The sequence below is a fragment of the Bufo gargarizans genome, chromosome 8, assembly GCF_014858855.1.
Source record: "Bufo gargarizans isolate SCDJY-AF-19 chromosome 8, ASM1485885v1, whole genome shotgun sequence".
Lineage (NCBI taxonomy): Eukaryota > Metazoa > Chordata > Amphibia > Anura > Bufonidae > Bufo > Bufo gargarizans.
Window position 1 is genome coordinate 178362202 of NC_058087.1, and position 245559 is coordinate 178607760.

The window sequence follows — 245559 nt, forward strand, 5'->3', positions numbered from 1 at the left end:
TAGAAAAAAATATACGTATCTATACGTGTCGATGGCTTTTCTGTCTAAAAGATTTTGTTACAACAGCAAATCGATTACATCAAGAATTTCCGCATCCTCCCGCCAAGGTGTTAAGCAGCAAGCGCAAGAGTTTCCTCCGGCAGGCAAAGGGTTAAGCAGAAGTTCGGGCGCACTGACTGTTAAACTCTTTCTCCAGGCGCACTTGGTGGCTCTTCACTTGTGAAATGTCCCTGTCACTTGACGTTAGGCTCCACATTACCAGAGCAGGCCGCGCTGTGCGCTCGTTAACGCCACCCCTGCTCTTGTCAGCGCTTGTAAACGAGAGGTCAGGGGCAGCGGCCTCGACAACATGGAGCCCCGAGGGAGAGTGAGAGGTGTCAGCGAGGATGCAGGAGAGGTGTGTGTGCAAAGGAAATATCTAAAGTGAGCTAATCTGTATTCTCTATTCTTGTACAAGAGACAAGAGAACACAGACTTGTAGGTATGTACCGTCTATATACTGCGGCATACCAGTACCCCTTACCAGAATTTTTTTTAATGGCCCCTCCTAAGCTGCAGGAGTACAACAAACACGTGCATATACAATGCATTCAGAAAGTCTTCAGACCGGATTACATTTTCACATTTTCTTATGTTGCAACATGTGCTAAAATAATAAAAAAAAATAATAAAGTTCTCCCAAAAATCTGCACTCAATACTCCATGAGAAAGTGAAAAAAGAATGTTAGAAATTTTTTAAGACTTCACATGGACATAAGTATTCAGACCCTTTGCTCTGACACTTGACATTTAGATCTGGGTCTCCCATTTCTCTTGATCGTCTTTGAGATGTTTCTGCACCTTGATTGGAGTCACCTGTGGTGAAGTCAGGTGATTGCACATAATTTGGAAAGACGCAGCCCGATCTATGTAAGATCTCATAGCTGACAATGCATATCAGAGCAAAACACAAGCCTTGAGGAGGAAAGAACTGCCTGGAGAGCTCAGAGACAGGACTGTGCAGAGGCACAGATCTAGAGAAGGGGCCGAAAATTTTTCGGCTGCACTGAAAGTTCCCAAAAGCACAGTGGCCTCCATAATTCTTACATGGAAGAAGTTTGGAACAAACAGGACTCATCCTAGAGCTGGTCCCACCAAACTAAGTAATCGTCACGGTCCCTTCTGTGACAGATGTCAGAAGATCAAGGAAACTGGCGGAGCGTGGAGGAATCTAACAGCCTCTTTGATTACTCTTTATTCAGTATTTGTGACCTCATCCCCTGTTTCAGGTGTAGCTTAGTACTCATTACTCTACCCTATTTAGTGTTGCCCCACCCTTCTGACTGTGCGGTAGATAGCTTCATTTGGGTTTGGCTAAGCTGGTGTGAGGTCGTCTCTGGTGTTCCTGCTTGTCCATCACTACAGAAGTTAAGGGTCACGGTGGGGAGTGGGGGAAACTCCCAACAGTATAGTGGGAACTGTTACTAGGCCAGACAACAGGGATAGGGAGCAGGTCACCTCCTACAGCCGCCCTAATCCTAACCCTGATCTCCTGACTGTATGAGCGCCCCCTAAAGGTGGGAGGGCTCATACACTTGAACCTGGATCCTATTGACCCTAACGGTCCCCTAGTAACAAAAGGGAAAAGATAGAACCAGCAGCAACTGAACGCCAGGTAAGCACCTGGAGAAACAACAGCACACCAGAACATCAAACACTTACCTGCCGCAGCAAAGATGGAAAAACACCACCAAAACAACCTGGACACTGATGCAAGGTGGCTCCAAGCAAGGCTGCTAATATCTTTTAGGTTCACCCCTCCGGGAAACCAATGGGACTCCCTTTTGGAGGTAACAACAGACAGGGAAAAATATCAATCATCCATGCAGATCACAACACCAAACCGACCTGACATGGAACACCAGACATGACATAAACAACTAAACCCCAACATAAACCACACCAAACAACATAACAGGTGAGGAGGGGAAAGGAGACAAACGGTGTCCAACTAGGATGCCCTCACACAAGTAAGATGACACATCCAGAAAGGAGCAGAGCTCCTACACATATACAGGAAAATAACCAACTGACCTTCAGGCACACAACACTGTATAAGAAGAGCCAGAGGCCACACCCAGCTCCACCAAGCACACATCTTAACCCCGAACACACCAGGATGGGAAGGGACACACAACTTAAAGGGGAAGTGTCGAAACATACAAAACAACATGTTGTCACCAGCAACAAGCATGCAAGGCAAAAGTGTCATGGTCCACTACACCAGACCATGACACAGCCGTGACATTAAGTGTCGCGTTTGTTTGTGTTTTGTTTTCCCTTCCTTGCTTGTTACTAGGCCTCAGGGAGATGCCTGTTCCTTCATCGGGGAAGGAACGGGTTGCCTCAGCCCTGACAATATTCTTAGGGTTCTCTAGGGTCTCCAGGATCCTAGGTTCCATGGTATGGGCATTTCTACCTTCAAGGGGTGCCCATACAGTTAGGAGTCAGGGCCAGGAGTAGGCTTACTAGGAGGTGACCTTTTCCTGTCCCTAGCGTTGAGGCCTAGTGGCTTTCTCTCCTATACCTCATCCGTGACATTATCTACCGCCTAAAAACATTTCCTTCAGGTCAGTGCAGCTATGGATCCTATGTATCCACTGGTAGCTGACCTCCGCGTGACAGTCTTACGGATTCAGAGACCACAGGCGGCTGGTTCCAATGATGGGTACCAGGCCCTGAACCTAAGGTTGCCCTCCCGGACAGATTTTCTGGAGGTAGTGACAATTTCATTCAGTTCAGGGAATCGTGTAAGTTGTACTTTAAGCTGCGTCCATACTCTTCTGGGGATGAGTGTCAACATGTTGGTATGATCATTTCTTTGCTTAAAGATGATGCACAGTCTTGGGCTTTTTCTCTGCTGACCGGATCACTGTCCTTCCAGTCGGTAGATGAATGTTTTAGAGCCTTGGGTCTTATTTATGATGACCCGGATCAGATCTCTCAGGCTGAGACCAAGTTATGTGGCTTACGGCAGGGAGAACGCTCCGCGGAAATCTATTGCTCTGAATTTAGGAGATGGGCTACGGATACGTAGTGGAATGATCCTGCTCTCCGTAGCCAGTTCTGTCAGGGTCTATCTGAGAGGCTGCAGGATGCGTTGGCCTTTCATGAAAAACCTGAGTCACTGGAAGCAGCTATGTCCCTTGCTGTACTTCTGGATAGACGCCTGAGGGGGAGATCTAAGGGTCCTCACCATCAGGACATACTGTCAAATAAGGTGGTGGCTTCCTTTGACACTTATGGTAAAGAGACACCTGTGGTTATGCCTTGTGATGAGCCGATGCAGTTGGGGGGAACTACTCCTGGGACTGCTGGTAAGAGCTCTGGTCATATGAAGGGAGTCTGTTTTTGTTGTGGCAAAAAGGGATATTTTGTGAATATTTGTCCGTACATTCAGCGTCAAGGTGTAAACAAAAAAAAAAAAGCTTAATCCTCAAATTACTATTGGTGGTGTGGGTGGGGAGGAAGAAAACGTACTTTTGTTATTTACTGGTAGTACCCGATTTCTCCTGTCTGCCGAGGTGGAGCTAGAGTCCAAAACTGTGGAAATCGAGGTATTTATCGACAGTGGGGCTGGGGTTAACCTGATTTATTGACAGTTTGTTCGTATTCATGGGTTGACTACTAGTGCACTAGAGAAAAGTATTTCTGTCTTTGCAATAGATTCAGCACCTCTTACCCAAAAATGCTTGTTGCAGGTGGTGAATGACATCCATTTAAGAGTGGGTGATTTCCATCAGGAAGCCATTTCATGTTTTGTGCTGGAGGGTCTGCCTGCTCCGTTGGTTTTGGGCTTAACATGGTTAAGCAAACATAGCCCGACCATTGACTGGCAAGCAAGACAGATTCTCGATTGGAGTGAATTTTGAATAGTCTTAATACATCATTCTCTGTGGTTACCACTAAAACTGTACCCTCGTTTATTTCCGAATTTTCTGATGTATTTTCTGAGAGTGGTAACCAGGAGTTACCTCCGCTTCGGGAATACGATTGTCCCGTCAATCTTATTCCCGGAGCAAAACTGCCCAAATCTCGGTTGTATAATCTTTCGGAACCCGAAAGAAAGGCCATGCGAGAGTATATCACCGAGAGTTTGGTGAAGGGATATATCAGACCATCCAAATCCCCAGTGGCTGCTGGGTTTTTCTTTGGAAAAAAAAAGGATGGTACCCTGAGACCATGTCTGGTGTCGGTGCCAAGGTGTTCTCTAAATTGGATCTGAGGGGGGCATATCATTTGGTGAGGGTCAAGGAGGGGGACGAATGGAAGACGGTTTTTAATACCATTGAGGGTCATTTTGAGAATCTGGTCATGCCCTTTGGGTTAACCAATGCTCCAGCAATTTTTCAACACTTTGTCAATTACATCTTTCATCATCTGGTGGGGAGGCTCGTTGTTGTATACCTTGATGACATACTAATTTATTCTCCAGGCATGGAGACTCATCAGGATCATGTGAGACAGGTGTTACAGATCCTAAGGGAGAAAAAGTTGTATGCTAAAATGAAAAAGTGTATATTTGCAGTTCAGGAAGTGCAATTCCTGGGTTACCTGCTCTCATCCTCAGGTTTTCATATGGATCCCGAGAAAGTCTGTGCCGTGTTGGACTGGGATTGACCCGAAAATCTGAAAGCGCTTATTCGGTTTTTGGGGTTCACCAACTACTACCGTAAATTCATCTTGAACTATTCGACGGTGGTTAAACCTTTAAACAGACATGACTAGGAAAGGTGCCGATGTCGCTGTTTGGTCTGAGGCGGCATTACTTGCCTTTTCTGCAGTGAAGGAATGTTTTGCTTCAGCCTCTATTCTGGTGCAACCGGACGTGTCTCAGCTTTTCATTGTAGAGGTTGACGCGTCCGAGGTAGGGGTGGGAGCAGTTTTGTAAATGGCGCCCATGTGCTTTTTTTCTCCAAAATACTCTCGACTGCTGAAAGAAATTATAATGTAGGTAATATAGAATTTCTGGCCATTAAGTTGGCTTTTGAGGAATGGCGTCATTGGTTAGAAGGAGCAATTCATCCTATTATGGTGATTACTCATCATAAGAATCTGACTTACCTGGAGTCGGCTAAATGACTGAACCCAAGGCAGGCCAGATGGTCGTTGTTTTTCACCAGATTTAACTTCATTGTCACTTACCGCCCTGGGGTTAAGAACGTCAAGGCGGATGCTTTGTCACGCAGATTTCCTGGGGGAGGTGATTCTAAAGTTCATAGTAGGGATCGATCGATATTGATTTTTTAGAGCCGATACCGATAATCTGTGAACTTTCAGGCCGATAGCCAATAATTTATACCGATATTTTATATCTCATAATATATTATATTAGTTTAAAAAAACAAGAGAAATGGAGCTCAACTTACCAAAGAATAAATATTTATTTAATTACATAGAAACATGATTAAAAATACATACATGTGATGCCATAGACAAGGTAAATGGGAGCAGGGGAAGGAAAGGAAAGGGCGCCACCCTGGGAGAGCACACAGATCAAAAATATATATAGATATATGACGGTCATAGGGAAATGCTCGGTACGATGACCAGCCTATGAACCAAGTACATCCAGAAGTATATGGATGAGTGAAAGGTCAGCTGGGGACCAACCACGGCAATGAAACATAGTATGTTGAGCAAAAAAGCTAGAAAGGTAAAGAATAAAAGGTAAACAACAAACCAAAATGAATAAAGACCAGGTGTGGTAAAACACCAAAGTCCAGAGACCGTGGAGGTATAAGCTACGACCAAAGCTCACCTAAAGCAGACCGTGTGTAAAACAACCCAGGATGGCGCTACCCCAACGCGCGTTTCGGCGTGCCTTCGCGTTGAGCTCCATTTCTCTTGTTTTTTCACTATTGTACTCGGGAGCTTGTACCGAGTTACCCTCCACGGGTGCCCCCTGTGGTCATATTGGGCAGGCACTGTCCTTCTCTTTCCCTCGGGGACACCCGGGTCGTTTTAGTTTTTTCTATTATATTAGTTGGTAGTCACTGAGGTGGTGGAAATTGGCATTTGGCACTAGTATATTATAAATGTAAATTATAAATTAATAAAGCCCTTAGTTGGCAGGGAATTTATAATTTACATTTATAATATGCTAGTGCCAAATGCCAATTTCCACCCCCCCCCCCCTCCTCACTGACTTTATTAACCCCTATCAGACCTCAGATCAGCCCTTTATTAACCCCTATCAGACCTCAGATCAGACCATTATTAACCCCTATCAGACCTCAGATCAGACCTTTATTAACCCCTATCAGACCTCAGATCAGACCATTATTAACCCCTATCAGACCTCAGATCAGACCTTTATTAACCCCTATCAGACCTCAGATCAGACCTTTATTAACCCCTATCAGACCTCAGATGAATAAAATAAAAAACTCCTCACCTCTTCTGCGTCGTGGCTCCTCTTCATCTTTAGGTCACCTGACAGCGTGCAGCGTCAGGTCATAGTGCGCGCACTACGTCCCGGTGCTGTATGGGGTTAGGACAGTGCAGCGCGGGCCCCATCAAAGAAGACCAGAGAGGGTGAGTATCGTAAGCGCTTGCTGTGCTTCTTCCCCGCTCCCGGCACCTGATGCATACTAGTGCGCGCTTCCATAATGAAAGCGCACAATAGTATTCGCTTTATACGCATTATCGGTATATCGGCAAGGTTAGATGCCGATACCAATAATGTAAAAAATCATGAATATCGGCCGATAATATCGGTACCTCCGATAATCGGTCGATCCCTAGATCATAGTCCTATTTTGTCTGAAGGGGTAGTCATTTCCGCCCTATATCCTGATATTGAGGCTAAGGTGTTAGAGGCCCAGGAGGATGCACCGGACTCTTGCCCTCTGGGGAAATTGTTTGTTCCCTCCGAATTACGTCACGAGGTGTTCGAGGAATATCACTGTACGGTGCTTGCTTGACAACCTGGGAGCCGATCCATTGTCGATCTCATCTCTCGAAGATTTTGGTGGCCGGGCTGCGTAAGTATGTTAAGGACTATGTGTCAGCCTGTGGTATCTGTGCTCGTACTAAGGTGACACATACTCGGCCTTCCGGATCCCTTCTTCCGTTACCTATCCCGTCCAGACCTTGGACTCATTTGTCCATGGATTTTATCACAGATTTACCGAATTCTGCGGGAAAAAACACAATTCTGGTGGTAGTTGATCGTTTTAGTAAGATGGCGCATTTTATAGCATTATCTGCTCTGCCTAATGCCAAAACTCTTGCATTGTTCATTGATAACATTGTGAAACTACATGGCATTCCCTCTGATGTGCTGTCTGATCGGGGGGACTCAGTTTTTTTGTCTAGTTGTTATGTCTAGATTCTGGAAGGCGTTCTGTACTCAACTGGGTGTACAATTGTTCTTTTCTTCTGCTTTTTATCCTTAGTCGAACGGACAGACTGAGTGCACTAATCAGAATCTGGAGACTTACTTGAGATGTTTTGTTTTGGAGAATCAGGAGGAGTGGTCTTCATTCTTGTCGCTAGCAGAGTTCGCCATTAATAACCGTAGACAGGAGTCCACTGATAAGTCGCCGTTTTTTGGGGCATATGGGTTCCATCCGCAGTTTGGTATATTCTCTGGTTCCCAGACTTCCGGTATTCCTGAGGAGGAACGATTTTCCTTTTCTTTGTCTTCTATTTGGAGGAAAATTCAAAATAACCTGAAAAAGATGGGCAACAATTATAAGCGTGTGGCTGATAGGAGACGTATAAATGGTCAAGACCTGAGAGTGGGTGATTCTGTGTGGCTGTCCGCAAGAAACATTAAGCTTAAGGTACCTTCTTGGAAGTTGGGCCCAATATTTATTGGTCCATATAAGATCATTGCCATTGTTAACCCTGTAGCCTTCCGTCTTGAACTTCCTCAGGCTTTGAAAATTCATAACGTATTTCAAAAGTCGTTGTTGAAAAAAATGTTGTCCTCCTTGCCTCCCGCTACTGTCATGGACGGTAATTTAGAATTTCAGATCAACAGGATTGTGGACTCCCGAGTTCTCTTTAGATCTCTCTAGTATCTCGTCCACTGGAAACGGTACGGACCAGAGGAGAGGATGTAGGTTCCAGCGGCCGATGTTAATGCTAAGCATCTTGTGAAGGCCTTTCACAGAGCTCATCCTGATAAGGTCGGTCCTGGGTGCCCGGAGGTCACCCGTAGAAGGGGGATACTGTCATGGTCGCTTCTGTGACAGATGTCAGGAGATCAAGGAGACTGGCGGAGCATGGAGGAATCTAACAGCCTCTTTGATTACTCTTTATTCAGTGTTTGTTTGTGACTTCATCCCCTGTTTCAGGTGTAGCTTAGTACTCATTACTCTACCCTATTTAGTGTTACCCCACCCTTCTGACTGTGCGGTAGAATAGATAGCCTCATTTGGGTTTGGCTCAGCTGGTGTAAAGTCATCTCTGGTGTTCCTGCTCGTCCATCACTACAGAAGTTAAGTGTCGCGTTTGTTTGTGTTTTGTTTTCCCTTCCTTGCTTGTTGTTACTAGGCCTCAGGGAGATACCTGTTCCTGTAGTGTCCCACTAGGTAGGCGTAGGCACTACACAAGAGTTAATTGGGCCACGTCGTACTCTTACTCCTGAGGGACAGTGGCATTATATTTAACTATGCATTTTAATGTATTTTCTATAGGTTTTTATATGTATTGTTCCCCTGTGACATGTACAGCAGGCCTATTGGGGTGTAGGATAGCATCCTAGACACTAGAGGGAGATAGGGAGCCCCTAGTATAAATGTTCAGGCCCAGAAAGGGAGGAGTTAGTCTGTAGTCGGGAGTCTGTGGAGACAGAAGTGAGAGGGCACCAGCCAGAGACAAGCTGAGGGCCTCCTCCTGACATGCAGCTAGACAGTCCAGGCTTCTAGTTGCCACCAGGAGGCTAGTGAAGAAGTACAGCCTGCCTGAAGTTTCCTGAGCCTATGTTAGCTCAGAAGAGTCACCCCAGTAGAAGAGATGTGCCTCCTGGGAGAAACCTGCAGTTCCCGCAGGCCAAGCAGAGCCGGAGTTCCAGCTAAACTCAAGTAAGCTGAAGGGCAGAAGAGTCATAAATATAGAGCAAGGAGAAATACGGGAGGAAGATTATTTGCCAAGGATAAAAGCCAGCATTTGGGCGTCCGGACCTTGGGATAGAAACCAACAGGAGTTCTAGGAACAGTGTACTCTATATTTTAGGAGAAGGTACAGCCTGGTCTGAGTGTGTGTGATTATTACCCTCCGAGTATCTTGCAAGGAATATACCTGCCATTGTTGATGTAAGCCTGCTTGTGAAGGGAACTTGATTTGAGGGACTGTATTAACATCCAACTGTACAAAGTTGAACTGTTGTTTCAGTAAAGCAAAGTTTGGTTTACCATACAACCGTGTTCCTCAATTACTGCAACTATAAATCGGTGTGCCACCGTTACAGGCACTGGCGTCACGATTCTTAAAGGGACCTTGCCCCAGGCACATTAAACACCTGCAACATCCAGGGCACCTCATCCACCATCAGGCCTGGTCCCTAAATACAGAGTGTGCCCCAGAGGACTCCTGTGCCAGCCTCTCCTTCACTGCCGCATGCCTGCCCAGGGTTTTCCTACGGAACTGTGAGTAACCCTCGCTTGCCCATAAACCATGACCTCACAATCGCAATACCCTGCGGGTCTGGCGTGCTGCATTCCTTCATCAGGGAAGGAACGAGTTGCCTCAGCCCTGACAATATTCTTAGGGATCTCTAGGGTCTACAGGGTCCTAGGTTCCAGGGTATGGGCATTTCTACCTTCAAGGGGTGCCCATACGGTTAGGAGTCAGGGCCAGGAGTAGGGTTACTAGGAGGTGACCTTAGCGTTGAGGCCTAGTGGCTTTCCCTTTCCCTCCTGGTTGTAAATTTGGTGTTTCCTCCTATACCTCATCCGTGACAGTAATCAGGAGAGAAGGTCCTTGGTAAGAGAGGTGACCAAGAAACCAATGGTCACTCTGGCTGAGCTTCAAATGTGTCCTGTGTGCAGATGGTAGAAACTTCCAGAAGGTCGACCATCACTGCAGCCTCCACCAATCTGGGCCTTATAGCAGAGTGGACAGAAAGAAGCCTCGCCTCAGTAAAAGACACATGAAAGCTGCATGGAGTTTGTTAAAAAAAAACACAACAACACCTAAAGGACTTTCAGACTGTGAGAAACTAAATTCTCTGGTCTGATGAAACCAAGACTGAACTTTTTTGACTCATTTCTAAGCATCATCTCTGGAGAAAACCAGGCACTGCCCATCACCTGCCCAAAATGTCCTTACAGTGAGGCATGGTGGGGGCAGCATCATGCTGGGGGGACAGGGGGACTGGTCAGGGTTGAGGGAAAGCTGAATGGAGCAAAGTACAGAGATATTCTTAATGAAAACCTGATCCAGAGCCCTGGACCTCAGACTGGGCCGAAGGCTCACCTTCCAAGACAATGACTCTAAGCACACAGGGGAGGCTGAGGGACAACTCTCTGAATGTCCTTGAGTGGCCCAGCCAGAGCCCTGAACCAATTGAAGATCTCTCCCTGAAAATGGCTGTCCACCGATGGTCTCCATCCAACCTAACAGAGCTTGAAAGGATCTACAGGGAAGAATGGCTGAAAATCCCCAAATCCAGGAGTGCAAACCTCATGGCATCATCCCCAAGAAGACTGAAATCACTGCCAAACGGGCTTCAACTAAGTCCTGAGAAAAGGGGCCGAATACTTATGTCAATGCAAAATTTTGTTTTTCCTTTCCAATAAATGAGCAAAGATTTCAAACATTCTGTTCTCACTTTCTCATTATGGGGGATTGAGGGCAGAAGGATGGGGACAAACTTGATTTTTTTAATATTAGCACAAGAAGCAACATACTGTAATAAAAAGGAAAAAGACGAAATGCACTGTATACAAAACACATTATACATAAACATACACACACGACATACATATGCATAAATAGAAATGCACACTTATAAATACACACGCACTAATAACACACATCATATAAATACATGCCCACATCAGATGCACACGCATATATACATGGGCACACAAAGACGCATATGCACAGCACACATCATACATACATACACACTCAGTGAAACCCACATACATGCACACATCAGATATGCATGTATTCACCCTCAGGAACACAGACATACACACATGTATATGTCCCACGCACACAAGCATACATGCATCTATCTTCATACATGAACTCACTTGTTCAGGAAAACACAGACGCACACAACGCACAGAGAGAGAGGCGCTCATACACACAAGCACACATACAGAGATGTATACATGTCGCACACACTGATAATGTCAGTACTTATCATAGTGCTGGTACGGTGGCCCTCTAGGCAGTGGTGTAGCTATAGGGGGTACAGAGGTTCCAGTTACATCAGGGTTCTGGTGTCTAAGGGGCCCAAAGGCCCCTCTGCTACCTAGGAGGACAGCAGTACTATAAATGGTGTGTGACGGTTGGTGGCCCCGGAGGAGAAATAATTGCCAAGTAGCAGTATATACACTCACCTAAAGAATTATTAGGAACACCTGTTCTATTTCTCATTAATGCGATTATCTAGTCAACCAATCACATGGCAGTTGCTTCAATGCATGTAGGGTTGTGGTCCTGGTCAAGACAATCTCCTGAACTCCAAACTGAATGTCAGAATGGGAAAGAAAGGTGATTTAAGCAATTTTGAGCGTGGCATGGTTGTTGGTGCCAGACGGGCCGGTCTGAGTATTTCACAATCTGCTCAGTTACTGGGATTTTCACGCACAACCATTTCTAGGGTTTACAAAGAATGGTGTGAAAAGGGAAAAACATCCAGTATGCGGCAGTCCTGTGGGCGAAAATGCCTTGTTGATGCTAGAGGTCAGAGGAGAATGGGCCGACTGATTCAAGCTGATAGAAGAGCAACGTTGACTGAAATAACCACTGGTTACAACCGAGGTCTGCAGCAAAGCATTTGTGAAGCCACAACACGCACAACCTTGAGGCGGATGGGCTACAACAGCAGAAGACCCCACCGGGTACCACTCATCTCCACTACAAATAGGAAAAAGAGGCTACAATTTGCACGAGCTCACCAAAATTGGACTGTTGAAGACTGGAAAAATGTTGCCTGGTCTGATGAGTATCGATTTCTGTTGAGACATTCAAATGGTAGAGTCCGAATTTGGCGTAAACAGAATGAGAACATGTATCCATCATGCCTTGTTACCACTGTGCAGGCTGGTGGTGGTGGTGTAATGGTGTGGGGGATGTTTTCTGGGCACACTTTAGGCCCCTTAGTGCCAATTGGCCATCGTTTAAATGCCACGAGCTACCTGAGCATTGTTTCTGACCATGTCCATCCCTTCATGACCACCATGTACCCATCCTCTGATGGCTACTTCCAGCAGGATAATGCACCATGTCACAAAGCTCGAATCATTTCAAATTGGTTTCTTGAACATGACAATGAGTTCACTGTACTAAAATGGCCCCCACAGTCACCAGATCTCAACCCAATAGAGCATCTTTGGGATGTGGTGGAACGGGAGCTTCGTGCCCTGGATGTGCATCCCTCAAATCTCCATCAACTGCAAGATGCTATCCTATCAATATGGGCCAACATTTCTAAAGAATGCTATCAGCACCTTGTTGAATCAGTGCCACGTAGAATTAAGGCAGTTCTGAAGGCAAAAGGGGGTCCAACACCGTATTAGTATGGTGTTCCTAATAATTCTTTAGGTGAGTGTATATATTGAATGGCCATGCAGGAGGGGGGTTCATTCAAGGGTGTCAATCAATTTTAACAATTTTTTTATTGGATATGTTTATATATTCATGATCGCTGAACTCTGCAGAGTTGTGAATGCAGCTCTAAAGTACAATACAGGCTGTAATTCAGGATATGTACAAGATAAGTGAGCTACGTATTTACTGGTACTGCATGTTCACGTGGACATATAGAAGGAGACTGATTGTCTAGAATACCCAATTGTCCTGAAAGGGAAATCTCTCTACACTGAGACACAAGATCAGAGGATGAATCCATGGGTGTAAATTGGTTGTTTATTATCCCTGTACTGTGACATCATTGTGTTTATTATCCCTGTACTGTGACATCATTGTGTTTATTATCCCTGTACTGTGACATCACTGTGTGTATTATCTCTGTACTGTGACATCACTGTGTGCATTATCCCTGTTCTGTGACATCACTATGTGCATATCCCTGTTCTGTGACATCAATTGTGTTTATTATCCCTGTACTGTACATCACTGTGTTTATTACTCTGTACTGTGACATCACTGTGTTTATTATCCCTGTACTGTGACATCACTGTGTTTATTATCCCTGTACTGTGACATAACTGTGTTTATTATCCCTGTACTGTGACATCACTGTGTTTATTATCTCTGTACTGTGACATCACTGTGTTTATTATCCCCATACTGTGACATCACTGTGTTTATTATCCCTGTACTGTGACATCACTGTGTTTATTATCCCTGTACTGTTACATCACTGTGTTTATTATCCCTGTACTGTGACATCGCTGTGTTTATTATCCCTGTACTGTGACATCACTGTGTTTATTATCCCTGTACTGTGACATCACTGTGTTTTATTATCCCTGTGCTGTGACATCACTGGGTTTATTATCCCTGTACTGTGACATAACTGTGTTTATTATCTCTGTACTGTGACATCACTGTGTTTATTATCCCTGTACTGTGACATCACTGGGTTTATTATCCCTGTACTGTGACATCACTGTGCTTATTATCCCTGTACTGTGACATCACTGTGTTTATTATCCCTGTACTGTGACATCACTGTGTTTATTATCCTGTACTGTGACATCACTGTTATTATCCCTGTACTGTGACATCACTGTTAATTATCCCTGTACTGTGACATCACTGTGTGTATTATCCCTGTACTGTGACCTCACTGTGTTTATTATCCCTGTACTGTGACCTCACTGTGTTTATTATCCCTGTACTGTGACATCACTGTGTTTATTATCCCTGTACTGTGACATCACTGTGTTTATTATTTCTGTACTGTGACATCGCTGTGTTTATTATCCTGTGCTGTGACATCACTGTGTTTATTATTCTTGTACTGTGACATCACTGTGTTTATTATCCCTGTACTGTGACATCACTGTGTTTATTATCTCTGTACTGTGCATCGCTGTGTTATTATCCTGTACTGTGACATCACTGTGTTTATTATCCCTGTACTGTGACATCGACTGTGTTTATTATCCCTGTACTGTGACATCACTGTGTTTATTATCTCTGTACTGTGACATCACTGTGTTTATTATCCCTGCACTGTGACATCACTGTGTTTATTATCCCTGTACTGTGACATCGCTGTGTTTATTATCCCTGTACTGTGACATCACTGTGTTTATTATCCCTGTACTGTGACATCGCTGTGTTTATTATCCCTGTACTGTGACATCACTGTGTGTATTATCTCTGTACTGTGACATCGCTGTGTTTATTATCCCTGTACTGTGACATCACTGTGTTTATTATCCCTGTACTGTGACATCGCTGTGTTTATTATCTCTGTACTGTGACATCACTGTGTTTATTATCCCTGTACTGTGACATCACTGTGTTTATTATCTCTGTACTGTGACATCACTGTGTGTATTATCCCTGTGCTGTGACATCACTGGGTTTATCATCCCTGTACTGTGACATCATTGTGTTTATTATCCCTGTACTGTGACATCATTGTGTTTATTATCCCTGTACTGTGACATCACTGTGTGTATTATCCTGTACTGTATTTACCTGTACTGTGACACACTGTGTTTATTATCCCTGTACTGTGACATCACTGTGTTCATTATCCCTGTACTGTGACATCACTGTGTTTATTATCTCTGTACTGTGACATCACTGTGTTTATTATCCCTGTACTGTGACATCACTGTGTTTATTATCTCTGTACTGTGACATCACTGTGTTTATTATCCCTGTACTGTGACATCACTGTGTTTATTATCTCTGTGCACTAGGGAGAAAAAATAAAGAAAGATGGTGATGGTGGCATGCTATTTCTCAGTTTTACTATGGGGCTCCATGGGTATTTGGTATGCCCCTGAATGTATCACTGCACAGTGATGTAGATATATCAATTAGGAGTTTACAAAAGCACGGTGCAACCCCAGTGGGAGTTTAATAGCAGCCATATTGGTTGGTTTTATGGGTCTTTTCACTGTACATTTGATGCGTGTGCAGATAGTTTGTACCTCCGCTTTAGAGGTGCTGTGCACCAAGCAGACTGTGCCCTCCGATAGTAAAGTGTTACCCCAACCGCTGCCCTGTTTGCCCATCAGGTTAGTGCTCCTCGTAAATATATTTAATGGGTTCTGGCTGGCAAAGAGAGATACTGTTGTGATTTCATGCAATGCTACCAGGCAGGGAATGAGCACTGACAGCCTACCAGACAAGGTTGGGCACCCTGAATCCACCGCAGGCCGCAGACCTCAGCTCGAACATATGTCACCACTCAGCTGCCCCCAGCCCAATAATTACTGCTAACCACCAAGCTGTAGAGGGGTGCGCCAAGCTCAGACACACACACTGCTATAGTGTGCTCAGAGCAAGAGCACGAGGGGAGGGGGCGAGAGGGGCGCAGGGCTAACCTACAGTGACAGAAATATATGTGTGTGTAATAACATCATGTTTTCTAATGGCCCGACGGCACGACACAGATAATGATGCACAGGGAGCCGGGTGCAGCGACGTTACTAAGAATCTACGTAGAGGAAAAGCTGTAACTTCAGTGAATTAAAACAGAAAAATACCCCAAAAAAATCTCTACTTGCATTCCTCATCTAATCCTATGACTCTATGTTATGGCGTTCCTCTGTTATTCCTACTAGAAGTTATGAATGAGTTGCCAGTAGTCGTCAATGAAGTTCCAGCTGTTGTGGGTGCATGTCCCTGCACAGTCTGACCCTGGACTCTGATCGGACAGTCTCGGATTGTGCAGGTACACCCCCCCCCCCCCCAACTGGTAACACCCATCTAGACCCTCACTGCAAACTGCTTGCAATTCATTCATAACTTCTAGTAGGAATAATAAAGGAACGACTCCTTAATAGAAAATTTTCTCAGCAGGGCCCAGGGGGAAATCCCAGCCATAGTGTTGTTTTATCTGTGCCAAGTGTATTGGCTGCCTGGCAGCGGATGATGGCAAGATGAACAACTTCTGTTCCGTGGGCAGAGACAGACTTCAAGGGGTTGTCTCACTTCAGCAAATGAGTGGGTCCCTCATTCGGGAACCTCATCTATTAGTCAGAGTGGTTACATAGAGTGTCCCCCCCTGCCCTGGAGGACCCACGCAGTGCACAGACAGCGCATTGATTTCAATGGGACCCGTGTAAGGCCTCATGCACACGACCGTAGTTATGGACCGCGTACGAGCCGCAGTTTTTGCAGCTCGAGTGCGGACCCATTCACTTCAATGGGGCCGCAAAAGATGCGGACAGCACTCCGTTGTTCCGTTCCGTGGCCCCACTAAAAAAAAAAATATAACATGTCCTATTCTTGTCCGTTTTGCGGACAAGAATAGGCAGTGTCTACAATGGGCTGCCTGTTCCGTTCCGCAAATTGCAGAAGGCACACGGACGGCTTCCGTGTTTTGCGGACCGGAATCGTTGTGTGCATGAGGCCTAATGCTGTATGTGCCCTGCTGCGGCGCTGCAGGGGAATAGAACAATTGCTGCCAGATCCCCCATAGTCTTCAGCTGATCACCGGGAGACCCTGCGACTATTATTGGCAGCCCAAATAAAATAAAATAAATCATCTGGAATGTTTTTTTCTCAAAAATTTCGCAATCATCCGATCAGATTTTGGGTTTTTACTGCTATTTAGTGACAGTCCAGCCCTCCGCCGCTGCATGCATACGCCGTCCCCGTCGTCTTCTTCTTCTCCCGCAGCGCTGATACAGAGTGACGGCAGTTTGTCTGGAAGGAGAGAGGTGGCTCGAACAGACAGCATCATTGGACAGGCCTCCCGACACTCGGCGCCCCCTCCACCGCCACGCTCTGCACCCGCAGGAGAGATCATTTCCATTGAACAGATGTTCGGTGTCAGAGCGAGTCACTGTAACTTTGCAAGACGCGCGGCACACAATGCATTCAGATTCCCCGGCAGCCACGATGCACCTCTCACACGGAAAGGTTCACGTTCACATAGGGTAAAAATAAAATAATTTTCAAATTGAATCCCCGAAATGCGAAAACGCGCTGCTTGTGGTATTTATGATGCCATGCAGTGGTACATGCTGGCTGACGACATATGTATGGACCGGGTCCGCCAAAGAAAACGCTGGTCTTTGTTAGCTAATAGAAGCGGATCCTGAGCAGAAGACACCCCCCCCCCCCCCACTACAAAATCCATATGCCCTGATAGCGTGTACAGGACAGGGGTTGTCTTCATAAGATCATCTTTAAAAATGTCCTAGTCATTATGCAGGGTAAAAAACAGTTCAGATTAATAATTCTCACAGCTGAGGGTTTGTTACACTTGTATCCAGGTCTGGACAATTCACTGGCTATAGCATTTACCTGCACTGATACATTGTAGCAGCTCCCAGGAGAGGAGAGAGATTTGTGCTGTTTAGGATTATAGAATTGTATCTTCTATAAGAGGTATTAGCATTCAGGATGAATGTTCCCACTCACTGACAACAAACAGAGATTTGGAAAATGGTGAGGAATATGAACATCATTTAAATTCTATTTCTGCAAATGCAATGTCCCTAAAGTTCAAGTGTAGGTTCACATTCGGCTACAAGTTGTCAGATTGGAGTCTGAAGTAAAACAAAACACAGCTCCCTCTAGTGGTGGCTGAAGGCAGTCAAAATATTATCACTTAATTCGAGGTGAATCAGAAAAATGGAGATCCGAGTGATATAGTACAAAATAATCAGCATAGATTTATGGACCTATTTAGAAAATAAAGCATAATGTGGTGTTCGGGGATGTCATCTAACCACTGTAATTTCCAATTAATGGCTCCTCTGGGGCAGGGACTTTAATGAATGAGTGTTGTGGGATATTGGCTACCGTAATAGATAAATCCACATAAAGTAAAGGCTGTAGCCTGTATTCTCTGCTTGTCTTGTCCGACAATCCAGCCTCAGATACACCAGATGGCGTCTACATATTTAAAGGTGAGGGACCCGGCAGACTTGTACACATCGCTTTGTATTTACTAGAATTCACTGAACCTGCATCCAGCGCTGACATCTCGAGAGTTTGTTAAACTTTTCACATTCTGTGTCCAGTTCATATTCCATTATAATATGGAAAGTCTCCATGTGTCGTGTACTGAAAATATTATACCCACCTGTCTAAAATCATTCTCTCATATCTATCCATCTATCTAATAAATATCCATCGATCTATCTGTCTAATGTCTATCTATCTCATATCTATCTCATATCTATCTAGCTATGTATCTATCTGTCTAATGTCTATCTATCTACAGTATCTATCTATCTATCTATCTATCTATCTCCTCTGTACCACTTTTTTACTTAGTTCATGCTCATTGTACTTGTGTCGCTTAATAGTATGTATGTATACACCTTAGATGTACAGCATCATGGAATTAATTACGCTTTAAAATAAATAATAATAATCTAAGTATCTATCTAATCTATCCATCGTATATCTATCCATTTAATACAGTATGTACCCATCTAATATCTTTCTATCTAAAATCTAATATCTTTGTACCTACCTAATATCTAATCTGTCTAATATTTATCTAATATCCACAAAATATTTACCCAACTAATATCTATGTATACATCAATCTAATATCAATCTATCTGATATCTATGCATCTAAAATCTAATATCTATCTCTTATCTATCTATCTATCTATCTATCTATCTATCTAAATATCACTCTATCTATCTCTTATCTATCCATCCATCCATCCATATAATATCTATCACATATCTCCTGTTCATCTTGATACACAGTCGTTCTATAGATTTACTTCTAGCAGCAAAATTCTGAAGACAAACTTTTAAAAGAAACTATTTGTCTTCTGGGTTGAATGGGTTAAAATATGGTCACCAAGGAGGGATGAAAATGCCCCCTCCTTTTCTTCTTTTTTGCCGAACTCCTAAAACATGAAAGGAGGGGGGCCTTGGGTTTATTTTGTATTGCAAGGGGGGATCCCAGACCCTTTTTTTCCTGTCTCAGACCCCAGTGCATTATTTATGAGAGAAAGAAACCTTTACAACATGCTCCTCTTTATCTTCTACGCTCCCTAAAGCGCTGGTCCGCTCCAGTATCGATTCGGGACATTTGGGATTTTAACATAGGCCTGCACATTGCAGATTCCCTCCCTGAAAAACGAAGAAACAAGATTTTGCTTCCCTGCTCACCTTGATGTCTGTGCCTCCTCCAATTGGCTGTAAGCATGAAATACTTCTTACAACTTTCATTGAGAAATGCACAGTGCACTACACATCTTAAGATGTCTGGAGTACTGGTACTTATTAGACCGCCATATACATTCCCATAAGTCACAGATAATTGTTACCACAGTTCAGATATTTACAAGTATGATTCTGTGTTTTATATGATGTCATATAACTTTCAATTTAGCATCTTACCAACATCAAAAAACTGCTCTATCATGCGCAAACACCAGCACTGTGCACTAGCCAAATAATACCGCCATCCAGTGCCCTAACAAAGCCACCAGTGTCAAAATAATACCTCCATCCAGTGCCCTAACAAGGCCACCAATGTCAAAATAATACCTTCATCCAGTGCCCTAACAAGGCCACCAATGTCAAAATAATACCTCCATCCAGTGCCCTAACAAAGCCACCAGTGTCAAAATAATACCTCCATCCAGTGTCCTAACAAAGCCACCAGTGTCAAAATAATACCTCCATCCAGTGCCCTAACAAGGCCACCAATGTCAAAATAATACCTCCATCCAGTGCCCTAACAAAGCCACCAGTGTCAAAATAATACCTCCATCCAGTGCCCTATCAAGGCGACCCAATGTCAATAATACCTTACCTCTGTGCCCTAACAAGGCAACCAATGTCAAATAATACCTCCATCCAGTCCCTAACAAGCGCGACCATGTCCAAATAATACCCTCCAGCCGTGCCCTAAACAGGCCCCAGTGTGAAATAATACCTCCATCCCAGTGCCCTAACACTGCCACCAGTGTCAAAAATACCTCCGTCCAGTGCCCTAACAAGGCCACAAACGGCAAAATATACATTCTCGTCCCCTATAACAAGACAAGGCGACCAAATGTCCAAAATATACCTCCATCCAGTTGCCCTAACAAGGCACCACCTGTCAAAATAATACCTCCATTCCAGTGCCTCTAACAAGGACGCACCACTGTTCAAATAATACCTTCCTCCGGTGCCCTAACAAGGCCACCAATGTCAAAATAATACCTCCATCCAGTGCCCTAACAAGGCCACCAACGTCAAAATAATACCTCCATCCAGTGCCCTAACAAGGCCACCAACGTCAAAATAATACCTCCATCCAGTTCCCTAACAAGGCGACAAATGTCAAAATAATACCTTCCTCTGGTGCCCTAACAAGGCGACCAATGTCAAAATAATACCTCCATCCAGTGTCCTAACAAGGCGACCAATGTCAAAATAATACCTTCCTCTGGTGCCCTAACAAGGCGACCAATGTCAAAATAATACCTCCATCCAGTGTCCTAACAAGGCCACCAACGTCAAAATAATACCTCCATCCAATGTCCTAACAAGGCGACCAATGTCAAAATAATACCTCCATCCAATGTCCTAACAAGGCGACCAATGTCAAAATAATACCTTCCTCCGGTGCCCTAACAAGGTGACCAATGTCAAAATAATACCTCCATCCAGTGCCCTAACAAGGCGACCAGTGTCTAAATAATACCTCCATCCAATGCCCTAACAATGCCACCAGTGTCAAAATAATACTACCATACAGCACCCTAACAATGCTAACAGTGTCTAAACAATATAGCCATACACTGCCCTAACAATGCTACCTGTGTCTAAAAAATACTGCCATATGGTGCCCCAATAACTGTACCCATCAGGACCCCAGCAGTCTGGGTTACACTTGCATTTTTATTGCACTATGTTTTAAAGAATTATGCACGGGACCTATTAATTTCTATAGGATCAGTTTAGCTTTACTTAAAGGGAATGTTAATCTATATTTTTGTACTAATTAAAACCAGATACCGATTCCTATTCTTTTCCTAATCTGTTTTTATTATTTTATTATTTTTTATTCTATTTTCTGTACTTGATTATGGGGGCCGTGATCTTGCCTGAGCTGCTGTTCAGAGATAAGCTACACAGCAGCAACACGGTCCACAGACACCTGCTGACTGGGGATGACTCCGTGACTTGTGCAGGGAGGGGGAGGAGGTTATCAGTGTGCAGGGAGGGGGAGGAGGTTATCATTGTGCAGGGAGGGGGAGGAGGTTATCATTGTGCAGGGAGGGGGAGGAGGTTATCATTGTGCAGGGAGGGGGAGGAGGTTATCATTGTGCAGGGAGGGGGAGGAGGTTATCATTGTGCAGGGAGGGGGAGGAGGTTATCATTGTGCAGGGAGGGGGAGGAGGTTATCATTGTGCAGGGAGGGGGAGGAGGTTATCATTGTGCAGTGAGGGGGAGGAGGTTATCATTGTGCAGGGAGGGGGAGGAGGTCATCATTGTGCAGGGAGGGGGAGGAGGTTATCATTGTGCAGGGAGGGGGAGGAGGTGAGCTGCGGCATCACCTATTGTGAAGGGTGGATCCTGTGTTATCTATATATAGGTGATATTTGTCATTCTAATCATGTCTGTAATAATAATAATAATAATGAGATTACTGCTGAGAAGTCATCTGTATATGACAAAGAAGTGTCAGTCTATTATGAGGCTCAGTATCCAGGTCAAAAACTGCAGGATTCATTTATTTTTTTAACATAGCGACATCATTATTTTTAGGGGAAATTCTGAAAAAATGCATTTAACATAAACATATCGGTCATTTTCGGACAATACATTCCCTGTAAACAGCGCCCTGTGAATACTAATATATTATGCTTAAATGACGGTGCTATACAGTGCCCCAAAAATCATGAATACAGGGTGTTCCAGACATTATATTAGGGAATTGCTATTTATGCAGTGTCCTCATGTAAGTGCACCCACAGGCGAATGCACCTTCTATGTTCACATTTACGCAGTTCTTTATTATACTCAAGTTATAACTACCCCCCATCTACTTACAATCGGTTCTATATTGCCCCCTACACTTCCTTTGGATATACTGTCAATATTATGAGTTGGGTGAGCGGGACACTTCACCTTGTCGTCCTGGACCATTAATTTTTATTTTACTTTTACTTCTTGGTCCCTTTTGCACTGTTTTGCCATACACATGCTCCCCCGTCCGTGCAGCCAGATTGTCTATAGAGATAGCTGTGCACACACAGATCAATGCATGTGCTATATCCATACAGTAAGCTATATGGGCGACTACTGAATTTTGTATGCCAAAAACTGCTATTCACTACAGTGCCACTGTCCAAGGCAGTGAGAAGGAACCAGAGAGCTCAGGATCCCAATTCTAGTCATTGGTGGCACTCCCAGCGATGAGACATGTATCACCTATCCTGTGAATAGGACCCTTAACATAAATAAATAATAACTGGGGATAAATATGGATTACGGGAATTCCCCCTTTAAAATTATAAAAGTTTTATTTACCCACATTGGCCGCTAGGGGGAGCTACACGACATACAGATTTCAAAGGGAGCTGTATGAATCCATATACAATAAGCTCCCCCTAGTGGTGGCTGCAGGCGTCCCAAATTTGGAGCTGAAATAAGCAGTTTGCTCAAGTCCGCTATGGTAGAATTACGACAGCATTTCAGTTTTAGTCTATATAGTTTCTTTATTTCTTCTTTTTTACAGTTATGCTATGGGGTCCTGTGAGATTTGTGCAGGATCTTCCCTGTATACGGATCACATATGAATAAAACGGCATTGTATACGGCACAACTAAGGCTTTGTTCACATCTGCCCCAGTTTCTTGACCAAAAATGGACTCTGCATTGTATACTGCTCACTATACAGGAGGCTCTAATGCAGGGATGGACAACCTGAGGCCCTCCAGCTGTTGCAAAACTACAACTCCCAGCATCCCTGGACAGCCTACAGCTATCAGCCTACAGCAGGGCATGGTGGGAGTTGTTGGCCATCCCTGCTCTAATGTGTATAGATTAGAATATGACAGAATTCCTTTAATCTGACACCTCCAATCCACTAATTCTATTAGTCCGGCACCTGCTTCTAGCACGGACCTGCAAGATAATCTGGATTTTTTTTTAATAATATTTTTTGACTATATTTCTACATAATCCAACACCTATCGGGTCTAGTTCTAACATTTTTCTGTATATCGTTATAGATTTGTCATGTCCATACAATCAGCCAGGGAACCAGCCAACAACAGGTTCAGTTATCATATAATCAAGGTCAAAAAAGGGAAGGAGGGAGAGCAGACCCCTGGGAGCCTGGGGCATATAAAAGTTTATGACCTGGACACGTCTGGTGGAGCCGGCTGCGGAGAACCGTGTGGAACTGGTTAGTCTCCGTATCTACAGAACATTATCTCCATTATCCAGGTTCAGAGTGAAATGTTGTAAATTAGAAGCGCCATACGTAGGACTGGGGCCGGTACTGCAGCTCGGTTCCTTCTAGTCAGGGTCCATTCGCACGACCGTATTTTCATGTCAGCATCCGTTCCGCCATTTTGCGGATCGGATACGGACCCGTTCATTTCAATGGGGCAGCAAAAGATGCGTCACGGTGTTGTCCGCATTCGTACCTATTCTTGTCCGTATAGGCATTTCTATCATGGAGAAGGATGTTCCTTTAGACCAAGCATCCCCAAACTGCGGCCCTCCAGCTGTTGCAAAACTACAACTCCCAGCATGCCCGAACAGCCTACAGCAGGGCATTGTGGGGGTTGTCGTTTTACAGCAGCTGGAGGGCCGCAGTTTGAGGATGCCTGCTTTAGACCAGGGATACTCAACCTGCGGCCCTCCAGCTGTTGCAAAACTACAACTCCCACCATGCCCTGCTGCGGGCTGATAGCTGTAGACTGTCTGAGAATGCTGGAAGCTGTAATTTTGCAACAGCTGGTGGGCCGCAGGTTGAGCATGCCTGCGTTAGACAAAATCCAGGAAAGCACGCGGCCGGTGTTTTGCGGATATGGTCATGTAAACGAGCCTTTAATGGGACTTAACTGCAGTTCCAGGAACAGCCACTGTCATGTGTATGGTGCTGTTGTAATATACACCATGAAGGGGGCGTGTCTCTGCTGACCGGCAGGGTTCCCCCGGGAATCGGACTTCCACTGATGGTCTATCAGGGGTTGTATCATCATTAAGGATAGGATCTGTCAACAGGCTAATGGATGCAATGCTGCTATACTCCCTGTCCTCGGATTCTGCAGTGATGTCTTGCACCAAACCCTCTGCTTCTTCTTGTTAATCTGCAGACAATAGAAAAAGGGACCGAGAGTAAAACCCCTGACGGCAATATCCGACTACATAGGTTTTGTTTGCAGTCTGTTACCATGGAGACACAAAGGTCTGCAAAGAGGCTGTATACACAAAATGGTAGATGTTTTTAAATCAAGACTCTTTGCAAAGTCGCTTCTTGTTTTATTCTACAGGCATTTGAGCAATAAAAAGTGCTGCGAAAGCACATATACCTTTCAATCAAGATGTTTAAAAAAATCAAAAGTTTTTGACTGATCGTTACAGATCATTATAGTGCCATAGAGGTGATGATCATCGTTTAAAGGGGTATTTCCATGAATAAAGTAAGAAAATCAATAAAACATCATGTAAGAAATGTCTCTTTCTAACAAAACCAGAACCAGCCCTCTACCTCACATGGATCCAGAGATCTCCACATTCATTGCTCCAATTCCTCTGCAAGAGTTATTTCAAACTGGCAGCTCACTGGGTGTGTCCTTTGTGCTGCAGCTCTCTCTGTATCACAGCTTAGGGGGGATTGTCCTTTGTGCTGCAGATCTCTCCGTATCACAGCTCACTGGGTGTGTCCTTTGTGCTGCAGATCTCTTTGTATCACAGCTCACTGGGTGTGTCCTTTGTGCTGCAGCTCTCTCTGTATCACAGCTCAGGGGGATTGTCCTTTGTGCTGCAGATCTCTCCGTATCACAGCTCACTGGGTGTGTCCTTTGTGCTGCAGATCTCTTTGTATCACAGCTCACTGGGTGTGTCCTTTGTGCTGCAGCTCTCTCTGTATCACAGCTCAGGGGGGATTGTCCTTTGTGCTGCAGATCTCTCCGTATCACAGCTCACTGGGTGTGTCCTTTGTGTTTCAGATCTCTCCCTGTAACTGTCACAGCTTTTAACAGAGATCTGGCTGGTGGAAGTTAAAAGGATAGAACTGAGTGTGTGCGACCACCTTGGTGAGGTGGACAACGAAAATCAGCAGGTGGAGATATTCAGATAGACTTTATTGAATACCTCAGTGGCTTTACTACATTTTTAATTACATGGAATTGCAAAAGTATTCAGATCCAGGTGCTGGTTTGAAAAATGTAGAATGGGTTTTATGGCACAACCCCTTTAAGATACGACTTTCCCCATCATTATTTACCCCAAATGGTTCCTAATAATCTCTTGTATTTACAGCTCCTATGTATCTGTATGTGTATCTATGGTAACAGACTACAAAAAACACCCTGTGTAGTCTGATCCTGTAGTGATTCCTTATCTCGCTAAGGCTATGTCCACACCTGCCGCAGGTGTTCCAGTATTCCAGAATACCATTGGGGCCCAACGGATCCCATTCACTATAATAGGGTCCTCTGCTGAGTTTCCGGAATGAACACGGACAAAATACCGCTGCATGCAGTGCTTTTTAGTACTGCAGCATGTCATCATTCATGCCGCAATCCCGGCGGAACCCCCATTATAGTCAGTGGGAACTGTCGGGCCCCGGCGGTGTACAGCTATGCCGGAAACAGCAATTCCGGTATTCTCTTCCACTGCTGGAACAGAATAAGGCCTCATGCACACGACCATTGTGTGCACCCGTGGCCGTTGTGCCGTTTTCAGTTTTTTTTCGCGGACCCATTGACTTTCAATGGGTCCGTGGAAAAATCGGAAAATGCACCGTTTGGCAGCCGCATCCGTGATCCGTGTTTCCTGGCCGTGAAAAAAATATGACCTGTCCTATTTTTTTCACGGCCAACGGTTCACGGACCCATTCAAGTCAATGGGTCCGTGAAAAATCACGGATGCACACAAGATTGTCATCCGCGTCCGTGATCCGTGTCCGTTTTTTCCTATCATTTCAATGGCAAACTTGACTTAGATTTTTTATTCATTTTTCATGTCCGTGGATCCTCCAAAAAACAAGGAAGACCCACGGACGAAAAAACGGTCACGGATCACGGACCTACGGACCCTGTTTTTGCGGACCTTAAAAAAAAACGGTCGTGTGCATGAGGCCTAAGGGAATGACTGCCACAGATGTGTACGTAGCCTAACCTAAAGACAACAAAAGAGGGGACAAGAGGCTAACCCCTGATCAGACTACACAGGTTCTGTTTGCAGTCTGTTACCATGGAGACACATAGGTTTGCATAGGAGCTGCACACACAACACAAAATATATGCCAAGGATCCTCTGTTATCCAAACCTCTATGGCCAGCTTTATTTATAAAAAAATAAATAAAAAAAAGGTGCCTCCCTGTGGTCTGCCCCCTACTGTACAGTCAGATAAGGACAAGAACTAGTTATTTTCTTAAAAAGCCCCTGAGCGAGAGTTAATTTATACATATTAGCCAAGTAAATGATTACAACCCAGATATAATATTTTATAAGCAGGGATTATTTTTTTTCTGTTCCGCTCCAGCTGCTGGTTATAGAGAGGTGGAATGCTGTAAAACACATAATTTTAGGTGACTGGCCTAACAGAACAATACTTACAGAAAAATAGGTCAGCAAGTCCGCCGGAGGAGCATCAGCAGGTAAGTGGCAAATACGATGGGAAAAGGGGCTTGTTTTTCATGTCGCTGCCGGTACATAAACTATTCCAGATCACTTCGTTATCTCATTCCACTCTGCTTCATTTATGCTAATGTCATTTTAGGATTTCTATGGGAAAAGCGTATTTACCTTATGTGTGTTCGGGGGTTAAATACCGTTATTATGGTCATTGTGAGCAGCGTACGGCCACGACCACTAGACAGGTGGACTCAGACCTAAAGTCTAGGCAGACGTTATCTAAGTACTTTATGAGAAAACCATTGCAGAGACACGTAGAGCAACAGCAGCTCAGATCTCAGCTTCTTAGATATGGCTTTATATGCTCAGAATAAAAAAAAAAAAAACTGCTGCGTTCTGTAGGTGTAAAGACATATCCAAGCGCTCCAGGAAGCTGAGCTTTGTGCTGCTGTTTGAGCCCTGACAGCGCAGAGCTGCTCTAAGTGTCTCTGTGTGGTCCAAGGGTTTATAGAAGAGACAGTATATGGGGTAGAGGACACACTCTCCGGGACCCCCTCTAAATACGTCCCAGCTCTGCAAATAGCGGAATATCTCTAAGCATCCTGCAACTCCCATCTGCTCTGACTGTCCCGTTATCCTCCGTCAATCTAGCAAACATTTTTTGGGGGGTAAACAGGGGTTGTACCATAAAACACATTCTACATTTTTAGAACCAGAACCTGGATCTGAATACTTTTGTAATTATATGTAATTAAAAATGTATTATAGTCACTGAGTTATTCAATAAAATGTATCTGTATAGCGCCACCTGCTGTTTGTGCTTTGCTTTATTTCTTGTCCCGTCACTAAGGTGGTCGCACGTGCTCAGTTTAAACTGCCACCAGCCATATCTACACTTGTGACAGTTACAAGGAAAGAGCTGCAGCAGAAAGGACACGCCCCCCCTGAGCTGCCAGACTGCAGGGAATAAGGCAGAACAATTGGAGCAATGAATGTGGAGATCTCTGGATCCATGTGAGGTGCAGGGCTGGGTCTAGTTTTGTTAGAAAGAGATTATCATGTTCTATATCAGGGGTAGGCAACCTCCGGCACTCCAGCTGTTGTGAAACTACAACTCCCAGCATGCATACTTGCTCTGCTCTTCTCAGAACTCCAATAGAAATGAATGGAGCATGCTGGGAATTGTAGTTTCACAACAGCTGGAGTGCCGAAGGTTGCTAACCCCCTGTTCTATATAATGTCCAATTTTTTATTTTTACATCATGGCATAACCCATTTAACAAGGTATAAGACTACACAGGTTCTGTATGTGGTCTGTTACCATGGAGACACATAAGAGTCCATCGGAGCTGTATACACAATTTATATATATATATTTTTTTTTTTAAATCAGGAATATATGCAAAAGATCTGCCGTTATCAAGACTTCTATGGCCAATGAACAATCCTTGACGGATAAGCGGCGTTGAATGTCTAGTAGATGCTTATCCACTGTCCTGCTGATATCAGTCACACCTATGTTCTGCAGGTAAGTGTCTCTGGAAGTGCTCAGCACTGGAGATCTGCGACATAGTACAGACTTTCGGTTGAAGCTCTCTACTATCAGAGTCACTCCAGCGTAAAATGCCTGATAAAGCGAACAATAGATTTGAGACTTTTTGGTTTCGCAACCGTTTTTTTTTTTTATGTCGCTTTTATTGGCGATTATAAAACAAGACTTTCTAGCAACATCCAGGTTCCTATAGTCAGTGCTGTGGAATATGGGGGAGCCTCCTCTTATAGGTAGTCAGTGGGGATGGACGTGGCCAACCAGCTGCACAGAGGGAGGCTCCACACTTCTCCGCACATATCTTCCTACATTGAAAAAAAGAGCAGAGGGAGAGGAGCCGGGGAAGGACTGGAGGAGTGGAGACGGCCAGCACTGTAAGTACCCACAACATCGCCTTTACCTTCTTCACAAACTTAATGCAAAATTATAACCGATAGGTGCAATATTATTAGGATGTAAAATGGATAAATCAGAACATGAGCATTCTTCAGGAACTATGCCGGATAACGTCTACGTACGGAAGAGTTTCTTCATGCTCGTGTCATACTATAAATTACAAAAAAATCTCGGCTACGTTTTATTACAGTTAATCGGAATCTTCCATCTGTCTGTCACTATATCAGTCAGAGAAATAAGTGTTATTCTACCGGACAATGATGGTTAAAAATGTAGAGATTTGAAAGTGAAATTGGATAGACAGTTTAGATAAATTAGAGGGGTAAAATACGAGAGGCTGTAAATTAAAGAAACTATCTAGATAAAGGGATACATACGTAGATAGACAGACAGACAGACAGGCAGGATAGGGTGTAAGAGCTAAAGAAGATAGATAGAATTTTTCTGCTAGAAGTAAATCTATAGAACGACTGTGTATCAAGATGAACATGAGATATGTGATAGATATTATAAGGATGGGTGGATGGATAGATAGATAGATAGATAGATAATAGATAGATAAAAAGTACCACAACTAAATAAACTATCTAGATAAAGAAATAGACAGACAGGAAAAGGTATGAGGTATACGTGTACAGAAGTATGAAATGAGAAAGAAAAAGATAGATAGATCAATAGATCAATAGATAGATAGATACTAAATGAAAAGTAACAAAACTAAATAAACTATTAAGATAAAGAAATCGACAGGAGAAGGTATGAGTGTAAATAAGTATGAAATGAGAAAGAAAATAGATAGATAGAAGATAGATATAGATAGGAGATAGATAGATAGATAGATAGATATAGATAGGAGATAGATAGATATAGATAGATATGAGATAGATAGAAAGATAGATAGATATAGATAGATATGAGATAGATAGAAAGATAGATAGATAGATAGATATAGATAGGAGATAGATAGATATAGATAGATATGAGATAGATAGAAAGATAGATAGATAGATATAGATAGATATGAGATAGATAGAAAGATAGATAGATAGATATAGATAGATATGAGATAGATAGATAGAAAGAAAATGAAAAATGACAAAACTAAAACTATCTAGATAAAGAAATAGACAGGAAAATGTATAAATGCAGAGAAGTATTAAATAAAAAAAGAACTTGCTAAAGAAACTAAATGTAAAGATACTAAATGAGAAATAACACAAGGTACATAAAGAGATCCAAATAGTTTTAAAAGAGGCAAAATGAGAAGGAAGAAACAAAAGAAGATACTGGATAAATATGAGACAGATAGATGGACAGACAGACAGATAGATAAATCTGTAGATAGATTTGAGATAATAATAATTAGTTGTTCTCAGAAGGTTACTCATCATCCCAATGTACAAGGCAGGGAGAGATCATTTCCATTCTCAGTCGTCTTGAGATTCGCCGATGCCAATTCATATTGGTAAATAGTTACGTTCTGAAGAATCAGATTGTCAAACAATCAAATTGCATGACAGCAAAGGGTTAAAGTATGAGGTTGATTTCCAAAGTGGATGGATAATTTACCGGTCTCTTTATCTCCCTGTTTTTTTGACCGATTGGCACTGGTGTTTTGCACACACACCCCAATCAGATTGGACGACCTCCCTGTACATGCGGCCAGTGAGGGTAATACAAGGCAAAATGTTATTTGTAATAGGAAACACAGTCACTACGTTTGACATTTTACTCTCTTTATACCTGACCCATGTGCGTATGTCATAAGACTCAAGCAGAAAGGGTTCACCAAGAAATTAGGAATTTGGGTGAGAGTAAAAAAAAAAAGAAGTCAGATCAGGGGCTGACTGGCAACTTTTGGCCCAGGGGGCAAGTAACACCCAGAGGCCCACTGAGCCCCCCCCCCCCCCCCCCCACTTCCGTCAGCCATGTAAATTAGAACACAGTAAAACAAAATAAACTAGGCATGCTCCGATATATCGGCCGCCGAAATACATCAGCCGAAAATTGCATTTTTGGTATAATGCCGAAAGTGTCATTTTCTGGCTGATACAGTGTTGCATCCGTGTATTCTCTCCTCCCCGCTGGGCGCTGCTCTGTGTCCCCCCCATGACACTTAAAGACTTTTGCAGGAGAAACTGTATATTGTGTGGCACAGTGTAGGCTATATGTGTATAACATAAACATATTTCATTTGAAAACTTACAGTTACTTGACCCTTGGGGATCTCGGACGCCACTTCTACGCTTTGGCCGGGGGCTCGGCGGAGCTGATGTTGTGTTTTATCCTAATGAGAAAGATTTCATAATAAGGATTTGGAGAAGGGGCAGAGGGGTCACAGAGCAGGGAGAGGCTGGGGCTGCTACTAGGGGGTCATACCATGGGGGAGTAATAAAGCCCACCATAATGCCCCACCCCCCCCAGTAGAAATAATTCTCCTTATAATAGACAGTGCACAAAATACCCCATTGTAATATCCCCAGTTGAGCTAATGTCCCCATAGTGCCCCCTATAATGTGCCAGTAGCCAGATAGGGCCCCCCTATAATGTGCCAGTAGCCACATAGGGCCCCCCTATAATGTGCCTGTAGCCATATGCCCCCCCATAATGTGCCAGTAGCCATAGCCCCCCCTATAATCTGCCAGTAGCCATAGCCCCCCCTATAATCTGCCAGTAGCCATAGCCCCCCCTATAATCTGCCAGTAGCCATAGCCCCCCTATAATCTGCCAGTAGCCATAGCCCCCCCTATAATCTGCCAGTAGCCATAGCCCCCCTATAATCTGCCAGTAGCCATAGCCCCCCCTATAATCTGCCAGTAGCCATAGCCCCCCCTATAATCTGCCAGTAGCCATAGCCCCCCCTGTAATCTGCCAGTAGCCATAGGTCCCCCATAATGTGCCAGTAGCCAGATAGGGCCCCCCCACTAATGTGCCAGGAGTAGCCAGATAGGGGCCCCTCTATAATGTGCCAGGAGTAGCCACCACTAGCCAGATTGTGCCCCCTGCCCCACACCCCCCTCATAAAGTGCCAGCCCAGTAGTAGCCAGATAGGGACAGAAATAAAGAAAAAAAAAAAAAAAGTCAGTCAGACATACTTACCTCCCTGCTTCTCTGGACTCCCGCCTCCAGCCAGCACAGAGATGCAATCACTTTACGGCCGCAGGACCGGCGCAGGTGGCGCGATGACGTCATCGCGCCGATGACGTAATCGCGCCGCCTGCGCCGCTCCGGCGCACTGCTCCCCTGCTCCCCGTCTCGTCCCTGGCATAAAGCGTCCCTGGCATAAAGCGGCTGTGTATTCCGGCCCGGCCGGCCGGCCGGGACAGCAAGCCAGGGAGGCCCGGGGGGCAATTGCCCCCCTGCCCCCCGGCCCAGTCCGCCCCTGAGTCAGATGTTACCCAGATCTTCTTGATAAGAGTGTTGTGTTAATGGTTCATGAGATAATAAGCTGATCTAGGTATAGGTCAGGAGAGAATGACAGATGGATAGATAGAATGTTCTAAATGCTGCAGCCAGGCTCATCTGTCCATCCAACCGCTACACTGATGCCACTAGTCTGTGCCAGTCACTTCACTGGATGCCCGTCCACCACAGAATACAGTTCACACTTCTCACCCACAAAGCTCTCCCCAGTGCTGCCCCTCCATACATCTCCTCCCTCATCTCCATCTACCACCCGACTCCTGCTCTCCGTTCTGTTAGCGACCTAAGATTAATAACCTCCATAATTCGTTCCTCTCACTCCCGTCTTCAGGACTTTTCTCGAGCTGCACCTACTCTCTGGAATACTCTGCCCGGAATATTCACAACTTCTCCACCTTCAAACGTGCCTTACAAACACATATTTTCAGGCAAACTTATCAAGCTACCTAAACTGACCATTCCCCGACTAAACCTCCCCCCAACCAACTCCTCTGGCCTGAACTCGATCCTCTAGCAGTCCCAAACCCGAAGCAGATTGGCCGGCACCGCTCCTGTCAGTTCAATAATGGCTCAAATCCTACTTATCACAATCAACTACCTCATGTGTCACCCCCAATTCCTCATAGATTGTAAGCTCTTGCGAGCAGGGCCCTGACTCCTAGTGTTTCATTTGCATATTAGCCAGTTAGTTTTGTTTTGTACATGAACCCCATGAATTTGTAAAGCGCTGTGGAATATGGTGGCCCTATATAAGTAAATATAGATATACTCAGCCCACCAAAGTTTATTCACCCATTCTATGTTTCAGCCCTGCTCGATGGGTTCTTTGGTCAAGCCCCATTGAGAGGGATGAAATGAAATGAAGAGAATCTTATTTTTTTCACCACAGACTTTGGAGAGCTGCCTCATATTTTTGGAGCACTGCTAACAAGACATCGGTCTCGGAGTGATAGCACCCCCAACCCCCCCCCCCCCCCCCCCCCCAACTTAGAGCTGTGCTGCTTTATTCTGAAAGATAGACAGATAGATATTAGATAGATCGATAGATAGATATGATAGACGAAAAATAAATAGATATGAGATAGATATCTAGATAACTATTAGATAGATAGATAGATATAAGATTGGATATAGTTATGAGCTAGATAATTTGATATGAGATAATAGATAGAAAATAGAAACATAGTAAATAGATAATTAGATATATAGATATAGCGCCTACCTGTGTGCAGTTTAAGGGAGCATTCACACAACTGTGTTTTTCTTCCGTGTCCGTTCCGCAATATTTGCGGACAATGCATGGACCCATTCATTTCTATGGGTCCGCAAAAATTGCGGAATGCCTTTCATTGTCATCCGTGTGCTGTCCGTTCCGTGTGTCCGTTGCTTTTATTTCAGAACATGTCCTATACTTGGCCGCAAATTGCGGTCTGTGGCCCCATAGAAAGTCATTGGGTCCGTAAAAAAATTATAGCACGCGGAAATGCATCCGTATGTCATCCGCGTTTGAAAACATTCTAGGAAACCCCATTTGAAAAACGGATGACACACGGAAGCACCACGTCCGTATTATACGGACTTACGGAACAGAAACGGAAAGATAACTGAAGACATACGGAACACACGGATCGCAAAACCAACGCGGTCGTGTGAATGCTCCCTAAGGATGACACAAACCTGATAATAATGTGTGGTAATAAATGTCTCCACTGTTACCCAAAGAAATCATTAAGACATTAATTTCTATGGCGAATCTTCTATTGTGGGTCTAGATATTCTGTAATATATCATTTCTCCAGAGTAGGTGATGGGATGATGTGATACAGATATTTCTTGACAATTTCTAGGTATATTTTCTATATCATTGGCCGGTTCTGATGATGAATGCTATTCTTCAGGGTATACAGTACATAGAGTTTTTGCTGCTTGGTCTCTGTCCTTCTGATGTCAATGGGCCATATAGGTTAGCTGCCATAAGTAGAAAAGGGATAAGCACCACTAGCAATCTTGTCTCCAAGGATCGGGCGTGGTCATATCTAAGGTACCCAACCCAATCCTTGTTTCCTCAATGGCAGATGTGTTGGGACAGTCAAGCCGCCCCCATACAGATTAGTGACTTCTAATGTAGGTCGGGGAGGCATGTTTCTGAATCGTACGTCCCCCCTACTTCCCTGTCAGCAGACCTCAAAGACTACAAGTTACCTGGTCCCAAAGCAACTGCTATTATATGTTCTGATTACCAAAGTTTAGCAGCAGAACTAGTGGCCCACAGGACCATGGAGAATGGTCTTGTCTCCTGTTGACTAGGGTGCATGGAACATGGATAGTCATGTGGATGGATCTGTAGAACAAGATGGCATTGAAGATGATAAAGTCTTAAGTAGGTCAATTGTGAGATCTCTGAGGATAATTCTCCTTGTTCTTCACCCAATGCCTCCCTCCTTAAGATTATCTCCCATTAGAAAGATCCAGAAAACCATGTTTGGCTAATCACAATCTTTCCATTTACTCCCAGACATGACCCAACTGTGTCCAGATGGTCATACACATAATGGCTTTTTTTCTTGTGGAAAGTGTTTTGATTAATAGGGGATAGATAGAAGATAGGTAGATATGAGCTAGATAGATAGATAGATAGATAGATAGATAATCTTAGATAGAGATAGATATAGAGATGGGAAATGCATAGATAGATATGAGATAGACAGACATGTATGAGATAGAAAGATGATAGATAGATAGATAGATAGATAGATAGATAGGATGTTGGGCTGAGGCTTCCTCCTTACATGTAGTGAGTGGTCATTCTGATCGAACAATGTCTCCTGTGAAATTGTGGGAAATATATAATTTACAATGCTTAATTAGCAAACACTCTAGATCGGATTCCCATGTACAATCTTCTCGGAGTCTCTCGCTCTGTGCCCTGGATATGATGATTAGTAATTACTGGCAGGGAGAGGGTTAGCAATGTTCTCCGTTGGTGCTCAAGATGTAACCAGCAGTCTGTGCTCCCCCAGGGGTCTTTGCCTGGCCCTCCGGGGTCCCATACACAGGAGGCTGCACCATTTGGTTGTTGTTGGGAGCAGCCTGTAGCATTAAACTGTGGAATATGAAAAATGGGTCTGTACCAGGCTCTCTCACCAGCAGCTGCTGCGGGAAATGGGCATGTTCTCCCCCACCAACATCCGTGCCATCCCCCGGGGTGCAATCTGTGTATACCAACGAAACCCTCTACAAGGCTGCTCTAAGACTCCCTGCATTCACAAGCCTTTTAGTTCATATTCATCTCACTGTTTATTAGTCCTTGTAATTTTTTATCAACCTACTCAATGATGTGGATGGTCCATCAGGACCTCTGCCGATATCCTCACCTGTCACATCAAGCCTTCTACTCCAAGTCCTCAAGAATTCTGATTTATTTTCCACAGTCTTTAGATGACTTTCATTTAATGTGCATGGGCACCCCTAAGGTGGCCAAACCCACCAATTTGGTGTCCCTACACTCCCAATAGCAGATTTGGGGGGTAGGGTGTAGAAGCTCCAACATGCCCAATCTTTTTGTTCTTAAGGCAGATAAGCCACCGCAAGAGGAGTCTAACCCACATACAAGCTGGTCCAAAACAAGTGCGCATGTGTGTATCTGGGTTGGGAGGTATAGCTGTCAGATGACAACTTTCTGGCCAGCTTTAATCTTGTCAGCATATTTCACCAAATATAACTGGAACTGTCAATCGTCTGCAGATGAATATCTCATGCCTATGGTCATCTTAAGATTACTCTAGAGTTTGACTGAATTTGACCATTAGAAGTCTGCCAAACCCGCCAATCATCTAATGTCTAATGGGGCCTCCCAACTCTCCTCCAATGGCACGTGTTGTGGATGTAGGTGCTTTCTTAGGTTTTTCGGAATTAGGAATAGATTGGGATAGGGAGAACTTCTAGAAATGCTTCCACATCATCTACACTAAATATAATCAAACTTGACCTGATATTCATCATGGTCTTAAGTCCATGGAGATCAGCACATTCTTATCTTGATTTGCAACTACTGTATTCTAAAATGTCTCCCATCTACTTCCCATGTGATACTGAACTTTGATTTTTCATCATGATTCCTTATAACTCGTTTTATCATGTTCCATTTTTGCAACTTTTTGTGTCTCTCGACCTCTTCTTCTAGTTTTTTCTGTCTCTCCTCCTTCCCATCACTCCATCCTATTTTTCCTCTCGTCTGTCTCTCCCCCCGGCTGGTTAGAGGCTGCCCTCAGTGTTAGACTGTGCAGTGATACAGTAATTCCCATGCACAGGTGCAGGGTCCCTGATGCTGTGTTACCCTGAGGCACGTCCCCCCGTGCCTTTCCTGACAGACCAGTGGAAGTAATGTCTTGTGGCAGGTAGAGGAATCCAACAGACCAAGAAGATATGTTAAGAAGTGTTTTCAGAAACCACAGCTCAAACACCTATCTCTTCCCACAGTCTTTCATCTCTTCACTGTAACCCTCCTTCAGGGATCTTCAAAGCAGTGGAGTCAAAAAGAAGTTCAGTTATCAACAAAATTCCACAGTTCATGGCACCTTCCATGACCTAAATTTTTATCTAGAGGAATACAGTTAACCGTAACTTTTCAAAATCCACCTTTATATTCCCTATTGGGAAATTCTGAGTCAATAGAAATCCTCTATTTGGGACAGACTAGCATGTAGAGCGGTGGCAAAGAACATCTCTAGTTCTGGAGGACCTGTCCTGTCCTGCATTACATAGACAATGCACTGATATAAATAGACACAGTGTAATGCTTAAATTCACCTGTGGTGTCACTGTAGGGAAACTGAATGCTTACTGTCAGGTTTTTACGGCTGATCACTGGGGGTTCCAGCGTAGCATCAAATGGAACTTCTAACAAGTCGAGATTGCCCGAACTGGAGAACCTCTTTAATGCTTAATTTTCTTGTCCTCTTCGTGATCTCAATCCCCATCCATCTCCTTATTTTTTCATCCATGTTTCTTTTACTCTCATGACTTCCTTATTTCCCTTTTTTCAGGTTCACAGTATGACTTTCCATCAACCAAATTCTCACATTTTTGTATCCTGCCAAAATCTTATTTCCCATTCATTGTCTTATGTATAAAGTTGTCCACATCGGCCTACCATGCTAATACATTGACCAAAATGCACCTTTAGTTTGTTTGAGAAAATGGCTTAAAATCTTTTTACTTTTTTCACTGCAGGTTGTCTTTTACTGAAACATCACGAAAAGATATCCACATTTTGGTAAGGGATCTTATAATTTCATAACGTGATAGGTGACCACGACAAAGCCATGTCGAAAGACGAAGAAGCTGGATGTAAATTGAACTCTACATTTAAACATAAAGAACGGAAGCCCAAAAAACCTCATTATATCCCGAGACCGTGGGGGAAGCCATATAACTACAAATGTTTTCAGTGCCCCTTCACTTGTATGGAAAAATCACACTTGTACAATCACATGAAATACAGCCTGTGCAAGAACTCCCTGTCACTTCTTATTGAGTCCGATTGGCCCTACAAAAAGAACGGTTTTCTTGTCCCAGAAATGAACCTACATGAAACACATTCAGAAGGAAATGCAGACAAGCAAGAGGCTTGTGACTCCACTGGAGTATCAACCAAGGCTAGACCGGCTGGTGAGAAGATGCCTTCTGAAATTCAGAGATTCCTAGAAGAGGATGATGAAAGACCAGAAGCAGAAGAGGAAGTAGTGGGCCAGAGTCTGAAAGAGAAAAGCAAGAACACTCCATCTTCACATACAACTGTGAGCAAAAATGAGACTGGATTAAAAGGCAAAAGAGAGACAGTGAGCAAAGATGGAGAACCAGAGTTTATCATCACTGATGTGTTCTCCTTAGAGGGACACTGTGAGAAGGAGCGAGAGGAACAGAGATTTGTCAAGGCAACTCGGAAAACCTCAAGCAATCTTGGAGGATCTCGGGGGGATCAGTGGAAGTTATTGAACAGTACACTTAAGAAAGCTGGAGCAGACACGCCAGTTGCATGCAATGGAACCAACATCATTCCTTGTTACCCACCACCAACCTATTCAGACTACCAAGAACATCAGGGTCTTTCACTTTTGGGTCTTAATTATCCACTAAACACCAACCTGTTCTCATATCTGAATCCCACCATGACAAGTGGTACAGCCCAGCTTCCTTTTCTAGCTTCCACAGCTCAGCTTATGCATACTCCACATTCCACTCACTACCAGGCTTTACAAAACACAGAAAGAACATCATTCCTACCTCGGTTCTACTATCCCTTATTGTTTGAACATGCATTTAACACTGATCCCAAACCAACCACAGGCAAACCAACGAACCAAGGTCAACCAAACACATTTATTGGTACTCCAAAACCAAAGACACTTGGAGAGCCTCTAAAGACCAGCTCACTCAAGTCAGAAGAAGGCAAAACCAATATTTCTTGGGTACCTAGAGACAAGTTGCAAAATCAAACATTAGCTCATAATAAACCAGAAGGAGAAGGAAAATGGCTTCCTCAGACAGTAAGAGACATCATTCAACATCAGAAGGAAATTCTAGGAGCTTATGGGGTTCAAGCCTCCAGAAAGAATGAGTTCTCTACACAAAATGGTAATGGTGAGGTGTCTCTCTGGGAAAAAACAAGTCCTTCAAGATGTGTGAAGAGGAAGTCTTGGTTGGACAGAGATGGACCCAATGTAGTGAGTGAACAGACGTCATCTTCAATGGAAGGCGAACAAAATTCCCATAACAGGTAAGATTTTTAGACATATATAATAACTCCAGTGTAGATCTGTGGGATCAATAGTTCACTCTTTTATTTAATTACATAGACATAATTAATTTGAAAAACTAATCAAATTAGAAATATTACTTCAATTTTCTTTTTCTCATGTCTGTTGAATTATTTTTTTTTTTACCAAAGCACACGTTCTCCCATAACATCTCCTGATCTCTGGAGTGAGAAGAGTCCCATTTTAGATGTGACTACCTGCAAGAGAAGAAGACAATCTGAGCCTTGCAGTGAAAAGTCAGAGCCGATGGTTGTCAATGCATCTCTGCTCATTGGGGACCTCTCAAGAACCCTGGAGGAATATGGAAAAGTGGAGAAGAAGTTGGCAAACCTATCATCTGAAGACAGTGGTCGACAGAAGACTCTGGGAGAACAGCTTGGTAAGATACGACTGGAGCTCCTTCATATCCACCAGGCTTTAGAGAAAGCTTCATGCTCAACTGATGGACCATTAGACTTGTCTATAAAGAGGACAGAAGATATGGATAAAGAAGATCCAGAAAAGATTCCACTGAGAGAAGATCCACAAACATCTTCAGCCCTTGAATGCCCACCCAAACAGATGGTGAAAGTAGAACTGTTGCCACCAGAGTTGGCGACTTGTTATGCCCGTCCCACCAAGTGTGAAGCAGACTCGAGCGTGCTACTCTGCCCAGATGGAAGAATGGGGAGCACTGGGCTTGCCCAGACACACATAGCTCTTCAAGAGGAGGGGGGAGGTGTTGGATTCGGAAGAAACCGGCTGCAAATGGAGAACATTTGAGGTCAACTACAGTGATCTTCATACACTTAACCTGTGAAGCTTTCCACCTATAGACATTACATGTGGCAGTTCAGCAGAGCCGCACTACTAGGTCCACATGAGTAAAACATTCAGCCACCTCACTGTGACAGATTTCTAGAACACTGTGTCATGTTGCCCGGCAAACGTTCTGGAGACTATTCCTTTTTCCCCCCGGGAGAGACTGTTTCCTAATGATAGCACCAACTTTTACAGTCTAGAGTGCACATATACCAGTGGTGGCCCCTATTGGCCTAATGAGATAGAGGCCCAAGCTCAGGTTAGCAACACCCCCCTACTCTATAAGAAAATAACTTATGCAAGAATTTCCTACTTTTCCCATTGTTATGCTGCCATTCATCACAAGTGATGGGAAGCGGGGGACAAACAAACCCTCGGTTCTTCTAGGAGGTGTGGTGGCATAACCCAGCATCAGGAGACAACCCTACTTTTTGTCTTAGATGCTTCCTCTTCCCAATATACAACCCTGTTTAGAGATCTTTCCAACCTTCTTGAGGCCTCCTCAGACTTAAATTCCTCAAGAGCAGACATGTCCTCTCCGCACATCTCTCAAGGACACCTAGGTCCATGAAACGCAGAGATCCTCCAATGCATTGCCATTACTGTTATATTACTGAGCCACACGTGTAAAAAGATATTTATAATATGTTGCTCACAACTACAAAAGTACTTTGCTCATACTGATATTTAATATTTGTTAGTGATCTGATCTATTAAAGCAGTGACTGTGAAGACGTGTTATTTATTATAAGCGGAAGAAATGTGGCAACAGTTAATAAATCACTCTTTTAAAAGGGGTCTTCTGGGACAGTAATATTGATGGGCTACCCCTGCACCTCTCGTAACATCGTCACAAACCATCAAAATGATATTAACAACCTATCCTAAGCATGGTTGGTTGGTTATAGTCCCTGAAAACCCCTTTGACCACATGCATGCATTGCAAATTAACATTTTGTGGTACTGTCCTGCAAACCGGGAAGAGTTTTTACAAAGCTGACCCAAAAAGAGGTGTTTCTGGGCAAGATGGGACGGAGATTAAATGTTCCAAATGTTGGCAAGTATGCCATCGTCAATAGATTCTAACTTCTAAGATGGTGGGTGTATATGGTTACCTCATGGCTAAACAAGCCCCTGGAAGAACGTGGTCAATGCTCCTAGAAGTACGTTGCTGACACCTAACTTTTTGGGTTATTTTTTTTATTTTTTAGTGAAGTCTTTACTATTGCTCTGACTGGCACTTAAAGGCATTGTGCAAGAATGTTTTGTTTTTGTTTCTTTGGCAACCCTCTTCACTTGGCCAGACCTGTAAAGGGAAGCTTACTTACCTGCTTCCCGATGTTGGCTCCCCGCTCCACCTCAAGGCCTGCGATGCTCCGCTGGGCTCCCTCGGTGTCAACATCTAGTTTTACATTACCGCGGCGGCTCCCGGCTCCCCTTTAGGTCATGACAAATGATCACGTGACACACAGGCATCCATTCTCTGCCACGGACAGTGATTGGCTGCGTCAATCTCAAACCGCACGTTGACATCGTGGGAGCCCAGCGGAGCATCACCGGTCTGGAGGAGAAGGAGCGGGGAGCCAGGAAGCAGGCAAGTAATATTTCCTTTACAGGTCCGGCGCAGTGGGAAGGAGGGGGGGGGGGGGGGGGGGGGTTTGCCAAAACCCTTCCCCTATTCTTGCACAACCTCTTTAAGGGGTTGTACCCATTTAGAAAAAAAAATAGCTGCACCCCTGTCCAATGGTTGTGTCTGTTATTGCAGTTCAGCTCCATTGAATTTGCGCTGCAATACCACACACAAACTGTGGACACGGGGTGGCAATGTTTTTGTAAGAGAACAGCAATTCCTGTACAACCCCCTTGCTGTCCAGCACAAGGCTTCTCATTGGAAACGGTAATATCAAAGAGTGAAGGAGCTCAATACAAGATATATACAGTAGCCATTGGAATGAATACCAGCTGTATAAATCCATATGCACTGAGCTCCACCTAGAGGTGGCCGCGGGTAGTGAGAATTATATCATTTTTCAAGTCAGAAAAACTAAGCTTCCCTATACAGATATACTATAAATTTCCTACATTAACGAGTAGAACTATAATTATGTATTCAAAAAAAGGAGGGTGAAAAGATTTATAGACGGCAAGGAACTGAAAATTCTCATGACGATGCAATGAGGCCATGGATATGAAACCCACCCTGGTCATGCTGGCCCTAAGTCTAGTGAACCTACAAGTAAGTTTTTCTTCTACAGACACCATAATGGTGGCAAACAAGAAATGGTGGTGGTGTGGTAAAACATCATTTAAAGGAATTGTCCAAGGCTACAAAAAAAAACAAAAAAACATGGCTGCTCCTATCTAAAACAGCCCACACCTGACCATGGGTTGTATCTGGCATTGTAGCTTAGCTTCTGAATAGGAATGAGATGCAATACCAGACACAAGAAAAAATCCATGTTGTTCTAATCCTTTAAGGGTCATAGAGTAGGATGTGCCCCACAGTAAGAGCAAAATGGGGCCCCCATCTGGTGATGGTTGATATCACAGGGTCATCCAGGTAATAGGACAGTCGTTCTCGTCAAATCTCCAACCTATTTTTGCAGGACAAAAGAGGCTTGTGGCCCCTGGGCTGCTTTGGGCCACCTTACCCCCATGGCGGCCACCTTGGCAGTGTCTAGGGTATGTGTGCCGATTTGTTGGGCCCTTCTGTTTCACATATACATTTAAAGGGGTATCCCGGTTACATTAAGTTATCCTCTATCAATAAGGACAGGGGATAACTATTAGATTGGTGGGGGTCCTACCGCTGGGACCCCCACAGATCATGACAATGCGGGCCTTGTACCTTCTGCCGCCCCCTGAAATGAATGGAGCGGCTGGTTCGGTAATGCTTACGGCTGCTCCATTTGTTTCTATGGGAATTCTGGAGATATTGGTGCGCTTGGCCATCTCTGGAACTCCCATAGAAATGAAGAGAGCGGCTGTGCTCCTGTCCGACCGACCGCTATGTTCACTTCAGGGGGTAAGGTGCCCCCCATTCTCGTGATCAGCGATAGGACCCCCACCAATCTAATAATTATCCACTATGCTGTGGATAAGGGATAACAATGTAGCCGGAATACCCCTTTAAGGGGTTGTTTCCCATGTGTCCGTTTAAGCGGCTCAGCTCCACTGAACAGAATGGAGCTGAGCTGCAATACCAGGCCCAACCTGTGGCCAAATGTGGCGCTGTTCATGGAAGAAAGCAGCCATGTTTTTCTAATCCTGTACAACTCTTTTAAAATGTCAGAGTCGATCTTTAATAAAACAATCCCAAATTTTCCTTGTTAGTTTTACCCTTTGTGTGCCGATCATTACAAACGCCTTAACCCTGGCATTTCTGAAGTCAATAGCACTGTGCTCAGTTACCAACCCCCCCAATTGTCCACGTTCAGAGCCCCCTCCAGATCACCATGTTATCTCAAGAGATCCTGCCTCCCAGTATGATGTGCGCTTACAGTGCAAGCCGTGGCAGAGCCTCGCACCAGCGGGCACCGCTGCCAGCCCATGCAGATGAGTAAATAAGTAAGCCAGCAGAGTTCACATAACCCTGGGGACAGCCATAGGACACTGTCACCGCAGATCAGCGTCACTGTCACTGGACCTCACTGCTGCCCCATTAAACACAGCTCTGGGCTCATGTAATTGGCTCAGACTGAGGGTTACCCTTAAACACGAGAACATGGCTACCAGCACTCATTTACAGCAGGTCCCAGACTTTTAACCCCTGTCGTGCCAAAAGGTCTGCAGCAGCTCGTACGGATCTGATAACGGACAGGAAGTTAGACTAATGAACACGATTAATTCGGCTCAGGTCTGGAACCACACGATGCCCACTTCTATTGGTCACATATGCCAAGTTGCTATCCGATTTTCCTTCTTCCACTCCATAGCAATGGAGAATTATCAAGCATTATTTCCGACATGGTACAACTGTGGCTGCCAACGTGTAAACCACCGTCTTCCACGTCTACCCCATTCTAAATGATACGTAAATTACATTGTCTGCTATAGTATCAGTGGTGGGTTTTGACCCTTCTGATGGTTCCCAGAGCTAAAGGACTTCAAGGGGATGTCTCATCACACCCATCATTTCACAATATGGCATATCTGGGCTTACGTCTGGCTAAGTAACTGGCTGAGGGATAGAAAACAGAGGGTGGTTATTAACGGTACACACTCAGATTGGGTCACTGTCACTAGTGGGGTACCTCAGGGGTCAGTATTGGGCCCTATTCTCTTCAATATATTTATTATCTTGTAGAAGGCTTACACAGTAAAATAAAAATTTTCGCAGATGACACTAAACTGTGTAAAGTAATTGACACGGAAGAGGACAGTATACTGTATGTATATATATATACACATATACACACACACACACACACTACAGAGGACAGTATACTACTACAGAGGGATCTGGATAGATTGGAGGCTTGGGCAGATAAGGTTTAACACTGACAAATGTAAAGTTATGCACATGGGAAGGAATAACGCAAGTCACCCGTACATACTAAATGGTAAAACACTGGGTAACACTGACATGGAAAAGGACCTAGGAATTTTAGTGAACTGCAAACTAAGCTGCAGAAACCAGTGTCAGGCAGCTGCTGCCAAGACCAATAAGATAATGGGTTGCATCAAAAGGGGCATAGATGCCCGTGAAGAGAACATAGTCCTACCACTTTACACATCACTAGTCAGACCACACATGGAGTACTGTGTACAGTTCTGGGCTCCTGTGAACAAGGCAGACATAGCAGAGCTGGAGAGGGTTCAGAGGAGGGCAACTAAAGTAATAACTGGAATGGGGGGGGGGACTACAGTACCCTGAAAGTACCCCCCCCCCCCTCCCCTGTAGTTAACTCGTTGGTAGCCAGCCCCCCCCCCCCCTCCCTCCCCTGTAGTTAACTCGTTGGTAGCCAGTGGGCCCCCCCTCCCTCCCCTGTAGTTAACTCGTTGGTGGCCAGCCCCCCCCTCCCTCCCCTGTAGTTAACTCGTTGGTGGCCAGCCCCCCCCCCCTCCCTCCCCTGTAGTTAACTCGTTGGTGGCCAGTGGGCCCTCTCCCCTCCTTCCCCCTCCTAATTAAAATCTCCCCCCTATCATTGGTGGCAGTGGAGAGTACCGATCGGAGTCCCAGTTTAATCGCTGGGGCTCCGATCGGTAACCATGGCAACCGGGACGCTGCTGCAGTCCCGGTTGCCATGGTTACTTAGCAATTTGTAGAAGCATCATACTTACCTGCTGGCTGCTGCGCTGTCTGTGTCCGGCCGGGAGCTCCTCCTACTGGTAAGTGACAGGTCTGTGCGGCGCATTGCCTAATGTCACTTACCAGTAGGAGGAGCTCCCGACCGGACACAGACATCGCAGCTCGCAGGTAAGTATGATGCTTCTACTGCATCAGGGGGCAGTCATGTACACAGTTTTTTAGTATATTCTACCCTGAAGCGTCCCCAACGCCTCTGTGTTAGAATATACTGTCGGATCTGAGTTTCACGATGTAACTCATATCCGACAGTATATTCTAACATAGAGACGTTCCCATGGTGATGGGGACGCTTCAAGTTAAAATATACCATCGGATTGGAGAAAACTCTGATCCGATGGTATAAAGGGACTCCTGACTTTACATTAAAAGTCAATAGGGGACGGATCCGTTTGCAATTGCACCATATTGTGTCAACGTCAAACGGATCCGTCCCCATTGACTTGCATTGTAATTCAGGACGGATCCGTTTGGCTCCGCACGGCCAGGCGGACACCTAAACGACTTTTTTTTTCATGTCCGTGGATCCTCCAAAAATCAAGGAAAACCCACGGATGAAAAAACGGTCACGGATCACGGACCTACGGACTCCATTTTTGCGGACCGTGAAAAAATACTGTCGTGTGCATGAGGCCTTAGTAATTAGATCTCCCCTCAGTCGTCTCTTTTTCTAAGTATAAATATATCAGGGGTCAGTACAGAGATCACTCCCATCATCTATTTATCCCCAGGACTGTGACGAGGGGACATCCTCTGCGTCTGGAGGAAAGAAGGTTTGTACACAAACGTAGAAGAGGATGCTTTACGGTAAGAGCAGTGAGACTATGGAGCTCTCTGCCTGAGGAGCTGGTGATGGGGAGTACAATAAAGGAATTCAGGAGGGGCCTGGATGTATTTCTGGAGTGTAATAATATTACAGGCTATAGCTACTAGAGAGGGGTCGCTGATCCAGGGAGTTATTCTGATTGTCTGATTGGAGTCGGGAAGGAATTTGTTTTTCCCTAAAGTGAGGAAAATTGGCTTCTACCTCACAGGTTTTTTTTGCCTTCTTTTGGATCAACTTGCAGGATAACTGGATGGACAGATGTATTTTTTCGGCCTTATAAACTATGTTACGTAATAACAAACAGGAGCTCCTGCTCTGGAGGAACCTCGTTCATCCATGTGTTGCATTTTATTGAATAGCCAAGTGGTATGATTGGAAGCATTCAGGAACCACAGCGAATCAGCCAAGGAGTGGAGACCACGTAAAGTTACAGAGGTGCATAAAAGCCACCAATGCTCCACTGACTCCATAACTGTCCCCATCTGGCATTAACATCTGCACAAGAACTGTGCACCGGGAACTTCATGGCATGGGTTTCCATGGCTGAGAAGCTGCATGCAAGCCTTACATCACCAAGCACAATGCCAAGCGTCGGACGGCGTGGTGTAAAGCACCTCAACCACTTGACTCTGGAGAAGTTGAAACGTCTTCTGTGCAGTGAAGTATCACGCTCCTCTATATGGCGGTCTTATGGACGAACCTTGTGTTGGCAAATGCCCGGAGACCCGTTACCTGCCTGACTGCTTTGTGTAAAGTTCGGTGGAGGAGGGATATTGCTATGGCGTTGGTTTTTTAAGAGGCTAGCCTAGGTCCCTTAGTTCTGGTGAAGGGAAATCTTAAAGGGGTCGTCCGATAAAAATTGTCTACATTTTCCAAACCAGCACATAGCTCTCATTACTTTTGCAATTCCATGTAATTAAAAATATAGTATAGCCACTGAGCTATGCAAAAAAAAAAAAGGTATCTGTATAGCGCCACCTGCTGTTATTTTCCTTATTTCTCCATCTATCTCACTGAGGTGGTCGCACGCGCTCAGTTAAAAAACTGTCACCACCCATCTTGTTAGAAGCTGTGGCAGTTAAAGGGAGAGCGCTACAGCAGAAAGGACATGCCCCCTGAGCTGCCAGCCTGAAATAAATCTAGTAGAACAATTGGAGTAATTAATGTGGAGACCTCTGGATCCATGTGAGGTACAGGGCTGGTTTTAGCTTTGTTAGAAAGGTTTTGTCATGTACTATATGATGTCAGATTTTCTTTCTTTTTTTTTCATCAATCATGGCAAAACCCCTTTAATGTTTCAGCATATCAAGACGTTTGGGACAATCGCATGCTTCCTTTATGGGAACAGTTTGGTAAAGGCCCTCTGCTGTTCCACCATGACTGTGCCCCAGTGCACAAAGCAAGGTCCATAAAGGCATGATTGGGGCGAGTTTGGGGTGGACAGAGCCTTGGCCTGAACCCCATCCAACACCTTTAGGATTACCTAAAATGGAGACCTGTGTGCCAGGTCCTCTTGTCCAAGGCCAGTGTCTGACCTTGCAAATGTTCTTCTGGATGAATGGCCAAAAATTTCTACCGACACACTCCAAAATCTTACAGAAATCCTTCCCTGAAAAGCAAAGGGAGGAACAAATCCATATTAATCCCTGTGGATTTAAAATGGGATGTAATAAAAGCTCCAATACTTTTGTCCATACAGTGTAGATATGATAGATAGATATGAGATAGATGGATAGATAATCTACAACTTTTAGCCCCATCTGACCTGTTAACATTCCAGAACCTTTGGCACCTTTTCTAAATTTTCCAAACTGAGCCCATTCCTGGGGATCATTATAATGGGGGCAGGTGTTGACGCTGGGCCTCCAGATCCCTATAGTGATCCCTACTGTGCGATATCTTTAGTCCTGCGTCTCCTGCCGTGTCTTCTCCCCCTCCTTACCTCTCTCCCTCCCGCTCTCTCTCCCTGGATGGATTGGTTGTGTCAGACTCAAACAGCCGTGTCCCTTCATCCCCCCCAGCTTGGTGCTATCATTTATCCCGATCACAGGAGAGAGGGGACCTGTCAGACTGCGCTCATGTCTTCATCTGCTGGGCTGCACTGAGAGGCAGTGACAGAGCTGTGAGGGTGTGCGATTACGTGCAGCGGGATTATAATGTGCGTCAGTATGTCGGGGTAACGCACTACAAGTCGCTCGCTGGACGACATCAAACCTGATGGATGGAGCGTAGGGGCCAGCCATGTCCTACCTGTTCTAAAATCTCAGGGGTCATTTCACACCAGCACTGTGTGTGTGCCCGGGTTTTAATGCCTTTCCAGGTTCACATGGATGTTTTATTTTTATTTTTTTATCACATTGTAATTTCGGACATTTGTAGAACTTTTCATATCATCCCACCCTGTACTAGCAGCTTTAGGGTACATGCACATGGCCATATTTATGGGTTCACATCCGTTCCGCAATTTTGCAGAACAGATGCATACCCATCATTTCAATGTGGCTGCAAAAGATGCGGACGCATCTGTCCTTCCATTCCGAGGCCCCGCAAAAAAGTTAGGGCGTGTCCTATTCTTGTCCGCAATTGCATTTCTACCATAGGGTTTGCAAAATGCGCAACGCACATGGTTGATATCCGTGTTTTGCAGGTCTGCAAAACACAAAAAGTTGTGTGAATGTACCCTTATACTCACTGAGCCATGGTGCATACAGAAGAGTGGGGGCCTCCTAAAGATCAAACTGAGCCCCAGTTATGCTGGGCAGAAGGATGGGTTGTTTGGCAGATTAGCCACCTTCTACCTATTGCTCTAGATCACCCCATACACAAGCACACTCCGCTCGGCTCCGTGTGCATGTGTTCTCACTACGGAGAGGGTAAGACACCTCTCTTATCTCTCTAGTGAACATAAAGGATCAGGCATGCCGGAAAAAAAAAAGCCCAATACTTCTGCAACAACCCCCCCCCAACCACATGATATGGTCGGTCAGTTGCGCCAAAATATGCAAGTCCGTCTGACCTTCATCTAATGAATGTTAAGGCTAGAGTCACAAAGTTTTAAGTTTTTTATATTTTTACATTTTTTTTCCAATTAATTAGAAATAATTTAATGAAATAAAATTATTATTATTGCTTATTTCACATCTCACTGAAATGAATCAAGCGTTCATATAGGTTAGTCTACATTCACATCAGCGGTTTCCTTTCCGGGAATTGAGACCCGGCAGAGGATCTCAAAACCGGAGGGAAACACTTCTGTTGACAAAACTGAATGGAACGGACTGCACCAGAATGCATCTCGTTCCCACGCTGCAAGCAGCGTTTTTGAGCACGTCATGGGATACTGATCAAGACGGATCAGTCATAAAACATAATGTAAGTCAATAGTGACGGATCAGTTTTTCCGAACACAAAAAAAAAATAGATTCGGCGCCCATTGACTTACAATGGATTTCATGATAGATCCGTCTTCTTCATTTGGGATATAATACAACCGGATCCGTTCTAAACGGATGCAGGCGGTTGTATTATATACCGCAGGCATGCTCAACCTGCGGCCCTCCAGCTGTTGCAAAACTACAACTTCCATCATTCCTGGACAGCCTACAGAAGGGCATGGTGGGAGTTGTAGTTTTACAACAGCTGGAGGGCCGCAGGTCCATGACGGATCCAGCAAAAACGCAGATGTGAAAGTAGCCTAAAGCGGTTGAATGAGAAACGGCACCACACTCGTCACAGGTAGCATCTGGTATTGCAGCTCAAGCCTACCGATTTAAAATTGCTGCAATACCAGCCACTGCCTATGGACAAGAGTCTGTCTAGGACAGGCATGTCCAAACTGTGGCCCTCCAGCTGTTGCAAAACTACAACTCCCAGCATGCCTGGATAGCTTACAGCTATTAGGGCATGCTGGGAGTTGTAGTTTTGCAACAGCTGGAGGGCCGCAGTTTGGACATGCCTGGTCTAGGACAAGATAGACAGGATTTATTAAAATGGACAACCCCTCCCCCATTATATAACTTTCGAACATGTCTAGGAGGACACGTCAAGGAATATTACACCTAGAAAACCCTTAGAGCCAGGAATGTGGGATAATGGCCATCGCTCTGTATTAGCTGTAAGACCGCAGGAATCTTCTCTTGTCAGGTAACTTTCATCACGTGACTAAATGTAGAGGTAAGTGGCTTATTACAAATCACGGCTCTGGTGAAGTCTGCGTGGTTTCACGTGCAACAAGCTTTCCATCGATACCATGAGCTTTGTAGAAAAACTTAGTGGACTTCTCGTCCACTTAAAAAAAATAAACTCGTGGTATCTTACCTCAGAGACAGAGGTTTACATCACTGAGGGGGGTCCTAACACCCCCAGTCACTAAAACAAAGGAGTCCAAGCAGTCGTGTGACCACCATATAAAGGCCCGACCACTCTTCTGAGCACCACACAGAGATGATAGCATTTTCTGACAACCACGAAGATGGCCAAGCGCCCTTCTGGACCCGAAACAAGGGACCAAGCACTCCTTTGAACACCATACAAAGGACTAACATCTCTTCTGCCCGCCATTCAGAGCCCTATCCCCTCTTCTGACCCAGAAATCTTCTGACAATCATACAACAGCCTAACCTCTCTTATGGCCACCATACAGCAACCTAACCTCTCTTTTGCCCTCCATACAGTGACCCAAGCACTCTTCTGAGGACCACATAGGAGCCCAATAACACATCTGACCACCATATAAAGGCCCAACCATGCTTCTGACCTCCATCCATGGGCCCATGTACTCTCCTGAACACCATGCAGAGTCCAAAACCCTCTTCTGAGCTCTATGCAGAGATCTTAGAGCAATACCTCTTTGTTTTTTAGGTTGAAGGACTCCCCAACTCTCTTCTCTCATCTTTGATCTAAATGTTGATGGATTTCTAGTAGATTGTATTGGCTAGTTAAACTCCTGCTCTACGATTCCTCCTGTAGCTGGGTACCATACCTTAAAGCAGCCATTTTTAATAGTAATGAGCCATCGTTTAGTCAAGGAGTCCCCCTGGCTACATGAGCATGCGCTGTCCCCGTCCCTCCTGTGTCTCCTATTTTTATAGTGAATCCAGTCTAGCGCTTTATCCAAGACGGCGTAAAACCAAAAAACAGGTAAGGCTCTGTTCACCAGTGGACACATCTGATGAATACCACCGGTAGCCAAGGGGCCCTATTGACTATTAAGGTCCAGTGAGGTATCCATCATTTTGGATCTATTTTTCCTGCCACATATGACAGAATCTGTGACCGAGGCTCCAAAGGAAATGCGAACAGAGCCTTACACATTTTCACCTTACAACATCTTAGCACAAGTTTAGTCCCAGTTGATGTCTACACAGCCACCGCTGATCTAATATGAAATAAGAAGGTCTGATTCTCCAATGTGACCCAAGCCCAGGTTGTGGTTACTGGTTCTGGCAGGGCTGGAGCAGTGGAGTCAGACCCGATAGTCTCAGAATGAAAAGATTAATGACCCGTGGCAGGTGCCTCTTCTCTGCCAGGCCCTTAGGCCTGATCTACTAGATAGTGACTGATAGTCATCTGCATAGGTCACAGGTGAATTGCGGTGCGCTGCCGTACATGATCGTTTTCCCATCGTTATGAATGCTCATTAGTGCATGCGGATCACTGCACCCTGGCTCATGTCCACATACATTCTGAAGAATTATACAGAATTTCCCTCCAAGGCCAGAACATCACCAATAAATGGACGTCCTTCACTACAGTGATGTAAAATTTTCCATTCAGCTCTACGTTCGTTATATCTGTTTCTAGGAAAAGTAGGATGACAGTCGGCACTATAGTGAAGAGCAAGTAGATTTATAACTGGGCAGACCTGGCACTGAGCGATCAGCTGATTAGCCCAAGAGAAGTTACCACTGGCTATGCATTTTCCCTGCAGCGGACACTACGGGGGGGTGTAGAATTACATGCGGCCATTCAAATCAATAAATGCCCATGCAATATGTGAAGAGACTGGGCCAGGCAGAACGGATGCTGTTGCTTGTAGGCACCTCTCAACTTTGGTTCATGAAGGGGTTTCATAGGGAGTTCTTAAGCAGGTGTACCTCCCCTATAAGGTCCATATGATATAAGAGTGCATATGTCAAGGTGGTGATTTAGATGAGACAACCCATTAAAACAACTTATCCCCCATCAACAGGATAGGATCGGTGGGGGTCCGTCTACTGGAGCCCATGCCCATCACAAGAACGGGGCTCATGCTCCCCCATTTGAAAGGGGTGGTAGTCACACATGAGCACTGCAGCTCAATTCAACTATATAGGGCAGGTGGAGATAGCCAAACTCTTGTACTAGACCATGGATCATCATGAGAACAGCCAAGCATGTGTGCATGCTGGAAGTTGCAGTTTCACCACACCTGGAGTGCCGAAGGTTGCTGCCCCCTGTACTAGGCTATCTTGAGCAGTCCCACAGTCGAATCAAGTGTCACAGACCCCTGTTCTCATGAATGGCGAAGGCCCCATTGGTCGGATATGGGAAAAAAAAGTTATCTTAATGGGCAACCCCTTTAATGAACATCCCTCCCCTTAAGCCGCAGGTATGGATACTCTGGAGATAAGGTAGATGTGGTTTGTTACAAGTTTTGTCTTCTGGGACTGCTAGAAGTTGATGAGGGGGATACTAACTTATCTATATGTATGCAGAGAATGCTGTTCCAGGCCCGAATAGTAATAGCTAAACACTGGACCGATCATGACCCGCCCACCTCTCGGGAATACATTAATAGAATGAACACCATCCTAAGGTATGAAAGGGGAATATACTTGAAAAGAAAGTGTCCCAATAAGTTTCTATCTATTTGGCAGGGATGGTTAAGTGCTCCGGGTCTAGTGTCAGGGGCCCTCGCTGCGGACTGCATAAGGGACCAAATTTCTGGGACTGGGGAACTGCGACAGGTTGGCCTGGTATAGTGGGAACGCTGGTCAGCATGGCTGTGCACTAGTGTTTCGCAGTGGACAGTGCTACAACACCGAAGAGATGCTGCTTTTGTAGGGCTCGGCCATCTCACAGGTTTGAAAGTTTGGTTTAATGATTGGGTTTTATTTTGATATATGTACACCCTGGATACATTGTGATTAATGTGTACTCCTTGGAAATAATAAGATGACACAACAACATTCTATTTATATTTAAAAAGGGGCACAAATGTATTTGATTATAAATGCCATTGGATGCTGACATACAGTATGTGTATATGTCGTACACTGTGTTTTACTTTTTCAATAAAAACTATCTTGATAAAAAAAAAAAAAAAAGGATGTAGTTTGTTACTGTATGCTATCCATCATAGGTATACATCAGGGAATACTCTCAAATCCTTAACTCCTGCCTATTAAGGGGTTCATTCCATCATCGGGAGTCTTCTGGTTTTATCAATTCCTATGGAAGTTCCCACTTATACTGTCCTACATATCTCCAGCCCTTGGTTATTTTAACCTCTACTGAGCTGGAAGACAGGATTTCTTACAGGGCAAGTACGGAAAGTGAGTGACAAGCGAATCCTCCTTCTGTAAAAGGTCAATGGAGAGGGTGGAGTACGTGCCAAAATGAGGGAAAGCTAGGATATCGCCCATGGGAATAAATGCGTTATTGCATACAAAACCTTTTAACCTCTATAGCAAAGAGGACGAGCTTTATCGTTAAAAGAGGTGAAAATTATGACAGTAGTGGGAGTGTCTGGTCGTCTGGACTGGGTTGACAATATCATAATCAACTATACAATGGTACATTGGGTATTCGTTTTGGAAAGTGCAAATATATTGTAATTAATTTAAAAAAAATTATATAAAATACATGTGATGACCGGAGTGACGTCACCACATATAATACAAATAATAAAAAACTAGCATCCACCAGATGGGTCCTTACACCAATTAACACAGTAATGACTTTGAATACTTACACCAGCTGTACCTAAAAGTGACAGGTCTGCTTTTAGATCAAGGCTACACCAGGTATGTGGTGGGTAAGAAAATGTTATTACAGGATACCAAGGAACTACAGAAAACTATTTCCTGTTTTTTTATTTATTTATTTAAAGGGGTTGCCCCAATATGACAACTTATCCTCTACCTATAGGACAGGGAATAAGTGTCTGATCGGTGGGTGTCCAACCACCAAGGCCCCTGCCGGTCCCCATGTGACTGAAAAGGCATACTAGAAATTGTGCTACATTCTAAATACTGCGTATGAGGACCAGTTGTGACTTTCCATCCATGTTAGACGGGTTAGGAAAAAAAATATAAGTTGTTTTCTTCCTATGGGCAGAGTCTGGTATTGCAGCTCAGCGTCATTGAAGTGAATACTGCAATGCCAGGCACAGACTGTCGACAAGGGTGGCACTGTTTTTCATTGCAAATCTACAGCTTCATTGCAAATCTACAGCAGCCGGAGCCATCGCCCAGATAAAAATACAGTTGCGCCATTTAATTAATGAGGAGAAAAAAGAAAGTGAATGTAGACTTTTTTCCCCCCAGAATTGATCAACACATGCATAATAATTGTTAAAGAGAATGTGTCACCTAGATTTTTTTTCACTAATTAGAACCAAATCTATAGATAGATGTTACCTGATATTGTAATCCCATCATGATGATAACAAGTTGACTGCTGAAAAGTGATCTGCACAGAACAGAACTGTCAGCCTATTATGAGGCTTAGTGGTCAGTGTGAAAAAAATTCTGGATTTTAGATCATTTTTTGGTGACATTCCCGTTAAGGACCATCTGATCCAGGTGACGAATAATACAGTATTTATTTTTATTGAAAATGTATACATTTTCTTTTACTCAGCCCCCATACTCCTCTCTGCAGTCACACTCTCTAAGTGCCAGTAAAGGATTTGGAAAGGCTTGATTTAATACGGACAATCCTCCTTGCCTCTTTTCTGCCAAGTGTTAGTCCTAGTTGAAGAACGGACAGGCTGGTTGCTAGGGAGCCCAGAATGAAAAGGCTGGTTGCTAGGGAGCCCAGAATGAAAAGGCTGGTTGCTAGGGAGCCCAGAATGAAAAAGGCTGGTTGCTAGGGAGCCCAGAATGAAAAGGCTGGTTGCTAGGGGCCAGGAGAACAAAGTCTGGTTGCTAAGGGCTAGGGGAACAAAGACTAAAATGCTAGGAGCCAGGAGAACAAAGCCAGGTTGCTAGGGGCCAGGAGAAAAAAGACTGGTTTGCTAGGGTTCACTAAATATATTTCTCGAATTTCACACGAACATCTCCGCCCGATACACTGGGAAGTCAATAAGGTCTTCATGTGAACAACCGGTCCGCCCTGGGAGCCACCATGGACGCCCGGGGGTCTTAGATATTTTTCTATAGTCCAGTGTATTCAGTGCAGCAGCAGAACGTAGTCCTGTATGGATTTGGGAACAGGCAGCTCGGTCACCACTTGAGATAACTGGCATTCTCCTAGGCTGCCCCTTACCTCACGCCTCGCCAGAGCTTTCAAAGTTCCCGGGACCGAGCACAGTTTGACAAGACGCTGAGACAGCTGGGCATCACGGGCAGCCTCAGGGGGCACCCCACCTTCTCTCCTCAACCTGAGGGTGCCACAAGCTCTGTGCAGAAGTTCCAGGCATTCCTCCTCCCTCTCCCCACCCAGGCCTCTACCCATCAGAACGGCAAGCCGCCCCGCCGGGTACTGACCCTTGAGGTTAGCAGTGTCGGGCTGGGCCCCATATTCCAGGAGCAGCCGCACGCTCTCTAGATTGCCTTTCATAACCGCCCAGCTCAGGGGTGTGTCCTGGTTGTAGTCTCTGGCATTGACCTTTGCGCCGCCCTCTAGTAACGCTTGTACGCAGCCGTCCATGTTTTTGAAAGCAGCCCAGTGTAAGGGGGTGTCCTGATTACCATCCGGAGCGTTGGGGTCGGCGCCGTATTCCAGGAGGATTTCAACGCAGGTCTCGTCTTTTTCCGCCGCGTAGTGCAAGGCTGCGCGTCGGTAGCCGTCGAGGGCATTGACCTGCAGGACGGAGAAATGCAATAATTTACCAGATACCACTTATACACCTGAATAGACCTGCTCACAGCTGAGGATCTGCTTTAGTATATCCTCTGTGAGCTAAAAACATCAAGTTCTTTATCGTCCAGACGGTTTGCTGCATTGTATCGGTGCAGGGAAAATGTATCAGCCTGGAGTCATTCAGTTAAGCTCACAGGGTGCTGTCTAGACTGGATAGAAATGTGGCTTTTCATCCTTTGGAATGTTTTCCGTTCACCGACAGCAAGCAGAAAATCTTGAAATTGGTGAGGAGTTGAAAAAACAAACAAAAAAAAACATAAAATAGGAGTCCCCCTTTAAGAAGACATAGCCTACTCACATTTGCTCCTTTCTCCAAGAGCAGCTCCACGCAGTCTGCGTCGCACACCATGCAGGCGCTGTGTAGGGGCATCAGGGTATCGTGAGGACCATTTACATCGGCCCCCTGTGGACAGAGAGGACCAGTATTAGTTAAAGGGGTATCTCCTCGACATGTACATTTATGGCATACCACTGCACGGCCAACACCTGTTAAGTACGAGGGTCCCCCGACCCCTGGTGATCCAGCTGCCGACGTATGAAAACTGCTGCATAAGAATAATTATCTACAGTAGCTTATCACAGCAGGAGCTCGACATCTGCACCTCTAAGGCCCCTTTCACACGGGTGAGTATTCCGCCCGGATGTGATGCGCGAGTTGAACGCATTGCACTCGCACTGAATCCCAACGCATTCATTTCTATGGGGCTGTTCACATGAGCGGCGATTTTCACGCATCACTTGTGCGTTGCGTGAAAATCGCAGCATGCTCTATTTTGTGCGTTTTTTCACGTAACGCAGGCCCTATAGAAATTAATGGAGTTGCGTGAAAATCACAAGCATGCGATTTTCACGCACAGTTGCTAGGAGACGATCGGGATGGAGACCCGATCATTATTATTTTCCCTTATACCATGGTTATAAGGGAAAATAATAGCATTCTGAATACAGAATGCATAGTAAATTAGCGCTGGAGGGGTTAAAAAATAAATAAATAAATAAATTTAACTCGCCTTAATCCACTTGATCGCGCAGCCGGCATCTCTTCTGTCCGTCTTCTGTGCTGTGTGCAGGAACAGGACCTGTGGTGACGTCACTCCGGTCACCATATGGTCCGTCACATGATCTTTTACCATGGTGATGGATCATGTGATGACCGGAGTGACGTCACCACAGGTCCTGTTCCTGCACACAGCAAAGGAAGACAGACAGAAGAGATGCCGGCTGCACGATCAAGTGGATTAAGGAGAGTTAAATTTATTTATTTATTTTTTAACCCCTCCAGCGCTAATTTACTATTCATTCTGTATTCAGAATGCTATTATTTCCCCATATAACCATGTTATAAGGGAAAATAATACAGTCTACAGAACACCGATCCCAAGCCCGAACTTCTGTGAAGAAGTTCGGGTTTGGGTACCAAACATGCAGATTTTTTCTCACGCGCGTGCAAAACACATTACAATGTTTTGCACTCGCACGGAAAAATCGTGCATGTTCCCGCAACGCACACCCGCACCTTTTCCCGCAACGCCCGTCTGAAAGAGGCCTAAGTAATGGCATTCAGCAGCCGAGTGACAGCCACACCAGGAACTGTAGGTGGCCATATTGGTAGTCACCCAGCTTTCCAATAAATGCATGTAATTAAAGGGCAGGATGGAAATTTTAAGACAGATCACAGGCGGCGCCCTCGTCTCTCCACTCACCTTGCGGATAAGGGACTCGACCGTGTCTCCGGGCAGAGAGCGGATGGAGGAGATGGCACGTATCAACCTCTCTGAGAGGGAGCACTTCCTGTGCATGTGGAGCATGGTGGGCAGCGATCTACACGGAAACATATGTTACAGAAAGGGTTCATTAGTAATATCAATACAGGTAAATGGAAAAAATATTATAAAATTTATAATATAAAAATGCTTAGTAAATATGGGGGTCCCTGACTTACCCACAGCAGTCTTACCCAGCACAAATCCCCCCCCCCCAGCAGTCTTACCCAGCACAAACCCCCCCCAGCAGTCTTACCCAGCACAAACCCCCCCCCCCCCAGCAGTCTTACCCAGCACAAACCCCCCCCCCCCCCCCAGCAGTCTTACCCAGCACAAACCCCCCCCCCCCCAGCAGTCTTACCCAGCACAAACCCCCCCCCCCCAGCAGTCTTACCCAGCACAAACCCCCCCCCAGCAGTCTTACCCAGCACAAACCCCCCCAGCAGTCTTACCCAGCACAAACCCCCCAGCAGTCTTACCCAGCACAAACCCCCCCCCCAGCAGTCTTACCCAGCACAAACCCCCCCAGCAGTCTTACCCAGCACAAACCCCCCCAGCAGTCTTACCCAGCACAAACCCCCCCCCCAGCAGTCTTACCCAGCACAAACCCCCCCCCCAGCAGTCTTACCCAGCACAAACCCCCCCCCCAGCAGTCTTACCCAGCACAAACCCCCCCCCCAGCAGTCTTACCCAGCACAAACCCCCCCCCCAGCAGTCTTACCCAGCACAAACCCCCCCCCCAGCAGCCTTACCCAGCAAACCCCCCCCCCCAGCAGTCTTACCCAGCACAAACCCCCCCCCCCCAGCAGTCTTACCCAGCAAACCCCCCCCCCCCAGCAGTCTTACCCAGCACACCCCCCCCCCCCCCAGCAGTCTTACCCAGCACAAACCCCCCCCAGCAGTCTTACCCAGCAAAACCCCCCCCCCCAGCAGTCTTACCCAGCAAAACCCCCCCCCCCAGCAGTCTTACCCAGCAAACCCCCCCCCCCAGCAGTCTTACCCAGCAAACCCCCCCCCCCAGCAGTCTTACCCAGCACACCCCCCCCCCCCAGCAGTCTTACCCAGCACAACCCCCCCACCCCCCAGCAGTCTTACCCAGCCCAACCCATCAGTTCTATCCATCTGATCCCTGACAGTCATATCCATCACAAACCCCATCAGTCATATCCAACCATTGCCGCCTTCACTCCAGCATACCCAGCTTTCTCAAACCCTGAATGGCAAGTCTGAAGTAAACATGGGCCCTTGGTCCAACCCCATGCATCATAGGAAACTTGGGTGATGACCATTATCGCCTCCATTCTATGGACCCATTTTTCTCAAGCCACGAATGGCAAATATGAGTCCTTGAATCACCACCATCCAGGAAAGATGGGGGACAACCAATACACCTCTCCGTTCTCAAACCCTAAATGGTAAACCTGTCCTATTACACTGTTGTAAAACCTGATTCGCTGTTGGGGTGTCAGAGAAAAGCTGGGTGAGCGGTAACGGCGGCCATATTGGTCATCACCCAGCTTTCCCGAAAACTGATATATTAACAATTTGAAAGATGCCCACTCACAGATTTCTATTCTTGCTCTTTGAGTACAGGAATGCAGAGTAGATGGAGGATATGAATGATGCAGGAAGGCTCCCCTTTCCGCACACTCTTCCTCCTTTCCCCGGGGGGGGGGGGGGGGATGGCTGAGGTGCTCTTCTCTGCCTGCACTCACCCTCCGGGGAGACTCCCTGCCTCTGGCACTCAGCGGGCACATGAGACGGACCAAGGCGATGCCTCCTAGGGCTGCTTTTAATGGATGAAGAGCAGAGAGCGTCTCCTTCCATTAATTCTTGCTCAGATGGGATGAAATATTCAGCAGGAGGAGGGGAGGGGGCCGCAGAGCCGGGCTTCCTCCTAGGCAAAAAGAGCGCTCTGCCAAATCCTCACACACGGCGAATATTAGGGGAGACTTTAACCAGTTTCTTGCCGGGGGGACCAGCTGCGGATCGCTAGTCCCACAGCGCATGACATGACAGGACTGGGAGCAACGCGTTAACGTACAGCAGCTGGAACCTGTCAGCTACGTGGTGGGAAACAGGCCATTTACTCCGCACGCCCAACTTTTAGCTTCATTTAGCGCCCCTTAGCACATGTGACCCAAGAGGCGAACATGAAGCCACGCGGCATCCAACCTGACATAGCAGACGCTACTCGACAATGCAGCAAGAGGGGTCAGAAATCTATTCCATGAGCACCGACATATCTTGTCTATGATAAAAAAAGATAAATGAATGAATACACATCATACAAGGAGTGCATTTAACCCATTCCGGCCTCTGCCGTACATATATGGCGGAGGTCGGGTCTTTAAAGATGGCACCCGTTTGCCACAGGTTTTTGCTGTTTTAAACAGAAGACACACAAGGCTAATGTCTGCGATCGGTGATAGTGCCTCAAATGCCCTGGTCAATTGTGACCACGGCATACAAGGTGGCTTTCTCCTGGAGCAGTGTGCTCTCGAAGCCTGAATAGCTCCCCCACTCGGCGATCGGGGGAGCCATTCATTGCCTGCAATAGCATGGGTTTCTTCGGAGAGACCAAGGTTACTGCAGTTGTAGATTCTATGGAGCCCTGCAGGTGGCAGGGTTCCCTAGGAGCATAGGGAGTCTACAATGAATTGTAATGTCAGGGAGAAGCAACCTAATATATGCTTCCAATAGTCAGAGTGATGTAAGAAGTAAAAATAATAATAGTTTTAAAAGAATATAAATAAAAATCTAAAGATCACAGGCAACACCATGTCCCAAAAAATTTCATAAAAAGTGATCAAAGAGTCATACACACTTAAAAATCATATCAATAAAAACTACAGAAAAAAAAGCACTCATTCAGCTCAGTAGACGCAAATATAAAAAAAGATAAAAAAATATAGCGATGAAAAAAAATTCCTACGTTTTTTTTTTTGTTTTTTTTCCCCAGTATTAAAACACAAGACAAACTATATAAATGTGGGATTGCCGTAATCGTACTGATCCAGAGAATAAATGTAACAGGTCAGTGTTACCACAAGGAATACCGTAAAAACAAAACCCATAAGACTGCGGTGGAATTGCACTCCCCCCCCCCCCCCCCCCCCAATTCTATTCCATTTGGAATTGTTTTCTAACTTCCCTCTACATTTTTTGCAATTAAAAAAAATTGTTACGTTTCTCTTCAGTTTTCACTGGCAAACAGTAGTGTTCAGCTTGGAAAGACAGGAGGATATCCAGCGTCTGTATGACGGTTACCATGCCAATGTGGCAGCCTGTATCACAGCAAAAGATGCCACCCAGTATTAATGTCACCCTGTCCCCACATATGCCTTCTGCAGAACCCGAAGGCTGCACCTCCCTGGTTGGGTGATCATTGACCAAGCTCCACCAGCAGTTTTTACTTTGTAAACCTCAGCTCAATCGCATCGAGTTTTCCAGATGTTCCTTTTCCATTTTCTGGTGGCATATGTGACCACTGTCCCTCAGACAGCTACTGAAGGCGATGTGCTGGCAGCGAGAAAGATGAGCAAGCGCAACGATCCGAGCGACTCTGACAAGAGCCACGTGGTGATGGCTGGACGACAAGGTCAGAGCATCTCCAAAAGGGCAGGTCTCGAGAAGGCGTTTTCCCAATATGCAATGGATCGTACCGACCAAAGGTGGTCCAAAGAAGGACAACTGGTGAATGGGCGACTGGGTCATGGGGACGGCCAGTTGGGTGTGCATCACTTACCAGGGGAAGACAGGGCACCAGGATGCTCTGCGCAATGTTCTGCTGGGAATCCTTGGATCCTGGCATCACGTGGATGGGACACCTACCTAAATATTGTACAGATAAGTACCCCACATCATGGTAGTGGCTCCCCCTAATGGCAGTGCATTCTTTGGCAGGTTAATCCCCCGGCCACACTGAAAAAACTGTTTAGGAATGAGGAACGTGACAAAGATCAAGATGATGACTTGTCTCCAAATTCCCAGAACTCAATCGTCGTCTGTGGGATCCATGGAGGCCGCATCGAGCAACTTACAGCATCTGCTACTAACGTCTTCACAGGTCTTGTGGAGTCCAGGCTTTGATGGGTCACAGCCGCTTTGTAGGCATGAGGACAACCTACACAATATTAGGCAGGTGGTATCAATATTATGGCTGATCATTCAGCTGTGGAAAAATAAAAAAGACAGATGCAATGGGTGACAACTTTTATCACTCACAGCATCCGACCCAAACAGAACAGAAAGACGTATTCTCATTATATGATTCACTGCTCTACATGAGCGTCAGTGTCATTACCTAGGGTGATAAAGATCAGCAGTGCCACCTGGTGGAGGAAATAAGCACTGCGTATAAAAATGCACAAAAATCAATTCCACCTACTACATACCTGCACAAGGTTGTGATGGCAAATATCACTTACTTAAAAAAAAACAAAAAAAACTCTGCATCCCAATTTAGTAAGCGCAGCCCCTGTACGGCCCCCTGACCTGGAGATTTTGGTAATACGACCGGGACAGACAAGGCTTTTCTCCTGCTGGTGGCACAAATAACACAGCGAAAAAAGTGGCGTATAACGTAGAATTCTGATTTAAGCGGCTGTACTGCAAGCGCTCCTATGGTATGGTCACACAATATTAGGGCATTTTGCTGCATTTATTAGTAATTGCTGCAAAATGCATTTTTTTTAAAATTTCGCCATGATTTTAGGATAATCATAGCCCAAAAAAATGCATTTTGACTGCATCATGTGAACGTACCCTTAGCACCATCCGTTTCACAGAGAAGTTCACTGTTACCCCAGATACAGTGCCTTGTAGGGCTAGCTCAGCTGAATGTATTGATACCTTTTCCTTAGCGATACATTGCTTCATTCATTTAATCCAGGCATGCTCAACCTGCGGCCCTCCAGCTGTTGCAAAACTACAACTCCCAGCATGCCCTAACAGCCTACAGCAGGGCATTGTGGGAGTTGTAGTTTTACAACAGCTGGAGGGCCACAGGTTGAGCATATCTGATTTAATCCATATGCAAATGAGCAGTTAAGTGCATCGAGGGCGGGGCCAAGCCACTTTGTGCACCCTCACTCCGCCGCTCCCTCGCCTCCTTGAGACAACGATGTTCCTACACAGTCATCACTTCTGGCCCTGACCATCAAGGAGAGGAAGCAGCAAGGGTGCACAGAGTGTCTTGGCCCCGCTTTCGGTGCACATAATTGCTTATTTGCATATGGATTATTTAAAAAATTACTTTTTCTCCAGAATGAAGCAATTGATCGCTAAGTGAAAGGTATCATATAAGGCACTGTGCCTGGTGTAACAGTGAACTTCCTGGGGACGGGTTCCATTTAACCCTTAGGGGTAACAATGCCTATTTAAAAGGCACCGATGTCACACACACAAAAAAAACCACTGACATTAGTTGGTACGCAAAAAACTGCGACACATTCAACCACAAGCTCTGCAAACCTGCGTCTCACCATCTGTCGTGGAACTACAACTGCCTGCATGCCCGTACACTGGCAGAACAGCTGGCGAGCCACATGGCCGACATTCTGTGACCTAATGAAAGGAATCCGAACCATGTGTTGACTGAAAATAGCAGCACGTCCTAAAATGTGTGCATATCTGTTCCGTGGCATGTGAATGGGATCTTGAAAACTTAATATTTATAGTTAGTGATTTGATTTTTTTTTATTTATTATTTTTGCATAAATTAACACCCAAAAATCTGCAGTGTGTGAACCTGACCGAGACGCTCAGCTATAACCGCAGTCACATGACACCCATAGAAATATCAGGAGTAGTGTTGAGCGAACTTGTGTTTTAAGTTCTGCGTCCAAAGTTCGGGTGATTGAAGAATCCCGTTATGGATTCCAAATTCCGTTATGGTCCGTGGTATCGGAATCCATAATGCGATTCTTCGGTAACCCGAACTTTGGACGCAGAACTTAAAACACAAGTTCGCTCAACACTAATCAGGAGTGACGCACCCCAAAGAGTTCAAGGACATTCAGCGACTGTAGGACTTCCCATTGCCCCCCCCCCCCCCCCAAATATGGGACTACGGAGCCTGCAATACGGTCCCATGCTGTGCACGCGTTACGCGGGGGCGACCACAAGTCGATTTTGACGCACAACCCCCACCCTCCAAGCAGCAGCGCCCATCATTAATTTGCATTGTCCCTAACGCGACTACCACACAGAGCACAGCACCGCAATTGGCCACGGTTGTCAGATATCAGGCGCAATACGACTGCACCCTCCTGCAACCCTAATGCGCTTTAAAGGGCTGCAAAGTTGCACAGTGCCACCAATTACTGGGCAAAAAGGTTACTAAATGCTACCCCCTCCCTCCATGACACTGCTAATCCTGTGCACCACAACTCCCAGCATACTGTGCACACCACAACAGCAGCCCACCGCTGTACAGAGCCCATGACCACAACACACAGCCACACACTCACCTACACCAGAGCTCGGCGCGGCTGACGTCCCGGACACAGGCTCAGCCAATCAGTAGTCCGCAAACTTAGATTGACGGCGCGGCTCACCAATGAATGAAGACGCCGGCGAATAGGCGGGGACGCTGATGGGAACACTATTTGACGCAAAATATGTACGTTTTTGTTGCTATTTTGGTCAACGCGGAACACCGTCCTTCGCCATATTTGGTATGGGCAAGTGGTGTTTGAAGCTGGTTAGCTGTTTGTATTATCCAATTGCCTGTGTCCTTCTTTATATTATTGTGTTCTTCTACTAATTGTTACTGAGAGGAATTATTTTAAGTGCAAAGAAGAGCTGGCATAAAATGGCATCATCTCGGTACTTTTCTATGCCAACTTTTTTTTACACTTGATAGCTGCAGCAGTGCATCTAGTTAAAATAATGGTACTGCAACCAGTAAGCCCAATGTCAGGCCAGTTTTGATAAAATATAAGGGTGTCTCTGCACGTAGAGTCATTTTCCATTAACTGCTGCCTGTGAGACCCTAGGCGAGGGCTACACGGCGACACCTGTCGTGGCCGGGATCGCCGGTAGCCCTTGCCTTAAGCAGTCAACATTTGGAAGCAAACTTTATAGATGCTTTTATGTCTGGCATATTATTATGGGGCTTCCATGGTTTGCAGATTGTTATGGGGGGGGGGGAAGTGGCATAGTTGAAAAAAATAAAATGGAACGGTACAGGCATATACGTTATGATTGTCCCCCTTCGGGGTATAGGGGTTGTAGTTTTTGGACAAACATAATTGGGATAGAACAATGATGTAATATGTATGGGGCAACCCTACAGTCCCATGAAAGTTGGGAGAAAAAGGATCGGGAATATTAAAGTTCAACATGTCCGATACCTTGTTATAAACCGCTTTCAGCAGGGTCTTGCAGCAACTTTTTCCCCTCTCTCTATTGCAATGAAAACGGATGCTTGTGCATGTATATGGGAATGTCATGGTGTACTTCTGTCCACTAAACAGGTGTGTCTGGCCACCTTCGGAGCATACTTGGTAGCGGGAGTTGTCCAAGCAGATAATGGCTATACCCAGAGAGTGCTGCATTTTTAAATACACCCCCCCCCCCCCAAAAAAAAAAGCCAGAATCCAATTTAAGGGTGGTTGCAGATTTGTGTGCATATAAGGCTAGGGCTACACCACGACACATAGGGCACGTCTACATGAGTCGCGCGACATCGATGTCACGTGACAAATTTTATAATGATAGTCTATGGTGTCGCACTGCAACGCGACAGTCGCAGAAAAATCCATATTGGATGGATTTTTTGCTACTGTCGTGTCGCAGTCGCAGCATGTCGCAGTGCGACACCATAGACTATCATTATAAAAATTGTTGCGCGACACATGTCTTTGTGTAGTCCTAGTCTAAGGCCTCTTGCACACGACCGTAGATTACAATGATGCTGTGGACGTCGGGCCGCCCGCGGGGCTATTGTCCTGCACTCATATGATCTTAGCCCCGCGGGCGGCCCGACGTCCACAGCATCATTGTAATCTAGGATGCTGTATGCTCCCGTGCGCACGATCAATGCCACTCCTGGACATATGGCCCGCTCACGGAGGGCATACGGTCGTGTGCAAGAGGCCTAAATCTGCACTATGTATCATTTTTTTTGTGCTGTTTTTATGTGTTTTTTGGTGCTGATTTTCTGAAGGTTTCACGCTTCCGATTAAAAAGGTGAAATTCGCACAGGAAAAACTCAATAAGTTGATTTCAAAATCCGCACGGCAGATCAATTTCCGCACCTAGGAAAAAAGCAAAGTCTACATGAGATTTGTCTATTCTCATACACTTTGCTGGTGCTGTATTAAGCCTCATGTGAGAAAAAACCTGGACTGGAGCCTACACAGACATAAGGTATAAGGGAAAGATCTGCTCCTGTTCTGTGTTTAGAGCCGCACCTGGTTTTGGCTCAAAATCACTGACCGAACACTGATGTGTGAACAAGGCATTAGGCCACATGCACACGGACGTTGTTTTCGTCTGCATCCGAGCCGCAGTTTTGGCAGCTCGGATGCGGACCCATTCACTTCAGTGGGGCTGCAAAAGATGCGGACAGCACTCCTCGTGCTGTCCGCATCCGTTGCTCCGTTCCGTGGTTCGCAAAAAAATATATAACCCGTCCTATTCTTGTCCGCGGACAAGAATAGGCAGTTATATTAAAGGCTGTCCGTGCTGTTCCGCAAATTGCGGAACGCACACGGACGCCATCCGTGTTTTGCGGACCGCAAAACACACAACGGTCGTGTGCATGTAGCCTTACTCTGTGGTTTTTCTGCACAAAAATCCGCATCGTGTGCAGGCTCCCTGAAGTCCTGTTCACACAGCAGCTATTGACGGCGGAATTTGGCATGGATTCTGCGCCAAAAGGCTGGCAGCAGCGTTTGACCTGAAAAATAAAATCCTTTTAAAGATGCCTATGAAAAACATGAAACATGGTGTGTGAATCTGGCCTAAAGGATAGCTATTGCATGAGGTGCACTGTCCCTATGATAACACCGTGTGCCAGAGCTGTCACGCAGGAAGAGTTGTCATGGATCGGAGAAACAGGAGGCCATTAACTTCATCCTTTGATTATTTAAAACACATAAGTGGATTTACTCTACATCTTCCGACACTTCTTGTGACATTTTCTCAGGTTGACATGGTGCCGTATTGCACAGCCGTAGTTCTATGAACTATGTGTTAGTAGGATCCAGGATCACAGGAGCTTATCCTGGCAGTGGGGGCGCTATTGAGCTGCTTGGTCACCCCGTCCTCCCCATGGGTGTTGTGTTGCGCCATTTGGTGCTGCACCTAGTAACATAAGGACCCCCTCGAATGAGGCTGTGGTGTCGTTAACATTTAGGCTTATACATTTTGATCGAAAATATTCTAAAAACTCCATATTTAGCAATAGATGAATGTATAACATGTGGAAGTGCGTCCCGTAATTTATTTCTTTATTATGTCTCACATTTTTGGTGATCTGCATGTAAGTATATAGCAAAAAGGTTCCCTTATCTGGAACTGTAAACTTTCCTCATCCACCTGTCAAGCATGTCACTCCTAGCAGCAGTATATTATCTACATATCATGGCGGTACATTTATTTTACCGTTAACATGAAGCGTTGAATCAATACCGAAGAGTTAAAGGGACGTTCTGGGTTAATGAGTAATAAATCCCCATATCAGAATGTGAGAGAAGGAAGGAACGCCAATTATCCGTGGAGATCATTCTGCCCTGTTTATTCAGTGCCCTGTTAAAAGATGTTGCTTAATCTTGGTCTCTAACAACATTATATCCAGGGAAGTGCGTTTAGTAGATTGCATGGGGCGGATTATCTCTCTCTGCACAGAAGAATACGGACCGGGGACTGAATTATCCGTCACTTGTAAGTCCTGGATTTAGTGTTATGTCCATGTTTAGGGTGAGGGGTGATGGTGCATCAAGGGGATGTGTCATTGATAAGGATCCTGGAGCTGGGACCCCTGATTTCAATGGACTAAGGACCATGCATTGAAATCAGTAGTAATTATGGAAACCTATGGGAGGGTCTTCTTGGGGTCAGTCCATCCCTGGTGGCATTATAACAAGTTTATGGTTCCTGAGTCCTCCTCACAGCCATGAGTTGGGTACATAATGATCTGATGCTCTATAGGTACGGTACTTATGTATCTGGCCAACAGCTGCAGTTGCCCTCCTAATTTCAACTGTATCACCGTCCAGTTAAATGCTGTGGTGAAGGTATTTTGTAATGCACTGTGGTATTTGGTTCTGTTGGGGCAGTATTTTGTGCTGCAACATCGTATTTGCTTCTGCTTCGGGGGTATTTTGTGCTGCTCTGTGGTATGTGGTTCTGCCGGGGCAGTATTTTGTGCTGCACTGTGGTATCTGGTTCTGCTGGGGCAGTATTTTGTGCTGCACTGTGGTATCTAGTTCTGCTGGGGCGGTATTTTGTACTGCACTGTGGTATCTGGTTCTGCTAGGGCGGTATTTTGTACTGCCCTGTGGTATCTGGTTCTGCTGGGGCGGTATTTTGTGCTGCACTGTGGTAACTGGTTCTGCTGGGGCAGTATTTTGTGCTGCACTGTGGTATCTGGTTCTGCTGGGGTGGTATTTTGTGCTGCACTGTGGTATCTGGTTCTGCTGGGGCGGTATTTTGTGCTGCACTGTGGTATCTGGTTCTGCTGAGGCGGTATTTTGTGCTGCACTGTGGTATCTGGTTCTGCCGGGGCAGTATTTTGTGCTGCACTGTGGTATCTGGTTCTGCTGAGGCGGTATTTGTGGCTGCACTGTGGTATCTGGTTCTGCTGGGGCGGTATTTTGTGCTGCACTGTGGTATCTGGTTCTGCTGAGGCGGTATTTTGTACTGCACTGTGGTATCTGGTTCTGCCGGGGCAGTATTTTGTGCTGCACTGTGGTATCTGGTTCTGCTGAGGCGGTATTTTGTGCTGCACTGTGGTATCTGGTTCTGCCGGGGCAGTATTTTGTGCTGCACTGTGGTATCTGGTTCTGCTGGGGCGGTATTTTGTGCTGCACTGTGGTATCTGGTTCTGCTGGGGCGGTATTTTTTGCTGCACTGTGGTATCTGGTTCTGCTGGGGCAGTATTTTGTGCTGCACTGTGGTATCTGGTTCTGCTGGGGCAGTATTTTTTGCTGCACTGTAGTATCTGGTTCTGCTGAGGCAGTATTTTGTGCTGCACTGTGGTATCTGGTTCTGCTGGGGCAGTATTTTGTGCTGCACTGTGGTATCTGGTTCTGCTGGGGTGATATTTGTGCTGCACTGTGGTATCTGGTTCTGCTGGGCAGTATTTTGTGCTGCACTGTGGTATCTGGTTCTGCTGGGGCAGTATTTTGTGCTGCACTGTGGTATCTGGTTCTGCTGGGGCGGTATTTTGTGCTGCACTGTGGTATCTGGTTCTGCCGGGGCAGTATTTTGTGCTGCACTGTGGTATCTGGTTCTGCTGAGGCGGTATTTTGTGCTGCACTGTGGTATCTGGTTCTGCTGGGGCAGGTATTTTGTGCTGCACTGTGGTATCTGGTTCTGCTGGGGCAGTATTTTGTGCTGCACTGTGGTATCTGGTTCTGCTGGGGCAGTATTTTTTGCTGCACTGTAGTATCTGGTTCTGCTGAGGCAGTATTTTGTGCTGCACTGTGGTATCTGGTTCTGCTGGGGCAGTATTTCGGCTGCACTGTGGTATCTGGTTCTGTTGGGTGATATTTTGTGCTGCACTGTGGTATCTGGTCTGCTGGGGCAGTATTTTGTGCTGCACTGTGGTATCTGGTTCTGCTGGGGCATATTTTGCTGCACTGTGGTATCTGGTTCTGCTGGGCGGTATTTTGTGCTGCACTGTGGTATCTGGTTCTGCTGGGGCAGTATTTTTTGCTGCACTGTAGTATCTGGTTCTGCTGAGGCAGTATTTTGTGCTGCACTGTGGTATCTGGTTCTGCTGGGGCAGTATTTCGTGCTGCACTGTGGTATCTGGTTCTGCTGGGGTGATATTTTGTGCTGCACTGTGGTATCTGGTTCTGCTGGGGCAGTATTTTTTGCTGCACTGTGGTATCTGGTTCTGCTGGGGCAGTATTTTGTGCTGCACTGTGGTATCTGGTTCTGCTGGGGCGGTATTTTGTGCTGCACTGTGGTATCTGGTTCTGCTGGGGCAGTATTTTATGCTGCACTGTGGCATCTGGCTCTGCTGGGGCGGTATTTTATGCTGCACTGTGGTATCTGGTTCTGCTGGGGTGATATTTTGTGCTGCACTGTGGTATCTGGTTCTGCTGGGCAGTATTTTGTGCTGCACTGTGGTATCTGGTTCTGCTGGGGCAGTATTTTGTGCTGCACTGTGGTATCTGGTTCTGCTGGGGCAGTATTTTGTGCTGCACTGTGGTATCTGGTTCTGCTGGGGCAGTATTTTGTGCTGCACTGTGGTATCTGGTTCTGCTGGGGCAGTATTTTATGCTGCACTGTGGCATCTGGCTCTGCTGGGGCGGTATTTTATGCTGCACTGTGGTATTTGGTTCTGCTGGGGTGATATTTTATGCTGCACTGTGGTATTTGGTTCTGCTGGGGCAGTTTTTTTCCCCAGGGCCACTTTAAGTTCCCAGTCCACCCATTTATACCACACACAGGACATATCAATAGGTTATTTGTGGCTAGACCATAATGGCAAGTAAATGCTCCAAAGTCACCTTCACACGAGTTTGTCTTCTGCTGGGCCCTTGGGGCTCATTTGTATAGGCACCCATAACAGTTTTAAAGCCTGTGCCAAGCAAAGAATCATCTAGTACAATGGTGGGCTAGTCTGACCCTGGGTTTGAGACCAGTGATGGCCAGTTCGCCGTGTTCGCCCACATACACATGCGAGCTGCTATCTTAACTCACAAGTCCGGCGATGCACAGGTAAGTCCTTACCTGTGCCTGTGCGCGAGCTGGTCTGAAATATAATGCGGTCACCGGGAGCAGGCAGTTCCGAGAACAGCCGCCGGGGGCCTTCATCGGGCTGTTCTCGGAACTGCCTGCACCGGAGACCGCATTTCTCTTCAGACCGGCTCGCGCACAGGTAAGGACTTACCTGTGCATCGCCGGACTTGTGAGTTAAGATGGCAGCTCGCATGTGTTTGCGGGCGAACACGGCAAACTGGACATCACTGTTTGAGACACCAGGAACCCACTGATAGGATATTTAGACATGCTACTAAAAATTCACCTACTTATTCACATCTACATTCTTATATATTCTGTCAAAATAATTGATGACAATGTTTTACAATAAGGACTACGTGGGTTTGGAACAGTGACAACCATTTTACTGAGGCCAAAATATGTTTAGAGCGGTTGTCACTTTCCATTGCCCACTCCCAATAGCAGGATGTGCATGAGATGGGGAACCTCATTATGATACTGAAGTTGGCATTTGATTTGCAGGATAATCTGTCTTCTTCAGAACGATGGACAGCTCTCTGGAATTTTCTCGACAAAAGGAAGATCTAGTCCGCACCGTAAGGAGCCTTCAGGTAGCTTCGCAGAACACTCTTCAAAAAACCATCCCCCTTCTTTCTTCCCATCCTGGGCTTGGCCTCTTGAAGCCTTCACATGTACAACAACTCTCCAAAAAGACCACTCAAGTCTGCCGAGACCTTGAAGATGTGGGCAACCTGATCTTATTCCGCCAGGATGAACTCACTCAAAAAATATCGGTGCCTGGGAAAGGTGGTGTGTCGTCCCTTCACTGGTGTTCAGATGGAACCCTCTACGTAGGTGGAGATAGCGGTCCTTATATCCATTTGCTGAATAGTCATGGGAAGCCCACCCAGACCTTCCATTGCTATGATGACGTTCCCTTTTTTCCAGACTCCGCTGCCGTGACCCGTTTCGGTGCTCTAGCAGTCACCGACATAGCTGAGGGCATACTCCGAATTTACAGTCCAAATTCACATCCACCTTGGATTAAGGTGGGCGGCCATTTCAAATCTCCAAAGGGTATTGCCATGGACTCCTCTGGACGAATCTTAGTTGCAGAATACACCTCCGGGGAAGTGCAAGCTTTCCATATGGACCGAGCCCATCGCATCCACGGAGTCAAAAAAGTCTCAGGACTCCAAGGACCCCAGTATATTTGCTCTACACCAGATGGTGGCTTTGCGGTTAGCGAAGAGTGTAGAGACGTCAAGTTATTTACATCAAACTTAAAATTAGCTGGTTCCCTTTCCGAAACTTACCGGCATGAGTTTGGAAACCCGTCAGGAATATGCTCCGATCCTGAAGGCAATGTTTTAGTAGCCGATGTCCAGAAAAGAAACATCACCCTCTTTCCACCCAGTGGGTCCCCTATTTGCATTGTCTCCCAGGGTCTTTCTGAACCAGTGGGAATAGCATGTTCCCCTTTTGGGCTCTTGTATGTGGGCGACACTGGTGATAATTGTGTAAAGGTTTTCAAATATCGCGCAAAACCGTACTACACCCCCACTAGCCCTCGTAGATCGGGAGAAGCTCCCTCTTAGATGCCAACGTACCATATATACATTGGAGATTGACTATTCCCCCTAGCGTATTTCCTCACCAGGGATCCCATGGGGCCAGGTAGTGTTGGTATATGAAAATCACCTAATAAAAAAAAACAACAACTAATGAGCCTAAAATATGTGTCTTGCCCAACCATGTAAGGCCATAAAAGCTATGATTTTTGTTACAGATCTATATAACATATTTTCATCTACAGTATACGCTCCGTATGTTATATTACCGGTATTTGATTTTTGCTATATGTTTTGCACTTTTATACTTTGGGTGGTTTTATGCCTCAGTCATAATATAATAATATGTATATGTGTATTATTTTTATGGTTTTATATATTGTTCCCAAGCACTGAATGCTAAAATAAATCAACGCAGCATTAACTATATGTTTATCTCCAGTCTTAGGCCCCTTTTACATGTCCGTGATGATATCCATGACAAGACGGTCAGTGGTTCATCCATGATGTTAGCTGAAAGTGTATAGGACATATGAAATGCAGAACGCACAAGTTTTTTTTTTCTACTGGCATTTTTAATAGCATTTTTTGGGCTATCTGTCTTTTTTTTTTTAACACAGCAAGCTGAAGCTTTTGGTGTTTTTTGCTTTCTTTATAGGGGAAAAGGGGAAGAAATAAAACACAGTCCACAAAGTCATTTATTAAAAAAACACAAAAAAAATGCCATAAAAAACGCATGCAGTATACAATAAAAAGCAAGAAGTTTTTTTTAGAGGTGCAAATTCATGTATATAAGGCCTCTTTCACACTACAGTATGTTGAATTCAGTGTTTTGCGTTCCGTTTTTCACGGATCCGTTGTTCCGTTTTTTGCTTCCGTTGTGGTTCCGTTTCCGTTCCGTTGTTCCATTCCGTTTTTCCGTATGGCAAATACAGTATACAGTAATTTCATATTAAAAATTGGGCTGGGCATAACATTTTCAATAGATGGTTCCGCAAAAAACGGAACGGATACGGAAGACATACGGATGCATTTCCGTATGTGTTCCGTTTTTTTTGCGGACCCATTGACTTGAATGGAGCCACGGACTGTGATTTGCGGCCAAATATAGGACATGTTCTATCTTTTCAACGGAACGGAAAAACGGAAATACGGAAACGGAATGCATACGGAACACATTCCGTTTTTTTGCGGAACCATTGAAATGAATGGTTCCGTATACGGACCGTATACGGAACGCAAAAAACGGACCGTATACGGAACGCAAAAAACTGTAGTGTGAAAGAGGCCTAAGGGTTACAGTTGCGGTTCAAATCCAGCAGGCTCTTCGGGTAGCCCGATTCAGCATAAATACCAGCTGTCGGCCAGACAAAAACCACTGCGTGCACCAGTATTTGCTGGATCTCATAATAGTCAATGGGGATCCGGCGGTGAACTGTAGAATCTGGCATTGCTGGATCTAGCGAAATCCAACAGGCGCTCTTCTCTGCCGGAACTGCCTGCTCTGCTCCCACAGATGCGAACCTACCCTAAATTGGGTGAGTGGTTTGTGGGAGACGTGCACACAAGTGCGGTAAACCAGCGTATGCACATATATATCACAGGCTATATTATGTGACTAGGCAATATTTTTACCCCATCAGCACATGGGCGGTTGCTCAGTAGCCCTGGAAGGAGGGCGGATTCCCCTGTTATCAGTACTACTTCATGCCTGCTGTGCCATTACGTACATTCTCTGAGCTGTCTGTGAGTATATAACATATTACGGTCGTTTTATTACTATGGGACACAGTTTTGCATTTATAACACCAGTCTATGGATCAGTGATATGTAGGGAGGTGCGCGGCTGGTGCTCGGCCTTGTGTAGAACAGTTTAGCTTTATTGGATTACTAAGCAGTCCATGATTAAGTGTCTATAAGAAGCCATTATACGGAGCGCCTCGTAACGACGTTACTGCACCATCACAATCTGCCGTTACGAGATTAGTTTGAGCTCCACTAGAATACGCTATTTATTAGCAGCCCACGCTTTGCATCTGCTTAATATCGTCCCGCGGTGCCATGCCGCTTTCATTGCAATTACGTGAAACTGTCGGTGCAGTTGCATGAATCATTTCTATAAGGTGTTAGGCTGCATTCACACGGCCATTTTCAGAACCAGTTAAAGTCTATGCGGCTGTTCAGTCGCATAACAGCCGCATAGACTGTGAATAACAGCCATCATGTCCTCGTTTTGGCCATTTTCACAGCCAGGCTGACCCAGTTTTAAGGACCACTTAGACAGAAGTGCACCCATCTAACAGAGGGTACACTATGGAAAAATAGGTTCAGGTGTGTCAACAGGGGTGCACCACCAATGAGGCCAGGTGAGGCGATCGCCTCAGGCAGCATCAGGTGGGGGCAAGAGGGGGGGCAACGGAAGAGTCATGGGCAAGGAGCGCTTTCATTGTGGCAAAGGGGTTAGGTTAAGAAATTGGCATTGGCGGGGGGCCGTGTTTCAGTTTTTGCCTCAGGCAGCAGAAAGGCTAGGTGCACCCCTGGGTGTCAATAGCACCAGGGATCCGGGGCTCACGTCCTGGATTCTTTGCTTGGTGCCCCGGATCTCTTGCCAGTGTCACTTTAAAATTTATTTGCAGAAAGTTTAAAACTGTGTCAAAATTTGGTATCTATGCTCTACTGTTCACAAGTGTAGGTTTACAGCGAAGGTTTACAGGAAGAGGCCCAAAGCCTGCACCCCTGGACACCATACGGGAATAGGGTTAGGTAATTTACTCTTTTATGTGCATAGGGTTAAGGCACTTTTCCTGACGGTTCGATTACTTTCAGGGGCATAGGGGGACACTATGGGTGACTTCTACATGTCAAAGTTAATTTGGGGACACTTACTGTTGGGGGCATACTGCTTTACACTAAGGGGTACTCTGGCACTATTATTTTTGGGGCACTGTTAATGTATTAGGTTAATACCGGTTTATCACAGTGTGGTATTTTTTACCATAAGGGGCACTGAGCAGCACAGCGGGCACAGTATTAGGGGTAGCAGCAGGATGACACTGTTAGGGTTCATGCACATGACCGTTGTTCGCTGATGATCAAATTGCAGCCTGCAAACAGCGGGTCTGCAATATACGGGCACCTTCTGTTTGTGCACCACATCACGTTTTTTTTTGCGGTGGGACTGATCACGGACCCATTCAAGTTAAATGGGTCTGCATCGGTCTGCGCCAGCCACATGGACGGCAATTTGCGGTCCCCAATGCACGGAACGGGCAGCACACATTCATGTGCAATAGCCCTTAGGGCACCAGAATGGGGAATTTGTGTTGAGAAGGTGGTGAGGATGCTGGAAAAGTAGGTAGTGTGAGGGGTAGCTCTCTTTCAGGGGTCACGCTCACAGATATCTTCACAGACAACTGGTTTTCGTGCTTTATTTTTGCACCAGCTAAAACATAAACAATACAAAATAAACGCCTGCCCGTCTGGGCACTACCTAATACATCAACAGAATCCCTTACTCACCTACAGGATACAGTTCATATCTTTCTCAGCCAAACAGTCCACCAGCCCCCAGGCTGTGCCAATACGAGTACCGTTGGGGATTGTGGCCCAGCAGTCCTCCCGACTCTGACCTTGTGATCCTTGTTCTGCAGGCGTCACTGCGTCCCCCAAACTTCAGGCTGTCATCTTGCCTTGTGGCCCCTCAGCCTACCTGGCTGAGACCACTCAGAACCTCTGCAGGTCTTTGTTCCAAGATAACACTCTCCCGAGACTGACACACTGGGAGGTGCTTTATGCCAGCATGGTTAGAGCAGACCTCACCTGCGATCGACGCTCAGGGCAAAGGGAACACCCGTACTGGAAGGGTGTGGATCGGCAGATCCCACTACCAGACCTATCCGCCAATCCAACTAAAATCCAGCCTAGAACACACCGTAAAAAAATATTGTCTCAGCAAACTACACACTGCTGAGACTACTGCATTCTGGATTTTATTTCTCCCACCCAGCTGAGGTACCTGAGTGGGATATACACGCCGTCCTGCACTGTACACCTTACCACAGTAGTCATAGATGGCAAGCTCTGCAGACACAGGTCATGGCTGGAAGAAGCATCATGGCTACCTGGACTGAATGAAGAAAGTGAGGAAAGAGAATGATGCCAAACAGATGTTTTAATATATGCAAATGAGCCTCTAGGAGCAATGGGCTCAGCTCTCTCTGCAACGGAAACGCCCCTGTTGCTGCTAAAGCCTTATTTGCATATAATAAAACATAATTTTTCTCAGCAATGAGGGCACATATGAACATGGGACCAACACAGATGCCTTCAGCTGCCAAGTGCACATGTAACAGGTCAGCCAGTGTCATAGGTACAAAACTGCTGACAGATGCCCTTTAAGCCTACCTCCCATCCGTCCCTGTTCAGGTGGGACAGTCCCGGATCTCAGTGGCTGTCCAGCTGTTCCGGTATGGGGGAGGTATGTCCCGCTTTCTGGTAGCTGTCCCTGCTTTGATAGGAAGCAGAGATAGTTGCCTGTGTATTATGATGAAGCAGAGAGCCTGCTTTATCACTCCTCCCCCCCTGCCGGCTCTCCACACCTCTTGTCTGTGCGGGGGCGAGCCGGCCGGCAGTCAGCCTCGACTCCGCCTCCTCCACAGACCAGAGCAGCCGATGTCCTGCTGCTGCTGCTAGGAACAAGGCAAGTATGTGGTGTTTATTTTTTTTTACTTTCTGTGAGGGGCACATGACTGGACATATTTTTGGGGGTACAGATGGGCATATTACTGGGGGCACATAACAGGGCATATTACTGGGGGCACATAACAGGGCATATTACTGGGGGCACATAACAGGGCATATTACTGGGGGCACATAACAGAGCATATTACTTGGGACACAGCTGGGCATAAATTTGTTAGGGGGCCCATAAATGGGCATATTACTGGGGGCACATAACTGGACATATTACTGGGGGCACAGCTCAGAAATCGGCATAATTAAGTGAGGGTGCACAATGTTGGCATAAATACTGTTCGGTGGCATGAAGGTGGAATAATTACTATGTGGGGCCATTAAGAGGACAGGTTGAGATTAGGTGCATAGTTATGTTTTGGGCGGAGTTAGAGGCGTGGCCTAGTGCCAAAAATATTTGCCGTGGCACACTTTGTGCGCTGCACTATGTGTCCATTTTGTTCATTCAGAAAGTTGGGAGGTATGCCTTTAAGGAGTCATCACTCTGTATGGGGATATTTTACTGCGTGGGGTTACTTAACAGGAATCTGTCAGCTCCAAAACGCCCCTCAACTAGAGTAAGTGGTATGTATGTAAATGATGCTGAGTAATTTTTTATCTTAATACTCCCTTGCTTTCTGACGCACAAACCTGCAGTAAAGTACATTGAGAGGACTCCTGGGCTCATGCACATAATGGGGAGGACGCAAGGAGGAGTCCTCTCAATTCATTTTACTACTGGTTTGTGGGAGCACAACGTCAGAATGCAAGTGAGTGTGAAGATAACAATTACATAATCAGATTCAGCGTCACTTACGTGATACACTGCTTACTCTAGTTTGGGGGTTGTTTTTGGAGCTGACAGATTCTCATTTACCCCTTGCCGACCGCCTCATGTAAATTTATGTGTTATTTAAAAATGCTGCCCTGACCGCTCGCGAGCGCAGCAGGCACCATAGTCACCGATAATGTCGATCACATATATTTAACCGCTCAGATGCTCTGCTCCCGGCTGTGCACTGGCTCCCCCTAGGGAGGATCGGGGGAGCCGGAATGTGTGTGTGGTAGTCTCTGTACTCCTGAGTGATACGAGGCTGCTGCACACTAGTCCCTATGGAGAGCCTGCCTGTGGCAGGGCTCCAGCAATAGGAACATAGGGGGTCCTTAATTAAACAAAAATGTGTACTTCTGGCGCATTGCGCTGCAATCTGTGACTTTTCCCTGTTCATGCCAGGTCTAAAAAAGTGGGAGTGGTGGGGAAAGGCATAGAAAATAGTCTACATGTAAGACAGCAAGGAAGCTGGCGCCTCTACATAACTTCGACGTATTCATCGCCAGTGCAGGGCTTTATTAAGACCGGCGTCTAAAATGCCGGTCTTAATAAATGTGCCCTATAGTGTATTTGGCGTAATCTAATGATTGCTTGTTATAGTTCCCTATGGGAAAAATATATATATATATTTCTAAAAATATAGAAAAAAATTATTGTTGTAATCGTACTGACACGGAGAATGAAAGTAACAGGTCAATTTACCATATAGGAAACGCTGTAAAAATAAAACCCATAAAACTGTGGAATGGTTTTTTTTTTATAATTCCACCCCATTTGGATTTTTTTTTCCCTGCTTCCCACTGCATTGTATGCAACCATAAATGGTATCATTAGAAATAACAACTTGTTCTGCAAATAATCAAACAAAGAAATGGAAAAATAAAAAAGTTATGGCTTTGGAAAGGCTGGGAGTAAAAAACTAAAACGAAAAAACTGAAAATTGGCCGGTCTTTAAGGAGTCATCTCACACATTGGTGGATCTGTAGGATATGCCATCAATATCAGATAGGCATGGGTCACACATCTAGGACCAGCAACTATCTCCAGAACAGTAGAGGCATGCGCATTCACTTTTACCCTAAGTTCACACTTGCGCGTTTTACAGCGCGTTCGAACGCGCTGTAAAATGCATAACCGATGCAAACCAATGCTTCCCTATGGGACTGGTTCACATTTCCGCGTTTTACAGCGTGTTCGAACGCGCTGAAAAACGCCTGACGCATAAACAAGTTCTTAAGCTTCTTTGGGGCGTTTTGTCGCGCGTTCCCGTACATAGACTTTTGGGAACGCGCGACAATGGGCGTTCGCTTGTCTCTGTATGCGCGATTGCAAACGCCCGTACAATCGCGCATACAGAGCGCTCCTTTCAGAACACTCAGGTGTGAACCCAGGGTTAGGGAAGTTCAGGAAATACCCGTTTGCAAATGGTACGTGCACCCTGCATACATGGTCACCTCTCCATTCACCACTATGGGACTGCTGGAAATTGCCGCGCCAGTGCTCAACTATTTTCTGAACTCCCACAGAAGTGAATGGAGGGTGGTCATGCTTGAATGGTGGGCTCTTCACTTTGGGGGCCTGTTCTGGAGATAGGAGTGGAACCCAGAGGTGGGGGATGAAACAACCTTTTTAAGGGGGTATCATACTGTGTGGGGGCACTTATGGGGGTATCATACTGTGTGGGGGCACTTATGGGGGCATCATACTGTATTGGGGCACTTATGGGGGCATCATACTGTATTGGGGCACCTATGGGGGCATCATACTGTATTGGGGCACCTATGGGGGCATCATATTGTATTGGGGCACTTATGGGGGGCATCATACTGTATTGGGGCACTTATGGGGGTATCATACTATATTGGGGCACTTATGGGGGCATCATACTATATTGGGGCCACCATACTGTTTTGGGGCACTTATGGGGGGCATTATACTGTATTGGGGCATCATACATGTATTGGGGCACTTATGGGGGCATCATACTGTATTGGGGCACTTATAGGGGCATCATACTGTATTGGGGCACTTATGGGGGCATCATACTGTATTGGGGGCACTTATTGGGGCATCATACTGTATTGCGGCACTTATGGGGGCTTCATACTGTATTGGGGGCACTTATGGGGGTATCATACTGTATTGGGGCACTTATAGGGGCACCATACTGTTTTGGGGCACTTATGGGGGGCATCATACTGTATTGGGGCACTTATGGGGGCATCATACTGTATTGGGGCATTTATGGGGGCATCATACTGTATTGGGGCACTATACTGTATTGGGGCACTTATGGGGGTACCATGCTGTATTGGGGGCACCATACTGTATTGCAGCACTTATGGGGGCATCATACTGTGTGAAGGCCACTAGTGGGGCATTATTAAAGGGATTCTGTCACCAGTTTTTGACCCCCACATTCAAAAATATGGTTATGTGCACAATTGGGCGTATATAGGTAGGCATCGGTCAGGGTTTCCCCTCCATGGGTCTTTGAAAAGTTGGGAGGTAAACATATAATAATGGTAAACATTATTTTCATAAAATACTACCATAGTCCTAATTGATGGTGGCACTAGTGGCAGCCAAGGTAAGAGCTCTATACCTATTAGGGCCCATTATCTGCAGACCTAGGGAGCCCATAATAACATTATATTACTAATATATCGTGCATTTAATCACTAGGAGCAGAAGACATAGATATGACAGAGAACACAACATTTCGGCACATGCAGCTCCACTCTCGGGGCTGCCTGGTGCAGTTTCTAGTGGGAACTAAGCTTCTTAGTCACCTGTTTCACCCGGACTTATTACGCGGGTGCGCAGCGTCTCCTGGTAACGGAAGCTGTGGAAAGCCGGAAGTGGATTTGAATGACAGTTTACGAGGAGAGTGACCTCCTGATGAGGGTAATTAACCCTTCCAGCGGGATTACAGTCATGTGACGGCCGTCATTTCTGTGTATATCGGAGGAGTCCGGGGCCAGGTGAGCGGCGCCGTGTAGGGACACAACACTGGTGCCCTTGGAGGAATGTGGGGGAAGGAACTACAAGTCCCAGCTTTCCCTGAGATATCAATTTAATAATACATGCTGTGATTTGTAGTTCTGCAACATCTGGCTAGGCTTCAGGGGTGTGTAACACCCTCTTCAGGGGGCACCACTGTCCATAGCGTTCACAGGGGCCCCATTGTTTGACAGCTTTCAGTTTGCCCTCCTTATTTTCCTGTTTTAGCAGTAATAGCTTCTACCTAGAGGGGGCGTCCTTGTCCGGGGGAGGGGGGCCCTGGAAGGGGCGTCCTTGTCCGGGGGAGGGGGGTGGTTTGCTCGAAGGGGGGGGACACTCGTGGAGGCAGCCTTGACCGGGGGTGCTCAAAGGGATGTCCTTGACTGGGAGGTGTTTGAGGGCGGTGGTCTTGGCCAGGAGGTGCCTAAAGAGGTGACTTTTTAACAATGGGCACCATACATTGTTAAAGAGGCACTCCAAACCCTGCTGGGGGGGGGGGGGGGGGGGTTCAGGTCCGCAGCGATCACACATTGATTGCCTAAGGCCTCATCCACACGACCATATGGCCCCTGTGCCTGTGTTGTGGACTACAAACAGCGGGTCTGTGAACTCCCTATCGCGGGTGCGGACCCATTGACTTGAAGTCAATGGGTGCGGACTTGTGATGCGTATTTCACACGGCCGGCCGCTGTTTGCAGTCCACATCACGGGCACAACGGCCATAGGGTCATGTGAATGGACCCAGATGTTCATGTTCCTGGAGAACCCCTTTAAGAACACTGTATCCATAATGACACAATCTGAAGCCATTTTCTCCCCTCTCGTCTGTTCACAGTCATGGCTATAAAGATCTTCTTTCCGACCTCCTGCTCAGCAGCAGAGAATGGACTCCTCATCGGACGCTGGATGGAGGAGCACCAGTCCGCCGTCATCCTGGCCACGCTGCACTTTCCATTCATTCCTGCCATTGTGAGGACGCACCTGAGCCAACTGGAACGAGCAACGGGCATGAGCCTCTCCGTCCTGGGGACCTGGAGCCATAGTAAAGCAGAGGCAGATGATAAGATGGAAAACTTCCTGGGGGAGCTGAGCACCATCTTTAAGCACCAGCCCTGGCTGCGGATGGCCAGGGAGTCCACCAGCAAGTTCTGGGACTGTCGGGTTGAAAGACTGGAGGATGACACCTCAGAGGACGTGGTCTTGGTCTACTATGATCAGAGCAAGGTCATGTTGTCAGAGCTGCACTCTGCCTCTGAACACTCTGAGGTCGCTGCCATGTTTAGTACAGTGGCCAAGAACCAGCTGCTCTTTGCCAACGATAAGTACGATGAGGGGTCGGTGAGGTTAACGCATTGGCAGTCTGAGGGCAAGGAGGCCAGTATTATTGTGGAGCTGGCAAAGCAAGCGTCTGTGCCGGTGTGCGCCGTCCTTTCATTTTTCGTCTCTCTGATCACCAGCATTTGTAGCCTCAGGTAAGCCACAGGTAGAAAACAATCTGATAGAAGTGCCATGTATTCCCCACTAGAGGGAGCTCACTGTGTATTTTGAACTGAATCATAAAACTGTATGCAGTGAGCTCCCTCTGCTGGTGGCAGCTAGAATTGTTTCATTTGACCATATGTGCAGGAGACTGAGAGCCCTACCTAAAAAAACAAGCTCTGACCTCTGTACAATATGTTATATAATGGATTATAGAGCCATAAACTTTTTGCAGCAGAACCATGGGGGTGATGCAGCTTTTAATATGGACATTATAATGCCTGAAACTGTCCTGTGGTGCTCTGCGGGGGGGCATATAAAACCTAAATGACTTCCTGTACTGCGCTGTTATAGCACGCCGCATATGGCGCAGGCTTAGCAGCTGTGCCCACATCATCCACTGTGGTTGTCAGCTGTAGCAGCCAGTATCAAAGTTATAGGGGTATTCCAGTTATGTGCATTTATTCCTGATCCACAAGATAGCAGATAACTATTAGATCAGTGGGGGTCCTACTGTCGGGACCTCCACTGATCACGAGAAGAGGGACCCAGTTTCTTGCAGAGCCCCATAAAATGTTCTCAGGAACTCCCATAGAAATGAATGGGTTGGCGGTGCGCACTCCCGTCCGGCTGCTCTGTTCATTTCTGGGGTTCTTACATTGTACAGGACCCCCTCCCTCCCGTTCTCATGATTGGTTTGGGTCCCAGAAGTAGGACCCCCACTGATCTAATACTTATCACCTATCTTGTGGATAGGGGATAACGTGATAAACCAGAATACCCCTTAAACACCTAATCGTTACAAATTTACCAAAACTGGGGGGGGGGGAAATAAATTAAAAATGTCTATTTTTTTTTCTACCGTGCCATCCTCCAAAAATGGACTAAAAGTTATACAGCTCATCCTAGGAAATGACAATCCATCTAGTGGCTACATTGACAGAAACATAAAATGTTATAGCTTTTGAAATAAAAAAAATGTAATACTTAGTGGGTTAAATGAAAAACATGGAGTCTCGTTGTGTTACAGGGTCCTTAGCGGGAGGCCTCTTTCCTTCCTGTGGAACAAGCTGTCTACCTATGAACAACTGGGGAGACGTCTGGAGGACCTACGTATGATCAGCGGTCCTCAGAGGGCTCAAGACCACCCAACATTCATGAGGTATGAGCCGAGCATGTCCTCCTCCTGATGTGGTCACTTCTCACACGGCTCCTCTAATTCTTCTTGTCCTGATGATGACTTGTGATTTTTTTTTGTTTTGTAGAAAGGCCAACATTGTCTTGTCGCTGATTCTAGACATCGGACTTGGGATCTTCCTTATGTCCTGGCTGTATCGGGGGAACCACATAGGTCAGCTGGCTGACGCCCTCATGCCTGTGGCAGATGTGAGTGTATCCCATACTAGGACGTCTAGGGTGGGGGGGCGTCTTATATCTGTATAGTAATTTATTTTGTCTTCTCCACAGCGGGTGGCTTTGGAACTTCAAGGTCTGCTGCAGTGGTTGATGGGAGCCCCGGCCGGGCTGAAAATGAATCGGGCGCTGGACGAAGTCTTGGGGCGATTCTTTATGTACCATATCCACCTCTGGATCAGTAAGTTGCATTTAAGGCTCTGGTATTGCATAGCAGAAGTGTAAGCACAGCAAATTGATAAGGCGCCATGGTCCCTGGCAGATCCTCAGAGTTTCTTCCGTGTCCCCCACTGTTGACATATGGCTGTTGCCATACAGTCATCTACGCATTGCCCTCTCCTCCTGCTTCCTGCCGACACAGAAGAATGTCCTTAAAAGGAGCATTCCAGTTAGCACAAGTGGTCCCCTATCCACTAGATAGGAGATAACGGATCAGTGGGGGTCTCGGATCATGAATGGTGTGGTGGTCCAGCCTTTGCATAGCTGTTCCATTCAAAGTAGTAGGACTGCCAGTAATATTCGAGAGCTGATCTCCAGCGGAACCATAGGGATGAATGAGCAGCAGTGCACATGCTTGACCTTCCACTTTATTCTTATGGGGGCACAGGACACATGTTCTTGTGATTAGTGGGGGTCCCAGCAGTCATACCCCCAATGGATAGGGAATAACTTTTTCTAAGCAGAAAATCCCTTTAGGAACGAATTATGCCAACTGGAAGCTGGATTTTAAAGGGGTTTTCTCATCTCAGACAATGGGGGCATATCGCTAGGATTTGCCCCCATTGTCTTATAGGTGCGGATCCCACCGCTGGGACCCGCACCTATATCGAGAACGGAGCCCCGAAAGTGAAGGAGAGCACACTGCGCATGCGCAGCCGCCCTCCATTCATTTCTATGGGGCCGCTGAAAATAGCCGAGCTATTGCCATCTGCCCCATAGAAATGAATAGGAACATGGGCCGCGCATGCGCGGCACGCTCCCATTCACTTCTATGGGAGAGGCGGGGATTAGCGCTTGGTGGTGGACCGACCCCGGGAAATCTGGGGTCCTTCAGGCACAGTGCTTTCCCCTCTGTTCTCGATATAAGTGCGAGTCCCAGCGGTGGGACCCGCACATATCAGACAATGGGGGCATATCCTAGCGATATTCCCCCATTGTCTAAGATGGGAATACCCCTTTAATATCCAAGTAAAGTGGAAAGTAAATGATGAGGGTTAGAGTTCCATTCCATGTAATTCATTGCATCCTCGCTCCAATACCTGACCCCTGTTTACTGCCTGCAGGTTACATCCGCCTGATGTCTCCATTCATTGAGGTTATCCTGTGGTACATCGGACTGTCGGCTTGTCTCGGGCTGTCCGTGGCTCTCTCTATTCTGTCCGATATCATTGCGCTCCTCACCTTCCACATATATTGCTTCTACGTGTACGGGGCCAGGTAAGCAAACCACCTACAAATTGCAGCCGTAATGAACCACATTCTTCTCTATGGCTCTTGCACCAATGCATGGGATTCAAAGTGGCATCAACCCGTTCCATGTAATATCAAACGTTTTATGAGCGCCTTTCTTTTCACTGCTCTTTTTCTCATCTGACAGACTGTACTGCCTGAAGATGCATGGGCTGTCTTCCCTCTGGCGTTTGTTTCGTGGTAAAAAGTGGAATGTCCTGCGACAGAGAGTGGACTCGTGCTCATATGACTTGGATCAGGTAATACAGCCTGTGCATGCAATCCCTCAGGACTGCCAGCAGAGGGCAGAGTAGCAGTGCCTGTGTGTAGGCTCTGTGTAACTAAAATGAATGGTAAACCCCCAGTCATACATTCCACGGTGTCAGTAGACCAGTAAAGTGCAGGTTTAGAGGTTATAATTCTTTTTTTAAAGCCACAGGACTGTGTTTGCATTGATTTTCAGCCTATAGATGTAGATAAAAAGGCTTTCATTCCCTGAAAGCAATCAGAAATCTTGAAAATCTTGAGAAAATGAAACTCACTGGGGAGATCTACTAAGCAAAATGCACCAGATAAACTGCCCTTTGTTCTTTGCATCACATTTATTATGTGTTTTAGACTTTTTTTTACTTCTGCAGCTATTTCTCGGGACCCTGCTGTTCACAATCCTGCTCTTTCTACTGCCGACCACTGCCCTTTATTACCTCGTCTTTACCCTGGTATGTACTGATCGCTACCGCAAAATACGGCACACGGGCCTGCTTGTTGATGAATACAGGTGGGGTCGTTGCTTAATTCTCTCTTATGACCACTAGAGTCACGGTTAATATAAGTTCAGCCCTTGTAGCTGTGTTATACATGGAAGTTGCTGACTGTTTTACAAATTGCAAAGGGTGAAAAGCCAGAGCCTTTCCAAACAGGATTCAGCATTTCTTTCCCCACTGCATGTGGATGGGGTTTTGAAAACTTGTAAAGTTCTGCATGTGGAATCCACACAGCAAATCCACCATGTCTGAACATGGCCTCAACGCTCATTCATTTTTAGCAGATGGTGACCGCTCACTCACCACTTACGCATGTGATATCGTCTCCTAGGGGTTAATTCACACAGTGTTTGCAGCACCTGGAAAACTCCTAGACTATATGTCCATCACATCCATAGGCCTCCCAATTCACCTGAATGAGACCAAGAGGGCTCTGTCAGTGTGCTATATGTCTATATCCTTTTTGTTTTTCTTTTGCTGTATATAAGAGTGTAGTCGACTATACTATTCTATACAGAGTCAACCAGTAAAAAAAAAAAAAAAGCCACTTTTTGCCTGTGCAGTTCAATACGTCGGAGGTCTGCCCGGTATATATTGGGAAATCCTCCTCATATATACCTCCAGCATACAATACAAACACAACATAAGTGCCCGCCACGTAAAAGGAATCTGTCACCAGAATCTTGGACTATTATCAGCAGTATTAGGCTACTTTCACACCTGCGTTCGGTGCGGATACGCACCGATAATGCAAACGCTTGTATCCGTTCAGAACGGATCCGTTTGAATTATTCTTTCAAAAAAAGTCTAAGTCAAAACTGATCCGTCCTGACTTGCATTGAAAGTCAATGGTGGACGGATCCGTTTTTCAATTGCACCATATTGTGTGAGTGAAAACGGATCTGTCCCCATTGACTTACATTGTAAGAGAGGACGGATCCGTTTGGCTCTGCATCGTCAGGCGGACATCATAACGCTGCAAGCAGCTTTTTGGTGTCCGCCTCCAGAGCGGAATGGTGGCAGAACGGAGCCAAACTGATGCATTCTGAGCGGATCCTTATCCATTCAGAATGCATTGGGGCTGAATTGATCTGTTTTGGGCCGCTTGTAAGAGCCCTGAAACGGATCTCACAAGCGGACCCAGAAACGCCAGTGTGAAAGTAGCCTTACATGAGTAGTACAGCGGATGAGGACTGGGTAAATTATTAAACACACTACTCATCTGGTGGCTGAGCTGACTTCGATGCACAGAGACAGGACAGCCATTGTCCTCTTTCCCTACCTTCTCTACATCGCTGCAGGGCCCCCGTCATCAATCTTCTTGACGTGTCTTTCTGCTGCCTGCCGCTGCATGAGCTTGTGTTCCTGGCACCTATAGTTAAGAGAGCCAATGATGGCACTAAAAGAAGGGTGCACAACCTGCAGCCCGGGGGACACGTGTGGCCTTAAATACCATTCTGTACGGCCCCCAACCATCTAGTAAAAGACTGATATGTCTATGTTTTCCCATTGGATGGGAGTCCTGGAAATGTAAGAAGACATTTATGGTATATACTGTATGTTGTATGTTTGATATGCAGTACTACAGTTGGTAATACCCTTTTTAAGTTTTATTTTTCAGCCCTTTGGGTTGGTTAAATGTGACAAAGTAGGCCCCAAACAGAAAAGGTTGTGCACCCCTGGTTCAACAGAGTATGGACTGCTTGGGGTTCACTATACCCAGCTGCCGCTAGTTCAGGGATGGACAAGCTGCGGCTCTCCAGCTGTTGTAAAACTACAAATCCCATCATGCCCTGCTGTAGGCTGATAGCTGTAGGCAGACTGGGCATACTGGGATTTGTAGTTTTACAACAGCTGGAGAGCCGCAGTTTGCCCATCCCTGCGCTAGTTAAAGGGGTTTTCCCAGGATATAATCTTCCCTTCGCTCTTTTACCATGTCTGAGTGGAACATCGGAGCATTTGTGCCCTGCGCTGCATCGTGCAGTGCAAGGGCTTTTTCTTTATTACTGGTGACGTACCGGGCATCACATGGGCATAGCAGTGAGCCCGGGGACATCACCGGCACTAATGGGCGGTCTTTAGCGCTGCCTTAGGCTGTTTTACAGACGTCACTGGGATCACTGCTAGGCGGAAGCCTCCATCTAGCATACTGAGAAAAAGCCGGGTACGTCACTGAGCCCTAGGCACCCCAGTCCGACAACCGCTGTCTGCGCTTAAAGCTTCTCTGACATACGTTGTCAGGACTGTGGTGCTTGCACACAGGATCCCTGTAGATTACAAGTTCTAACTGTGTATTTCAGAGCAGCTTTGAGCTGAGGAAATTTTTTAAAAAAAATTGCGTTCTGAGCTCTTATCTGAAGTACCACCCATGTTGTCCTGCCGATAACAATCAGTCCAAGATCGCGGTAACAGATTCCCTTTAATCGTCTTGACATTAGAACAGGTATGTCAATATTAGATTTGTAAAGCCTGATTGTATTTAATTATATGTGGTCCTGGCAGCAATGATGGTGGCACGGATCCTAGCTGCAAATATTTACCCAGTGATGCCATCCTTTACATTGGAAGGTGCCCAGCGAGGAATTGAAAATGAACCCTAAAAGACATAGGTTCTCGCTGGTCTATGTTTAATCTACTATTACCAAATATTACAGGAGTAAGTTTTCATAAAAATAACAAGAAATTGACGTAAATTAGATTTTGCTTTGTATTCCAGATAGTTTAAGGGGTTGTGCAGACAGTACATATTGATGCCTATCTTCAGGATTACAGATGGGGAGGGGGAGGGGGGGGTGTCTGACGTCTGACGTCTGACTCCCGGCTCCCCCGCTGATTAGCTGTGCACGTCGTCTCGGAAGTCTTAGCGGCACAGTGTATTATACTTGAATGAGACAAGCACTTGTAATTACACTGCGAGTGAGACGACGAGCAGTGTAATCTTGAAGAGGAAGCAGCTCGCGTATAAGCGCTGCCTCCTCTTCAAACAGCTGATCGGTGGGGTTCCGTGAGTCCGACCCTAACTTATTACTGATCAGTGGGAGTCCGACCCTCACTGATCTCAATACCGGAAATTAAACGGATCCGTTTAGATTTTGCACATCAGGATGCATCCGTTCTGTTAGGATGCCGTTGTGTGAAATTAAAACTGAAAAAAACATCCGTCACTAAATGTATCGAAAGTCAAAGGGTGACGGATCCGTTTTTTTAGGCTCCTAAAAAAAACTGATCCATCACCAATGACTTGCATTGTTTTCAGTGCTTGCAGCGGTTTTTATGTCTGGTCACAAAACTGAATGCTGCCGGAACAGAAGACCTCCTGATGCATCCTGAACGGAGCTCTTTCCATTCAGAATGCATGAGGACTAAATGGAAATGTTTTTTTCCGGTATTAAGATCCTCTTCCGGATCTCAATATTGGAAAACGACAACGCGAGGGTGAAAGTAGCCTAAGCTGCATTGTTTACTACAAGTCTCAGGTACTCTGAAAAGCACCTCCTGTCTCATCAGAGGCTCAGGTTGCTGCTTTGTTCCACCCCTATGCTTTACACTGCACTGCTGATTATTTAGATAGAAAGCAGTGCATATTTCCATCATAATATTGCCAGAAAGTTGATGCATGGAAAAAGGAATGAAACCACCAGCAAGTCAAAGATCATCAGGTAATTGCCCAAAAATGACTGTGGCCAATAAACCTGTGTGAAGCTATATTCGCACGTGGCAGATTAGTTGCAAAAATGTCTGACTGTCCCATTAATCTGGGGCTTGCAGAAATCCATGCCGCAGAAACAACCTCATGCAAAAGTACGGAATAGATTTTTAATAGCAGACATTTCTGCACCAAATCTGCCCAGTGTGAATATACCCTTAGACCAGTGATGGCGAACCTTTTACAGACCAAGTGCCCAAACTGTAGCCCAAAACCCACCTATTTATTGCAAAGTGCCAACACTGCAATTTAACCTAAATACTACAGTCCAGTCTAGTGTATCTTCCATGTACTTTATCATCTATAGCTAGAATAGCTGCCTACATACAGTGCGCTGTCTGCGCTGTTCTCAGTGCGCCCTGTGCAGATGAATGGCAGGGAAAGTCTAAGGCATATTGGTACACAATTGACTTTTTCCAGGGTGTGGGTGCCCACAGAGAAGGCTCTGCGTGCCGCCCATTGGCACCCGTGCCATAGGTTCACTACCACTGGCCTAGCCTGTGCTCTGCTAAAATAAGAATGTAAAACTATGTACAGAGGTTCTGAGAATTAAAGTTTTTTTTCCGAGGAATGTAATATTTTGATGGCTTGTCCTTCGGGTAGGTCCTACTGATCACCTATTTGAATTGACTGCTGCTCACTGGAACAGCACAGCTCCATACAACGGGTAGTGGTCGTGAACATTGCTGCAAATGCAAAATGGAGCAGCACCACAGTACCATTCACGGTCACTGTGCGGAACTATGCTGAGCACAGCAGCCTAACAGCTGATTGTGGGGGCACCAGGAATCCTGATATTTATGACCTATCCATAGGCCAGCAATATTACAGTCCTGGAAATCCCCTTTAAACACATTTGGAAAAAATATTTATGTTTTAAAACTTAAAGGGTTTCTGTCATCAGCATCAACCCTATCAAACTAGCTGACATTAGCGATGTGCTAATGTCAGCTAAACCTAACTAGCCTATTCCTACTTGTATCTATGCCCCCGTTACGCCAGAAATCTAACTTTTATAATATGCTAATTAGCCTCTAGGAGCGGGGGGGGGGGCATTGTTCCTGCTAATAGATGCTCCGTTCTCCCACCTCTGGACGCGCCCCGCTACACTTGATTGACAGGGCCAGGCAGCCTTGGTCTCCTCCTACCCCCCCCGCTCCTAGACGCTAATTAGCATATTATAAAAGTTAGATTTCTGGCGTAACGGGTGCATAGATACAAGTAGGAATAGGTTAGTTAGGTTCAGCTGACATTAGCACATCGCTAATGTCAGCTAGTTTAATAGGGTTAATTCTGATGACAGAAACCCTATAATGGCTTCTTAAAGGGGTTGTTTCATCTGAGACAATGGGGGCATATAGCTAGGATATGCCCCCATTGATAGGTGCAGGTCCCAGCGCTGGGACCTGCACCTATCTCTTAAACGGAGCCCTGAAATTGGTGGAGGGCGCACTGCGCATGCGCAGCCGCCCTCAATTCATTTATATGGGGCCGCCTGAAAATAGAAGAGCACTGGCTTGGCTATTTCCATCGGGCCCATAGAAGTGAATGGTAGCGGTGGCCGGTCATGCGGGGTGCGCTCCCATTCACTTTTACTGGTGAGAGCACTTGATGGTGGCCGGACCAGAGTCCTCCAGCCACCACTTTGGCCCGCTCCGTTCTTGATCCTGCACCTATAAGACAATGGGGGCATATCACTAGTTACCCTTTGTCTCAGAAGTGATAGATCCTTAAAGAGGACATGTCACCGCTCCTGACATGTCTGTTTTAATAGCTTCATGCATTCTCCATGTAATACCAATTCTGGAGCATCTATTCTTATGGCTCTATGTTGTGCCATTCCTTTATTATTTCTACTAGAAGTTGTTATGAAAGAATTGCTAGCAGTCTGCAGTAAGGGTACAGAGGGGCGGTAACCAGTAGGGGGTGTGTACCTGCACAGTCTGAAAAGGGCAGCACTGATTGGATAGAGTGACTCTGTGCAGGTACACACCCCCTACTGGTTACCACCCCTCTGTACCCTTACTGCAGACTGCTAGCAAGTCATTCATAACTTTTAGTAGAAATTGTTGGGGTACTACTGCTGGAACCCACACCAATCAAAAGAACAGGGACCCCATACTCCTCGGAGCACCCATAGCCTGTGCCCTGCCGCTCCATTCATATCTATGGACTTTCCGGAGATAACTGTGTACAGCGCTAAGCTGTCTCTGGAACGCCCATAGAGATGAGTGGTGCAACAGTTTCCATGCCCAACCTGCCACTCTATTAATTTCAGGGGGTTCAGAGGGATAAAGGGTACCCGTTCTCAAGATCAGTGCCCCCCCCCCCCCTAATCTACTAGTTATGCCGTATCCTATGGATACAATATCCCTTGAAGGAGTCTGCACCATGACACTGACTGATAGATGGTCTAACGGGAAGTTCTAGAGTTCAGTCACACCAGTATCTGTCACCAGGGCGAGGTGTTCAGTGACTGGTGTGCGAGTAGCTCACGTATATTCTGCCTTGACTACATAAAAAAATAAGGAAGTTACTGCGTAATAAAAATATAACTGCACTGTATGTATAAAATGTTTTATTACAAAAGTCCCGTCTCTAAGGAGTTGGACTAGGCAATAGGCATTACTTGCACTCCCTGATTGGCAAGTTTGGGGGGGTCGGCGGCCACAATGTACAGCATACTTGTCCTTTAATAATTACGCCTGTTCCTTACTGTCCGGTACATTTTATTTCTTGCTTTATTCTTCTAACAGCTTCGGCTCGTCATGATTGTGGTGCAAGGCGTGATCCAGATGACCATAGATCTCCTCAGCACCCTCCCTTTCTATGCACTTTTACTGCGCCTGTGTCGCTCCTACAGATTAGCTGGTGAGTTTCTGCAGTTTTATTTAGCTGAAGGAAATAATGTACATCTACAAAGCGTGCAGTGGGGCAGACTGACTAAGGCTAGGTTCACGCTCGCGTTTGGCACGGATCCGTCATGGATCTGCACAGACGGATCCGTTCAGATAATACAACCGCCTGCATCCGTTCAGAACGGATCCGTTTGTATTATCGTTAACATAGCCAAGACGGATCCGTCTTGAACACCATTGAAAGTCAATGGAGGACGGATCTGTTTTGTATTGTGCCAGATTGTGTCCTAGAAAACGGATCCGTCCCCATGGACTTACATTGTGTGTCAGGACGGATCAGTTTGGCTCAGTTTCGTCAGACGGACACCAAAACACTGCAAGCAGCCTCCAGAGCGGAATGGAGATGGAACGGAGGCAAAAACTGATGCATTCTGAGCGGATCCTTTCCATTCAGAATGCATTAGGGCAAAACTGATCCATATTGGACCGCTTGTGAGAGCCCTGAACGGATCTCCCAAACGGAAAGCCAAAACGCCAGTGTGAAAGTAGCCTAATACTTAAAGGGGTTATCCAATATCTAAAATATCCCCTGCTCCCAATGCCCAGGGCTTTTGCAAGGATTATACTTACCTGCGTCGCTCCGGATCCCTGCATGGCCGCCGCTGCATCTTCCTGTCGCTCAGATCAAAACATTCCGCGAATTGGGGGGAGGGGCAGCCGATAGCAGGCCACGACAGGGAAGAGCCCCCTTGAGGCTGGTGCTTTGTATTAACATGGTCTACATGATAAATGCTATTTGAAGTGATACAATCCCTTTAAGCCACACCCCATTACTGTTGGCCAAGCCCCTATCCTGTTAAGCCACACCCCATTACTGTTGGACAAGCCCCTATCCTGTTAAGCCACACCCCTTTACTGGTGGCCAAGCCCCTATCCTGTTAAGCCACACCCCTTTACTGGTGGCCAAGCCCTATCCTGTTAAGCCACACCCCATTACTGTTGGCCAAACCCCTATCCTGTTAAACCACACCCCATTACTGTTGGACAAGCCCCTATCCTGTTAAGTCCACCCTTTACTGTTGGCCAAGCCCCTATCCTGTTAAGCCACACCCCTTTACTGTTGACAAGCCCCTATCCTGTTAAGCCACTGCCTAAAAGGCTCTAAAAGTGTGTAAAACACTTAATAAAGTTAAACACTTAATAAAGCAAAAAATAAAATGCATGCACATCATTTTTTTTATTTTATTTTTTAAAATTGTGACACAATTTCAGCACATTTTGATAAGCAAATCTCCCCCAATGTGTATAGTGGTCTGACAACTGGGACTAAAGGCACTGTCTTAACTTTTTTTTCAGCGGGTGTCAAATTTCAGATGCTGGAGCAAAAAAGCGGAAGACCTCTAAGACTGTTGATGCAGGTAAAGTGTGGACTTCTCTATCCGACGCCACCTTGTTAAAATATGCCCAATTTTACCATAACTAAGAGTTAAAACTCTAATCTATCTGAATCAGATTCTACAAATGTAGATGAGATCCAGCAGGGATCTGCACGGTGAGTGGGACGGAAGAATTTTCTTGACGGGATGCCAGGCAGACCAGTGATTTGCCCTTTGACAGTTAAAGGGGTTGTCCAGGATGAGAAAAAGATGGCTGCTTTCTTCCAAAAACAGCGCTACACCTTTTAATAGGCAGTGATTGGTATTGCATCTAAGCTCCTTTGACCTCAGTGGGGCTTAGCTGCAGTACCAGACACAACCTATGGACAGGTGTGGTGCAACCATGTTTTTCTAATTCTAGATAACCCCTTTAAAATGGCCGACAAAGGATAACTGTCAAACAGCTAGTGAAAGCATGTTATTAGATAGTGTTCTTTTTTTTTAGGTACCCTTCATGCCAACTAGGGCACGGGAGCCCTCTTAGTGCGTCTGAGCAGCCGAAAGCATCTCTCATGCAATGCCACTGGTAACTTAGGCTACTTTCACATCAACGTTTTCCTTTCCGCTATTGAGATCCATCATAGGATCTCAAAGGTGGAGGCAAACACTTCAAGGGGTTACCCAAGACCTATAATGCTCCACCTATATGGCCGGGCCCCTCACACAAATAGTTCTTACCTCGCTCCCCTGCACCCGCGTCGCTTCGCCTCCCTAGCATCGCGGGTGACGATAATGAGGCTGGTTTCAGTCGCGGCCTGCTATTGGCTGCCCCCACCCCCCTCTCTGATGCCGAATGTTTTCATACGCGCGGTGGGGAGATGCAGCGCCGGCCGTGCTGGCATCATATGCGACGCGGGTGCCGGGGAGCGAGGTTAGTGCTATCTGTGTGAGTAATGGGGGGACATTATAGGCCTTTCAGTTTTGTCCCCATTCATTGTCAATAGGGGAAAAACTGAACGAAACGGAGTGCACCAGAATGCATTCCCATGACGCACACAAAAGCGTTTTTGAGTGCATCATGGGATACTGATCCATCATGAAACACAATGTAAGGCCCCATGCACACAGCCGTTGTTCACAGCCGTGTGCGGGCCGTGGAACCGCGGCCTGGATCCCTCCTGGGAGCAGGAGCGCATGGCGTCACTGGTTGCTATGACGCCGTGCGCTCCCTGCTGCCGGCACAGTACAGTAATACACTGGTACGATCTATACCAGTGTATTACTGTACTGTGCCGGCAGCAGGGGGCGCACGGCGTCATAGCAACCAGTGACGCCGTGCGCTCCTGCTCTCAGGAGGGATCCAGGCCGCGGTTCCACGGCCCGCACACGGCTGTGAACAACGGCCGTGTGCATGGGGCCTAAGTCAATGGTGTCAGATACGTTTTTTTCGGACATAAAAAAAAACTGATCCGGCACCCATTGACTTACAATGGATTTAGTGACTGATCCGTCTTGTTCACTTGGAATATAATACAACCGGATCCAGGCGTTTGTTTTATATACCAGATGTGTTTTTACTGAACCCATGGCGAATCCAGCAAAAACGCAGCTGTGAAAGTAGCCTAAGTTGTCATGCAGGGTGGGCATACATTTGGCAGACTGGTATAAATTGGATTTTTGTGTCTCTTCTCTTTTTGCCATAGATCAACCCATTACCCTATGGACAGGTGCTGCAAACGTACAGGCTGCCTTCCAGGAGATGCTACCCCAAGGATTCCTGGGGTTCCTTATGCAAAAATTGTTCGTTGGAGAAGTGATCTACCCCTGGAAGCAGAAGAAGAATAAAGAGGATTAAGAGAGACGATCTGTGACTGGAGAGTCCCTGGTGATGAGGCTCAATTAGGGACATTTATCACATGCTTTACGCCACTATTATGGTGTAAAAAAAACACTGCAAATTATAGCTCACGTCCGATTTGGAGAATCATTTGAAACACTTCACCTTCTCTTGCCACTTTCAAAAATGGCGTGATAGATGTAGGCCTCGTTCACATTTTTGTGTCCGTTTGATGTCTTTGAAGGATCCATGTTTGGTCCATGTGTCCGTTTTTTTTTTACCCTCCGTGTGTCATCTGTATTCCACAGACCCTGATCTGCTGAAGATGAATTTCCAAAGCATTACCTATGAGTGGTAAGTGAAAAAACGGATCAAACAAGGATGCCATCAGAATCAGTGTTTTTTTTTTTTATTGACCCATGGATGTGTTTGGTCCGCATCACGGACCAAAACGTTGCCTGTCTCTGTGATTTTTTTTTATACTGACCCACGGTCCTGTAAAAAAATACTGATGTGTGAACAAACACATTGAAATCAATGGGTATGTGTGCTGTCCATGGAAAACGTGGATAACACGCGTCGGTGAAAAACGGAAATGAGAATGAGGCCTCGCTATAATTTTTTCCAGGAACTGTCGTAAATGACAATTCACATCTATGCCGGCCTGGTGTAGATTTGCATTTTTTGCGCACAGACTGCCTGAGATGTGCCACGTTTATTAAAAAGCCTGCCTGTTTGCCTTCTGCACTGACGGTGCAATGTCAGTGTCGGTATATCCGCCATGGCTTGTGCCATGCCTCTTGCTGCATTTTCTAGGGCACATTTCTATTAGATTTCTGTTTAAAGGGTGTCTGTCAGCAGAATGTGATCACGCCTGCCTGGTCCTGTCAAAGTGCAGAGGGAGCAGAGCCTCTAGGTGTAACGGCAACGCCCCCGTTGCTCCTAGAGGCTCATTTGCATATATTAAAACTTCATTTTTCTCAGCAATGCGGGCACATATGAAGATGGGACCAACACAGCTGCACTTGTAGCAGGTCAGCCAGTTTCATAGGTACAGATCTGCTGACAGATGCCCTTTAATAGCAAAAGTACTGACATTAGACCGCACACATTGTCCCAGCGGTCCAAGCAAGGGCAGAAACTCCATGCCTCCATCCCAGAAACAGCGCTTTCCTTATCCGTGGGTCTGTACTGGAAATTGCAGCTTAGTCACTTTCACTAGAATGTGGCTGTGCCGCAATACCAGACACAGCCTATGGATAAAAGTGGCGCTGTTTCTGGGAAGAAGCAGACTTTTTTTTATTTTTTAATCATACAACTCCTTTTGACAGATCATGGCAGCTATATACACGTTCCACTGCAGTAAGAGAGACCTACGGGTTATATTAATGTAACTAAGTCTGTAGTTACATGTAAAGTATTATTTTTCAAGGAGATAATATGAGGCCAAAGTGAAGGGTTAATAAGTGCCATAAGGCCGATCACTGACAACGGTAAGGGATGTCGTCCCCTCTGCCGACAGGTCTGTTTTAGTAACTACTTGTAGTCACCATGAAATACTTCTGGAGCATCTTCTCTGATAACTCTGTGTTATTCCGTTCCTCTATTATTCCTCATAGATTTTAATGAATAAATTGACACCCAGACATTACCGTTCTCCATAAGGGGATGAACCCGTACACGTCTGGTACCGTCACCACCGACTGGACAGTGTCGGGCTGTGCAGGTACACCCCTTGCCCCCATCTGGTAATAACCACTGGTCAGTTTATTCATACATTTCTAGGAGGAATAACTGAGGAAGAGGGCAAAGCAGAGTTGTAAAGAGAAGATGTTCCAAAATTGTTATTAACATGGGGGAATATAATGAATTAATAAAACACGCGTCAGGAGAGGTTATTCGGATTTTATGTATATTACAACATGTAACCCTCTAATATATTTTATCTTTCAATTTCTCACCATTTTCAAAATTGTTCATAATTGTTGGCAAAAATGTGGCCACGCGCACAGACTGCTAAAGAGGTGTGTAATTTACGACGAGGCACATCTTCCACCAGCAAAGGCAGGGCAAAAGGGGAGTAAAAGAGTGCTGTAGAAAAGCGGTCTTTGTAATTGACCCCCAATGTTTATTTTTTTATTTATTTAAATAGCAAATTCAAGGCAGGGCCAAAAAAGAGGAGGAATATGAATTGTACCTGGGTACATCTCCGCTCTTTAGGGTCCTTTTACACGTCCGTTGTGTATTGCGGATCCGCAATACACCGGGCCGACACCGCTATAGAAATGCTATTGCGGACAAGAATAGGACTTGTTCTATTTTTTTCGGGAGCCGTGGACTGGAAAATCAGGGCCGTGCACCGGAAATGCGGATGCAGGACAGCACACTGTGTGCTGTCCTCATCTCTTCCGGCCCCATTAAAAATGAATGGGTCCGGATCTCCGGACCCATTCTATGGACTTCTGAATGGACCCTTAGGATGGACTTTTCCAGCCTCTGATCACACTTCAGTTATGTGATCAGTTAGGCCTCATTCACATATACGTGGATTTTCCCGGACCACGGTCTGTGAAAACCCGTCCTGGCTGCTATAACGCCGTACGCTTTGTGCCGCTGTACAGTAATAAACTCGTATAGATCATGTATTACTGTACAGCGGCGGCACGAAGCGCATGGCGTCATAGTATTAGTAACCAATGACGCTGTGCGCTCAGCAGGATGGGCTTTCACGGTCTGTGAAAATCCACGTATGTGTGAATGAGGCCTTAGGGTACATTCACACAACCGTATGTATTTTGCGGTCCACAAAATGTGGATCCGCAAAGAATCCGTGTGACATCTGTGTTGCATCCGGGTTTTTTTTCCGATCCATTGTAACAATGCCTATCCTTGTCCGCAAAATGGCGAAGAATAGGACATGCTCTATATTTTTTGCAAGGTTACGGAACGGAGTGCTGTCCGCATTTTTTACGGACCCATTGAAAAAACGGAACGGACATTGAAACAAAATACGTTGATGTGAATGTAGCCTTATTGTGAGCCAAAACCAGGTGTGTGTTAAAAAACACAGAACAGGTGCAAATCAAATCCTGTGGAGGCTTCACCACTGGTATTGGCTCACAATAACTGACCAAATAGCTGAAGTGTGAACGCAGCCTAAAAGGAGACATCTGATAAGAATAGGCTACTTTGACACTACCGTTTTTCTTTTCCCGCACTGAGTTCCGTCATAGGGGCTTAATACCAGAAAATGCGCATGCGCAGACTGGTAAAAATGTGAAAAAAATAAAAATAGAAACAGATCAGTTTGTCCGTATGACAAACGGAGAGACGGATCCGCAATACATTTGTGAGACTGATCCGCATCCTGATCCGTCTACAAATGCTGTCCGTTTGAATGCAGATCGCCGGATCACTCTGCCGCAAGTGTGAAAGTAGCCTTAAACCTTTAAAATTGAGATTTAGTCATTATGTTCTTTCCTAATACCCTGTAATTAGGAGCCTGACCGTTTATTACACAATCCTTTCCTGCTGATTGTAAAGCTGGCCATATACATTAGTGTAATGTGTGCTCAGCTCTACCCCGATGGCGGACAAGAAGGGTGATGAGGATCAGGCCGTGGATTTCAAGATGATACTTTTGTTATCAGGAAGATAAGCCACCGGCGGAAGTGTCTGGCAGCGGCCTGTTCCCCACACCGTGTGCCAGCTGGTTTACAACACATGCACACCGAGACGAGCATGCATGTGAATGGAAAGACAGGGGTTCAAGAGAGAGAGAGCTGTTCAAAGGGTTTTTCCAAGACATTACAGCTGATGACCTATCCTCTGATCAGTGGGGGTCAGACACCCGGGACCCCTGCCTATCAGCAGTTTGAGAAGGCACCGGCGCTCCTGTGAGTGCCTGTGGCCTTCTCGCAGCCCCCCCAAGCACAGCGCTGTGCATTGTATAGCGGTTGCGCTTGGTATCAGCAGCTCTTCCTTATTCAGTTCTATTGGGGCCTGAGCGGCACCTAGGTCATGTGATCGATGAACAGCTGATCGGTGGGGGTCCCAGGTGACAGACCCTCACCCATCAGATACTGAGTACCTATCCTGAGGATAGCAAAGTCTCAGAAAACCCCTTTAATTGTTTTAAAATGTATGATGGCCAGCTTAGAGGGTCTCCTCCAGGATTTTAATACTGGCAGTCTGGCAGAGTGGGTACCTTCGGCATGGGAACTACACGCTGTCCACTATGTGGTGCGCCAAGCTGGTACCCACAGAGCTGCTTCCATTGAAGTGAACGGATAATGGACAGACCCGGGTAGTTCCAGAACGGCTGAGCATCGTAGTATCGGGGCCCCCTCCAGTCATCTATTGATGGCCTGTCCTGAGGTTAAGCTATCAGTAATAAAATCCTGGACCACCCCTTTAAGAAATGCCCGATTAGAAGAATAATCGACACCTTTATCCTTGTATTTCTATTTTTTACACGTCTTGTATACTATACTTATAGCTGGATGTAGATTATCTTTCAATTACGGATGACGTCTGTGAATAGTTTTTTGTATACTTTTTAATTGTGGTAATTCCTAAAGAAAATTAAATAATTTCAGATTTAATCCAGAGCGGTGGTTATTCATTGTGTGTGTGTGTGTGTGTGTGTGTGTGTGTGTGTGCGTGCGGACTGATATGGTAATGGCGGGTTCTAACCTTGCAATCAAATCAGGTTTTTGACAGTTTTCGCAAATTAAAGAAGCTGAGTGAGCGCCATAGCAATGTCCGTGATCGGCGATAACGCTAATTATGACATTTAACCCCTCAAATGTGACCACTGCATCAGAGCAGTGAAACCTTTGGAGCACTGCTCTCCAGGGGCCCGATCGGCTCCGACACACTGAGACTTGTAGATGCTGTTTGTCACCCGCGATGCTAGGGAGGCTCGTCTACATCGTGGCCTGCTATTGGCTGCTCCCACCCTGTCGCCGGAATGTTTTGATCCGTGCGACGGCGAGATGCAGCAGCGGGCATCAGGAGTGACCGGGGTAAGTATAATCTATATGAGGGTCCTGGGCATTGGGGAGGGGTCATTATAGGGTTGGATAACCCCTTTAAAAGGTATTAGCCACTAAGGAATCTCATTTTTATATCTTCTATTTACTGGTTAACAAGATCCTAAGACGGCAAATCTGTCATTTATATTTTTTTCTGTTATGCCATTCACTGTACAGGATAAATTAATTTATATTTTAATGTTAATGATGTTTATTTTTTTTTTTAGATATTGAGAAAGGTGATGATTTAGAATTTTTATATGTATATTTTATAAAACTTTTTTTATAACTTTTTTTCAATTACATTAAGTCCCCTTTGGAGACTTGAACATGTGATCGCTTGTCCCATAGACTGCAACGAGTTACCATTGCAGTCTGTGGAACATTTAATAAGTTCCCATGGAGCCCTGTCACAGACCGGACTCCATAAGAACTATTGCTGTGGTGGCCTGAGATCCTTACTAAGGCTCGAGGCTACCTCAGTGAAGGAACGGCTTCCCTGATCTTGGTGCAGAGAAGACGTTTGAGCCGTGGGAGCACAACTCTTCAGTGGAAAGGCCTCTCGGATACCGTGCTCACATGCATCTGATGGGTTAAATGTCTGTGATCGGCACTATCGCCAATCATATACATTAGCTTTGGGTGACTGCTGTTTAAAACAGCAGAAACCCAGCTGCTATGGCACCTGCTGCACAAATGTTTTTCTAATCCCAAACAACCCCTTTAACATCTGTGGATCAATGAGCGTGTACGTTAAATGCTACAGGCTTAACCCTAAGAATTGGGAAGCGCCCTACAAAATCTGCAGGATCGGCCATATTTTGGCCTTACCAGTAAACTATAACCAAATTAGATCTGTCATAACACAGAAATTCCAGCACAGCCTCATTCAAGTTAGCTGCAATACCAGACGCAACCTGCAGACAGGCGTGGCGCTATTTCTGGTAGGAGAGAAGCCATGGTTTTCTGATCTAATATCTCAGCCTTAGGCCTCTTGCACACAAACGTTTTTTTTCTTCTGTTTCCGTTCCCGTTCTGTTTTTTGCGTTCTGCATATGGACCGTATACGGATCCATTCATTTCAATGGATCCGCAAAAAAAAAGGAAGGTACTCCGTATGCCTTCCGTTTCTGTATTTCCTTTCCATTTAAAGATAGAACATGTCCTATTATTGTCCGCATAATGGACAAGGATAGGACTTTTCTATCGGGGGCCAGCTGTTCCGTTCCGCAAAAAAACGGAATGCACACAGACGTCATCCGTAGTTTTTGCGGACTGCAAAATATTGAAAAAGCCATGCGGTCGTGTGCAAGAGGCCTTAGGCCTCTTTTGCACGAATGTAAGGACTCTGTGCCCGTGCTGCGGACCGCATGCGGCGGTTCCGCAATACACGGGTCACCAGCCGTGTGCATTCCGTATCACTGATGCAAACCTATTCATTTGAATGGGTCCGCAAATCTGGAGGTGGGGAACGGAAGCACGGAACAGATCTCCACGGGAGCACTACGGAGTGCTTCTGTGGTGTTCCGTTCCACAAGAAGATAGAACTTGTGGAACGGACGGATCGCAGACCCCCATTCAAGTGAATGGATCCGCAATCCGCATGCGGCTGCCCCACGGTCCGCAGCACGGGCACGGAGCCCACGTTCGTGTGAAAGAGCCTTGCAAAGGTCTGTGGATTCACTCCCAGCCCCAAGTGTGATGAATGTGAAATATAAACTAATGACTGAAAATCAATAGATGTTCTGCGGAGAACAATGGAAATATTGAAGCCAACCGGGACGTCACGGACCTGACCATTACACAGGGAGTGTCCCTGCCAGATCCGGTTACCTTCACTTCTTTACAAAAGATCCCAGGAGTAACCTGAGCCCTGTGTACATAAGGTGTTGAGTCAAGGCTCGGCTCCACTGGCCAAGAAAAGACCAGGAATGGCGTCTGCTCCTAACTAATATCTGTGGATTATATTCTTGTATTTTATTGTTTTTGAATTACAAAACAATTATGTAGCGATATTCTAGCGATATGCCCCCCAAAAGTCATTTTTCATTTTTGGGCTAATTAAAATACTTACAGTGCGATTATTCAATATATAGGGCTTTTACCTTTTTCTGTGGCTTAGTTTCTTTAAAAACCGCACTTTTATAATATGTAAATTACCTGTAGTAGGGCGTCTACTTGCTGGTAGCTGCGCATCCTCCTTTCACAAAAACGCCCCCTCCTCCTGTTGATTGACAGGGCCAGCGAGCGCTCTCCTCCTCCTCCGGCTGGCCCTGGCTGCAATTCAAATCCCGCGCCTGCGCCTCACGTGTCTTCATTCGGCGCAGGCGCTCTGAGAGGACGCTCGCTTCCTCAGCATTTCCGCAGTGCGCCTGCGCCGATGACGTCTTCTCTTTCGGGTTTAGAGATGACGTCATCGGCGCAGGCGCACTGAGGGAGTGCTGAGGAAGCGAGCGTCCTTCTCTCAGAGCGCCTGCGCCGAATGAAGACACGTGAGGCGCAGGCGCGGGATTTGAATTGCAGCCAGGGCCAGCCGGAGGAGGAGAGCGCTCGCTGGCCCTGTCAATAAACTGGAGGAGGGGGCGTTTTTTTGAAAGGAGGATGCAGCGGCGGCTACCAGCAAGTAACCGCCCTACTTGCTGGTAGAGAGGTAATTAACATATTATAAAACTAAGCCACAGAACAAGGTAAGAGACCTATATATTGAATAATCGCACTATAAGGATTTTAATTAGCCCAAAAATTAAAAATGACTTTTGGGGGGTGACAGAAGCCCTTTAAAGCCTCATGCCCATGGGCGTTGCTGTTTTGCGCTCCGCAAAATACGGACACTGGCCGTGTGCATCCCGCACTTTCCTCGGTCCATATTAGAGAAAGGCATATTCTTGTCTGCAATAGGACATGCTCTAAAATCTGCAGAACAGCCACACGGATGACGCTCTCCGCAATTTTTCGTGGCTCATAGAAATGAATGGGTCCGTGTGAGATCCGCAAAAAATGTGGATCAAACGCGGACCCAAAAGGTGATCGTGTGCACAAGGACTTAATATAATTCAGCTTCGAAAAAAAGAGTTACTTTTGTAATTTACTTTCTGTGAGATACTTCCTTATAATGGCGCCCCCTGGGGTTTATTCTGTATAGTAATGTGCACATCCACTTACTGAAATGGTTGCCTGCGCACAGTCCCATCCTTCAACTGACACCAGCTATTACATTTTGTTATATGCTGTGCCAGTTACAGGGCAAAATCTGCAGCAGAAAGGACACATCCTCTGAGCTGTGATAGGGAGACAGCTGTAGCAGAAAGGACATGCCCCCCATGAGCTGTCATAGGGAGAAAACTGCAGTGAAAAGGGTTGGCCCTTGAGCTGTGATGGGGAGAGAGCTACAGCAGAAAGGACAGTCCTCTGAGCTGTCATAGAGAAAGAGCTGTAGCAGAAAGGACACAACTCCTGAGCTGTCATAGGGAGAGAGCTACAGCAGAAAGGACTCGCTCTGTGAGCTTGCAATAGGGAAAGAGCTGCAGCAGAAAGGACACACCTCCTGAGCTGTCATAGGGAGAGAACTGCAGCATAAAGGACACAACTCCTGAGCTGTCATAGGGAGAGAGCTGCAGCAGAAAGGACACACCTCCTGAGCTATCATAGGGAGAGAGCTGCAGCAGAAAGGACACACCTCCTGAGCTCATAGGGAGAGAGCTGCAGCAGAAAGGACTCACTCTGTGAGCTTGCAAGAGGGAAAGAGCTGCAGCAGAAAGGACACACCTCCTGAGCTGTCATAGGGAGAGAGCTGCAGCAGAAAGGACACAACTCCTGAGCTGTCATAGGGAGAGAGCTGCAGCAGAAAGGACTCGCTCTGTGAGCTTGCAATAGGGAAAGAGCTGCAGCAGAAAGGACACACCTCCTGAGCTGTCATAGGGAAAGAACTGCAGCAGAAAGGACACAACTCCTGAGCTGTCATAGGGAGAGAGCTGCAGCAGAAAGGACACACCTCCTGAGCTGTCATAGGGAGAGAGCTGCAGTGGAAAGGACACAACTCCTGAGCTGTCATAGGGAGAGAGCTGCAGCGGAAAGGACACGCCTCCTGAGCTGTCATAGAGAGAGAGCTGCAGTAGAAAGGACACAACTCCTGAGCTGTCATAGGGAGAGAGCTGCAGCGGAAAGGACACGCCTCCTGAGCTGTCATAGGGAGAAAGCTGCAGAAGGCGGCTTTCTCCTCTCTCACATACATGCTCGGCCGCAGAGTCTGCATGTGTATGGGGGAGTCGTGAGAGGTCGTTGTCAGCCGAACAGGTGTATGGGCAATTCCAGGTTTGCCATACCCCCTCCTTGTACTTTATTTTTTTTAACCCTACGATTGTCATGCAGATGTGGTGTATGTATGACACAAGCCCAATGACAGCGCCAGCAGCCATAGTGTCCTCAGTGCCAGCAGTACAGTACCCAGCGCCCACTACACTGCTGCCAGTGCCAACCACTGAGCCCCAATAACGTTTAGATTTTCCGGAAATCCGTAAAATTGCAAACATATATATCCTAGCTCTGGGCCCCCTAGTCATTAGGACAACAATAATATATAATATCCATGCTCAGATGTGCTAAAAGGGCACTCTTGGTATGTGTGATAGATCAGAGCCTTAGTGTAAGAACATGCAGTGGGTCCTGAGAGAAGCAGCAGAGGACTCCATTGCTATAAGAGACTACAGGCGGAACCGGCCCCGTACACACCGGCGGAGCTGCCGCTGATCGCCGCCCCTTTCATCCCCTCCACGTGTCCACCAACAACACTCCGCTAGCTTCCGGGTCTGGTCGGCCACGCCTCCCTCGCCTCGTCATTGGCCTAATAGAATGTGTGGGCTTCCGTGATTGGTCAGAGCGCGCGGTGACGTAAGGGGGGGAATCCTCTGGACTCAGACAGGTGGAGAAGTGTTTATTGTAGCCCAGATCCGCCTGACACCCGGAAACTGACACCCAGCTCACCCCGTACTGTGTATACAGCACTCTGCCCACCTCACCCGGATTATGGAGGCGGGTCATCGGCTCACTCTGCCCTGAAGGCTGTGTCTATTGAGGAGGATGAGAAGACCACCAGAGACCCCCCTAGAGTCTGCAGGTGACAAGCCCCCACCAGTATGCACCCTGCCTTGTGGCTGGCACTGGGCCTCGTACAGGTCCTACAGGTGAGTTACTAACGTCCAGAATAGTGGCCTTCAACCTGGAGCTCTGCGGCAGGTGTGAAACTACAACTCCCAGCAGGGTTGTGTCAAGATATGCTGGGAGTTGTAGCTTCACAACCTCTAGAAAGCCTTTTGGGCTAACACCTCTGGTCTAAGATATAGCATCGGTCTGACAGGGTTTGCTGGGATAGTTCTACAAGTCCATCATTGCTGGGGTCTGTAGTTCCACCACTGCATCATTGCTGTGGTCTGTAGTTCCGCCACTACACTATAGCTGGGATCTGTAGTTCCGCCACTGCACAATTCTTGGGATCTGTAGTTCCGCCACTGCACAATTCTTGGGATCTGTAGTTCCGCCACTGCACAATTCTTGGGATCTGTAGTTTCGCCACTGCACAATTCTTGGGAATCTGTAGTTCCGCCACTGCACAATTCTTGGGATCTGTAGTTCCGCCACTGCACAATTCTTGGGATCTGTAGTTCCGCCACTGCACAATTCTTGGGATCTGTAGTTCCGCCACTGCACAATTCTTGGGATCTGTTGTTCCGCCACTGCACAATTCTTGGGATCTGTAGTTCCGCCACTGCACAATTCCTGGCATCTGTAGTTCCGCCACTGCACAATTCCTGGGATCTGTAGTTCCGCCACTGCATCATTGCTGGGATCTGTAGTTCCACCACTGCATCATTGCTGGGATCTGTAGTTCCGCCACTGCATCATTGCTGGGATCTGTAGTTCCGCCACTGCATCATTGCTGGGATCTGTAGTTCCGCCACTGCATCATTGCTGGGATCTGTAGTTCCGCCACTGCATCATTGCTGGGATCTGTAGTTCCGCCACTGCATCATTGCTGGGATCTGTAGTTCCGCCACTGCATCATTGCTGGGATCTGTAGTTCCGCCACTGCATCATTGCTGGGATCTGTAGTTCCGCCACTGCATCATTGCTGGGATCTGTAGTTCCGCCACTGCATCATTGCTGGGATCTGTAGTTCCGCCACTGCATCATTGCTGGGATCTGTAGTTCCGCCACTGCATCATTGCTGGGATCTGTAGTTCCGCCACTGCATCATTGCTGGGATCTGTAGTTCCGCCACTGCATCATTGCTGGGATCTGTAGTTCCGCCACTGCATCATTGCTGGGATCTGTAGTTCCGCCACTGCATCATTGCTGGGATCTGTAGTTCCGCCACTGCATCATTGCTGGGATCTGTAGTTCCGCCACTGCATCATTGCTGGGATCTGTAGTTCCGCCACTGCTCAATTCTTGGGATCTGTAGTTCCGCCACTGCTCAATTCTTGGGATCTGTAGTTCCGCCACTGCTCAATTATTGGGATCTGTAGTTCCGCCACTGCACAATTCCTGGGATCTCTAGTTCCGCCACTGCACAATTCCTGGGATCTCTAGTTCCGCCACTGCACAATTCCTGGGATCTGTAGTTCCGCCACTGCACAATTCCTGGGATCTGTAGTTCCACCACTGCACAATTCCTGGGATCTGTAGTTCCACCACTGCACCATTCCTGGGATCTGTAGTTCCACCACTGCACCATTCCTGGGATCTGTAGTTCCATGATTGCTTGACCCGTTGACACAAGGGAGTAGATCTTGATGCATCTCTATGATAAACATGCCGGTTACACGAGATGTGAGAGCTGTCATAGTCCCTTTATAAATGTGGGGCGTAGAGATGAGTGACATGATGTCCGAGCCGGAGTCCACTGGCCAGGAAGCAGTTAATCCATGTCCCTGCCCAGAGATTAATATCTGTCAGGGCTTGGTTTAACCCCTTCCTCTCTTCTCTGAAGCTTAATGAGTAGATTTTAATTGGCTGCCTTGCCCTTTAGGCGCAATTTTAAAAAAACTACAAAAAACATCACATTATCCCTGCCCCCCCCCCTATAAGTGGGGGGAGGGGGAGTCAAAATCCGAAAGAACTTCAAGAAATAGGAAATGTAAAAATGAGTCATGCATTCTCCGTTTTCAAGATCTCTGCTTGCTGTCATGCAGTCGGAACTTTAATTGTATAATGCCAATGAATATGAATTCTTCCTGGTCACGTGGTGGACGCACAGGGGCCACGGCTCTGATAACCGTACTTTAAGGCTGGGGCTAAATGGTGATCTTGACTACGACACGCTTCACAGACCGAAAATTGCGCTTCCAAAACTTCTAAGCATTGTAAAAGTGAATGGAGTTGGGTTGCGTCTCGGGTTTGCTGCGAAAAGTCACAAGAAATCTAGCCGCTATATGACTCTGTTCACATTCGATGTGGCCATGTTTTATTTTATCATGGGTGTCGCCTCACCGTCAAGACCGCCGTGTAGCCCCAGTCTTAAGGCCTCATGCACATGTCCAATCCCATGGTCCGTGTCCGATCCGAAAAAAAGGCAGATCAGACACAGACCAACCATTTCTATGGGTCTGCAAAAAAAAAACAGCACACGGATGTAATCCGGGTGCAGTCTGCATCTGTTCGGCCGGGCCGCAGGTGATGGAACTGGTTATGTCTGTTTTGCGGACAAGAATAGACCTTTTTACAGTGGATCCCACAAAAAACACGGACTTCATCTGTATTGTGGCGGAAAGAAAGCACTTAGATTTCTGCACAGAAATGTCAGAGAGAAATCTGCCTTGTGTGACTTCAACCTAACTACCGGGATAATGAGGCTCCTATTGAATGACAGCAAGCAGAGATCTTGAAAACTGATAGAAATGGAGAGTTACAGAACATATATTGAGAAAAAATAAATCATTTCATCTAGAATATCCCTTTAAGATAAGAGTCAGTCCTGTCCTGTGCCGCTGATCCCTGTCTGTCCCGTGTATTTGGTGTGAGAGGCGGCCATGTTGTCCTATTGTAGGCCACAGTGTTGTATCTCGTCCAGCAGCGGCCATTGGACGACGCAACCATGTGATCTTACATCACTATGGACGCAGTGTTACCGAGGCCTAGTAAATACACTGCGGCAATGGAGACCTTAAAGGATTTTTTGGGTGATTCTAACTGAATTTCAATGACTTGAATTGGAAAATAAACCAAATGGTAATAAACGGTAGTAAATTTTGTGCTGTTCCCACGTTGGCGATGCCGCCGGCGCCACCCTTTCCTGTTTATAATATATTGGGCCTCCATTGTCAAAAGGGTCTAACAGGGAGGCAGTCTTTGTTGCCCATGGCAACCAATCAGAGCTCAGCTTTCATTTCTAAAACTGCTCTGGGGAAATGAAAGCTGAGCTGTGATTGGCAGCATATAGCGCGCCTCCGCTGTGTAATACAAAGAGTATCCGGTTCTCTTATGGAAACCCTGCCACCCGAATCAATATTTGCTACTGCGGGTGACAGGCGTACATTACATAAAAGAATTCACACCTGCGGGCTCAGTATTCAGAATGTAAACCTGCTTAAAGGGGACTTCCACCTGCAAAGTGCCTATGCCTACAGGCAGCATCCATGGGGACGTATAACATTAGAAAAACAGAGCCACTTTTGTCCTGTGGTTGCTTTGGGTATTGCAGGTCGGTATTTTTTCAAGTGAAAGAAGCTGAACCACGCAACCTATGGACTCCCAGATTAGAAATAAAGGGATTTTTTTTTATCTTAAAGGGGTTGTTGCAAGATTTATGGGGGTAAGTGTCTGTGTCAAAAAGGTGATTGGTGGGGATGGTCCAACACGGACTCCCACCGATTACAGTTTTGAAGAAGGGCCTCCTCACGACTTACTGAGCACAGCGCCATCCATTGTATAGGGGCTGTGCTTGGTATTGCATCCCAGGCTCATTAATTTGAATGGGCACATAGGCACTGTGACGTCACTGGCCTCTTCTAACAACTGATCGGCGGAGGTGTCTGGAGTCGGACCCCCGCCAATCTGAAGTTGAAAACCTATCCTGAGGATAGGCCATCAAAATTGAATTCCCAGAAACACCCCTTTAAATCTTGGGGGGGGGGGGGGGGACCCTTAAAGGTGCAATGTGTCTTTAAATTCCCAGATCTAACTTTACTGGGATTTTCTACCTGCTGACGGTTTCTCCTGCGTCATCCTGCCACTTTGATAGCAGACTTTCCAAACCAAATGGCCATCTCATTGTCTGGGATTGCTGAATTTGTAGTTCCCCACAAAGCCTGTGCTGTGGGACCATAAATCCCAGCCTGCCCTGGCAATAGTAAGACTTTTGGTGGATTTATAATCCTATATTATGTTATTCTCTGACCCCACTAATCGCACACGGTCTTGTGAACGCCACGCAAAAGAGAATTTGCTGGACTTGTGTCATTCACTTTTCCTCCCGGCACGAGTCGACAACATGAAGTCAGGGGGGGCTTCTGGAGACCGCATCCTGATTGCACATGTCATCCCGTGTGTTGCACCAGTCCGGTTTCACGTGTGTCACTCCGGGTCATGTGTCTCTTGCGCGTTTCTATTGTCTGAGGCGCCTGGATTAATCCACCCATTGTGCAAACAGTGCAGAGAGCAGGTGTGCGAGCTGGAGCTGTGTCCGCCGGGGAGGTGCGTTTCAATGGGTCGGTATATAGAGTGCCCAAGTACTGTCTGCTGATAGAAGTGCCACGGGGGGGGGGGGGGGGGGGGTACTGCTGCCTGCGCAGGCTAGGGTGTAAATTACAGGAGTATGCCTGAGCCTCTGATTCAACCTGAGTTGTAGCTGTCGGTGTACTACTGACGGCATGTATGAACCCAGCCTAAACATGAGGGCAGGGCGGGGATTTCAGTTTTATAAAATGCTCTTTTAAAACTGTAGCTCCCCAATGACTAAGCACCCAGGAAGGCCTATACAGAACTGTCCTTGAGGAAATCGAGGGGAAGGCAAATATACAGAGCCAGGAACATTAGTATATCGTACAGCTGCTCTCCTGGGGACAAGTTATTTTAATTCATGGGCATTGGACAGGTGCCCAGTATTGTCTGGTAATTTACAGTGCAAGTTCAATTGTATAAGGCCCCTTTCACACGGGCGAGTTTTCCGCGCGGGTGCAATGCATGACGTGAACGTATACCACCCGCACTGAATCCTGACCCATTCATGTCAATGGGTCTGTGCACATGAGCGTTGTTTTTCACGCATCAGTTCTGGGTTGCGTGAAAATTGCAGCATGTTCTATATTCACGCAACCCTGGGCCCATAGAAGTGAAAAACGCATTGCATCCGGACGCAAGTGCGGGTGCGATGCGTTTTTCACTGATGGTTGCTAAGAGATGTCGTTTGTAAACCTTCAGTTTTTTATCACGCTCGTGAAAAACGCATCAAAACGCATTGCACACGTGCGTGAATAAACTGAACAACTTAACGCAATTGCAGACAAAACTGACTGAACTTGCTTGCAAAATGGTGCGAGTTTCACTGAACGCATCTGGAGCCAATCCGTCATGGTCGTGTGAAAGAGGCCTTATACTCCAGAGCTGCACTCACTATTCTGCTGGTGTGTACATACATTACATTACTTATCCTGTACTGATCCTGAGTTACATCCTGTATTATACTCCAGAGCTGCACTCACTATTCTGCTGGTGGAGTCACTGTGTACATACATTACATTACTTATCCTGTACTGATCCTGAGTCACATCCTGTATTATACTCCGGAGCTGCACTCACTATTCTGCTGGTGCAGTCACTGTGTACATACATTACTTATCCTGTACTGATCCTGAGTTCTACTTTACACCAGTTTTGATAAATCTCCCCCACCGTGCACATATAGTACATTGTGGTGTTGGTCTGGAGTCAACTTTTTTGGACCTTTTGGTGCCTCGCTCATCATCCGGTAAGGGTATGAGCTCTTGATACACGGGGTGTCGGGGGTGCCGATCAAAACTAATGCAAAGTGATAGTGAAGCAGTTGCCTATCGCAACCAATAAGATTCCAGCTCATACTTCTCAGAGGCTCTTTGGCAGATGACAGCAGCCACCTGATTGGTTGCTGTGGGCAGAGTCCTTCTGTCTCTGTGCCCCATGAATAATAATTCAATTCAAGTCCAAATGGTAGTAATTAAGGTGATGACTAATGAACGTGATGTCTTTTACTGCAGTGTGAGACCGGAGCGTCAGTCTCTCTGCCGGAATCCATGCTGTTTGTGTCTACAATGGATGGAAAATTTCACGCTGTGAGTAAGAAAAGCGGAGATGTGCTGTGGACCTTAAAAGACGGTAAGTCTCTCCCGTGGGCCTTCCCGCCATCCGTAGTAACCTGTCAGTAGATGGCCTTGGCCCCTCTCTGATCAGCAGAACGAACAGGCTTCTGCACAGCGCCATACATACGAGGTGGCTGTGCCTGGTACTGCAGCTGCGGATTCACAGCGACGTCTGAGGTGGATTTGTCTTGGTCTTATTGTCTCTGGAGTTGCCCTCACACACACGGAGACTCGCAGCTTCAATGATCTTGTTGCCCGAGGAACCCTATGAGTCTTGTACTGATCCCCTCTAATTATCAGATCCACCGTCACCGCTTCTCCTAAACATTCTCAGGTTTCCTGACTCTCCGTATCCATAACTGCAACCAACAGAAGGTGCAGCCGTTTGTTTTGGCCACTTGCCCGCCGTTTGTAGCGTCTTTGCACTATAGCATTTAAAGGGGTTGTCCAGGATTAGAAATACATGGCTGCTTCCTTCCGAAAAAAAAGTGCCCACTTGTCCATGAGTTGTGTCTGGTATTACAGCTTGGCTCACTTGGAGTTGAAGAAAATCTGTAATACCACACGCAACCTGTGTACAGGGGTGGTGCTGTTTTTTTGTAACATAGCAACCATATTTTTCGGATCCTGGACAACTCCTTTGTTGTAGTGTTTTTGCATAAGGGTACATTCAGACAGCAGATTTTTCTGCACGGAAGAAATACGAGACTGGTGCTTGGATTTCTGACGTAGTTTTGCATGCCGTGGCTGACCTGTTGCATGTGCGCTTGGCAGCTGAAGGCATCTGTGTTGGTCCCATGTTCATATGTGCCCGCATTGCTGAGAAAAGTGATGTTTTATTGTATGCAAATGAGCCTCTAGGAGCAATGGGGGCGTTACCATTACACCTAGAGGCTCTGCTCTCTCTGCTACTGCCGCTCCCCCTCCACTTTGATTGACAGCTATAGTTGTTTTCACATTTACACTGACTGGACCTGTCAATCAAAGTGAAGATGGCGCAGCAGAAAAAGTGGAGACTCTAGGTGTAATGGTAACGCCCCCATTGCTCCTAGAGGTTCATTTGCATGTAATAAAACATAATTTTTCTCAGTAATGCGGGCACATATGAACATGGGACCAACACAGATGCCTTCAGCTGCCAAGCGCACATGTAACAGGTCAGCCAGTGTCATAGGTACAAAACTGCTGACAGGTGCCCTTTAATTGTCTAATTTAAAGGGGTACTCTGACCTCTGTCTGTTAAATGGGTTCTACAGTTTGTTTTAACTGATGATCTATCCTCTGGATAGATCATCAGCATCTGATCGGCGGGGGTCTGACACCCGGGCCCCCCGCCGATCAGCTGTTTGAGAAGGCAGCGGCGCTCCAGCAGCGCAGCGGCCTTCTCACTGTTTACCGCTGGCCCAGTGACGTCACAACTAGTATCAACTGGCCTGGGCGCGGCTAAGCTCGGTTCACTTGAATGGAGCTTAGCCGCGCCCAGGCCAGTTGATACTAGTTGTGACGTCACTGGGCCAGCGGTAAAGAGTGAGAAGGCCGCGGCACTGCTGGAGCGCCGCTGCCTTCTCAAACAGCTGATCGGCGGGGGTCCCGGGTGTCAGACCCCCGCCAGTCAGATGCTGATGATCTATCCAGAGCATAGATCATCAGTTAAAACCAACTGTAGAACCCCTTTAAGTCTAGGTCCCACTTCCATCTGTCTGGAGAAAGGGGATCCATTCACCCTCCTTCTGACGAGGTTTCAAGCAGCATCCAAGGACTGAATGGTTGGGGGGGCAGCATTGAAGTCTATATAAGGGGGAATTCACATGCCTGTATCCGTTTTGCGGTCTGCAAATTGCAGATGTGCAAAACACGGACGTTCTACATTCTGCATTTTGGGGATCAGCACATTCCGCCCTTTGTTCAAAACGAACAAGAATAGGACATGTACCTTTTTTTTTTTTTTTGCGGCGGCGTAGAACGGACATACAAGTGTTGTCCACATCTTTTGGGCCCCTTTTAAAATGATTGGGTCCGCATATGATCCAAAAAAATACATATGGATGTGGACCGAAAATACGGTCGTGTGAATGCACCCTTAAGAGAGAGAGTGGAGCAAGCCCTCATTCTCCTGATAAGTGGGGGTCCCAGAGGTGGATGCACTCCTTTTTAACATCGTTATCAGAATGACTCATTTTACAATCCGAAATGATTCTTGTTAATAACCTGCAGGCGTGGCAGCTTGTATTCTGTGAACGGAGTGATCTGCAAGAGTTTAATTGCAGAACACAGGCTGCTATAAGCTTTTGTGCGTTTTTTCTGATACAGAGCTCTATATCCCCTGCTGGCTGAAACCATAGACTTAAATGATAGACTTCTGCCTGCCTGCAGTCACCACTAGGGGGAGCTTACTTTTAATATAGATTTATTAATGAATAGAATGGGAGATGTATTAAAAAAAAAAAGTAGTGTGCGCCCTCTAGTGGTTGCCTTCATTGTTCAAAAAAGCATAATATTCCTTTTTTTTTTTTGCGCCACTAGTGCTGCAGCTTTTTTTAGGTATAAGTAGAAATGTTTGTATGTTATATTGTGTGTTTTACAATGGAAATCTGATGTCTGTCTTGTATCTTCTCTTTTAGATCCTGTGATTCAAGTACCGTTCTACGTGTCTGAGTAAGTACAGCATTCATAGAGAGTGGTTAGTGCAAGATCCTTTTCCTATCAGAGTAAGGGCTCATTCAAACGGCCGTAGTGTTTTGCGGTCCGCAAATCGCAGATTCACAAAACACGGATACTGGTCATGTGCGTTCTGGGCCGGCACCATGATAGAAATTACTATTCTTATCTGCGATTGTGGACAAGAATAGGACATGCTCTATCTTTTTTGCGGGCCCGCGGAACGGAACTATCGATGCGGACAGCACACCGTGTGCTGTCTGCATCTTTTGCGGCCCCATTGAAATGAATGGGTCCGCACCCGTTCTGCAAAATTGCGAAACGTATGTGGACCCATTCATACGGTCGCCTGAGTCCTAATAGGGGCTTCCCTGCAGTCTCCTCTAGGCACACAGTTTTGTAATCTTCTGTGGTTTTTGTTTGGCCTTTGTTTAGCTTGAGATACAATATACATATTCGCCGCTGTATTGTGTTTGAAAGCTTATGCTGAGACTTGTAGTTCCACAACAGCCAACAATGATTTCTAAAACTGCTGCCTTCTGTCTCACAGACCAGCTTTCCTGCCAGACCCCAGCGATGGGAGCTTGTACATCTTGGGGGGAAGGAATAAGGAAGGACTCATGGTAAGTCCATGTTTTATTATTGTGCAATTCTAGATGTATCCCGTTGGGGCAGCTTATTGTATGTCTAGCCATGAGTCAAGAGGTACCGCTATGGGTACCAACACTGGTCCAGAATTTTCCATCTCCAAATGTTTACCCAAGCAGCGTGCAAACCACTATCCTGGTATTTACGGCCTTGTCATAGTGGTTGTCCTCTGTATCAGCGACTAGGATCATTTGTATGCAGTTCAAGTAAAGGTCTGAGGGTTGTTATATGTGGACTTTGCTGGGTGCCCATGGCAGGACCACTAGTCACAATGGTATATATGGAGTTACATTTGAACAAGAATAATAAAATGAATATTTTAGGATCCTAAAAGAAAGTTTGGCTTGCTGCTTAGCTGTTTAGTTAGGCTACTTTTACACTCGCGTTGTTGTTTTCCGGTATTGAGATCCGGCAGAGGATCTTAATACCAGAAAAAAATGTTTCCATTTAGTCCTCATGCATTCTAAAAGGAAAGAGCTCCGTTCAGGATGCATCAGGAGGTCTTCTGTTCCGTTTTGTGTCCGGACATAAAACCGCTGCAAGCTGCAGATTTGTGTCCGGTCATTAAAACAGAAAAAATAGATCTGGCACTGAAAATAATGTAAGTCAATGGTGACGGATCCGTTTTCTTAGGAGCCTAAAAAAATCAGATCTGTCACCCATTGACTGTATTTAGTGACGGATCCGTTTTTTCCCGTTTAGATTTCTCACAACTATATCCTAACCGTACGGATGCATCCTGATCAATCTGTTTTATTCCGGTATTGAGATCCTCTGCCGGATCTCAATACCGGAATTAGCGACGCAAGTGTCAAGGCTAGTTTGGATGCTGATCTTATTAAAGGGATCTGTTACTAGGGAATTCACTGATAAACCAGGCGCAATGCCTTGTAAGCTAGCTCAGCCAAATGTAATCAGTGATCTGTTGCTTCATTCGTTAGTCCATATGCAAATGAGCACTTAAGTGCACAGAGGGCGGGCTTAAGCCGCTCTGTGCACCTTTTGCTCCTCCTGCTTCCTCCTTCAGCCCTTATCTCTCTTTCTTGATGGGCAGCACCTGGCAAGATGACCATGCAGGAACCTGACCCTGTCAGAGGACGCAGGAGGAGCAAGGGTGCACAGAGTGGACTGCGCCCGCCCTTGATGCACTTAATTGCTCATTTGCATAAGGCTTAAAATGAAAAAAACGGATCGCTAAGTGATAGGTATCATTACATTCAGCTGAGGTAGACTTGCAAGGCAGTGTGGCAGTGAATTTCCTGGTGACAGGTTCCATTTAAGTTCCCGGTGCCTTAACATTTGTGATTCCATATTCCCTAGAAATTACCCTTCACCATCCAGGAACTGGTCCAGTCCTCCCCCTGCCGCAGCTCTGATGGAATCCTCTATACAGGTAATGTATATTATATTATATATATATATTTGATGGGAGGGGCCAAATTTAGGGCCACATAACAATCCGCCTGTGATTCAATCTGGACAGGGAAGAAGCAGGACACCTGGTTTGTTTTGGATCCGAAGTCAGGAGAGAAGCAGACCACGCTGTCCACGGAATCGTCTGACGGCCTGTGTCCTTCCACTCCTCTCCTGTACATAGGACGGACACGTAAGTTCCACAGATACACGCCGTCTCACACATAGCGCATGCTCTACGCCTCCGCTAAGTTAAAGGGCTGTCTCTTAGTAACTAGCCGCTCTTACATAGGAACTGACTCGGTGCGGCTCCAGCTTCTCAATGTACGTAGGCTTACATGCCGGCCAGTCCGATGAATAGCTGACCGCATAATGCATGGATGGGGCAGGTCCACCGAAACAAGGACCACCATTACAGGGCGCCTCTGCACTCTGACTCTTAGAGGGGGACCACTCTCTGTGAAGCCCATGTGAGACCACCCCTTTAAAGCTTACTTATTGTATAATGCAGCTTTCCAATGGGACTTGGAGTTTCAATTCCTCACCGATTTCAGTTTGTGATTGCTGTCAGCGAATGGAAACAGTAAATCCGCCTTGACCACATACGGCTGACACATCACTCGGTGTGCGAAGGGCTAGCCCAGCACAGGTTTTCAGGTCTCCAGAAATAAATGGTTGCACTCACTGACAGCAAGCAGAGATCTTGAAAAAAGAAATGTGATGAATTGGTTGAGACACAAAGTATGTTATATACAGTTTTATTACTTTTCATTAGGGCGTACTTTTAAAGGAGTTTTCCAGGAATTCAATATTAAAGGGGTTGTCCCATCTTGGACTTTGGGGGCTTATCGCTAGGATATTCCCCCAATGTCTGATTGAGGTGCGACCCGCACCTATCGTTAGAACGGAGCCTGCAAAGTGCAGGCGGGAGCACTGCAAATGCGCGGCAGCCCTTCATTAATTTCTGTGGGACTGCCGAAAATAGCAGAACGGCGCATTCTGCTATTTTCGGACGTCCCATTGAAATGAATGGGAAGCGCGGTGCACAAGCACGGCCACCGCTCCATTCACTTCTATGGGTCTTACGGAAATAGCCGAGCCAGTGTTTGGCTATTTTCAGGAGTCCCATAGAAATGAATGCTGTGCATCCACAGTGCTCCCTCCGGCACTTTGCGGGCTCCATTCTAAGGATAGGTGTGGGACCCACATCTATTAGACATTGGGGGCATATGCTAGCGATATGCCCCCATTGTCCAATATGGGACAACCCCTTTTTAATGTCCTTTCCTAACTGAGTGGTGAGAGTCTGACTCCTGGTATCCCCGCCGATCAGCAGTTTAAAGGGGCTGCAGTGTTTGGAGAAGCCCATAGGCCACTTCACAGTATTCCAAGCACAGCGCCGCACATTGTATAGTGGCTGTGCTTGGCACTGCAGCCCCCCCCAGCTACACAAAGGCTATGTGACCCATGGACATGACGTCACAGGACGAGGCCTTAGCGCTAACCTAAGAGCTCTGACCCCTTCAAAAACAGCTGATCGGCAGGGGCGCATGGAGTCAGACCCTCACCAATCTGATATTGATGACCCCTTTAGAGGGTAGGTCACCAGTATTGAAATACTGGACAGCCCCATTAAGTGTTCACTGCTGCCTGCTATGCTATATTATAGTCCTATTGAGGGTAACCATCTATTACCGTGCAGAGTACATGATCACCATGTATGACACCAAATCCCGGGAACTGCGCTGGAATGCCACCTTCCATGACTACTCCGCTACTCTGTGTGATGAGAACTACGAATACAGTGAGTATAGTAATGCATACGCAGGCTGACAGGGCACGCTGGAAATTGTAATTTTGCAACCGCTGGAAAGCAGTAGGTTGGGGGCAACTGTTATACATGGTAGAGAAGGGCCTTACGGACATATGTCTTTGCTTTCCATACATCTGAGTTCCCCTTATTTACCATAGAGATGGCTCACTTTGCCTCCACTGGAGACGGGATGCTGGTGACCGCTGACCAGGGGAGCGGAGAAGTGTTATGGATGCAGAATTATGGTTCTCCAGTGGTCGGACTTTTCATGTGGCACCAAGACAGCCTGAGGCGAATCCCGCATCTGAATGTCGCACTGGAAACCCTCCGTTACTTGACGTTCAATTCCCAGGACATCCGTCTCCTCAAATGGAACTATCAGGCTGTGCAGGATCTGAGCAGCACCAAGACTCACCTGCTGTGAGTACCCTTACCTGCTAGACGCCTATAACCCAGGGCGGTCACCAGTGGCATACATAGAGACGTAAGGGCCCCATAGCAAGGATCAAACCAGGCCCCCACACACAGGACAGAAGGGTTTCTGCCTAAACCCTTTTCAATGACGCTTGGGCCTTTTATTCCACTGCCTCATTTGCTAAAAGTTGTTCCTTTAGAGCAGGCATGCTCAACCTGCGGCCCTCCAGCTGTTGTAAAACTACAACTCCCACCATGCCCTGCTGTAGGATGATAGCTGTAGGCTTTTCGGGCATGCTGGGAGTTGTAGTTTTGCAACAGCTGGAGGGCCGCAGTTTGAGGATGCCTGCTTTAGAGGGTAGAGTCCTGACCAAGTTTTCACCTCCAGTAGATGAGGAGATGATCCCAACTAAGACTGGGCCCCCTCTTGCCCTGGGCCCCATAGCAGTCGCCTAGTCTGCCGCTATGGTAGTTTACGCCCCTGGCGGTTACCCTCTTGAGAACTTTGGTGAAAGTGGCAGATTCCTTGGTTTACCCGTGTACAGTAAAGGGTTTGTGCCAAGTTATTACGTTAGGGGATAACTAACTGAACGCTGGAGGTCTGACTGCTGGGACCCCCGCCGATCATGAGGAGCGGGGTCCTGTTCTGATGGAGTGGCAGGTCATGTATGCGCATGCCGCTCCATTCAGTCTCTACAGGAGAATGCACGACCTGCTGCTCCACCAGAACAGGGGACCGGGACCCCCAGCGATTAGCTAGTTATTCCTCTGGAGAGGTCAGCACAGTCTTGCACCACATGGACGGCCTATTGATTTCAGTAGGCACCATGTAATACTTAATTTCCCCTGTGGAGGTGCTGCAGGTAAATTGAGCACTTCACGCAGTGCTTCCACACAGATCACAGCTGATCGATGGGGGTCCAAGTAATACATTTTTTGACCTGGAATAACATTTGGGACATTTCTTTCTTCTTTTTTACAGGCCGTCTCTGTACGTGGGGAAGCACTCCAGCGGATTCTATGCGTCCACGTCGCTGATCCACGAGGGCGTCTCTGTAGTGGTGGGAATATTTTCAATCTGTATTCTTTGTGAGATTTGTTCATGTTCCTCCATGTATCATAATGTCATATACTGTATAAGGGCGGACTAGTCGCTATGGAAGCCCTTCTGAGATTCTGACTTTTCATAGGGACATTGCATAGATCCAAGTCTATCTCCCTGAATCTCCCTGAATAGATCTATCATTGTCAGCTAGGGTGTGGACATTGATGTCGTCCCACGCATTGTCCCTATGACAAAGCTGTACAAAACCAGAAGACGTGTAGTAAGTGTTGTCATCTGGCATGAAACATCAAGCACTGATAAGGCGACATTTCTGTTTTTCATGTGCATAAAGATACTTTAGGTATTCCTTTTATTTTATTTTTAAGTCATGTTTTGGTATCCCTTCCAGCCCCGGGGAATCACACTGGCCCGGATAGAGGGGCCCACCACTAAGGATGTTACCCTAAAGGAGTCCACGGAGTTTGGTGTCACGCCAACCACAGATGTCAAGTACCCGCTTGGGAGCATTGTATCTGCAAACCAATGGTTGCTTATAGGTAATGGCAGTAGCAAGGGCGGATAGGTGAATGTTACTACATGGCTCACTATGCGGCTGTATTGTGCATGCTTGCTACGGCAGTAGTATTTGTGTACTGTGTAGTGGTCTTATTTAGTTTCTGCTCGGGCAGTATTGCATGAAGACCCCCCAATAAGTCTGAGTCTAAAGGACTCTGTCACCAATGATGGCAGTAGTATATAGGCACTGTATAGTGCTATTATTTAATCACTGTTGGGGCAGTATTACGTTAGGTTCACTTCTGCAGTACAGTATTCTGGTAGTCTGTTCCGGCAGAGTACTGGAATTATCATATCTGGCACAGCCAGACGCTACCAGGGTCCAGAAGATCTCTGTTCACTATAATGGGATCCATCAGGTTTCGGGCAGGAATGACGGATTGCTGCTGGAAAATACCGGCTGCACGCAGCATTTGCTTTTCAGGCAGAAAGCCGGCATTGTTTGTGGAAACCTGACAGGTCCCATTATAGTAACTAAGGATCTGGTGAGCCCTGGCGGTGTCTGGCTATGCCGGATTTGGCAGTTCTGGTACTCCGCTCCTATTCCGGAACAGACTACCGGATTTCTAAAACACAGATGTTGGACGTAGCCTTAACCTTTACTTCCCTCCATCACATAAGACATGGGCACCCAACGTGTGTTCATCCAGGGGCCACTACACACCCTGATCTTCACTGACCCTGTGCACTCCTGTTATAGTACAATTTCTGTAGGATCTAACCATGTTGTCTGCAATGTTCCAAATCTTTACATTTAGTCTAGGGCAGTGATGGCTAACCTTGGCACGCCAGCTGTGGTGAAACTACGACTCCCAGCATGCTCCATTTATTTCTATAGAGTTCTGAGAGCAGCCAAGCAAGGGGGGCATCTTGGGAGTTGTAGTTTTGCCACAGCTAGAGTGCCAAGGTTAGCCATCACTGGTCTAGGGGCAAAAGAATGAGAAGACATGACTTTCAAACAGCAAAAGATCCCTTTTATTAGCAATAACCGGGGTCTTACCCTTACACCGGAAAGATCCAAATGAGCCAATAGGATTGTGGCGTGTTTTAACAAAGAGTGATGTATATATCCCCATAGTATGCATCCGGACGCAATTTAAGATATTCTAGCGTGGTAAAACCAAAGCTAAGGAATTCCTTTGTCTAGATACATGACGTCCCCTCTGTAGCCTTCTAGCTCTTATACCAAACATTGCAACCTAAGTATATCCAAGATTGAGTTATGTTTATTTAATCCTACTATATCACTCCTTTAATAAAATTTGAAGTCTCACTGGATAACATTTTTTTATTTTTTCATCAAGGACACCATGAAGTTCCTCACGTTGTTCACACCACCATGCTCCGAGCATTTCCCGAGACCCTGAGGAGGGATACTGAGACAATCATTCGTGGTCCAGCCCCCAAGACCCTATTCGATGATGTAAGAATAATCCAGAATATTGATCGCCTGGCACCTGTTAAAGGGGTTGTCTCCTCTGAGACAATGGAGACATATTACTAGGGTATGTCCCCATTGTCTGATAGGTGCACCTATATCGGGAACGGAACCCCTCAAAGTGATGGCTGGAGAACTCCACCACCAAGCGCTCTCCCCATAGAAGTGAATGGGAGCGCACCGCGCATCACCGGCTATTTTCGGCTGTCCCTTAGAAAATGAATGGAGGGAGGCTGTGCATGCGCAGTGCGCCCTCCACCACTTTCGGGGCTCTGTTCTCAATATAGGTGTAGGTCCCAGCGGTGGGACTCGCACCTATCGGACAATGGGGGCATATCCTAGCGTTATGCCCCCATTGCCTGAGATGAGACAACCCCTTTAATGATATGATGGTTCTTCAGATTTCTGTCTGGTGCGGGATTGTCATGGAGAGCTTGTGTGGATCAAAATCGCCATCCTCATCGGTCTCTACGTCCTCACTCAATCGAATAGTGGCAATTATGTAGGGATACGTAGGGGTACATCAATGTATTTTGTGACCCGAAGGTCCCCACAGCAGCGCTGCACCTGAACGAAATCAGATAGGGCCATGTTGTCGCCAGAATCTCTCAGTAGTGCAGCCTCGGGCTTTAGGCCTGGAACTACAAGCAGTCATATCTCAGCATTAGAGGTAACATCTTAAATATCGGTATTCACATTTTGGCTGAACTCGAAATGTACTTTCCCAGTTTTCACCTGAATAAGTGGCATCTCGTGAAACCCATCCTCTCATCTCCCTGCAGTTTCTGACCCCGCAGAATCAGGGAGGATCCCCTCAGGGCGACACAGTGGGGCGAGTAAAGACGGAAGGTACCACAGAAGAAGCAGGAATTGTCCTACCAGACTCTACGATTACCAATCTGCTTTTCACGGGCATCATCACGCTTCTCCTTGGGGGATGGGTGCTGTTCGGATTCACTTTTCCTAAGGTGAGAGGAGGGGGGGGGGGGGGGGGGGATGTGGTGTAATATATCGTCCCTCATTAGGAAGCTGAATGCAGTCTATTGTTCTCTATTGTCAGCCATTTGACTGGGAAGATTAAATATCCTCAATTCCAATTTTAAAAAAAATTGGATTCCCCAGACATATTTTAAGACCGTGTCTGAAGATTCACATACTTATACACCAAAGTACATAGGAATAGTGAGGGAGATGAGACGAGTGACATAACGCAGATCAATATGAGTGGAGGAGGAAACGGACAGTTACAGATAAGGAGTGGGAGCATTTTAATTCCTCTAATAGATATCCAGTCCATTTTTTATTTTATTTTACGCACTTAAATAGCGCTACTATATTCCGCAGCACTTTACAGACATTAGCATCCAACTGTCCCCAGTGGGGCTCACAATCTAAGTTCCCTATGAGAGGAAACCCACGCAAACACGGGGAGAACATAAAGTCTCCATGCACCACTGCTAACCACTGAGCCACCGAGCTGCCCAGTCCATTAATGTGATGAACCCAAGAGGTCTGAGGAGCACATTCCTCAAGAGACCCATAATACACATTAATTCATGATCTGAGTGTGTCAAAGGTCCTCATGAGTTTGTATTCCCAGACTTCTCTGTCCTTCTGGGATTTGAAATGCCCGTTGAATATCGAGACTTTCATGTCTGTGATGTTGTGGTCATGGCTGCAGAAGGCTTTCGGTACAGGCAGATGTTTCCTTTCTTCTTTTATTGTGTGGCGATGAGAGCTTTTGACCAGTTTCACCAACATAGAGACCCCCAGTAGGACATTTGGTACATACAATCAAATAGACCACATGTGTGGATCTCGTCGTTCTGATGTGCACTTTGTCAGTGGTCATTATGCATGGACAGGTCTTACATTTGGTCTGTTTGCAAGGGAATATTCCTGTTGTTGGAGAGGACAGTGAGCGTGGGACAATGACAATAAAAGTTTCCCGCTACTTATCTATAATTGCTACAACTGTTTGATCTGCTTTACATCACAGATCTCATCCACCTCTCTATTTCTATATACCTTGGTGTATAAATATGTGAATCTTCAGATGTCTTAAAAGATGCCTGGGGAAGAGGCCTAAGTAGTCTTGAAAGCTTGCAGTTACATAGTTACGTAGTTAATACGGTTGAAAAAAGACATGTCCATCAAGTTCAACCAAGGGATAGGTGGGGATGCGAATCCCAAAAGGAATTGAGACTCGTTTTCATAAGCAGTAATGTTTTTAACTTTTAAGAATTCGTCTAAACCCTTTTTGAAACCGTCCACTGTTCCTGCTGTGACCACGTCCCGAGGTCGTCTATTCCACAGATTCACAGTTCTTACAGTAAAGAAGCTTTGACGCTTCTGGAGACTGAACTTTTTCCTCTCCGGTCGGAGGCAGCGCCCACTTGTCTTTTGAGGGCATTTGACATGGAACAGCTTTTCGCCGTATTTTTTGTATGGCCCATTTATATATCTGTACAGGTTAATCATGTCCCCCCTTAGACGTCTCTTCTCAAAACTAAATAAATTAAATTCTTTTAATCTTTCTTCATAACTTAGACCCTCCAGGCCCCTTTCCGGTTTAGTCGCTCTCCTCTGTACTTTTTCCAGCTGCAGTGCGTCCTTTCTGTGGACTGGTGCCCAGAAATGGACTGTGTATTCCAGATGAGGCCGCACCAGCGCTTTGTAAAGGGGTAATATTACATCCCTGTCCCGCGAGTCCATGCCTCGTTTAATGCATGACAATATCCTGGTGGCCTTAGAAGCAGCTGATTGACATTGTATGCTGTTATTTAATCTACCATCCACAAGGACACCCAAATCCTTCTCTACAAGGGACTCCCCCAGTGTTACATCCCCTAGGACATATGAAGCACAGAGATTATTACTACCAAGATGCAGAACTTTACATTTATCCACATTAAACCTAATTTGCCAAGTTGATGCCCAATCACTCAGAATGTCCAAGTCAGCTTGTAGTTTATGGACATCTTCCATAGACCGTACAGTGCTACACAGCTTAGTGTCATCTGCAAAAATAGAAATGGTGCTATTAATCCCATCCTCAATATCATTAATAAATAAATTAAATAATAGAGGGCCCAGCACTGAACCTTGGGGTACAGCACTTATAACCTGGGACCATTCTGAACAGGAATCATTGACCACAACTCTCTGGACACGGTCCTTCAGCCAGTATCCAAAGCCTTTGCAAAATCCAGAAACACTACATCCACAGCCGCCCCTCTGTCCAGTCTACCACTGACCTCATTACATCCACAGCCGCCCCTCTGTCCAGGCTACTACTGACCTCACTACATCCACAGCCGCCCCTCTGTCCAGGCTACTACTGACCTCACTACATCCACAGTCGCCCCTCTGTCCAGTCTACCACTGACCTCATTACATCCACAGCCGCCCCTCTGTCCAGGCTACTACTGACCTCACTACATCCACAGCCGCCCCTCTGTCCAGGCTACTACTGACCTCACTACATCCACAGCCGCCCCTCTGTCCAGGCTACTACTCACCTCAGTACATCCACAGCCGCCCCTCTGGCCAGGCTACTACTGACCTCACTACATCCACAGCCGCCCCTCTGTCCAGGCTACTACTGACCTCCCTACATCCACAGCCGCCCCTCTGTCCAGGCTACTACTGACCTCACTACATCCACAGCTGCCCCTCTGTCCAGGCTACTACTGACCTCGTCATAAAAACAAATCAGGTTAGTCTGTCAACTTCTGTCCTTGGTAAACCCATGCTGATTATCACTTATAATATTATTTATAGTCACATACTCCTGTATATAGTCCCTTAAGAGTCCTTCAAACATTTTTCCCACAACAGAAGTTAAACCTAACTGGTCTATAATTACCTGTGGAGGAACTAGACCCTTTTATGAATATGGGCACCACGTTTGCCTTGCGCCAATCACTTGTCACTGTACCAGTACCTAGAGAATCCTTAAAAATTATAAACAGGGGCACAGCAATGACTGCACTGAGCTCTTTAAGCACTCTGGGGTGTAATCCATCTGGACCCGGAGCCTTGTTCACATTTACCCTATTTACCTTCTCTTGGACCATATCTACAGTTAGCTATTGAGTATATCACTGGATGTACTAACAGCCCCAGCGCCACAGATATCAGCTCCTTTCTCTTCTCTTGTATATACAGAGCTAAAAAACCTATTTAGGAACTCTGCCTTTTCCTTATCTTCAGTGACTACCCCCCCCCCCTTACCATTATTTAGGGGACCTACCTGCTCAGACCTAGGCTTTTTTAGCATTTATATATTTAAAAAACTTTTTGGGATTTGTTTTGCTTTCTTTTGCCACCTGCTGTTCGTTTTGTATCTTTACTAATTTTATCTCCTTTTTGCAGATTTTATTAAGCCCTTTGTAATCTTCAAACGCTACAGCTGACCCCTCAGATTTGTATTTTTTAAATGCCCTCTTTTTATCTTTTATTGCTCTTTTTACAGTAGCTGTAAGCCATGGGGGGTTTAATTTTAGCCATTTATACTTGTTACCTAAAGGAATACATTTTTAGTGCGATTACCCAATGTGGATTTGAAGCTCTCCCATTTATCCTCAGTATTATTATGTGACAGGAGCTGCTCCCAGTCTATGCCCTGAAATGCTGCCCTCAACCCAGGGAAATTAGCCTTTTTGAAATTCAGTGTCTTTGCTCTGCCCGACAGAGTTTGCTTCTTATAGTTTAGGAAAAATATAATTATATCATCTACTGTATCATCATCTATTCAACCTCTAAGGAATCAAATTTGTTTTATCTTCTACTTACTGGCTAACACGGTACAAATATAATTTTTACTTTAGGAGGACCTGGACTTACTATAGATAAAACGACATCTTCCAGCATGCTCTAAAAGCCTACGGCAGTCAGGGCATGCTGGGAGATGTAGTTTCACACCGCTGGAGACGTGTACAATGACAGGATAATAACGGAGTCTGTATTTTTCAGATGTGGGAGCAGCAGCGCAGGCAGCAGCAGGAATTACAGCAGCAGCTTGAGGAGAAGCTCCAGCAGCTCCAGCATCAGCAGCAAATGGCATCCGAGGCCTCTCCACAGGTGACTACTGCCGAGAGCACCGCCTCAACGGGGGAACACAGCTCCGGGAGCGGCAAGCGGAGGAGCAGCGAACAGGAATACAGTCAGGCCAATGGCACAAAGAGGTTAAGCACCGGCGATCCGGAAGGTGAGTCAAGAAGCAGGTTCATGGTGGCGGCAATTTATTAGCCATACTGGTCTTTCCCTTTAAATAAAAGTGTCCTCTGTGATATATGAGCAGCCATTTTGGAAGGTTTAATACACTTGACAATTTTTGTGCTAGGACAGCCTGAATTTGCCAGGACTGTCTCTGAAAATGAAGGACAGCCCCTGCATATTTGGTTGCTGTGGACAGCAAGGCCCGTTTTCCTGTTATGAGGCCTGAAGTATGTAAGTCACTCGTGTCGTTCAGGGCCGCCATGATTTCTTGTCTCTTTCTGCAGCTTTCAATGAGGAGGAGATAGACGTGGGCAAAATTTCCTTTTCCCCCAAAGAAGTTTTGGGTCGCGGCGCTGGGGGAACATTTGTATTCAGGTAAATAGTGAATCGTATTAAAACGATATGATGAAAAGTTCAGCGTCTTTCAAACCCACATTTTTTAAGACTGACGTTTTTGAACGACAGTCTTTGGGGGGAAAAAAGGGAAGTTGAACTGATTTGCTCCAGATTCATTAAAAAATGTACATAATTTAATAGGATTTACACACGTGAGATTAAAAGTTTGAAAATGTAACTGAAATCAATAGATTTGTGCCAAAATGTGCACCTTTTTATGACTTTGCAAAATGACACTTTTCTGATTTGGCGAGTGCTGAGATAAATGTCAGATTATTATTATTTTTTTAATGTATAATTTCTGCAAATTGTGAATTTTTATTTGTGCTACAGTTTACACCAAAATCTAGTAAATCGGCCTTCGTGTTTAAATTCATCACCATTTTCAAGATCTCTGCTTGTTGTCAGTGCATAAAAATATTCTCACTTACATTCAAAGACTGAAAACTCTTACTGACCTTATACATCTCACAGCTGATGGTTTGCTACGGTTGCATCCAGGCCTCTGCTACTCTGTGGGTTTGTTACAGTGTGTCAGTTTGGAGTACAGACTGTATAGATCACAGAGGATTGTCTAGAGTGGATACAACCCATGTCCATATGTGCCCGCATTGCTGAGAATAATTATGTTTTAATATATGCAAATGAACCTCTAGGAGCAACGGGGGCGTTACCATTACACCTAGAGGCTCTGCTCTCTCTGCAACTGCTGCGCCCTCTGCACTCTGATTGACAGGACCAGGTGTGATGGTGTTTCACTGCCTGGTCCTGTCAATCAAATTGCAGAGGGCGCAACAGTGGCAGTGAAAGCAGAGCCTCTAGGTGTAACGGCAACGCCCCCGTTGCTCCTAGAGGCTCATTTGCATATATTAAAACCATAATTTTTCTCAGCAATGCGGGCACATATGAACATGGGACCAACACAGATGCCTTCAGCTGCCAAGTGCACATGTAACAGGTCAGCCAGTGTCATAGGGACAAAACTGCTGACAGATGCTCTTTAATATTAACATGGAGTTTCTTTTCCTATAGGGGCAGGTTTGATGGACGTTCAGTGGCCGTGAAGAGAATCCTTCCAGAGAGTTTTACGCTTGCCGATCGGGAGGTGCAGCTACTGCGAGAGTCTGATGAGCATCCCAACGTGATCCGTTATTACTGTACAGAGAGCGACTGGCTGTTCTATTACATTGCCTTGGAGCTGTGTGCAGCCACCCTGCAGGAGGTAAGTAGAAGGCTGCAGGGTAGGGAGATGACGGTGCTGTAGCAAGCACTTTCAGTATATGTTATAGATTATGTGTGCTTCACTTGGATAGTACTGCCTCCCTGTCTGTCTATAAATGATGTAGGTACAGATACTACTACCTCCCTGTCTATCTCTGTAAATGATGTAGATACAGATAGTACTGCCTCCCTGTCTCTCTCTGTAAATGATGTAGATACAGATAGTACTGCCTCCCTGTCTCTCCCTGGAAATTATACAGGTACAGATAGTACTGCCTCCCTGTCTCCCCCTATAAATGATGTAGGTACAGATAATAATGCCTCCCTGTCTCTCCCTGTAAATGATGTAGATACAGATAGTACTGCTTTCCTGTCTCTTCCTGTAAATGATGTAGGTACAGATAGTACTGCCTCCCTGTCTCCCCCTATAAATGATGTAGGTACAGATAGTACTGCCTCCCTGTCTCTTCCTGTAAATGATGTAGGTACAGATAGTACCGCCTCCCTGTATCTCCCTGTAAATGATGTAGATACAGATAGTACTGCTTTCCTGTCTCTTCCTGTAAATGATGTAGGTACAGATAGTACTGCCTCCCTGTCTCTCTCTGTAAATGATGTAGATACAGATAGTACTGCCTCCCTGTCTCTCTCTGTAAATGATGTAGATACAGATAGTACTGCCTCCCTGTCTCTCCCTGGAAATTATACAGGTACAGATAGTACTGCCTCCCTGTCTCCCCCTATAAATGATGTAGGTACAGATAGTACTGCTTTCCTGTCTCTTCCTGTAAATGATGTAGGTACAGATAGTACTGCCTCCCTGTCTCCCCCTATAAATGATGTAGGTACAGATAGTACTGCCTCCCTGTCTCCCCCTATAAATGATGTAGGTACAGATAATAATGCCTCCCTGTCTCTCCCTGTAAATGATGTAGATACAGATAGTACTGCTTTCCTGTCTCTTCCTGTAAATGATGTAGGTACAGATAGTACTGCCTCCCTGTCTCCCCCCTATAAATGATGTAGGTACAGATAGTAATGCCTCCCTGTCTCTCCCCCTATAAATGATGTAGGTACAGATAGTAATGCCTCCCTGTCTCTCCCCCTATAAATGATGTAGCTACAGATAGTACTGCCTCCCTGTCTCCCCCTATAAATGATGTAGGTACAGATAGTACTGCCTCCCTGTCTCTCCCCCTATAAATGATGTTGGTACAGATAGTACTGCTTCCCTGTTTCTCTCTATAAATGATGTAGATACAGATAGTACCGCCTCCCTGTGTCTCTCTCTCTCTCTCTCTCTCTCTCTCTCTCTCTCTCTGTAACTGATGTAGGTACAGATAGTACTGCCTCCCTGTCTCTCCTTGTAAATTATGTAGGTACAGATAGTACTGTCTCTCCTTGTAAATGATGTAGGCACAGATAGTACTGCCTCCCTGTAAATGATGTAGGTACAGATAGTACTGCCTCCCTGTCTCTCCCTATGAATGATGTAGGTACAGATAGTACTGCTTCCCTGTCTCTCCCCTATAAAAGATGCAGGTACAGATAGTACTGCCTCCTTGTCTCTCCCCCTATAAAAGATGTAGGTACAGATAGTACTGCCTCCTTGTCTCTCCCCCTATAAATGATGTAGGTTACAGATAGTACTGCCTCCCTGTCTCTCCCTGTAAATGATGTAGATACAGATAGTACTGCCTCCCTGTCTCTCCCCCTATAAATGATGCAGGTACATATAGTACTGCCTCCCTGTCTCTCCCTGTAAATGATGTAGGTTACAGATAGTACTGCCTCCCTGTCTCTCCCTGTAAATGATGTAGGTTACAGATAGTACTGCCTCCCTGTCTCTCCCTGTAAATGATGTAGGTACAGATAGTACTGCCTCCCTGTCTCTCCTTGTAAATGATGTAGGCACAGATAGTACTGCCTCCCTGTAAATGATGTATGTACAGATAGTACTGCCTCCCTGTCCCTCCTTGTAAATGATGTAGGCACAGATAGTACTGCCTCCCTGTAAATGATGTAGGTACAGATAGTACTGCCTCCCTGTAAATGATGTAGGTTACAGATAGTACTGCCTCCCTGTCTCCCCCTATAAATGATGTAGGTACAGATAGTACTGCCTCCCTGTCTCTCCCTGTAAATGATGTAGATACAGATAGTACTGCCTCCCTGTCTCTCCTCCTATAAATGATGCAGGTACATATAGTACTGCCTCCCTGTCTCTCCCTGTAAATGATGTAGGTACAGATAGTACTGCCTCCCTGTCTCTCCCTGTAAATGATGTAGGTACAGATAGTACTGCCTCCCTGTCTCTCTCTGTAAATAAGGTAGGTACATATCCTCCCACACCCAAAACGGCAAGATCAGAATAAAAATGGAATTTGGCTGGTGAAAGGCCAATAACATAATAATTTATCAAAAGGGTTGTACTTTTCACGTGAATGAGACGAGTAGTTGTAATTGCTCTGAGCTGCCTCTACAAGCGAGACGATGTGCAGATAATCTTGAAGAGGAAGCAGCGCCCAAAGAGTTGGACCCCCCGCCAATCTGATTTTGACGACCTATCGCGTGATAGGTCATCAATATTTAACCATGGCACATCCCCTTTAACCATATCTCCTGTTTTTTCTGCAGTATGTGGAGAATCCTACTTTTCCCAGCGCCGGCCTAGATCACGTGGCCCTTCTCCATCAAGCTATGTCTGGACTCGCCCATCTGCACTCTCTCAATATTGGTGAGGCGTATTGGATTCTTATCCAGTAACACATATCTCATATTTGCTGTGATGGTGGCCTCTAGATGCCAAGGGGCACTGACCCCCTTTGCCCGGCCTGTATTCTGGCCCCTGACTGAACATATTGTCCTTGTCCTTCTCAGTGCACAGAGACCTGAAGCCGTGTAATATCCTCATCTCCCTGCCCAATGCCCAGGGCAGGCAGCGAGCGGTTATATCAGACTTTGGCCTTTGTAAGAAGCTAGCAGTGGGAAGGAACAGCTTCAGCCTGCGCTCGGGGATCCCCGGGACCGAAGGCTGGATCGCACCAGAGGTTCTGCGCGACGGAAGGACCCAGAATCCAGTAAGTGATTACCGGGTTGCATCTGATGCAAAAAAAACTGGTGCAGCGTGAGATACCATTTCTATTTTCTGTTCTCAGACGGCATCTGTGGACATTTTCTCTGCTGGTTGTGTCTTTTACTATGTCCTGGCAAGTGGACAGCATCCCTTTGGAGACAGCTTGAGAAGACAAGGCAATATATTGAATGGTTCGTACAGCCTTCCGCACCTCCAGGAGGAGAGGCATGGTAAGAAGCTGTAGGAGATCTGGATATTGGGCTCTCCGTATATACAGTAGCGCAGTGGCGTGGACCACTTAGATGTCATGTGGCCAGCAATGGTCCGTTCACGTGTCTATATAGTCCTTCTATGTAACATCGGCAAATTGTGTCTGCAGACAACGTGGTAGCCCGGGACTTGATTGAAGGCATGATCAACAGTGACCCAAAGCTCCGACCGTCAGCACCTCTTGTTCTGAGACATCCTTTCTTCTGGGCCCGGGAAAAACAACTGCAATTTTTCCAGGTCTGAGTGGTGGAAGGGTTCAGAAAAGTGTCTATTACATCATGTCATTATATAGACCCTGTATTACAACTACATAGGTCCTCACTTCTGTGCTGAATCATTTTAGGGGTGCCAAAGTTATTGCACGTTATTCCCTATCCACAGGATAGGGAATAACTACGAGATGGGGTCCTGCGGCTGGAATCCCCACGATCACAAGAACGGGGACCCTTTACCCAGTGGGCCCCCCGAAACGAACGGAGTGCAGATCATGCATACGCACTGCTGCTCCATCAGTCTCTATGGGAGTTCCAGGAATAACCGAGCTCTGTATTTTTCCGCTATCTTCGGCAGCAGCCATGTGCGACCAGGGGCCCATCGACATGGGGGAAATGGGTCTCCTGTTCTCATGATCGAAGGGGGTCCCAGTGGTCAGGCACTCACTAATCGGATGTCTATCCCCTGTCCTATGGATAAATTAAAAGGGCTCCTGATATTGATGGCCTATCATCAGAATTAGTGTTGAGCGAATCAAGCTTTGGACCCAAGATCTGAATTAGATTCGTTCAAAACTTCGTTTGAATTCTGTACGGAGATTCGTCTCCGTACAGCATTCAAATGTATGGGCTCCGGTGATGGAAATTCGTTGTCACTGAAGTCTCGCGGGATTAACTTTGGACTTCGATTCTTAAACTTGAAAACCATTATAAAACTTGGATCCGAAGTCGGATTCGGTACTGAGGTACCAGCCGGTACCGAAGGCAACTTCGGATCCAAGTTTTTTAAAATGTTTTTTTTTAGTTTAAAAATCAATGGCCGAAGTTATTCACCGAAACCTCGCGAGACTGTGGTGATAACAAATTTTACCGCAACAGGAGGCTGTATATTTGATTGCCGTATGGATCTCTCTTGGATCCGAAGCTCGATTCGCTCAACACTACTCATAATAGGTCATCAGTATTTAATCAGTGAGGGCCTGACACCCCGCAGCATCCCCTTGATCAGTGTTTCCTGCAGCCTCTGTCCTGGAAACTGTTTAAATCGGGCATCCTCAAACTGCGGCCCTCCAGCTGTTGCAAAACTACAACTCCCAGCATGCCCTATCAGCCTACAGCAGGGCATTGTGGGAGTTGTAGTTTTACAACAGATGGAGGGCTGCAGTTTGAGGATGCCTGCCCTAATAGCTGTCGGTTGTCCAGGCATGCTGGGAGTTGTAGTTTTACAACAGCTGGAGGGCTGCAGTTTGAGGATGCCTGCCCTAATAGCTGTCGCTTGTCCAGGCATGCTGGGAGTTGTAGTTTTACAACAGCTGGAGGGCTGCAGTTTGAGGATGCCTGGTTTAAATGGAGCAGGAAGAACAGCGCCAATCAAAGGGAGTGGCTGTGCTTCGTTAATGCAGCTTAGCTCCCATTCTCTTCAATTGAGCTGCAGTACCCCAGCACGGCCACTATACTTTGATTGGAGCTGTGCTTCCTGCTCCGTTCAAAGATCAAGTGTTGGTGCTGGAGGCTGCAGGGAGCGACTGATCAGTGCGGGTGCGGGATGTTTGACCCTCGCTAAAAGGGTATGAATGACATTTCCTAAGGATAGGTCATCAATATCAGGAGCCTGGAAAACCCCTTTAATAACGTGGCACAACTTGTGTGAAGAGAAGAAATGTGTATATATGTATAATTAAATATATTATAAAATATATTAATATCTAGGTCATTGAGTCTTAGATGTAAATATTAGCTACAACCAGTCCAGTAATACTTTTGTTTCTCTCATACCTTCAGGATGTCAGTGACCGCATTGAGAAGGAGCCACAGGAGAGCCCTCTGATCGTCAGCCTTGAGACGAATGCTCGTTCCGTTGTCCGGGTCAACTGGCGATTACACATATCTGTTCCCCTACAGACAGGTAACGTCACAGCCAAAGGACATCAGAGCTTATATACGAAAAGCAAGGGGGGGGGGGGGGGTAACCCATACTAACCAATCTGGTCATTTAAATTGACGCCACTTACTAGAAAAAGTGACGGTTAAAATGTGATTGGTTCTTTTAAGAGCACCTGTATTTTTACGTTTTTTAAATAACCAACAAGAAGCGCTGGGAGATTTCAGCTCTGAAGCCTGTGAATGCAGCTCTGATCTATTATACAGGCTGTAACTTGGGATCAGTAGAAGAAATGCCATTTAATTACTCAATTTTGAATGTAGAACATATCTATAAACAGGATAAATGGCGTTCGAAAGGAAAAACCGTCGTGGATGGCGAATTATACCTTCATAAAAAGGGGGATCACCATTGCAGTGTGTGGGCATACCAGTTGACCTGAAAAAGTTTGTTTTACTCTTTCTTTTTTTTTTTCCCCTAGACCTCAGGAAATTCCGTTCCTATCGTGGAAATTCTGTACGAGATTTACTCCGAGCCATGAGAAACAAGGTAGATTACACCACGGCTGGCTGTAAATTAGAAGCAGATTCGTAAAATCATATAACACTGTAAATAAGAAATCGGAGTTTAGGAGAATCCTCATCCTCTCCACCACTCCCCCATCATGCAAGTGATACTCTCCATTTTTTGTCAGTGACTAAAACCCTGCCCAGCTGTTCTGGGGTTGTTGCTCCCGGTCAGTAGACAGCTTGGTGCTTGTTGGCTGGGTGAGAAGCCGTTGACGTAGCTCTCAGAGCGTGTACTGGAGAAGAAGAACAGCTGGCCTAAGGGGTGCTACAGGGAATGCATCCTGGGCAAAAGGTGTGCAAAACCCCTAACAACTGTCTGCAGGTGGCTATGGTTTCCTTTTAGAGGAGACTCTGTCTTGGCTAAAATCTCTAATCATGTTTAAGACTTGCAATCCTGCCTACGACATGCCATCAAGGCTGAGCAGCCTGACAGCAACACTCACCAGTGTGTAGTACATGCTAATGCCAGAGCGTAGTGTGTAGTCGGGCCCCGTCCCCTCACCCTTCTAGGCAGCTCTGCAAGTGGAGGCAACCAGTCCTGCTCACATTCTAGGATAGGTTTTTGGCGGCCATTTTAAATAATTCCCGTAGGACCCCTATAAATGGGGCTTCTTATAGGTGGCACTAGGTGGCTTTCTTCTTTTTGGAGAATAGCTAATTTTTATCATTTACCCAGGGAGCATTGACTGTAAGACACCATATGTCAATTTGCATTTCCTCAAGGAGAAATAGTACCCCCTGAATGCCGTGAGATAGCTCTGATACACTTCGCTGTAAGGAGTCATGCACCTGTAATACTTGACCAGGATCGATTTTCATCTCTAGAAAATCAAAGGGGTTTTCCGAGTGTCTTCAGGACAGGTCATCAATATCAGATCGGTGGGGGTCTTGCACCTAGCAGCCCTGCTGTTTGAGGAAGCACTAGGGCCTTCTTGCAGCTTACGCATCTGACTATAAGACGCAACCATAATTTAGAGGAGGAAAAAAATATTTTTCAGCAGACCTCAGATCAAACCCCCAATTAGCCTCAGATCAGACCATCATCCTTAGACATTAAAAAAAAAAAAAAGTACCTCTCCTGATACGGACAGCGCTGCAACTCTGCAGATCCACTCCCAGATCTTCTTTCTTCTTCCGGCCCGCGCTGCACTGACCTGACATCGCACAGGTTATATTGTACGCCTACGTGCACTACGTCCTGGCGCTGTAGACCATGGATGTCAAACTCATGGCCCTCCAGATGTTGCAAAACTACAACTCCCATCATTCTCTGATAGCTGTAGTATGCCAAGGCATGATGGGAGTTGTAGTTTTGCAACAGCTGGAGGGCCACGAGTTTGACATCCCTGCTGTAGACAGTCAGGACAGAGTGCAGAGCCCGGTCCGGAAGAAGACAAGGGAGGTTGAGTAGAGCCAGCACTTCCCGCATGCTGATGACCATTAGCATTCGGACTATAAGACGCACTGCCACTTTTCCCTCACAGATGGGAGAAAAAGTGCATCTTATAGTCAAGAGTACAGTAGCTTTATCTGCCAAAACGGCATTAAAAATAATATTCAGTTGGAGCATGAAGTACTCCTGAAAATAACCTGTCCTGTTAATTTTATTTTTTTGTTTTTGGTAACCTACTGCATATATGATGGGAGCAAAAAGTGGGGAACACAGAACGGGAGTGTGACCGCAGGATCAGACTACACAGGGCTTGTTTGTAGTCTGTAACCGTGGAGACGCATAGGTCTGCATACAAGCTATAGTATAGACCTAAAACAGATTTTAAATACTAGTTTGAAAGCTGAATTTCTATTTTAGATGCATTAGAAAATTTTGTCTTTATGTATAACTTGGTCAATTTTTGGCTTTCTCCAGAAACATCACTACCACGAGCTGCCGGCTGAAGTCCAGGAGACACTCGGCTCTGTCCCTGATGATTTCGTGGCTTATTTTACATCACGTTTCCCACTTCTGCTCCTTCACACACACCAGGCTTTGGAACAGTGTGCACATGAGAGACCATTCCACCCCTATTATCTTTGGGGGCCAGAACGTTGACGATGCCACCCGGACAGCCCGAAGTAACCAGACCAGTCTGTGGTGGGGTCAAGCTGGACATGGCTTGATTTGTGACCAGGCCCCCTGTTTTTATACTGTCCATTGCACTGTATTATGTATTTGCACGATTATTTTTTATCACTCTTTGCTTTTATATAATGTGCAACACAAGGGCACCTTGATAAGGCGGTGGTCACTTGCAGCTAAGGAGCTCCTTACCGCCCACACTTCTAAAAACAGGTGCAGATCCCATTAGTGGTGGGGTCTTCAACCTGCAGCAAAACTGCAACTCTGTCTGCCCTGTCAGGACATGATGGGAGTTGTAGTTTCTTAACAGTTGCTGTGGCACACATTGAAGATCTCTGCATTTAAGTAGGAATAAGTTTCCTGTTATTAGATCTGTATCTATTTTGGTGCATGGGAATGTTGCATTAAAGGGGTATTCCAGTTGTTACAAGTTATCTCCTATCCACAGGAGTACAGCGCCGAGTAATCTCCGCAACGCCTATAGAAGTGAGTGGAGCAGCTGCGTGCATGTGCAGCCAACTGCTCTATGCTTTTCAGGGGGCTGCAGGGTGTATGGGACCCCCACCAATAGTTTGTGACAACCAGAATACCCCTTTAAAGGTATGTTGGAACCTGCACTACTAGAGTATATGGATGTTACAGAGGGGGTTCCCCTCCCACTCTGAAGGACTCATGGTCACCGGTTAACAGGTGGTCACTGGGATTTTAGCTGCTGGACCCAAGGTCCAGTTAAACAGGACAATCCCTTTGTGTCTTTATAAGGGTCTGTTCTCTTCACTAGGGATGAGCGAATCGACTTCTGATGAAACATCCGAAGTCGATTTGCATAAAACTTTGATTTAATACTGTACGAAGGGAGTGCTCCCTACAGTATTAGAATGTATTGGCTCTGATGAGCCGTCATCACTTCACAAAGTCTCACGAGACTTCGCATAACTTCAGAAATTGATTTATACTGTAAAAAACATTTCCCGAACGCCGGTTCGGTCCCTAATTCAGGAAATTGTTTACAGTATAAATCAATTTCTGTAGTTATTATGCAAAGTGATAACTTCAACTCATCGGAGCCAATACATTCTAATACTGTATGGAGCGCTCAATCGGTACAGTATTGAAACAAAGTTTTATGCGAATCGACTTCGGATGTTTCATCCAAAGTCGATTCGCTCATCCCTACTCTTCACCATAGATTCTATTTTCCTAAATATTAAGGATTTTTTTTAAGGATGTAATTTATTTTGTATTTGCCGGAGAGCGTCTGTATATATTCTTTTAAAGTTTTAAGAGATGGAATTAAATGTGCCAATGTAATAACCACTGTTCCGACTATTAAAGGGGGTGGTCTCACCTCAAACATTGGTGGCATATCGCTAGGATAAGCCACCACTGTCAGATAGAGGTCGGACCCGCATCTGGCTCTAGACCAGAGCTCCCAAAGGGAACAAGAGCGCACTGCACAACCGCGATAGCCTGCCATTCATTCGTCGGAGTGCTGAAAATACTCTCGGCCATTTCCGGCAGTTCCATAGACGTGAATGGAGTGTCTCCCTTGCTTGTGTGGTGCGCTCTTTATTGCTATGGTAGTTCTGAAGAAAAAGAAAAAAAAAAGCTCAGCGCACCGCTTGGCTATTTTCAGCACCTCCACTTTGGGCACTCTGTTCTAGAGCTAGGTCAGGTCCCACCTCTGGGACGTGCACTTGTCTTACATTAGGGGCAAGCACTTAAGTACTTAATCTACTTAAACCTACTTCACCCACCACCAGTCTCTTACCTGCTGCAGGTCTTAACCGTTTGCTTCCTCCATATCATTGGTGTGCAATGCAATTCGGAATCACCATGTAGCCACAGCTTGCAGGGCACCGCTACAAGTTTAGGCTACTTTCACACTGGCGTTTCTGGATCCGCCTGTGAGATTTGTTCCAGGGCTCTCACAAGCCGCCCAAAAAGGATCCGTTCAGCCCCAATGCATTCTGAAGGATCCGTTCAGAATGCATCAATTTGGCTGCGTTTGGTCTCCGTTCCGCTTTTGAGGCGGACACTAAAATCGTTAATTTCTAACGATAATTTGTTTTCCCTTAGTCCTAACAGCAGCACAGATAGGGTTAACTGCCCCTGTGGACTGGTAGGACCGGCGGAATTTTAATGAGCCCAAGAACCAATAAACGATCTTCAGCTCCCTGAAAGGGAGGAGATCACCCCCCAGCCCACCGTGTTTTTAACAAGCATAATGTATTTAGGGTGGGATATTTGTGTGCTGCTGTTAGGACTAAGGGAAAACAAATTATCGTTAGAAATTAACGATTCCCTTACGTCCTCAACAGCAGCACAGATGGGGAGATAGCAAGAAGAATCCCCTAGGGAGGGTCCTCATGCCTGGCAGAACTAAGAACAGTCTGCCCAAAAGCCGAAAACTCTGCCATCCTAGCATCTATCCTATAATGGGAGATGAAGGTTGACTCAGAGCTCCAGGAGGCCGCCTTACAGATCAACTCTAAGGGGAGGAGTCTTCTCTCCGCAACCGAGGTGGAGACCGCCCTAGTAGAATGGGCCCTCACAAACTCGGGAGGATCTAAGGATTGGGAGATGAAAGCTTCCATAATGGCCTCCTTGATCCAGCGACTAATGGTGGCTTTAGACGCTTTACGGCCTTTAGACTTACCGGCAAACAGGATAAGAAGATTCTCATCTATCCTGAACTCACTAGATCTATCCACATAGATCTGGAGGCATCTTGAAATATCCAGCGGGTCTCTAGCTGGAGTATCAGAGGAGGAGGCTGTAAACAAAACTGGTAAAGATATTACCTGATTGATGTTCTGGAAAGTAGGCACCTTAGGCCTGAAGTAAGGTAAAAACTTCAGGAGTACTCTATCCTGTAGAAAAATAATGTACGGGTGATTTGCGGAGAAAGCCTGCAATTCAGAAACTCTTTTGGCTGAAGCTATAGCCAGAAGAAAGACCATCTTTAAAGTCAAAAATTTAAAATTTACCTCCTACAAGGGCTCAAAGGGGGGAGATGCTAGCCCCCTGAGCACTACTGAAAGATCCCACTGGGGGATAGGTTTCAGTATAGTAGGCTTAGTCTTTCAGCTCCCTTCAGGAAGCGTTTGATGAGTGGGTCCCGAGAATGTGGCCTGTTGAGACAGGCCGAGATGGCATAAACCTGTACCTTCAAGGTAGCTGGAGATAGGCCTCTATCTAATCCATCCTGAAGAAATTGAAGTATCGCAGGAAGGGGCGGATCTGCAGACGCCACCTGTCTGGAATCACACCATGCCTCGAAGATTCTCATGATCCTGGAGTAGGCCGTCTTTGTAGACTCTGCTCGGGAATGCAACAAAGTTCTCAGGACCGACTCGGAAAGCCCTTCTATATTGGGAAGGGACTGATCAACCTCCAGGCTGTCAGGTTGAACCTGTGCAGATCTGGGCAGAGGTGAGTGTCCCACGACACCAGGGTCTGCTCCGGGGGAGTCTCCAGTATTGTCCCCGACTCATCTGAATGAGCTGGGTAAACCAGGATCTTCTGGGCCAAAACGGTATGATGGCTATTACCGAGGCCTGATCCTGACGGATTTTCATCAATACCCTCGGTATCATGGAAAAGGGAGGGAAGATGTAAGCCAGCCTGAACCTCCACGGTATTGACAGAGCATCTATCGCCAGGGGGTTGTCTTCCCTGTAGAGGGAACAGAACCTCATCACCTTGGCGTTGAACCTGGTTGCCATGAGATCCACTTCTGGCATACCCCATCTGTGAACTAGCTGCCTGAAGATCTCCAGATGCAGAGACCACTCCATGGTCGGTAATCCTCGACTTAAAGGGGTTGTCCGGGTTCAGAGCTGAACCCGGACATACCCTTATTTTCACCCCGGCAGCCCTCCTGAGCCTGGCATCGGAGCATCTCATGCTCCGATGCGCTCCCGTGCCCTGCGCTAGATCGCGCAGGGCACAGGCTCTTGTGTTTACAATAACACACTGCCGGGCGGTAACTTCCGCCCAGCAGTGTGTTCGGTGACGTCACCGGCTCTGAGGGGCGGGCTTTAGCTCTGCCCTAGCCGTTTTACTGGCTAGGGCAGAGCCAAATCCCGCCCATCAGTGCCGGTGACGTCACCGGGGTTCCTGTCAGCCCCATAGAGAGCCCCGGTACGTCACCGGAACTCAGAAAATGCCTTTGCCCTGCGCAATTTAGCGCAGGGCAAAGGAGAGCATCGGAGCATGAACTGCTCCGATGCTCATGTCAGGGGGGCTGCCAGGGGGAAAATGGAGGTATGTCCAGGTTCAGCTCTGAACCTGGACAACCCCTTTAAGCGGTCCGCTATCATATTGAGGGAGCCTCGAATATGAGTGGCAGATAGATGGAAAAGGTTCGTCTCTGCCCACCGAAGAATTACCCCGATCTCTGACAGAAGGGGCAATGATCTTGTGCCTCCCTGTTTGTTTATATAGAGGACTGCAGTCATATTGTCTGACTGGACTTTCACTGCTTTGCCCCGGATCTGAGGCGCAAAGTGAAGGAGGGCTACCCGGATAGCTCGCATCTCGCGAAGATTGGAGGAAAGATGCCGCTCCAGAGGAGACCAAGATCCCTGAATTGGGGATCCGTCCAGGTGAGCGCCCCAGCCTACAAGGGACGCGTCTGTAGTCAATATGACCCAAGCTGGTTGGGTCATAGACTTCCCTGCTGGTAGCTGAAACCACCATCTGAGGGAATTTCGGGTTTGACCGGACAGGGAGCACAGGGAATCTAGCCCCGCAGGGCTGCCGTTCCATAGGTGTAAGACCTCCGACTGGTGAAGGGAACGCAACCAGAGCACTGACTGATGGGCTCTGGGCGCTTAAAAGGAGGAAACCCCGCCCAATGGTTGGGTTCCTGAAACGAGATCAGCACCACTCCCTTTTTTTTTGTATATGTGCTGCCAAAGCAAGCACTCAGAAAAACCAGAGCCTATACTGGCTCTACCTAAACGAAAAATTGTCTCCCCAGACTAATCCTAAGTCCAGGATGTCATTCTAGGGAGCCAGTTTAAAGAAAAGGTGAGTTTTATACATCACCGCATCGCTTCGGAAAACCGGAAGTGACGTAGCGCACCTAGGGCGCGTCACTTCCGGAAAATGGCGGCGTCCATAGCGCCGCACACATGCGGTAACGGAGGAACGGAGCACTGTCTACAGATGATGAAAGAAGAGGGGAGGGGACACCCCCCTCCCCAACGGTACCCCAGACCGAAATCGCCATGATCAGGCCTAAAATAAAGGCACTGGGATCCATAGAAAGCGAGCTAAGCTTTAAGGAGGGAAAAAAGAACCCCTAAGCACTCTTCAGCTCCCAGAGAGGGAGCGACACGCCAGTCCACCTGTCCAGAGGACAGAAAAAAACACAGTGGGCTGGGGGGTGATCTCCTCCCTTTCAGGGAGCTGAAGATCGTTTATTGGTTCTTGGGCTCATTAAAATTCCGCCGGTCCTACCAGTCCACAGGGGCAGTTAACCCCATCTGTGCTGCTGTTGAGGACGTAAGGGAACGCAGCTTGCAGCGTTTGTGTCCGCACGACGCGGAGCCAAACGGATCTGTCCTGACTTACAATGTAAGTCAATGGAGACAGATCCGTTTTCACTGACAAAATATGGTGCAATTGAAAACGGATCCATCCCCAAATGACTTTCAATGTAATCGAGATGGATCCGTTTTGACTTGGACTTTTTTGAATGAATAATGCAAACGGATCCGTTATGAACGGATATAAAAGAGTTTGCATTATCGGTGCGGATCCATCTGTGCAGCTACAAGACGGATCCGCACTGAACGCAGGTGTGAAAGTAGCCTTACCTATAGCAACTGTCCTGACCGCATTCATGGTTCTACATGTTTTTTCCTGAACCCTGTAATATCCAACACTTATTCATACAAAGGCAAGGTCTGACATCTCTGAACTGCCCCATCAGTTGTCACTTTACAATCGGCTAACCAGAACCTTCCAAGGTCGCTGCTAGAGATGAGCGAATTTCATTCGGTGGTAAAAGGAGAATTGAGTTATGGATTCCTTTACCACGGACCATAACAGTTCTATGACAGAATGCCTTTAAGGCCTCATGCACACGACCGTATTTAGTTTCCATGTCCGATCCGTTTTTTAGCGGATAGGATGCGGACCCATTCATTTCAATGGGTCCGCAAAAACCGCGGACAGCACACTCTGTGCTGTCTGCATCAGTATGTCCGTTCCTCCGCAAAAAAAAATAAAAATAGTGCATGTCCTATTTTTTTCTAGTTTGCAGAGAAAGGATAGGCATTATTACAATGGATCCGCAAAAAATGCCATACGGAACGTGTTTTTTTTTGCAGATCTGCAATTTGCGGACCGCAAAACACATATGGTCGTGTGCATGTAGCCTAAAGCAGGGATGCCCAATCTGCGGCCCTCCAGCTGTTGCAAAACTACAACACCCAGCATACCTGGACAGCCTAAAGCAGGGCATGATGGGAGTTGTAGTTTAACAGCTGGAGGGCCGCAGGTTGCGCATCCCTGCTTTAGAGGCATTTCGTTATTCATTCTGTCATAATCTGGATCCGTACAGTTATGCAGGAGAGGACTTCCCTGCATAATCCGTTTTTGCAGCCCATAGACTTCCATTATGACGGAATGCCTCTAAAGGCATTGCGTTATGGGAATCCATCTACCAAATGAAGCGTGAATGAATTTCAAAATATGACATTAGCTCATCTCAACTTGTTCCCCCAACATCAATTCCTCCTGACCCCCACACATCGGCCTAGTGCAGGTTTTTCCAGCCAGAGAATAAGAGGCTGCCAGACACTTCAAGCAGCTGCTCATCTCCTAGAGAATAGAATTGGACACGTTTGCCCACTCCCAGGGAAATTTGGGCCACCACCATACACAGCCACCTTGAGGCATACCTGCTCCTTCACTGACTGGTGTGGGGGGTTGATATACTGCATTCTGGGTCTGATGAATATTGTACACGTTTTATAAGGGTACAGCTACTCAGATTTTCTGGTACTTACAGGTTACTGACCTATCCTCCAAGTCAGTCATCAGTATCCAATTGATGGAGCTGGAGGCAGAAGGCTCCATTCATGGCAGTGGCCATGTCTGGGGACAGCAGCTCACTTCCTATTCAAGTGCAAGAAAACTACACCATGGATGGAGCCTTCTGTCCATCATATAGTTTCTGGCAGCTCATCAGTAGGGGGCTGGGTGTCTGACCCCCAACAATCTGAAGCACAGCCATTTGTGTTCCAATATATCTTCGAAAAGGGCTGCAACACTTCATATTAGATCAGTAGGGGTCTTTGAAGAGACCCCCAGTGATCATTGTAGTTTAGCCCACTGTGCCCCTTCTGCTGCAATACACTCCCTTTGCTTGTTCCCCAGGAGCATTAGACAAACCATATATCATCCTAACCTCCAAGGTACACATTTGGCTCACATTGCTCCATTTTTTTCAAACCACTGATCGCCAGGGGTCCTGGCACCCAGACCCTTCCATCGAAACTATGATACGTCAGGAATTTTTATAGACAACCTACATAGAACAGTCAGAACACCCCTGGGGTACTTCAACCTATGCTCAGGATAGCTGTCGGTATTGATCAGTATCTGACCATGGGGGGGTCCAACACTCAAGGAGCTGTTTGAGGTGGCTGCAGTGCTCCTATAAGCACCATCTTCTCAGCCAACCTTAGGTACTTTCACACTTGTGGCAGAGTGATCCGGTAAGCAGTTCCGGCACCAGAACTGCCGGATCAGGCAATCTGCATGCAACTGGACAGCATTTGTAGATAGATCCGTCTCACCAAATGCATTGCAAGAACAGATCAGTCTCTACTTTTTCACATTTTTACCAAGCTGTGCATGCGCAGACTGGAAGGACGGATCCGGCACGAATACATTACTATAGAAAAAAAATAAAAATATGCCAGATCCGGCATTAAGTTTTTTGGGGGCTGGAGATAAAACTGTAGCATGCTGCGGTATTCTCAGTCCTGAACAGTCAAAGACTGAACTGAATACATCCTGAATGGATTTCTCTCCATTCAGAATGCATGGGGTTAAAACGGATCAGTTCTTTTCCGCTATAGAGCCCCTAGGACGGAACTCTATGCCGGAAAAGAAAAACCCTAGTATGAAAGTACCATTAGGCCATTGGTCATGTGGCCCAGGGGCAGCTCCATACCACTCAGGTGAATGGGGCTGAACTGCTGTGCAGAGGCTGTGGGGCTTACTGGAGCTCCAGTGAACGCACGGCTTCCGTCAACAGCTGATCGATGGGGGTCTAACTCCTGTCATACCCATCGATCAGATACTGATCACCTACCCCGAGGACAGGTCAGTGTAAAACAAAAAACCCCTTCAATCAGAAGCCTACCATTCCCTTACAAGGCACCTAAAAGATCCAAGGACTCGTTCACACCGGCATAAGACAAGGCTCCGTATACATAAACAAAGAACTTTAATCTCATTAATATACAAAAGTTATAAATCTGATATTTTACATAAAAACCTGACATTGAAAAGAGACAGACAGGCTCATTGAGAAGTGACAGGTTCGTGATAACCAGTTACACAGAAGTCGCGCTCCGCACTAACAGTAAGTGCACATGCAGATCAGAGTAATGAACGTACAGTCCGGTAAGTTAGACATCTAGTTTAATACACAACTTCTCAGTTCTGGCAAAAAAAAAAAAAAAAACTCCTGCTGCCGCCCGGGTCTGTGTTAGACTCCTACTATCATACATGAGACTTCAGCGCCCCGGGAGCGACGCAGAGGAGACGGCGTCCATTTTTCTGTAGTCCAGCTACGCAGAGGCCTTAACGTGTACGGCGGCTCCAGACCTAGTGTTCTGCAGTTTCTCCACCATCGTGCGGGCGTAACGCAGCCGGCTCGCCAGTTCTTTGCAGCAGCCGAATTCCTCTATGAGGCTCAGCTTGTACGTGTGGAACTCCCGTTTCTCATCAATGTACGATACCGCAGCCATGAGGGGACACAGGATGATCTTGGTGTGATCCTGCAAATAGAGATCTAGTTAGGGGGCTGTCCAGGGTGAAAGCGTTCGCGAGGCAAGTCGCAGGGAGGTTGAAAATCTAACCTCTCCGATTCAGCGCTGCGTTTCAGTCCTCTGCAGGACAGCACCCATAGGGTCCCACATCAGTGTGCATTTTGCAGACCGCACATCACCAGCACTTAATAGAAAGTGCCTATTCTTGTCTGCAATTGCAGACAATAGGACCCGTTCAATTTTTTCGGGATTGGAATTGCAGGTCCACATTTCCAGATCCGGGCCGCACATCGTGCAGCCCCATAGAAATTAATGGGTCTGCAAAATGCGGAACAGAATTGCGGATGTGTGAATGGAGCCTTAGGCCTCTTTCACACGACCGTATGGCTTTTTCAGTGTTTGGCATATACAGTATACATTTCATAGAAAAAATTAGGCTAGGCATAAAATTTTCAATAGATGTTTCCGCAAAAATGGAACGATACGGAAGATATACGTTTCTGTAGTGTTCCATTTTTTCTGCGGACCCATGGAACGTGAGTCACGGGCAATAGGACATTTTCCATCTTTGAACGGAAACGGAGTACTTTGTATTGATAGGTGAGGGGCCCTACCTCCAAGACAGGCCCTTGAAAGTGAAGAGCGCACAGGGCATGTACAGCCACCCTCCATTAGTTTCTATGGGACTGCCGAGAATAGCTGAGCACTGGCTCGGCCATCTCTGGCGTTCCCATAGGCATCACATGGAGCACTGGCAGCGCTTGTACAGTGCCCACTCCATTAGTTGCTATGGGAGTTCTGAAAGTAGCCCAGTGACTGCACTCTACTATATTCAGCAGTCACATAGAAATTGAGTGCGGCCACGCATGCACAGCTGCTTTCCAATCACTTTTGGGGGTCCCATTCTGCAGGTGGAACCCACACTTGACATTGATGGCATATCCTAGCGATATAATCCAAAAGGAAAGACAGCACTACTCAGACCAATATGGTGGCGGTGCCATCGGTGTTGAGCTCCAGACAGTTTGTAGTAAGGGTGAATGACCGCAGCGCTCAGTCTTCAGAAGTATGGAGGTTTTAGTCTCCAACTGTGCGACGTTTCGACTTCAGAGTCTCAAGCAAGAGAAAGACTCTTTAAAGTCGAAATGTCACAATTGGTGACTAAAACCTCTATACTCCTGAAGACACCGAGTGCTGCCGTCATTCACCCTTTCCACAAAGTATCCTAGCGATCTGCCACCAACGTCTCAGATACAAGGACACATCAGCTGGACGAAGGCAATATTGCTAAAACCTAAGGAGCAACCCGCAACTTGACTGGATCAAGCTTAAAGGGGTTCCCCACCGCCACTGTAAGAAGTGATGCAATAAAGCTGATCAGAAGCAGTTAAGGAGACATTGCCCCCACTGATCCTATGTCCGGTCCATATCCAACAGGGGCACAAAGGGCAGAGCCCTGCTGATCATAAGCTTATGGCACATCCTGGCGTTATAACCAATGGTTTAGGATCCTCAAGCGTTTGCAGTGTCTGAACAAGCACCTTCCTTACGGACTCACCTGGAAGAAGTTGATCTGGACCGTTCCGTTACTCAGGTGAAGGATAATGGCGCTTCTTGTCCGGAACCAAGTTCTCAGGAAGGGAAGGCGAGCCAGCTCATCTCCATCCCGAGGGGTGATGTTGGCACCCGCTTTAAGCAGATGCTCGCTCATGTAGTTTCGGAAGTATTTCAGTAGTGTGATCTGCAGGCAGCAAGAAGATGGGGGTCAGCGTCTGCACAAGTTACAATACGGCAACTATTCCTACGCAGGCAATGGCTGGCCCACCTCTAAGCTGGTTACGAGGGGTATCCCAAGCCAGGCTGTGGGACAGTATTTAAAGGGATCCCCGTCAGCTGGTTTGGGGCTACTAACCCCCCAGTATGCCGTTAGGTAGATTGTGTATAGGGTCTGAATACAGTCCGTAGCCGGCCCCGCAGAAGAGCAAGTGAAATTCAAACTTACCAGGAGAAGAGTCCAGGACTCTTGTCCATCAGGATAGGGGGTCATGCACTATACATAAAGCACAAGTTCAGGGTGCATTGACGCACAACACCTCTGCTTCATCAGCACAGCGCTGGTGAGGAGGTGTCGGTACATTGCAGGTTCCCTAATTTGATATCTACCCCTGTATTTAAAGGGGTTTTCCAGACATTTACTACCAATGGGCTATTCTCAGGATAGGCCATCAATATGCAGTTGTCAGGGGTCCGACACCCCACCAGTAAGCTGGATCGGGGTAGCTGACATCAAAACTACATAGCTTGTGCAGTGGATGGAGCTGGTTCCTGCATTCGCTTCACCGGACAACCAACTGGAAAAAGGTGATGGGTGGGCGTCTGACACCCAGCTGATCATATATCAATGGCCAACCCCTTTGGAATAGCACCTAAACAGCCGCTCTTCACTCCAGTGGACTCGGCACTTTCATGGTCGCCTGTGGATCTGCAACATGGTTGTTGACCGCTAGTGCAAAGAGTGCGCCAAGGCAATGGCAAATTGATTGGTACAATAAAAGGGTCACAGCCCAATCAAAAGTTCCAGCACATGAGCCAACCACTGCCATCGCCAGCACAGCAGGTGGTTCTGCTATACCATAGGCTTACCTTCTTGGTCAGAGCAGACGGGTAGGAGCGCACATTCATGTAGGACTCCGTGTTGTTCCTCTCTATGTACTGTAAGCTGTCGCCATCGGTGTACATGATCAGTCGGGTCGAGTCATTGAACAGAACGCCAACGCTGTTGTCACAGAGCTGGTAACCTGGAGGGAACAAAGGGGCCCATGACATGGACTGATGGGCGACGTCTAGAGACCAGGATTGGGGATGCTGCAGGGCGTCACCTACCTAAGCCGTACTTGTCAGAATAATCCACCCATTTACTGATCCAGAAGATGGGGTTGCAGGCCGGATCCTCCGCTTCATCTGCAGAGTGAGCGCAACGTTAGGACAGTGTCCTTTATAGTCACACGTGGCAGAAACAGACCGGCCAATGGACGCCCCTTACCTTGACGAATCTCAGCCAACTCTGAGGGTTTAGCAGCATTGACGCTGGTGAGCTGCACCATCATGTCAGACAGGTAGCAGTCAGCAGGCTCCGCCAACTCCGGGGGCACCATATCCTCGTCCTTGGCAAGTGCAGGTTTCTCTACCATGGGAGAGTCCTGGCCTGGAACCAATACAGCATGTTAGATGGACCAAGACCAGCGTCATGGATTTACAGGGGCTGAAGACCTACAGTGATGGGGACCTACCTTTATTTAAAGCAGTAAGGGGTTTCCTAACGCTTGGATCAATGGTGCTAGGTGCTATGGAGAATCGTGGGGGTACGGTCAAGCAGGTAGTGGGCAGGCGGCTGGGAATGTGACCGCTGGTGAAGAACTCATCCGTCAGCAGCTCATCTATCGTGGGCCTGGTGGTGGGGTCTGAGCGGAGCATCCTCTGTATGAGGGCGGCGGCGAGCGGGTTAATGTGCTGGAAGAAATAGAAAAGGTTAGCTGCAGCAAGCACTGTAGACCCGGTTCTGTGCAAATTCAATGGTGACCCTAGTGGAAGAGCCATGCCCGCCCCCCCCCCCCCCCCCCCCACGAAAAGGTCTTTACATCAAAAGTGTTCCATTTGTTTGCACCGTTCTGAAGACGCATCTGTCCACTGACTGCAATGGGAGTTGCAATGCTCAACCTGGCCAGCAGAGGTCCTGCAGCAGAGTTTGCTGAACAACCTCATCCTAGTCCCATAGAAGTGACTGGAGGTGGATTGACATGCACACCATACAGCGGGGACCACATAAACGACTAAATCTTACAAGGTGCTGCACCATTACATCAGCAAGTCTGCCCTCCGTGCTGAAACTGCGGTGTGAATACCGAGGACCCGATGCCGCTCGCTCACCTTTGGAATGGAGTACTCGTTCTTTTTAATCCTCAAGTAAGTTTCCTTCAGGCACGACGTCTCGAAGGGAGGTTTACCAACCAGCAGCGTGTACCTGCCAGGACAGAGATGTCACCACAGTGTAATTCTTCAGGCAGCCACAAGGTGGCACCCAGGCAGTCTTTCAATCACACCTACAGGAGGGCTAGGCGTAGGCCGACCGCATCTATCCTGCATTTTCTACATTCATCGACAGATAGGATATTGTGGGCCAAAGTCACGGCAGGGGATGCCAGTACACGTGACCACCCATGGCTCCAGCAGCAGAAGGTGCCTTTGCCGTAAATTGGAGACACCCTCTAAGTAACATATGGCTCTCAGTACAGTGACCACCCGCCATGTATATGCCCATTGCACCTACTTACATGATGCATCCTAAGGACCAGATGTCCACCTCGAAGCTGTGTCCTTTCTTGCCCAAAACTTCAGGAGCGATATAATTAGGGGTCCCACAAAGGGTCTTTTTTCGCTCCCCATCAAATTCTACCTTGGTCGCTAATCCAAAATCACCTGAGAAGATAAATCTATGATTAAAGGGGTATTCCGGGTATAAGGAGGTATCTGACATCCGTGAAGGTCCGACCACCCAGACTATAATAAAGCATCCCCTCTGCAGACAGTTACAAAACCAACTCCCAGCAGACTGACGCCATCAGGGAGTTATACTTTTAAAGTGACAAACCGGGCCGGACAGCCCAGTGGGCAAATGCCACGAGCCAGTGCAGGGGTGGGCTGCCCCTGGCATCGCTAGGCCAGGACGTCTGGGACTTAGGGCCTGTGTTTTTGCCCAGGACCCCGGAAGTATTGCCCTACTGCAAACACCACCGTATCACTCAGGACAGAGATGCAGTTGAATAGTGCGGTGGGCACAGGAACCACCACTCACAGGGGGCAATACAACTAGCGGGAACACTATAGGGGCCGTATTACTAATAGGGTTCTACTGGACGCCTTATTACCACTTTTGGGACATTACTACTGGAGGTTGTAGGGGGAATGATTGGGCACAATATGGGGGGGATCACTACTACCAACAGGCACTGCCAGGGAGCATTATCACTGTAGAGGCACTATAGTAATGAGGGCATTGGTAGTACTTTTAGGACTACTGTTACTATAGGGGGGGGGTTACTATTCAGGGCATCGGGAGCACAGTGGGCACAGTATTGGGGGTAGCAACAGGATACTAATGTTGGGGCACCTGGAACATGACAGAAAAGTGAGTAATCTAAGATGTGTGGTAAACTCTGCTGAGACTTGGCGGGTAGAAACCATCATGGCGGTCCGCTTCCAATGGAGAAGAGGAGGAACGAGAAGGGCTACATCAGAGGAGGCGTCGCTGGATGTAAGGTATGTGGTGCTGTATTGTCCTGTATGTTTGGGAGGGCAGAACGTAATGCCCAACCAAATATGCCATTAGCACAGGGGCACTGACAACTCCTACTGACAGAACCCTGCGCAGGATAAAGGGGGGCCCCGGTTTTACCTATCTTGACCTCCATTTCATCGTTGAGGAAGAGATTCCCGAGCTTCAGATCGCGATGGATGACCTTGGTACTGTGCAGATACTGGCAGCCCTGGATGGTCTGCTGCAGGTAGTAGCGCGCCTCCGGCTCCGTCACCGCCTTCCTCCTCTTGTGGAGTTCCAGTAAGGACTGTACAAGGAAACAGTTAGGAGTCAAGACCCAGGAGAAGAAAGAACATAACTAAATCTGTGGTCTCCAACCACTACCCTGAGCATCCCCTGCTGCCAACCAACTACTACCCTGATCATCCCCTGCTGCCAACCAACTACTACCCTGAGCATCCCCTGCTGTACTTTATGCCAAATAGTGACAAACATGGTAGAAATGTGGGAGCAGTGACCAAGAATGGGCCCCGGGGGAGGGAGAGGACGCTGAGGACTGAGGGAGGAGAGAACTAAACGGTCCCGAGCTGCAGTGCGGGGAGCGGCCAGCGGGTGGCAGCAGAGAGCAGGGCCAGCTGTGTGAACTGTTATTGAGCCTCAGGCCATGGACGGAACCAGGTTCTAGAACCAACACCAGAAACCCCCCCCCCCCCATAAATAATCCCTCAATGGAAGTGTAAACAACTGCTGCAGCACCAAGCTGTCAATCATTATATAAAGGTCAGGCTGGGATCCGTAGTCCGCCTGGAACCAGCACACAAAGGGAGAACCGTTACCTGCACCAAGAACCCTGTCTCAGCTTAGCAGGGCATGCTGGGCCTTCTGGTGCCCCTACTACTAGATAGCATGATCCATAGGGCACAGAAATGCAGTGACATGCTGGCATCTGTAGTCCTCAGCTGCTAGTGTCAGTTAGCACTAGGCTCTCCATAGTTAGAGGCATGCTGGGATCTGTAGTCCACCATAGGATCTATATAGCTGGGGGTATGGCTGGGATCTGTAGTCCCCCAGTTACTGGTGTTATCACTAAGTTCTACATAGCTGGGGCATGCTGGGATCTGTAGTACCCCCACAGGCTCTACATAGCCAGTGGGGCATGCTGTGACCTGTAGTCCCCCATACAGAGCTGCTGGTGCCAGTTACCCCTGGGCTCCATAGCCAGTGGGGCATGCTGTGACCTGTAGTCCCCCCAGCCCTCCTACCCTCCGCCTGCAGAGCTCCAGCACGACGTAGACGAAGTCGTTGTCCTCGAAGAAGCCGTGGAAGCCGACCACATGCTTGTGCGAGAGGCTGCGCTGGATGGCGATCTCCATGGTCATCTTGTCCTTCTGGTGGGGCTTCAGCAGCATGGACTTGGGGACGATCTTCCCGGCGAACACCTCCCGGCTGGCCAGGTCGGTGATCTCATAGCACTTGGCGAAGCCGCCTTTACCGAGGAAGCGTCCGCGGAGGTAGCGGCGCCGGGTGCGGGGATCCACCAGGACCTCGGGGATCTCCTTCACCGCGGACACCCCCGGGGGCTTGGCTGTCTGCGCAGCCGTCCTGACGTCCACTTGGGCCATGACTACACCGAACACTGTGCGGAGACTGCGGGGCTGACGTGCTGCTCCTGACGGCCCTTTAATCCCTCTGCTCCCGGCCCTGCTGCCGCCGTTGGTTTTGAAGCAGAATGCGCTCTCCTGATTGGCTGCTAGGATTTAAATTCCAAAGCCGCCTGCCGCGGAGCAGCATGGGAGGCTGGCGATTTAAAAGGCCTGGGGAGGGTGAACAAGCTTTATTGGCAGCGGTTAGGAAGACAAACGGACAAAAGCCGTGCTGAGGACCGATAGGCAGGGGGAGGGGCAGGCAGCGGTATCTGCGGCAACGCAAACCGTGACAGTGTGACTGGCTTCTTATAGAAGGGTATTGCCACGGCTCCTACGGAGGTTTATTAAAAAGTGGTGATTTGTTTAGAGGAAAATCTTACGTCTGATATAATGTGATAATAATACCACAGACGTGTGACAGGCAGGAGCCGTTATAGACGTCACCACAGTGCTGCCATATAGTGCACGAATAATATGCCCATATGTAATGACAGCGCCATCAGAGTGCCCCCATAAATAATACTGCCAGCAGAGCGCCCCCATAAATAATACTGCCAGGAGACGCTCCCATAAATAATACTGCCAGCAGAGCGCCCCCATAAATAATACTGCCAGCAGAGCACCCCCATAAATAGTACTGCCAGCAGAGCGCCCCCAGAAATAATACTGCCAGCAGAGCACCCCCATAAATAGTACTGCCAGCAGAGCGCCCCCATAAATAATACTGCCAGCAGAGCGCCCCCATAAATAGTACTGCCAGCAGAGCACCCCCATAAATAATACTGCCATCAGAGTGCCCCCATAAATAGTACTGCCAGCAGAGTACCCCCATAAATAGTACTGCCAGCAGAGTGCCCCCATAAATAGTACTGACAGCAGAGTTCCCCCATAAATAGTACTGCCAGCAGAGCGCCCCCATAAATACTGCCAGCAGAGTGCCCCCATAAATAGTACTGACAGCAGAGTGCCCCCATAAATAGTACTGCCAGCAGAGCGCCCCTATAAATAGTACTGCCAGCAGAGCGCCCCCATAAATAATACTGCCAGCAGAGTGCCCCTATAAATAGTACTGCCAGCAGAGTGCCCCTATAAATAGTACTGCCAGCAGAGCGCCCATATAAATAGTACTGCCAGCAGAGCGCCCATATAAATAATACTGCCAGCAGAGTACCCCCATAAATAGTACTGCCAGCAGAGTGCCCCCATAAATAGTACTGACAGCAGAGTGCCCCCATAAATAGTACTGCCAGCAGAGCGCCCCCATAAATACTGCCAGCAGAGTGCCCCCATAAATAGTACTGCCAGCAGAGTGCCCCCATAAATAGTACTGCCAGCAGAGTGCCCCTATAAATAGTACTGCCAGCAGAGCACCCCCCATAAATAATACTGCCAGCAGAGCGCCCCCATAAATAGTACTGCCAGCAGAGTGTCCCCATAAATAATACTGCCAGCAGAGCGCCCCCATAAATAGTACTGCCAGCAGAGCACCCCCATAAGTAATACTGCCAGCAGAGCACCCCCATAAATAATGCTGCCAGCAGAGCGCCCCTATAAATAGTACTGCCAGCAGAGCGCCCCTATAAATAATACTGCCAGAGAAGTGCCCCTATAAATAGTACTGCCAGCAGAGCGCCCCCATAAATAATACTGCCAGAAGAGTGCCCCTATAAATAGTCCTGCCGGGAGAGTGCCCCGATAAATTATACTTTACAAGAATTTTCCCATACTTCAAGGACCTTGTGCATCCATATTTGTATAAATACACAATGTATTTATTTATGTATATTTTTTATAAATATTTTTAATCAGCATTGTTTATCTTCACATTTGTTTTTATGCATTTTAGTTAATAAATATTTTTTCTGCGTACGACCCGGTGAGGAGAGTCTGTCTATACAGATATATTACATTGTACTTTACTGATTGGGCGAATCACATAGACATTGAGCACCCAACACTTGGTAACGACCAGGTGAGCCACCATAATAACCAGTATTGTACTAAATATAAATAATACTGCCAGCAGAGCGCCCCCATAAATAATACTGCCAGGAGAGTGCTCCCATAAATAGTACTGCCAGCAGAGCCCCTACATAAATAATACTGCCAGCAGAGCACCCCCACATAAATAGTACTGCCAGCAGAGCCCCTACATAAATAATACTGCCAGCAGAGCACCCCCATAAATAGTACTGCCAGCAGAGCCCCTACATAATTAGTACTGCCAGCAGAGCCCCTACATAAATAGTACTGCCAACAGAGCCCCTACATAAATAATAGTGCCAGCAGAGCCCCTACATAATTAGTACTGCCAGCAGAGCCCCTACATAAATAGTACTGCCAACAGAGCCCCTACATAAATAATAGTGCCAGCAGAGCACCCCCATAAATAATACTGTCAGCAGAGCCCCCCACATAAATAGTACTGCCAGCAGAGCCCCTACATAAATAATACTGCCAGCAGAGCCCCTACATAAATAGCACTGCCAGCAGAGCCCCTACATAAATAATACTGCCAGCAGAGCCCCTACATAAATAATAGTGCCAGCAGAGCACCCCCATAAATAATACTGCCTGCAGAGCGCCCCATAAATAATACTGCCAGCAGAGCACCCCACATAAATAGTACTGCCAGCAGAGCCCCGACATAAATAATACTGCCAGCAGAGTGCCCCCATAAATAATACTGCCTGCAGAGCGCCCCCATAAATAATACTGCCAGCAGATCACCCCCATAAATAGTACTGCCAGCAGAGCCCCAAATAAAGAGTACTGCCAGCAGAGCCCCTACATAAATAATACTGCCAGCAAAGCGCTCCCATAAATAATACTGCCTGCAGAGCGCCCCCATAAATAATACCGCCAGCAGAGCCCCTACATAAATAATACTGCCAGCAGAGCGCCCCCATAAATAATACTGCCAGCAGAGCGCCCCCATAAATAATACTGCCTGCAGAGCGTCCCCATAAATAATACTGCCAGCAGAGTATCCCCATAAATAGTACTGCCAGCAGAGCCCCCACATAAATAGTACTGCCAGCAGAGCCCCTACATAAATAATACTGCCAGCAGAGCCCCCACATAAATAATACTGCCTGCAGAACGCCCCCATAAATAATACTGTCAGCAGAGCCCCTACATAAATAATACTGCCAGCAGAGCACCCCCATAAATAATACTGTCAGCAGAGCCTCTACATAGATAATACTGCCAGCAGAGCGTCCCCATAAATAATACTGCCAGCAGAGCATCCCATAAATAATACTGTCAGTAGAGCGCCCCCATAAATAATATTGCCTGCAGAGCGCCCCCATAAATAATACTGCCAGCAGAGCCCCTACATAAATAATACTGCCAGCACAGCGCCCCCATAGATAATACTGCCAGCAGAGCCCCTACATAAATAATGCTGCCAGCAGAGAACCTCCATAAATAGTACTGCCAGCAAAGCCCCCACATAAATAGTACTATCAGCAGAGCCCCCACATAAATAGTATTGCCAGCAGAGCCCTTACATAAATAATACTGCCTGCAGTGCACCCCCATAAATAATACTGCCAGCAGAATATACCCATAAATTGTACTGCCTGCAGAGCGCCCCTACATAAATAATACTGCCAGCAGAGCCCCTACATAAATAATACTGCCAGCAGTGTCCCCATAAATAATACTGCCAGCAGAGCGCCCCCATAAATAATACTGCCAGCAGAGCGCCCCCATAAATAATACTGCCAGCAGAGTTCCCCCATAAATTTTACTGTCAGAAGAGAGACCCATAAATAGCACTGCCAGCAGAGCGCCCCCATAAATAGCAGTGCCGGCAAAGCGCCCCCATATATAGTACTGCCAGCAGAGCATCCCCATAAATAGTACTGCCAGCAGAGTGAGCCCAGAAATAGTACTGACAGCAGAGCGCCCCCATAAATACTGCCAGCAGAGTGCCCCCATAAATAGTACTGACAGCAGAGTGCCCCCATAAATAGTACTGACAGCAGAGTGCCCCCATAAATAGTACTGACAGAAGAGTGCCCCCATAAATAGTACTGCCAGCAGAGCGCTCCCATATATAGTACTGCCAGCAGAGCGTCCCCACAAATAATACTGCCGGCAGAGCACCCCCATAAATAGTACTGCCAGCAGAGAGCCCCCATAAATAGTACTGCCAGCAGAGCGCTCCCATATATAGTACTGTAAGCAGAGCGTCCCCATAAATACTACTGCCATAAGAGTACCCCCATGAATAATATTGCCGGCAAAGCACCCCCATAAATAGTACTGCCAGCAGAGTGCCCCCATAAATAGTACTGCCAGCAGAGTGCCCCCATAAATAGTACTGCCAGCAGAGTGCTCCCTTTTTTTCTGGATTGACAGGGCCAGGTGAGAGGACTATGCAGGACCCTGACCTTGTCAATCAAGAAGGAAAGGGAGGGGTTGGAATAGGAAGGAGGAGGAGCAAGGTTGCACGGAGTGTCTTGGGCCCTCCCTCAGTGCACTTAACAGCTAATTTGCATATGGGTTAAAAGTATTTTTTTCACCAGAATGACACAAAGGTATTATATTCATATGAGCTAGCTCTGTAAGACACTGGGGGAGATTTATCAAACCGGTGTAAAGGAAAACTGGTGTAGTTGCACACAGCAACCAATCAGATTCCACCTTTCATTTCTCAGAGCTTCTTTGGAAAATGAAAGGTGGAATCTGATTGGTTGCTTTGGGCAACTAACCCAGTTTTGCTTTGCACCAGTAGCCTCCCGAGTTCTGACTCGGCGCCGCGCTGCAGGGCCTTGCGTACACACATCATCAGTGCGCTGGCTGCCGATATGTGTGACGTCAGGTCCCAGTACATGCTGGGATGAAGACGCGTCTCCTGCGGACTCCATGTGCCAGCGCACGCCGCACTGCCATTAAAGGTAAGTATAAAGTTAGCAGCAGCGGCGGGCCATGGGGAAAATGGGGGCACCTGTGAATTGGCAATGGCATGTTATTGGCGGCGGAGGAGGGGGTGGTTTAATTGGGGCACCAGGCTGTGATTTGACATGTATAAGGAGATATGATAGGGAGTTGGGGGGGATGGAGAGGGGTTAATGGGGGCACCTGTGATTTAGCATGGTGGGGCTGATCTGGGGGAGTGGGGGACATGGTGGATGGCAAGGAGGCACAGGGGAAGGGGGACATCATGGCAATCTGGATGACATGGAGGGGCTGATGGCAGTGCCATCATGGGGGCACTGAGGGACATGGCAATGGATGGCATGGGGGTCTGGCTCTGATTGCACTGCAGCAAGGGAGGGTGTGATCATGGTGGCAGGCGGTCTGATTGCGGGTTAGCGGCATGGGGGGATTGATTTGAGGGCAAGGCTGACTGGGGGGGGGGAGGGCTTATCTGTGGCTGAGATCTGTGATAATCGATAGAATACTCGATTACTAAAATATTCATTTACTGCAGCCCTATGCGCCAGCTGTGCCTCTTGTGCCCGCGACCTTCCTGGGGGCAGACTCCCTTTAATCAGATCTCTACAATTATATCTAATAGAAATAAAACATCCCCGGGGACGCCATACGTTTGGTGTGAATGTCCTGTATATCCTGGTGTAGGAGTGAAGCGTCATCAGTAGGACCTCATGGGGTCATTTACATTCACGCCTCAGCGAGGCCTAGTTCACACTTCAGTGTTTGGTCAGTGATTTCCATCAGTGATTGTGAGCCAGAAGCGTACACAAAGATAAGGGAAAGATCTGCACCTCTGCTGTGTTTTTGACCGGTTTTGACTCACAATGTCCTCATGCACGCGTCCGTTGTGTGTTTTGCGGTTCTAAAATTGCGGATCCGCAAAACACGGATGGCGTCCGTGTGTGTTCCGCAGTTTGCGGAACGGCATGGACAGCCATTGATATAACTGACTATTCTTGTCCGCAAAACAGACAAGAATAGGACAGGTTATATTTTTTTTGCGGACAGCACACGGGGGGCTGTCTGCATCTTTTGCAGCCCCATTGAAGTGAATGGGTCCGAACCCGAGCCGCAAATTCTGCGGCTCGGATGCGGACTAAAACAACGGTCGTGTACATGAGGCCAATCAGTGATAGAAATCACTGAAGTGTGAACTAGGCCTAATGGTCCTATTACACGGGGAGATTATTGCTCAGATGATCGTATGAACGCTCATTAGCGACCATCTGGCAGTGTAATACTATCGCCGATTACCCGATAAACGATTAAACGCTCTTTGGGGTAATTGGGATCTTTTAGCATGTTAAAAAAATCCTGGTTTGCCGGCAGCAGATCGCGCCGTGTAATAGATGCTCTGCTGCCGGCAAATAATGAGACAGTAGAGGGACCAGCGATCGTTTGTCCTTACACTGAGGAGGAGATCGCTGCATGTAATAGCGAGGAGTGATCGACAGGAGGGAACGCTTCCCTCCTGACAATCGCCTGGCTGATCTGTCAGTGTATTAGTACCTTAAGCGGCCATGTATCCCTCCATATGGACAGTAGCGCCCCCTAATGTTTAATGCAAAAAAATATAATAAAATGCAATGGCTGGGACGCTCGGATGTGACAACTGTCTGTATCTGGAGCTGTCACAGGTAAGTGCCCTCCTCTCCTGCCACAGATGGATTTTGTCATCAGGTAAAGATTAGTGATGAGCGGCAGGGGCAATATTCGAATTTGTGATATTTCGCAAATATTTGGGTGAATATTCGCCATATATTCATGAATTCGAGAATTCGTTATCTCCAGTCATTATTTGCTTGATTGCGGAAATCGGCAGTTGAAAAATTAGCATTACGAAGATTCGCAATCAACACTACTCCTAAAGTCAAAGATACTGCAGCCTTCTCATCGGCCCACAAGCTAGAAGCAGGGAGGGATCATGTGTACTGATTTAAAAAAATCTTGAATATTCGAAATTACGAATATATATCACTATATTCTAAATATTTGCAAATTCTCGAAGTGCCGATATTCACGATAAAAATTCGCAATTCGAATATTCGTGATCAACACTAGTAGAGATTCGATCGAGGTAGGTTGATGGTTGCACACATGGGCGGACTGGGAAATTTCCTAGTGGGCCAATACCCAGCAGGCCGCCCAAGCCTTCCTCATGGCCGCCGGCCAGGTATATAAAAATCTGATGCTCTCAGCATTAATGTAGGAGGATCACACATGGGCATTCGAAAGGGCCCACCTGAATTCAACTGTATTTCCATCCTCAGGAGAATGAGACGGTTTCATACTGTGGTGCGGGCAGCAGCATTTTGTGCTGCACTGTGGTATCTGGTTTTGCTGGGGCGGTATTTTGTGCTGCACTGTGGTATTTGGTTCTGCTGGGGCGGTATTTTGTGCTGCACTATGGTATCTGGTTTGCTGGGGCAGTATTTTGTGCTGCACTGTGATATCTCTTTTTCTACTGGGGCGGTATTTTGTGCTGCACTGTGGTATCTGGTTCTGCTGGGGTGGTATTTTGTGCTGCACTGTGGTATCTGGTTCTGCTGGGGCAGTATTTTGTGCTGCACTGTGGTATTTGGTTCTGCTGGGGCAGTATTTTGTGCTGCACTGTGGTATCTGGTTCTGCTGGGGCAGTATTTTGTGCTGCACTGTGGTATCTGGTTCTGCTGGGGCAGTATTTTGTGCTGCACTGTGGTATCTGGTTCTGCTGGGGCGGTATTTTGTGCTGCACTGTGGTATCTGGTTCTGCTGGGGCGGTATTTTGTGCTGCACTGTGGTATCGGTGCTGCTGGGGTGGTATTTTGTGCTGCACTGTGGTATCTGGTTCTGCTGGGGCGGTATTTTGTGCTGCACTGTGGTATCGGTGCTGCTGGGGTGGTATTTTGTGCTGCACTGTGGTATCTGGTTCTGCTGGGGCGGTATTTTGTGCTGCACTGTGGTATCTGGTTCTGCTGGGGCGGTATTTTGTGCTGCACTATGGTATCTGGTTCTGCTGGGGCGGTATTTTGTGCTGCACTGTGGTATCGGGTTCTGCTGGGGCGGTATTTTATGCTGCACTGTGGTATCGGGTTCTGCTGGGGCGGTATTTTGTGCTGCACTGTGGTATTGGTGCTGCTGGCCCCGCCTACTTCTGTTGTCCCACCTTCTGTCAATTTGGATCCGCCTACAACATGGGCCCATTCTTAGTTTTTTTTCCAGGCCCACTTTAAAGGGGTCGTCTCATCTTGGACATTGGGGGCATATCTGGGACCCGCACCTATCCTTAGAACGGAGCCCACAAAGTGAAGGAGGGCGCACTGCACATGCACAGCCACCCTCCATTCATTTCTAAGGGAGCACCGAAAATAGCTGAGTTCTAAGGTTGGGGGGTAGGGATGAGCGAATCGACTTCGGATGAAACATCCAAAGTCTATTTGCATAAAACTGCGTTCCAATACTGTAGCAGGAGCTCCGCACAGTATTAGAATGTATTGGCTCTGATGAGCCAAAGTTATTACTTTGCGAAGTTCCGCGAGACTTCGCATAATAACTTTATAAATTTATTTCTACTGTAAAAAAAAAAAAAAAAATCCTGAACTCGGGTTCGGTTCCGAGTGGTACCTCGGTCTACTACTTTGCACAATCATAATTGCCAACTGTCCTGAATTTGCAGGGACTGTCCCAGCAAATTCGGGCTGTCCCTGGCTGAAAATGGGTGGGGTGACAGATAGCCGTTCCCATAAATGGGTGGAGTTGGGGCGCTCCCAGGGGTGGGGTTTTGGATTCCCCTAAACATTGGTAAGTATGAACAAGTTCTCACCTGATAATGGGGATCTGTTGCAGTAGGGGTCATGAGGTCTAGGAGAGGACACCCTAAACCTGTCTGTGCAGTTATAGCAGAGGGGACTTCGTGCCATGAGCCCAGGAGGAGCAGAGGATGAGAGTGGTAGTGGCAGTTATTCACAGTGGTGATCCTCATACCGAGGTTCCCTAGGGCCAGGGCAGTGACAGGAGGGCACACCCTTTCTTCCTATGGGGGGACACCCTGATGTTGGGGCTCCTGCCTGACGGTAGTTGGGGTGCCCTTGATGTTAGGCGTTTTGTAAGGGTACATTGACGGACGTGTAAGTGCAGCGTCCGGCGAACGGTGCTGGAGTCAGTAACCAGGACAGATGTTGAAAATAGATAAATCTCTCTTTCCAAAAGTGCAGGATAGGAGTAGTAGTACATCCAACAGTTTAAAGGCACAGTTCCAAACAGTTCACAATGCAAATCTTCCCTGATAGCAATGTATGGATAGGAACAACGATGGGGGTCTCTCTCTCTGAAGAATCTAAGGCTGGCAATGAGGATCTTGTGAAACTGGTCTGTAATTCCCAGGCTGAGGGGTACAGGAGTAAGAGGGGGGCTGGCCAGGACGGTGTCAAAGTGTGAAGGGTGTATTAGCAATGCCCCTGTGATAGCACCTTACTGACTGTCTCCAGTGCATGGCCTTGCAGATTCTGGACCTTCTATTTCTTCCTCTCTCTGGATTACTTTAATATAGCAATGGCTTTCTTGATGTAAACCTCTCCTAGGCGGTGATTCTCCGTGCCTCGGGCCTAGTCTTATAGAGTTTCCATATCTTCTTATTCTGCAGTACAACCACTAGGTGGCGTTAGGATGGCAGGGTACCACGAAGCCACACTGCTCTCTGTATACAACGATCAAATCACTCCTGGCAGTGTTCCTATATTCAGGGCCAGGATGAGGGGTAGGCAGAGTAGGCAACTGCCTAGGGCACCATTGGGAGAAGTGGCTCAGTCTATGAACTTATGATATAGCTACAGGTATATAAGTGATGGAACTGGAAGAGGGTCTGCAGCAGCTCACAGACCCCACTGCATACAGTATATATAAGTGGGGAGGGGATATGCAAGAATTATTAAAGGGCACCTGTCAGCAGTTTTGTACCTATGACACTGGCTGACCTGTTACATGTGCACTTGGCAGCTGAAGGCATCTGTGTTGGTCCCATGTTCATATGTGCCCGCATTGCTGAGAAACATGATGTTTTGATATATGCAAATGAGCCTCTAGGAGCAACGGGGGCGTTGTCATTACACCTAGAGGCTGAGCTCTCTCTGCAACTGCCGCGCCCTTTCCTCTTTAATTGACAGGGCCAGGCAGTGAAAACGGCATCACACCTGGTCCTGTCAATCAAAGTGCAGAGGGCGCGGCAGTTGCAGAGAGAGCAGAGCCTCTAGGTGTAATGGTAACGCCCCCGTTGCTCCTAGAGGCTCATTTGCATATAATAAAACATAACTTTTCTCAGCAATGCGGGCACATATGGACATGGGACCAACACAGATGCCTTCAGCTGCCAAGTGCACATGTAACAGGTCAGCCAGTGTCATAGGTGCAAAACTGCTGACAGATGCCCTTTAAATATCATGCTGAATGGTGGGGGGCGCATATCCTGAAACCCTTGCTTTGAGCACCAAGGAAGTTTGTCCCATTACTGGATACAGTGCAAAAGTATGCCCCCCCCCCCTTGACTTTTTTCGTATTTTGGTGCCTCACAACCTGGAATTGACATGGATTGTTGGAGGATTTGCATCATGTAATTTACAGAACTTGCCGACAGCTGTGAAGATGGTTTTTTTTGTTTGTTTTTTATTGTGAAGCAAACAACAAATGGGACAAAATAACAGAAAACGTCAATGTGCAGAACTATTCACCCCCCTAAAGTCAGTACTTTGTAGAGACCCTTTTGCGGCAATCACAGTTCCAAGTCACTTTGGATAAGTCTCTAGGAGCAGTTGCCACATCTTACCGCTGGGATTTTTGCCCATTCCTCCTTGAGAACTGCTCCAGCTCCTTCAGGTCGGATGTTTGCGCTTGTGACCAGCAATCTTTAAGTCTGACCACAGATTATCTATTGGATGGAGATCTGGGCTGGGACTCGGCCATTCCAACACATTTAGGCCTAGTTCACAGAGCGAGTGTACTGGCCGTTTTTTTGTGTTCCGTATACAGTCCGTATACGGAAACCATTCATTTCAATGGTTCCGCAAAAAAAACGGAATGTGTTCCATATGCATTCCGTTTCCGTATTTCCGTTTTTTCGTTCCGTTGAAAGATAGAGCTTGTCCTATATTTGGCCGTAAATCACGGGTCGTGACTCCATTCAAGTCAATGGGTCCGCAAAAAAACGAAACACATACGGAAATGCATCCGTATGTCTTCCGTTTTTTTCTGAACCATCTATTGAAATGTTATGGCCAGCCCAATTTTTTCTATGTAATTACTGTATACTGTACATGGCATACGGAAAAACGGAAATGAAGCGGAAACACAACGGTACACAAAAACGGAACAACGGATCCGTGACAAAAGGACCGCTAAAAACAATAAAAGCCATACGGTCGTGTGAACTAGGCCTTACATGTTTCCCCTTAAACCAGTCAAGTGTTGCTTTAGCCGTGTGTTTGGGGTCATTGTCCTGCTGGAAGGAGAACCTCCGTCCGAGCCTCACATCACGCACAGAGTGGGACAGGTTCTGCTCAGGATATCCCTGTATTTAGCACCATCCATCTTTCCCTCCACTCTGACCAGTTTCCCAGTCCCCCCCAGTATGATGCTGCCACCACCAGGTCTCACTGTGGGGATGGCGTTCTTTGGGTGATGTGATGTGTTGGGTTTGCGCCAGACATAGCGTTTTCTTTGATGGCCGAAAATTTCTATTTGAGCCTCACCAGACCGGAGCACCTTCCTCCATACATTTTGGGAGTCTCCCACATGGCTTTTCACAAACTCACAACGCGCCTTTTTGTTTTTAGCTGACAGTAATGGCTTTCTTCTGGCCGCTCTGCCATAAAGCCCAACTCTATGGAGCGTATGGCTTATTGTCGTCCTCTGTACAGATCCTCCAGTCTCTGCTGTGGAACTCTGCAGCTCCTCCAGGGTTACCTTAGGTCTCTGTGCTGCCTCTCTGATTAATGCCCTCCTTGCCCTGTTTTGGTTGGCATCCGTCTCTTGGCAGGTTTCCTGTTGTGCCATGTTCTTTCCATTTGGGTATGATAGATTTGATGGTGCTCCTGGGGATCATCGAAGATTTGGATATCTTATTTTATAACCTAACCCTGACTTGTACTTCTCCACAACATTGTCCCTTACTTGTTTGGAGAGTTCCCTGGTCTTCATGGCAGTGTTTGGTCAGTGATGCCTCTTGCTTCGGTGTTGCGGCCTCTGGTGTGTGTATATGTAATGACAGATCCTGTGACACGTAGATTGCACACAGGTGACATCATGTCGCTAATGATGTGCCTTCTGAAGGTAATTGGTTGCACCAGAGCTTTTTATGGGCTTCCTAACAAAGGGGGTGAATACATACGCACACGGCAATTTTCTGTTTCTATTTCTAAACAATAGTTTTATTTTATATATTTTTCTTATTTCACTTCCCCGACTTAGACGATTGTGTTCTGATCCATCACATAAAATTCAGATTAACAAAACATTGAACTTGAGGCTGTAATGTAACAAAATACGGGAAAAGTCGAGGGGTGAATACTTTTGCAAGGCACTGTACATATTAGGGTACTGATCGCAGAGGCATTGCAGTTTATCGGTGATCCTATAGGAATGAATGAGGTTCCAGCGCGAGTCGCACGGCACAGCAGAGTTGGATCTTTTGCGATTCATGGGTCGCAGTTGCGGCACACATGCAGCTAAGGGCTCATGCGTACAAATATTTTTTTTTGTCCGTTCTTTCTGCGCCCTGTATGCGGAACCATTCACTTCAATGGATCCACAAAAAAAACGGAAATGACTCAGTGTGCATTCTGTTTCCGTATGTCCGCATGGCCGTTCCACAAAAAAGATAGAACATGTTCTATTCTTGTCTGTTTTGCGGACAAGGATAGGCTTTGTTACAATGGATACGCAAAAAAAAAAACGTATCCAATACGGATGTCACACAGACGTCATTCGTATTTTTTGCTGATCCGTGTTTTGTGGACCGCAAAATACATACAGTCGTGTGCATGAGCCCTACTGCTGTGACCCCATTAATTTCTATGGGATCACCTCTGCGATGACCCCGCAATCCTGGACGCTACCAGTGCGCTGTGTAGCCGTACCCTAAGATGCTAAACCCCTTTCAGAATCGCAGCTATTTGTGGCAATTAGCTGATCGCCCCGTTTCCTGATCCCAGCGTCCCGGGCAAACAGCTAAAGCCGTGGCCAGCGGAAATACAGTATTATATGGCGGTCATTCAGTTGAATGGCCATCCATGTAACACACAGACGGCTCAAGTCGTACAGAAAGGGGGCCACTTACACCCCCCCTCCCCCATGATGGGTGTATACTGAACAGCTGTCTGCACTACAGCATACAGGCTTGGCAGTGAAAATGCTTGTAAAAAATGTGAAAATCTGTTCTTTTTTAATATTTTAATCTAATTAGGTCTCATGCACACGACCGTTGTGTGCATCCGTGGCCGTTGTGCCGTTTTCAGTTTTTTTTTCGCGGACCCATTGACTTTCAATGGGTCCGTGGAAAAATCGGAAAATGCACCGTTTTGCAGCCGAGACCGTGGTCCGTGTATCCTGTCCGTCAAAAAAATATGACCTGTCCTATTTTTTTGACGGACAACGGTTCACAGACCCATTCAAGTCAATGGGTCCGTGAAAGAACACGGATGCACACAAGATTGGCATCCGTGGCCGTAGGTTACTTTCATACAGACGGATCCAAAGATCCGTCTGCATAAAAGCTTTTTCAGATCTAAGTTTTCACTTCGTGAAAACTCATATCCGACAGTATATTCTAACACAGAAGCGTTCCCATGGTGATGGGGACGCTTCTAGTTAGAATACACTACAAACTGTGTAAAAGACTGCCCCCTGCTGCCTGGCAGCACCCGATCTCTTACAGGGGGCCGTGATCAGCACAATTAACCCCTTCAGGTGCGGCACCTGAAGGGGTTAATTGTACTATCATATCCCCCTGTAAGAGATCAGGGGCTGCCAGGCAGCAGGGGGCAGACTTCCCCCCTCCCCAGTTTGAATATCATTGGTGGCCAGTGCGGGCCCCCCCCTCCCTCCCTCTATTGTAATAATTCGTTGGTGGCACAGTGTGCGCCCCCCCGCGCCCCCCCTTCCTCCCTCTATTGTAATAATATGTTGGTGGCACAGTGTGCGCCCCCCCCTCCCTCTATTGTAATAATTTGTTGGTGGCACAGTGTGCGCCCCCCCCCCCTTCCTCCCTCTATTGCAATAATTCGTTGGTGGCACAGTGTGCGCCCCCCATCGCCCCCCCTTCCTCCCTCTATTGTAATAATTTGTTGGTGGCACAGTGTGCGCCCCCCATCGGCCCCCTCCCTCTATAGCATTAACAACATTGGTGGCAGTGTGCGGCCTCCCATCTCCCCCCCCCCCCCCGATCATTGGTGGCAGCGGAGTTCCGATCGGAGTCCCAGTTTAATCGCTGGGGCTCCGATCGGTAACCATGGCAACCAGGACGCTACTGCAGTCCTGGTTGCCATGGTTACTTAGCAATAGTACAACAGTAGAAGATTCATACTTGCCTGCTGGCTGCTGCGATGTTCGTGTCCGGCCGGGAGCTCCACCTACTGGTAAGTGACAGGTCTGTGCGGCGCATTGCTAAATGATCTGTCACTTACCAGTAGGAGGAGCTCCCGGCCGGACACAGACATCGCAGCTCCCAGGTAAGTATGAATCTTTTACTATTGCACTATTGCTAAGTAACCATGGCGACCAGGGCTGCAGTAGCGTCCTGGTTGCCACGGTTACCGATCGGAGCCCCAGCGATTAAACTGGGACTCCGATCGGAACTCGGGGGGGTGGGAGGCCGCACACTGGCCACCAATGTTATTAATGCTATAGAGGGAGGGGGGGCCGATGGGGGGCGCACACTGTGCCACCAACAAATTATTACAATAGAGGGAGGAAGAGGGGGGCCGGGGGGGGCGCACACTGTGCCACCAACGAATTATTACAATAGAGGGAAGAAGCGGGGGGCCGATGGGGGCCGCACACTGGCCACCAACGAATTATTACAATAGAGGGAGGGAGGGAGGGAGGGGGGGGGCGGGGGGCCGCACACTGTTTTCACGATCTAACTCATATCCGACAGTATATTCTAACATAGAGACGTTCCCATGGTGATGGGAACGCTTCAAGTTAAAATATACCATCGGATTGGAGAAAACTCTGATCCGATGGTATAAAAGGGACTCCAGACTTTACATTGAAAGTCAATGGGGACGGATCCGTTTGAAATGGCACCATATTGTGTCAACGTCAAACGGATCCGTCCCCATTGACTTGCATTGTAATTCAGGACGGATCCGTTTGGCTCCGCACGGCCAGGCGGACACCAAAACGACTTTTTTTTCATGTCCGTGGATCCTCCAAAAATCAAGGAAGACCCACGGACGAAAAAACGGTCACGGATCACGGACGTTTTTGCGGACCGTGAAAAAATACTGTCGTGTGCATGAGGCCTTAGATGGTATTTTGTACAACACTATGGGGCAGGTAATCGCAATAGAAATCAATGCAAATCCTTTATCAGATCAGTGCATGGCAGCTCCACTAGAGGGCAGTAAAGAGCTGTGAGCAATCTAGAATAGGACTTCACCCAGGTGTATACCGCCATTCTACATTCATTTCTACAGCTTTCTGTTCCCTAGGTCATGAATTATGAGGACTTACTAGAGATCCAGACCCCATGATCCCCAAACGGCCCATGATATTATCTGATGCATATATAAGGTGTGCTGAGGGTATATAAGATGTGCTGAGCTAGCTCGGTGGGTATCTAAGGTGTGCTGATTTGGCTGGGTGGATATATAAGGTGTGCTGAGCTAGCTCGGCGGGTATATATGGTGTGCTGAGATGGCTCGGTGGCTATATAAGGTGTGCTGAGCTGGCTCGGTGGGTATATAAGGTGTGCTGAGCTGGCTCGGTGGGTATATAAGGAGTGCTGAGCAGGCTCGGTGGGTATATAAGGAGTGCTGAGCTTGCTCAGTGGGTATATAAGGTGTGCTGAGCTAGCTCGGTGGGTATATAAGGTGTGCTGAGCTGGCTCGGTGGGTATATAAGGAGTGCTGAGCTGGCTCGGTGGGTATATAAGGAGTGCTGAGCTAGCTCGGTGGGTATATAAGGTGCGCTGAGCTGGCTCGGTGGGTATATAAGGTGTGCTGAGCTAGCTCGGTGGGTATATAAGGTGTGCTGAGCTGGCTCGGTGGGTATATAAGGTGTGCTGAGCTGGATTTGGATTGGTGGGTATATAAGCTGTGCTGAGCTAGCTCGGTGGGTATATAAGGTGAGCTGAGCTAGCTCGGTGGGTATATAAGGTGTGCTGAGCTGGCTCGGTAGGTATATAAGGTGTGCTGAGCTGGCTCGGTGGGTATATAAGGTGTGCTGAGCTAGCTCGGTGGGTATATAAGGTGTGCTGAGCTGGCTCGGTGGGTATATAAGGTGTGCTGAGCTGGATTGGTGGGTATATAAGCTGTGCTGAGCTAGCTCGGTGGGTATATAAGGTGTGCTGAGCTAGCTCGGTGGGTATATAAGCTGTGCTAAGCTGGCTCGGTGGGTATATAAGGTGTGTGATAGGCTGTCTGCACACATATCCCTTGATACTGTCAGGGAAAAAAAAAAGGGCAATTTATCAGAGTTGCAGGATGGTATTATCGGTTTTCGGGCCCCGGGTGGCGTTATTTCAGAATCTGCGCAGTGTAAACTATTTTCGTGCTGCTGTGGTGATAGTGTATGGTGAGTGGACAGATGGCCCCATTGTGAATAAGTGACGTGGAAACTGTGGAGCACAATGTGCCATTGATGTGAGAGGTGAATGTCGGTTACGAAGGTGCGCGAGGGTGGAGCGACACCCTACAGTGGAGCAGCTGATCACCAAAGTGAACCACAGGCACCAGACGTGAGTCTGACACTACAGGTCAGAGGTCCTACTGTACATGGGGCTCCGGGGCAGACGGACGGTCACTGCTCCTCAGCTAACCAAGTTACATCAGCAGAAAAGGCTTCAGTTTCCGCTGATTGGCAAAGGGTCGTCTTCTCTGACGAGTCACATCTTCTGCTTCATGGAACGGATGGACGTTGGCGTGTCAGAAGAGGAACGTCAGAGAACAAAGCAGCTGTGGGATGCCCTGAGTCAGCATGGCTCCAGATACCTGTGACGACCTACCAGGACCTTATTGAACCCGTCTAGCTGCTGTCCGCGCTGCTACTCTGGATATCACCTGGTGGTCATAATAATGTGACTCGACTGTCTGTGTATATTGTGACACAGTGAGGGGTGGTGTCTGGAAGGCAGGTATTTTCCTCCCAACATGTGCGGCTGGGCTGGTTTCCAGTCAGGTGAGTTAAAATACCGGACCGGAGTTTAAGTGCCAGTCCGGGTTTTGGCAGCACCTGGCTGTCCTTAAATGGGCAGCTGGGCTCAACAGAGATGTCTCTGTTTTTGGGATCTGGGGCTTTGTGCCGTGCTGGAGGGCTAAGGGCCGCACGCTGGGAAAACAGGCCCCCTAAAGCCTGCTGTGGACTACTGGAGGCAAAACTGCCAGCAAGGTGACTTGTGTTATATGAATTGTGTGTGAATTAACACCAAGACTGCAAAGTTACGTGCTGTTTTGTGCAATTGCCTCAAGTGTGAATAAACACTGACGTTTTGAGTTAAGAACTTGTATTTTGCCTCTGTACTGCGCCCGCTTACCCTATCTACCAGAGCGAAACCCCACAATATATATATATAGAAAAATTGCAGACAAAGCCATTACAGTCATAACAGTATTCCTATCTATAGGCTGTGCCGCTTCCACCCACTGTGCTGCACCCCTCTCAGGCTGATGGACTACCTGCGCTTATTATCTAGACTTCTGATGCTGAATGGGTCCTAGCTGCAATGCCAGAAACAGCCAGTGGACAAGAGTGGCGCTGTTTCTGATATTTGAGCACTGTATAGCGGTGTATATGGACACTGACTGGTTACTATCAAATAATAGTATATGTTGTAAGAGCAAGCATATAGCAGGTGGAATGTCATTTCTGGCTCTTCAAAGCCTTATTCTTCCATTAACATTGCTGGAAGAACAAGTTACACAAGTATGATTTACAAATGAAATTTACCTTTCTGTCAGACCTTCCTATCCTCAGGCTAAATTGCCTTGTAGGTAACAGATTTTTTGAGAAATTGACATTTTTTTCATTTATAGCCCAAAAGGATGAGGTAAAGATGCGTCATACAACTATTGTATGCTCTGTAACCTGTGCAGAGGTCACTGTGCAGGGAGGGGGGGTAGATATGCTATGACCTCACTGCTAGTGAATTGGATGCCTTCTTAGCTATCTAAATCTATGTATTTATCTATCTGTGTATGTATCGATCATCTAATTATCTATTATCTATTTAAATCATGTCTGTGATGATAATGAGATGACTGCTGAGAAGTGATCTCTGCAGAACAGGAAGTGTCTGACTATTAGGCTCAGTGGCCAGTGTGAAAACTGCAGAATTTTAGGATCAGGTCATACACTTTACCTAGACATTCGCTATCCCCCTAATATATTTGCAGACTTGTGTTCGTCATGTACAGTGGTGTATTTAGCATTTGGGGCTGATCACATGTTGTGACTGCCACAGAGGCCTAGCATATACCTCAATTGAAACTATAATAGTAATTAACAGTAACCACCACCAGGGGGAGCGCAGTGCACACAGAATATATTGCTTTTTTCTAGCAGCATAAATCCTTGTGCAGCTAGCTCCCCCTAGTGGTGGCTGCACACAGCCAGAATTATATCTTATAAGGCTGTGCGAGAGGAAGCAGAGGGACCTGGGCAGAAATACAGCAGCCAATCCGCTACAAAGATATTTTATGAAATTATGATGGATTTGTGAGAGGAGGTTAGTGTGACGAACTGTCTAGGAGAGGGAAGCAGAGGATGAGAGTGGTAGTTGTGGCCTTGAGGGTGGTTGTGCTCACAGATGACAGTGGTAATCCCCTTATTGGCTCTCCGGGGGCCCTGCAGGGACTGTAGGACGCACCCTTTCATCCCTTGGGATATAGCTTGGTTCTGGGACTCCTGCCAGGTGGTATTTGGGGTGCCCTTAGTGTTAGGTGTTGTTCTGGGTACAAGGCAGGAGGTGTAAGTGCTGCGGCCAGTGTATGGTGGAGTCAATAACCAGGTCAGTTGGTGAAGATGAATAAGTCTCATTTACTAAGGTGCAGAATAGGAGTAGTAGTACATCCGACAGTACCAAGGCACAGTTCCAAGTAGATCACAGTACAAATCCTTCCCCAGTCACAATGTGTTGACAACAGCAATGATGGGGGTTATAGTACTCCTCTCGGCAGAACCTCAGGCTGGCAATGAGGTTCTTGGTAATTGTTTCTGACCGTGGGGTGCAGATTTCAAATTCGGCTGGCCAGACCACCTCCAAGTGTGGAAGGGTGCGCTGGCAATGTACCCTTCCACAGCAGTAAGCTTTTTATGCCATAACATGCACAATACCTTGCTGACTGACTGCAGTGCACGGCCATGTAGATTCTGGACCTTCTGTTTCGTTGGCCGTAGGTTGTCTCAGAGACAAAGGTTTGGGCCTAGCTCTGAGCAGCTTGTACAAGTAGTTCTTCAGTCATCCTCAACTAGACTCTCACTACATACTGACTGAAATAACCAGGGGGTGGACTCAGGTCCATCTCCTGGTAACCTAAGGGGATGAGCATACAGTGCTATTAGGTATACAAATACAGTAAATCACAGCATTTTACTTAGTAATGTAACAGTTCAACAATTGGCCCTTTCCAGTACTCCAACTGCACATGCACATAACTGCTGCTGGCCAATCAATGGCCTCAGCAGTGACCTGCGCAGGGGACTTGTTCCGTTCCTGAGTCATGTAGATGGAAGACCAGATGGGAGCATAAGCAGCAGAAACAGGAGCTGGGCGCTAGACCCAGAGCCCTTGTGACAAGTCATACTCCGTCTAGTCTCCCCCCCAGGGTCGAGGCTTTGGCCAGCCCTGTATGGTTTGCCAGTAATTCATGCTCCTGGGAATATTTGAGGTTTTCCCCATCAGCTTCCTTCTCTTTTCCCGTCTTGAATTTCCCTCACTGTTTGTTCTGACATTTCTCATTTAAGTCATTGTTTGATTTGGGTCTCATCCGTGTTTACACTTCCAGCGAATAATGCGCGTGTGACGGGCGGATTAATGTCTTATGAGATGCGTGCCGCCAATGTAACAATGAATTCCACTGATATTTTGCAGAATCCAGGGATCGTTATCCCTGCTCCCCCCCCCCCCAACATAACTACCCCAGAGGGTTGGATCAAGACATCATTGGGGCATATGGACACCATAGGGGGGGGGGGGGGGTACCCCTGCCGATTCATAAATGGAAGCTTCTTTTGATACCAGTCCATCGCCTCCGTTTCGAGATTGGCGGCACTGACGATCCATGAAGGTATGTGGTTGTGCCCCATGGGGACAACCCTCAGGGGTGCACCTAGCCTTTCTGCTGCCTGAGGCGAAAACTGAAACGGCGCCCCAAACCCCCAATGCCAATTTCTTAACCTAACCCCTTTGCCACAATAAAAGCTTTCATTGCCCATGGCCCTTCCGCTGCCCCCCTCTTGCCCCTACCTGGTGCTGCCTGACGCGGTCGCCTCACCTGGCCTCATTGGTGGTGCACCCCTTACAACCCCATGTTATAGCTTAGAGGCGTTGACTCCAACTGGTCACTCTCCACAGACTGTTGAGACACGATGAGGGTTATAGTTTCACAGCAGATCATAGTCTCTTGGCACCGGCAGTCAGTCTTGTCCTTGACCTGCTTGTTCGGAGTAACCACACACATCAGGATCTCGTGTCTTGTCTCCAGCTTCCTTCTCGACTTGGGTGCTGAATGGCCTCTCTGTTTGCTCAGACATCGTACATGTGATGTCCTCGGGCTGGGTCCCATCCTTATCCGTGGTCCTGTCGATGACTGCACGTGCTAAGAGGCGTAATCTTGTATGAGCGCTGTGTCCTGACTGCTCGCAATACAAGTCTTTTATTTGATGGTATATTTCGCATGTAAATTTTCAGCCGGTCTTAAAGGAACCATCCACCTCCTTTCCCACCGTTCCAGATCCTAGATTTGGCCTGGACCAGTCCTTGCAATGCCATAGACATAGGAATTGCTCATGGTCCGAACAGTGCACTTTAGACTTAAAGGGATAGGATATGCCATGAATGTCTGATAGGCTCAGGTCCCAGCTCTAGAACCTGCTCCCATCTCAAGAACGGTGCTCAGATGTGAACGGAGACCAAGCTGCGCATGCGCAACATCCGCTCCATTCACTGCTATGAGACTTCTGAAAATTGCTGTCTGCTGGTTAGTTTCAGAAGTCCCATAGTAGTGAAAGAAGAAAGCTGCTCATGAATTCTTTAGATAGGACCTACACCTGTCGGATATTTATGGCATATCCTATCACTACACCATAAATGTCCAGATAGGACAACCCCTTTTAAGTTGGCTAAACCCACCAAATTTGGCAGGACAGCCGGCCAGCTAATGTGTATGAAAGGCTTGGCAGATGTTCATTTGGAAGGAGGGGTGAACGTGCCAGATCGCAAATTCTCAAAGGGAATTATCCGCTGTTGGAGGTGTCTGGCAGCAGTTTATTCCCCTTTTTCTCATTGAAAACACATGCACACTCAGCCAAAGCGAGTCTAGGGGCTGTATTTGTTTAGAGGTGTGGTCTGGGGTCCGAATTTATTTAGGGGGTCTGGTCTTCGGTATGTGATTGTTTAGGGGGCCTGGTCTGGGGTCTATATTTGTTTAGTGGGTGTGGTCTGGAGTCTGTATTTGTCTGGGGGTCTGTTTTGGGCTCTGTATTTGTTTAGCGGGTGTGGTCTGGGATCTGTATTTATTTAGGGCTCTAGTCTGGGGTCTGTATTTATTTAGGGCTCTAGTCTGGGATTTGTATTCATTTAGCGGGTCTGGGGTCTGTTTTGACTTAGGGGTTCTGGTATGGGCTTTGTATTTATTTAGCGGGTCTGTATTTATAAAGGGGTCTTGTCTGGGTTCTATATTTATTTTGAGGTTCTGGTCTGGGGTCTGTATTTATTTAGGGCTCTAGTCTGGGATTTGTATTCATTTTGCGGGTCTGGGGTCTGTTTTGACTTAGGGGTTCTGGTATGGGCTCTGTATTTATTTTGAGGTTCTGGTCTGGGGATTGTATTTAACGGGTCTGTATTTATAAAGGGGTCTTGTCTGGGTTCTATATTTATTTTGAGGTTCTGGTCTGGGGTCTGTATTTGTTTAGGGGGTCTTGTCTGGAGTCTGTATTTGTTTATGGTGTCTGGTCTGGGCTATGTGGTTCTTTAGAGCAGTGTTTCCCAACCAGTGTGCCTCCAGCTGTTGCGAAACTACAACTCCCAGCATGCCCGGACAGCATTTGGCTGTGCGGGCATGCTGGGAGTTGTAGTTTTGTAACAGCTGGAGGCACACTGGTTGGGAAACACTGCTTTAGAGGATCTGGGGTCTGTAATTATTTAGGGGGCCTGGTCTGGGGGCTTTATTTATTTAGGGGTCTGTCGTTATTTATACATCACTTCTTGGAATCTCCATGATGTCACTTCTCAAACGTCAGCAAGTATAGTGCATAGGTTGCAGTCACACCTGGGTCCTGATGCTTAAAAGACCCCCCCTACCCCATATAAAAAGGGACCAGTACTATGACATGTGAGGGTTGGGGGCCCAGTTACAGATGTGGCAGGATCTTCCAGGGGCAGAGATGTTGCTCTTCTTTCCCTGTATTTCGGGGATTAGCGCGGTGAGTGATGGCTCACGTGTCTCCGTCATGCGGCCTGTGCACAATGATGCTTATGTTGATCAAGTGATTTTAATATTTTCATAGAAAACTATTAAAAGTTAGCGAAACACCTCGGTCCTGCTCCGATCTCATTCGGCTGCATTGTTTTAGCTGCTGCACCTGTGTCTATTAAAACTTGGCACCGGCTGCAATGTTTAAACAGGGTTCATTAAAAATTGGAGCTTACGGTGTCCAAAAGCATTTGCTTCCCAGCATTGACTGGACGGCTTCCATTGTTTTGGGGCTCTCCGCTGCCAAAAAACTAGATCATAGATATTGTTGTTTGCTGGTGAAACTTTATTACTATTCTCAGTACGACTATCCGTATATAAGGCTGGTGACCTACCCTACTGGATCGGGCAGTCGGTCAGGGGCACTGGTGTCAACTGGGAGCCCATAACTGGATGTTTATGGCAGATCCACCGGATATAGATGCCGATTCCACCTCTGGGACCCACAACTATCTCCAGAAACAGGGTTCTCTGCTCACACGTTGATAGGAATGGAGAGCTATCTCCACTCACTGCTACGGACCTACCGAAAATAGCTGAGTAAGCATGTTCAACTATTTTCATGGCAGTGAATGGAGAGAGCCGCGCACCTGCCCATTCCTAGCTGCACGTGACAGGGCGTCGCTCTTGAGATAATAATGAGGCCCAGAGGTGGGACCCGCATCTATATCTTGTAGACATGCCATAAATGTCCTGATGGAACAAGCCCTTTAAATTATAAACTTTGGCTGCCTGTGGTCACCACTAGGGGGAGCTCACAGTTATCTCTATGCAGTGAGCTCCCCCTACTGGTGCACTCCCTACTACAGGCAGTGCAGTTTCTAGGTAAAATTTCTCTCAGGGCGAGTGTCAAAAAAACTCGCCCCTGCCAGCGCCCCCCTTCTGACAGCGCCCCGGGCGGCCGCCCGGCCTGCCCCCCCTTAGAAATGGCCCTGACTACAGGCCCCATAGAAACTTGCATCTGTGGAAGGGGAACCATTGGTTACATATGGGAGCTAAAATGTCACAGGGATTGTAACTGAAACCAGGTCAAGAGCCCCTTCCATAGACCCAAGATCTTTAAAGGGCATCTGTCATCAGTTTTGTACTTATGACACTGACTGACCTGTTACCTGTGCGCTTGGCAGCTGAAGGCATCTGTGTTGGTCCCATGTCCATATGTGCCCGCATTGCTGAGAAAAATGATGGTTTACTATATGCAAATGAGCCTCTAGGGCGTTACCATTACTCCTAGAGGCTCTGCTCTCTCTGCAACTGCTGCGCCCTCTGCACTTTGACAGGATCACGCTTTCCCTGCTTGGCCCTGCCAAACAAAGTGCATCGGGTACTACAGTTGCAGAGAGAGCAGAGCCTTTCAGTGTAATGACAACGCCCCCGTTGCTCCTAGAGGCTCATTTGCATATAATAAAACATCATTTTCTCAGCAATGCGGGCACATATGAACATGGGACCAACACGGATGTCTTCAGCTGCCAACAGGTCAGCCAGTGTCATAGGTACAAAACTGCTGACAGATGCTGTTTAAAGGGGTCCCCGACTATCCTGCCATTTATAGTACTGGTATCCTCAGAAGCCTTTGCACCCCCTCAGCCTCAAGGCACAACCTCTGTAACACCTTTGTTTGCTTCCTGAGACGACATCGATTTGAATGGACCTTTCATTAGCTGTTTAGTCAGATTTGCAGTTTGATCTCCCCCCTAGAAGTCCCTGGGGGTCTGAGACGTCACCAGTGTGTCCTTGTTATCTATGACATCACTTTGACTGAATTTCCCCTTTAAAAATGCTGAAAAGCAAAACAAGCTCACACAAGTCCCTGAAATGGCATCTTAAAGGGGCGGTTGGAAAAGCACACGGTGTGGAGGGCATTTGCGTCTGGTCGCAGTATTTGCTTTCCTGCTGGAATAACAGAAGGCTGACGTTCTTCACTGTCTCCTCGCCGGCAGCCATTGTATTCCGCTCACTTGCGGACGTCTTCTCCGCACACCTCCATATCAGCGAGCGGGGAGTACACCGCGTTACCACGCTCCCGGCCAGCTCATACAGTGTCGGGACCAGTTCACCTCCTTTAATAAACTTTCCCATGGAGGCAGAACACAAGGTACAGCCGGTCCGGGGCCCTTATCTGACCTCAGATGTTGTCAGAGTGATAAGGTCCGGTTAATCAGATGTCCCCGTCGGCTGTGTACACTGGACGCCATTATCGCCGGGACATTTCTGTCTGTACAATCGCCTTTCATACGCCCATCACAGAGGAACAGGGCTGGGACGCCAGGTGACTTCAGACCGTTACTAGAACGCTGCGTTCACCGGGGTCTGGAGTATCAGAGCTGCACATCACGGTTGTCGGAGAGTTAAAGGGGTTGTCTCACCTCAGCAAATGGCATTTATCATGTACAAGACACTTACTAATGTATTGCGATTCTCCATATTGCCTCCTTTGCTGGCTGGATTCATTTTTCTATCACATTACACACTGCTCGTTTCCATGGTTACGGCCATTTTGCAATCCATCAGTGGTGGTCGTGCTTGCTCACTATGGGGAAAAAGAGCCAGACTATGTGCGCTCCCACAGTCCAGACCATCAGAGAGGCCAACAGTTTTTCCTATAGAATGCAAGCAGGACCACCACTGATGGATTGCAAGGTGGTCGTAACCATGGAAACGAGCAGTGTGTAATGTAAAATGGAAAAATGAATCCAGACAGCGAAGGAAGCAATATGGACAATCACAATACATTAGTAAGTGCCTTGTATTAACTTCCTCTACATGATAAATGCCACTTACTGAAGTGAGACAACCCCTTTAAATATTGCCGGCCTAGAAGTGAATGGGGCTGAGCTGCAGTTATCTATGGCCGTCATAGGTTCACAGAGCATTTTGTGACAAAATTTTTTTTTTTTGTATAGACAAAATTCATTTTGTTAAATTTTATGCCACAAAATGACATTCTGTGCAACAAAATACAATTCGGTTCATTTTGTGACGTAGAATGCTACAAAATGAATCCAAAAAATGCTTTTTTTTGGTCACAAACTGCACTGTAAACAAATGGCGCCCCATAGTTATCATCAGGACCCGGCACCCCCATAGAACTGACCCTCAGCCTCCCTGCCTAGCAGGAGAGCGATGCTTTAAGGAGTATAACACTTAGGGCTCATGCACACAAACGTATTTTCTTTCCGTGTCCGTTCCGTCTTTTATGCGGACCGTATGCGGAACCATTCATTTCTATGGGTCCGCAAAAAAAACGGAAGTCACTTCTTGTGCATTCCGTGTCCATATGTCCTCTTATTGTTTGCATCACGGACAAGCATAGCACTGTTCCGTTCCGCAAAATACAGGATGCACATGGACGTCATCCGTATTTTTAGCGGACCGCAAAATACATATAGCCGTGTGCATGAGCCCTTATAATGGGCAGTGACATCACTAGCCATCCTGAAAGAACTTCGCCTTCTCATTTCATGACATCATCATTGGCCTGCTAATAACCCCGCCCCCTCGCTGTCAGCTGGCTACACCGTCTATCCCTTCCTATCTTATCTCAGAGTGCAATATATCTGTTATCTGTCGCCAATTATTGCCTATTAGTGCGAATGAGCTGATAACTATGGGGCAGATTTAGTTAATCCTGTAGATGGCGTAATCACAGGGGCTCAGGCTGGATGATGGATTTGGCGGCTGGCTAGATACTTTTGTCTAACTCTATTGGTGAGCTTAGTTAGAGACAGGACGGTGGCGCAATTTTTGGATACCATATAGTATATTATACCATGCCCTCTTTTCCCATTAGGCCACGTCCAATTGTCAGCTGGGCACAGATCAATACGTTAAACCTACATGTGCCAAACTGCACCGCATTATATCATCATCAAGGCGCACTCGCATTAGTAAATATGGGCCGCTCAGTTTTACCACAGGCTGTAAAGCGAGACCATTATACTGTGTGTATATATATATATATATATATATATATATATATATATATATTTTTTTTTTTTTATTACCAGGCTGCAATGTCACATGTTTGGCCACTAGAGGTCAGCACGTGTAATATCTTCTCATGTAAAATCTCAGTGGTCGTACCTGGAAGACAGGATGTTTAGACATGAGCAAACGCACCCTCGACAGCTGGCAGCGGTATCCTAGAACCACCGGCGTGCGGAGTAAGGAGGGGCAGGTGGTAAATATCCTAGGTCTTCGCCCTAAAGGGGCGCACATACTTTTGTAATCCAGTACTCGGATAAGTAACCTCCGGCACTAGGACTCCCAGCATGCACGCTTGCCTTAATGTTCTTGGAACTCCCATAGAAGTGAATGGATCATGCTGGGAGTTGTAGTTTCACCACAGCTGGAGTTTGCTGTACGTCCCCATAATAGCCACAGAGGGCGCCATCTTAGTTCCAAAATGGGTTCCCAATAAGCCCGGTGTTCCGTTATATTTCCCTACCCTCGTCACTTCTGGCAGCACCGGACATGATGTGAGGAGGTGTGGCGCGGCGCGCAGGCGCACAACGACAGGGTAGGAACATTTCACAGCAGAGTTAGCTGGACACCGGCCGACACTGCGCATGCGCCGGGAGCCTCACCAGCGGTTAGGGTAGGGAAAAATGACGGTCCAGTGCTCAGGCGCGGTGATCGGATGGATGTTCTCAGCTGGACACCGGCCGACACTGAGCATGCGCTGGGAGCCTCACCAGCTGTTAGGGAAGAGAAAAATTATGGGCCAGTGCTTTTTCCCTAACCGCTGGTGAGTCTCCCAGCGCATGCGCAGTGTCGGACGGTGTCCAGCTGGGAACATCCATCCGATCACCGCGCCTGCGCACTGACCCGTAATTTTTCCCTACCCTAACCGCTTGTGAGGCTCCCGGCGCATGCGCAGTGTCGGCCAGTGTCCAGCTAACTTTGCTGTGACATTTCCCTACCCCGTGGTTGTGCGCCTGCGCGGCGCGCCACACCTCCTCACGTCATGTCTGGTGCGGCTGCGTCACAGCAGGAAGTGACGAGGGTAGGGAAATCTCACGGGTAGGGAAATATAACGGAACACCGGCATCAGATACTATATCACCCAGTCATGTAAAAGGTTGATTAAAAACCATTAATATATATATATTTTTTTTTTATATTTTACAAATCTCTGCTTGCTTTCAGTGAATGGAATCATTCTAAGTTCATGTTTGTTCCAATTCTACGGCACAAGTCTCTCTTGTCCTGGCAAGGGTTTCAAAATGCACTCCCCTGACCACCACCACCGACCTGGAGGTCAGCATGATAGCTGTCAGACATTCAGTCGGTCCTTGAGCCCCTACTTCAGTGGGGCACTAGGCAGCCGCCTACTTTGCCCACCCTTCTCCATAGCCCTGCTGGGATTCCAAGCAGATACATTATTGGAGCTCCAAGGATGCGTTGTTTTTTTTCTTCAGATTCTGAATGTAAGCAATAGCCTTTGCATTTACTGACACAAGCAATGGTGCAGGATCAACACAAAGTATATTAGAAAGTTGTAGAACTTTTTGTTTTATAAAGATAAAGTGACCAGAACACCAGCCCCCCCCCCCCCCCCCAAAGGACTTCACTATAGATTTGACAGCATTTTATATATTTCACATAGGGTGCCACAAACTCCCCAGGGTGTGGGCTGCACCGTGACACGTCCTGTACAACGCTGTGACATTGCCTCCTATTGTGGCCGACAAGCAAAGCAGCCATTTGTAAAACCGTGTAACGGCTCATTATATAGTGATCAGGTGTACGTAAAACCTTCATCACGCGCTGGAAACCGCAGCACCAAGTCACCTTGAAAAAAGAAGCAGCAGCTCTTGTGCTGGCTTGTGATATATCTCCAGATGACCACCAGGCGGCGCTGCTCATTTAGCCTCTATACACTTGTATCATTGCATTTGGAGCTTGAAAAAATGGGGGTCATTTACTAAAGACCAGCGTTTCACATGCCAGTCTTAGTAAAAGTCCCGCTGGCAGACGACTCCGACCAATTTATTAGGAAGTGCATGATTCTTGATAAATGTGGCGCATTGTCTGCTGTCCATGTGCCAGAACAGAAATCTGGAGCTGGAGTAGATTTCAGGTGTAATGGGTGCCGGTTTTTCCAACCTGATGACGACCTCAACATTTGCAACTTTTACACTCAAAAATACTGGCGTAGAACTTTAGTACATGAAATCTCTTTTCTATTCTGTGATTTGAAAAAAAAAAAAAAGATCTATTTTAAATCCATAGCATGCTAAGTTATGCTGCCTGCTGATTTCAGGGGTAGCAAGGATTGGGCTGTTGGATTTCAACATGTCTGATCCTTTTGTTCTCAAGGGAGATAAGCTGCCATCTGAGAAGTCTGTCAGCTACTTACTCTGGTATCCTCATGGACAACACATGCATGCTCAGCTTTGCGGACAAGAATAGGCAGTTAAATTAAAGGCTGTCCGTGCCGTTCCGAAAATTGCGGAACGCACACGGACGCCATCCGTGTTTTGCGTATCCGCGATTTGCAGACCGCAAAACACACAACAGTCGTGTGCATGTAGCCTTAAGCAGTTTTTTTTTTTTTTTTTTAGCCTTTATAATTTCTCATCCTTCAATATGAGGGGAAGGGGCCGCACAGTGTTATGTCCAGGGGTCTCCACGGTCTTTCATTGACCCCCAGCATGCTGGGTGCTAGTATTTGGCGGTCATACTACCCATGGTATGGGAAATCCTTTTTAGAGTATGTTCGTCTCTGGTTTGCTTAGCTAGGTAAACACTACAGAACATGGAGGACCTGTCATCAGTCGGGGGGTGGAGGAGGGTAATGTCAGTGGATGTATGCCCTTTTGTCACCCATTCAGCAAATCTGAGCGTTTCGGTTGACTTCAGCACAATGCCTTAACCTCACGTCATACAGGATCCCGCACCCACCCGACCGGTTCTCTACGGTTCTTGGTGTTCCTGTTGGTGTCTCCTGAGTCCTTCAGACATTGGAACAAAAGACATCTTCAAAAATAGGTCTTTTCACCTGCCGTATTAGAAAAGCGATGATGTAAAACTATGACCGCCATGACGCTTACCCTGAAATCAGGAATCCGTAGTAGCAGGGCGTCCAGCGGTCCCTAATCTACCGGAACAGTCCCGATCTTAATACGCATGTTTATAGGCTGCATTCACACGACTGTATGTGTTTTGCGGTCCGCAGACTACAGATCCTTAAACGGAAACTGGCCATGTACATCACACATTTTACATGGGCCCTACAGACGTTCTATAATTTGTGGAACAGCCGCACAGATTCGGACAGAACACGGATGAAGTCCGCATTTTTAGCCGCCCCATAGTAATCAATAGGTCCACGTGTGCAATCCCCAAAAAATTGCGGGTTGGACACTGACGAACATACGGTTGTGTGAATGTAGCCAATGCCCGGGCCCCTCGTATTCAATATACTTACCTACATCGCGAGTGATGCTAGGGAGGCTCGTCCGTCTCGTGTCGTGGCCTGCTATTGGTTGCCCCCCCCACCGCCAGATGTTTTTATCTGAGTCCCAGGGAGATGCAGCGGTGGCCATGCAGGGATCCGGAGAAACGCGGGTAAGTATATTGCATGCGAGGGGCCCGGGCATTGGGAAGGGGGGGTCATTATAGGGGTTGGATAACCCTTTTTAAGGAGACCTCAAAGGTTCTGGACTATCAGCTCTTCATGCATGGACCTCCTGGGAAGCTTCTGTTGGGCTTGTGCGGATATACATGCGCCAATCTGAACAAGCTGAGCTGCAGTGTAAAGCAGTGGGGTCTGTAGCTTCGCCACACAATTTCACGTAACTGACAGGAACGGAGCAGAACAGATCCTATTGACTATGACGGGGTCCTTTCGGGTGAACGCTTTTTTAGCAGTGACAAAAGTCCTGCTCGTTACATAATCACAGCTCTTCTTATATTACATGAGAGGCGTCCACTGTATCATATTAAAGTGTGGAGAAAGCAGTTTTCTCACCCATCCCTTCTGTGTCTTGTTATAATTCACCGTGACTGAGGATATTACAGAATGTTCTGGTCCGGAGTATACCTGTGTTCATGGAAGCTCCATTAATCCCCGGTGATTGCTGTGACAGGATCATGTGTAATGTAGCTGGACCTCTTCTGCCGGAGCGTGTCCCTGTCAGCAGCGCTAGGACTAAATTTTGCCATAGTAATGACATCAGTTTATCCGTATCTACTGTACTGTACTGGGTCTACTGGTGATGAACAGAAAATTGCAGTCACTGTGTACATACATTACTTATCCTGTACTGATCCTGAGTTATATCCTGTATTATACTCCAGAGCTGCACTCACTATTCTGCTGGTGGAGTCACTGTGTACATACATTACATTACTTATCCTGTACTGATCCTGAGTTACATCCTGTATTATACTCCAGAGCTGCACTCACTATTCTGCTGGTGCAGTCACTATGTACATACATTACTTATCCTGTACTGATCCTGAGTTACATCCTGTATTATACTCCAGAGCTGCACTCACTATTCTGCTGGTGCAGTCACTATGTACATACATTACTTATCCTGTACTGATCCTGAGTTATATCCTGTATTATACTCCAGAGCTGCACTCACTATTCTGCTGGTGGAGTCACTGTGTACATACATTACATTACTTATCCTGTACTGATCCTGAGTTACATCCTGTATTATACTCCAGAGCTGCACTCACTATTCTGCTGGTGCAGTCACTGTGTACATACATTACTTATCCTGTACTGATCCTGAGTTACATCCTGTATTATACTCCAGAGCTGCACTCACTATTCTGCTGGTGCAGTCACTGTGTACATACATTACTTATCCTGTACTGATCCTGAGTTATATCCTGTATTATACTCCAGAGCTGTACTCACTATTCTGCTGGTGGAGTCACTGTGTACATACATTACATTACTTATCCTGTACTGATCCTGAGTTACATCCTGTATTATACTCCAGAGCTGCACTCACTATTCTGCTGGTGGAGTCACTGTGTACATACATTACTTATCCTGTACTGATCCTGAGTTACATCCTGTATTATACTCCAGAGCTGCACTCACTATTCTGCTGGTGCAGTCACTGTGTACATACATTACTTATCCTGTACTGATCCTGAGTTACATCCTGTATTATACTCCAGAGCTGCACTCACTATTCTGCTGGTGCAGTCACTGTGTACATACATTACTTATCCTGTACTGATCCTGAGTTATATCCTGTATTATACTCCAGAGCTGCACTCACTATTCTGCTGGTGGAGTCACTGTGTACATACATTACATTACTTATCCTGTACTGATCCTGAGTTATATCCTGTATTATACTCCAGAGCTGCACTCACTATTCTGCTGGTGCAGTCACTGTGTACATACATTACTTATCCTGTACTGATCCCGAGTTATATCCTGTATTATACTCCAGAGCTGCACTCACTATTCTGCTGGTGCAGTCACTGTGTACATACATTACTTATCCTGTACTGATCCCGAGTTATATCCTGTATTATACTCCAGAGCTGCACTCACTATTCTGCTGGTGCAGTCACTGTGTACATACATTACTTATCCTGTACTGATCCTGAGTTACATCCTGTATTATACTCCAGAGCTGCACTCACTATTCTGCTGGTGCAGTCACTGTGTATATACACATTACTTATCCTGTACTGATCCTGAGTTACATCCTGTATTATACTCCAGAGCTGCACTCACTGTTCTGCTGGTGCAGTTACTATGTACATACATTACTTATCCTGTACTGATCCTGAGTTACATCCTGTATTATACTCCAGAGCTGCACTCATTATTCTGCTGGTGCAGTCACTGTGTACATACATTACATATCCTGTACTGATGCTGAGTTACATCCTGTATTATACTCCAGAGCTGCACTCACTGTTCTGTTGGTGCAGTCACTGTGTACATACATTACATTACCTATCCTGTACTGATCCTGAGTTACATCCTGTATTATACTCCAGAGCTGCACTCACTGTTCTGTTGGTGCAGTCACTGCGTACATACATTACATTACTTATCCTGTACTGATCCTCAGTTACATCCTGTATTATACCCCGGAGCCGCACTCACTATTCTGCTGGTGGAGTCACTGTGTACATACATTACTTATAGTATTTCATTCCAGAGCTGGCTTTATATTTCTGATGGTTGTTATTGGAAACAGTCAGCAAGCTTGTCAATAGACACAGTTCTAACAGTATCCTACGTTAGATTACTATGCAGTGCAAGGTGATTCGGACATAAAGGGATGACCCCCCCCAGAAACAGCGCTACTCTTGCACACAGGCTGTGTCTGGTATTGCAGCTGTGCTCCATTTAATTGATTACCGCAATACCATAATTCCTAAAGAAATGGCTGGATGTCGCCCCCTCTCCGGTGTCCTCTGTTATTGAGAGGCAGATGAGATAATTGCTTATAAATCACCATAGCAATACCGCGAGATATAAATATTAGCGCATCACCCAGCGACGGGGCAGCAGGCGAGCCTATCCAGCAGGCAACATGATAATATTTGTCTACACGGCCATCCGACCTGCCTGTATCACAGGGTTTTTATTACCGCTCAGGCGTCGGCTATAATAACCACGTTACCATGGTAACAAACACCGCCATTGAAAGCAAATGATGAGCCGAGGATTCACAAGTTGCCACGTTTCTCGGTGCAGACGGCACAGTAGTCAGGCGCCGATATGTGTTCACAGCTCCCACGCTAATTACCCAACGGGAAAAAAGATTTTATTCAGTAACCAAACGAGGCTACAGCGTCCAAAATGGTGCCCCATGGTCTCCCACACCCCTCCGCCATCAGGAAATATCTAAATATAATGGGTTGTCCAGGATTAGAAAAACATGACTTCGTTTTCCAAAAACAGCGCCACTCCTGCCCAAGGTTGTGTCTGGTATCGCAGCTCGGCTCCATTGAAGTGACTGGGGCTGAGCTGCAATACCACATGTCACCTGTGGAAAGGAGTGGCTCTATCTTCGCCAGAAAGCATCCCTGTTTACCCATGGACAAAACGGACAACCTCTACGTTATGGTGAATTGGCCGCCTTCCAGTTCACAGACACGATATCCTCTTTGTGGGATAAACGTTCCGAAAAGGTTCCTCCCTGTGAACTGGGTATGAAACATGACGCACCATGCATGAGGCTATTAGCAGCAGGTCACTCGTCCAGTTCTCGTAGGAACACAATGCGAGATATTAACGTGCTTGTCCCGTATTTTACTGTTGATGGCCTATCCTCAGGACAGGCAATCGATATCTGATCAGCGAGGGTTCCACATCCGGCACCACCCGCCAATCAGCTACACCCAGACAGAAATGTCGGATTGCTGCGAAACCCAGCATGCAGCTATGTCTCAGACGGATATGTAAATGATTACAGGTGTCGTCTGATTAGACACTGGGTCTTGCCAGAAGAGGGCGCAAAAGTGTATCCCTATATAAAGGCTCTCAGAGGCTACTTTTGCGCAGTGTACCTCTTGGTGAGAGATCGCTAAATGCTAGACATGCCTGTACAACGCACTTGACATTTTGGCCAGTTGACAGACTGAGAGAAGCAGGATGGTCATTTCGACGAATTCTGACCTAGCTGTTAGGAGATGTTGGGAGCAGTGGTTACGTGAGGGCGCACACATGGGGAACGGGCTCCAGACAGACCATCAGTAGAGGGGATCGTGTGATCCACCGACAAGCACGAGCAGCTCCCACTGTGTTGTTGCCCACCATCCAGACACAGATGCACCTTCATTGCACACCTCTGTCTCTGCCCGGACCATTTCCAGGTACTTAGCAGATAGAAATCTGGTGTCATGGCACTCATTACATATCCTGCCATATACAGCCAACCGTCTGCAGTGGTGTCATGAAGGAGAAACCTGGACTGGAACCATATTGTCTTCAGGAATGAATCCTGGATGTGTTTGGGATCCCATGTCGTCGGGGAAGTCGATGGAGGCCTCGCGGTGAGCGCTTCAATCCTGCCTTTGCTGCGGAGCGACACACTGCCCCCACTGCTGGTGTGGTGATCTGGGGAGCAATCGCATACGACAGTCAGTCACCCCTAGTAGTGATACGAGCAGGGGCGGACAGGGAACTTAAAGTGGCCCTGGAAAAAAACTAAAAGTGGCCCCATGTTGTAGGTGGGCCCAAGCTGACAGAAGTTGGGTCAACACAAGTAGGCGAGGCCATAACCTGTAGGCAGGAAGAACCGAAGTAGGCAGGACCAGCAATACCATAGTGCAGAACAAAATACCACAATGCAGCACAAATTGCTGCTGAGAGCATTTACCTGGCTGGCGGCCATAAGAAGGACTTGGGTGGCCCCCTGAGCATCGGCCCACCAGGAAATTTCCCTGTAGAGTCTATGGTCAGTCCGCTCCTGGATATGAGGGACACTAACAGCTCAGTGATGTGTGCACGACATCCTGCCACCACAGTGGTTAGAGGAGGTATCTCATCTTGTATCCAGGCTGGAGGCTATATCTCATCTTGTATCCAGCCTAGAGGCCTTATCTCATCTTGTATCAAGGCTAGAGGCTGTATCTTCTCCTATATTCAGGCTAGAGGCTGTATCTGATCCTGTATCCAGGGTAGAGACCGTATCTCATCTTGTATCCAGGATAGAGGCTGTATCTTATCCTATATTCAGGCTAGAGGCCGTATCTCATCCTGGATCCAGGCTAGAGGCCATATCTCATCTTGTATCCAGGTTAGAGGCTCTATCTTATCCTGTATCCAGGCTAGAGGCCGTATCCCATCTCGTCTCCAGGCTGGAGGCCGTATCCCATCTCGTCTCCAGGCTGGAGGCCGTATCCCATCTCGTCTCCAGGCTGGAGGCCGTATCCCATCTCGTCTCCAGGCTGGAGGCCGTATCCCATCTCGTCTCCAGGCTGGAGGCCGTATCCCATCTCGTCTCCAGGCTGGAGGCCGTATCCCATCTCGTCTCCAGGCTGGAGGCCGTATCCCATCTCGTCTCCAGGCTGGAGGCCGTATCCCATCTCGTCTCCAGGCTGGAGGCCGTATCCCATCTCGTCTCCAGGCTGGAGGCCGTATCCCATCTCGTCTCCAGGCTGGAGGCCGTATCCCATCTCGTCTCCAGGCTGGAGGCCGTATCCCATCTCGTCTCCAGGCTGGAGGCCGTATCCCATCTCGTCTCCAGGCTGGAGGCCGTATCTCATCTCATCTCGTCTCCAGGCTAGAGGCCGTATCCCGTCTCCAAGCTAAAGGAGGGCCAACAGGGTCCTAGAGCCTCCTTTTAATTGTCCAGTTTCCCCCAGTATATGTATCCTATTTATTGTAATTTGTAACCCCTCCTATATAACATCATTACATTACTCATAGAAAATCTCATTCCATCCCAACAAATCCCTCTTGGTGCGGGATTTTTATTTTTTTGTCATCGAGTATATTTCAGATCCTCGTCACCAGAACTTCTCTGCTCCATCTCTTGTGTGTAGTGGACGAGGCTGTTCCCATTCATTTCATTGGGAGCAGCACTGCAGTTACCAGCCCCGTCCAGTACATGATGGAACAGTGTAGTTCTGGTGACGAGGGGATCAGTGGGGCGCAGGGTGTTGGACCCCTGGGGATAGGCCATCAATATTAGAATCTTGGACAACCCCTTGAAAAATATGCTAAAAGTCCTTCTCTACCTCCGTCTCCCCCCCAGTGACTCCCCCAGACCGCACTGTTTACAGAAGGGTCAGGTGTACTGCGGATGTCATTTGAACAGAACGCTCTGTAATTCCGATGCTCTGAGTCTGTATATTGAATGAAGGAGTGTCCACCTGTAAAGCACACACAGATAGCGGCTTCGGTGTACACTCATCTGGAGTAAATGGTGGACAGAGGAACACGTGGGAGACTGACGACGGGTTATGTGAGGACCAGGCTAAATATATCCGGAGCCACCACACCAAAACATAATCCATACAAGTAGTCATAGTACTGGTACAGTTGGACTCTCCACAACGGCACAATAGGTGGCTGCCTACTCCGCCTACCCCTGGCCACAGCCCAGTTCCCACAGTCTTGGAGGTTCACCTTGAGAAAAGCCAAGAACTCTGAATCTCATAGACAAATGGGGTCCATTAGATCTTGTTAGCAGTTCATGAAGGTGGCACATCAAGACCAGGTCTAAAAATATAGGTTTATGGACCTTTGATGGTCTTTGCATCAATTAAAGGGGTTCTCAGCTTTGGACAGTCACTAATTGCTAGAATGGCCCCTTGACAATAAGCTGGTCACAATGTGTCCTCTTTCTGGGACCTCCAGCAATCAGCCTATCTGTAGGGAAATCTGGAAGCAAGTGTTCAGTTTTCCTGCAGCGCCACCACAGGGGGAATGAAGCATTACGCATTGTCCATGCACGTCAATGGGTCTCATGTGTAATAAAGGACAGGATAGGTCCTCCAAAGCCAGAGACCTTCTTTGGCCAAGAGGAGAGGATTCTGAACAGAGGACCCCTCTCTATTAACATTTTCTAATGGAGTAGTTTTAGGTTTTTCTAATGTGGACAACCCTTTTAATTATCAATTCCTTATGGTTTTCATGATCTCTGCTTGCTGTTATCCAGTAGGAGCCTTCATTGCTCAATTGTCATACACAGGTGCAGGCCTTGTAACAGGATACAGATCTGATAACCATTCTGTAAGTGTATCGCAGTCCAATCTAATACTGAGTTCTAGATCTCCTATCTGGTTGCCTGCAAACTCCTCTAGGGCAGGGGTAGGCAACCTCCAGTTGCTGTGAAACTACAACTCACAGCATGCATGCATACTTGCTCTGTCCTTCTCAGAACTTCCATAGAAATGAATAGAGCATGTTGGGAATTGTAGTTTCACTACAACAGCTGGAGTCCCGAAGGTTGCGGACCCCTGCTCTAGGGGGATCTCAGGAGCTTACTGTGTACTGTTTTTATTATTGAATTCAATGCGTGAACAGTATGCAGTGAGCTCCCTCTAGTGGTGGTGAAGAACAGAATTTTATCATTTATCTGTTTTTATGTGGAGGGTTTGTAGCTCTATACCAGAAAAATAGAGCACTGATCCTATATACATATATCAAGAAATGAAAGGGGTATTCGGGAGCTCATGATAGGCTATCAATATCTGACTGGTGGGGGTCCGAATCCCATCACCGCCTCCAATCAGCTGTTTGAGAGGCCGCAGGACTCCATTGGATAGCAGCTGTTTTTGGTATTGCAGCTCAGGCTCCTTCACTTGAATGGGGCTGAACTGTGCCTAGGCCAAGTGACCGATGAGCATGAAGTCGCTGGCCTAGGAAAAGAAGCTGCAGCGCTCATCGTAGGGTTGCAGCCTCATTAAACAGCTGATCGGCGGTGGTGCAGTTAGTTGGACCCCCACTGATTAGATATGGATGACCCGTCCTGAGGATAGACCATCAATATCCAACCCCTTTAATCAGCACAGAATCCTGCACCAGTTGTGTTCAGAGTGGACATTCCCTTTAAATCAAGTGACCTCATCAAATATTGCTGTTCTCATGCCTGCGTCACCGCGTGTGAATTCTTCTACTTCCATATTTGGTGCTCCGTCCGCTCGTAATCATTAGAGTGTTTGCTGAGCGTTAATACACATATGATCTCACTGTGACTTTGGCTTCCTGGCAGCCGGTGACTCTGACTAATATTCAGGAACTCATAACCCTCCTTGTGTTCTGCACCTCACCGGTCAGGGCTAACGCATTTCATTTCCCACACAGAACATTATTATTGGTACCAATGTGATTGTCTAAGGGCCCTAAAAAATGATGGTCTGTCCACTTCTTCTTTTATATTGAAGGCCTATCCTCAGAGGAGAGTCCAACACCCCGCACCCCTTCACGATCAGCTAGTTTGGCGCTAGAACTACAGCTCCATCCATCGTGTAGTGGCCGGAGCTGGTTACTGCAGCGCTGCTCCTATTGAAGTGAATGGGAGAGGCTCCTCCCACTACAAGATGGAAAGAGTTATGTCTTCTCGGCATCAGATCTACTGCCGAACAGCTGAGTGTCAGAGGTGTGGTACGTCGGACCCCCTCCAAACAGAGGATAGGCCGTCAATATTAAAGGGAACCTGTCGTCACATACTAACGGCAGAATAAAGTAGAGACAGGTTCGATGATTTCAGCGGTCGGTCGTTTAAAAGTAAGTGGTTACCGAGAACCAACATCACAATCATTGCAGACCGGGCCTGGAAAAGAGTCACGGCCACCTGAGAAGAGTCATGAATCCCTGCTCTCCTGCTGATGGCTGACAGTCTTCTACCTAGTTTTCTCCCTTTCTCTCTAGGAGAGACCTGCCAATCATCAGCAGATGGTCGGTGAGAGCAGGAGATTATAATAACCAGGACTTCTCAGGTAGATGTGACTCTTTTCGAGGCCTGGGCTGCAATGATTATGATGCTGGTTCTCGGCAACCACTTACAGTACTTTTAGCTAATGTGTGACACTCCGCTGACATCGGCATTTCTGTCACTACTTTATGCTGCCCCCAGTGAGATCAGCATACAGTTGATGACAGGTTCCCTTTAAAGGAGTGGACAATCCCTTTAATTTCAAAGATAATATTAGGCAAGTTTTTTCTGAGTAACTCTCTGTAATGATAGTGGGCACAGAAGTTATACTGAATGCCCACCATGGTGTCATTGAGCATTAGGGTAAGGGTTAATTTAATTCATATTTATCCCATTTTCCCGCCTTTTGTATTTTAATGAATGCTCCTTTTTACATTTTCTGAGGTGATTCTAATTGATGAATCTGATTGGTGCCTGGTTGCCTACCTGTTGCTGAGGTACCTGTTTTCTGCCTGTTCCTGATTGGAGATTGAGAATTCTGGGGCGGGAAAATTGAATATTTAAGGAAGGTCGCATCAGGTCCGGAGCTTGTCCGCCGCGGAGCCTGGAAGAAGAGGACGTCGTCACGCCCGCCCTCCCATTATTTAAAAAAATAATAAAAATAGGAAGTCGTGGTCTGATATTGAAGGGGGGTTAGTCACCCAGCTTTGCTGGGGGGACAATTGTGGACTCAATGAATTTTAAATAAATATTTATTTATTGGTTATTTATTTAATTATTATGATGATTTTATCAGCAATATTATATTTATGTAACCCTTAATAAAAGACCACGGCCAATTACTACCACCATTTTGGTTTTGTGTTTATTTTAACCAGTATAGGAGTTAAGTTTAGTTATTCAGTGCAAGTAATTGCTCATATGGTACCATGTCTGGGAACACTCTGGAGGGCATCTTAAAGAAGTTGTCCGGTTGGAGGAAATTTTATTTATTTACTTAAAAAAATAAATTATATATATATATATATATATATATATATAGTGTGGCAGTGGAGCTGCCAGAGGGCCATATGACGGCCATTGAAATGGTGTATCTCACCCAGAGGAGCCTGGGTGAGAACAGGAAAGGCTGGGGAAATAGGTTTTTCCCACTGTCTGCAGCAGCTAGGCCGGTAATTAAGAGAATTAGCAGCCAGCTGAGGAGCTCAGGTAAAGGTGGGCTGAGCATCTCAATCAGGGCTCCCAGTCTGGGGAAGGAGCAGGTTGCGCCAAGGCCTGTGGGAGCCGGGACCCTCTGACCCTGTGTGGGGTAAGCACGGTGCTGTGTTTTGGGGAGCTGGGTGGTAGCCCCAGATCCCGATAGAGAGGGGGAACTACTGTATAGTCAGTGGCCAGACGGCCTAGGATTTGTGTTTATGATTTATGTTTGGTCTGCTGTTTAATATGACAATAAAGCTGGTCGTGGCCAGTTTGCACCCAAATCTGTAGTGTTGGGAAAGGCATCTTGTGGTGTGCCAACCGTCTAAGCGGAGAAGATGGTGATCTATGGAATGCTAAGTGACCCCGAGATGTCACAATAGATATACTCACCAATCCCCTGCAGCTCCCGTTCCGACATATCCCGCTGGTCTCTACTTCTTGATGCCTCTTGACATAGGAAATAGACCACTTGGCCAATCACTGGTCACTGCAGAGATCCGCCCCTGCATGTGATTGGCTGAGCTGTCATTTCCTGTTTGTCAGCAGGAAGTGAAGACCAGCAGAGATCCAAGAAGAGCAGGAGTGGGAGCGGTGAGAGTATCGCTTCTTTTTTTATTCCATGCTGAAGCGCTTTCCCCCCCCCCCTTTTTTTTTGGGGGGGGGACAACCCATTTAAAACTTTGTCTTGAATTACGGCAAGAGAGGACATTCACCATTATCACCAATTAAAACTATCTGCTCATGACAGTCGCAAGGTCACTTTTCACCATAATCGCAGTTGCGTCACCTGTACGGTATTTCACTCTGTGCTCCAGAGCTGCGCTTCTCTGTGTGACTGAAGACAGGATGTTCAACCAAATCAGCCATGTCTTTAGTCACCTGGTCGCCAAGCATGCCCACAAGAACCTATGCCCCTCATCCCAATTCCTTTTGCACTCAAATTTGGCCCATTTTATGCCTTTGCATGGCCTTACCCTTATGGGCCCCATATACCCCAAAACTAGCAATTCCACCATTCACGTGGATGGAAGTCACTGGCGCAGAGGTGTTCTATTGACACCCTGGGGGTGTAGTTGTACCGAGGTTGTAGGGCGGTTTTTGCTCTTGTTACACGATTCTTCCCTTGTCCCTAGTGGAATAGAAGCAGGAATTACAATATGGCTCCAGTGTTATTTAGTGAGGGCAAACATTCTGTACGTACTGTTCTCAGTGTCCTCATCCACATCATTGTCGTGTTATATCCAGAGCCAGTAAGTGTGGAACACAAAAAGCTATTCTAGGCAGCTTTCTAATAATTATCCTGAGTCTGAGGAACAGAATGCCAGAAGTGCAGTAAAGACTGACACACAGCAAGGGAGAATTAAGTTGGCTGGACAATATCTTCCCATATATTCTATTAGGATATATGAAGTTATTTGGGGAGGGGGGGGGAGGGGTCTAATCAGGACTCCCTGGTATTAGCCCGAGAGAAAAGAGTCACAACGGACTACACGGACACATTGGTGAAAATGAGCAGTCAGCCAGTGACTGTGACTAACTGGATTGAAGATCTCTGCTTGCTGTTAGGGAATGGAAACTCATCCTTAGGGTCCATTCACACATCCACAATTTCGTTCCGCATTTTGCACAACAGAATTGCGGACCCATTCATTTCTATGGGGCAGCACAATGTGCTCCCCGGATCCAGAATTGCTGACCCGCACTTCCGGGTCCACAATTCCATTCCCCAAAAAAATAGAACATGTCCTATTGTCCGCAATTGCGGACAAGAATAGGAATTTTCTATTAGTGCCGGCGAAGTGCCGTCCCCAAAATGTGGAACGCACATCGCCGATGTCCGTGTTTTGCGGATCCGCAAAACACACACGGACGTGTGAGTGGACCCGTAGGCTTCATGCACACGACCGTATGTGTTTTATCCGTATGCCATCCGTTTTTGTTTTTTTTGTTTTTTGCGGATCCATTGTAACAATGCCTAAAACTGACAAGAATAGGACATGTTCTATTTTTTTATTTTTTTTGCAGGGCTACGGAACGGACATACAGATGCGGACAGCAATTAAATGAATGGGTCCGCGTCCTATCCGCAAAAAAACGGAATTGACACGGAAACAAACAACGTTCGTGTGCAGGTAGCCTTAGACTTGAATGCACTGTAAGGAACCATGCACAAGCTACTATATCGGCTGCACATGGTTCACAAGGGGGGGAGGGGTTAGGATATATGCACAAGTGTTTTTATTCACTGACAGCATGCGCAGATTTTGAAATGGTTAAGGAAAAGTGTTGATCATGAAGACGCAGCATTTGCTGCTTCTAAGGGTGGAAAGTGAGTGTATCCCTCCTCCCAGAGAATCCGTAAGTGAGAGATGGTGGAAACCCCTATCCCCATAGGAGGGTGCACCCTCATAGTCTGGTTTTCCCCCTATCTGGGCCTGACCCCTGGAACCCCCCCCCCCCCCCAATTATGAGATTGGGGATTCCTGTGCCCCCCCCATATGAAAGAAGCGACAGGGTGCATGCTCCATTCATATGGGGGCCTCCATTCTCGTGATTAGTGGGGGTTCCGGGGTCGGAATCCCTCCTCAATAGAGGATGTACCCTATAATCTGTGGCTGCGAGGGCATTTTCTTACATTCACTTCTCTGCCTCCAAATGGGTTAAAATAACGAGAAAATGAAACTCTGCACACAAGCTGGACATTTTTTTGTTAAATTCACATTGTTTATTGATTGATCATCAAACTGTACATTCTTTGATGCCATTGGTGGATGATCGGCAAAGTGCAAGCACCCCCCCCCCCCCTCCCAATCATCAATACAATGGATGACATTACACGGCAAAGAAATAATAAAAAAAAAACAATAACAAAAATCAGCGTTGCCCTTTAAACCGCCCCGATAAGGGAACGTGCTTGGCTCATTACATTCTGTCCTATAAAAAGCTTCGGGCTGGGCCCACACTGTGCAAATATTTTCAGTCCACACAGGATCATTGATTCCCAGGCGTACTACGGTATGTGGCCGAAACGTGGTCAAAACACAAGCAACACAATCAGGGGCTTAGCTATAGGGGGAGGCAGAGGCTGCCTAGGTCCTATAGGGGGGCCCCCCAAAGAGTCTTTGACGTATAGGTGACATATGATATACATAGGGGGCCTGATAAAGATTTTGCAGGCGCTTTAAGGTACCCATCCCCAGAACACTTGTAAAATACAATGACATACCTATAGTAAAACAAAAAAATTTGTTTTGTTTTTTTACATAAAAAAAAAAAAATTATAATCAGCAGCAAAATTTGATCCAAGTCATCAATGCCTAAAAACTTTCCTACTGTATCCACCACTTCGCCAGCACCTATAGGCCATATGCACACTACATTTTACCCATTTCAACCTTTTTTTTGAACATTTTTTTATGGCAAATAGCATAGAACAAATGATCGCATTGACCTCTATGGTGATCAAAGTTGGTATTGCGTTACGGATATTACCCCCTCCCATAATATTCACAAATCTACATAGTGTGCACAAGACCTAAAGGCAACCAGTAACCAACCTTAGGACTACAAGTCCCAGCAGCACAGATCAGATTCTGGTTAGCACAATGTACAGGGACTTTGGGTCCCGCAAACGCCAAAGAGCCACACTTGGCGACCTATGGCTCAGAAGAGGCGACATGACTTGCGTTCCTCAGGAGCGCCCAGCCTCTCCTAAATTTTCCATCTCCGTCAGTTCAGGGGACCAGGGTTCCTCTAAGACAAGATACAACTCTGCTGCTTCCGGCGAGGCTGTTTCTTCCTGGGTTCTGGTTGTGCGCTGGCTCGGCGCCGCTCTAAGGCAGGGCTCAGTAAGCACGGGAGGTTAACCCTTCGCAGCAGTTCCTCAAACACCTCCTGGACTTTTTGGTTGAGCTTGGCTGAGGTCTCCACGTAGCCGCTGTCCCATTCCAGTTCTGCAGTAGCAGCAGCCTGTAGTGCCATGAGCTGTCCTGTCTGAGACTCCACGCCGGGGAACAAGTCCGTCTTATTTCCAATGACCACGATGGGCACGTCGGTCTCCCCCTTGATCCGGTGGATCTCTTCCCTTAGTCTCTCCACCTCTTGGAAGGACTCTAGGTCTGCCAGCGAGAAGACCAAGGCGAAGGCGTCTCCTTGCTGGATACGCAGCTTCTGCATGGCTGGGAAGGAGTAGCTGCCGCTGGTGTCTACGATTTCGATACGTAACTGGAGGGCATTTGGCTCCGGGTCCAAGCAGTAGACCTCCTCCACTGTGCACTGGTGTCTTGGCTCGAAGCGGTCATATAACAACTGCTGGATCAAGGCTGTTTTGCCCACGCCGGCAGCTCCCATGAAGACCAGGCGAACTGTCCCATTGGATTGCACCGAGATGGACATGGTGATGTCTCCTTGGAGTTGGGTCGCTAGAGGAGAGCTGTGGAGCTGATGTGCTGCAGAGGTGACCTGTACACTTCTGTATCAGATGAGAAGCTCTGCACGCCTCGGCTCCTCAGTCACTAATAGTCCTCACACCCACAGCTCACAACCTGCACCTTCTCATCTGCAACTCCTACTTTTATGCTGCAGTCCTCACAGCTCCAGCCAATCAGCCGCCACCGTCATGGAGGGGGAAGGGGGGGGTGGCTGAAGCCATGTGCCAAGATAATTAGACTTTTTTTTCCCTACACAATACACGTGTCTTCTGTGTTCAATGCAACTTATCCAAGAGAGAGAGGAAGGGGGAGGTGCAGGCTGCAAATCTAAAGATTCTAGAAGGGACCGAGGAGCCGTCCCGTCTAATACTATAAGGCAGGGGGGCACAACCTTTTCTGGTTGGGGGCCATATCGTCAGCCTGAACCAATTCCAAGGGCCGAAAATAAAACTTAAAGGGGTATTACCAACTAAAATACTGTATTTTGGGCATATTGAACATACAGTATATACTATAAATGTCTAGTTACAGTTCTAGGACTCCCATCTAATAGGAGAATACATGAAAGATAGATGTAAGAAGCCATAAGACATAGACCTACATGTCTTTTACCAGATGTTTGGGGGCCGCACAGAATGGTATTGAGGGCCGCAGGTTGTGCACCCCTGCTATAAGGGGTGCAGAGGTAGAAGCTCCACCCAAGACCTGGTGCCTGCCACGTGAGAAGATACCAGTGTTATGAATGGCACAATAGATAGATATGAGATAGACATTAGATAGATAGATAGATATGACATAGATAGACATTAGAAAGATGATAGATAGATATGAATGGGGTCATTTATTGTGAGATTTTGAGCAACAACCTCCTTCCCTCAGTCAGAGCATTGAAGATGGGTCGTGGCTGGGTCTTCCAACATGACAATGAACCGAAGCACACAGCCAGGATAACCAAGGAGCGGCTCCGTAAGAAGCATATCAAGGTTCTGGAGTGGCCTAGCCAGTCTCCAGACCTAAATCCAATAAAACATCTTTGGAGGGAGCTGAAACTCCATGTTGCTCAGCGACAGCCCCGAAACCGGACAGATCCTAGAGGAGATCTGTCTGGAGGAGTCGGCCACAATCCCTGCTGCAGTGTGTGCAAACCTGGTCAAGAACTGCAGGAAACGTCTGACCTCTGTAATCGCAAACAAAGGCTTCTGGACCAAATATTAACACTGATTTTCTCAGGTATTCAAACACTTATGTTCAGCAGAGCAAGACAAAGAAATTATTTAAAAATCATACAATGCGATTTCCTGAATTTTTTATTTTTTTTATTCTGTCTCTCACCCTAAGTTCACACCTGAGTGTTTTACAGCGCGTTCCTACGCGCTGTAAAACGCTCAACAAGGAGAAACCAATGCTTCCCTATGGGAATGGTTCTCACCTGGGCGTTTTTACAGCGCGTACGATCGCGCTGTAAAACGCCCGATGCTCAAACAAGTTCTTGAGCTTTTTTGGGGGCGTTTGTCGCGCGTTCTCGCACATAGATATTCTGGAATGCGCAACAATGTGTGCACGCCTGTCTCTGTATGCGCGATTGTAAACGCCCGTACAATCGCGCATACAGAGCGCTCGTTTCAGAACGCTCAGGTCTGAACCCAGGGTCAGAGTGGGAATGCACCTACAATGTGAATTTCAGACCCCTCCATGATCTCTAAGTGGGAGAACTTGCAAAATCGCAGGGTGTTCAAATACTTCTGTTCCTCACTGTAGATAGATAGAATAAAACAGTGCCCAGGGTATGATACATGTTTCGGTGTCAGGTTCCCAGTGAATAGATAATATAGTCCTGTCTGTGGTGACCCACGTAGTTCTGTACCAGTTAGTGACCTGAAAGGATTAAATGAAGCTTGTAATTGGAAGGTCTTTTTATAAGTATTGGTGTTTGTTTATTTGTAAAAAGTAATTGGTTTTATTGTATATTTTTGTTATTGCCAGTTCTAACTATTTAAATCATATAGGACCAATACAGCGCACGCCTGAGGAAGGGAGCATGACCCCCAAAAATGTCACAAGCTGCATGTGTGAACACGCTGCCTTTCCACCTGAACTGGTCTTGGAAGTACCAATGGATGGTCTTGGACTGTATTCAGATGGTGCGTTTCAATTGCCATGGATAAAGCATATGAATTTGTGCTGTGAAACTGTGATGAAGCACTTTATCTGAAGAAGTAAACGCACTTTAAATGAAGTCGTCGTTGTGTCCCTTCTAGGGTCCAGATGCCAATAGAACAGGTAATGTATGAGTATGAAAATATGATACCTATTTACTTTGGGCATGGAAAATGGATATGCTCCAGATACATATACATATCAGTTTTTCCCTGCAGCGGTTTACAGTTCTCCAGAATGAGAGTGAGACATTTCCAGTACAATAGATAACACTAACCTAGTCTGTGTTGTCACAGAGGTGGAGCAGAGCGCTCAGCAGTGACAACTGCAAAGCTGAGCATGACCACCAGAGGGCACTAAACACATGGTCTGAGCCCAGCTGTGGTGTACTGCACGCTCACATAGAGCATTGCCTGACATGGGTTTTAGACAGAATACATTCAGACAAGCTGTCCACACTTGAAATTCAGTCCTTATAGGATTTTTCCAGGACCCAGCAGGTCCCACAATGCCACCTCAATTGCAAACTTTCTGCTATAGTTGTATTCTGTGTAATCTACTTACTATTCCAAAATCGTTTGGATCGGGCTCTCAGGAACCCGGCCAGGTAGCGCTCCCTTTTCTGATAATCCAACTTCCACGGGTGTCCTCTTCTTTCACCAAGTTTTTGGCCTGGGCTAAGGAGGGGACTTCATTTCTACCAGGACCAGAACTATTCCTTTACGTGGCGCATGCGCAAACTCCTGAATACACCTCACCTGTGCATGCACTAGGGAGAGGAGTAGTTCTGGTCCTGTCCACAATGGAAGTGACATCCCGTCCATAGCCCAGGTCAGAAATCTGGTAAAAGACGTGACGTCTGCGGAAGCTGGATTTTTAGAAGAGGAGCCTCACATGATTGGGTTCCTGGGAGGCTAATCCACCCAACTTCTGGATAGTAAGTATATTACAAACTGTCTCCTACGCTGTGTACTGGTTAATTAAGGTGAGTTTGCGGGACCCGCTGGGTCTTGGAAACCCCATTTAATAAGAGCAGTATAGCGCACTCTATGTGGCTTACTTGTTGTGCAGCTATTTCTAGTACTTTTCAGTTTCTGGTGAGAGTTTTGTGAAGGATGTCACACGTATTTTCACCTTTGTGCACTGTGGTTATAGTCTTGATGTAGCAGGGCATTATTTAGCCAGCAGCAGTGTCAATGGAATCTTAAACAAGTCTCAGCCCTCGGGCGGCTGCGGCTTTTTATCAGCATGGAAGATGTCCAGATAGTGATAGAATTGTGGCATGTTTTACGCTGACATTTTCCACAGTTCATTGCAGATGAAAACAAAAACAAGAGCAGCTGAATGGACTAGAACATGGGACAACAGGGAGCAATGTGAGGAGGGGGCGGCTGGTGCAGGGTACGGGGTTTACCGCTGAAGCTGCAGGAATACAGCTGGAGACTATGTGTATAACATGTTAAGTGCTCATGGATTGCTGGGGCTTGAGATTTGGGGTTTCACCCTGTGCCAAAATGCGGGCACTCAGGTTCTCCATCCAATTCTCAAGCCCATAAAATTTCCATCACTGAGAATTACTGACACCGTGCCTATAATCAGAGTCAGACTGGGCCACCAAAGAACCATAGGCTGGGCCCAGGCTTGGAGACAACATGTCCTGCAGAAGACAAACCCATTTGGAACTGACTTTGGAGCCAATCGCTTGCCACTATGGTCTGAATTCATTTTTGGAGGTCGCCTTCTATGATGTATCCTAAGAAAAATGTACTTCAACCTAGTTATAGATGCTCCTATTGAGCCTCCCTGCTCCAACGATAGACATGTCTGCTTGACAGTGTCTACACAAGTCCTGAAGAACTTCATGCTAACATCCATGCCTCTCAACCCCAAAGCTGCTGGCTTAGCTTACTGGAAATAGCACAAGAGCCATCTTTCACTATGCCAGATGCTGTTATGGGTCCAAGCCAAGCTTCAGATCAGACCCCTAGGATGGAACATTGACCAGACCGCGTTAATGGCTCCCTAACGTATAAGATGACGACTTATTTGCATCGTGGTAGACCTGACAGATGTTATTAGATATGGTGCCCATGGTAGGAGTCACCCTACACTGCCTGTTTGTTGGGTACTTGCTCACCTTAGCACCCTGAAAGATAGCACACACGCATCTAAGCCCTGTTACCGCCACCCCAGAAGTAACAACTTGGTTCCCGAGGATCAAGCTTAAGTGTATGACTGATCTTGATCAATTCTTTGGGATTAGGCTGAATCCACAGGTAAATCCTGGATTACAAATGTAGTCTCATCCCAAATAATCTTCAAGAACTCAGGTTGGCCGGGAACGGATAATATGTTTGGGCGAACCTGGTCCTAGAGGCTCCATTCTCCCACCTCATTACACGCCCTCCAAGTCTTGATTGACAGGGCCAGGCAGCATTCGCATCCTCCTGCCGCCCCTGTGCGCTGTGGAAATCTCGCTCCGTTCAGTATAAGGCCCAGGCGTGGTGAGGGAAGGATGCTCGCTTGCTGCCAGCTTCCTCACCGCACCTGCGCCGAATACTGAACGCCGTGAGATTTCCCCAGCGCACAGGGGCGGCAGGAGGATGCGAACTTGGGGGTGTGTAATGGGGGCATGAATAATCACAAGAATAGCATAGTTAGTTGCAGTTGACATTAGCACATCGATAATGTCAGCCAGTTTAATAGTGAAAATTACTGTGACAGAAACCCTTTAAGGTCAGCAGGAACACAACGGGTTAAACCCGTTTTCCAACATATTTTTGGCATTAACCCTTCCCCACGTCCACTAGCTGGCTGGTAGCGTTCTCAGTAATTGTGTTGGTTCTTCTATAAATATTCGACTTCTCCACCTTCTCCTCGCATATTTACAGATCTGCTGTTTGCAGTAGAAAATTAAAGCATCTGGCCAGTGTTTGACTTACTACTCCGAGCTCCAAACCTCCCTGTTTTATGGCCCTCAATGTTTTGATATAAAACATGGCAAATATGAAGGTGGGGCATAAGGTTTCTGTCGTTAGGTCTGGTCTGTGGCAAACGCCATCGCTCATTAGGGGCAAGAGAGTCCCCAAAAGGTGAAAATGAAAAAATCTGTAACATGTCTGTTATAGGCCATTTATAATACTGGTACTGAAGGGGACCAGAGGGGCTTTCTGATTCCCTCAGACACCAGAGCATAGGGGCAACCATGTTACCTAAGCAAGTTAGTCTTGCAGGAGGTACCCAGTTAGATTGTATATGGGAACCGTCTACTACCATACCTTACTTACAGAGGAGATAATGCAGAACTTGGCCAACCAAAGGTTGTAGCTGGCCAGCTAAGACCTGTCCTAGGTTGCTAGTATAGCTTATATGTCTATACAGCTAGACCTGCCAATAACCTTAATACACTTCCTATGTTTATGTGTTAAAGACAAAAGCAGAGTTATTTACTGTGACATCATGTTTTGGATGTCATATTACTGTTATATTTTGTGTTCACAGAAGCAGAAAAAGATAATATGCCTTTAAGATTCATTTTGTAATGTAAGGTAAGCTCAGTGACACAGCAAAAACAACAGAACGCATAGTGTTAATCTGTTGTTGCTGGGCAGAAGTCTAGACCAATCACAGCCAGCTTCTCACACAGCAAGAGTTTTGACCAATCACAGCCAGCCTCACACACAGCCTAGCTGGAAATCATTACTCACCAGAGAGAGGAGCTGAACAGACACACAGTTCCAGTCAGAGTCCAGTTTTATGGGAACAGGAGGCCAAAATAGGTATTTAGAACAGTTATATAATGTTCATATTGTTAGTATTGTGATTAGAACTGTATACTGAACCCGTTACATGTGTGTTTACAAATTGCAAGCTACAATTGCAAACTACAAACTAGTTCACAATCCAAATTCAAATTCCATATTGCAATCCAAATTGCATACAACCATACCAGATCATACTCAACCAATCTGCAAATAGTCACTGCTAACTGCAAGTAGAACTATTAGTTAGACCTCAGATATACCTCTCAGAGAGATGATAAAGCGCTTAAATAACTTAAAGTGCGAGTACAGATACTGAAGAGAGAAATATATCCACCATTTTATGTTGACTGACAAGATTGAACAGTTGAACCACCATCTTATGCATACTGTCATTTTGTGATATCTTTTTAACACGTGTTTTGTAGATGGACGATCTGCTGCGGAGGCGGCAGTGTTATATATGAAGAAAAGTTGAAGTTAATAAAGAAGTTATTTCAAGCATTTGGTGTGCTCTTTAAACCTACTGTTTCCATAGACCGGCGCTAGAGGAATTTGGTTAAACTAAAAGTCAGAGATATCAATATTATTCTAATGCCACAGCGCAAAAGGCACTTTATAGTACTGCGCCTGCCACAGTGGAACTATTGCCCTCAGAGGGCGAAGTGATAGCGCTCCTCAAACTTGCACAGTAAAGAGCGCATTAGAGCAGCAGAGCGCCAGCAAAGGCAGAATAGTCAGAGAGCGCCAACCCTCCTGCGATCCCTAGAGAGAGAAAGAGACGCATAGTGGGAGGCCAAAGTCCAGAGCTTGAGTGCCTGCACCGCTATCCCCAGAGAGACCACGTACTGCAGCCAGCTTGTTTCTCGCCACTAGGCCCAAAGCCTGTAGCAGTGTATCCAAGCCAGCGCATCGCAAGTCTTAACAAAGCATCGCAAGTCTGCACAGAGCATCGCAAGTCTGCACAGAGCATCGCAAGTCTGCACAGAGCATCGCAAGTCTGCACAGAGCATCGCAAGTCTGCACAGAGCATCGCAAGTCTGCACAGAGCATCGCAAGTCTGCACAGAGCATCGCAAGTCTGCACAGAGCATCGCAAGTCTGCACAGAGCATCGCAAGTCTGCACAGAGCATCGCAAGTCTGCACAGAACATTGCATCACATCAAGAAAAGACAAGTCTCCAGCAACCTTCAGATCGCAGTATCCTGCTCTTCAGAATAAGGTCAGAGCTTTCCTTTTATTACTTATCATTGCATATAGGCTTTAGCATAAAGAGACATTTTTGTGTTCAGATAAAGACTTTAAAGTAAAACAAAGGACAGTTTGTATTACACGGACTCTATATCATTTAAAGTGAAAAGCATCTTAATATTTGTATTGATTGTTATAGCATTTAAAGGAAAATGTCTAAGCCTAGTATTAACCATGCCACTGTTAGAGGATACAAAGATAGATAGAGTAGAAGTTGAAGAGCAAGGGAACCTGTCTGCGGTAAAAGAGCCTGATGCAGCATTAGTCTTGCCTGAAGCAAATTTAGCCCAAACAGATGAACTAAGACGTTCATCACGTGTCAGGAAACTGACCTCAAAGATGCTGGAAAACTTGGAGCAAGAAGCAGCACTGAAAAGAAAAAAGTTTGCCCGGATGTATGATAGGTGGAAATCATACATTAAAGACATTCGTAGAAAGCTAAAGCAAAAAAGTATAAAAGGGAACTTCAGTGATATGGTAGACGGTAGAAGAATCTGAATCAGAGCTTATGGCAGCATATGTCAACCTGCGGTCGTTTACGACACCTTCCCAGGATATTGTAAGGAACATGGACACATGTACTGCGGTCACTAAAGATTTCGTAAAGCTCATGAGAGAACTATCATCTGCAGCAAACTATGATGAAGTTAAAGCAAGAAGTAGAATGAACTAGCTTTTTATGAGAGACTATGCTAGATCCTTAGGGGGAACCACAATCTCAAGTGTGACTTCCTTCGCTAGCAGAAGTGCCACCCACATATCAGAGTCCTCAAATACTTCAGCCAAAGAAAGGAATTAGCTGAACAACTGCTGTCAAGAAAGCAGAAATTGAGATGGAAGCTGCCATCGAGGACAGCATCAACTGATGGCTGAAAAGCAAGCTGAAAAGGATGCACAACGCCATCAAATGGAAGCTAAAGGGATGACACACGCCATCAAATGGAAGCTGAAAAGGAGCCAATGCCATCAATTGGAGCTCAAATGGAGGCACAAGCCATCAAATTGAAGCTGAAATCGAGGCACAGCACCAACAGATGAAAAGTCTGGAAAGGCAGAAAGAAGTTAAGATCATAGAAGCCAGACTCAGAGATACATGAGGAGGATATGAGTAGAGTAGTCAAACTTTCAAATCTGTCTAAGTGAGAAACAGACTCCTACTTTCCTTCATATGCCCAGGAGAATGGAAGGAATTCCAGCATGTAGTGAAGAAATAAGTTATTATCCTTCCAGCCCTGCTCATAAAAACAAAGAGAGGCCTAGTCCAGTATTAGGAAAAAGGTGTGTGGATTTACCCTCTATCTCTAACAGAAAAGATAAAGAAAAGGACTCACCTAATTCAGAACTAAGTGAGAAAATAGAACCGGATGATTATATTCCTAGATGTCACGGCAATGCTCAGAGTGTTACAACTATTGTCCCAACAGGACAACAGAAAACAGCCCTCGCTAGACTTCCCGTGCCGGAACCCACTGTATTTTCAGGAAACGTTCTGAAGTTCATAGAGTGGAAGGCAAGTTTTGAAATTATCATTGAGCATCATTGCTTCAGTCCAATCAACAAGTTATTCTACCTTCAGGGATATGTTGGTGGGGAAGCAAAGAAAGTTCTTGAAGGTAACTTCTATAGAAAAGACGAAGAAGCCTACAAGCAAGCTTGGGAATATTTAAATGCAAGATATGGTCATCCTTTCTTAGTACAAAGAGCTTTTAGAGAGAAATTGAATAACTGGCCTAAAATAGGTCCTAAAGAACACTTCAGACTCCAAGAGTATGGTGACTTTCCTGCAAGCATGCAGCAATGCCATCCCCACGTTCAAGGACTGGAAGTACTGAACGACTATCTAGAAAACCACAGGATGCTAACTAAGCTACCTGAAGAAGTGGCTTCTAGATGGAATCGCTATGTGACTGAACAGTTAGATCTAGGTAAGAACTTCCCAAGTTTTAAAGAGTTCTCTGAGTTCGTCAATAAGAAAGCACGATAGCATGTAATCCAGTAACAGCATCTACGTCTTAAAATCTTAGAAGAAAGGCCTGTAGAGAGATATAAGACGTGCAAGAGCAACTAGCTTTAGCTTTGCAACCAACACAGCAGCTAAAGGTCCAGATACCGACGAGAGCAAGTCCAAAGTCACTACTGGGGTCAGTAGAGAGACGGAACCGAGAAATCTTCAGACTACCTTCAAGTATATGTTCTGTGGAGAGAACCACTCCATATATAAGTGCCAACAATTGAAGGCGAAGTCCCCAGAAGAAAAGAAAATTTGTGCTGGATAACCAACTGTGTTTTGGATGCCTAAGAAAAGGCCATGTTACTAAGGAGTATAAGTAAAAAGCCACATGCAACATTTGCAAAGGACGCCATCCTGAGGAAGGAAAGAAAGTATTGGTGTTCTCTTGCAGAGTGAGGGAAGGAGAAAGCAATGGCACATCAATGGTTGTACCAGTGTGCATTTCAAATCGTAAAAGGAGGAACAAGAAGGTATACGCCTATGCGCTACTGGATGCCCAGAGTAACGTCACCTTCATTGATCAAGAAATCTGCAAGAAATTACAAGTGGCTACAGAACCAGTAAAGCTCAAACTCGCCACAATGACGGGGAGAGACACATTAGTGAACAGTCAAAGGGTCAAAGTTAGACAGAGTTAGAGGACTTCATTCAGACTTCACATTAGATCTACCTACAGCTTATACAAAAGACGATATATCTCTAGATCGAGATCGCATACCTACCTGTGAAACAGCCAATGAATGGGAGCACCTATCTGTCATATCTCATGAAATGTCCCCGCTGAAGGAGTTTGGTGTTGGACTATTGATAGCCTAGGCTATGATTGTCCCGAAGCCTTGGTACCACAAAAGGTAATCACAGGAGGAAAGGGTGAACCCTACGCGGTTCAAACTGATCTAGGATGGGGTGTTGTTGGAGGAAAACAGCAGATTGCAAACTCAAGACAAGTGCAGGATTGTGTCATCGAATATCTGTCCAAGAGTTACCAACTGTAAGTCCAGGAAAAGTAATCACGATCCTTGAATCCGACTTTGCAGACATAAGTTCTAAAGAAAAGAGTGTATCCCAAGAAGATATAAAGTTCGTACACACTCTAGAAAAAGTATTCAGCAGAATCAACAAGGTCATCTTGAAATGCCCTTACCTTTTAGAGAACGACCTCGTCTGCCAAATAACAGAAATCTTGCCCTAGCAATATTGAAGTGTTTGAAGAAAAAGATGGGAAGAGATCCCAAATTCAAGCAGAATTATTTGAAATTCATGGAAGGCATCCTCGAAGAAGGACATGCAGAGAAAGTTAATAACAAACCTAAAGAAGAAGTGTGGTACATCACACATCAAGGTGTTTACCACTCAAAGAAACCAGATAAGATTTAGAGTAGTATTTGATTGCTCAGCAAAGTACAATGGTGTTGCATTGAACGGTCATCTACTAAAAGGACCAGATCTTACAAACACCCTGCCTGGAGTACTCTGTAGATTCAGAAAGTATCCCGTAGCGGTCATGTGTGACGTTGAAAAGATGTTCCACCAGTTTCATGTGAAAAATTAAGATAGAGAATTCCTGAGGTTTCTATGGTGGGAGGATGGAGATACCGATACAGAGCCAGCAGAATACAGAATGAAAGTACACTTGTTTGGAGCAGCATCATCTCCAGGTTGTGCCAATTATGGTATGAAGTACCTGGCTAATCAGAATGAAAAGGATTGCCCATCAGCAGCAAATTTTCTGAAGAAAAACTTTTATGTAGAGAATCTGCAATCAAACTAGTGAAAGAAAGCCAAGAGTTATGCGCAAGAGGAAATCTGCGCCTTCACAAATTCATCTCAAACAACAGAGAGGTACTGGAATCCATCAGTGACTCGGAACGTGCAGCAACAATGAAGAATGTAGATCTCAATTATGATCATCTTCCAGTTCAGAACGTACTTGGATTGGGATGGAATGTAGAGAACGACAAGTTCTTCTTTGAAGTATCTATTGAAGAGAAAGATACAACTAGACAAACCATTCTTTCCGCAGTGGCTTCTATATTTGATCCATTGGGATTCTTGGCCCCTGTAATCCTCAGAGCAAAATAAATACTGCAAGAATTATGCAGACAGAAGTTGGGATGGGACAAGCCCATACCTGAACATTTGAGGCCAAGGTGGGAGAATTGGATAAGAGACTTGCAAAACTTGAGAGAAGTTTGAATACCCAGATGTTTTGTACCTCATGATTTCGGAAAGTACAAGAAAATAGAACATCATTTTTCAGATGCCAGTAGTTATGGTTATGGTCAGTGCTCCTACATCAGAGTAATAGGAGAAGAAAAGATACACTGTGCCCTGGTTATGGGGAAGGCCAGAGTTGCACCTACCAGTATTCAGACAATACCAAAGACTTGAACTGACAGCAGCTGTAGTTTCAGCATCAGTAAGCAAGTTTCTCAGAGAAGAATTGGAATTGAAAATAGATGAAGAATATTTTTGGACAGACTCACAAGTTTTTCTATATCTTTGTCGCCAACAGAGTTGAGAACATTCGGGAAGTAACAAATCCAGAACATTGGCATCACATTGACACAAAGCATAACCCAGCACATCATGCTTCAAGAGGCCTGAATGTAACTGAATTGAAAAATTCTAATTAGTTTACAGGTCCAGAGTTCCTTTGGGAAAAGGAAATCGCGCCCAGTAAAGGTTACACAGCATTGTCTATGGGTGATCCAGAGGTAAAAATTGTACAAACATTAAGCACTGCTGCCAAGTGTCAAGATGACCTACTTGAAAAACTGGCCAGATGTTCAAAATGGAATACAGTAATAAACGTAAAAGCTCGAATTCAACGTTTGGCAAAGGGAATCAGAAAGAAGGAATCATTGAATGTAGAAAAAAGACTGAAAGCTGAAGGAACAGTCATAAGACTCATCCAACAGAGATTCTACAGTGAAGAGTTGAAGAGACTTAGTCCCGAACCTAAAAGGCTTCCGAACAACTACACATTGTACAAGCTTAATCTTGTTCTGCAGGATGGTATACTGAAGGTGGGAGGGAGACTGGAAAATGCATTGTTACCTAGCAGAGTGAAGCATCCAGCAATTCTACCCAAAAATTCAACCTTCACAAGATTGATTATTGATCACTACCACAACAAATCCTTGCATCAAGGAAGAAGCTTTACCCAACGCTGTTTGAGAGAAGGTGGTTACTGGATTGTGAAAGGAAGCAAAGTTATAGCAAAGTATATAAGTTAATGTGTAGTCTACAGAAAGGCACTTAGACCTACCGAAGAGCAAAGAATGGCAGATTTACCGGCAGATCGTGTAAACCCATCACCACCATTTCTTTATAGCGGAATGGATTGTTATGTCCCATTCATCACCAAACAGAACCGCAAGGAGTACAAGAGATATGGACTAATATTTAGATCTCTGAGTTCCAGAGCGATTCACCTGGAAATGTTAGAAGATATGTCAACTGACGCATTCATTAACGCCTTGAGATGTTTCATAGCCATTAGAGGTACAGTCCGAGAGCTTAGATCTGACCAAGGATCTAATTTTGTCAGAGAAAAGAATGAATTGAAGAAAGCTCTAAAAGAGTTTGATAAAGGTAAAAAAGTATTTGTTAGAGAAACAGTGTGATTTTCATATAAATGCTCCACATGCAAGCCATACAGGAGGAGTTTGGGAAAGACAAATCAGAACTGTAAGAAATGTGTTAGGTTCAGTGTTGAAAAAGAACGCCGGAAGAATAGATGATGCTTCACTTAGGAACCTATTCTATGAAGTAATGTCTATTGTTAACAGTCGTCCACTTACAGTTTATAACTATCAACGATCCAACAAGTTTGGACCCTTTAACTCCCAACCATCTACTTGACCTTAAGTCGGATTACATACAGCCACTACCTGGCAAGTTCACCAAAGAGGATTTATATGCTAAAAGGAGATGGTGAAGAGTTCAATATCTATCAGAACAGTTTTGGAATAGATGGAGGAAAGAGTACTTAGCCAATCTTATGCTAAGAAGTAATGGCAAACCAAATGTCCAAGTTGTCGACATAGTGTTAGTGAAAGAAGAAGATTTACCTAGAAGTCAATGGAAATTGGCTAAAGTTCTTGAAGCTCAAAAGGATGAAGACAGACTAGTAAGAAGCGTGTTGTTACAAATAGGAGACTCAAAACTTGACAAAAAAGGAAAACGTCTCACTACTCCACTGAAGTTAGAATGGCCTATGCAGAAGTTAGTTGTTCTACTTGAGAGTGATAAAAGACACTTGAGAGGTGAGAACCTGAAGGAAAATTCCTCAAAATAATGTTTAAGTCCTACCACTAAGAACATAGAATTATAGGTAATTTTTGTGGGAGTGTAGCAGGCCAGACCTGTCCTAGGTTGCTAGTATAACTTATATGTGTATACAGCTAGACCTGCCAATAACCTTAATACAGTTCCTATGTTTATGTGTTAAAGACAAAAGCAAAGTTTTTTTTACTGTGACATCATGTTTTGGATGTCATATTACTGTTATATTTTGTGTTCACAGAAGCAGAAAAAGATAATATGCCTTTAAGATTCATTTTGTAATGTAAGGTAAGCTCAGTGACACAGCAGAAACAACAAAAAGCACAGTGTTAATCTGTTGTTGCTGGGCAGAAGTCTAGACCAATCACAGCCAGCTTTTCATACAGCAAGAGTTTTCATCAATCACAGCCAGCCTCACACACAGCCTGTGTGGGGAACTCCCCTAGCTAGAATCATTACTCACCAAAGAGAGGAGCTAAACAGACACACAGTTCCAGTAAGAGTCTAGTTTTATGGGAACAAGAGACCAAAATAGGTATTTAGAACAGTTATATAATGTTCATATTGTTAGTATTGTGATTAGAACTGTATACTGAACCAGTTATGTGTGTTTACTTACAGTTCCACCAAATTGCAAGCTACAATTGCAAACTACAAAGTTCGCAATCCAAATTAAAATTCCATATTGCAATTCAAATTGCATACAACCATCCCAGATCATACTCAACCAATCTACAAATAGTCATTGCTAACTGCAAGTAGAACTATTAGTTAAATCTCAGATATACCTCTCAGAGAGATGATAAAGTGCTTAAATAACTTAAAGTGAGAGTACAGATATTCGAGAGAAATATATCCACCATTGAATGGCAAGATTGAACAGTTGAACCACAATCTTATCCATACCGCCATTTTGTGATATCTTTTCAACACGTTTTGTACATTGACTATCTGCTGCGGAGGCGGCAGTGTTATATGAAGAAAAGTTGAAGATGATAAAGAAGTAATTTAAATCATTTGGTGTGCTTTTTAAACCTACTGTTTCCATAGAAAGGCGCTAGAGGAATTACAGAGTAATAGACAGTCTGGTTAGACTAAAAGTCAGAGATATAAAAATTTGTCTAATGCCATAGCGCAAAAGACACTTCATAGTGCTGCACCTGCCACAAAGGTTCCTCCAGTTTTCTGGTGGGACCGTTCGACCCTCCCCTGCTCCGCATAGCATGCTCATCCAAGCAATCAAATCTATAGTCCATTCTTCTAGAACTGCGGGTTCTACTGGGTCATTGTTCTAGAACCATGAGTATTATTTCTACAAATGTGCTGGGACCCTCATTATGAATAGATTCCCAAGTAGCAGCCCAGTTGGAAGCCGAAGCACGGCTTGGCATTTCCTAAGCTTTAGCAAAGGATGGCCACCTGTCCTAGGCACTTGCAGGCCCTTCTGACTCAGAAGGATGGGAAATAGATCATGAAGGCCCTTCTCTTATGTATAGAGCTTGCAATAGACTGCGTCCTTGTACACTTTTTTTTGTGTGGCACGCTGCGTCGCTGCACTTTTTGGGACAGGTGAAGAAAGTCCCAATCTCAGGCATGAAAGGGGTTATTATTCCAGTATCTCAAGTATTATTAAATTGTACCAGTTAAGTTGTACCAGTTCTCTATCAAAAGTGGAGAAAATCTAATTTTCTTTTTAGCAGAAGACATAATTAAGCATTGAAACAAAGGTTGTCACAGACCTGGTAATTATGCCTCTAATCCCGTTACTGTAAGATGTGCCTCTTATCATTAAATGATCATGCCAAAGCAGGTGCAATAGTGGTTGCTACACTCTGGTGCCCCAGGGCTGGAAGATTAGGGTTCTTCAAAACCAAGACTTATTCCTTGTGAGATTACAGGTGTCCTAAAATATAACTACTATAATACTGCTCCTATGTACAAGAATATAACTACTATTCCCTAGGCCTACAACGGATCCCTCATGGATAGAAGGGAAACTCTCTACTGCCCTTCGCCCGAAGAAACCTCTCTCCACATTTTACAAGGAGCTGCTCTCCTCCGCACCTCCAGACCTGTGGTTCCTAGCGGCCTGGGAAAAGGAACTGTCCATAACTTTAACGGAACCAGAAAAAAGCGTTTATCCTCACACACTCGCACGGTTTTAACCAATGCATTAGGATTCAAGCTAACTCTTATAAATTACTTACAAGATGGTACAAAACGCCAGAATTCCTCCATAAGCTTAATCCCGCTATCCCGGTCGGTTGCTGGAGGTGTGGGGGAGGTACCGGTTCTTTATCTCATATTTGGTGGAGTTGCGAGAAAATCAAGCCTTTTTGGGTAGAAGTGGTGGCAGCTATAAATAAGATATGTAATACTCAGGTTAAGCTAGATGCGAAACTTCTATTGCTTTGGTGCCCTAATAGCACGCTTACCCCTTCCAAGTCTAACTTACCCACCATGCTTATAACAGCGGCCCGATTACTGGTCCCCCTCCTCTGGAAGAATGAGGCGGCTCCCTCGCACGTGATGTGGACCGAGAAAATTGATCAATTATACCGGTTTGAAGAGCTGGCCCACTGGGAGAATCACTCTAGAGCGGCATTTGTTAATATATGGTCCCCCTGGAAGCAATATCGCAAGTTCTAGGCTTTGACATGAAAGTATGTAAGATATGTGATTGACATCTAATTTTCCCCATCCTTCCCTCCCACAGTTTCATCTTCCCCTTTGTCTTGTCGACCCCCCCCCCCCCCCCACCAGATATCTGTCTGCACAGGTTATTGGTGTTCTGAGTTATGTATGCCACCATTGAGATGTACTGTGCATACGGATTAAGCTTATACCCAGCTGCGTCTGGTACATGAGATGTATGTTCTTTTACATAACTTTGTGCCTTTCTCAAATAAAAATAAATTTGATAAAGAATATAACTACTATAATACTGCCTCCTATGTAAAAGAATATAACTACCATAATACTGCTCCTATGTACAAGAATATAACTACTATAATACTGCCTCCTATGTACAGGAATATAACTACTATAATACTGCCTCCTATGTACACGAATATAACTACTATATTATTGCTCCTATGTACAAGAATATAACTACTATAATACTGCTCCTATGTACAGGAATATAACTACTATAATACTGCCTCCTATGTACAAGAATATAACTACTATATTACTGCTCCTATGTACAGGAATATAACTATTATAATACTGCCTCCTATGTACAAGGATATAACTACTATAATACTGCCTCCTATGTACAAGAATATAACTACTATAATACTGCTCCTATGTACAGGAATATAACTACTATAATACTGCCTCCTATGTACAAGAATATAACTACTATAATACTGCTCCTATGTACAAGAATGTAACTACTATAATACTGCTCCTATATACAAGAATATAACTACTATAGGGGGCGGAGCCTAGCCACGCTGCTGAATGGCCGCACGAGCTTGAGCTCCTCCAGCAGCCCGGCTCATTTGCCCTAATTAAGCATATAATTTCGCCTTATTATGGGGAAACCTGGCAAGGACAAGGTCAGAGGAAGCACAGAGACGACTCCGAGGCACTCCAAACAGCCAGAAATGGAGAAGTTTCTCCGGAAAACGCCGCGGCTTGTGGCACAGAAAGGCCCCAATATGGCGGAGTCTGCTGCTCATGACTCCGATGCCGGAGACCTCTCAGATGCGTGCAGCGGATCCGACATCTCCGACAGGAGACCCAGAGACCCACCGATTTCAGAGCGGACTCTCCGACGGGTCCTGGAATCAGCCCTCTCGCCCATCAAGCAAGACCTATCCGACATAAAAGATGACCTAAGGCATTTAGGCCAGAGGGTGGTTGCGCTAGAGACAGCGCAGGAATCCATCATGGCGTATGAAGGCAAAGCCTCGGAGGCGCTGGCGGCCCATAGGGCCTTACTGAATGATGCTTTTTTAAAGCTTGAGGACCAGGAGAACCGCAGCCGTAGGCGCAATATTCGATTCCGCGGTTTACCTGAATCGATAGCGGCGGAGGCCCTGCCGACAATGGCGCGCAAAATTTTCTCCATGCTGCTAGGCCCGGATAGAGCGGAGGGTATTGTGGTGGAGCGGATACACCGGGCGCTGCGGCCCAGGCCTAAGCCGCAAGAGCCCCCACGAGATATCATCTGTGGCTTATTGAGCTACGTGGACACTGCGGCCCTCTTGAAGAGGCAAAGAGAAATGGAGACACTCGAATATGAAGGTACGCCATTCCAGATGTATCAAGATTTGGCGCCATCGACTCTGGCGAAGCGACGCCTGCTAAAGCCCCTTCTGGATGTCCTGAGGAAATCGTCAACGCCATTTCGGTGGCTATACCCCTTTGAGCTTGCTGTATCCAGAAACGGTAAAGTACTTACCATACGATCCCCTGCCGATCTTGCTTCAGTCTGGAACTCTCTGGATGTCCCCCCTGTGGAGATCCCCTCCTGGCTGCCGGCCGACCAAGATGGCCCCTTACCAGTCCCGCCGCGGATCTCGGCCTGGCAGAAGGCCTCATCGGGCCGACCGGAGCGCCCGAATCGTGGCAAGGCGGACAGGGCCCCCACCTGATTTCTGCTAACCTTTTTTCTTTCAGAATAAGTTTATGGGCCTGAGGTTTCATTTTTCCCCTATGGTTATGGGGATATCTGTTTTGCATCCTTTGTCCTGCATTCCTCAGTTTCCATGTGTCCAGGGGAGATCCTGACCTATTTTTCTGGTTTTGGGGCCAGAGCTGTTTTCTTCCATATTGGCGGATGGGAATATGATGTTATGAGGAACTGCAATACCTCTTTATTATATGCTGAACGTTATCTCTGAACTGAGAACTTTGATCCCCACATGCAGGGTAATGACCGGAGCGTTACCGGTGCTGGATATGTTTTTTGTTGTTGGTCTCTTTTTATTACAGACCATAGGGTGCTTTACCTGCCCCCTCGCCGATCCAACCCTGTCTTGGATGGTGATGGGTGAAGCACTCACTCTTTTTCAGATGGTTATTCTGTCTGCGCTGGCTCATTGCCAGTTTCACATGTTGGTTGTTATGTTTTTTTTTTTACTTTTTATTCCTTTTTACCTTCCCCCCCCTTTCCCTCATATTCCGTGCTCTGCTCACATATTCTATGCGCTATTTAATACTTTCCTGGGTATCTGGTACTATTTCTCTCATGAACGTATGTTGATATGTCGTCCATTGTAGTCGCCTCCCTAAATGTTCATGGGCTGAACGAGCCATGCAAACGGTCTCAAATTATCTCTCTTCTCCTGAGGGATAAAGTCTCAGTTGCTTTCCTACAGGAGACTCACTTTAGGACAGGTAGAATCCCCAACCTCCCCCCTAAGAAATTTGTTCAGTGGTTCCATAGCACGAATGACTCAGCCAGTAGAGGAGTAAGTGTGGCTATGCACAAAAATCTACCATTCAAGCACTCCGCTACCTCGGCGGACCCTGAGGGACGGTACATTTTTGTAAAGGGTGTTTTAAGCGACTCACCGGTTACATTCGCCAATCTATATGCGCCTAATAGAGGCCAAGTACCATGGCTCGTTCAGACCCTTGACCTACTGGCATCCTTTTCTGATGGACTGTTAGTTTTGGGGGGCGACTTCAATGTTGCCCTGGAACCGGCGGTGGATACCTCCGTGGGCAGACCGTCTGTGTCCTACAGACTTTTGAAAAGGCTTAAATCTTCCCTACGAAAATTGAAGGTCAGGGATGTGTGGCGTACTTTGAATCCCAGTGGCAGGGACTATACGTATTATTCACATGCCAAGTCGTCCTTCCATAGGTTGGATTACCTGTTCTTGTCTGACTCGCACATACGCAATGTCTCTGGAGCCCGGATTGGTAGTATCACGCTATCCGACCACGCGCCTGTTATTATTAATTTCTCCCTGTCTGGACCACTCAGAAAAGAACGTTTATGGCGTCTCAACGACACCTTGATTTTGGATCCCACCCACGCTTGCAAAATCAAGAAGTCGATTTCTGAGTTTTTCAAACTTAATGATACACCTGACTCCCCTCCTTCTCCTTCCATATTATGGGAATCCCATAAGGTAGTAATTAGGGGGGAACTTATCGCGTTAGGAGCTCATGTGAAGAAACAGAGGACGCAGGCCTTAGATTCCGTACTAGCAGACATTGCTCGCCTTGAATCCTCTCACAAGGAGTCACAGGCCAAGCGCTGTTTGAAGGATCTTACTGAGGCTAGAGTACGCTTAAGAAATCTATTAAATGTCACCTCTGCTAAGCTGGTCCTGCGCTCACGTTTTAAGGCGTACGCACACGGAGATAGAGGAAACAGACTGATGTCGGCGATTGCCAAGAAGCAGTTCTCTGACTCCTTTGTTTCCTCTATTAAGGACTCCAAAGGCAAGACACATAAGTCTACTCCTGATATCGCCAAGGCATTTTGCGCCTTTTATGAAGCCTTATATAACTTACCCACCCCTGAGAGGTCCACTACTAGTGATCTTTCAGAGGCAACAGATAAGTTTTTACAGACACTAGACCTTCCCTCTATATCCTCAACCAAGGCGTCCCAGCTTACTAGGCCCATTACTGATTCTGAGATTCAGAAGGTGCTCGCGTCCATTCCTTCGGGCAAAAGCCCGGGCCCAGACGGTTTCTCCATCACATATTATAAGTCCTTTAAGGACGTTTTAATTCCCCGCTTCAGGGATTTGTGCAATTATCTTCTCTCCGGAGGTTCCCTAGCTCCTCACTCTTTATTGGCGCACATCACTGTCCTGCATAAGGAGAATGAGGATCCAACTTGCTGCAGCAACTACAGGCCGATCTCTTTGCTTAACTGTGATGTGGTGGGCGAAGATTTTGGCTACAAGGCTTCAGGATGTTCTCCCTGACATCGTTCATGAAGATCAAGTTGGCTTTGTCCATGGCAGACAGGGGTCTGATAATACGGTACGGCTTCTTCATCTTGTAAATTGGGCCAAAAGATCCTCTAAGCCTTTGGTGTTGGTTAGCACCGATGCAGAAAAGGCCTTCGACAGGGTCAGCTGGCACTATATGTCGCGGACCCTGTCGAGGTTTGGTCTTCCAGATCAATTCATTGCAGCCATTTATACCCTGTATTCGTCCCCCTCTGCCAGGGTCAAAGTCAACGGTGCATTGTCGCCCCCATTTCGCATCACTAACGGGACGAGGCAGGGTTGCCCCCTCTCTCCTGCACTATTCGTCTTAGTAATGGAGACCCTTCTGTGTAAAATAAGAGGGGATCCAGATATTGAAGGTCTTCAGATCGGCGCTTCTACACATGTTGCTGCAGCATTTGCGGATGACTTATTGGTCATGATCTCTAATCCTAAGGAGGCTTTACCCAAATTACTGACTATATTTGAGGACTTTGGATTTATATCCAATTTTAAAATTAATTATGGGAAATCCATGGCTCTTAACATCTCCTGCCCACAAGTGCTGATTAAGGTTATCAAGCGTGCCACTCCATTCACTTGGGCCTCCAGAGACATTGCGTATTTGGGGACTCACATATCGGCCAATGTACAGGATCTGGCTTCCCTTAACTATATACCGCTTCTAAAAACTGTGCGTACGCATTTACAAAATTTGAAGCTTCCATTTGTTTCCTGGGTAGGGAGAAAGAATTACCTTAAGACCTTTATTCTTCCCAAATTTTTGTATTTGCTGCAAGTGCTTCCTATTTGGTTGCCAAACTCATATTTTACGGAAATACGGAGAATATTCACACGCTTCCTGTGGAATGGGAAATCTCCGCGTATAGCTTATTCGGTTCTCACGAGGGACAGAAGGTTTGGTGGTTTTGGGATGCCAGATGTGAAATTGTATTATAATGCAGTACAGCTCTGTAGATGTGTGGCTTTCATGACTCGTCACTCTAGTTCTCTTTGCTCCCGCCTTGAAAAGGTACTGTTCACGAACCAGGAACTACTTACTTTGTGGGGCATTAGGCCTCTTTCGGCCAGCCACTACTACTCCTCTCCGGTTTGGAAGGGTATGCTGGTTGAATGGTCCAAAATGGTTCAGTCTCGCATTTTTAATTTTCCTAACTCTAGTATGCCACTCAACTTGTTACAAAGCCACATCCACCCCTCTGTACTAAACCCCTCCGGGATTTGGTCTAAGCTCGCTGACATTCCTCTGCAGGATGTCCTTCTCCCGGACGGCAGTTTGAACTGGGATTCAGTGGTGGACCTCCCTGAGGTTAGAACTGCGCCTTTTTTCCACTTAGCAGATTTTAAACGAGACATTAAAAAGTGTATTGGGCCTTTTACAGGTCATAGCTCCCCCTCCTGGCTTGAAAAGAAGGTTTTGGCTACTAAACCTCCCCTTAGACCGTTATCCCAGATGTATAAAGAAATACTTTCTTCATTACCCCCAGAGCTACATTATGTGGTCTCCTGGGAGCGGGAGCTCTCCATGTCTCTTACGGAGCCGGAGAAGGCGTCCATCTTGTCCCACTCACACGGCTTCAGTCGCTGTGTGAGGATTCAAGAGAATTCATTTAAGCTTCTCAGTAGATGGTACAAAACACCCGAGTTCTTGCATAAATTAAACCCTGAGGTCCCTGAATCGTGTTGGAGATGTGGTACAGGTATTGGGTCTTTGTCGCATATTTGGTGGTTTTGTCACAAGATTCAACCGTTTTGGAAGTCAATTGAGTCAGTGGTCAACCAAATTTGCAAAACTAAGGTATCGATAGATGCTAAACTGGTGCTCTTATGGTGCCCTAACAGCTCTCTAACTCCCTCTAAGCATGACCTCCCCACGATGCTGCTTACAGCAGCTAAGTTACTTATTCCCTTTTTGTGGAAGAATGACTCCCCACCGTCTCTCCATATGTGGACTGACAAGGTGGACCAGATCTACCGTTTCGAGGAGCTTGCGCATTGGGAGACTAACTCACGTGCCCGCTTCTTAAAACTGTGGTCCCCATGGAAAGTTCATAGAAATTTTACATGATAGAGCAGAAGTTATCTCACTTCCTCGTTTCCCCCCCCCTCCTCCCTTCCCTCCCTCCTGATTGTTCCTTTCCCTTCTTCCCCCTTTTACATTTTTTATTTGATGTTTCTTATTAACTATGACAAGATTGATTGTATTGCCTATGCATGATGTATATGCTAGATGAGCATATGGAGATTTGTCATCACCACTGAAATGTCATGTATGGGCCTCGACCCTGATCTTTTGCTCTTTTTCAATAAAAAGAAATATGGTTAAGAATATAACTACTATAATACTGCCTATGTACAAGAATATAACTACTATAATACTGCTCATATGTACAAGAATATAACTACTATAATACTGCCTCCTATGTACAAGAATATAACTACTATAATACTGCTCCTATGTACAGGAATATAACTACTATAATACTGTTCCTATGTACAAGAATATAACTACTATAATACTGCCTATGTACAAGAATATAGCTACTATAATACTGCTCCTATGTAGTGATGGATGAACATCAGCCGGGACGATGCACGCGCGATCAAATGTTTGCGAACCACAAGTTTGCCGCGGGCCCTATTCACTTAAATGGCAGGCGAACCTGAAAAGCCTTCAGGTCGTATTTGCAGCAACCAAATACTTACTAGAAGTGCACAAATCGTCCCATAACATGGAAAGCGACATACCACAGGGGGATCAATGTCAAAATTCCCCCCAAAAATATGTATTTTAATCAGGGGCCATTTTTATGCGTCTTAAAGGGAAACTGCCAAAAAATGACCCCTGCTGGAGCCTAGAAGTGTTTTATTGTAGACTACGGAAGTACAGGTCCCATACATTAGGCCAGTGGTGCCCAACCATTTTTCGTCTGAGGGCCACACTAGACTTGGTATAAATTTTGCGGGCCGGAAGCATTACTACTGTGAAGAGGGCACATATCTGGCATAACTACTGTGAGGGGGCACATCTGGGCATAACTACTGTGAGTAGGGCACATATCAGGGTATAACTACTGTGAGGAGGGTACATATCTGGGCATAACTACTGTGAGTGGGCATGTGTGAGCATTACATCTGTGAAGAGGGCACATATCTTGGCATTATTACTGTGAGGGGGCACATATCTGGGCATGACTACTGTGAGGGGGCATGTGTGAGCATTACTACTGTGAAGAGCGCACATATCTTGGCATTATTACTGTGAGGGGGCACATATCTGGGCATGACTACTGTGAGGGGGCATGTGATGTATACATGTGTGTAATGTATGTAGCGCAGTATGTGATGATCACACACTGCACTACATACATTACACACATGTATACATCACATACTGCGCTGTCACCTTCTTCTGCAGGTCTACCTTGATGTCTGGTCTTTAGGCTTCAGTCAAATCCTCCACCGCCATGCTTGCGCCGTGTGCCCGACACCACCAGGAGCTGGCCCCTCCTCCTTTCATCTACCGCCGGCTTCTCCTACAGCAGGGCGCTCTATCGCTGCAGTGCCCGCCCAATCTTAACAATCAGGGGCGTAGCTAGAAATGACTGGGCCCCATAGCAAAAAAAATTATGGGCCCCCCCTCCCGGATCTCCCACCCCCACATACCTATCGGACCTCCCACCCCTTCCAGAGCTCCCACCCAAACACCCCTCCAGGACCTCCCACCCCAACATCCCCACAGCCCTCCCTAGATCCCCCTCCAGTGTCGTCCACAGACACCCCCCCTCCAGTGCCGTCCACAGACATCCCCCCCTTCAGTGTCGTCCACAGACACCCCCCCTTCAGTGTCGTCCACAGACATCCCCCCTTCAGTGCCGTCCACAGACATCCCCCCTTCAGTGCCGTCCACAGACATCCCCCCTTCAGTGCCGTCCACAGGTATCCCCCCCTTCAGTGCCGTCCACAGGTATCCCCCCCTTCAGTGCCGTCCACAGGTATCCCCCCTTCAGTGCCGTCCACAGGTATCCCCCCCTTCAGTGCCGTCCACAGGTATCCCCCCCTTCAGTGCCGTCCACCGGTATCCCCCCCTTCAGTGCCGTCCACAGGTATCCCCCCCTTCAGTGCCGTCCACAGGTATCCCCCCCTTCAGTGCCGTCCACAGATATCCCCCCTTCAGTGCCGTCCACAGATATCCCCTCCTTCAGTGCCGTCCACAGATATCCCCTCCTTCAGTGCCGTCCACAGATATCCCCTCCTTCAGTGCCGTCCACAGATATCCCCTCCTTCAGTGCCGTCCACAGATATCCCCTCCTTCAGTGCCGTCCACAGATATCCCCCCTTCAGTGCCGTCCACAGATATCCCCCCCCTTCAGTGCCGTCCACAGATATCCCCCCCCTTCAGTGCCGTCCACAGATATCCCCCCCTTCAGTGTCCTCCACAGATATTCCCCCCTTCAGTGCTGTCCACAGATCCCCCCCCTTCAGTGTCCTCCACAGTGTCCTCCACAGCACTGGCAGAGGCCAGGAAGACGGTGCATGCGCACTACGATGCCTCTGCCAGTGCGCCTGTGCGAGATTACGGCGGCGCTTCTCTTCAATTTCAGAGGCAAGTGCAGTGAATAAATTAGCTAGGAGGCGGGGCTGGGCGGAGAGACTGCAGGCGCAGGCAGCATCGCTTTGCTGCCTGTGCCGCTCGCAGCGCGGGCCGCATGACACGGATTTGGCTCGCGGGCCGTAGGTTGGGCATCACTGCATTAGGCAATCACCGGACAGAAAACATCAAGTGAATATGTGGCTGGGGGTATATTAGTCATTGGATATCAATTTTACTGCAGGCCAGTGGAGTACAGGCCACAAAAATTATTAATTCACCGTACAGAAAAGAACAAGTGATAATGTGGCTGGAGGAATATTAGGCGGTCAGCGTATAATAATTTTACTGTTGGCCAGTTAGATTTCAGGCCCCAAAAATTATTCATTCACCGGGCAGAAAACATCAGGTGATTATGTGGCTGAAGGTATTTTAGACGGTCATTGGATATCAATTTTACTGCAGGCCAGTACAAATACATGTCAAAAAGAACTAAAAATATAAAATGTAATTAAAAACATGGCTAACGAAATACCCCCTCTTGAAAAAAAACGCTATGGTAATAGGTGAAATTCAATTACACGTGGTCGTCACAGGTGTTGAATTCCTCTGAGATCCATGCCTCATTCATTTTTAGAAATGTGAGGTAGTCCACACTGTCGTGAGCTAGGCGAGTGCGCTTATAGGTCACGATCCCCCCTGTTGCGCTGAACGTCCTTTCGGACAGGACACTTGACGAGGGGCAAGCCAAGAGTTCCATGGCAAATTGTGCCAGCTTTGGCCACAGGTCAAGCCTGCACTCCCAGTAGTCAAGGGGTTCCTCACTTCTCAGAGCGTTCACATCTGCCGTTAACCCGATGTAGTCGGACACCTGTCAGTCTAGGCATTCCCTGAGGCTGGATCCGGAGGGCGCCTGTCGATGAGTTGGCTGCAAGAATGATCTTATATCCAAAGTGACCAACACATCTTCAAACCGCCCTCTTCTTGCATGCGAGGAAGGATTGGTATCCGCAACTGTTTCTCTGTGGGTGGAAATTCCTCTGCCAGCGCCCGCAACAGCAGAATGCAGCATCTCTCGAAGCAAGGCCTGGAAATGCTGCATTCTGCCAGCCCTGTGTGATGCTGGTAACATGTCCGCCATTTTGTGTTTGTATCGGGGATCTAAGTACGTTGCCACCCAGTACTGGTCCTTGCCCTTTATGCTTTTTATACGGGGGTCCCTCTTTAAACACTGAAGCATGAAGGCCCCCATTTGCACTAAATTGGAAGCGGTGGGGCGGCCTGGCTCCTGCTCATCGCCCAGGAGAATGCCGTCCTCGGTCTCCCCCCCCCCCTCCTCCTCCTCCCCCCAGGCACCATCCTCCTCTTCAGACTCCTGCTGAGTTGTCTCAGATGGAGTAGCCCCCTGTTAATTCATTCAGCATTGCGACTTCCTCATCTTCCTGCTCCTCGACGGCTTGATCATGACACGACGCAATGCACGCTCCAGAAAGAAGGCGTAAGGTACAATGTCACTGATGGCACCCTGGCTGCGACTGACCAGTTTGGTGATCTGATCAAATGCTCCAGCACGTTGCTGCTGGAGCAGCCTATCAAGCATATACAAGGTTGAGTTCTGGCGTGTCGGGCAGTCATAAATCAGACGTCTGATGGGCAGGTGGTGTCGCCGCTGAACATCAGCAAGGCGAGTCATGGCCGTGTAAGATCTTCTAAAATGGACAGAGATTTTCCTGGCCTGCCGCAAGACGTCCTGAACCCCCGGGGTATTTGGCAACGAATCGCTGCACGACTAATCAAGTCTTGTGCCATGCACGGCACGTGTGTCATTTTGCCCTGTTTCAGCGCGTTCAGCAGATTAGCACCGTTGTCGCACACCACTTTACCAACTGTCAAATTGAGCGGGGTTAGCAACTGATCGGCCTGTGACCGCAGAGCTGAAAGCAGTGCAGGACCGGTGTGGCTCTTGGCTTCCAGGCACAACAGCCGCAGCACAGCATGGTAATGTCTCACCTGGCACGTCAAAAAGGGTCTGGGGGGGTGCAGCGGAAGAGGCAGTAGCAGTGGAAAAGGAGGAGTCATCCGAGGAGGAGACTGAGGATGGAGTAGGAGAAGAAGAGGCAGGCCTGCATGCAATCCGTGGCGGTAACACCAAATCCACACGGGTGCCATGGGTTGCAGGCTTGACAGCCGTCCGAAGGTTCAGCTAGTGGGCAGTAAAAGTTATGTACCTTCCCTGCCTGTGTTTGCTAGACCACGTGTCTGTGGTGAGATGTATCTTGGCACCGACACTGTGTGCCAGAGATACATTCACTAGCCGCTGAACGTGGCCATATAGCTCTGGGATGCCCTTCTGGGAGAAATATTTCCTTCCAGGGACCTTCCATTGCGGTGTGCCAATGGCCACAAATTTTCTACAGGCCTCCGAGTCCACCAGTTTATATGGCAGTAGTTGGCGGGCTAGCAGTTCCGACAAGCCGGCGGTCAGCCGTTGGGCAAGAGGGTTATCCGGCGTCATCAACTTTTTACGTTCGAACATTTGGGCCACGGAAGCCTGCCTTTTGCCAGATGAACGCGACGACGGCACGGTGGAAGGTGGAGTGGAGGACAAATGGAAGGAGAGAGAAGAGGCAGGACGTGGAGTGCTGGGAGTGTGGCTTTGTAGGTTCTGACAGTGTTGCTCCCACTGGGCTCGGTGATGGGAGGCCAGGTGCCTTCTTAAGGGCGTCGTCCCTAGGTGAGTGTTGGGCTTACCGCGACTTATGCGTTGACAGCTCAGGCTGCAGATAGCAGCACTATTGTCAGCAGCTGACACGTTAAAAAAAGCCCACACTGTGGAGCCATGTGCCGGCATCCTGGTAGCGCCAGATGTGACCGTGCATGGTGGATGGCTCACTCCAGATACATTTGCAGTCTGCTTTTTGCCTCCTGTGCACTGCAAGTTCTGCCTGCTGCTCCTCCTTCTCCTCCCTATCTACTGCTCCGTCTCTCCCTCTGAACTCCCCTCCTCTTCCTCTCTTGTGGGCACCCACGTGACGTCCATCGACATGTCATCATCGTCACCTTCACCACCACTGACCCTAGAGATCTCGGAGTAGGCAGCAACAGCGGGGACCACCCTCCTTGGGCTGATCTGGGTACTGTCGTCAGACCGCTGGGTGGCGGCCGTTGCTACCTCCTCTTCCTCATCCGATGCCAAGAATGGATGTGCATCGGTAAGGTCTGGGAATGGATGGGAAAATAATTCCTCTGACTCAAGTGGAGGGGCTATGGTGGTGGTGTCTTTGGGGGTGCACACAGCAGAGAGTGAGGAGGGTGCAGATACAGAGGATGAGGAGGGTGCAGAAGCAGAAGGCTGAGTGCGTCCTTTGATGTAATCACATGCACCTTCTCCAACTTCCCACTTAGGCTTCGGCCTAGTGCACCTGCCGACCCCTACCACCCCTGCGGAATGGCCTGCCTCTTCCTCTGCCTGTCATTTTCAAAATGACCCTATAGAAGAGCAGTATTTGTAGAAGCAGGTATATAGAACCCCTTAATGATTATTTGCTGGAAGCAGGTATATCAAACCCCTTAATCAGTTTTGTTTGGGGCAACTGGTATATCACACCAGTTGCAATTAGTTGTTCCAATAGCGTTTGTCCCTCTATATAGCTCCGGTATCGCCGCAGAACCGCACACAACTGCTGCACAATACAAATGCACTATAATATACTTTCTATGTTAGAAAGTATAAGTATATCGCACACCTCAGTATGTCACACCTATATCAGTCCTTATAAAGACTTTTGTGGCCCTATTAGCTAGTGTTTGGTGTCCCTAACAGTCTGTCCCTGCTCCACACATCAACCTCTCCCTACACTGGCAAAAGTCTGAATGTAACATGGCGGCCAGATCAGATTTAGTTATAGGTAGGGGGTGTCCATGTGCTGAAACGTCTCAATTGGCTGTCCTGTACCACCTGATGGATGTGTCATGGGTCAAAGTTCGGCGCTATGCAAAAAAAATATGGCGCATGCGAATATCGCCATATGTTTGCATGTTTGGTGAATCGCAAACGAGCAAAGTTTGCAGCGAAACGACCGCCGGGCGAACCGCAAGGCCATCTCTATTCCTATGTACAAGAATATAACTACTATAATACTGCCTACTGTGTTCAAGAATATAACTACTATAATAATGCTCCTATGTACAAGAATAGAACTACTATAATACTGCTCCTATGTATAGGAATATAACTACTATAATACTGCCTCCTATGTACAAGAATATAACTACTATAATACTGCCTCCTATGTACAAGAATATAACTGCTATAATACTGCCTCCTATGTACAAGAATATAACTACTATAATACTGCCTCCTATGTACAGGAATATAACTACTATAATACTGCTCTTATGTACAAGAATATAACTACTATAATACTGCTCCTATGTACAAGAATATAACTGCTATAATACTGCCTCCTATGTACAAGAATATAACTACTATAATACTGCCTCCTATGTACAAGAATATAACTACTATAATACTGCTCCTATGTACACGAATATAACTACTATATTACTGCTCCTATGTACAAGAATATAACTACTATAATACTGCTCCTATGTACAAGAATATAACTACTATAATACTGCTCCTATGTACAAGAATATAACTACTATAATACTGCCTCCTATGTACAAGAATATAACTACTATAATACTGCTCCTGTGTACAAGAATATAACTACTATAATACTGCCTCCTATGTACAAGAATATAACTACTATAATACTGCCTCCTATGTACAAGAATATAACTACTATAATACTGCCTCCTATGTACAATAATATAACTACTATAATACTGCTCCTATGTACAAGAATATAACTACTATAATACTGCTCCTATGTACAAGAATATAACTACTATAAAACTGCCTTCTGTGTACAATAATATAGTGTATTCGTAAAATCTCCAGACCATTTAACTTTTTTTTACATTTTGTTGTCGCAGTCTTGTTCAAAAATAAAATAAAATCAGTTCCCCCCCATCCTTCTGCCCTCAATTCACATAATGAGAAAGTGAGAACAGAATGTTAGAAATCTTTGATAATTTACTGAAAAGTAAAATCTTGCACTGACATAAGTATTCACCCCCTTTACTCAGTACTAAGTTAAAGCCCCTTTGGCCGCGATTTCAACCTCCAGTCTTCTTGGGGATCAAGCCACAAGATTTCCACACCTGGATTTGGGGATTTTCTGTCATTCTTCTTTGCAGATCCTCTCAGATTGGATGGGGACCATCGGTGGACAGCCATTTTCAGGTCTCTCCAGAGATCTTCCATTGGTTCAGGGCTCTGGCTGTTGTCCCTCAGCCTCTCCTGTGTTGTCTTCGCTATGTAGGGTCATTGTCTTGTTGAAAGGTGAACCTTCGGCGCCGTCTGAGGTCCAGAACTCAGGATCAGGGTTCCATTAAGAATATCTCTGTAATTTGCTGCATTCAGCCTTCCCTCCACCATGACTAATCTCCCTGTCCCTCCAGCATGATGCTGCCCCACACCATGCTTCACTGTAGCAATGTTATTGGGCAGGTGAAGGGCAGTGCCTGGTTTCCTCCAGATATAACGCTTATAATTGAGGTCAAAAAGTTCAATCTTGGTTTCATTAGACTGGAAAATCTTGTTTTTCAGTCTAAAAGTCCCTTAGGTGCTTTTTTGTAAGCTCCAGGCGGCTTCCATGTGTCTGAGGAGAGGCTTCTTTCTAGCCACTCTGCAATAAAGCCCAGATTGGTGGAGGCTGCAGTGATGGTTGACCTGGAAGTTTCTAGCTTCTAGGTCCACGAATATAATTACTATAATACTTCCCCCTATGTACAAGAATATAACTACTATAATACTGCCTCCTATGTACAAGAATATAACTACTATAATACTGCCCCCTATGTACAAGAATATAACTACTAAAATACTGCCTCCTATGTACAAGAATATAACTACTATAATACTGCCCCCTATGTACAAGAATATAACTACTATAATACTGCTCCTATGTACAAGAATATAAACTACTATAATACTGCTCCTATGTACAAGAATATAAACTACTATAATACTGCTCCTATGTACAAGAATATAACTACTTTAATACTGCCTCCTATGTACAAGAATATAAACTACTATAATACTGCTCCTATGTACAAGAATATAACTACTATAATACTGCCTCCTATGTACAGGAATATAACTACTATAATACTGCCCCTTATGTACAAGAATATAACTACTATAATACTGCCTCCTATGTACAAGAATATAACTACTATAATACTGCCCCCTATGTACAAGAATATAACTACTATAATACTGCCTCCTATGTACAAGAATATAACTACTATAATACTGCTCCTATGTACAGGAATATAACTACTATAATACTGCCTCCTATGTACAAGAATATAACTACTATAATACTGCCCCCTATGTACAAGAATATAACTACTATAATACTGCTCCTATGTACAAGAATATAAACTACTATAATACTGCTCCTATGTACAAGAATATAACTACTTTAATACTGCCTCCTATGTACAAGAATATAAACTACTATAATACTGCTCCTATGTACAAGAATATAACTACTATAATACTGCCTCCCATATACAAGAATATAAACTACTATAATACTGCTCCTATGTACAAGAATATAACTACTATAATACAGCCTCCTGTGTACAGGAATATAACTACTATAATACTGCTCCTATGTACAAGAATATAACTACTATAATACTGCCTCCTATGTACAAGAATATAACTACCATAATACTGCTCCTATGTACAGAAATATAACTACTATAATACTGCTCCTATGTACAAGAATATAACTACTATGGGGGCGGAGCCTGGCTGCGTAGCTGGATGGCTGCACGTTGCTGAGCTCCTCATCCTTACCGGTGTATTAACCCTTTTAATCAGCTAACAGCACCGCACGAATGGGCAAAACGGGCAAGGATCGACCCAGGGAACCAGCAGATCCTACTCCTGTAAAATCTAGACAGCCCGACATGGATCAATACCTCAAAAAACATGCTAGGCTGAGGTCGGCTGAAACTCCCAAGATGGCGCCCGCTCCGGCCCAGGCATCCGACATGGAGGAAGACACTGATGGCGGGAGTGTTTCTGATGTGTCCACTTGTAAATCAAGGAGGCAGAGGGGCTCATTTACGAAAGCGGCACTATTGGAGGTGCTGAATTCAGCTTTAGCCCCGATCAAGCAAGATCTTACGGAGATTAAAGAAGACCTCCGGAGCATGGGTCACCGGGTGTCAGACCTGGAGGGCGCGCAGGAGGCGGCTCTTCAAAGAGAGGAGAAAACCTACAAGGCGATCAGCTCCCACACTGACCTGCTCAATGAAGCGCTCCTGAGGGTCGAGGACCAGGAGAATCGGAGCCGCAGGAGGAATCTCAGGATTCGCGGGCTCCCAGAATCCTTTGCCAGTGAAGCGCTGGAGAAAGTGGCGCAGGAGATATTCGCTGACCTGCTGGGGCCTGAGAGAGCGGGCCGAATAATAATAGAGAGGATTCACCGGGCGCTGAGGCCTAAGCCGAAGAACACAGAACCCCCACGGGATGTCATCTGCGGCCTCCTTAGTTTTATCGACACCGCAGCGATTATGAGAGCCGGAAGAGAAGCGGAGCAGCTGCAGTATGGAGGTACGCCGATTATGTTTTTCCAGGACCTGGCCCCCTCCACACTGGCTAAACGGCGTATCCTCAAGCCGCTCCTGGATGCCCTTAGAGCCGCAGCTACCCCGTTTCGGTGGCTTTACCCGTTCGGGATTGCGGTCCTCAAAAACGGACGCCAGATTTCCATCAGATCGCCGAAGGATCTACGTACCAGCTGGGCTCAGCTGGGATTAAGCCCGATTGAAATCCCGTCGTGGATGCCGGCCGACATGGAGGACCCACCTCTCCCGCCACCCCAGGCGGCTGAATGGCGCCCTGTCTACAATAAAAGGTCTCCCAGGGCTCGGGCTGAAAAGTCTGCTCACCCTCCTACCTGAGCACAGAAGATGTGTGAGGAGCTGTTTATTCTGTTCCTGTCTCAAGAGAAGTTCCTGGGACTGACTGCATGAGGGTGAAGTTGGCAGATGCTTTTATGTCCTCTGAGGGCTTTAGGCCTGATTATGCGGTGTCATGTCCGCTTGTTGCGGAAAATAATGTCTGAGTCTGCAGTTCTAGTTTGATTGCTGTTAGGTTCTGTACCTTACCTGTTCCCTGAGGGCTCTCGGCCTGATTTCAGGCCAGTCATGGCCGCCTGTTGCGGAGTATACTGTCTCAGAGTGCAGTTATGGTCTGATACAAATGAGGTTCTGTACCTTGCCTGTTCCCTGCTCTTTTTTCTAAATATGCAAGGGTTCACCCGGTTTTACCTTTGGGTTACCCCCTTTTTCCTTGTGAGATGGCCAGTATTTGGCCTTCTGTAGCTCTGCGGGACCCCCCACCTGACAGACCCCGGCTGGTAGCCGAAATGAGAAAGGGTCGTGTTGTCAGGTGCTCAGTAGAGCTTTATATGCAGAATATATCTGCGCTATTGTTTAATGTTGTATTTGTTCTCTTCCCTCCTTACCTCTTGTGTCTCCCCTCCCCCCCCCTCATCCACCATCAGATGTCATATATGTCATGTATTGCATATTTAAATGCTGACTGTCCACTTTCTATTGCAGAATGTCGTCTATTGTGATTTCTTCCTTTAACGCCCGGGGAATGAACGAGCCTTGCAAACGGTCCCAAATCCTGGCCCTTTTACAGAGGGATAAAGTGTCTATAGCGTTCTTTCAGGAAACCCACTTCCGAGAGGGTAAGACCCCCAAATTGCCCCCCAAACGGTTTTCTCAGTGGTTCCACAGCACGTATAGTTCGGCTAGCAGGGGTGTCAGCATAGCAATCCACAAACAGCTCCCCTTTAAGCATTCTGCCGTATCTGCAGACCCTGAGGGTCGATACCTGTTTGTTAAGGGCTCTATTGCTGACACACCTGTTACCCTGGCAACTGTATATGCTCCCAACAGAGGGCAGGTTGCTTGGCTTGTTCAGACCCTTGGCCTACTATCCTCCTTTAAGGAGGGAATGGTTATTCTTGGAGGCGATTTTAATGCTACCCTTGATCCTGCACTAGATGCTTCTAATGGGAAGTCTGCCATCACACATACTCGTTTGAGGCGCCTTAAGCTAGCCCTGCAGAGGTTAGGAGTTCTAGATATCTGGCGCACCACTAACCCTACTGGTAGGGATTTTTCCTTTTATTCAGCTGCTAAACTATCTTATCATAGACTAGACTATTTATTCTTATCCAAATCCTGGGCTAACAGAGTTATCAATTCTCATATAGGGAACATCACCCTGTCTGACCATGCTCCGGTATTTCTGAACATGTCCCTGCGAGACCTCCCAAAGAGGGAATGGAATTGGCGTATTAATGAGACTATTATCTCGGACCCCTCCCATGCTGCTAAATTATCTTCTATCATAAAGGATTTCTTCACATCTAATACTACAGGCCCTGACGCTCCCTCCCCTGCTATTATTTGGGAAACCCATAAGGCGGTCCTGAGAGGCGAACTAATAGCTTTAGGTGCTCATATTAAAAGACAACGGAATCAGGCGGTGGCGACACTTCTCTCCCAGATTCAGGCTCTAGAGCTAACGCACAAATCCTCCCAGGCCCTTAGTTGTGCCTCAGAGCTTTCAGAAGCCCGTACTAAGCTCAAGAACCTGCTAAACGTCACCTCAGCTAAGCTTTTACTTAGAGCTAAATTCCGTTCGTATGCGCACGGAGATAAAGGGAATAGACTGATGTCCGCTTTAGTGAAGAAACAAAGAACTGACTCCTTTATTGCGGCAGTTAAAGATGACAGAGGCGTCCTTCATAAAGGGACCCCAGATATAGCTAAGACCTTCTGCGCCTTCTATAGGGACCTATACAACCTTAAGACACCAGATCACATGTCACCAGCTCAATTAGGTGAAGCGACAGAGAAATTCCTCTCCTCCCTCCAGTTACCTACTATTACCCCAGCTCAGTCGGCCCAGCTCCTGTCTCCTATCACAGACGATGAAATTTGTAAAGTTCTCTCCTCCATACCCTCAGGGAAAAGCCCAGGCCCTGATGGTTTTACCATATCTTACTACAAATCCTTTAAGCAAATCCTAATTCCCCATTTTAATACCTTATGTAACTACTTACTCCAAGGGGGTTCCCTCCCTCCCCAATCGCTTTCAGCCCATATCACGGTAATCCACAAGGAAAATAAGGATCCCCTAAATTGCGGGAGTTACCGCCCTATTTCGCTTCTAAACACAGATGTGAAATGGTGGGCCAAAATCTTGGCTCAACGTATTCAGTCGGTTCTCCCTGGCATTATCAACGAGGAGCAGGTGGGGTTCGTCTCTGGCAGGCAGGGAAGCGAAAATACGGTCCGTGTCATACAATTGATCACGCATGCTCGTCAGCAATCAATACCCTTAGCTCTTCTCAGTACAGACGCAGAGAAGGCCTTTGACAGGATCAGTTGGCAATTCATGTCTAGGGCACTGTCGAAGTTTGGCCTTCCGGACCAGTTCATTCAATCCATTTTCTCACTCTATTCGCTCCCCTCTGCCAGAATACGGATTAACGGAACACTCTCTCCAGCTTTCCCCATTACTAATGGGACGAGGCAGGGGTGCCCACTCTCACCTGCCCTCTTTGTTATTGTCATGGAGACCCTGCTGGCCAGGATCCGGCAAGATCCAGACATTAGGGGGATCACCTTGGGGTCGCATACCCATCTGACGGCCGCTTTTGCAGACGACCTTTTGGTCATAACGTCCAACCCTCTAACTTCCTTCCCCAGACTTCAGGCCCTTTTTGAGGAATATGGAGCAGTCTCAAATTTTAAGATCAATTATACTAAGTCACAAGCCCTGAATATTTCTTGCCCTTCCGCTACCGTGGATACGCTTAAAGGTATCGCTGCCTTTTCATGGGCCGCTAAGTCAATCCCTTTTCTGGGTACACATATCTCAGCAAAACCAGAAGATCTTTTCGAGTTAAATTGTGTACCTCTGCTGAAATCCATTAGATCACACTTACAAGCTTTGAAGCTTCCGTTTATCTCTTGGATTGGGCGGAAGAACTTCATTAAAGCTTTTATTGTCCCCAGACTGCTGTACCTCATCCAAACACTCCCTATCTGGCTACCCCATTCCTTCTTTGTGGAGGTCCGCAGGGTCATCTCAACCTTTGTCTGGTCTGGAGGGTCCCCTAGACTGGCTTATGCCACTCTCACTCGGGAGAGGAGGTTGGGAGGCTTCGGCCTACCCGACATATACCTTTACTACAAAGCGTCGATGCTGAACAGAGCTTTGAGCCTCATCGCCTGGCGCCCTCTCGGCCTTGTCTCCCGACTGGAGTGTTATCTGCTCTCATATAGGGACAAGTTAGTTCTTTGGGGCTTACGCAAATGTACTGCTAATAATAAGTTCACCTCGCCACTATGGAAGGGTCTGTTATTGGAATGGACCAAATTATATGGGTCCTCTACCCTTAGGTTCCCAAGCTTGAATCTCCCCTTAGATCTGCTGCAGGCGTATGTACACCCGGCCACCTCTGATGCGACAGGAATTTGGGCTATACTAGCCAACTTTAAACTGAAAGACATCATTACTGTATCAGGTGACTTAAATTGGAGTAGGATATATGAAATCCCGAGGGTTCAGGGAGCCTCTTTCCTATCGCTTATGGCGTTTAGGAAAGACTTGGCGCTTTTGAAATCTCTGCCCAGGCCCACGATTGATCCCTCTTGGTTGGAGGGGAAAATCGCTAACGCCCTTCGCCCCAAGAAACCTCTCTCCACGTTCTACAGGGAGTTACTCTCCTCCGCACCTCCAGATCTGTGGTTCCTTGCAGCGTGGGAAAAGGAACTGTCTCTGACTTTGTCAGAACCTGAAAAGGCGTTCATCCTCACACACTCACATGGTTTCAACCGTTGTATTAAAATCCAGGCAAACTCTTATAAATTACTTACAAGATGGTATAAGACGCCGGAATTCCTTCACAAGCTCAATCCCGCTATCCCAAACGGCTGCTGGAGGTGTGGAGGAGACATTGGCTCTTTGTCTCATATTTGGTGGAGCTGCGAGAAAATCAAACCGTTCTGGGTTGAAGTAGGGGCAGCTATAAACAGGATATGTAACACCCAGATTACCTTAGATGCAAAACTCCTGCTGCTCTGGTGCCCAAATAGCACGCTCACTCCTTCAAAGTATAACCTACCAACCATGCTTATTACAGCAGCTCGACTGCTGATCCCTCTTTTATGGAAAAATGAATCAGCCCCTTCGTTCTTGATGTGGACGGAAAAAATTGACCAATTATATCGGTTCGAAGAATTAGCCCACTGGGAAAATGACTCTAGAGCAGTTTTTGTAAAAATATGGTCTCCTTGGAAGCTATATCGCAATTTCTAGGTTTAGACATGTCTTGACTTAAGATGTTGATTGATATCCAACTCTCCCCCTCCCCTCTTTCCCCCCCTGTCTCACCTTCCTTTGTCTTGTTATGACCCCCCCTCGTCAGATATTTGTTCATTTTTGTCACTTTATTATTTGAAGTCGTGTATGCCATCATTTTGCACATAGTGTGTTTGCTGATTATGCACTTTTCCAGCTGCGTCTGGACACAAGAGGTATGTTTCTCTACATGACTGTGTATATCTCTCAAATAAAAAGAAATTTGATAAAGAATATAACTACTATAATACTGCTCCTATGTACAAGAATATAACTACTATAATACTGCTCCTATGTACAAGAATATAACTACTATAATACTGCTCCTATGTACAAGAATATAACTACTATAATACTGCCTCCTATGTACAAGAATATAACTACTATAATACTGCCTCCTATGTACAAGAATATAACTACTATAATACTGCCTCCTATGTACAAGAATATAACTACTATAATACTGCCTCCTATGTACAAGAATATAACTACTATAATACTGCTCCTACTTGTCATGTATGAAATGAGATCTAACAAGCAGAGAGCACTTTTCATTACTGGATTATCTTTTGTACATTGTGAACTCATCAATATTTATTTCCAGCATGAGATCAGAGGATACAGAGCCTCCGTGTATGGAACCTGATTAACATGCATGGAGAATATCTGTGCAGAGCGTAACTTACTGAATACTACATAATGACAGGACGCACTAGCGTGTGGGGTCCAGGATGTGGAATTTTCCTTCTTATACCATACGACAGGAATGCACAACTGTATAAGACGACTGCACACATGAGCTGACAATCTACAAAAGGTCAGGGGAGACATCCAATTTGAGGCTGTGTCCCCACAGTGCCCTGAGGTACCTCTTCCCCAGCAATACACAGCAGGTGGGAGATGTTATCAAACCTGGAGACTAAAATCACCATCCATTTTAATGTTATCCTGAGGTGAGGTGACTTGGGCTCTAAAGGGAAAAGCGTTGGTGATGACTCCATACACAACACCATTAATTTAATGGAACCTGACAAAACCCCAAACATTGCACAAAGCAAATGAGGACACCCTAATAATACCCGTAAGAGCATGACGCATGCGGTGATCATCTATTGTGTTGGTATTATTGAGTCTCATTTTCCAGCTCTACTTCTATACCAACTTCATCCTCTGTTCTCATCCCTTGCCTTGTCCCACCATCACCTTTCCCTCATATTTTAGGCGTTCCTCAGCAGGGGTGTAGCTATAATTTGTGCAGAGGTAGCACATGCACCTCTGCCCTGGTGCCTGAGGGTATCTGACGGTCCCTCTGAGGCCATTATTATAAGCGCTACATGGAAGTTAAGGCCCAGGAGCTATAGGTCACACTTCTGCTCTTCATATTTCATCCTAACCCCTCCCGATGTTCACCCTTTCCACGTTTCTATGTCCTTTTAGATTTAATATTGAAACCCTTTCAAAAGTTCTCCCGGGCGTGTCATTCTTCTCCCTGGCACGGAGCGCATCCAATCAGCGTGCTTCGATCTTAGCCAGGGAGAAGACGCTCCAGTTCTCGCGAGATTCGCGAGAACTGGAGCAATTTCATCCATCCGGAGCCGGCGCCATCTCGCGAGAACTGGAGCGTCTTCTCCCTGGCTAAGAGCGGGGCGCGCTGATTGGATGCGCTCCGTGCCAGGGAGAAGAATGACACGCCCGGGAGAACTTTTGAAGGCCCGCCCAGTTGAGCCGAATGGCTCATTAGCATACAAGGCGCCAAATATTCCGGGGGGCAGTGCCGACAAACGGGGGTACTGATTGAAAAATGAATGACTGAATAAGCAATACCGGGGGCATGTAAGTAAGGCTATATCTTTAGTTTAACGTTCATTTTCAGGTGAAAGGTCCTCTTTACATTTAATTTTTGCCTTCTTCTCCCCATCTGCTTCTCCTCACATGTAGTCCTCATAACACTTTACATTTCCCAAATACAACCCTATCTACCATATTTCTTGCACCATAAGACGCACCTAGATTTTAGAGGAGGAAAATAAGAAAAAAAATTCATCAGACCTGAGATTACACCAATATTCATCCGATCCCCAATCTTCATCAGACCTTAGATTATCCTTCATTTTTCAACAGACAGATCAGACACCCATTCCTCATCAGACCCCAGATCAGACCCCCATTCCAGATCAGACCTCAGATCAGACCCCCATTCCACATCAGACCTCAGACCCCAATTCCTTACCAGACCCCCAGATGAGATGTTAAATAAATGAACTTACCTCTCTTGCTATAGACGCCGCTGCCACTCTCAAATCCGGCATGCTAATTCTGTACTCACCACTCCCTGGTCTCCTTCTGCTGGAGCTGCATGCTGTGCTGTGACCTGACGTTGCACAGCGTCAGGTCATAGTGCCCACTTACGCCAGCAGAAGACGACCAAGGAACGGTAAGTAGAGCCAACACAAGGAGCGCTATATTCACCGCTCCTACTGTGCACTAGTGAGCTCTTCCATAGTGGGAGCACTCACTAGTATTCGCTTCATAAGACGCAATGCTATTTTGCTCCCACTTTTGGCCAAAAAGTGCTTCTTATGGTGCGGAAAATACGGTAATTCTCAAAGCCCTTACACCCTGGCGTCCCATTATCTGATCTTTGCTCCCTCAGAAGGAGTTGTATGCGATTAGAAGAATATGGCTGCTTTCTTCTAAAGACAGCGCCACATCTATGCACCGGTTGCATGTTGTATTGCAGCTCAGCTCCATTGAAGTGAATTGGACTGAGATACAATACCGCATACATCCTGTAGACAGAGGTGGTCCAGTTTCTAGAAAACAGACTTAGAAGGCAGTCATGTTGGCGACCTTCAGGGTCCATGACGTCCTCAACACTGGGGCACACCGCCATCCTACTGAAGTGAATTAGCATAGATTATGGACTTGTCGGTAATGCTCATGCCCTTTCGCTCGTGACCCCTGGTCATGTGCAGCACCCGTCTGGCGGGTACATGGCGCAGGGCACTTTTATCCTGACCCCCAGTTGGTGCTTCTCTGACAGGTACGGCAGATTGATGGTATTTGGGAATGTAATCAGCAGCACAAGTCTGTGTTTGTGGAGGGTGGGGAAACAGAAGCTGCGAGAGATAGGGACGCTAATCTCATGTTGATGGGCACTGACGATCAATAATGGTTTATTTGATTTAAGTAGGTGCAATTTGCACTTCTTTTTCTTTTTAAATATTAACCTTTTCATGACCACGGCGTAGTTATGGCAAATTTTTTAAAAAAATTTTTGCAAAATTAAGGACATACATAATATTATAGTTATATAACAACTGTTATTATGTTCAATGCTAAATTTACTGAACATTAAGTGGCCACCTAGGACGCATCACTTTTAAAGGGGTTGTCCCACGAAAAAATATATTCTACATCTTTCAAACCAGCACCCGGATCTGAATACTTTTGTAATTGCATGTAATTATAAACATTGTATAGCCACTGAATTATAAAAAAATCTGTATAGCGCCACCTGCTTTGTTCATCCGTCCACCTTAGTAACATCACTGAGGTGGCACATGCTCAGTTCCATCTTTCAACTGCCACAAATCATATCTGACAGTTACAGGGAAAGAGATGCTACAGAAAGGACACACCTTCTGAGTTGTGATAGGGAGAGAACTGTACCAGAAAGGAAACATGCCCCGTGACAAAGGACACACCCCTTAAGCTGGCAGCTTGAAATTTCTTTCTTTTTTTAATTAATCATGGAATAACCCCTTTAAATTAAAGAGCGACCCTTCTCTGTATTCTGCTCATTTCCAAATAATAATCTGAGTCTGGTTGCTATGGAAGCACTCCCTGACAACCTCACCTTGTAGCTGTTAAGCATTGTTTCCATGGCCACCTAGACTATTCAGCTTTATTGTGATTGCTATGGAAGTGCCTTCTGACAACCTCATCCACAGGTGGTGGCCACCTGGACTTTTCAACGCAATTCAGGTTGCTATGGAAGAGCTTCCTAACAACTTCTGTTAAGCACTGTATCCATAGCAACCAGGCTGCCTTAAACAGTACTCAGTTTTTTTTTATTGGCTTACTGTGGTGTAATTCACTATGGGGGTAGATTTATAAAACTGTCTAAATGAAAGTCTGTCTTTGTTGCCCATGGCAACCAATCACAGCGCAGCTTTTATTTTCCAAGAGCGGAATATGAAATGAAAGCTGCACTCTGATTGGTCAGGCATGGGACCCTGTATGGGTTATCATCTATAAATGATGGGCTTCTTACCAACCCCAATAGTTATGATACCTCGGAGCAGGTCTGACCCAATGCCTTTGATCACGCCCTTGGGGGTCTATAGGTTTGAATCCAACCACAGTATCTAGCCGTTTCCAGTTGGGGACATGAAATGGTTAACAGGCAGAGCAGCTATCAGTTTATTACACCAGTGCCATCCACACATGGTGCTCAATCCTTCATCGAGAGTTTACTGGAGGTTTTATCAGTGACCTATATTCCATAAAATGGCCGTGGCTGCAGAATCAAGGGCACTACTGAAGTTACGTCCTCCGGTTTAGACTCTGCATAAAGAAAACTGGTGCCGGCAGCAAGAATTAAAGGGTTCTTCCAACTCATCTATATGCTCCATTAGAACATATCTATTTCGCTGCTCCACTCACCCTGCCCAGTGGCCCGAACCCATTGTCCTTTTCCAGGCGGTCCAGGCAGCAGGGTCCACTCTGCTCATAGGGTGCACACAGGCTCACTACCGACAGCTATTAAAGAGCCAACGTGCATGTCCTTATCTTCACCAGCCAATTGCTAGTAGTCTTGATACAGTTAAGGCACCTTACCCTGTGGGAACCTGCCTCAGCAACAGCTTCATTAGCTTGCTAAGTTCCCTGATCTGCTGTCTGCCCGTGTACTGAACTCTGCCTGTTTACTGTTCTCTGACCCGCTGCTGCCTGACCTCCATATTGACCCTTCAGTGCCTGACCAGACCTGTGCCTGTTACCTGTATTGATTTAAGGCTGCCTGGCCTGACCTTGAACTGTTAGCCTGTAAAGTTTCCTGATCTGCTGTCGGCCCATGTACTGAACCCTGCCCGTTTACTGTTCTCTGACCCTCTGCTGCCTGGCCTGACCTCCATATTGACCCTTCACTGCCTGACTAGACCTGTGCCTGTTACCTGTATTGACTTTAGGCTGCTGCCTGCCCTGACCTCGAACTGTTAGCTTGTAAAGTTCCCTGATCTGCTGTCTGCCCATGTACTGAACCCTGCCTGTTTACTGTTCTCTGACCTTCTGCTGCCTGAGCTCCATATTGACCCTTCACTGCCTCACTAGACCTGTGCCCATTACATGTATTGATTTTAGGCTGCCTGCCCTGACCTTGAACTCTTAGCCTGTAAAGTTCCCTGATCTGCTGTCTGCCCGTGTACTGAACCCTGCCTGTTTACCGTTCTCTGACCCTCTGCTGCCTGACCTCCATATTCACCCTTCACTGCCTTACCATACCTGTGCCTGATACCTGTATTGATTCTGCCCTGACCTTGAACTGTCCCTGACTACATATTCTGCCTGACACCTGGTGTCTCCGACCTCCGTGGGTTAGCTATTAACCACACAGACACAACTCCAGGAGGTAGCGGCCTGGTGGTTCCCCTGCAGAAAAGGGTGAAAACCAGGGAACTGCCAGCATAACGCCTGTAGAATTAGCCCCAAATTTATTGGTCAACACACTCACTGCCTTAAAGTGTAACTGTCATATTTTTTTATTTGCTAGTTTACTAGAGCTAGGCATGTATACCTGAGTTAGTCTGTCAATGATTGTCAAAAGATCTGTAATTACCTTATAATAACAGCTTTCATTAATGTCCTCTGTCCCTTTCCACTGCTCCCTTAAAAGACTGTTGCCAGGGCTAGTCTGTCTTCCTTTTAGTATAAACAGAAGACAGAGGGGCGGTCTTCCACACTGCATGCCTGCATTAGGCTTCAGAGTGAGGAGGCGTGTCTCTCAGTAATCCAATCTGATTGGCTGGCAGGGAGCTGCTGGCTACAGCAAGTGTGTTTGGGAAGTGAGGGAAAGCAGTTTTGGCCTCAGAACTGGCAGAGGAGCCATCTTGAGAAGGTTCTCATATTTTAAATGTTTAAACAGCCGTAACTAAGGGAAAAACTCAAAGAAAACAGTGGTAAGTGAAGAAACTAAAGATTGCTTTATGCATAATGCTGCTGCAGCAGTAACATATGCCAAAGTAGATTTTTTGATGAAAACATGACAGTTACTCTTTAACAATATAGATATCATAAAGCCCTGAGACCCCCTTGTCTGTTAGCCAGAGCAAAGCTGGAAGTGGCACTATAAAAGGGCACCATAGCTGAGGATATATATAGCTTATAGTACTATAGCTGGTGGGTAACAGGCACTACTGTGGTTGTCTCTATTTTATGGGCACTGATACGCTCCATGAGCAAATATATGGACACCACTAGAGCTGGCGGCACTGTTTGGGGACTCCTGCGTTATTGAAACTATGGTGCTGACAGTACTAGAGACTGGTACTTGGTCAATTCCATACAAAGAAACATTCAAAACAGTTTTAGTTTGTGGTGGAAGGGCACCAAACCCAAATTTTTGCCCTGGGAGAAAGAAAACTTAGCTTTGTCCTTGCCATATACCCAAATATTATAATGCTGACCAACCAACCGAGAGGGCATCCAATTCCCAAAATTCATCCTTCTCCATTTCCGCTGGTTCAATAAAATTCATCAGGATCTGATTCATGTGGGAGATGATGCTCAGGACAGGTAAACATACCTCAAATAGTATACCCCCCCCCCTTCCTTTTTTTTGGAAAGACGTGATAGACTGAGGTTAGATTCCCTCCCTGGATTTGGAACTGACGTCAGCTCCATCTGTACCTGAAACCCAACACTACCTGACAGAGGCGGCCCGCTCAATGGTTCTCTACTTATGAATCTGAAACAGGGCCGGGTGCAGGGTTACGATCTGCGCACAAGTCCAGTGATGTAACAGTTCCCTATTCATACCATCCCCAGCGTGCGCTTTACTAAGGCCAGCTATCAAACCTGAGACAGTCACACTTTACCAAAATATATCGTAGGCGTTTGGTTCAGATAATCCATTTCATATACGCAAAAATTAGGAAAGTGGATATTGATAATGGAGGAAGTCCCCACTCATGACCTCAGAGTAGAAAGAGGGCCCATGAAGATCACCTCTCATTCTGGAGGACTCAACACGTCATTTACTCGACATGTAAAAGGTGTAATGCATAATTTCTCCTGGGGGGGGTGCTGTAGGGTAATTGGTAATTCGTTTTCTCTACAAATTAGAGCTGAGCGACTAGATTGCTTGTCCATAGTGAATACCTCCTTGGACAACTGGTATATAACTTCCCAAGATAAGTTATTTTGATTGGTGGGTCTGATATTCATTACATTATCTTGTGACGGGTCTCATTATTTAAATGTTCTTCACAAGGTAACGTTCACAAAGAAAAAAAAAAAACTCTTGTAAAACTGACCACAACTGTGATAAGCCAGCCGCAGTGACATATTAAGAGCAAGCATCTGCCAGAGCAAGCGGCACAATATAAATAAACCACACCGATTCGCATGAATGGGCGTTTTATGGCGGCACATCTTATCTGCTACACCCATAATATCCGTCTCATATCGCCCTATTGTTGTCTTGGTTTGTTTTCTCCCAAGACAGATATTGCAGAAAATGAAGTAGTAAAAGTCCTTGTATTCTAGTCGTCTGTTTTCAGGAAGCAGATGCTGGGTGACCACCACTGGTGGCAGCCATGACAGGTCCCACCTTAATCAGTAATTAGAATTCCACCATTTTTTACATTCATACGACAGCGGTGTGACAATCGTTTTTTATTTCATCATTTTTTTATAGACCGACAGCCCCCATACAATTGAAGGGGACTGTTTTTTTTTAACAACTGTTTGTCACGAGGGTGTCAAGAGCCACGCCTGACTCCGTTGTACCCGGGGTCAGGAGGTCGCAGCGGTTGGCTGCACGCTCTATGTGAGATGGGGATGTTTCCTTATTGTAGCTTTCTGGGTTTGCTTTGCGAACCCTTTTGGCTCACTCAGGGATCCGTAGCTCCTTCTGGACATCTACTCTGACCCACTGGAGCTGTGTTGCTGCGTTCTCTGGTAGTTGATCCAGAACGCTACCCTCCGGATCCTTGTTGGACCTTTGTGGACAGTTGTTGTTGTCCACCTGGGTGTTTGTGTTTGTCTGTCCTCTCCCTGGTGTTTCCCTCTTAGTGTCAGTGGTGAGGACTAGCGATCCCACCGGCCCGTTCATTATCTAGGGTTCATTTCAGGGAAAGCCAGGGTTTAGGCACGTGATCGCCGCACGGGTGAGTAACCCGTCTAGGGACGTCAGGGCAGTCAGGTGCCAGCTGCAAGGAGAGTTAGGGGTCACCACCTTTCCCTCTCCCTTGGGCAGGACTTTCCCTTTTCCCTCCCTGTGCGTGTTGCCGGTCATTACACTGTTTCTCAGAAAGGAATCAGTGAAAAAAAAACTGCCTTTAAAAACGGATAAACTGTTTGTTTTTCATGGCCATTTTGCATCAATTTCCTGGCATTCGATCTGATTTTAATATATATATATATATATATATATATATATATATATATAAAGACCCCTCTCTTAGTTTAGTGTCACCCAGTATATAAAAGGCCCTTAGAGGGGTTATCCTGGAAAAGATAATGATGCCTTATCCTCAGGATAGATCATCATTCTCACATCTGCAGGGGGTCTAAGTCCTGGCACCTAAGCCATTTTAGGGAGCCACAGCTCTGGTGAGGAACGCAGGCTCCCAGCAGCTTTCCTAGCACAGCGCCGTACATCGTATAGTGGCACTGCTTGGTATTGCAGCTCTGCCCCATTGACCTGAATGGGGCTGAGTCGCAACTAGGCCGTGTGACCGATGTACGTGATGTGACTGGTCTAGGAAGAGGCCGCGGCGCTCAAGGCCTCTTCTTGCAGCTGATTGGCAGGTTTCCCCTTCGTTGTTTATCCAGGCACAGTGACGTTATGTCTGGAACTGAAGGTCAGCGGGAACCACTACTGATAGTTTAAAATTTTCTATAATCCGGCAATTTGAGGATTTCACAAGACTTTCCAAATACAGCTTTATGCCCCATTGCTACGGACACATTGCAACCAGAACCCTGCCAATATCGACCCAAGTACCTTCATAGAATAGGATGGTCGACTCTCATCAGATTTCAGATACGGGATTGTGGCTTTCTCCCAACCACTGGGGAAACTCAGGTGCTCAGTTTACAGACATTAGAGACCAACTGGGGTAAGATGGAGTCTTGTGAGGGCACAGCGAGACCTTACCGCCATACAAAACCCTGATGTTTGCGTGGTAACATACAAAGAGGAGCAGCTTCCCAGGTGGGAGATAAGACAGAGCTTACGGGAAAGGTGAGAGCGGAGCAATCCTATTTATAGGTAATTGATTATTCATGGCCCTAACGAGAAATAATCTCTATTCATTAAGAGATTTCTCGGCAACACCGAGCCCTCAGCACAAACTGAGCAATGGCAGATCAGATAAAGGGAAGATACTAAGCAGAAGGCTTAGCGTAAGTGCTGGGGCAGGTGACATGGAAAGCTCGCCCCGGGATGACCAGAAGCCTTCCGCTGAGTCCAAGGATTAGGCGAGACTCGGGGCTGTGTACGGAGGAAACGCTATTTATGATATACCGTTTTGGGCCTATGGAAGTGTGAAAGCCTCAGAGGTGCTCAATGTCAGGCAGCAGCTGCAAAAGCCATTAAAGGGAACCTGTCACCGGGATTTTGGGTATAGAGCTGAGGACATGGGTTGCTAGATAGCCACTAGCACATCCACAATATCCAGTCCCCATAGCTCTGTGTGCTTTTATTGTGTAAAAAAAAAAAAAGATTTTATAAATATATAAATTAA

General features: G+C 46.5%; 7 protein-coding genes across 13 annotated transcripts; 4 read left to right on the forward strand and 3 right to left on the reverse strand.

Annotated features, from left to right (window-relative positions):
- The first annotated feature begins 27035 nt into the window (after positions 1-27035).
- Positions 27036-40829, forward strand: PRR35 (proline rich 35). 4 transcript variants are annotated; one of them, XM_044304759.1, is made up of 4 exons: positions 27036-27139; positions 28510-28644; positions 37717-39262; positions 39434-40829. In XM_044304759.1, the coding sequence occupies exons 3-4, from the start codon at positions 37809-37811 to the stop codon at positions 40062-40064; spliced, it is 2085 nt and encodes a 694-aa protein (XP_044160694.1). In that variant the 5' UTR covers positions 27036-27139; positions 28510-28644; positions 37717-37808; the 3' UTR covers positions 40065-40829. The 4 variants fall into 4 exon arrangements, with proteins under 4 accessions (XP_044160694.1, XP_044160697.1, XP_044160695.1 ...); XM_044304762.1 differs by lacking the exon at positions 27036-27139 and adding an exon at positions 28095-28130; XM_044304760.1 differs by lacking the exon at positions 27036-27139 and adding an exon at positions 28363-28400.
- A 12705-nt stretch (positions 40830-53534) lies between these two features.
- On the reverse strand, positions 53535-64572 carry ASB8 (ankyrin repeat and SOCS box containing 8). Of its 3 annotated transcripts, none has more exons than XM_044303280.1 (4): positions 64542-64572; positions 58009-58126; positions 56604-56708; positions 53535-56245 (listed from the first exon to the last, which is right to left on the reverse strand). In XM_044303280.1, exons 2-4 carry the CDS (start codon positions 58111-58113, stop codon positions 55613-55615), a joined length of 843 nt encoding a protein of 280 aa, XP_044159215.1. In that variant the 5' UTR covers positions 58114-58126; positions 64542-64572; the 3' UTR covers positions 53535-55612. The 3 variants fall into 3 exon arrangements, with proteins under 3 accessions (XP_044159215.1, XP_044159214.1, XP_044159216.1); XM_044303279.1 differs by lacking the exon at positions 64542-64572 and adding an exon at positions 62112-62224; XM_044303281.1 differs by lacking the exon at positions 64542-64572 and adding an exon at positions 59780-60798.
- A 3261-nt stretch (positions 64573-67833) lies between these two features.
- Positions 67834-72944, forward strand: NHLRC4 (NHL repeat containing 4). The gene is made up of 2 exons (XM_044304344.1): positions 67834-67962; positions 71497-72944. The coding sequence occupies exon 2, from the start codon at positions 71520-71522 to the stop codon at positions 72570-72572; it is 1053 nt and encodes a 350-aa protein (XP_044160279.1). The 5' UTR covers positions 67834-67962; positions 71497-71519; the 3' UTR covers positions 72573-72944.
- Positions 72945-74245: 1301 nt separating this feature from the next.
- PIGQ (phosphatidylinositol glycan anchor biosynthesis class Q) lies at positions 74246-98855 on the forward strand. 2 transcript variants are annotated; one of them, XM_044304343.1, is made up of 11 exons: positions 74246-74291; positions 81947-82583; positions 83621-83752; positions 83856-83976; positions 84058-84184; positions 85287-85440; positions 85601-85712; positions 86091-86171; positions 92679-92793; positions 94137-94198; positions 95860-98855. In XM_044304343.1, the coding sequence occupies exons 2-11, from the start codon at positions 81949-81951 to the stop codon at positions 95971-95973; spliced, it is 1653 nt and encodes a 550-aa protein (XP_044160278.1). In that variant the 5' UTR covers positions 74246-74291; positions 81947-81948; the 3' UTR covers positions 95974-98855. The 2 variants fall into 2 exon arrangements, with proteins under 2 accessions (XP_044160278.1, XP_044160277.1); XM_044304342.1 differs by lacking the exon at positions 74246-74291 and adding an exon at positions 80911-81092.
- A 7076-nt stretch (positions 98856-105931) lies between these two features.
- LOC122944873 (serine/threonine-protein kinase/endoribonuclease IRE1-like) lies at positions 105932-138078 on the forward strand. The gene is made up of 22 exons (XM_044303578.1): positions 105932-106209; positions 112255-112372; positions 114978-115011; positions 115565-115637; positions 116983-117055; positions 117146-117268; positions 118778-118879; positions 119047-119308; positions 120285-120363; positions 120757-120904; positions 122228-122346; positions 123144-123329; positions 127339-127573; positions 127869-127959; positions 129013-129202; positions 131839-131938; positions 132082-132281; positions 132360-132507; positions 132657-132784; positions 134542-134665; positions 135123-135190; positions 137078-138078. The coding sequence occupies exons 1-22, from the start codon at positions 106162-106164 to the stop codon at positions 137258-137260; spliced, it is 2832 nt and encodes a 943-aa protein (XP_044159513.1). The 5' UTR covers positions 105932-106161; the 3' UTR covers positions 137261-138078.
- A 7665-nt stretch (positions 138079-145743) lies between these two features.
- On the reverse strand, positions 145744-153328 carry LOC122944942 (serine/threonine-protein kinase PLK1-like). The gene is made up of 10 exons (XM_044303695.1): positions 152884-153328; positions 151760-151928; positions 150639-150783; positions 150235-150328; positions 149598-149817; positions 149351-149512; positions 149191-149268; positions 148951-149105; positions 147866-148048; positions 145744-146316 (listed from the first exon to the last, which is right to left on the reverse strand). Exons 1-10 carry the CDS (start codon positions 153241-153243, stop codon positions 146107-146109), a joined length of 1776 nt encoding a protein of 591 aa, XP_044159630.1. The 5' UTR covers positions 153244-153328; the 3' UTR covers positions 145744-146106.
- Positions 153329-196492: 43164 nt separating this feature from the next.
- Positions 196493-198151, reverse strand: LOC122945584 (ras-related protein Rap-2c-like). Its single transcript, XM_044304659.1, has one exon. It carries the CDS (start codon positions 198020-198022, stop codon positions 197381-197383), a length of 642 nt encoding a protein of 213 aa, XP_044160594.1. The 5' UTR covers positions 198023-198151; the 3' UTR covers positions 196493-197380.
- Between the last annotated feature and the right edge of the window lie 47408 nt (positions 198152-245559).

Coding starts and splice junctions, on each gene's coding strand:
- LOC122944873 (XM_044303578.1), top strand. CDS start 106,162: ATGCACCCTGCCTTGTGGCTGGCACTGGGCCTCGTACAGGTCCTACAG. Junction 120,905..122,227: donor AAACCAATGGTTGCTTATAG/GTAATGGCAGTA, acceptor TTTTTCATCAAG/GACACCATGAAGTTCCTCAC. Junction 132,508..132,656: donor CCTCCAGGAGGAGAGGCATG/GTAAGAAGCTGT, acceptor TTGTGTCTGCAG/ACAACGTGGTAGCCCGGGAC.
- ASB8 (XM_044303281.1), bottom strand. CDS start 59,895: ATGGAAGGAGACGCTCTCTGCTCTTCATCCATTAAAAGCAGCCCTAGG. Junction 58,127..59,779: donor GGAGTCTCCCCGGAGGGTGA/GTGCAGGCAGAG, acceptor GTTTCCGTGTAG/ATCGCTGCCCACCATGCTCC. Junction 56,709..58,008: donor TCGAGTCCCTTATCCGCAAG/GTGAGTGGAGAG, acceptor CTCTGTCCACAG/GGGGCCGATGTAAATGGTCC.
- LOC122945584 (XM_044304659.1), bottom strand. CDS start 198,022: ATGTCCATCTCGGTGCAATCCAATGGGACAGTTCGCCTGGTCTTCATG.
- PRR35 (XM_044304759.1), top strand. CDS start 37,809: ATGTCGAAAGACGAAGAAGCTGGATGTAAATTGAACTCTACATTTAAA. Junction 39,263..39,433: donor GAACAAAATTCCCATAACAG/GTAAGATTTTTA, acceptor TTTTTACCAAAG/CACACGTTCTCCCATAACAT.
- NHLRC4 (XM_044304344.1), top strand. CDS start 71,520: ATGGACAGCTCTCTGGAATTTTCTCGACAAAAGGAAGATCTAGTCCGC.
- LOC122944942 (XM_044303695.1), bottom strand. CDS start 153,243: ATGGCCCAAGTGGACGTCAGGACGGCTGCGCAGACAGCCAAGCCCCCG. Junction 151,929..152,883: donor TGGAGCTCTGCAGGCGGAGG/GTAGGAGGGCTG, acceptor TTCCTTGTACAG/TCCTTACTGGAACTCCACAA. Junction 150,784..151,759: donor TGAAATGGAGGTCAAGATAG/GTAAAACCGGGG, acceptor TTATCTTCTCAG/GTGATTTTGGATTAGCGACC.
- PIGQ (XM_044304343.1), top strand. CDS start 81,949: ATGGCTATAAAGATCTTCTTTCCGACCTCCTGCTCAGCAGCAGAGAAT. Junction 82,584..83,620: donor ACCAGCATTTGTAGCCTCAG/GTAAGCCACAGG, acceptor GTTGTGTTACAG/GGTCCTTAGCGGGAGGCCTC. Junction 83,977..84,057: donor CCCTCATGCCTGTGGCAGAT/GTGAGTGTATCC, acceptor TCTTCTCCACAG/CGGGTGGCTTTGGAACTTCA.